The 244,022-nt window shown below is 42.0% G+C and overlaps 19 protein-coding genes and 1 pseudogene across 28 annotated transcripts; 5 read left to right on the top strand and 15 right to left on the bottom strand.

Moving 5' to 3' along the window:
* Positions 1-4,446: 4,446 nt before the first annotated feature.
* WDR31 (WD repeat domain 31) lies at positions 4,447-29,983 on the bottom strand. Of its 4 annotated transcripts, XM_084899244.1 has the most exons (12): positions 29,784-29,983; positions 22,539-22,605; positions 19,301-19,394; positions 17,512-17,662; positions 16,707-16,836; positions 15,139-15,213; positions 14,300-14,444; positions 14,101-14,201; positions 12,798-12,865; positions 11,244-11,385; positions 9,265-9,427; positions 4,447-7,764 (listed from the first exon to the last, which is right to left on the bottom strand). In XM_084899244.1, exons 4-12 carry the CDS (start codon positions 17,625-17,627, stop codon positions 7,604-7,606), a joined length of 1,101 nt encoding a protein of 366 aa, XP_084755370.1. In that variant the 5' UTR covers positions 17,628-17,662; positions 19,301-19,394; positions 22,539-22,605; positions 29,784-29,983; the 3' UTR covers positions 4,447-7,603. The 4 variants fall into 4 exon arrangements, with proteins under 4 accessions (XP_084755370.1, XP_084755372.1, XP_084755371.1 ...); XM_084899246.1 differs by lacking the exons at positions 22,539-22,605; positions 29,784-29,983 and adding an exon at positions 22,295-22,395; XM_084899245.1 differs by lacking the exons at positions 22,539-22,605; positions 29,784-29,983 and adding an exon at positions 22,295-22,393 and having other exon boundaries at positions 16,707-16,833.
* BSPRY (B-box and SPRY domain containing) lies at positions 29,339-47,350 on the top strand. Of its 3 annotated transcripts, XM_084899241.1 has the most exons (7): positions 29,339-29,577; positions 33,398-33,496; positions 38,404-38,634; positions 39,587-39,612; positions 44,592-44,716; positions 45,973-46,187; positions 46,976-47,350. In XM_084899241.1, the coding sequence occupies exons 1-7, from the start codon at positions 29,377-29,379 to the stop codon at positions 47,057-47,059; spliced, it is 981 nt and encodes a 326-aa protein (XP_084755367.1). In that variant the 5' UTR covers positions 29,339-29,376; the 3' UTR covers positions 47,060-47,350. The 3 variants fall into 3 exon arrangements, with proteins under 3 accessions (XP_084755367.1, XP_084755365.1, XP_084755366.1); XM_084899239.1 differs by having other exon boundaries at positions 45,973-47,350; XM_084899240.1 differs by having other exon boundaries at positions 29,342-29,577; positions 39,590-39,612; positions 45,973-47,350.
* Positions 47,309-52,069, bottom strand: HDHD3 (haloacid dehalogenase like hydrolase domain containing 3). The gene is made up of 2 exons (XM_084899267.1): positions 51,968-52,069; positions 47,309-50,323 (listed from the first exon to the last, which is right to left on the bottom strand). Exon 2 carries the CDS (start codon positions 50,156-50,158, stop codon positions 49,403-49,405), a length of 756 nt encoding a protein of 251 aa, XP_084755393.1. The 5' UTR covers positions 50,159-50,323; positions 51,968-52,069; the 3' UTR covers positions 47,309-49,402.
* A 1,194-nt stretch (positions 52,070-53,263) lies between these two features.
* On the bottom strand, positions 53,264-66,215 carry ALAD (aminolevulinate dehydratase). Of its 4 annotated transcripts, none has more exons than XR_014796354.1 (12): positions 66,045-66,200; positions 60,056-60,240; positions 58,342-58,392; positions 57,763-57,859; positions 56,711-56,846; positions 56,516-56,599; positions 56,326-56,414; positions 55,765-55,820; positions 55,590-55,677; positions 55,416-55,502; positions 54,869-55,125; positions 53,264-54,561 (listed from the first exon to the last, which is right to left on the bottom strand). XR_014796354.1 is itself a non-coding variant. In XM_084899251.1 (12 exons), exons 2-12 carry the CDS (start codon positions 60,166-60,168, stop codon positions 53,987-53,989), a joined length of 990 nt encoding a protein of 329 aa, XP_084755377.1. In that variant the 5' UTR covers positions 60,169-60,240; positions 66,045-66,215; the 3' UTR covers positions 53,264-53,986. The 4 variants fall into 4 exon arrangements, 2 of the variants coding, with proteins under 2 accessions (XP_084755377.1, XP_084755378.1); XR_014796355.1 differs by lacking the exon at positions 66,045-66,200 and adding an exon at positions 62,511-64,245; XM_084899251.1 differs by having other exon boundaries at positions 53,264-54,045; positions 54,996-55,125; positions 66,045-66,215.
* A 3,506-nt stretch (positions 66,216-69,721) lies between these two features.
* POLE3 (DNA polymerase epsilon 3, accessory subunit) lies at positions 69,722-72,924 on the bottom strand. The gene is made up of 4 exons (XM_084899281.1): positions 72,499-72,924; positions 72,310-72,395; positions 71,810-71,928; positions 69,722-71,308 (listed from the first exon to the last, which is right to left on the bottom strand). Exons 1-4 carry the CDS (start codon positions 72,562-72,564, stop codon positions 71,136-71,138), a joined length of 444 nt encoding a protein of 147 aa, XP_084755407.1. The 5' UTR covers positions 72,565-72,924; the 3' UTR covers positions 69,722-71,135.
* Positions 72,925-73,250: 326 nt separating this feature from the next.
* LOC311630333 (uncharacterized protein C9orf43) lies at positions 73,251-89,766 on the top strand. The gene is made up of 14 exons (XM_084899227.1): positions 73,251-73,402; positions 75,171-75,370; positions 75,473-75,623; positions 79,026-79,104; positions 81,187-81,287; positions 83,246-83,312; positions 84,520-84,683; positions 85,331-85,478; positions 85,838-85,928; positions 86,277-86,335; positions 86,577-86,637; positions 87,810-87,889; positions 89,056-89,122; positions 89,304-89,766. The coding sequence occupies exons 1-14, from the start codon at positions 73,347-73,349 to the stop codon at positions 89,612-89,614; spliced, it is 1,635 nt and encodes a 544-aa protein (XP_084755353.1). The 5' UTR covers positions 73,251-73,346; the 3' UTR covers positions 89,615-89,766.
* Positions 89,767-95,455: 5,689 nt separating this feature from the next.
* Positions 95,456-96,418, bottom strand: OR5C1 (olfactory receptor family 5 subfamily C member 1; the record flags this gene model as incomplete). The annotated part of the gene is made up of 1 exon (XM_084899137.1): positions 95,456-96,418. One exon carries the CDS (start codon positions 96,416-96,418, stop codon positions 95,456-95,458), a length of 963 nt encoding a protein of 320 aa, XP_084755263.1.
* An 8,350-nt stretch (positions 96,419-104,768) lies between these two features.
* LOC311630271 (putative olfactory receptor 1F2) lies at positions 104,769-105,571 on the bottom strand (annotated as a pseudogene). The gene has a single exon. The product of its transcript is annotated as a putative olfactory receptor 1F2 (transcript).
* Positions 105,572-112,033: 6,462 nt separating this feature from the next.
* On the bottom strand, positions 112,034-113,038 carry LOC311630369 (olfactory receptor 1J4-like; the record flags this gene model as incomplete). Its single annotated transcript, XM_084899283.1, has 1 exon — positions 112,034-113,038. Exon 1 carries the CDS (start codon positions 112,874-112,876, stop codon positions 112,034-112,036), a length of 843 nt encoding a protein of 280 aa, XP_084755409.1. The 5' UTR covers positions 112,877-113,038.
* Positions 113,039-124,566: 11,528 nt separating this feature from the next.
* Positions 124,567-125,499, bottom strand: LOC311630270 (olfactory receptor 1J4-like; the record flags this gene model as incomplete). The annotated part of the gene is made up of 1 exon (XM_084899136.1): positions 124,567-125,499. The coding sequence occupies one exon, from the start codon at positions 125,497-125,499 to the stop codon at positions 124,567-124,569; it is 933 nt and encodes a 310-aa protein (XP_084755262.1).
* Positions 125,500-133,649: 8,150 nt separating this feature from the next.
* Positions 133,650-134,591, bottom strand: LOC311630372 (olfactory receptor 1L4; the record flags this gene model as incomplete). The annotated part of the gene is made up of 1 exon (XM_084899286.1): positions 133,650-134,591. Exon 1 carries the CDS (start codon positions 134,583-134,585, stop codon positions 133,650-133,652), a length of 936 nt encoding a protein of 311 aa, XP_084755412.1. The 5' UTR covers positions 134,586-134,591.
* Positions 134,592-147,576: 12,985 nt separating this feature from the next.
* On the bottom strand, positions 147,577-148,533 carry LOC311630347 (olfactory receptor 1L3-like; the record flags this gene model as incomplete). The annotated part of the gene is made up of 1 exon (XM_084899255.1): positions 147,577-148,533. One exon carries the CDS (start codon positions 148,531-148,533, stop codon positions 147,577-147,579), a length of 957 nt encoding a protein of 318 aa, XP_084755381.1.
* Positions 148,534-158,230: 9,697 nt separating this feature from the next.
* On the top strand, positions 158,231-159,175 carry LOC311630350 (olfactory receptor 1L1-like; the record flags this gene model as incomplete). Its single annotated transcript, XM_084899258.1, has 1 exon — positions 158,231-159,175. The coding sequence occupies one exon, from the start codon at positions 158,231-158,233 to the stop codon at positions 159,173-159,175; it is 945 nt and encodes a 314-aa protein (XP_084755384.1).
* A 6,317-nt stretch (positions 159,176-165,492) lies between these two features.
* On the bottom strand, positions 165,493-192,032 carry LOC311630269 (uncharacterized protein; the record flags this gene model as incomplete). The annotated part of the gene is made up of 5 exons (XM_084899135.1): positions 165,493-166,437; positions 174,430-174,536; positions 174,579-174,871; positions 177,561-177,567; positions 191,120-192,032. The coding sequence occupies 5 exons, from the start codon at positions 192,030-192,032 to the stop codon at positions 165,493-165,495; spliced, it is 2,265 nt and encodes a 754-aa protein (XP_084755261.1).
* LOC311630348 (olfactory receptor 1N2-like) lies at positions 181,887-182,833 on the top strand (the record flags this gene model as incomplete). The annotated part of the gene is given in 2 exon segments (XM_084899256.1): positions 181,887-182,808; positions 182,811-182,833. Coding segments are annotated over 2 exon segments (945 nt in total).
* Positions 192,033-202,800: 10,768 nt separating the features above from the next.
* Positions 202,801-203,742, top strand: LOC311630353 (olfactory receptor 1J1-like; the record flags this gene model as incomplete). Its single annotated transcript, XM_084899261.1, has 1 exon — positions 202,801-203,742. One exon carries the CDS (start codon positions 202,801-202,803, stop codon positions 203,740-203,742), a length of 942 nt encoding a protein of 313 aa, XP_084755387.1.
* Positions 203,743-208,986: 5,244 nt separating this feature from the next.
* On the bottom strand, positions 208,987-209,928 carry LOC311630351 (olfactory receptor 1J21-like; the record flags this gene model as incomplete). Its single annotated transcript, XM_084899259.1, has 1 exon — positions 208,987-209,928. The coding sequence occupies one exon, from the start codon at positions 209,926-209,928 to the stop codon at positions 208,987-208,989; it is 942 nt and encodes a 313-aa protein (XP_084755385.1).
* A 7,080-nt stretch (positions 209,929-217,008) lies between these two features.
* Positions 217,009-217,950, bottom strand: LOC311630352 (olfactory receptor 1J4-like; the record flags this gene model as incomplete). Its single annotated transcript, XM_084899260.1, has 1 exon — positions 217,009-217,950. The coding sequence occupies one exon, from the start codon at positions 217,948-217,950 to the stop codon at positions 217,009-217,011; it is 942 nt and encodes a 313-aa protein (XP_084755386.1).
* An 11,683-nt stretch (positions 217,951-229,633) lies between these two features.
* LOC311630268 (olfactory receptor 1J4-like) lies at positions 229,634-230,611 on the bottom strand (the record flags this gene model as incomplete). Its single annotated transcript, XM_084899134.1, has 1 exon — positions 229,634-230,611. One exon carries the CDS (start codon positions 230,609-230,611, stop codon positions 229,634-229,636), a length of 978 nt encoding a protein of 325 aa, XP_084755260.1.
* Positions 230,612-241,047: 10,436 nt separating this feature from the next.
* On the bottom strand, positions 241,048-241,982 carry LOC311630354 (olfactory receptor 1J4-like; the record flags this gene model as incomplete). The annotated part of the gene is given in 2 exon segments (XM_084899262.1): positions 241,048-241,070; positions 241,073-241,982. Coding segments are annotated over 2 exon segments (933 nt in total).
* Between the last annotated feature and the right edge of the window lie 2,040 nt (positions 241,983-244,022).

Raw genomic sequence — 244,022 nt, 5'->3', positions numbered from 1 at the left:
CCACACTTTCCTTCCCTGCCTTCTCCCCTCTGGATCCCATGCTGAGTCTGCAGAGGACAGGATGCAGCTGAAGGAGGAAGGAGGAAGGGCTTCCTACAGTGCCACGTGGTTTAAAACAGGAAACTGCAATTGGACATCTTCTCCAGATGGGCTGTGAATGAAGCGTCTTTCAAGCCCCCAGACTCTCACCCACGTCAAGGTGGCAGTAATGGACCCTCAGAAGGTGTGAGTTGGTTCAGGCACAACCAGGGGAATCCTCACTCTTATCCCGAAGCCTTTCTCCACGTGAGCTCTGCCTGGAAGAGTGGCGAAGTGTTGCCTGAAGGCTGTTTGTACAAGGGAGGTCCAGGGCGTTTCTCCGAAGATCTCACTGGCCATCTCCACATGCCAGGAGAGAAAGCACAGGAGAGATGGATGCTGTCTGTGCTCTTGCAATACTCAGTGGGCAGCACTGGCAAAGGGCCCTTTCCCGGGGCTCCCAGAGGCTTAAAACCAGGAAGCCAGAGAGCTCCCACCTCTCCGGGTCTGCAGGGTCTTCTTTCTCCTCCTCCTGGGGCCACGGGGTTTCTCCCTCTTCTCTGCTCTATGGCCACTCTCTCCCTTCTGTGCTCCTCTCTATATATTGGTATAGTTTCCCTTTTCCTGTGGGAGTTTGTTACTTAACTTCTATTGTAATACATGTCCAATATAGAAAAATTAGGAGACTCAGATGTATATAATAATTACTGACACAGGAACGATGGCAGGCACCATTCTAAGGGTTCTACGTGAATTTTATAACTTATCCCTGATGACAACTCAACTGTATGGGCAGATGCAATCATCATCATCATCACCATCATCTCCATTTAATTTTGTTTTGTTTTTGAATCCTCACCCAAGGATATTTTTCCATTGATTTTTAGAGAGAGTGGAAGAGATAAAGAGAAATACCGATGTGAGAGAAGCACATAGATTGGGTGCCTCCTGCATGAGCCCTGACTAGGGCCTGGGCCAGGGAGGAGCCTGCCACAGAGGTATGTGCCCTTGACTGGAATTAAACCCAGGACCCTTCAGTCTGCAGGCCGACGCTCTATCCACTGAGCCAAACGGGCTAGGACGTCACCTCCATTTTACAGTTAAGGACACTAAAGACACAGAAAGATTAAGTCACTTTCCCAGGATCACAGGGCTAGGAAGTGGCAGCCTGGGATTTGAATCAGGCAGCCTGGTGCCAGAGAAAATCCTACATTGAGAGATAACCACTGACTCACTTGGGAAACAGATGTCCAGTCTTTTCTTATAAGTGTAGTATTTTAAATATAAATTTTTCATAAATTATTAAAAATATGTCATACTCTGTGCTGTTTGGTAGCCTTTTCTTCACTTACCTTTTTATATCATAAAATAGTATTCTACAACCTTTCTTCAAAATGTATATTTTCTATGCAGCATATCTGGAACTAATATAATATATAATTGAATGTCAACTATAATTGACACTTCTAAAATGCTTTTTAAATGAAGGTCTTGCCTTTTCATTGTAAAAGTGATCAAGGAAATAAATGTTGCAGTTGCTTGTAAAGCATCTTGGAAAGGATACACGAGGTGCTGGTAACACTGGTTACCTCTGGAGGGAGCCAGATGGAAGGCAGACATGGATAAGAGGGAGACTTGATTGTATAACCTTTTTTGTACTTTTGATTGTGACTATGTGAATGCATTATCTACCATGCAAGTTTTAAAAAATAAAACATTAATCCTCATTGCAAAAAAAAAAAAAAAAATACAGAAATGCATAGAGTAGATAAATTGAACTTTAAAGTTAATACCCAGAGATAACACTGTTAACACTTTTGCTCTATTTCTTCCAGACCTTTACCTATGAATGTATAGATGTACGTGCAGGCATATTTTTACCAAAATGGGACCGTGCTGCACGGTGCTGTTTTGTTACCTGTGTTTCTCACGCAGGGTGAATTAAGGACAACCTTCTGTGCAGCCTCCTGCCGCAGGGATACCAGTCACGTGAAGTTGGCCAGTTTGCAAAAGGCTATTTCTGGATGGACTGAGAGTGTCCAGCATGTGGGACATGCAGTGCTAGCTGACACCAATCTCCAACTACCCCAAGTCTGGGATTTAATGTAATTTTTTTTAATATATTTTATTGATTTTTAACAGAGAGGAAGGGAGAGAGATAGAGAGCTAGAAACGTCGATGAGAGAGAAACATCGGCCAGCTGCCTCTTGCACACCCCCTACCGGGGATGTGCCCGCAACCAATGTACATGCCCTTGACCGGAATCGAACCTGGGACCCTTCAGTCCGCAGATCGACGCTCTACCACTGAGCCAAACCGGCTTCGGCAGATTTAATGTAATTTTTAACTTTTATTTTTTTAAGCCTCACTGGAGGATATGTTTTTATTGATTTGAGAGAGAGAGAGAGAGGGAGAGAGAGAGAGAGAGAGAAACATCAGTATGAGAGAGAAACATTGAGCGGTTGCCTCCAGTACATGCTCCAACTGGGGATCGAACCTGCAACCGAGGAATGTGCCCTAACCAGGAATCCAACCAGCAACTTTTTGGTGTATGGGGACGATGCTCCAACCAAATGAGCCACTCGATCAGGGCAAATCTGGGCTTTTTAATTTGTTGCGTAAAGACCTTGACCAAGCAGGATGCTGCCTTCCAGACTGTGGGGAGAGAACATCTGGGAATGGAATTAACTTTCCTCCTGTCCGTGATGTTTAACCTACGTCACTTTTTCCATAGCGACAAATACCTCCTAGTCTGATTCCATTCCTAGCTGCCCCCTCCCCTCAGCTTTCACATTCACCACTACCCAGACAATGCCATTGGAAGAGAGGGTTTGGGTGGCAAGAACCAGTCGGCATGTCCAAAGACCTGGGCTCCCATCTGGGCTCTGCCACATGCTGTGTGGTCCTTGACAAGTCACTTCCCTCTGTAGGAGTAATATTCCCCAGGCCCCCTATTTACAGTGTTATTGTATTGGAAGACTCAGATGAAATTATGGTTGTGAAAGTAGTATTAAACTATAGAGCACTGTGTACCTATGTTTGTATTGTTAAATTCCGCCCATTTAGCCTGAAGTGTCAGGAAGAAAAGATAGACATCAAAACAAATGGGTCTAGCTTCTTTCTAACGTTGGCTCCTGAAGCTAACACTTAATCTTCAACATCTATGTGTTCATCTTTAAAGAGTGTTGGCAAAGAGCAATTGAAACTGCTAACTCTCCTGCACAGTGGGTGGAATATGAAGTGAAACAACCTTTTTGGAAAAGAGGTGGTATCTGCTAAAGCTAATAATGCATTACACGATAGCCCAGAGAGGCCTCCGCTAATTAAATAATGAACACACATGCAGGCATGTCCACCAAATGACACATTATTAGAATGTTCACAGCAGCACTGTTTGTTAGAGCCCCAAACCAGAAGGCAGCCCCTCAGTAGTGAAACGGATAAATTACAATATTGTCCCACATTAGAATACTATGCAGCAATGGGAAGGAATAATATTCCACTGTGTGCAACAGTATGCATCAATCTCACAAGCATGTTGATCCAAAGAAGCCTGACCAAAATAAGATCATATGCTTGTTTCACTTGAATCTATTGCTGCGTAACAAGCTACCTGAAAACGTAGTGTCTCAAAACAATGTTTTATTATTTTTCATGATTGTGTGAATAGCTGTGGTTTTTCTTATGTCATCTGAATTTGGCTGCAGATTTGGTGGGGTTGGAGGGTCCGAGGCGACCTCATCCCTGTATCTGGTGGTGCTTGGTTCTCCTCCACGTGGCCTCGGCCACCTTCCTGACAGATCTGAGAGGGTGAAAGTGAAGCTGCAAGGCCTCCGAAGCCGCAGCCGCACAAGCTGCTCAGCGTTCATTTTCCTGTCAGTCACACCAAGTCAAAGGCCAGTGCAGGTTCGAGGGGTGGGAGATAGGTCCTACCCACTGAGATGATCTCACATTGAGAAGGTCAGACACACAGGGATGGGAAAATCTGTGGCCACACTTCCATCTACTTCAATACAGTCTGATTCCATTTCTATAAAGTAGAACCAGTTTGCTGTTCCAAATCCCTTATCAGATTGGCTTGGAAGTTCCTGGATTTATTATGCTTCATCATCTAGGTACTGGTTACTAGTGTTTTCCATTTATAAAAACGTAAGATGTCTGAAATGGTTTATGTACACTTGAATTAAAAGTTAAAAAAATAGCTGAAGCCGGTTTGGCTCAATGGATAGAGCGTCGGCTTGGGGACTGAAAGGCCCTGGGTTCGATTCCGGTCAAGGGCATGTACCTTGGTTGCGGGCATATTCCCAGTGGGGGGTGTGCAAGAGGCAGCTGATCGATGACTCTCTCTCATCGATGTTTCTAGCTCTCTCTCTCTCTCCCTTTCTCTCTGTACAAAATCAATAAAATATATTTAAAAAAAAAAAAAGTTAAAAAAATATATGCAATGGCTTAAAAAGAATAAAGTTCATTTCTCTTCCAAGTCACAATCCAGCTGGAGCAGCTCAGCTCCTTGAGGTGATTTGGGGGCCCAGGTTCCTTCTTTTGAGCTGGTTCATCATCTTGTCCTCGCCCGAACAGTTGAGCTGTTACTGGCAGTGTGCATTCTAGCTAGTGGACAAATGTGTTTCTTTTAAGCAAAGAAGGTGGAAGTTACACACATCACTTCCACTCACCACCCACTGTCAAGAACTTATTCTCATGGCTACACCTCGCTGGGAATGTAGTCTGAGCTGGGCGGTCTGTGCCCAAAATGCTAATTTCAGGAAACAACAAGTAGTCTGTGCATTTTTTATGATGAAGCTGTTCTTTAATAATAATGCTTTCAAAGGTTACTCAGAAATAGCTAAGCTTCCTTTTCTCAGTGTTAAATGGTTTAAAACACCAAGTGACCTGAGTTTTATTCATTTCCTGTGTCAAAATGAAGGCCAATAATAATCACCACTCCTTTCCTTAGATATATAAATATACTTAAATGATAAATATGTAAGAAAAGACACAAATGTATTTAAATACTGACTACAGAACTGGTCAGATTCCAAGAGCTTATATACTTTCCTGGAGAAAGGTCAACTGTCTTTGGAAAATTCCTTACTATGCTTTTCGAGGGGCAGCCTTTGAAATGAAGTGTCCAATGAATGAATGAATACATTTCAGCAGCCTGTATAATAGGTGTTGAGAGTACCTGTTTAGCACATGTAACACTGAATTTTTAAAATTAATTACATTTATTAATCTATTTTCTACTTAAAATGCACAGATAAGGAATTTACACATCAAGCACATGTGTAGGGTTTAGGGAAACAATTTTGTTGGTAATAGAACCCTGCTTATCCTCAGAGGCCTACTATTTCCTCACGGGTATGTTCCCTCTCACAGCAGCCCGTTCCCCTTCCCTGGGCCCCCTCCCAACCCACTCCCTTGGGTTTTCTGATTTACTGCTTGTCTTCCTTCTAGAAGAAAGGGTCAACTGTAGCACTGATAGGTGCTCTAGAACTTTCCCTGAGACATGTCTCACTTGCTCCTAGGCATCTCGCCAGGAAGATCTCTTGGGAGCCAAAAAGTTAATAACTGGTTTAGAAAGTACACAATGTCATGGTCTGCCCATTTCTAAAGCGAACTTTATGACATCAGGCAAAGGGAAAGGGAAAGGGAAAGGAGTCTGGCTTTGAGTCAGGCTGACCCAGGTTCAAATTTAAGTTCTTCCTCTTCCTATGTATGTGCAACCTTAGGCAAAGGACTAGATCTCCCTGAGTCTCAGCTTCCTCATCTGTGAAATGGGAATAACAAGAATCAGAGAGAGAATAAGTCTATAGGTGCTCAATGAAGCAGTTTCCATGCTCACTATCCCTTTGTGTTTCCAGAGTGCCAAGGGCCATAACTTAAGGAATGAAAGGAGAAGCTGAACAATGACTAAAATCTTAGAAAATAAGATCTAAGGAGAATAGATGACTGGTAAATGTGTGGAAAAGAGAGTATTTAGTCTGGACAGAGGGCAATAAATACCAATGGTTACCATTTATGAGCACCTGGTACTTTTCTTGGCATTAATATAGTTCTACTCAGTCCTCAGAACAGCCCCGTGAGGAACCTATGATTACGGTCCCATATAACAAATGAGGATTTCATAACTTGCCCAAGATCTAGCTAAATGGAGAATTGGAGAGTCAGATTCAGGATTGACGCTTTGCAGTAGCTTAAGATTCTCCCGCCCAGGCAGTGGAGACAGCTCGAGGGAGCTGGACTTACAGAGGAGCAGGAGGGAGACAGGAAGATGGCTGTCAGCCACGGGCATCAGGGACCACTGAGCAAATTCAAAATCTTTCTTTCCTCAGAAAGGGAATCCCCCTGCGGCAGCTGCCTCAGGCGTGGGCTTACCAGAAGGCGGAGGAACTCTCTTTTCCCTGGAGGAAAGCGGGCTTGTGAGTACCAGGTGGGACTGATCTCCTGGGGCCATACAGGCAGATCTGAGCACCCTGCCCTCCTCACTGCGGGGGCTCAGTGGGAGCACACAGTTGAATCCATGCCTCTACTTTATCCTATATGTCCTATTGTCATTGCAGATATTCCCTTTGCCTCACTCTGGCCATTCCCTGAAAAGAGTTTACATAAAACAATAAAAATATTAAAATGTACAAATAGCCCTAGATGGTTCTGTTCAGTGGATAGAGCATCGGCTTGAGAACTCAAGGTTCTTGGGTTCGATTCTGGTCAAGAGCATGTATCTTGGTTGCGGGCACATCCCCAGTAGGGGGTGTACAAGAGGCAGCTGATTAATGTTTCTCTCATCAATGTTTCTAACTCTCTTTCCCTCTCCCTTCCTCTCTGTAAAAAAATCAATAATGAATATATATATATTTGTACAAATAAAAATGTTTTAGCGTTAATCTCGCAACCTCTCCATTTTCTTATCCACAGACCCAGCTTGGTGACTACTATAATTCTGACAAGGTTCTTGGGATTGTCGGCCTCTTCAAGCCATCTCAGGTCTGATTTTCATGCAACCTTGCACTGGTCTAGCAGGGATCTGCCACCCTCTCTTCTACTATTTTGAGTAGAAGCCGAGGTTTTTGCTCTCTTGCCGAGGAGCAGTGACTGGAGCTGAGTCTCATGTCTGCAATGTATTTCCTCTCTGGAGCCACACTGTCCTTTCCCGTGTGGATAATTTTGAGGCAAGCAAAGCAGAGTGTCTCTCCCCCTTGCTTTTCTTCCTTTTGTGGAGACATGGAGCAGGTCAGTTCAACAGACTGTGTCTTGAATCTCACAGAGGCCTATGACAGAGACCTAACAGGTCACCATTTGAGCCATAAATATTTTTTCTGAAGAGCAGTCCCAAGAGCTCACTAAAACTTGCATTTGGATTTAACACAGATTGAGAACCTTATGTTTAATCCATGTCTCTAAACTCTGTACCTGATTTTGAACCACTGGCTTCAAAATGACTTCTAACACTGATATACCTTCTAAGTGAACTAAACAAAGAACACCAACCCCACTCTGCCCTCCCTGAAGATAACATGGAAAAACAAAGCCACACTGAGAAAGGAGAGGCCATGCTTTGATTTGGTCCAGCAAACTTCTCTCAGCCTCAGAATACTGCCACTTCCCGCAGTTCCAGCCTTGGGCTGTGGTCCACTCGGAGCAAGTGAATCCCTTTGTGGAAACTTGCACATAGCAAGGAGATGGTGTCGCCAATGGCCAGGGAAGTCAAAGGTCCTGATCCATCCAGAGACAAGGTGAGCAGGCAGGCTTGGGGAGGAAGTGGGAAACCAGCCACTTAGGCCAAGAGTGCAATATCATGAAATGCAGTGAGTGTCTTTGTAAGAATTCCACGTAATTAAAGCATGTGCTATGTGTCTCTGACCCATACAACAGAGGCAACCCCATGCTTTAGAGCAGAGGTTCTCAACCTTTCTAATGCTGCGCCCTTTAATTCAGTTCCTCATGTTGTGGTGACCCCCAACCATAAAATTATTGTCGTTGCTACTTCATAACTGTAATTTTGCTACTGTTAATGAATCGTAATGTAAATATCTGTGTTTTCTGATGGTCTTAGGCTCTACAGCAGCAGTTCTCAACCTGTGGGTCGCCTAAGACCATCGGAAAACACAGATATTTACATTGCGATTCATAACAGTAGGTTTATGACAATGAAGCTAAAAAGCTATATCTCCCACTTCCCATATCAAGGTGACCGGAGAAGGCAACTCGAGGGGAGGGGGCTGTCCTTACTATGTAAGTTAAGCTTGTGTGCCCTTTGACCCGATCTCACCTCTTTCTCTGAGGGAGCTACCCTATCCTCCTTTGATGAGACCCAAATTTCTGGAAGATTACTATAAGAGGGACTTGGTTTGAAGTTTTCTAAAGTAATGATATTCTTGTGTTTAGCAGAATCCTGTGTCCAGGACAGAATGGCATGGAGGCAGTAGGGTGGAAGGGAACACAAGCTTTATTCATAACATTTGCCAAATCTTGTGGCATAAATACTCCCACCATGACCATATTAAATATTCCTGAATTCTTAATAACATTACAGGGGTCTTCAAACTACGGCCCGCGGGCCACATGAGGCCCGCAGAGGAGTCTGATCTGGCCCGCCAGGTTTTTTGGGCAGTGAGCGCAGCCGAGGTGTTACAGTAGGAATTAGTAGTTCATATAGTCCGGCCCTCCAGCTCTCTGAGGGACCGTGATCTGGCCCCCACTTTAAAAAGTTTGAGGACCCCTGCATTAGGAGCTGGATCAGCACACCACCTCATTGACAACTCCAGGGAGCTGTGTTCCCTAAAACAGCTTTCTTAAAGTGTCATGATAATTTCAAAACCTTAGCTGCAGAGTCAAAACAGGGCACAGTCTTTCTGAAACTATCTTTACTCCACCTCAACCCACCAAGAGCCGAGGCTCTCATTTTAGTCCTTGAAAAATAAATTTTAAATGGCCATTTCTATTCTCTTTTCCAGACATTTTGAGCAACACAAGTTAAAACCTAATGAGGAATTTTAAGTAGAAAGAATATAAGAGCCAAATATATCTGAGTTCTTAGGAATGAGTCTGTACAATATGATAGAAACAGCTATGATGGCCTCTAGTGGAGGCTGCACAGAGATTCTGGTATCTGGTGTCATGTCTTAACCACCAGGGGGCGGAACAGTGGCAGGACATGGGTGGTGTGCTGAGAAATGGAAAGAACGTTTTCAGGAAGCCTTTGAGACTTCACATATCTTTAAGAAGCACTAATAGTAGGTCCCTTACCTCCAGTATCTTGGTCCCAAATCTTCACCTTGCAGTCGTGTGATGAGGTAGCGATTATAGGCTTCAAGGCCAATGCTCTTGGTAGAAACACACAGGATGCCACAGTCTGGAAATGCCCCTTATACTCACATATTCTGTTCCGCGTCTGTCTTAGGTCCCACAACTGCAAAGTAATGATATAGGCTACCTCAGATATACTATACATTTCCCCAGCTTCATTCCTTGATATCTATTTCCTCTCCATCTCATGACCCACCTGTTGTCTCCACTTACCTACTTCTGTAGCTACCCTTACCTTCATCCATCCCATCCACAACACAGCCAACCATTCATCCACACAGTGATTATTTTAAGCACCAACTATGTCTCAGACAACCCTGGTTAAGAATGTGCCTGAAGGGTTGTTGCCTTCCTCATTAACATACTGGTTAGGAAAGCGAAGCTCCAAGTCCTACAGCATGAAGTTACTGACTTTCTATGACAACTCAAGAGCACCTTATATCAGCCCCTTGGTATCTGTGGGTCTTGTGGGGACCCCACAGTTAGGAGTAGCTTCTCATAAGTACATGCAGGCACAGACCTGATTTAATGCATAGTCACTAAACCTTGCCTACAACAGTGAGGCACCAGTTCTGCCAGTCCCATTCTTTGCTGATACAGATCAGACCACACGTGAAGAATAATGTTCCAGGTAAGAGAGCAAACTGAATTGTGTCCAAAAAAGAATGAGATCACTGGACACCATGTCCTCTGAGGAACAGTTGTAGGAGCTAGAAATTCTTAACTTGAAGAAGAGAGGCTATATCAATAGCCTAGGATTTCAAACCTTGACCTACCACTTTCCAGAGGTGTGGTCTTGTACAACTTGCCATGTCTCTAGTTTCTCAACTGTAAAATGGGAATTATACTACTACTTGACTCACATGGTTGTTCAAGTTAAAAAAAATTTTTTTTAAATTGATTTCAGACAGGAAGGGAGAGGGAGAGAAAGATAGAAAATCAGTGATGAGAGGGAATCATGATTAGCTACCTCCTGCATGCCCTCAACTGGGATGGAGCCCACACCCCAGGTATGTGTTCTTGTTGGAATCAAATACAGGACCCTTCAGTCACAGGCCAGTGTTCTATCCACTGAGTCAAACCAGCTAGGGCTTTCATGGTTGTTTTAAGGATTAAATGGGATCATACATGGAATGTGCTCAGCCCAAAGCCTACGCATGTTTGATAGCAAACAAAAAATGTTTGATAAAATGGGAGCTGTAATTGTTCTATTTAGATACTAGATGACCCCTTTAACTGGTATTCTACTATTGGGAATCCAAGGTGCTTTGGAAATTAATTGAAAGGAAAGCTATATGAGGTAAGGGATGGGGTGGGCCCTTGATCAACCCTGGAACTCCAACTTCCTAAAGAGCTTGAACCTCTTTTACTGTGGCCACAGGTACAATAAAAACACTTAGTTCTTCACACAGTCCTTCTCCTTCCTAAGCTCTGCTGGGAGATGGACATTAGCAGGCCAGTTCTAGGATATAGCCTTCTTGACTCTCATCCCATTTCTCTTTCCCAAACCAATTCAGAAAGCCCTAGGCCAGTGGTCGGCAAACTCATTAGTTGACAGAGCCAAATACCAACAGTACAATGATTAAAATTTCTTTTGAGAGTCAAATTTTTTAAACTTAAGTTCTAACACCACTTCTTCAAAATAGGCTCTCCCAGACCATGGTATTTTGTGGAAGAGCCACACTCAAGGGGCCAAAGAGCTGCATGTGGCTCGTGAGCCGCAGTTTGCAGACCATGGCCCTAGGCTAATGGGCATTTCTTGAAAGAAGTATTTGGAATCAAAGGATCACTTATAGTCTGCACTTGGAATAAGCCTGAGCCATTAGCAGACCTGCTGTGTAGCCCAGTACAGGCATGAGGCCAGAGCAAGTTATTCGGTCATCAACAACCAGACACCTGGACCCGACATGACCGCTCACCGTGGCTTCACAGCCTTCTCCTCCAAAGCCATTGCTGCAGGAGAGACACCTGTGTCCATCCTCACTGACCTCACAGTAGGTCTGAATGTGTTGCTTTGCAGGAAATATATGAGCCACCTGGAGCCCCCGACTGTCCCATAATCTGAAAGAAATTATAGCAAAAAATGAGTTTATAGTAAATGTGTCTGAAATATACCACAGTAACCTGAAATCATAAAAGTCTTGGCTCTTTGGTGCTTTGACCAGTCATAATGGAGTCATAATATATCTAAAAACAGCAGCTTGAACCAGTTCAATCTCAGAGACTCCAAGCTGGCAGGAAATAACAAAATGACATCTGAGTTCTTTCTATTTTGAGATCTAGTTAATAGAAATTTAGACCAAGCATCTTAGTTATATAGGTTAATTTGGTCTTTTGGGATGCTGCCTTCAATGAAAAGAAGGTATTTCTGTCCCTGTGATTTATAATTTTTAAAAAAAATATCTTTATTTATTTCAGAGAGGGAGGGTAAGAGAGTGAGATAGAAACATCAATGATGAGCCGGGACCGGTTTGGCTCAATGGATAGAGCATCGGCTTGGGGACTGAAGGGTCTCGGGTTCGATTCCGGTCAAGGGCATGTACCTTGGTTGCGGGCATATCCCCAGTAGGGGGTGTGCAAGAGGCAGCTGATCGATGACTCTCTCTCATTGATGTTTCTAACTCTCTATCTCTCTCCCTTCCTCTCTGTATAAAATCAATAAAAAACATATTTTTAAAAAAAGAAACATCAATGATGAGAGAGAATCACTGACCAGCTGCCTCCTGCATGCCCCATACTGGGGATCGAGCCTGCAACCTGGGTATGTGCCCTGACCGGGAATCGAACCATGATCTCCTGATCTCAATCACTGAGCCACACTAGCTGAGCTATAATTTTGTTAAAAAGATACAGAGGAGCAATCATCTTTCCAGATTCATAAACAAAAGATCTACAGACTTGGTCAACCCTGGTTATGGGATTCACTGGGGAGTATTTTATTTACCTCTTGTCTCATTCCTACCATTTTCTAAGTAGAATCTCTTCTGATTGCCACAGTTTCAAGTCATGCTCTCTAATCTAAGAACAGTTTACTTCATTGATTCCCCTGATGGCGATTCTTACTCTGCTTTCCCGGAGAGGGCTTCGCCTGAGGGCTGGGTGATTGGGAACGTGAGGAATCTGAGCAGGGGGAGCAAATAAAGCCAGGCAGTTTGAAGGGGTAGGAGGAGCAAGTGACTGATCCTGAGGTCAATCTGACTGCTCACACAGCTCACACAATCTGACTGCTCACACAGCCAGGGCAGGTGGAATCAGCTGCTTTGGGTTTTTCCTGGCCTGACTAGCATTCACCCTCTACAGATGACTCCATGGGGCCAGATCAGAGAGGCCCCAGGACCAGTGAGGGGCAAAGGGGCAGAATGCCCTGGCAAGGGCACAGCAATTCAGAGAAGCAGGGTGGGAATGGAGTCGTGTAAGCGTGGGAGCCACAAATCTTCACCAGAAACACCGTCACTGCTGCTCAGTGAGCCCACCTGATGGTTTTATCTTCAGAAGTCTGCAGTACATATGGTTCTCTGGGGACCCAACACAGGTGAGTGACCTGGAAGAAGCACAATTTTCAAAATGTCTCCATACCAAGTCATTCTTCTGCTGGAAATCCTGTAAACAGTGCAAAATAGCACCTCTGTACCACTTCTTAAGGATGCTGAACTAGGAAATTGGACTTGGAGGAAGGGATTTCATGTTTTGAAGATACCCGCCAGCCATGCTCTCCTTGAATCTCCTTGGCTATCAGCATTAAGAGTAGCAGCTGGGCCAGTTGTGAGTACCCAAATGCATGCAGGCACTCTTAGGCTGCCTGAACCCCAGACACCTGGTAAGGAGCTAGAGCTGGTTCCCCTGTGGCAGCCAGGGGAGCAGTCCCTGTTCTGAAGCAGAACCACTGAAACCACGGTCTAGGCCACAGAGGGTTGAGGAAGGGGTCTTCTTTGTGATTTATAATTTTTAAAAACGTATTTTTGCTTTATCTCTGCAGCCCTCTGGTGGGTAGACATGAAAAACTTTTCAAAACAACCCAGGGTAACAGGATTTTCTTTTCCCCCAGGAACCTCCACAAATACACAAGGCATAGGGCAAGCGCATCTTGTCATAGACAGTCGTCTTCTAGATTGGAAAAGATAACTGTGAACTGACATTTGATGACCACTAAGGGAACATCTACCATGTTGGGTGATAGAATTCTCCCCATTTTATCAATGAAGACACTGAGACTCTGAGTAAGTTTCTTAGGAAAACACAGCTAACAAGTGATGGATTGGTGGTTTGAACTCAGGTCTGACTGACCCCCAAGGTTGTGGAGTTTATATACCAGTCTGCTACCAGGAAACGCTGGTCTTCATAAAGAGAGCAGATTACACAGAAACCAATGTCATTCTTGTTTCTCTGCACAATGTTATGGATACAGAACACAGAGCATAAGGTGAGCTCTTGGAGGACAGAGACTTTGTCCTTAGTCACTAACCCTGCTCTAAGCTGTGTCCAGCCCACAGAAGAAATAAAATAATTGTGTTTTGAAGGAATAAGTGAGGACACCATTTAAGATTCCAATATAAACTAGTGGAATTGTTCTCTGGAGCAAAAGACCTTAAGAGGTCATCTAATCTGAGAACCCTGAGAGGCTGGGGTTTGACAGAGAGGTAGGGGTGGGGAGCAATAAAGACCCAAGTCTCTAACGCCTTGTCTCCTGGTCTCGGTCTCCTGATCTCTCACCCACGCCCTTTCCCTCACCCTATCCTCCCTTCTGCTGCCTGCTCCATAGCAAGTTAGAGTTCGTACCAGGTTCCTGGAGACCGAAGCTCTCTCCACACACTGTCCAGTCCCCACGTCCCACAGGAGTAGGGAGTTGTCCCGAGAGCCAGAGCACAGCTGTGATGAGTCTTTGGAAACAACGGCAAGAAGATGGTCCATGAGACAGACTTGGAGCAGGGCTTTTCAGAAAGTACAAAGGACCTGGGAAGGGCTCAGCTTTACCTACCAGGACTCACAGCTAACCCAGTGACCACCATGGCGTGGCCCGAGAACTGCTGCCTGGGTTGTGAGGAGCCATGCAAGTCCCACATCATGACCATCCTGTCCCGAGAGGCGCTGAAGAACTGGTTTGATTTGTGAAGACAGGCTATCTGCTCGAGAAAGAAAGCTTTGGTGTGCTTGTTTGATTGGATTTTAAAGTAGAGAAAGACCTGGGGATAAGAAGGTTACAGCCCGACCTTCTCTCTCAGTCTGGTTCATAATGCACTGTATCTGACAGGAAAACATCCTGTTCCATGCTATGGGACTGTGGCTGATGCTGAGTTTCATCATGACAGTTAGCACCCTAATTTTGGTCCATTCAGGTGAACTTCAGAGAGGAGAGTCATATAAATTGGCATTCTCTGTCATTTTTGCTGGAAACACACTCTACTCTGTAAAGCTATTAAACAAATTAATTTTTATTTAACTATTGTTGGCTTTTTAAAAAAATTTCCAACTAAGTGTAGATATTATGTCATTTTTCTAACTGTAGCAAACATACAGAAAGCCTTCACTGCATGTCCCTGTTGAGTTAGGATCAGCCAGGGAGAGCTACTCTCTTTTTCCCACCTGAGCTATTAAAGGCTTAATAACAAGAGAAAAATTGTATCAAATATCCCTGCACCAATAGCTAAGTGAATGGTTTGCTCTGCTTTTCCTAGAGTAGGACTTCACAGCACCAAATATAAAGCCTTTGCATGTTCCTTTAAGAATATTCAATCACTCTTACCATCTAGAGCGATTAGGTGTTCCTTTATTCCGTTCCAAATCCCCACCATGATAATAACCATTTCTCAGTTTTACCTTGGTGATGTCATGTTCATGTCCTCGGAACCTTTTCACCACGTTTCCGGTTTTCCAGTTATAGGCCACAACTGTCTGCAGAGAGTCATGCGCAAAGTTTAGTTTAACAGAATGTGTGTTTAACTGAAAACAACAAGCCCTTACTTCATCCTCTATCTGACTTCTTCCTCTCTGTCCAGGGACCTGCATCAAGCGTTAGGGTTCTATTGTGTGCCTCCTCAGGGCCCCTACTTTGAGTTTCTATCTTTCCTCCTGATCTATCCTGTCTCTCCCCAGCTCCTGGGCCACCCCTCTGAGCCTTACTGATGGGTTTGGGATAACACTCCCTAAGGGGAACTGATTCAGATTGAGGTTCTGGTTGTAGATACTGAAGAATTCTACATAGGATTAGATCTCTCCCCCAAGCCCACTTGTATTGTATTATTTAGTTTTTTACATTTATCATCTTCTTAATCATTTGTAGGTATACAGTTCACTAGCATTAAGTATATTCCCATTTATTGCAAAACAGACTGCGCTTTTTTAAATTTCAAAAAACCTCATTCATATCCCACCTGCCAGAGAGGATCATTGTTAATAATTTCTTTCCATCTTTTTCCACGCATATACTTTAATATTTTGTTGTAAGAACCCTCCACCCCCAACATAGGATTTCAAAAGCATTCTCTGGCCCAGTCTCTGCAGTTCATTTTGCTAGAGAGTAAAGAGCATGTTAGCGCTTGACCTAAATCTCAGTTTTGTAATCTTCAAAATGGAGATGTTAATCCTTGCACTCGGGTGACGCTCATATCAATAAAAAGTTCATGTCTAAGATAATATAGATATTAAGACAAAATGCTGTCAATTATGCTATCAATTTTCAAATGCATACTGATTTCAGAGATGTTCAAATGTGAAAAAGTGTGCATCTGAAAGTCAGTGAAATGCAGTGTGAGAATGGAATTTGAAGATTCTAAAAAGCTATTGAAAATAAGAGGCATTATTTACCACAAGTGAATCAATATTTTTGCTACCAATATCCTAGCTGTAAGTGCTATGAGAGATCCACTTATGAGGGAGAGAAAGCAACCAGATTCAAAGTGACAGCTGGAGGAAACACAAAGCCAGAGAAGGGAGGAATCACAACACACACCAATGTAGAGAGATTTTGGCAAAAGAGCAGTATAAAAGAAAAGACTAGAAAGCTCCTTTTGCTGACACATAACTCCTGTGTCTCTGTGTAGGTGTAGAGAAGGATTGGTTGGAATAATAATATTTGTCATTTATAAAAAGCACATGGGGGCATAGTGCTCACGATCTTACTATTTACTTCTCACAAAAGTCCTGTGAGGTTGGCGTTATTATCCCCATTTATTAGATAATAGACTGAGGCTCAAGAAAATTAAGACTTGCTCAAAGTAGGAGGAAGTGGCAGAGAAAGGACTTAAACCCAGTTTTTCTGATTCTAAAGCCACCTTTTACACTACCCGACACTGCTGCCCAAAATGAAAAAAACCAGCGTCTGCTTCCCAAATTATCTTCCCTTCTCTGCGATAAATTGTTCCCCTGGGAAGCACTGCAAATCCCACCTTGTCTTTTCCTCCGGAGACACAGAGGTCTGAGTTCAGAGCAGCAACAACAGAGACGGTGTCCGAGTGAGCTGGGCTATACTGAAAACCTGTAGCTTGAATTTTCTCTTCTATAATTGCATCGGGCCTGCTAAAGAGAGGATGGAGAATGAGAGGCTGAATGGTATGCGAGTGCACAGTGGAGCAAGGGTAAGAAGAGTGTGAGCAATTCAGGCCAGATGGAGAAGAAAGATAGAAAAGGAGACCCACTGACATTGCCAGTACGGAGATGCTCAGAGTGACTGAATCTGACAAACGGGAATCCTGAAGCCAAGAAGCCAGGAATCTTGACTCTCTCTAGAGATTATTCCCAAGATGTAGGGCCCCTCTATGTGTGGGCGTAGACATTAGCTACCAAGCTACACTGTTTCCCCCTCCCTCCCTACCTTCCTTCCTTCCTTCCTTCCTTCTAAAATATATTTTATTGATTTTTTATAGAGAGAAGGGAGAGGGATAGAAAGTTAGAAGCACTGCTGAGAGAGAAACATTGATCAGCTGCCTCTTGCACACTTCTTATTGGGGATGTGCCTGCAACCAAGGTACAAGCCCTTGACTGGAATCGAACCTGGGACCTTTCAGTCCACAGAATGATGCTCTATCCACTGAGCCAAACTGGTTAGGGCTAGACTGTTTCTTATCCAAAAGAAAACTGAGCAAACCGACAGTCCAGAGAAGGTCATCAATACTTGCTCTGGGCCTTCTCTTTCTTCAGTGGAGAATTGTAACGGGCATGATGAACCCAGGATCCACGGCAGGGCTGCTGTACCTGTATTTATAAGTGCTGTGTTTGAGTTTGCTTTGCAGTTTTCCCATCATGGCGCAGAACCTACACAAAATCTTCTGAGGAGGAGCTCGTTTCAGATGGCACCTGAGGGGCAGCATCCCTTGTGGCTGCTGGGAGTTGGAAGTTGTGTTCCCTGTTCAGTAAAAAGAACAATACACAGTTAATTTTTAGGCACAATGATGGTAGTATGGCATAGGGATTCAGAACGAGTACCACAAAATGTGCTTCTGTGGTGTGTGGACTGTTTTGAGCTAAAGGCAATTTTAGCGCAAGAAAACTTCTCTATGGCTCCCCTCAACTACCTAGAACTTGAATTAGAGGCCTTGCCCATGATAAAGTATCATCAGCAATAACCTTTTTGACCCACCTGTAAGTCAGGGAAAACTTATTTAATAAACATCTGTTCTTCTTATCATTTTTCAATGACTCTTTGAAGTCCCCAAGGTGTATTACCTCATCCCTAGCTCAGGATGTCTTTTACATCTGACCCCCCTTTGTCTCTGAGTCTCTCATGCTTGTGGAGTCTCTGACTCTCTCATGTATGTGGGATTCCCATACATATGTATTAAATTTGGTTATTTTCTTTCTAATATGCATGATGTCTTTTGATTATGAGACCAGTCAAAGAACCTTGAGTGTAGAGGAAAATAACCAAGGAGACAGCAGCTAAAACTCACCAAGTATTCTCAATCATCTCATTACCATTAACAAATAGAGTTTTCCAGAAGAATTTAAACCAACATTTTGAGAAGCTGCCAGAATTGACCTCTTGAAAGGAGTTGGTAAGCAATATAAAAGCACAACACAGTGCAGAGAACAGTGTGTGTGGCATGAAGAGCCCTGAGCTCCAGCCCCAGCTCTGCCTCATCTCACTGTGTCCTTGGTTGAGTTCCTCCATTCCCCACTCTATGCTTCAGCCTCCCCATCTATAAAATTCAACTTCAGATTAAACGCTTTTTAGAAGACTATCTGCTCCCTAAGAGGAAGGACTCTATCATACTCATCTTTGTACCTTAAGTGACTTGCTCAGTGTGATAAAACATTTGTGAACTAGTGAATCTATGGTCCCTTCCAGTTCGGAACTTCTAGAGTTCTCTATAATAATCACAAGATGTGCTGACAGGAACCAAAACACTTGTATGCATGCATATAAGCATACCCAATGGACAGAGACAACAGGGGGGCAAGGAAAGGTATGGGAGTAGGGTGGGAGGGCAAAGGGGGATATGGACCCATGCGTAATACTTTAATTTAAAAAATCAGCCGGGACCGGTTTGGCTCAATGGATAGAGCGTCGGCTTGGGGACTGAAGGGCCCCAGGTTCGATTCCGGTCAGGGGCATGTACCTTGGTTGCGTGCATATCCCCAGTAGGGGGTGTGCAAGAGGCAGCTGATCAATGACTCTCTCTCATTGATGTTTCGAACTCTCTATCTCTCTCCCTTCCACTCTGTACAAAAATCAATAAAATATATATTTAAAAAATCAGAGAAAAATTCCAGGATAGCTTGCAAAAAGCTTGGGATGGTGTATCTTTTGTAGGTTGGTAGAGGTTGCAGGGCATCCTATCTGTCAGCCTAACCCATTTTTCAACATTGTCATCAAACTAAGGACAGATGCCATTCAAAGATCTAGGTCACTGGAAACTGCAGGTGCTATAAATGGACTAGCTCTGCTTAAACTAATTAGATTCTTAGCTGGTATCTTCTTATACTTCCCACCTGAAAAATATTCATGGAACATTCTAAGGGAAAAAAATAACTTTTACCTTACCCCAAATCAATAGAATCTTCTTGGTGAGCTGCAGTATTCAATGCTTTGAATGTTTATCCTTTGGAAAATACTTCAGGCAGCCACTTCCTAATCTCTGTAAGTAGTGAAAAGATGCTTAAATTAATCTCTTCTCTAAGCATATGTTTGTACCGAAAGGATATTTACAAGGTAAATTAAGGACTTTGTTAACTAAAAAGATTGTTAAGTGTAGTTTTTCCTCACAAAGAAAGAGATAATACAAAATTCCAATATTTGGGGGGGAAAGTATACCATAATATTAATTATATATGTTTAAATATGCAAAGTAGCATCTATTTAAATGCACCATTAAACATCTTTATTTTACTCATAGTACTTCTGTTCATCAAAAATCTTCATAGGTGACTGTTTATTTCAGAACTTAAGTGTTGTTGTTGTTTTTTTTGTGAGAAAGGCAATTTCTCCTGTTTAAAATAATACTTTAATAAGTATGGGTAATAGAAGTTTTGATGAAAGAGCTTTTCAAAATCACATAAAACACTTTATTTAAAGATCTGGAGAATTATTTACTCAAAATTATAACTAGGTATAATTGACTTCTAGTCCAGTAGCCGTGTTAGTAACTATCATTTACTCTAGTCCAGAAATTCTAGTCCAGAATTTCCATTATAAAAATCTACAAAGAAGAAACCAGTTTTGCTGAAATCAGTTTGGCTCAGTGGCTAGAGATCAGTGGATAGAAAGGTCCCAGGTTTGATTCCGGTTAAGGGCATGTACATTGGTTGCGGGTACATCCCCGGTAGTGGGTGTGCAGGAGGCAGCTGGTCGATGATTCTCTCTCATTGATGTTTCTAGCTATCTATCCCTCTCCCTTCCTCTCTGTGAAAAATCAATAAAAAATATATTAAAAAAAAAAGAAAAGAAAAAGAAACCAGTTTTATTGCACTTTAACAACTCCATTCTAAGGATTCAAATAAATAAATTCAAATTATCAATTGACAGTGTCTAATAATTAATAGCAGCACAGGCTAGTCAGAACAACATTTGACTGAGTGCACTGGCATCATTTTTAGGACTAGGTCTGGGCAACTTGTTGAACCTAAGTCTCAGTTTCCTGTGTGTAAAGTGGGATAACTCTACAGTTAGGCTTTTGTGAAGATTAAAAATAGCACTCAGGAGGTGCTAAGGACTATTTTAAGTGCTTTATACTTATTAGCTCATTTAATCTATTCCACAAGCCTCTGGAACAGTTACTTTCCTCATTTTGTAGATGAGAAAAGTGAAACACAGAGATGTTAAATAACTTGCCCAACTTTACAAATAAATCGCAAATGAGTAGAAGAGCTAAAATTTGAATCTGGTAATCTTGCTCCAGAGGCCTCGCTCTTGACCAGCATACTATACTGCATCTCTATAACAGGCAGTGCATATAAAGCCCTCAGTTCAACCAGGCAAATGGTTGAGAGTAAGTGATGGCTACTAACATGATTGACAGCATTACTAAAAGTAGCAATTTCACCCTTATTACTACTGCCCTTAGTACACATATATTAAACATACATAAATATACACAGAGAGCAGATACAAATGGATATATGAGTCTGGAGGATTTTAAACTGAGGCCAACTTTGTCCTCTGACCAGAGTGATTGATCACACTAAGGCTAAGAATTTATTACATTATATACCAAGGCAATTTAAAATCTCAAAAACAAAGTGTATGTACTTAGATAATGTCCATGTTGTAAATTTATTGAGTTGACTAATCTAAGAAATTAAAATACTATTCAGTCATCTTCCTGTTTATACTGTGAACATGTAACATACTTGAAAGAAGGGACGGTGCCTTGTTCATTTTTGTATCTGTGCTTTAAGCATAGCATGGAAGAATGGATGCAAGGCAACAATCTGTCCAATAAATGAATGAATGAATGGCATACTAAGGTGAAGAGTCTGTTTGGCAAGAAGCTTTTTAAGTCCAACAATCTAAGGGTTCTTTAAAATTGCCCAACAGCAAATCCTTCAGGAAGCAGTTACTCTGCTTAATTCCATCACAGGCCCGGAAAACATGGCAGAACTTGGGAAAGCTATAAACTCAACATGGCTCTGCATGTCCTTGTTGGCTCCTGGTGGACTAAATTTGTATCCCAGCATCCATTTCTGCTCCAATTTTCCTTCCAAAGACCCTGAGATACCCAATGGCCACCCTACATAACTCGGAGAAATCTCTTTTAGCTTTCTAGTGCCATATTCCTTGATATACTGCCGCATATATCCAACTATTGTTTTCCACGAAGAAACTCAAGACACAGAGGACTGTGTCTTGCGGGAGCAGAGGTGGGGAACAGAGTCTCATTTCCCTACACTCTTGGTAAATGGTGATTTCCTATCTCCCGCTGTACACATCCAACCTTACACTCTGGGAGACCAAGACATGGAAACCAAAGCTCAAACACAAAATCACAGTAGAAGCACGTGGGGGGAGGTCTGATTCAACCCTCTAAGAGTACAAATAGAGGAAACGGAGGCCCAGAGAATTAGAGGGTCTTGCCCAGACTCACAAGAAGTCAGTACTAGGCCAGAATCCCAAGGTTGCCCCAAGCTTTAAGGACAACTGTGTCCATTTTTTTTTTTTTTTAAATATATTCTATTGATTTTTCAAAGAGAGGGAGAGGGCTAGAGAGTTAGAAACATTGATCAGCCGCCTCTTGTACACCCCCCACTGGGGACATGCCTGCAACCAAGGTACATGCCCTTGACCGGAATGGAACCTGGGACCCTTCAGTCAGCAGGCCAACGCTCTATCCACTGAGCCAAACCGGTTTCGGCCTAAGCTTATTTTTGATAAGGGGTCTGGGGACGTCCAAGATGGGAATCCAGAGCCACCCAATCCAAGCCCGGCCTTCGGAATTCTCTCCTTGCTTCCTCCAGGTGAACCTCTGCAGTTGGGAAAACACGGGCTCCCACTTTTCCGCCCACCCGCTGAGCCCCTTCCTACCCCCCTCGGCGTCCGTACCCATTGGCCGGCTGCCCAGCCGGGAGGTGAGGCTGGCGGAGGCGCCGAGCCGAGCCTTGAGAGCTTCTGCAACCTCCGAGCTCCAAGGCTGGTGCCCCCGCCCCTAGCAACGAGGCGCGCGTCGCTAGGGTGGGAGTTCAGCCGAAAAGCCTCCGGGCAGCCTCGCCGGCTACTGAACCGTGGTTCCGCTCTCAGTCACATCTCCCAGGAGCCCAGCCGAGAGCACCCCGCCCTGCTTTCTTACCGTAACAATGCGCTGATGAGATTCCTGAGAAGAGGACCGGTGTGCCCAGACCACGCGGCCAGAGACTCTATATGATACAAGGAAAGCTGGTATCACCATAACAGTAACGGAGGGAACCCTTCATAAATGTCACCTTTTAAATTGTTACTTGCCTAGATAGGGGTGTTGCTTTTTTTCTTTGGAGTTTACCATGACTCCGCCCAGGCCCAGAGCCCTCCTTTGGACACTCCCCCAGGTTCCTCATTCCCCTATTCCTTTCGTCAAACATTTATGGCCCACCACCATAGCAAAGAGATCCCTCAGTACCTTCTAGAGATCCAATAAATGGTAAGAGCCTTCCGGAAACCAACAGCACCTTCTAGACAAAGTTTTGACAGCTCCAATCGCATTGCTTTCGGATTGGAGTCCATTCATGTCTGTATTCTTAGCGCATAGCACAGGGCTTGGTGTACAGTAGTGGTTTGTTGAACATTTGTTGAATGAATGAATGAATGAATGAATGAGTGAATGAATGCAGAGATCCTAGCCAACATTTCTTTTACACGGTGGTAGGTGCCTCCTATGGTGTTGATCTCCCAGCAGAACTGCCTTCAATGAAGATTTGTGAAATTTCTAAAAGTTGATATACTGTGGAACAGGGTGGTGAGGGAACAGGGTGGTGAGGGAAATTTTCCTTTACAGAATATCAAGGCTGGTGATTGATTGGGTCTGTCTTCCCCAGAGAGAGTCCCTTCTCCTATATCCCTAATGGGGTTCTTCTAGCCCTGTTGACACTCCCTTGATGATGCATTCATTACTTTCTGAGTCGGTGGCTTGCTGTTAGACTTTCTCCTGTCAGGAGCTGGGATCTTCCCTCTGCTGCTTGCAACACTGATTGTAGTTCAGAGCTGAGGGCTCGCCCTACAAACTTAGTCCCTCTTACCCATGACAACCTGTCAACCAGGAGAGACCAGATTGCTTTGCCCTGGGGCACTGGGCTAGGCTCAGTGTAACAACAGTTGCCTTACCAGATCCCTGCCCTCCAGATGCTTCAGCTCTGGGGATATAACCCACCCCCCTTCCCAGAATATGCTTTCGGTTCAAGGCACCTGAGACTTCCAAACTGGTATCTCTAGCCAGACTTCTCCTAGACCTGTGTATCCACCTACTTCCTGCCCATCTACACTTGGCTATGTAAAAGGCATCAATCCTTGACAATGAATCACACTGGAAACATTATCTTCCCCCAAAACCTGTTCTTCCTCTTTTCTTTCTAAGTGCCAGGCATTACCATTCACCAATCAACCATGGCACGGCTCTAGGACTCATTTGAGACTTCACCCTCTCCTCCTCCTCCAGACTGAATTAGCTATCCTTCCTGAGTGTTTCTAAAGCCCCTCATACTCTCTGCAGCACAGTGTGATTTTTCATTTACTTGGCTCTCTCACTTGCCCGTGAGCTCCCTGTGGACAGTGACTGAGTCTTCTTTACACCCGCATTTATCACTGGTGTCCAACATAGTGTCTAGCACAGCACTACAATAGAACATTCTATTCTGATGGAACTGTTCTGTATTTCCTCTATGCTAGCCCCAAGCCACCTGTGGCTACTGGAACACCAGAAATGTGACTAGTTTGCAACTGAAGAACTGAATTTTAAAATGCATTTCATTTTAACTTTAAATTTAAGTAGCCACATGTAGCTAATGGCTATGGCATTAGATAGCACAGGTATAGCATATAGTTGTTCCTCAATAAGTAGTTTTGAATAAAGAATGAAAAAGGGAAGGTGGCCATAAACAGCCAATTAGGACACAAGGTAGAATGCTATGGATGTAATCAACCTACTTTTTGTGCCCCCTTCTTTCCCCTCACCTTTCATCCCCTCAACCTAACACTATCAATGTCTCCAATTCTGTCTTATCTATACTAATAAAAGAGTAATATGCTAATTAGACTGTGAGACCTTCTGGACAAAGCCATGGTGGTGGGGCTGAGGCAGAGGCAGTTAAGGGTGATAAGGCATATAGGCAGAGAGGTTAGGGTCGATCAGGCAGGCAGGCAGGCAGACGGGTTAGGAGCAATCAGGTAGGCAGGCAAAGGCAGTTAGGGGCAATCAGGCAGGCAGGCAGGCAGGTGAGCCGTTAGGAGCCAGCAATCACAGATTGCGAGAGAGATGTCCGATAGGAATGGGTGCAGGCTGGGCTAAGGGAAACCCCACCCCTCTTGCACAAATTTCGTGCACCAGACCACTAGTATAAATATAATCCTAGTTCACTGCTCTTTTCTGCCTGAACTGATTTTTTTTTTCCTTCTGGACTTGGCTAGTTTGAGAGTGTCCATCCTCTGAAGTGTACAGGTCCTAAGAGTCCTCTGGAAATGAGATCTGGTCTCATCCAGTCTGGTCTGGTCTGGCAAGAGCAGGAAGGGCTTTCTCTCCTCGGGGGCCTGGACTTCACAGGGACTCATGTGGTGTAAGTTTGTCTGCATGGGCAGGCTGCCAAGTTTTTTTGTTTTTGTTTTTAATATATTTTATTGATTTTACACAGAGAGGAATTGAAAGGGATAGAGAGTTAGAAACGTCGATGAGAGAGAAACATCGACCAGCTGCCTCTTGCACACCCCCCACTGGGGATGTGCCCGCAACCAAGGTACGTGCCCTTCACCGGAATCGAACCCAGGACCTTTCAGTCCGCAGGCCGACGCTCTATCCACTGAGCCAAACCGGTTTCGGCCCAAGTTTTTCTTAAAGGTGGCATTTGATACTGGTTGTACTGTGAAAACATCACAGGAGAAAAGAAGAAACAGCATTGACAGTTTTCTTGCCGCTGCTGGAAACTGTGCAAACCCCAGTCAGATGACTTCCAGCCCTGACACCAGAGATGCTGGTTGGATCAGGGTCTGAAGGGGAAGGAGGCATGGGAACCGGGTGAGGCAAGGCGGGGCCAGCAATAGACCAGGGCCCAGGCCAGGCAGGCAGACAAGGGCTGGCTCAGGTTTGAAGAGCAGGCCTGAGAGACAGTAAAGGTTGGGAAGGTTCTTTCCAATAAACTTTCCCAAATGCTCACTACCAAAAAAGTTTAAAAAGTCCAAAACCAAACATCATAAATAAGCAAGTGACAAGGCAGGTTGCAGAGCAGAATTTACAGATAATTTCAATTTTATAAAAATAAATAAATATATTACCACCTGAGTCATATGATAAAGGACTAAGGAATATTTTATCATGTGTGAGGGTGTGTAAATATACCTGTGGCACCTTTTGCAGAAAGAACTGTGTAAATTGTGCCCCATTCTTTGGTGAGGGGGGAGCAGGGAGCAGAGTTCATGGCATAGAAAGATATTTTGCCCTTTCTGGCCCCTCAGTCTGGAAAACTCCACCCTCAGATATTCTCCAGGTATGCTTGCTGTTTATCCGGGGCACAGACCCAGCACCACACCTGTGAGAGACCTCCTGGATCAGCTGCTCCTGACCAGCACCCCATCCAGCTTCTTCTGTTCTGCTTGTCCTTTCCCTAGCTCTTCCCACTTACTGACATTATGTTACATTTCCATTTGTTTTATTTATCCAGGAGAGTAGACTTTGTTCTTCCTTATGGTTGTATTCTCATTCCTTAAATATGACCCGGGACATAGGTAGGTGCTGAATAAATCGACTGAATGACTAAAATGTAACAAAGGTGTCCATTCTTCTCTGTTCCCAGAGCAGGGTGTCTTGCCTAGGCAAACTCTAAAGTTCAGAGACAGCTCTCCCCACTCCCACCAGAACTCCAGAGGTCACCTTAGAGCAGTGGTCAGCAAACTCATGAGTCAACAGAGCCAAATATCAACAGCACAACGATTGAAATTTCTTTGGAGAGCCAAATTTTTTAAACTTAAACTATATAGGTAGGTACATTGTTATTAACTTAATTAGGGTCCTCCTAAGCTGGCCTTGGCTAACTCAAGGGGCCAAAGAGCCGCATGTGGCTTGCGAGCTATAGTTTGCCAACCACTGCCTTAGAGCATCAGCTTCCAAATCTTTTTTGATCATGACCCTGAGGAAGAAATACATTCAATCACCAGAGCTCATACATGTATATGTACTATATTTAATTGCAACAAACAAAAAACTCTTACTTCGAACAATATTTATTTTTTCCTTTTTTCCCCCTAATTTTTATGACATTGGTCTCTACCCCTTGAGTTGATTTTGCCACCTACTAAAGGGTGGCCAGTGCCATGTCTGTGGGAATAGTCAGAGGTCTCATTTCTTAGTTTCAGTATAACTGCTACAAATGCAGATTCCCAGTCCACCCCAGACTTAGTGAATGAGAGAGAGCCTTACTGGAAAGTCTACACCCTTCACAACACCTCACCCCAACCACCCCAGTAGATTCTGAAGCTGATAAATCTTGAGAGTCACCAGAGTTTATGAGTGTCTCAAGGCCTCTTGTGGGGACATGTGTTGGGCAGAGCCTGATGCACTTTAAGGGAAGGGGCTGATTTTCCAGTTCTGGTTCAACTCAGCCTCTGAATGGTGGAACTGATGATTCCAATGTTATAAAAGTAAACATATTCCCACACAAACCCCTTGCACTCTCTAGTCCCTCTGCCTAGAAGAATTTCTGGTGATTTGGCTGTTTTCCCAACTCCAGCCCTCCCAGAGCCACACCAATGAAGAGGCCCCACTTTTCCCCAGAACCTTATCCCCTTCTTCCTCTTCTTGCTCTCCACAGTTTCTTTTCCCATCACACAAAATCACCTTCTGGTTTTTTTTCTTCTGTTTTTTTTTTTTTTTTCTTACCATAAGGGTTAACAGCCCTCCCCACCCCAGCTCTTAGAACAAAAAAAATTCTAACCACAGTCCAAATGATGGTGGCCCATTTCCTTCCACCCCTGAAGAGGGTAAATGCTGTTATGTCTTCACCCACCCATTGGGATTGCATTAGAAACTTCTTTTGATGCCAAGAATGTTGCACCCTCCCGCCGAAGAATGTCACAGAATTTACATTACGAAAACCTGCTACAAGTATTTTTTCATTTATTGACGAGAGAGAGAGAGAGAGAGAGAGAGAGAGAGAGAGAGAAAGAAAGAGACAGAGAGACACACACAGAGAGAGAGATGCCCTGACCATGGATCTAACCCACAATCTTGGCATATTGGGATGATGCTCTAACCAACTGAGCTACCCGGCCAGGACACAAGTATATTTATTGACTCTCACACCTACAATAAAACATTTATATGCCCATATACCCTAGCTAACAGTTCTTTGTAGACATGATCTCATATAACTCTGAAAGCAGCCCTCAGAAATAGAGTCTATTTTAGCAATGAGGAAACAAGGCATGCTGGATTAAGTAATCTGACCAAGGTCTCATAAGAGGCATAGCTCTGGAGCTGGAAGCTGCCTTACCCCCAGGCTTCTCTTCCATTTGTGTAGTAGCTGCTAGAGGTGCCTCAGAGTAGAGGTGGGTGCCTGCATCCCAACATGCCCAGGAGGTAGTGATGTTTCTCTTTCCGATTTTGCTCTCAGTTTCCAGTTCTGATGAACTGAGAATGTCCTCTGGCACCCAAGGCCTAGCTCCTTCTCCTGTTGAGTTCTCTCCCCAGCCCTCTGCCAAGACCTCCTAAAATGAAGTTTGGGTGTTGGGGAGCAGTGCTTTTCTTGTGTGCCCAGAAGGACTGGACTGGAGCCCCCACAGAGGGTTCAATTTGGGCTCAGATCCTAAGAGAAAAGCCACAAGACAGCTTAGGTTCGTGGGGATGGGTTCTTCATCCACATGCTTATTTGCAGTCTATTTTCTTCAATAAACATGCCTTGATTTTTTTTTGTCCAATACTAGTTTGCAGCCCGAACTGGTTTGGCTCAGTGGATAGAGTGTCCGCCTGTGGACTGAAGGGTCCCAGGTTCGATTCTGGTCAAGGGCATGTACCTTGGCTGCGGGCACATCCTCAGTAGGGGGTGTGCATGAGGCAGCTAATGGATGTTTCTAACCATCTCTTTCCCTTTCTCTCTATAAAATATCAATAAAATATACTTAAAAAAATACCAGTTTTCAAATTAAGAAAATTTGGCTATAAATACTTTGGGGAAATCAGCCTAGCGAAGATGTTCCTCAATGGATATTAATATGCAATTAAAATTATTAAACATGTTAACCATAAGTCAAACTGCCTGGGTTCCAATCTCACTGCTACCAATTAGTCACTGTGACCCCTGACAAGTTACTCAACCTCCTCAGAAATGGGGATCATCAAACTTTCCTGTACTGACAGCAGGTGCTTAGCAGTTGCAGCCTCTGTCTGTGCCCCAAATACCGCGGGAAGCGTTTTCACTGACTTGGTCCTCAGCACTAGCCTGTGAAGTAGGTGCCCTCCTGATCCCCAGGTTACAGCCGAGGCCCTGGCGGGACTCAGCCAGAGGGCGGCTGTGGGACTTGAGCCCAGTCTGATACCAGAACCTAGTTTTAAGCTAGCACTTGTCTAAAGCTACCTCTCAGAAAAGGCTGTTGTATTACACGATAGATCACTTATAAAGCGCTTAGCAAAAGCCTGGCAACTTATCATTGCTCAATTAAGTTTCCGGCAATTACTTTGATAGTTGGTGTTTCATGTTTGTTGTAAAACAAACACGCATATAACGCAACCTAATTCAGAGGATGCAGTTGGGGGAGAGACTGCTGAAGCGGGTGGGATCAGGACCCGGGTCCGGTCCAGGGTGCGGGCGGGCGCCTAAGGAGCGAGGAGGAAGCGGGTGGCCGCCGTTGGGACCGGGCGGGGCGGGGCGGGGCGGGGCGGGGCGGGGCGGGCGGGAGGCCCCGCCCAGCGGCACCTGCGGCAGGTGGAGCGCGCGGCGCCGGCCGGTCTCTCGGCCATGTCCGCGGGGAGCGCGGGGCCGGCGCCGGGACCCGGCCCGGGCCCTGAGCCGGGGCCTCTGTGCCCGGAGCACGGCCAGGCTCTGACGTGGTTCTGCTGCTCCGATCGGCGGCCGGTGTGCGCCGCCTGCACCGAGCCGGGCGGCCGCTGCCGGGGCCACCGCATCCGCCCGGCGGGGGAGCGCGCAGAGGAGCTGCGGGTGAGCGGGGCAGGCGCCGGAGGGAGGCGGGGGCGCGGCGGGAGGGCGCACGGGGGCGGTGGGCGGGGACCCGAGGGCCCGGGGCCGGGCCGATCGCGGGGCCCGGCTGACCCCGGCTGACCCCGGCCGCCCGGAGCGCAGCCTCCTTGGGGGCACCGGCCGTAGAACTAGGCGGTTAAAGGGCGTGGCCGCAGAGTCAGGCATACCTGAGCGCGAATGTCACCTCCGTGCGTCCTCCCGGTGAATCTCAGCCCTCCGAGACTCCGTGTCCCCCTCTGTAGCTTGGGGGCAATAAGAGCGCGCACTTATTGGAGTTACTGTGCGGCACCAATAAGGGAATAGGATCCCTGATCCCTGATGCAGAGGCTGGGAATCGGACCTGGCCTTGGGCAATCCAGGGCTCAGCTGCTCCAGCTCCCACCGCCTGATCTGTGATTAAATCCAGCTCCTCCTCGCTCCTCAAGCTCCGAGCTCACAACCCCTCCCCCCTATGTCCACCGCTCAGGCTTCCTGGGGAGGTGGTGTCTTCCCTTTCAGGTTTGGCCTTGACTTTGTCAAGCTGGTTTCACCAGAGCGAAGGGAAGGGGCGGGCTGGTATCAGGAGGTTCCTGCTAGAACCCTTCCCCTAGGTTTCTCCCCACCCCCAGCCTCCACTTGGCTCCAGGCTGGCCACCTTCCTGTCGCCACCCCTCCCTGAGCTGCTGAGATTGGGGAGTTCAGACTCACCCTGGGGCTTCTTCCCTCCTTCCAGCCTACCTGTGTGGCCCCCTGGAGATTTCCTTGCGATTGGATGAAAAGGCTTGATTCTTCCAACCTCTCCCTGGAGTTCTGCCCAGCTGTGAGGCTGCGGGCTCTGGTTGGAGACTTGCCTCCTCAGACTGGACTGTAAGGAGCACCCCCGACAGGGTGCTGAGGCCAGAGGGGATTCAGTTATTCAGCGACACCTGGACGCTCCTGGCGGGTCCTACTTGTCTCCACTATCCATGACAGTGATGACGAAAATAAACTCGAGTAGTGTAGTTTAATGCACTTCCATAAAGCATAGACACTTGGCAAGTTTCAAAGCACTTCAATACTCACCATCTGATGCCATCCAGACCAAGCCCCTTTGAAGTGGTGGTCCTACCAACGTTTTATAGCTGAGGGGACCGGGGCCCAGAATGGACAGTAACTCCTCCCCGGTTTCACTGTCCAGGGCTGGACTAGGGCGGTCATTGACCAGAGGAAACCACCTCTTTGCTTCAGTGGTTGGAGGGAGGAAGTGACGTTAATGGGAGTGAGAATTTAATGAAAGCCTTTTTTTAAGGTTGCCATCAGGTCTGAATTTGATGCTGGAAAGGGTGAAGGCTGGGGCAGGGTGGCAGCCTGATGCTTGTTCTGGAACATACTTTGCCTGGGACTCCTTCCCCAAACCCTCCCGAGGCCCTGGGTGTATTCATTTTCTTTGCCTGGAGAGAGGGGTGTCTTGCCTCTTCTCCCTCCAATTTTGGTTAGATTTTCCTTCTATTCCTCCAGCCAGCAAAGAAATTTCACTCCAGCCGAAACCAGTTTGGCTCAGTGGATAGAGTGTGGACCTGTGGACTCAAGGGTCCCGGGTTCGATTCTGGTCAAGGGCATGTACCTTGGTTGTGGGCACATCCCCGGTGGGTGGTGTGTAAGAGGCAGCTGATCGATATTTCTCTCTCATCAATGTTTCTGACTTTCTATCCCTCTCCCTTCCTCTCTGTGAAAAATCAATAAAATATATTTTTTAATAAACAAACAAACAAACAAATAAATAAATAAGAAGAAATTTCACTCCAGGGCAAGATTATCCCTGAACTGGGCAAAAATACCACCAGTTCAAACAACTTTTCACATACCTTCTGGGTTCCTGTCCCTGTAGCTTTGCAGAAGCTAGTCTCAGTTCCCTTAGTCCTGTGGTGTTTGGTGATCACGGCTTCCTCCCAATCAACTCAGTTCTATAGCTTTGCATTTGGTCTGGTGAACTGTTATGCTAACTCCTGATTTGTGTGTGTGGAGGGGCTTCCTAGAAGAGGTACTAGGAGCTGAGTTCCCTTCTGGAAGATGGAACTGAGGCAATCAAAGCTCTTAGGGGAACGAGTGGAAGGGCTGCTGCTTGGTAGGGCTCCCATCGTTATTTGGAGAAACGGAGAGGGAAAGCACGGGTCTGGCTGAATCTCTTGGGCAAGATCCTTCTCTGTGGGCTACAGATGCATTTCTAAAACTCTCCCCCGCTCTCAGGGGTGATGCTCACAGCTTAGAAGCGGTAAACTGCTGGACTTCAGTAGCCAAGGAAATGGGTTTCGTTCATTCAACAAATATTTATTCAGGGCCTCCTCCGGGAAGGGACTCTCTTCTAAGCAGTCGGGCATAGAAAATAAGTCAAAGTCCTGGTGCTTATGGTGCCTATTACCTTGGGACTTTCCCAAGGAGATAAGGTCAGTGGTGGGGGGAAAAGATACAAAAAAGTTAAACAAACAATATACAGTCGGAGAACGATAGTACAAAGGAGAAAAGGAAGCAAAGGAAGGGGATGGAGATGTGGATCGTCAGGAAAGGCTTCTGAAAAAGTGACATGCCAGGGAGCGAGACACAGAGACATAGGGGAGAAGACAGCTAGAGACAGAAGAAACAACAGGTGCAAAGGCACTGAGGTGAGGACAGATTTGGTGAGTTTGTGGAACAGAAAGAAGGCCAGTGTAGAGAGTGGGAGGAGGGAACACTGGGGAGATTACACAGAGTCACATAAGGTAGGGCCTTGTTGGCTAAGATAAGAAGCTTAATCTCATCTTACTGGAAAGTCATTGGAGAGTTTTGAGCAGGGACAGTGAGTGACCTGATCTGATTTCCTTATAAAATGTGGCAGTGTTGCCGAAACCGGTTTGGCTCAGTGGATAGAGTCAGCCTGCAGACTGAAAGGTCCCGGGTTTGATTCCGGTCAAGGGCATGTACCTTGGTTGCGGGCACATCCCCAGTAGGGGGTGTGCAAGAGGCAGCTGATCCATGTTTCTCTCTCATGGATGTTTCTAACTCTCTATTCCTCTCTGTAAAAAAAATCAATAAAATACAAAACAAAAATAAAACCAAAACGTGGCAGTGTTTAACTTGGGGGTTTAAGAATGGAAGCCCGATTAGGAGGCTCTCACTGTGGTTCCTCTGAGAGATAATGGTGATCAGGAGTAAAGGTGACCAGAAGGAGAGAGAGGGAGAGAGAGAGAGAGAGAGAGAGAGAGAGAGACACGCTTTGGAGATGGGGCTGGTAGGACTCATTAATGGATTCGATGTGAGGCTGCAGGTTTTTTATTTTTTATTTTTATTTTTTCTGGGTAATGAGGTTGATGGCTGATGGTGCCGTTTAGGAAGTGGGGGTGGGGATACTGCAGTTTGAGAAGCCATGTTCTTCTCCTCAGGTGCATGTGTAAAGTGTCAGGTTTGAGACTGAGATTGTATGCAGGAACGTGATTATAATAACGGGCAGGTGAGATTTCAGGATAAAGAGAGCAGCAAGGCCACAATAAGAGGTGATGGAGCGTGAACAGAGGCAAGACTAACGTATTGGCAGCTCCAAACTCAGCTGAAGAAATTGTTGGAATGGAAATTCTAGAGTTAGTGATCTAGAAGGATGGGAAGTGGTAGGCAGGGGATGGAATATTTGAGATGAAGATTTTAGAGGCGGTATAAGCTTTCCATAATGATGAGATCTGGGATATAACCAGGGGAGAGGGTGGCAGAGGAGGGGTAAAAAGAAAAAAGTCAATGGAATGGAATGAATGTACCAACATGGATCAAGATGCCATGGGTGTTGTTTGTGTTGCAGAACAAGATTGTGGACCAGTGTGAGAGGCTGCAGTTACAGAGTGCTGGCATCACCAAGTACATGGCTGAGGTCCTACCAGGGAAGAACCAGAGAGCAGTGGTAGGTAATTCCTCCCTTCCCCCTCTACCCTGGGCCCTCTCCTAGGATCAGACCCCAGCCTTAGGGGCTTGACCCAGTCTAGGTCCCTTCCTAACCTCACTAACTCATTGTGCTATAGCACAACACTCAATGTCCAGGAGGGATGGTATTTCCTCTCTCTGAGTCTTGGTTTTACCATCTGGGCAGAGTTGCACACTAGTGCAAAGACTGTTTTCAGGGTAGGGGATCAGGAAGGGTAGCATTTTTCTAACATCTAATTATTTTGTGCACAGCCCCAGAATTATCAAATAACCTAGGGTCTTGAATGTTGAATATTCTTTATCATAGTCCTATGCATTAGGTGGCAGTAACATCTCTGTTTACAGATGGTCAATTGACTTGACCAGGGTCCCACATCCTCCTGCCAGAGTCAGTTCTATGACCTGGATCTTCTGACTCTGCAGCCAGTGCTCCTGCTGCATCACACTGCTGATCCTTGTGACTCATGGCCACACCTACATCGCTCCTATGCTTTCCAAGGGCAGGGGCTATGAATTTCTTCCTCCCTCGTATTCCCCCATAGCAGTACATGAGAATGGACCATTGGATTTAGTAACATGCACAGTATTGAAGATCCTGACAAGAGGGATTTTGTAGAGTGGTGGGGCGAAAGCCCGATTGGAGTGGGTTTCGGAGAGTAATTTGGGATAGTTAACACAGGTAACTCTTGAGCTAGGCTGTAGAGGGGAGCTGACAAATGGGATGATACTGGAGAGAGAGAGAAGATATCAATGCAGTTTTTTTGTTTGTTATCTTTTTAAGATGGCAGAAGTTACTTTATGTGTGTATGCTGATGGGAACTTTCTAGTAGAAAGGGGAAAATTAGTGATGCAAGAGAAAGAGGAAAATTGGGTACAGCAAAGGGGGGTGGGATCTAGTAAACAAGTGGAAAGGTTGGTTGTAGGTAAAAGCATGGGCTTTTCATCCACAGAAACAGAGAAGGTGGAGTGAGCACAGGTGCAGGTGGATGGTTAGGTGATGGGCAGACCTTGTGGGAGTTCTATTCTGCTTGCTTCTATTTTCCATTACTTACCACCTTTCCTGTAGGCTCTTAAGGGTGTCATTTGTCAGTTTATAGATATGTTTTGTTTTCCATCATCTGTTTATATGATAACACATTAATAGAGTTTCTAATGCTAAGCCATTCTTGAATTCCTGGGGAAAACCAACTAAAATTGGTCACAATATATATATTTTTTAACTTTTAATTTTGAGATCTCTATAGATTCACATACAATGTTAACATCTTTCCTAACTATGATAGAATGTCATAACCTGGAAATTGACATTAATACAGCTCACTCTTTTAGATTTTACCAGTTTTACACCAATTCATTTCTGTGTGAGACTTTAATTCTATGCAGTTGTATCACATGTATAGATTCATGTGACTTCCACCACAATTGAGGTACAGAATAGTTCTGATATAAGGATCCTTTATATAGCTTTCTAAAAAGCATTTTGCATCTATGCTCAGGAGTGAGTCCAGCCTATGAGTTTCATTTCTTATATTGTCCTTATCAGATTTTCTTATCGAAGTTATATAATCCTTATTCAATGGGTTGGGAAACAGAACTCACTATTTTCACTGCAGGAGTTTGTATAAGATTGGAATTACCTGTGCCTTGAATGTTTGTAAAACTATCAGGGCCTGGTGGTATTTTGTTGGTAGATTTTTAACTACTGATTCATTTTCCATCATAATGACAGGATTTTTCCTGTTCTGTTTTCTTTTTCTTTGGTTTTAGTAAATTCTTTCTGGGAAAATTATCCCTTTATCTGTTGTTGAATTTAAATGCATAAAATTGTTGTTAATATTGATAAAGTTGTCACAAGTTTGTCTATCATGTTAGTCTTCAAAGAACCAACTTTTAGTATTTTAATTCTCTTTTATATCTAAAAAAAATATTATATTTCCCAGCTGGCGTGGCTCAGTGGTTGAGCGTCGACCTAAAAACCAAGAGGTCAGGGTTCATTTCCTGGTTACATGCCCAGGTTTCGGGCTCAATCCTCAGTAGGGGGTGTGCAGGAGATAGCCAATCAATGATTATCTCTCATCATTGATCTTTCTGTCTCTCTCTCCCTCTCCCTTCCTTTTTGAAATCAATACAAATATGTAAAAAATAAAAATTTATATCCTATCTTTATAATTTTTCCATTTATTATTTATTTTAAAATATATTTTTATTGATTTCAGAGCGGATAGGGAGAGAGAGATAGAAACATCAATGGTGAGGAAAATGTCCCCCACGGGGGATTGAGCCCACAACCGGAGCATTTGCTCTGACCAGGAATCAAAACATGAACTTCTTGCTGAAACTGGTTTGGCTCAGTGGATAGAGCATTGGCCTGAAGACTAAAGGGTCCCAGGTTTGCTTCAGGTCAAGGGCGTGTACCTTGGTTGAAGGCGCATACCCAGTGGGGGGTGTGCAGGAGGCAGCTGATCAATGTTTCTAGCTTTCTATCCTTCTCCCTTCCTCTCTGTAAAAAAAATCAATAAAATATATATTTTTAAAAATGTGACCTCCTGGTTCATAGGTCAATGGTGAACTTCTGAGCCATACCAGCCAGGCTATAATGTTTTTCTTTTAATTTTTTTTTTTTTTTTTTACATACTTTGTTTTTGTTTTTTAACTTACTGAGTTGAACAGTCTGTCATTTTTGTTTTTCTTATTTCTTAAGGTGAGCATTTAAACCATATAGTACCTTTTAGGTGTTGATATAGGTACATCCCACAAACTTGATGTACTTGCATTCAGTTACAAGTATTTTTAAATTTCCACTATGATTTTTTCTTTCACTATGAGTTATTAGAAATAGGTTTTTAAATATCCAAGTATATGGTTTTATTCTTTACATTATCATCATTTTTTAAATTAATTTCTAACTTGACTGCATTGTAATTTGTATGACATCAATTGTTTGAAATTTGTTGGGACTTGCTTCATGCCCTAAAACATTATCAATTTAGGTGAGCATTTCATATTCACTTGGAAAAATATATAGGGTTCTATATGTGTCTACTAATTAAGCTTATTAATTGGATCAAATCATCTCTGTACTAAATTTTTTTAACTGTCAGATTTATTGATTATTGGCAAAAGGCATTTATTTACATTTTCATAACATGCTATGGACTTGTCTAGTTTTCTTTATGATTCTGTCAACTATTCTTTTTATATGTTGGTGCTATTTATGAAATGTATATTTATGAAATGTATATTTATGAAATATATACCTAATATTTAGATTAGGTATATATTCTTGGTAAACCATTCCTTTATCACTTTATAGTGACCTTGTATGCCCTTGCATGATGGTTTAGAACTTTAGATGAATATAAAATTCTAAAGCAAATCACAAGCCCAACCCAAGGCGACTGAATCTTCAGCTCCTGATTGCACTGGTTTCCTGTTTCCTTTCTACTTTTGGACTCCAGGTTATTTCATTTAATTAGCTGCCAACGCAGCTTCACTTTTTAAAGGATGCTTTGGGTTATTTTTCCAGTGTTTCTGTGTTGTAGGAGAGTTTTTCGTTTACTCTATCATATCTTCAGAAAGGGAAGCTTTTTTCCTTTGCTATTCATTTAGGGAATGACTCAAGAAAGGTGTTGGAATTGATTGCCATCTTCTATTCAGGGAGTATCTGATGTCTCTTGGGTCAGGGTCTGTTCTTGATCCTGATCACATGGTATAAACACAGCTGCAGAGACTCAGGGCACTGTGGGCATCAAAGTGGGAAAAGGGAAGAAGGATCGCCGATGTTCCTGAGCGATAATTGTCATCTGCACTGTACAAAGCAGGTCTTCAGGGACAGGACACACGGAAGCTGTTGGCTATCTCTGACCTTGGCATGGAGACTGTCCTCGCACTTCATGCAGCAGATACCTCTGGGTAGGACTGATTCCCAGATGGCAGTGGTGTAGGGGGATAGTATTGGACCGAAAGTCAAGAGAACTGCATTCTAATCCCAGCTCTGTCACTGACTTAGCATGTGAGTGCTATCAAGAGATTTTTGACTAAGTTGGGGAAAAATTTCCTATCAGTCATTCTGTAAATATTTGAGTGCCTAGTATGTGGCAGACACTGTGCTAGTTGCTGGGAGATACACATTAACTTTATTGGCTGAGAACTGATTTCAGGACTCCTGTGTGGCAGAAAAGAATTCTACCATGGAAGCAGTTGGAATGGACAATTAGGAAATAAAAACGTTTATGTTCTCAGACATGGTCAAAAATATCAACTGGACCACTGTTGGTACAGATCCTGTTGATGTGGATGACCTTGTTCTGTAATTCTATGACCTCTGACCTTGGTCCCTTGGCCTCGGTATTCCCATCTGTGAAATAAGCAGGTGACTCTAGTTGATCTCTAGGCCCTGCCCATCTCTTCCATTCTGGGAACCTGGTTCTGCGAGATATAGCCTGGATGTCTGGATTTCACATTTCTTTACCTGAAACCATATTTGGGAACTCTTAGGGCTGGGATGGCTTAAGCACTGTCACTGCCACTACAGTGCCCATGGCAGACATTGCTGATCAATTTTTGGCACTCCTTTAGGCTGTGCCCAAACCCTCGTAATCTTTTTTTTTTATATATATATAATATATTTTTTTTATTGATTTCAGAGATGAAGAGAGAGGAAGAGAAAGATAGAAACATCAATGATGAGAGAGAATCAGCTGCCTCCTGCATGCCCTCTACTGGGGATCAAACCTGCAACTTGGGCATGTGCCCTTGACCGGAATTGAACCCAGGACCATTCAGTCTGCAGGCTGACATACAAGCCAAATCAGCTAGGGCGAAACCCTCCTAATCTTGAATGGGGCTTTGTCAGGATCTGACTCTTCCTTTTTTATCCCCTTCTAGAGCATGGCCAGTGCAGCGCGGGAACTGGTCATCCAGCGGCTTGGTCTGGTGAGGACTCTATGTGAGACTGAGGAGCAGCGGTTGCTGGAACGGGTGCATGGCGAAGAGGAGCGGGCGCACCAGAGCATCCTGACGCAGCGAGTGCACTGGACTGAGGCTTTGCAGAAGCTCGACACCATCCGCACCAGCCTGGTGGACATGCTCACCCATACGGATGACCTCCAGCTGATTGTAAGTCAGGCAAGGGTGAGCGCATGACCTATTGGCCAAGAAGTCTGAAAACATGGAGAGTGTTTATTGGTTGGAGGTGGGAGGTTAATGGTAATTTGAAGCAGGGATGAGTCAGGAGAATAAAATTATATAGATTTTCAGGAATATATTTTTAATGACATTCCTGGGAGCTAGGGACTCCACAAGCCAAACTTGAGGGGGTCAGGGAAAGCCTCCTAGGTCAAGTGACTTAGAAGCTAATGCCTGAAAGATAGGAGTTGCAATTGTGTTAAAGGAAGTGGGGAGGTGGAGCGATAACTCCATACCTGAAGACTTGACAAGGAGTCCAATATGAAAACATACAGCTCATCTTTAATCCTGCCATCTAGAAATTACCATGATTGATATTTCGGTACCTATCCTTTCCAAGTACTGGTATTTTATACAGCTATCCAGATATCTGCAGTGTTAAGGGACATTGTGACATCTGAATAAATATGCCAGGCAGAGGAACGAGAATGTAGAACAACTGAGCAATCTGTACCACTGCAGTTCAAGTAGGACAGTTTCCATGACTGCCCTAGATTGTGCATTCAGTCAGTCACACAGCTTCCACGGACAGAGCACATTCTGTCCCAAACTCTGGGACAGTCACAAAGAAAGAGTCAGAAAGGGTCCCAGCCATCTCGTTGCTGACAGTCTTGACGGGGGATGAAATGTTGGGTAAATAGGTCCTCAGTTTCCTTCACCTACACCATGGGGCACGGGGGGGAAAGAGTGATTCATTCCGAGTGGGGGGTAGGAGGTATGCGAGGAACCCATGCAGCTTTGTGCTTTGTCTTAAAGCAGTAGAATTTTTTATCCTAGAGTCTCCGTCCCCATGGAGCCCTCCCAAGTCAGTTGAATCTATTCAGATCTTGACTGCCTGCTGGGTTTCTGGTGCCAAGCCTGATCCTGTTTTCTTTTCTCACAGCAGAAGGAGCAGGAGATTTTTGAGAGGTGAGTATGGTCCCCGATTTGCTTGGGCAGCCATGGAAACCATGGCCTTCGGGCCTCTGAATAGTTCACCGCCTTCAGGCTCCGCTGCTCCTGGGGAAAGCCCGGGGTGTGCGGCTGTGAGTGCTTCTCTGGACGGGGCCTTCCTGCTCCTCACGTGGAGAACTGCTTTTAGACCCATGTGTAAGGGAGTGAAATAATTACTGATTAACCCGGGGCTCGCCACATTCCAACATTATCCCATTAAAAACGGTACAGTCGCCCTGTTGGAGGGCTTTACCAGCCCATCTACACATGCGAATGCTGAGGCTCAGAGAGGGGAAGGGACTTGCTCAAGCTCCAGAGCTGGGACTAGGACCTACACCTGACACCTGTCGCAGGATTGCCTCCTCAAATTTGCATTTTAATTACGCAATATGAAAAGAATTTCACCAGGCCCTCCCTAGGTCCCAAAAGGCTGGGAATCGAGAGCCTGAGGAAATGGCTGAAAGGATGTAAATTGCCAGGCAAAGATATTGAATTCTTAATGTGTGCAAGCTTTCAGAGCGGTACTTGAGGAGCACCGCCCATTCTTCTTACCTATTTTTGTATTTAAGTTTCAATAGCAATACATATGTATGAGAGACAGAAAAGAAGTCCGCCAATATAAAACTATTCAAATTAAAAATGAGTCATCTCTTCCCAACCTCATTTTCTAGAGGTGATCAGTTTTAACAGTTGTATGTTTTTGGGACTTTCCTGTGTATAATTATAGGAGAATTTTTGCCTCCTTAAAAAATATTAAAAAAAAAAAAAAAAAAAAAAAGATGGGATCATTTTTATACTTGCTGTTTTATTAATTTATCAGGCTAATTTGGAATATTTCCACGTGAGTACATGTAGATAGATTTACTTCACTTTTCAGAAAGTCTGTGAAGTATTCCACAGTATGAATGCACCACATTCATCTTACTGTCTGTCTCCTTTTATTTTTTTAAATATACATTTTTATTAAGTATATTTTCAGAGAGAGGGAAGGAGAAGGAGAGATAGAAACATCAAAGATAAGAGAGAATCATTGATTGGCTGCCTCCTGCACGCCTCACACTGGGGATCGAGCCTGCAACCCAGGCATGTGCATTGATTGGGAATCAAACTGTAACCTCCTGATTCATAGGTTGACACTCAACCACTGAGCCACACCGTCCAGGTTTCTGTTTCCTTTTTTTTGTTTGTGGCAGCTTTTTTAAAAAAATATATATTTTATTGATTTTTTTTACAGAGATGAAGGGAGAGGGATAGAGAGTCAGAAACATGGATGAGAGAGAAACATTGATTGGCTGCCTCCTGCACACTCACCACTGGGGATGTGCCCACAACCAAGGATCTGGCCTTTGACCAGAATTGAACTTGGGACCCTTTAGTATTCAGGCTGACACTATCCACTGAGCCAAACTGGCCAGGTTTCTGTCTCCTTTTAATGTGTATTTGGCTTGTTCCTATTTTTTCCCTCCTATAATCTTCCCACATTTCTGCTCGTCTTCTCTTTTTTCTCTTTCTTTACCATCTTCCTCTAATACAGTCAGTCTGTCTGCAATATCAAGTTGATGTGATTTTTGAAAAAAATTTTGATCTTTGAATTTTTTATTTTGAATATTTTTAACTCAGCAAAGTTAGAATAAGTATTATAATGACCTTTGCCTAGAAATACTAACTGTATTAACATTTTGCCATGTTTGCTCTTTCTCCCTGTCTCTTTTTTCCTATCTATCAAGATGATTGCTCCTCTGTACTAGCATAGTATCTTTTTTTAAAAAAAATTATAACCCGGCCAGTGTGTCTTCAGCATTTATCTCCAAAGAACAAAGACATTCTCTTACATAACCACAGTATAATTATCAAGTTCAGCAATTTAATGTTGGTATAATACTATAATCTAATACATTAGTACAGTCTATATCCAAATCTACAGCCAATTGTACCAAAAAAAAGTTCTTAACAGTGTTTAGTGGTTTCTTTTTGTTGGGTCGTCCTCCTCCCCCTCCCCCTCCCCCCCCACCCCCACCCCTACTCCGTCCCCGTCCATCTGTTCTCTTTTAATCTAGAATTGTTCCTTTGTTTTTTTTTAAAAAAAGAAAACATTTTTAATGAGTCTAGGACAGTTGTTTTATAGAACATTCCTCAATTTGATGGGGATGCTACCTCATGATTGGGGTCAGGTTATGCATTTTTGGCAAGAATATCTCAGAAGTGATGTATTCTCATTCTGTCAAATCAGAGGGCACATGATGTCACTGTATCCCATTATCAGGGATGTCAGTTTTGATTACATGGATGAAATGGTGCCTACCAGTTTTCTTCATTATAAAGCTGTATCTTTACTTTTGTAATGAATAAGCAATGTGAGGGGGTGCATTTTGTATAAATAGCCTCTTTACACCTTCAAATATTATCCCATAATTTTAGTTTGCATTGATGCTAAATTCCCGAATTATTCACTTATTTGCTTGTTTGTCCATTCATTTATTTAGTGTAAATATAGACTTGTGAATTTTTTTTTTTAATTCAGTGCATTAATCTGATACTACTACTACAATTACTAATTTTGGTCTTCAAACTGTCCTAGATTTGGCCAGTTCCTTGGGGCTGGATCCTGAGTCCTTTTGAATAAAGTCCCCATTATTATTTTTTTTTTAAATAAGTATATTTGTATTGATTTCAAAGAGAAAGAGAGAGGAAGAGAGAAATAGAAACATCAATGATGAGAGAGAATCATTAATCATCTGCTTACTGCATGCCCCACACTATGGACCGAGGCCACAACCGGGCATGTGCCCTGACCGGGAATCGAATCATGACCTCCTGGTTCATAGGTGGACACAACTACCAAGTCACGCGGCTGGCCCCATCATTCTCTGAGTACTTTCTTGTGTCACAGCACAACACAATGTCCCAGGATCACCTTGTTCTTTTCCTGCCTCAGGCCTGGAACCAGCTGTTTCTCCAGGGACTCTCGGTTCCTTGTAGTGGGGAGTGGTATTTAAAAACTGAGATCTGGGCAGTAGATGTGCATTGCTGCCGATGCATCATTGCTTCCAGGCCTTCTCAGTAGACAGCAGACAGAGCTGGGAAGTGAGAGTGGTCTTTTTAGTCACGAGTTTGTATTACAAACTCTAATTCCAAGGGAACGCCACAGCATTTTTCCTTTGATTTCTCCCATTCTACATTCATATGTTTCTTTTTCCACAGTGAGAACCTTGGCACCTAACAACAGCAATATAGCCATTCATTTGTTTGGTCCTATAATACACACAGAGTTTGAGAAGTGCTTAACAAAATACTACTGACAGCCCTAGCCAGTCTGGGTCAGTGGATAGAGCATCAGCCTGCGGACTGAGGGGTCCCAGGTTTGATTCCGGTCAGGGGCATATGCTGGGTGTGGGCTCCATCCCGAGTAGGGGGTGTACAGGAGGCAGCCGATCAGTGAGTCTCTCTCATTATTGATGTTTCTGTCTCTCTCTCCCTCTCCCTTCCTCTTTGAAATTCATAAAAGTATATTTAGGGGGGAAAAAATACTACTGACAAACCCATTCGTAGAAATCAAGATTTATTTGCTGTGTGCGAACCCCAACTCACTACCACGAATTTTCTCTTCTGTATCAGAAGGCACATGGGCCAGCTGATCTTCTAGATTCTGGTGCCTATGATTGGCCTCAGATTTGCCCTGGGATGATGGCTTAGCAATGCAGGCACTGGTCCTCTTTCCTCCCCACCTGACGGCGGGGGTCCCTGAAGACCCAGCCTCACTGCTTTGAGAAGAGGCATCAGGCCCTCTGTTGTCTTGACCACAAAGAGCCTTTGTTACTAGAGCCTGCCCTGAGCTTTCCTAGGGCTCTGCTTATCTCGCTCTTCCCAAGCCAGGATAGTCAGCGACAGTTTTGCAAAGGGCAGGCATCCATGAGACATGCCCCACCCTCCCCTCTCCTTCATTAATGGGCAGAGCTGGGGATTTGGGGCAGACAGTGTATACTCTCGGAACTGCTGCCTGATCTCAGAGTCATCCTCATGATTAGAGGCAGTGGGAAGTTCTTTCTCAGAACCCAGTCCAAAAGGCTGCAAAGCTCTCGGCGAATTCCCACTTTGCTCTATACCCTTTGAGACTTCACTTCTGGTCAAGGAAAGAATTATGTTGAATGGTGCCTGCAGGTAGGACTCGAATCAGCTCCCAGTTTTAGCTGAGTGTCTTCTCTGTTCTCGCCTGTCAAGTGGGTAACAAGTACCTCCCAGGTGATACCAAAGATGACGTAAGATTCTGTATAGAAAGGAAAAAGCCCAGGGCCTTGCTGCTTAATAAGTGGCAATTCTCCTCGTTCCCAAATGCTCTCTCCAACCAAACCCAGTCCCCGGCCCTGAGCGGAGAAGAGGTAGTTACTGGGAGCAAAGTGCTGTGAATAATTTATGATTGGGTAAATAGCTGATAGTCCCTTCCTGTGTGACCCCACAGGGGTGTTGGCATTTTAAGAGCAGAGGAGTTGGCTGTGCCAGGTAATCAAATCGAGGGCAGCATTATGGCTGCAATTGGTTTGGAGGGAGGTGAGACTTTCTCTGGGCGGGAAGGTGGAGCGGGAAGACTGCTGCACTGAGGCCCACGGGGCCCAAGTCCTAACCCCGTCCAGATTCTTGGACGAGTAGCTTCGGCCCAGAGCAGAATGACTCCAAGTTATGACACTGGCTCCAAGCAGTTACCACCCCGTCAATCATCTGCCTTGCATAATCAAGGCTTGGGCGAGTGGAGGGTGCACAGGGGGGTGTCCACCTTCCCTTTGGCCCCAGCCCTCTGTAGGCAGCTCCTGTCTGGGGCTGGTTGTCAATCTTGATGTTACCCTTGTAGGAAGAGGATTTTCTGCCACCTCATCTCCCCACCCCCACCCCCAATCAGATACATTTGACCCAGAAACGTTTCCAGAACCTTTCTGAATCTGTTTTGTTTTCTTTCTTACAAGGACCGAGGAAGCAGAGGGCATTTTGGATCCCCAGGAGTCGAAAAAGTTAAACTTTAACGAGACGTGCGCTTGGAGCCCACTTCTGACCCAGCTCTGGGCAACGGCAGCTCTCGGCTCCCTCTCAGGTTAGAAGCTCGGGCCCGGCACCTGTTGGAGCAACGGGGCACCTGTCTGTCTGTCTGTCTGTCTGTGGTTTGCTGTGGCCCACACCGGGGACGGGTGCATTCGGGATGGTAGCTTAGGCAACCAGTGATACCGGGTGCAGGTTTGTCAATGGAGCCAAGGTTCTGGAAAGGCCTGGGGCACCTGGGCCAGGTCTTTTGCATTTGCAAACCCACCTGCTCTGTAGCTGGGTTTAGGGTCAATCTTGTTCTGGTAAACTACGTCTTCCTCATGCCCTGCCCTACTGAGACAGCTCAGTATTATTTTTTGGGAACCTGGTTTCTCTTTAAGAAGATATGTAATTGATGGCCAACTGGGATCGAGAATTGAGCTTCCTGGTTTCGTCTCACTTACCAAACATTGACTCAGGCTGACTGTGGACCCGACCTTGCTGCTGCCACAGAGGTGAAGGCGACACGGTCTCCTGGCTCCACAAATTCCCACTTAGTGTGGGGGTTCTCAAAGCAGACTCCCCCCAAGCCAGACAGAAGTGTCCATTCTCCCAGTTGTGGTAGTTGCACAATACACAGACTTAGGTTAATTAGTGAATTAGTTAATTAATTAATTAGTGAATTAGTGAATAGGTAATTAGTGAATTTTTCTCCATTTTAACCCTCACCACCTTCCAGTGGCGAGGTTTCCCATTCCCCATTCTCCTTAAAATGCTAGTACGTATTCTCTAGAGTCGGGTGTCAAATATTACCTGGTTTGCCGGCAGTCCCATGGAGTTAGTTGTTGGAAACTGCATCCCTGATGCTTCCCAGCTTCCAGGGGCATGGTGTCCCCAGGACAGGTCCGGTCTGGAAGCTGCAACTTTGCCCAGCTGGAACTCAGTATGATCAGTGCTAGATGCTCGATGTAGGAACAACGTGCTGGGTCTTAATTTTGTCCCTGCCACCAACTTTGCGTGTGACCTTGGGCAATTCGCTTCTCTGGGCCTTATTTCTACCAGAGTTTACAAATAGTAATAACTACTGTTATGACCACAATTTATTGAGCACATATTGTTGCTGGGTACTTTCCATGTGTCATCTTGTTTGATCCTTACATCTGTCCTGTGGTAAGTCCTATTTTGATCCCCATTTTACAGATGCGGAAACTGAGGCTCAAAGACAACAAATGGCTTGCCTGAGGTCACACTGTCAGGGAGTGATAAGGAAGCAGGACCAGGGTAGGGCTGAGGGTGGACCTTGGGTACCTCTGAGATTCTTTCCGGCAGGCACAGAGGATGTGCGCATCGATGAGAGGACCGTCAGCCCCTTCCTGCAGCTGTCAGATGACGGAAGGACTCTGACCTTCAACGCCAAGAAGTCCAAGGCCTGCGCAGATGGCCCGGAGCGCTTTGACCACTGGCCCAATGCCCTAGCCGCCACCTCCTTCCAGTCGGGGCTGCACGCGTGGATGGTGAATGTGCAGAACAGTGGTGCCTACAAGGTGGGCGTGGCCTTAGGCCAGCTGCCCCGCAAGGGTTCTGGCAGTGACTCTCGCCTGGGCCACAATGCCTACTCCTGGGTCTTCTCCCGCTACGACCAAGAGTTCTGCTTCTCACACGACGGGCGGCACGAGCCCCTGGGGTTGCTGCGCTGCCCCGCCCAGCTGGGCGTGCTGCTGGACCTGCAGGCCCAGGAGCTGCTGTTCTACGATCCGGCCTCGGGCACGGTGCTCCACACCCACCACGCGTCCTTCCCTGGGCCCCTCTTCCCAGTCTTTGCTGTGGCCGACCAGACCATTTCCATTGTCCACTGACCTTTGGCACTGGGGAGGCTAGATCTGCCTGCCCACCATCCTTTTAGGCCACATTTCTACCCAGTATCCTTTCCCCCAATGCTGCCCATGCCCACTGGGCAGCTTTAGGAGGGGTAGGATCCACTTCAGATCCGGTACAACCATTAAATGCTGTATCTGTGCGGAACCCGCCACTCCCTCGGCCTTAGTCTCCCAAATCCACCCTCTAAGGGTGTCTTGTTCACCACTTTATCTCTGGCATCCAGCATGGTGCCTGGTGAGCGTGCAATAAATAATTGGCAAGCGAACGGGTGGATGGACGGACTGACGGACGGACGGGTGGATGGGTGCACGTGAAAAGCACTGCCTTTCAGCCCCTTGCCCCCAGCTCTGAGCATGTAGAAGTGGTTTTCTGGCAGAAAAGCCTGTGACTGAAGTCCTTTCATCTCAATTGAGTGCTTCCCATGACATGACACAGAAGGAAAATATTTTTCTAGCACACAAGCACAACCTGGAAGGTACCTGGAACTCCTGCCAGCTGCTCCCGGTCAGAGGACTCTGGCCAGAGATCTGTGCCCTAACCAGGGCCTACCTGGCCACTTGGAAGACCGAGGAAATCCTGGCTCCTGGTAACCTGACTGCAACACACCCAGCAGCAGCTCTGCCTTGGACCTGGCGGCCAGCCTCCAGCCTGTGCCCACTGCGGTAACTGGGATTAACTTTTCGCCAGCTGCGGCTGAGGAGTGCCCCGCCTGATGGCCCCTTCTGACAGAATGTGGGGATCTGGGGTGAGACCCTTGAGTCAGAAAGAGCTGAGGGGGTAAGAGGGCCAGCCTTAGAAAACATGTACTTTATTAAAGGTTTTAAAAGATCGACAGTTTTCTTCCATGTTCTTTTCCTGGTTAATTGGGTAACACCCTACCCCTTCTACCCCGCAAGGGCCAGTTCAAATATTAGAGGTGTGTTTACTGGAAATTTGATGTCTTCCTCCTTCATGTTCTCAGATATAAGCAGGTGGCTGAGGTCATCATACACGCCCTAAAGGGCCTGGAGTTGGTTCTGTGCCCTGCACTGCTGGGACCCAGGGCAAGTCTTTTTCTGATCTTGAAGGTCACATTAGAGCACTAGTCCTCCCATTTTTGTTTCTTTGGGGAATAGTTCAAAGGCTATCTTAACTACAGCTTCAGGCTCCTGGGCTCAGAGATGAGGCCAGAGCCCTCCCCACCAAGTTTGCTCAATAATTTACTTGAAACACTGGGTGGATCAAATCCAGTCCGCAGACCTATTGGCAACTATTACGACTGCAATGACTTCTGAGACCCTTATGGCTTTGAGACCACAGCTCATGACCCTGTCCTCTCTGCCTGACACTCGGGAAGGTGTCTGAGAAGAGCTTTCCTGCCTCCAAACCTGGGTCAATGCCAGATTCTTGTAGATGGCACCCGAAGGCCCTTACACAACACTCCCCAAATCACCACTCTAACTCCCCATAGCTGCCCTCAGTCCACAGTTCACGGACCTGCCACTAGGGATCCCTTATTCTGCCCATCTGAATGCCAGTCCCAGTTCAGGGTCCACTCCAGAGCCTGCCCTGGCTGTTGGCACTAGAACATAACGTAATGTGCCCATCTAGGTGCTTTTCACCTGTGGTATCCCCTGTGCTTGGCACTGGCTAAGGCACAGAGGTGTCCAGTAAATGCCAAGTAGAGAGGTGTGTGAAGAGGGAGAGGCAGGAAGAGACATGGGATTTTTAAAACCTTCCATTTCCAGTAATTCTCCCCACATTACTCGCCTGCCACCTTGGGCTCTGGTCCCCATCCCTGGATAACCCCCTATGACTGGGGTATCCTTTAAGGACATCCTTTAGGTCACCTTCCCTATTCTTCTAGCATCTCTACTGCACTGTGTCTCATGTAACATGAATCCCTTTCTACTTGCAAACTAGTGGTCAAGCCAATGAATGGGCTTTGGAGTTAGGCATACCCAAACTGGAACCCTGGCTCCCTCATGTACTCGCTGTGACCTCAGGCAGGCTACTTAACCTCTAGATCTAGTGTCAAATGGAAGTCCTACTACTTAAGCCCACTAGGTAGCTTTGAGGGTTCTATATGCACATCAAGGACTAGCAGAGTACCTACCACATGGAGGAGGTGTGTGTTTTGGGGGTGGGTGGGTCAAGTTTCTTCTCGACTGTGATTATGGTATTGTCTAAAATCTGATTAAACTATGTGGTCTTAGAGGTCATGTCCTTAAGCACAGCTTAGCACCCTGATTTTCAAAGTAAGCTTCTCTGACCTTAGACTTTGCAGGTGGGGGAAGTTGTAGAGCACATGTGTCAAACACAAGGCCTGCGGGCCAAATCTAGCCCGCCAGGCCTTGCAATGTGGCCCGCACCGCGCTGTCATCACTGCACTCCGCTGTCAGTTTATGACATTGTCAGTTTATGACTGTTCAGTAAACCATTCGGCCCGCGATTTAGGCTGGATTTTAGATTTTGGCCCCTTCTCTGATTGAGTTCGACACCCCTATTGTAGAGGCTTCAGGGCCTGAATGAGGGGTCCTAGGACCTTCGCTTCACCCTTGCAGTGTCTCCTTTTTTTTTCTTTCCGTTTTGCACATTGGGGTTCCACATAAGATCTCCCACGACAAAAGGACTCTGCTGCTAAAACCAAGTTTCAAGATACCTGATTTTGAAGCTAGCTGGAGGTGAGGCAGGTTTGTGGAAAAGGGACGTAGGTGTGATGAATGAACCATCTCAGAGACCAGGAGCTGATTAGTGGGCAGGGCTAAAAGCCTCACTCATTGCTTTATAGTCAGAATGCATTATGGCATCTGCAGGAAGGGGGTAAAGGTCAGATCTTGGGAAGGAAAGGACTTCCTGTCTGTAATGCGTTTGTTGGGCCCTGCCACTTCCCTCACCAGACTCACAGCCCTCTGGTTGAGTGCTCCAGGCGGCTAAGGGCAGGCAGGAGGTGGGGCAGTGAGGGGAGGATATGTTCTTGGGGTACAGAATCTTTGACCTCAGGGTCCAAAGGCCCCGGGCCAACTACTAGAAAGCTGTGCATGCCTGCAGCCCGTGCCCCCTTATAATCGCGGCGGTAACTGTCCCCGATATGGGCCGCCACTGCTGGTTCTTCATGAGCGAGCCGCAAGGCCTCATGGAAAATGCGGGGGTCCGGCTTGCACCAGCCAGTAGCCCCAGAGGTCAGCACAAAGTCAAAATGTTCCCGCAAACCGAGACCCTTCAGGATACCCTCTAGTCGCTCGTCAAAGTTGGAGATCACTGCCAGCCTCAGACCTCGCTCTCGGCACCCCTTCAGGGTGTCCTCAGCTCCCTCCAACAGCTGCCAGTAACTGGGGCTGCTGAAGTCTTTGTACAGCTGCTCAGCGATGGGGGCCACAGCCTGGGTGTCCCGAGCCCCCGCCAGGTGGAAGGTCTGCAGGACCACATCCTGCCACCACTGGCGGCAGGTGAGGCCCTGGCTCAAGCCATAGTTGGGGAAGCTGCGGCTCTGAGCCTTGTACACCTGCCGGAAGGCTTGTTCCAGGGCTCGGGGCTCCACCTTCAGCCCGTGGGCCCGAGCGCTGGAGGCATATTGCTCCCCAACGGGCCGGCGGAGCCTCAACAGCGTGTCCTTCACGTCCCACGTCAGCAGTCGTATCTGTAGCTGGTGAGTCATGGGTCTGCAGGAGGGGCCACGTCTGCTCCAGGTCCACCTTAAGCTCCAAGGGCCAAGGGGAAACCGAGCTGGACCTCACACTTCCACAACCTGATGGTTGTCTCTCTCCAGGCTTCGTGGGTCAGACTTTCTGGTGCTTGGGTGAGGTCTTCACAGCAGAAGATCCTGGAAGGAGAGGGCAGGTAAAGTGGGAGTTCAGGTTTTAGACTGGATTCAATTTCTGGTGCTGCCAGCTCAGTGGGAGGCCCTGGGAGTCTCACTCTTTGAAGCCCTATCTCCTCCTGGGTAAGAACACAAGGACCCAACCTCACAATATTGGACAAAATGAGATTATCTGTTCGTTGCACAATAAATCTCTGAACATTGATTATGTGCTAGAAGCTGGGAACAGGACAGGGTTCTCATGGCATTTAAAGCATTAAATAATGGGGGATACAGATATTAGACAAAGAGCTACACAAACACTTAGGCTTAATGAATGCAGCATGAACCATGAAGTTATAAACCCAAGGACCTTATCTGGTCTTTGTCAGGGAACCTTCTAGGCAAGTGAAGTTTCAGTGGGGATCTGAAGATGACTATGCAGGAAAGAGAGGTGGTTAAGTGTTCCTGGCACTGAAAACAGCGAGTGCAAAGGTCCTGAGGCAGGGCAGTCTGGTGCTTGGGGTGGATAGGGGCCTGCTCAGGCAGGGCTGTAGGTCAAGATAAGGAAAGAATTATGATTGCTATTCCTATTAGCAATTCCAAAGACAGAAGGGTCCTTGTGGACCATCTGACCAAACCCTTGGCTGTTCAGCAGGGAAGACTGAGCCAGAGAGGGGCAGATATTTACCCACGATCACAGTGAGTCAGCAGCACAGCCAGGACTAGAACCCAAACTTCCAGACTCTTTGGCCTGCTTACACATAATGAATTTAAAAAACAACAAGAACAACAACAACAACAAAAAAAAAAACTTTTTGGCAAACCTGCATAGCACAGACCAGAGCTGCCTGGTCCTACCTGCCTTTAAGCCTCTCTGAGCCCCAGCTTCGTCTTTTTTTTTTTTTTTTTTAAATGTTTTTATTGACTTCAGAGAGAGGAAGTGAGAGGGAAAGAAACATCAATGAGAGAAACGTCAATGGGCTGCCTCCTGCATGGGCCCTACTGGGGATTGAGCCAGCAATGCGGGCCTGTGCCCTGTGACCTCCAGGTTCATAGGATGATGCTCAACCACTGAGCCACACAGGCTTCATCTCCAATGGAGGAATACCATCTGCCTGGGCGGACAGCAGTGAAAGAACCACCGCCTTAATGCACAGGAAACAGACCCCTCCGCCCGCCGTCCACAGCTGGGTGCAGCTTCTTTCCCCAGGGCTGATTCGGGGTTCCTGCAGGAAATCTAAGGGTCCAGAATCCAGAGTGCAGCCACGTGTTTGCCGAGGGAGGGACGCGGCTGGTGCACCTCGGACAGGTCTTAGAGCAAATATGTTTAAGTCTGTTTGGGACTCAGGGGGACCCACCGAACACCCGCCCCCCTCGCTTTGCGGGTAGGGAGACGCAGGCCCGGCGAGGGGCGGAACTCGCCCGAAGTCACGCAGGGACACAGGCTCCGCTCCCGAGCCCCAGGCATGAGCCGCTCACCCCTCCTCCCCACACGGCCCGGTGCCGGCCGATCACAGGCTGCCAGCCGTTAGGGCGAAACCTCCGAGCCGCCGTCCGCGGCGTGACCGGGCGGGAGGTCTTAGGGCCGCGGGCCGGGCTGCCCGGCCACCCGGGCCCTCCTCGGCTCCGGCGGGAGAGCGCGGCCCCGGGCTCAGCCTCACTTACCTGCTCCCGGGCAGCGGGTCCGAGGGAGGGAGGCCGCAGCCGCCGGCGTGGGAGGCGCGGAGCTCAGCCCGGTGCTCCGCCGCCTCCTCGCCCCGCCCCTTCCTGCCCTCCTCCCTCTCCGTCCTCACCCCTCCCTCCACCCCCGCCGTGATCCTAGGCTCCTTCTCCGCCCCCAGGAAAGGCCCTCCCACCCTCTCGGATCCCCGTGCTGAGCCCTGGCGTCCCCAACCAGCGTCTCACCGTCACCTTGCACCCTCCCTGCCTCTGCGTGTCCCTCCGCACCGTCTGCCTCTTTTCCTCTCTCTGGCCCCCACCCCCTCCTTCCAGCCCCTCCGTCTTCCCCGGGTTGGGACACTCCTAGGAGGGGCTCTGCTGCCTTGGGCAGAGGGGCTTTGGGTCCCAGGCTTACTGAGTGCCATGTGGGCTTGGGCAAGGCAAAGCTCCTCTCTGGTCTGGTCCCCTGCCGGCACCAAGAAGAAACTGCTTTCAGTTGGAAACTTATTTAACTCAAGACGATTTGCTGAGGACAGAGTCCTCTGCAGTAACTTAACTGCACCCCTACCCCCCTTTAATATTCTAGTGATTATTTTACAGAGAGGAAGAGAGATGGATAGAAAATCAGAAACTTTGATCAGCTGCTTCCTGCACACCCCCACTGGGGATGTGCCTGCAACCAAGGCACATGACCTGGACCGGAATTGAACATGGGACCCTTCAGTCTGCAGGCTGACACCCTATCCACTGAGCCAAACCGGTTAGGGGCCCAAGCCCCCCCTTTTTTAGCGACAGAAAAGGTCTTCAGGCTCATCTTTAAAATGTATCCCGAATACATCTGCTTCCTCCCCTCTCCACTGTCATGGCGGTCCAGGTCAGCACCGCTGCTCCCGGGGTTTGCAGTAGCCTAACAAGGCTTTTGCTCGCACCCTTCCATTTCCCCCATTGCAGCAGAATGTGGGAAAGTGGACCATACATTACAGGTTAAGATGCTTTAGTTGTCTTTGTTTCAGATGCAAAAATACAACCCAAGCTTCCTAAAAGGTGCAGGATCCACTTTTCTAACCTCTAGCCCTGTCCCCCACCCTTCTCAGCGCCCAGTCCCAGCTCCCAGCTCCCAGCAGTGTGGCCACGCTCCTCACTGCAGGGTCTTGGCACACACACTTGGTGTTACCCCCACAGCTTCTGGTGTGCTTCCCTCTGCTCGGTAAGGACCCTTCCTTTCCCCTTGACCTCGGGGAGGTCCCCCTCCCCCATCTGTTATTCTCTGTCTGGGACCCTTTATTTCCTTCCAAGCACATGTTAGAATTTGTAACTGCTTTATTTGTCTGTTTTCTTGTGGCCCATCTCTTGGGGTAGTTTCCACGCAGAGAGACAAGCTGAGGGCTGTCCGGTTAGATCCTCAGTACCCAGCATGGTGTCTGGGTGCAGAAAACACACTCTCAAAAAATATCTCTTTAATAAAAAGCCTTTTTGATGGTGGCATCTCCAACCATCAGGAACTTTCTCTTTGCTTCTGAATTTTGATCCCCTGGCAATGCTTCTGCTCGTTAATGAGTGATTCTTGTCTGGGGTTTATGGCTCAGAGTACAGCAGATGGCAGGCAGCCTGGGCAGCCACTGGTCTGCGTGGGAATCGCCTTCCTGTGGAACTGAACTCAGGAATGTCGATCTAGGCCTCAGGCCCAAGGTCCAGCACATGTGGCATGCTGCCAGAGGCCTTGGTCTTTCCACAGCTTCTGAGGATCCATGATCCAACTGTCTTCCTCTTCCCCTAGTGCTCCAAACGCCTCTCCCTTTCAAACGGAAGCAACACCAGAGGAAGGAGCTAGAGCGGCCGCGGTGGCCGCGGGAGGGTGGAGAAGCTTGGTGGAGCCCATGACGATGTGGCTGACAGCGGTAAGATTTGGCAGGAAAAGGGCACAAGGGCACAGTTCTGAAAGCAGCATTGACTTTGGTTTTCACTTCTCCGAGGCCCCGGGGCCTCTGCCAAGTTCTAGCTCTTGGGTCGTGCACACTCTCTCCATCACGCCTTCAGCCACTGCAGCAGCTGAGGTGTGTAGTAGGTGATGATGATGTCGGCACCTTGGTGGGAGAGAAACAGGGGACAGGGGAGGGGTGGGGCATCAGCTCTGGGCATACCTTCTGGGAAATGAGGGCCAGCGGGGAAGAAGGCTACCACGGAGAGTCATAGTTAGTGGGTTTCACAACGGTAAGACTGAGCCCGGTGCTAGTCAATTCTAGCTCTCTGCATTGTGTGACTGTGGACAAGTCATTTTCTCTTTCTGGACCTTAACTTGCCAATGAATAAAACGCACAGTGCGGAAGCAGATAAACTGTAAGTTCCCTTCCCACACGGAGTGCCATCCCAATAAAACCAGCTCCCATTTATGGAGTGAACATACGCCAGTTACACCGATCATCTCACTTAAGCCACATGACAACCACCTACCAGGTATCTTATCTCTACTATGGACAGGACACTGAGGTTCAGGGAAGTGGCAAGGCCACGGTCTCACAACCAAAAATAACAGAGAGCTCTGCTTTCCTCACTGTTCCATGTTCTGTTCTACAGCCATGTCTTCTCCTCTCAGGCTGTGTCTGTTTAGATCAGTGTTTCCCAACCTTCTCTCATGATGAGAATCACCTGGTGGAGTTGTTAAAACACAGATTCCTGAATCCCAACTAAGAAGTGCTAAACTAGGATTTTTGGGAACATATAGGTAAAATTGTATACTTAACTAGTGCTCTAAGACAGATGTTATATACAGAGCACTAAGTTAGGTATGCAATTTTACCTATATGTTCTCAAAAATCCTAGTTTAGCACTTCTTAGTTGGGATTCAGGAATCTGTGTTTTAACAACTCCACCAGGTGATTCTCATCATGAGAGAAGGTTGGGAAACACTGGTTTAGATCACTGTTACCTCTGGGTCTAAGACTCCAGGCTGTTTCAGGACTTCATTTCCATTTCTGGGCAAACTGCCTATTGGTCTGTGTGTCACAGGTCCAACGCCCCGCCCCTGCCAGCTTACCAGCTCTGCGGAAGGCAGTCATGACCTCCAGAACAGCGGCCTTGAGGTCAAACGCTCCAGCCTGGGCTGCGTGCCACAGCATAGCAAACTCTCCAGAAACGTGGTACACGGCGAGGGGGAGCTCCGGGTGCTGCGGAGACGCGGCAGTGGGCAGAAGTGGATGGTGGGTGTAACCCCTGAGAGTGTCCCACGTTCCCTGCCCAACCTTTGACCACCTTGAGCCCCATGGCCTGAGGCGCTGCTGCGGACCCACTCTTAAACTGTTAGAGCAGAGCTGTTCAAAGGCCGGTGCCCACTGGCGGCGCCTGGGCAGATTATTTCCGACTCTGAGATTCTGCCGCCCATCAATCTAAGGTCCCAGAGCCCGTGGACACGCTCTCTCATGTCCCTGAGCCCCCCTTGCCTCTGCTCTGTGCTCACCTTGTTCTTCACCTCCCGCACAATATCCAGGTAGGGCATTCCCGGCTTCACCATGACCATGTCGGCTCCTTCCCGGACATCCCGGTCCTAAGGGATGAGGCGGGGTGTGGGCAGTGCCTGGGATGCGAGGGGAGAAGGGGGCAGGCTGGATGGGGCTCAGCTCTTGTCACTCACCACTGCCCGGAGCGCCAGGCCTCGCGCTCCCGGTGGCAGCTGGTAGCAGCGGCGGTCGCCAAAAGCTGGGCTTGACTGGGCCGCGTCCCTGGGAAGCAGAAACATCAGGGAGGGCTCTCGCTGTGCGCTAAGGGGTCGGGGCTTTAACAGCAGACCCCAGCCCATGCCCACTCACCGGAAAGGGCCATAGAAGCAGGAAGCGAATTTGGCACTGTAGCTCATCACTGATACCTGTGGAGGGAACGTGGGGATTGAGCTCAGTCAGCCCTTTCCCGATGTCCCAGGGTCACGTGCAGGAAAGGGACCGAGGCTGGGAAGTAGAGTGCCTGTGTTCTAGTCCCACTGGAGCCCTGGGCCCCGACTTCCCTATCTCAGGGGCAGAGCTTGAGACAATCCCAAAGACCTTGTGCAGTGTGTCTTCAGTTCTGTGATTCTTTTTTAAAAAAAATATATATTTTGTATTGATTTTTTTACAGAGAGGAAGGGAGATAGATAGAGTTAGAAACATTGATCAGCTGCCTCCTGCACACCTCCCACTGGGGATGTGCCCGCAACCCATGTACATGCCCTTGACCGGAATCGAACCTGGGACCCTTCAGTCCGCAGACCGACACTCTATCCACTGAGCCAAACCGATTTTGGCAAGTTCTGTGATTCTTGGCAGATGTGGGGCAGGGCTCCCTCCTCTCCTCCCACACCCCTCCCCACACCCCCGCCCTCACCTCCCTTCCCTTACCCTGTTGCCAAATCCATGAGCCATCAGAGCCTCCTTGATGGCTTCCACGCGTCCATCCATCATGTCCGACGGGGCTACCACCTGACATCCTGAGGGACAGAGGACGGCCTTCAGAACCCTGGGACCCGCCCCGTCTACTCTGCCACCTCCCTGACCCACAGGGTCTCACCCCTGCTGGTGGCTTACTCACCTGCCTTGGCATAGGCCAGAGCCACCTCTGCCAGCCGCTGGCGGCTCTCCTTGGCCTGGAAAGCCCCATTCTCGCTCAGAAGCCCTGCACGTCAGACAGCTGGGTTTTAGGGAGCACCTGGCCTGTCCCAGTGGGGGGAGAACCGGGCAGGGGCAGTGCAGGCGGCAGCGGGGCTGGCGGAGGGAGGGAACTCACCACAGTGGCCGTGGGAGGTGTAGGGGCACAGGCAGACGTCGCAGGCCACCAGCAGGCTGGGGAAGGTCTTGCGCAGCAGACGAACGGCCTCGACGGTCGGGGAGTCCTCCGCATCCGCTGCAGAGCCCCGCTCATCCTAGCGACAGGGAAAGGACAAAGCAGCGTGTCTGTCACACGGAGCCTCTGGGAGGCACAATGGCCCTCACAGAGTGCAGCCCCCACCCTCTCCTTTAAAAAAAAAAAAAAAAAAAAAAAAAAAAAAAAAATATATATATATATATATATATATATATATATATATATATATATATATATTTTATTGATTTTTGTACAGAGAGGAAGGGAGAGAGATAGTTAGAAACATCGATGAGAGAGAGTCATCGATCAGCTGCCTCTTGCACACCCACTACTGGGGATATGCCCACAACCAAGGTACATGCCCTTGACCGGAATCAAACCCGGGACCTTTCAGTCCCCAAGCCGATGCTCTATCCATTGAGCCAAACCGGTCTCGGCGTAAAAAAAAAAAAATATATATATATATATATATATATATATATATATATATATATTTTATTGACTTTTTATAGAGAGGAAGAGAGAGGGATAGAGAGCTAGAAACATCGATGAGAGACAAGCATCGACCAGCTGCCTCCTGCACACCCTCTACTGGGGATGTGCCCGCAACCAAGGTACATGCCCTTGACCGGAATCGAACCGGGAACCTTTCAGTCTGCAGGCCGATGCTCTATCCACTGAGCCAAACCGGTTTTGGCGGAACCCTCTCCTTTGATCACCATCTCAGCCTCTGGGCGAGGAGGCACAGTGAGGAGTCTCCCCGTTTTGCAGAGGGGACTTGACTTGCCCGGTCAGGGTGTCACAGTCCTACTGAGCCTCCTGACCTTACATGGGTGCTGTCTTAATAACAGGGGCCATGTCCGTTCGCCTGTGGCCCCAGGGCCAGCACAAGGCCCAAGTGAGGGTGTGGTCAGGGTGGAACCTCAGCTCCCCTTCACCCATCCTTCCCCCTACTTCCTCCCCCGATTGCTCACCTTGGGAACTCTACTGGGGACACCAAAGACCAGGACACAGCGCAGGCCCTCTTCCACCAGGGGCCTCAGCATCTCTTCCAGCCGGTTCACACCATACCTGCGAGGAGGGGCTGCAGTGAGGCAGGCCCCTGGCAAGGTCCTCCCCACCCTGCCGCACTGTGCCTCTGTTAAGAGCCAAGTGGCACTTGGTACCAGGAGGGCTCAAGCCCCATAGTATAGGGGGTGGGGGCAGGAACGTACCCAACAAACAGATGGGTAAGCTGAGGCACCAAGTGGCAGACTATGGGACTCAGCTGCAAAAGGCCCCCCTCCCAGGTTCTTTTATTGAACTCCCATTTGAAGGTAAGCTCTCCTCTCCAAGACTCTGCTATGATGCCTCTGGTGATGGGGCAGCCCATTCCTTTACAAGGCTGCCTCTTCTGTTGTGGGTCAACTTTGACCCTGACAAACCCTTCTCTCTACTGAGCTGAAGTTAGACTCTCCGGATCTCCTGGGTCTGCTTCTGCTTCCTGGCACCTCCACCTGTAAAATCTCTCCCTCCACCATCCCCCTGCCCTCCCCACCACATACGTCTCCTACCTGGCCACTCCCGGAAGGCTGGCAACAGGCTGTACATCATCAGGAACATCCCTGCAAGAGTGGGGGTGGGCTATGGATTGGTGGCTGTGGAAAGGGCCAGTGGTGAAGGAGTAAGTAGGGGGGATGGTAGGGGAGCCGGGAAGGAATATGGAAGTGGAGATGTTGGGAGGCGGATAGGGTCCAGTGTCTGGTTCCCCTTGCCTGGCCAAGCCCAGGGCCTGAAATAATAATAGGAACAACAAGAATAACAGTGACAGCAAGAGCAACCTTACTAAAAGACGAGCAATCATAGGAAGCACTCAAGTGGTTAAGAACATGGACTCTGAAGTCAGAAGGTCCTCACTTACTATCACAGTAACTTACTAATACTGACTGGGTGACCTTTGGCCAAGTTGTACCATCTCTTTGAGCCTCAGGCCCTTTTTTTTATATCCTGGGTGGATTCATTCATTCATTCATTCATTCATACAACAAATATTTATTGAGCACTTACTATGTGCCAGGTACTGTTCTAGGCTTGGGCAGTATAACAGTGAACAAAACAGACAAAAATCCCTGCCCTCATGGAGAAAACAATTGAGGGTGGGAGTGGGAACCTTTTTTCTGCCAAGGGCCATGTGGGTATTTATAACATCTTTTGCAGGCCATAAAAAATTATCAACTTAAAAATTAGCCTGCTAGCCGAGACTGGTTTGGCTCAATGGATAGAGCGTCGGCTTGGGGACTGAGGGGTCCCGGGTTCGATTCCAGTCAAGGGCATGTGCCTTGGTTGCGGGCATATCCCCAGTGGGGGGGTGTGCAAGAGGCAGCTTGAGAGATCGATGACTCTCTCTCATTGAGGTTTCTGACTATCTCTCTCCCTTCCTCTCTGTACAAAATCAATAAAATATATTTAAAAAAAAAAAAAAAAAAAAAATTAGCCTGCTATATTTGGTTAGACATTTAACTAACTTACCCCTAATGCCCTGGCAGGGCCAGATCAAATGATTTCGTGGGCCTTATAGGCCTACCACCCTACCCTTGATCTAGGGGATAATATTCATACCTTCCTTATATGGATGCTGTCAAGATGGAAAGATAACAGAGGTAGATGCTTAGCATAGTACCTGGTACACAGTGAGTCCTCAATAAATGTCAGCTGCTGCTATTCTATATAATAAAAGGGTAATATGCAAATCGACCAAACAGCGGAACGACTGGTTGCTACAATGCGCACTGACCACCAGGGGGAGTTTTGCTCGGCCAGAAGGCAGCACTAAGGATGTTCAACTGCCAGGTTAGGTCTGCTCCTCACATGAGCCAGGACATTCCCCCAGGGCTTCCGGACTGCAAAAGGGTGCAGGCCAGGCTGAGGGACCTCAGCCACCCTCCCCTGTGCACGAATGTCATGCACCAGGCCTCTAGTTATTAACAAACTGACTACCACCTCTTACATGTACATAGCACTTTACAATCTACAGAATATTTCTCAGCTTCTGTCATACTGCAAAAGCTCAGGATGGCAGATGAGTTATTCTTATTTTCCATATAGGAAGATTGAATTCTTCTCAAGGTTTGTTTCATTCTTAAGACAGCTGCTGTCTTTAACCCATACCTTGAGCTCCAAGCTGACAGCTCACTTTATCACTCACAAACAGATGCTTGCTCTGGCCACAGATATACCCACCCACCCACACCCTGAGGATCAGAGACCCGGCTCATTCAGGGGACTCACGTGACAAAGATGGGGTAGATGAAGTTGGAGGCATTGAGCGTGGTGGCGGCTGCCTGCCAGGTCCGAAGCAGCGGGTGGAAGTAGCCGCTGTGGAGAACAGACTGAGGCTGCATGGTGAGCAGTCAGGTACAGGGCAGCCAGCTGGTTGGAACTGAGGGCTCCTGGGGTATCTTCTGGGTGTTCAGCTATGTGGGGCAACAGGAGGAATATGGAATGTGAGACATGGTCCCTGTCCCCAGGAGGTGGTCATATACCCCCCAAGTTCTGGATTCCTGGATCTCCGGCTGTCTACCTCAGTGTTCCTCTGCTGGTCTATAAGATGAGTAGAGAAATGAAAGTAGGCCTTAATATTGCATGCCTGAAACTAATTTGTATACCAACTATATTTAAATAACACTAGTAATTAAACACTTATTTTAGAGTGGAAAAAAAAAGAAAAGAAAGTAGGCCTTAAGAAACTCATAGAAATTTGAACCCAATAATATAAAATTTGGGCTCATACTTATATGGCTTCTCTCTCTCTCTCTCTCTTTTTTTTTTTTTAAATATATTTTATTGATTTTGTACAGAGAGGGAGAGAGATAGAAAGCTAGAAACATCGATGAGAGAGAGTCATCGATCAGCTGCCTCTTGCACACCCCCCACTGGGGATATGCCCGCAACCAAGGTACATGCCCTTGACCGGAATCGAACCCGGGTCCCTTCAGTCCCCAAGCCGACGCTCTATCCATTGAGCCAAACCGGTCTCGGCATATGGCTTCTCTTTTTCTTTTTAAATAATATTTTTCTAGTAATTCATTTTTATTTTATCAAAAAATCAATCTGCACCAGATAGAAATTAGTATGGGGAACACTGATCTAGCCAACATTTATACTTTGTTTATTCCATGAAAAATGTACTTGGCAGAAATTTTAGATAAACTCGTGTAAAAAACTTCCTGTAATTCTACCCTTCAACATGGACTTGTCAAGCAGGACACACACTAAGAGGATTATATAGCAGTCCCCAACACACACACACTCTCCGTGTAGAGTGGCCATTGACGCCGTCTTTCCTAGCCCTCAAACTTCCTGCTACTCCCCAAGCACAAGCCACACTTGGCCAGCTCCTAGCTCTGCTCAAGCTGTTCCCTTTATCTAGAAGCTTGTGCTCTCGCCACTCCTCCAGCCCCAAATTCTACCTGGCTGTCCACAGGCACTCTCCTTCCTCTCCTCTCCCACTAAAGCCTCTTTGCCCAGGTCACACTCTCTCTTATATAACAGGTATTTGTGACTATTTCTTAACTTGTCCCAGTAGACAGACCTTCTGCGGGTTTATAGTGAGTTCATTTTTTTTTGTCTTCCCCACACACTCTGCCACATCGTAAATATTACATGAAACACCAGACAAAGTGTCCTAAATGCTAAACAAAGGATGTAAGATAGAAGGAAGCTGGGGGGCAGTGTCATTGGTTTCTTGAGCACCTATTGTGTGCCAGACCACCCTGGGCACTTGCACACATGATTTCTCATTAAGTTGGCACTACAGTCCTGGGAGGTAGGGCCGACTGAATGCATCTCGGAGAGGTGAAACCTCCCTAAAAGAATATGAGTTCCAATGTGAGTTTGGCGGTCAGAAGACGCTTGTTGAAAGATGATGAGGACTTGAACTGGTTTTGCAGGAGGAGTGGATTCAGCTAGTCAGAGGAAAAGAGGAAAAAATTCCCCCAGGAAGAGAAGGAAGGAGTAAAGGTAGGGAAGGAGGGATGGCTAAGGACTGTTCTTAGGACCAAAGGAGGCAATCAATGGTACCATGTGTGTAAGAGGAGAAGGGAGGGGAGGGGAGGGGAGAAGAGGGGAAGGAAGTGGGTCAGATTGGGGGCAGGAAGGCTTCCGGTGGGGGCGGCCTGGTCAGAGCCTGGCTTTAGGAAGAAAATCTTACAGCCTGAGCGCAGCAGATTGGAAGCAGAGGAGCACAGAGGATGTGGGGCCAGAGGGGTGGAGAAGGAAGCATTCCGTGTTAGACACTTCCTTTTGGAGGTGTGTACAGATGTCGACGTGAACAGAAGTGACTCCATCTTTGCACCCCTGCTTTTGTTTTCCCATGCCCAGAACTCCGACCTAACCAGTCTCAGCCAGCACCAAAGCCTCACAGTCAATGATTAGCTGTGTCCTATAAGTTCACATAGGGTAACCATAGATTCCTATCAGTAAGTGATCAGAATGGCACAGCAAACAAGATAAATATCAAACTAGGTGTTGGCATTAATTCTAAGCCATTAGCCATTGTTAAGACCTGGCTCAATGCATTCTTTGTCCCTTAGTCTTGTCAATCATTAGATCAGCTATACTACAAAAGGTTTATTAGTCTAGCTAATAATCTGCAGAGTCAGATGGGTTGTCTCTTCGGCTCTGATCCAAACTTACAATAAGTAAATGACCCCATCATAAATTCTGTTATAGTCAATGAACTTGCCTGCTGTTTGTCGGCCTGAAGGCACCTTTACAGATGGGTGGTAATGTACTTCCACTCCATCTTCAGACAAGGTGCCCGTGGGGTCGCTCAGTAGCCAAAGAGGGAAGAAAAAAAAAAATCAAGAGCCACTCATCTCTCCTGGTGTGAATGGGATCTCCAGGCTCAGAGAAAGGCAGGGACTTATCGGAGGTTACACATTCCCTTGGCCGGGGGAGTCCCTTAGTATGCTGATGATGCCTCTCTCCCCAGTTGCCCAGGTCTCTTTTTATCTGACCGGCCTTCCTGAAAGGTTGGGGTTATCAGGAGCCACACAGGGCCCCACCCTACCACCCGACCACTGAGCCAGCCATATCACCTGACACAGGAGCAGGCCAGGCCTCCCCAAAACGTCCCAACTCCCGAATGAGCAATCATTCCGCAGTTACAAAGTCCCGAGTGCCCATTTTGTGCAAGATTCTGCTCTCAGCCCGGCCAGTGTGGCTCAGTTGGTCCTGTGTACCAAGAAGTCAAAGGTTTGATTCCCAGTCAGGTTACATGTCCAGGTTTGGGCTTGATCCCCAGTGCGGGGTGTGCAGGAGGCAGCCTATCAATGATTCTCTCTCATTGCTGTTTCTATCTCCCTCTCCCCCTTCCTCTCACTATAAAATCAATAAAACACATTAAAAAGAAAAAGATTTTGCTCCCAGGTCTTCGCCTAGCTCAGAGAGGTTGTCACTTGCCCAAGACTTCACAGCTAGTTAGTAACAGGCAGAATTTGAATTTGTTCTAGGTGATGGGTGCTGGGTTTTATCTGCTCGTCCTGGTAAACACTAGACTTAGCAGGCACCTCTGGGCCTTGACTATCTTTGCTTTGCTTTGGTGGCTGGAGAGCTGAGAAAACAAGGAAACAAGAATTGTCCTTTTAGAGATAAGGGAATGGAGGCTCGGAGAGGTTAAGTAACTTGCTCAATGTCACTCTGGAGTCAAATCAGATTTTGAAGCTGGGTCTGCCCACGTCTCAGATAGCAGCGACCTTTGTGGCAGGCTCCCAGCTTCTGGAACCCAAAGCTGCATTCCACTGGCTTCATTCTCGCTTCCACTTTAGAAGGCGGAGGGAGCAGATGAATGCCTTCTGTTTATCAGAAGCAACAGGGCAGGGCTGCCTAGGAGCTTTGCAGGTGGGGGACAAGGGAGGGTGAGAGTGGCGAGGGAGAGGCCTCCCTAGGGCAGTTCCACTTTAATATACACGTGTTGTTTCGTGTTGTTTGTGGCATTTTAATGTTAGGGTTCAGAGAGATTTGATCTGAGAAATGGTTATCAGTAATAAAGAAATTAAGTTGAACATCACCAATCCTGTTTATCGCTTATGTTCTGATGTGGAAATTGCATACAGAGAGGCACCAGGACCTGTCTGACATCACACAGAGAGTCAGGTACAAGGCTGGGCTTGAGCACGGGATCTCCTGGCTACTAGTCCAGTGCCATACCCTGCACACCACACATGGTCATTCTGTCACAACAGGTGACGAAATAATATCTGTGGGGTAGAAAAACACCCCTGGGCAACAGAGTTGCATCTCTGTTTGCAGAGCAAAAGCCAGGCGGTGGTTTGGGAGATTTTCATACACGTGGGAGGGCACTTCTCTCAAATCGAGGGAGTTTGCAAGTCACTGCTTCGATCCTGTCCCGCCTCACTGAAGTCAAGAGCAATTCAGCATCCGACCCAGCACCTATGCTCAGCCACATCAGGACAGGTTAGCTTTAACTGGAAGGCAGTATAGGGTGATCCAGAAAAAAAAAATTAAAAAAAAATCTACATTTCAGGGTCTGTGCTCAATGTGTGACTCTGAAAGGTTGCTAGCCTTTCAGATTCCTTAAAATGGGAGTTAATCAAACTGGCAAAGCCGCAGAGATGGGAGATAGTGAGCAGGTATGTGCTTAGTCTCACAGTAAACACGGAGCTAGTACTTTTATATCAGGAACAGAACTGATCTGGAACTAGATCTCCAGGCGTGCCACCCCATCTGCACATCTGCCTTCTGCACACGCCCAGAAGGGAGAACTTTCATTCAAACTGTGTGGGCTCCAAGGTCTCCCAAGACATCCCAGGTGGGGGTGGGAGTGGGGGTGGGATCACTGCCTTCCAGCAGTGTTTGGGGGTGTGGGGGAGGGAGGAGAAATGACCACCACACAGATGCTACAACAGAGGGGTGGACCAGGTGCGGTGTGAGGGAATCTGTGTTCTCTGGGAGCCAAGGATGGCTTCAGGGAAGAAGGGACATTGAGGAATAAGTAGCTTTTCAAACTGGATGTAAAGGTATCTCCTTTCTTAGAAGGCAGCTTTCCCAACCTGGGAGTCAGATAAGTTGGGCCCTGAGAGCTGCTACCAGGAGGGACTGAGAAAGAGCTGCCCCCCATGTTGTGCCCAGTGAGGATTCCAGAGGTTATGATCTTGGCACCCAAGGCTGGAGCTCCTGCCAGCTCTAGCAGGCTCTGCCACCAGCTGGGGGGAGGGGGGAGTCAGTCAGGAGGGCCAGTTAGGTAGAAGGTGGCCAGGGCTGAAAAATCCAAAGCCCCTGAGGGGCCCAGGACAGCAGCTTGTTAGTCAGTTCAGACAAGAGACGGAATTTGTCAACTCACATTTCCTGAATATCTACTCTAGGCCTGTCCCAGGGCTACACACAGGAATTAAAGAGAAGAATGAGACCTGGGCCCTGACCTAGAGCTTTGAAGAGCCCAGTTTCCTCTGGGCTGAGCCATTGGGAGCTATGTGGAGCATTAGCCAGGTCCACAGACTCCTAAGACATCTTGGCTAGGAGGATCCTTAAGGCTCGTTGATTGCATCATCGATCGAAATGATGGTGAAACTGGGTTCTAGGAAGGACAGACACAGGCCCAAAATCATGCAGGGGGGTCAGTGGCAAATTTAGGGCTAGAATTCAGGTCTCCAGCAGCCGGGTTTCCAATGCCCACTATTAACTACCCCTTGACACTTTAAGTACAGATTTCAAAGCCCACAGCAGAGTTGGGCTGTGGAGAACTCTGGGTGAACGGGGTGGGAGAGGGAAGCAAGCAGACCGGTGACTCTGGACCTGGGTGCAGCTGGCAGCATGATAATAAAGTGTGTGGATTTTGGAGTCTGTTCTAGCGGTCACTCTCCAGCTGTGTGACTTTAGTTGGCCCCTCTGGTAAACGAGGGCTTGAATCGCCCTCCATGGGCGGTTGTAAAGACTCAATGGGCCAATGCACGGACTTATCAGTCTAGCACGAACCGGCTGATACACAGCCACCATCCTCCCCCATCGGCGACGTACCTCGCGCTCTGCACTTACAGAGGCAGCCCCAGCGGTGTCTAAGGCAGTAAACCCCCCCGGCCAGGGCCCCGCGGAGACCCCTATCCCGGCTGCAGCAGGGCCATCTCCCCCTAAGAGCCCAAACACCGGCCCCAAAGGACGGGTCCCCGGCTTCGGGCGCGCAGCACCATCTGGGTCCAGGGACGCGGGGCCACAGCCCCCGCCTGCAGCCCGCCACCTCCCGGGTCCGGCCCCCGCTTACCTGGCCCGCTCAGAGCTGCGAGTCAGCGCTCCCGCCACGGCTCCCTCGCACGCGATCGAGTCTCTCCCGGTGCACGGGGGGCGGACCGCTTCCCGGAAGCAGCGCCCAGCTCACGCCCCGCCCCCAGCCCGCACGCCACACCCCCGGGGCTCCTCCGGGAGCGCGGACCGATTGGCCAGGCCCGAGGCTCCCGGGCGGGCGAGAGGCGCGGGCCGGGCGGGGCGGGGCCAGGCCCGGGGGCGGGGCCCGGGAGGCTGCGGGGCGGCGCGGGAGAGGCTCCGCGGTCTGGGCGTGTGCACCTTTCTTTCTCTTAAGCGCTTACTCTCTCGACAGCCCTTGTCTTCCCAATGTACGGCCTCCTTGGCGCTGGTTAGTTATTTGTTGAAATAGTGGGACGTCAAGGACGTTAAAACAACACCGTAATGTCCGACACAATTGCTAAGTTCATTTTTTTTTGCGGACTGAGCATTTTAAAGATTTTTTAAATTTTTAAATTATTATTATTATTATTATTATTATTATTATTATTATTTTAAATTTCACACCAGGCTGCCTTCCAAGTTTTAAGAGAAAATTTAATCCATCGTAGTTGCCGAGGATCCACTCTGTGTCAAGGTTTGGGGGATGTGGTTTGAATGACATGGGCATTTTAGGCGTTAGGATGCGTCCAACGGGGCGTGGGGGGGAGTTGGGATGCAGAGCGTGCACAGGAGCTGGAAATCCACTGAGGCTCTGTGGGACCGATACCCCAGCAAAGGAATGCTTTTCTAGAGGCGAATCAGGGATTATAGAAAGGCTAACTCTGAATCGTGAACATGCCAATGGATTGTACTATACTTACACTCAAAATTTGTTTCTCAGAATCTGTAACCCAAACCTGTTTTATACTTCAAGCTAAGGAGATAGAGAGAGGCTTAATGCTAAGGAAATAGGACATTGTTTAGTTCCCAGCTACTACAGTGCTGATTTGTGTTCAAATAAGGAAGGTGGTAGAAAGGAATGAGGAAGAGTGAAGAAGTAAAATGGGATCAGTGTGGTCAAGCTGCTAAATTATTTAAAATCAAGTAGGCTGAGGCATGAGGAAATGATTCTATTCTTGCTAACTAGCCTGGGAACTTAAACTTTTCAGTAGCGCATCCATGACTGGATATACATGAGCTCCATAGATAACCATCTGAGCAACTCAGTTAATAAACCAGACGTGGAAGATTACTATTATATCTTGGACCTATACAGAGGATAAGAATGCAGGTCTGACTCTTCTTTAAAAAATGTGCTTTTTACTTGAAAAACTCAAGCTTTTTTTAATTTATTTTTTATTTTAATTGATTTATGGGGGGTGGGGAAGAGGAAGAGAGAGATCCTTTGCAACTGGACTTACTGGAAACCTGGGTATGTGCCCCAGGGCAAAACTCGGTATAGCGCTTAGTTGTATTTCAGGTTTGCAAACCTAGACACTTGAATAAAAATTTATTTTAGCAAAGCCTCCTGATTCATTTTCGGCCAGTTGACAGAATGTAATGTGTTTTTTTTTCGTGTGTGTGTGTGCATTAGAGTCAGAAACAGTACCATACATTTTACATTCACTTATCTGAATGTAAAACAGTTACTATCCTCATTTTACAGATTGGGAAAAGTTTCCAGGGAGATTAAAAAATTTGCCCCATCGCACACAGCTTACTTTGCAATGACTGCTAAATATACTCAACTCACAGGGATAATGGCTGTCCCCTCCCCTTAATTTAGACCCCCTGCCCAACGTTTCTTTCATGACACCTGTTTCATCTCTGAGTTTATTGATAACTAAAAATAGCTAGCACCATCTACCTCTAGGAGCCCAAACAAGGCGAACATTTTAAAATGCTGCTGTTTAGTGTAATCTATTTTCCCCATGTGTCTCTTGTTTTTGACTGGAAGAGCTTACTGTTGTAAGTCAGTATAGCTATTACTACTGGGGAGATAAGGATTGACTGGGAGACCAAAGGGGCTTTTTTTAGGGTGCTGGTCATGTTTATTGATCTAAGTATGTTACGTGGATGTATTCAGTTTGTGAAAATTCATCAACCTCTAAATTTATCTGCATCTTTTAGTATGTAGAGATGAGAAAAACTGATAGATTACCTCAAGTCTTCTTCCCAGTGCTTACATTCTAGTTTTTTTTTTTTAATAAGTAATGTTTATTTTATTTTTTTTAATTTAACTTTGTATTTTTAAAATATATTTTATTGATTTTTTACAGAGAGGAGGAGAGAGGGATAGAGAGCTAGAAACGTCGATGAGAGAGAAACATCGACCAGCTGCCTCTTGCACACCCCCTACCGGGGATGTGCCCGCAACCAATGTGCCCTTGACCGGAATCGAACCTGGGACCTTTCAGTCTGCAGACCGATGCTCTACCACTGAGCCAAACCGGTTTCGGCTTACATTCTAGTTTTAAGTCATAGTCCCTACTCTCAGGAAACATGACTTTTCTTTGGTAAAGTTTGGTAAGAACTAAAGCCATGTGCAAGTGGGGTTCTTTTGGGGACTCATTCTTAACTGCGGCCATCTGTTGGAGTAGAAGCAGATTAGAACAGATGGTAAGGCGAGCCTTCTTTAAGCAGGCTATGAAATAACATTTCAGTATGGATTTAATAGGAAACATCAAGCGATTGTAATAGCAATGTCCTGGGAAGAGCCACTTGGCAAGCAGTACACAGGGGAAGCTAGGGGAGGCTGAGAAGAGGCAGGAAACGGAACTCACAGGAAGTCACAGGAGTCCAGATGGGACTGAGGGCTTAGCCAAGTGGTGCTCAGGGGAATTAATAAATGATATTTCTGCTGTGAGAAGGAAAAAAAAACACACACTGGATCTAATGACTTTTGGGGTTGTCTCTGTGAAATGTTATTTATAAATTCATGATTTGAGAAAGCTATGTAGATTAGGTAATACGACACCAGACACACAGCACTCAATAAACGTTTTGGTTTTGGAGTTGGTAAGCATCTGTTATGTAAAGCAGTGGTTCCCAAACTTGTTTGGCCATGCCCCACCTAAACATCTCTAAAATCCTGATGCCCTCCCCCTGTGACATATAATTCTTATTATTCAAAAAGTGAACTCCTATTCATGTGGAGGAAGCCTAAAAGGTTTCCTCCACTCGGTCTAAACAAGCTTCCAAAGAACATGGTATCCGTGAAAGAAAAATAAAAGAACGAAAGGACAGTTGAAATACTGTTAAGAAGTTAAAAAAATAAAATAGTAACATGAAGTGATATAAAAAATAGCAAATAAAGTTTCAAAACAAATAGAACTGAAATGCATAAATGTCGCAATATATATTTATATACTGTATATGAGGCCCCTAGAACCATAAGAAATGCCAAAAAGTCACTGTTAATAAATAACTCATTCTCAAATCGCCCCCTTTAAAAATCAGATCGCCCCCTGTGGGCCTGTGGCCCACGTTGGGAACCACTGCTGAAAAGGGGGTGGGTCCAGCAGAGCCATGGAAAGCTCTTGCAGTGCCTGAAGAGCAGCTCCCTGGCGGTGAACGAGCAGCATCTGCTGGTCAGCCAAGGCAATGAAGCACCCCATAGTTACAAAGGTCTGGCCCAGCCCACAGCCCGAACCTGTGTAAGGCACCAGCAGGAGGCATTCCCCCAGAGCATACCACAAACAAGCAGGAGTCATCACATTTAACAAGAGTGTTCTTTATTTGTACAAAGCATTATAATCTTCTCAACATTCTTTACTCATTTATCAACAAAATTTTCACTGTTTTAATTTAACAAATTAACAGTGTCAAACTACACTTCACTACCTGTCAGCTGCCTTAGAGACAAGCAAAAAAGTGCTTGGAGCACTAAATGAAAAGAGAAAAAACTCCCCAAACCTAAGAAAGGTCAATAGAGGTTCTTTAGAAGCAGTTAAAAGGCTGGAGGGGGGTGGGGAGGAAGGAGAGGCTGAGACAGGGGTGGAGAGGATTAGATTCCTGAGCACCATCAGATTTCCTTTAAATTTCAGAGGTTTACAAAACAATTTTTAAAAGACATGAGATAAAAAAGAAAAAAAAAGAAAACACACACACAAAAATAAAGACAAAAGAAAAGAGAGAAATAAAAGATATGAGATTAGGTTATCCAAGTTTCTGGACTGGCAGAGGGAGCAGAGGGAGAAAATGGGGATGGGGAGCAGAGGAGAGGCAGGAAGCGAGACACGCAGGAGAAAGTTGTGCCTAGAAGGAATACGGTTTGGAACTTGTCGTGAATTGGAAGAACGAAAAGCCGTAGTCACAAGTCTGGGAGATGGACTACAAGAAGAGAAAGCTGGGATTTTATACCTCCCAGGAGGTGACAACAGATTCTAAAGTTGTGCAATGGCAGACAGTGAGGTGCATCGAAGACTAAACCATCTGTTTGGTAAGAGCGAGACATTGGCAAAGTTGCTTGATTAAGTCCCCTCTATACGGAGGACTTAACAAGCCTGTGTGCAGAGTGCAGCCACCTAACAGGTCAAATGTCCACAGGCAATACATTGGGGCCCCAAGCCAAGTGGGTTGGTAGAAACTAAAATTAATGTTACTGTCAAGTGAAGGGACCACAGATTTCATTGTTCTTCCACAGCCTTTTGGCTGTTTCCTAAAACTGAACCACCGTGATCACTGTAATGAGCCAGTATTGCCAAACACTATACAAACAGGCTGACCATGATCTAAGCCCCAATTTTTCCTGAGCCCTGGCTGCCTCCTGTGATCTGGAACCCAGGTGGCATGAAGTTACTATTTTTTAGTGGGGGTGGGAGGGAACTGGGAATCAAAAACTGTCTAATCATATACACAAGTAAATGAGATCATATCGGCTGATTAAATGATCAGTTCAGAATCCCTCTTGCCAAAAAAAAAAAGTCATAGCCTTCAGACTGATTAAACAAAACAGGACTCTGCTGCTCAGATGCTCTGAGTCTGGGAAGCGCTGGTTTTGCTACTTCTAGCCAGATTTCAGTTTTGATCTTCTCGGCTCTTTTGCCTAAGGCTCTGCCCGGTAGGAAAAGGCGTCACATAAACGCATTTCGGAGCGGTACCTTCCGCGGTGCCAGGCTCCTCACCCCGTTCAGTTGTCCACTTCCTCCTCCTCATTCTGTTCTTCTTCCTCCAGCCGCTCCTCATCTTCATCAATTTCCTCATCTCTACTCTTGTCTTGCTCTTCTGAATCTGTTTTTCTGTCTTTGTCCTTCTTCTTCTGCTCCGAGGCTTCCTTTTTGCCTTTCTGCTCCCTCCGATACGCTGTGAGGAGGAAGGAGGGAGTTAGGAGGCACGGCTGAGCCACGCAGACTGCGGCAGCTCATTTCACTGGGAACGTGTAGCTGGGAAAGCTGGGCACACAGGAAACATAAGCTGTAAGCTGTGGAGCACATGTGTCAAACACAAGGCCCGCGGGCCAAATCCAGCCCGCCAGGCCTTGCAATGTGGCCCGCACCGCGCTGTCATCACTGCACTCCGCTGTCAGTTTATGACATTGTCAGTTTATGACTGTTCAGTAAACCATTCGGCCCGCGATTTAGGCTGGATTTTAGATTTTGGCCCCTTCTCTGATTGAGTTCGACACCCCTACTGTGGAGAATGACAAAACAGACCTCAGGCAGCGCTAACTGACCTGTTTCTCAGTCTCATCCCACACTTGCCTCCTGGGCTTAAAGGGACCCAAGCTGAGATAGATATAGGACCAGGTGAGCGGGTCACACAGGACAAGCATCTACTTGGCTGAGAAAACAAAAAGGCCATTACCTTCCAGAGCTTCCTTTAACGGGGTAACGAAGCGCTGGAACTCCATTTCCTCCATGGCCGAGAGCACATCACTGGCATTCAGCGTCTTGCGTTTCCCTTTCATCGCGAAGTTGTTGGCACTGAAACATGGAAAGAGGAAGGAAGCATTGGAGGCTGTCAGACCCTCTATTGCCGACCGTGGATGTGGAAAAAGGAGCACCCAGAGGGGAATGGGAATGCCCACATCTTTGATGCACACATTTTTGTGATAAGGTAACAAACCCCCCTCCCCCCAACCCGGTCACACTTTCCTGTAAAAACGGGTTAAAGCAAAGTTATTCTGCTGTTTCATTTGTTTCATAATTTCTAAAAATTGGGTGAGAGTTGTGAACCTTCCTCCACGAAGTAGGGACACAGTTACTGGGGTTTGTGGGTTCCCAGCCACGAACTCGGAGGGGTCCTCTTAGCGCCTCCCTTATGCCACAGTCCCAGCTAAGTCCGGCTGGCTCTGCCCGCCTTACCAGGATGTGGCGTACAGCACGAAGACGCTGGCGGCGCGGGAGATGGCGCTCCGGGCCTCCTTAGAGATGTTGACACCGTCCGGGAGCTGAGGGAAGGGCAGGGTCGTGAGCCAAGCTGCCGGCTCAGGTCCGGCTTCCCCCGCCGCCCGCTCGCCAGCCCCCGGCCCGCCCGCCAGTCTAGCTGCTCACCGCCTCCTTGATGATCCTGGTAATAACGGCATTGGGCAGGTTCAGGTCCTCGGGCCTCTCCGCCATTGCCGCCACCGGGGCCGGACCTGCGCCTCAGGCCTCCTCTTCAGGCAGCTTCAGCGTCTGGACTTCCCGCGTCGCCCCGGTCTGACCCCCGGAGGCTTCCGTCCCGCCCCACGTTGCCGGTTGTGTCCCATACTGCCTCGCGCGCTACGGCCTCCTCCTCCTCCTCCTCTTCCTCCTCCACCAGCCCCGCCTCCGCCTCCAGTGGCCGGAGTGCCTGTAGTTCCACGCCGCTATCGTGCCTGCCCTCCTAGCTCCCGTTCGGCCCCCACCGACCTCCGGTGTCCTTTCTCAAGCTCATCTGTCTGCTTTACGTCACCGCCATGTTCGGAACTTTCTCACCAAATTAAGTTCGGCTCCTTGGGGCTTCCGTTTCTTCCCCATAGTGCAGTGCGCTGCTGCCCGGCGAGGCGTGGCGCGTTGCCTGGGGAACGACTGAGGCGGGAAGGCGGGGCCTGGCGGGAGGGGCTTACAGGCCTACGTCTTCCCCTAGGGCGTCAGCCTCCCGGCCGGGGCATCTGATTGCGTTGCTCGCAACTGCGGCCCCCATGGCCGGAACCTCCCACTTCTGATTTTCAGAGCGGACGGGGAATCCTTTTTCTACTCTCACCGGAGCTGATGTCTGTCCGTAATAATTACACCCCCTTCCTCCCAACTTGGTAATAATAGTATTATGGATAACTGTTACCGAGAATTTCCGAACGCAGATTAATGCAAGAATAATGCAACGTCACATTGTCATTAAAAACGAACCCTCTTAAAATTATATATATGCTTTTTAGTTCATGAAATTGTTCGTCGAGCATCTTTCCCAGTCAAAAACATCACCATACCTTTTTAGGTTGTATCATATTACGTTCACAGAGATTATCCTCACTGCCACTCAGTACTAATGCTTCTTGAAACGTCTCGTGTTACCCTTTGGTTTTCCTGCTTTTGATAATGAGTACAGAGAAATATTTCTCTATTATGAGAAAAGCTGCAGCAATTTGAGGTTAAAAAGGCAAATGAAATGGTTTCAATGAGAAGCTGTAGGGTCTGGTGGGAAAATTCCGCTTGGATAGAACAGACTTGCCTTAAAGATGTCAGGAGATGCTAGGCTTCAGTCAATGGCTGTCCTGTTAGAATTGGGCCCGCATTGTCAGATATTTTGATCTCTAAAATGAGTCAGAAGTCTGGACATTATGGACTATTTCCATTTAAAATAATGGCTCAAAGTACAGGCTAAACAAAACAAATTATAGGCCAGGTGCAATCTTTGGCTAATATTTTGCTATCTTTGGTTTAAAAAGACTTTTAGAATAGGGACTTATTTTGTTATTGTTCTCCATGCTTATGACAGGTTCCCTTACATATTTGGGTGTCAATAAATGTGTTGAGTAAAGGAAAGTACCTCCTTACTAAATTATTATGGGCCAAGTGGTAGTGATTGCATAAGACATTTCTAGAGAGAGATGATAATATTCATTAAGCACCTATTATATTACCACATTAAAAGTACATTTTCTCATTTAATGCTTCTACAGTCCTACTTAGGGATTTCCCCTCCCCTACTTTATATGAGGAAACAGGCTGAAAGAGGTTAAATCACTTTCCCGTGACCATAGAGACAGTAAATGAAAAGCCAATGGCCCCTGATACAAGTTTAAGTTTACTGATTTGCTGCTTGAGCAAACCCATTAATTTTTCAGTGCACAGTTTAGCTGCCTGTATGAGAATTGGAGCATATTGAAAAATGAAGCATGCCTTCCAAAGTTTTGAGCCACCTAAAGCACTTCTTATCTATATTTTTAATTTGATAAGGCTTTTTGGAGAAGCCAATATCTTTCCCTAGTGATTAATAAAGGGGAAAAGGGAAGGCTGCTGAACTCTCTGCCAGACCTTTTAAAATCCATTAACTAATTTTTGTAATGACTTGTCCTCATTTTGCAGGTGAGGAAATTGAAGCTCAGATTAACCAATCCTTTATTAGTGAACTAATGGCCCGGTGGACGAAATTCATGCATGTGGCCTGTTACCCAAGTCTTATCCTATGACTACCATTTACCTCAGCTCAGCCTACACCCTCTTCAATCTGGGACCCCTTGAGGGATGTCTGACTGCTGGTTTGGGATCGGGCCTAAACTGGCAGTTGGACATCCGTCTTGCAATCTGGGAACCCTGGCTCCTAACTGCTCACTTGCCTGCCTGCCTTATTGCGCCTATCCACTCTGCCTGCTGACCTGCTCGCCCCCAAAATCTCTCCTCACGCCCCCGCCAGCCTGCTTGTCCCCAACTGCCCTCCCCTGCTGGCCTGATGGCCCCTAACCGCTTCTGCCTCGGCCCCACCACCATGGCTTTGTCCGAAAGATGTCTGGAAGGTCTCCCGGTCTAATTAACATATTACCCTTTTATTAGCATAGATTAGGAGACCTTCTGAAGTCAGTCTGCTCTCAAACTCTTGCTACTTTACTTCACACTATATATTTTTCATACTTATTTGTTACCCAAGTCTTATCCTATGACCACCATCTACCTATAAGAGTTCAGTAGAAATATTTGATGCTTTGAGTCCATATTAAGATCTGGTTAGTATATATTACTCACTAATTATGTGGTTGTTTCTCCAGAGGGCTAGAAAGCTACAAGGTTGACTTCCATCCTAAGCCATTTATAACTATGGACTTGCCAGAGGAGAGCCAGTGGGATGAAACCACTTGCAACTTGGTGGCTTGTCAGCATCCACAATGCTGGGCTACTGTCCGCCGCATTGAGAGGGGCCACCCTCGAATCCTGGGCTCGTCCTGCAAAACTTCTCTGGATGTTGACGGTGAGTTAGTCAGCCAGTCTCCTCGCTTACAAGATCTTTGAACTATTTCTGTTTGGCTCTCTTTTAACAAATCACATGTCTTCATCTTGTTTGTTTTCTCAGACAAACTCCCAGTGCTCACCATTGTAAACCTCTCAGACACCTGCTTCAAGGCCAGGAGACGTCCTCACAGTCATTTACGAGGACTTACTTTCCCTAAGCCTCACTATGCATCGTCTCAGCGTTCAAAGTTTGACTTCAAATTTCAAGGCAGGTAAATTATCATGAAATCCACCTTTAAGAGCTTGCTATCTCAAATTTCTGGTTGATTTCCTTTACCCTTGTTGAAGATTTTGAGAAAGCTGGGTTTAAAATACAACCTCGGTTCAGCTAAAGAAGTGTTAAATAGACAGTGAGAAACAAAAACAAAGCATTCTTTAATATATGTATATGTATATGTATATATATATGTATATGAATATATGTATATGTATATATATATTTAAATATTGTATTGATTTTTTACAGAGAGGATGGGAGAGGGATAGAGAGTTAGAAACATTGATCAGCTGCCTCCTGCACACCTCCTACTGGGGATGTGCACGCAACCAAGGTACATGCCCTTGACCGGAATCAAATCTGGGACCTTTCAGTCTGCAGGCAGACGCTCCATCCATTAAGCCAAACTGGTCAGGGAATTTTTTTTTAATTTATTTTATTTTTTTTAGAGAGGAAGGGAGAGGGAGAGGGAGAGAGATAGAAACATCAGTGATGAGAGAGAATCATTGACTGGTTGCCTCCTGCATGCCGCACACTGAGAATTGAGCCCACAACCTGGGCATGTGCCCTGACCAGTAATTGAATCCTGACTGGTTCATAAGCCTACACTTAACCACTGAGCAATGCCAGCTAGGAAAAAAACAAAGCATTCTTTTTTGTGTGTTCTAGGAATTGTTTAAAATGGGCAGTTTGCTAGGGTGACACGTACAGAGTACCACAGACTTGAGTGGTTTAACCAACAGAAATTTATCTTCTCAACACGCTAGAGGTTAGGAGTTCAAGATTAAGGTGTTGGCAGAGCTGCTTTCTTCTGAGCCCTTTCTCCTTGGCTATAAATGGCCATCTTCTTCCTATGTTTTAACATGGTCTTCCCTGTGTGTGTGTGTCTCTGTCCTGATATCCTCTTCCTATAAGCACACCAGTCAAATTGGATGCGGGCCCACCTCTATCTCCTCATTTTATCTTAATTATCTTTTTAAAGACCCTGTCTTCAAATACAGTCAAAATCTGAGGTACAAATGAATTTTGGGGGACACAATTCAGCCTATATCAGGGAATATCTCATTAACTTCTGTGGGTCATCAGAAAACTGTTCACACATACTTTTATTTTTAGGTATGAAATTATAAGCTCCTGAAGGAAGAAGCAATGGCTTTTCCTTATGAATATCTTACAAAGTTTAGGTACTTAACTAGTGCTTGCTGATATATGAAGCTAAGGGAAAGGTATCTGGAAAACATAGGTTTTTAAAATGTGAAGACCCCTGTTGCCTGGAATCAAAGCACTAGTGCCCTTGTAGTGATTTCTTATCTCCTGTTCGATTTAAGCAGCTCTTGATTTTTCTTAGGCTGAATAATATAGAAAAGGATAGCCGAAACCGGTTTGGCTCAGTGGTAGAGCGTTGGTCTGCGGACTGAAAGGTCCCAGGTTCGATTCCAGTCAAGGGCATGTACATTGGTTGTGGGCACATCCCCAGTGGGGGGTGTGCAGGAGGCAGCTGATCAATGTTTCTCTCTCATCGATGTTTCTAGCTCTCTATATCTCTCCCTTCCTCTCTGTAAAAAATCAATAAAGTATATTAAAAAAGAAAAAGAAAAAGAAAAGGATAGGGCTTCTTTCAGGTTCTCTAGGACTCAAGCCCTGGGAAAACAGCAGCTTCTCCCAGTCAAGGCAAAGCCCTTTGTTTAGTCACTCATTAAGTTCATAGATAAATCAGGGTGGGGTCTACTTTCCAGACACACACACACAGGGAAGACCATGTTAAAACATAGGAAGAAGATGGCCATTTATAGCCAAGGAGAAAGGGCTCAGAAGAAAGCAGCTCTGCCAACACCTTAATCTTGAACTCCTAACCTCTAGCGTGTTGAGAAGATAAATTTCTGTTGGTTAAACCACTCAAGTCTGTGGTACTCTGTACGTGTCACCCTAGCAAACTGCCCATTTTAAACTAAATCGGGATACAGTGTTTGAATAGATAAGGGCCTTCAGCCTCTTGAGGAGGCAAAGAACCATTGATTGCCGTGAATGTGGTAAGAAGAGTGACCCCTAGCTGTGTGGAAGCTCACACGAAAGATTCCTAACCCCAGGCACTTGCCCTCTGGATAGGCTGCACCTGGGTTTAGACCTGAAATTAGAGCAGTTTAGTGAAGTGGGGGAGGACAGGAAGAGAGTTCTAGACTACAGAAAATAGCACATGTAAATCTAGAAGGCAAGAGGAAATTTAGGTACCAGGGAAAAAAATTCAGTGTGTTTGGAACCTAGAGCAGAAGTGGGAGATGGTCAATGGGGGAGTGGGAGTAAAAAGCAGGGGCCTACATTGTGTAGGACTTTATAAGTCAGGCGAAATAGTTGGGTCTTTATCTTATATTTTATATGTACTCATTTATACATTTAACATGTTAAAAAATAAAGTAGCAAGTGATATGAAAATGTAAGAGGATGTATTTTTTTATTGTATAAAATATACATGACTTTAATTCTTTTTAAATCTACAATTCAGTAGTATTAAGTACATTCACCATACTGACAACCATCACCATTATCCATTTCTAGAACTTGTTCATTATTTCAGACAGGAACTCTGTACTCATTTCCTCCTCCCTCCAGCTCCTGATAATCTATACTGTATTTTCTGTCTATGAATTTACCTATTCTAGATACCTCATATAAGCGGAATCAGACAATATTTGCCCTTTTGTGTCTGGCTTATTCATCTAGTACAATGTTTTCAAGGTTCATCTGTGTTATAGCATATATCAAAATTTCATTCCTTTAAAAAATACTCTTTTGTGTGTATGTACCACATTTTACTTATTTAACATGTTTTTGGACATAAATACCAAAGGTATTTAATAAACTTTATTTTTTGTTTTATTTTATTTTTTTATATTTTTATTGATTTTTTACAGAGAGGAAGGGAGAGAGATAGAGAGCTAGAAACGTCAATGAGAGAGAAACATTGACCAGCTGCCTCTTGCACACCCCCCACTGGGGATGTGCCCACAACCAATGTACATTCCCTTGACCAGAATCGAACCTGGGACCCTTCAGTCTGCAGACCGATGCTCTACCACTGAGCCAAACCAGTTTCTGCTAATAAATTTTATTAATGGTGACGTAACTACCTATAGTTGGAGAGAGAGGAGCATAGGCTATGCATTCAGTTTGATCCAACAAATAGTTGTAAAATGTTTGCAATGTTCAATGTCTGTTTGGGAGCGGCTGCAAGGAAAAACAAACAAAACTTAAGGAGATGGTAAGATCCTACGTTCATTCAGTAAGTATTCAGTCCAAGGCTTTCTATACCTAAGTAGAAGGCTTTTCCTCACAGTGTCAATTTTATCATCCCAAGAAGTCTTTGTGTCTCTGTCTCACGTTCATAAACTCTCACTTTCAGGCCTCACAAGGATTTACCTGACAAAGATTTGATCAACTATCCTAATAGACCTCCCAAAGGAAGTCACAAATTGAAAAAGGTACTTCCTCTGCATCTTTACTAATGAGCATAAAATATTTCCTTCTTTAGCATTGTTCCTTGGGATGACTGCAATCTGAATAATGATCATGATAACTATCTAACGTTGGGCCCTTACTATATACTAGGCTCTGTGCTAATAGCTTCACATGCTATACTGCTTCCAGAAATTCCAGAGACAAGTGGGTTTGATTTGTGAAGTTTGGCATAGGTGAGAATTTTGTCTTTGTCCTATATAGAATGTGTTTAGCTACTAAGTAAACACTGTCATTTCATAATTCAAGGATATTAGGGTGCAGGAATGGTAAACCTAAATCGGGCCTTACAATCATCTACTCTGATGACTTTCAAACATTTTTAGCTATGACCTATAGTACATTTTACAACAAAAATATGATGGAACAAGTCTTACTTACCCTCGATAAGGGTGATGTACTCTGATATTTTTGGTCCTATTCTATTTCATCTTTAAACAATGTAGGCTGCAATTCACTCAAGTTTGATTAGATGACCTATGAATTAGTTGCAACTACAGTTTGAAGAATATTACTATGGTCTATCTCATATATTTTTCAGTTGAGGAAACTAAGATCCAGATAGGAAGTGATTTGCTAAAGCACATAGCTAGGTAGAGGCAGGACTAAATTAAAGTTTAGGAAGAGAATCCCTTTTACTTATCTACAATAAGAGAGATTTGCTATTCTTTGCAGTCCTACTGATGCTCCCCCTCCCTTTTTTTAATAAGATACTTCACTTTTCTTTTTTATTTTATTTTATTTTATTTATTTAAAAATATATTTTATTGATTTTTTACGGAGAGGAAGAGAGAGGGATAGAGAGTTAGAAACATTGATGAGAGAGAATCATCAATCAGCTGCCTCCTGCACCACCCCTATTGGGGATGTACCCGCAACCAAGATACATGCCTTTGACGGGAATCGAACCCACGACCTTTCAGTCCGCAGGCCGACGCTCTATCCACTAACCCAAACCAGTCTCGGCATATTTTATTTTATTTTATTTTTTTATTGATTTTTCACAGAGAGGAAGAGAGAGGGACAGAGAGTTAGAAACATCGATGAGAGAGAATCATTGATCCGCTGAGAGAGAATCATCGATCGGCTGCCTCTTGCACTACTGGGGATGTGCCCGCAACCAAGGTACATGCCCTTGATCGGAATTGAACTCGGGACCTTTCAGTCTCCAGGCCGACGCTTTATCTACTGAGCCAAACCAGTCCCGGCGAGATACTTCACTTTTCAGTGTCATGTGGTGGAGAATATAAGGAACTAAGTGGGGAGGATAGGTTTGAATGGATGAATGAACAAAGCACTTACCTCTTTGACCACTTTAGAACAACAGGGTTAGATTAAATTAGTTTTAAATTAATTGTTTGAATAGATAATACATGTATATGGTTCTAAATCCAAAGGGCAGGAAAGGGTTTACAGTACAAAGAGGTGTCCTCTGTTCCCCTGAGCCAATCGGTTGTTTTTCATGGGGACAACCTTGCTTTGAGCCACGCCCTTTTTCGTACTAGGAATATGGACTAGATGACTTACAAGGTTTCCTTGAGCATCATCAGTGTTCTAGTATCTTAAGTAGCTAAATGTGAAAAGAGTTAAGACTTTCACTTTTATATAGATGCCTATAATAATAGATAGGCTTTAAAAATATAAAACTTGCCCTGTCCCTGTCAGTTCCTTCCCTGCTCCCACACTGTATTATAATATCTCCAGAGGACCTAAGTCTTTGGAGTGGAATGGCCAGAATGAGTAGTGTTCCTTTAGGTAAGCCCCAAGGTACCCTCCTATGGGATGGGGTTGGGAATTGCCACCCTCATGTCACAGGGAAGCAGGGGACACTGTTCACTTATAAATGTGCACTCTTACAGGACCTGTACTGATACCTGGTTTCTTGGGATATTATAAAGATGTTTTGGGGATTGGAGTACTGTATTTATTATCTTGTGAGCCACTGTATTGTTTTGGTTAATATGATAATTTAGTTCTTGGTCTTATACTGAGTGCCATCAGGAGCTGGTATATTCAAACCATACATAGGCTTTATATTTTTCTCTTAGCTTCCAGTGCTAAATTTGAATGAGACACAAATTCCTTGTCCTCAAGATGTTAGCAATATGATTGTAGTCTGGATCCCAAAAGAATCAGAGGCGAATGTGAGGTGAGTTCTCTAGAACTTAGGGGGTCTTCAACTCTTATATTCTACCAAGCCCTACTGTTCTCTGCAGGCCTCCTTTCTGTGATCTTTTTAGCAACCTCCATGCAAGTAGCAGGAGGCCAAGCAGAGAAGGTCATCGTCTCTTACATCTGCCTCTTGCTACACTGAAATTCTATTTTAATGCAATTTGAGATTCGTGTCCTGGGATTTTTCTACATCAAATTCTAGGTGGCAGTAAATAGCATACAAGATAGGGCCCAATGTATTATATTTGTGAGGTTTGATTAAGAAACAAACACTTGCCAAAACCGGTTTGGCTCAGTGGATAGAGCGTCGGTTGTGGGCACATCCCCAGTGGGGGGAATGCAGGAGGCAGCTGATCAATGTTTCTCTCTCATGGATGTTTCTAATTTTCTATTCCTATCCCTTCCTCTCTGTAAAAATCAATTAAGAAAGAAAGAAAGAAAGACAAAGAAAGAAAGAAAGAAAGAAAGAAAGAAAGAAAGAAAAGAAAAGAAACGAAACAAACATTTGACCTGGTCAGTGTGACTCAGTTGGTCCTATACACGAAAAGATGGAGGTTTCAGTTCCCAGTCAGGGTCCCAACCCAGGTTGCAGGTTTGATTCCAGGTTGGGGCATATGAAAGGTATATACGAAAGGCATCACATCAATGTTTTTCTTCTCCTTCCATCCCCTCTCCTCCACTCCCATTTCCTCCTCTCCTCTCCAAAATCAATGAAAAGCATATTGTCAGGTGAGGATTAAAAAAAAGATAGAAATTCTTTCTGATTATTATCGATAGTTATTCTTAGAGCCATTAGCAACTAGTGAAAAAGTTTCCAGTGAAGCACATGAATCTTTGGTCTCAATTTCAAGGCCCAGCATATAAAGCTTGTGTACAAAGCTGAGCATGGCAAAGATTACTTGGCAAAGGCCTGAAGCCTTGCTAATATTGAAATCTTTGGAAGAAAGTATGTTTTATTTTTGTGACTGTTGAGGCTTTCAGATCCTTGTTAAGTGATTGTTTAAAGATGATAAAACTTAAGAATTTCTTTTTCTTTTTTAAAAATTGATCCTGTAAATGCTTCTTTACATATGCATTCTTTGTGTATACTAGGATATGGTATAAACAAACAAAAAACACCTAAGGGCTCAAATTCTTTTATATGAAAGAAGCTCAGATGTAGGTGGGCCAGGGCTTGTATGTCAGGTCCATGAGGTAATCAGAAACCAGAGTTCCTTCTAGTTATCTTAAAAAAAAATAAAAATGTTTTATTGATTTTACACAGAGAGGAATTGAGAGGGACAGAGAGTTAGAAACGTTGATGAGAGAGAAACATGGACCAGCTGCCTCTTGCACACCCCCCACTGGGGATGTGCCCGCAACCAAGGTATATGCCCTTGACCAGAATTGAACCTGGGACACTTCAGTCCACAGGCCGACGCTCTATCCACTGAGCCAAACCAGTCCCGGCTCCTTCTAGCTTTCTGGGTCATCATCCTCATCTGTGGCTTCCATCTTCTAAGATGCTGCATGGGGGATTTTAAGGTCTGTGTGATGGCTAGGGATACAGTTATTATAACCATGGTTCAGGTAAAAAGGAAGAGGAAGACAACAGAACAAAAATACCTGAGCAGTGAGAATTTAGTGGAGAACCAGATAGATTTGCTCCCTGTCCTTCTGCAGTCTTATGGGGTGGGCATTCAGACACAAACATCACCAACTCTAGGCATATAATTGCTAATTGGATTAATGCTGTAAAAGTAAATAACTGAATTGTGAGAGAATGGTGGGGAACCTAATTTAAATGGAGGTATTTTTTAGCAGTTGCTGGGCTCCTAATGACCATCTTTGAATACTGAATAGACTATAGAAATCTTTATAGTCATCATTCACAAATATCCTTGGTGCTCTTGTTTAAGATGTCTACAAATACGTTTTGGTTATTTTTATTTCAAGTCCAGCTAAGCAGTATGTTGCTCCAGGCCAGGATGGAAAGAAGAAAAAAAGAAAGATATCTACAGTGGTAAGCTTGACGTTTTGGCTAAAGCTTTAATGATATTACTTTGTAGAGTTCATTTCCTTTCAGATATCTTCTCACTTCCCTTGTTCTCTGTTTAAATGACTAAAAATCTGTAGAAGAAACCCTCAAGAAATAACTACCAATTCATTTTGTATTTAGAGACTCATTTCCCATACCTCCTCCACATAGAAAGGTGGAGAGTACCTTGAAGAGATGTTAGGAGCAACTGCTGGGTATTCAGGGGCCTAGGAGTTATAATGGGTCTGTGCTTGCACTTCTTCTTCTTTAAAAAAAAAAAAAAAAAAAAAAAAAAAAAAAATATATATATATATATATATATATATATATATATATATATATATATATATATTATTGATTTTTTACAGAGAGGAGGGAGAGGGATAGAGAGTTAGAAACTCGATGAGAGAGTAGCATCGATCAGCTGCCTCCTGCACACCCCCTACTGGGGATGTACCCGCAATCCAGGTACATGCCCTTGACCAGAATCGAACCCGGGACCCTTGAGTCCACAGGCAGACGCTCTATCCATTGAGCCAAACCAGTTTTGGCCTGCGTTTGCACTTCTGATTCTACCATTTATTAGGTGAAGGTAGCCTTGAAAAGTCACAGAGCAAGAAGGTTGCTATGTGCATGAGAATAATGCCTTGGTCCAGGGGTCCTCAAACTTTTTAAAGTGGGGGCCAGATCACGGTCCCTCAGAGAGCTGGAGGGCCGGACTATATGAACTACTAATTCCTACTGTAACACCTCGGCTGCGCTCACTGCCCAAAAAACCTGGCGGGCCGGATCAGACTCCTCTGCAGGCCGCATGTGGCCCGCGGGCCGTAGTTTGAAGATCCCTGCCTTGGTCAGTTTGTTCAGTGCTGAATCCGGGCCTAGCCCTGTGCCTCCACATAGTTTGCCAATAAATATTTGTTGGGTTTGTTCAGTGAATAAGTGAATAACCATTTTTTGGGAAAAACAAAACAACGAATCCCCAAATGATCTGAATTCAGTAATAGGGTTGGGGAGCCAGAGAGGGAAGAATGCGATGACCCCTAGGTGCAGATTGGGGAGCGGGTTGCTGCTGGACCAGGTCTGCTAATGCGTTTCATGTGCCGGGTTTGTGTTGGGAGGCTGGAAGGTGGGTGGGAAGGGGTGGCACTGACGAGAGTGCTTCAGGGGGTTCTTTCCATTGTCTCTCTTCCAGTCATCTGTGGTTCTCTCTAGAAAGCAGAACAGAAAAGCAAAGTTGAGCACTTCAGGGATAACTGTGCCTCCCCCATCCCCAGAACAACTTTTTGAGCCACCAAATTCAGAATTAGTATCTTTCTTGAACCAATTTGACACATTACCTCAGGATCTCTTGAAGGAGTAAGTATGATGTAAGCCTGTGGGAGGGCCCGAGCACCTGCTTTTTTTGAAGCTGTGAAGGGTCTCAAGCAGTGTGCTCTTTCTGAGTAGGGAGGGGAGAAAACCGTCACCCTACCTGTTCACTGCGTTCTTAGACTGGTATGCAGTGGTGACCATACTCTCCACCATTTATCCAGTACTTACCGTTTGCCAGGCCCTGTGCCAAGTAAGCACATCACATATGTTCTCTCATTTAACCCCCCACTGGAAGTAGACCCAATTACTCTTCTCTCTTTATAGATGAGCTATGGATAAATGGGAGGCAGAATGGAAAACTTACTGGCTTTGGGAATTTTTTGTACTTTACTTAACCTCTTTAAGCTTCATTTTCCTCATTTGCAAAATGGGGACGATGACACTTGTCCTTAGGGTGTTGTGAAGATTCACTGGTATAGGCGCATGAGCCTGACAAAGTGTAAACACTTAATCCATATAAATGATCATAGCTACACCTGAAAACTGTTATTGAATGAGTACCTGTTGGTACAGACCATTCCAACCCAAAAGTGGACATTTCTTCAAATTTGGAGCCCTTTTCATGTTTCACCTCAGCCGCAGTCTCCAAGGAAAGCTGTTGCTGATTGCCTGACTGTCTCTGTGCCCTTCAGTCTTTTGTTAGATGCAGGGGAAAGGTCGCCTTGTCTGGAAACGAAGACACAGTTGGCTATGGGGATAAAGGAACCTCTGGGAAAGAGCCGGCCTGAGAGCGCCATTTCTGGTCAGATGTTTTTATCTGTGCACCGCCTCACCCTGCAAGTAAGAGTTAGGGAGCCTCAGAGCAAGATGTCTATATGCAAATCCAAATTCATCCATCTACAAGGCTGGAACAGTTGACTTTTGTTTTCTGTTTTCTCTTCTATCCTTCCACTCTGGACCCAAGCCCCAGAGAAGGTCTGGGCTCTATATAGGTGAAAGCAAATGTCTGGGGAGGGGTGTGAGAAGAGCAGTGTTCTCTATTTCTTCTGCACTTCGTTTTCTGTACCTTTCTCCTCTCCAGAGCCCCTGGCACAATGCTGCACACACCAGCTTCTCAAAAACTGCATGAGGATTAGACAGATAAATGAATTTGGGGGATCCATTTGGGGAAAGACCTATGTTTTCCTTTTTCACTCCAGAGACCATCATTGAAATATCCTGAATATTTGAAGAAATTATGTTATAACCGGAAGATAAGAGATAGGCTTTCTAGTGCTGCCAGATCTCCAGGTACCATTCCTCCTCAGCCCACAATTCTCATACTTGTTCTCAAGCAAATTCAGTTATGTTTGTGGCCAGTCATACAGGGTCACATGTAGAACTCAGGAAACTGCAATTTCAAGAAGCAGCAGCTACCACCACCACCACCACCATCACCACCACCACCACCACCACCACCACCACCACTACCACCACCACTACCACTACTACCACCACCAACCACCACTACCCAGGCCTTGGCTTGGCCCTGACCAGGGAGAGAGAGTCACCATTGTAAAGCAAGGCACAGCAAGCAGCCCAGGGGAAGGGTGGAAGCTCTCAGGAAGGAGAGGATAGAGCTGGTTCTCTGACCTCCAGGTCTTCGGAATCAGCAGCAGAGCCAGCAGCAGAAGTCGAAGACACCTACTAAGAAACCGGTAGAGTGGCAGTGAGGGGCCACCTGGGACTTGCTGGGACTGCGATAAGTGGGTGCCTCCTGGAGCAGGCAGGGATGTATTAGAGGCAGGCTTCTCCCTGTACTCTGTCTGCTAGTAGAACTTTGTAGATACAAAGTTCCTATTTGGTTGTGGATATTAACTTCCTTCTTTTAGACTCTTTTTGAAAAGTTTTCTTCACTGCTAAAAGTTCTAACTCAGTTCTTCCTCATGTGGGTTTCAGGAGGCTAAAAAGAAATCCATGACTGATCCAGGGAGCCAGAGCACTGTGCGTAAATCTTTAGGTACTGTGGGAACCCACACTATGGTGAGGGGACTGTGGGCTGAGAGTGACAGATCCCAGGGAAAAGCTGAATGTGCTTGTCATTTGGGAACCTGCCTTTGGCTTGGCTGTCACTCTTCCATCCAATATTTACTAAGCAAGCTGGGCCAGGTGTCTGCTTCTCATGGGATTTGAGAGAGGACCATGAGCATGAGTCAGAGCCATCGCTCAGGTCCTACTTTAGAAAAGGCAGAGTGGTTTGAGGATGATGAGCAAGCCCACATTACTGAAGAGAAGAAGCAGAGATCCGGGGCCCTCACTGAAGCCCCAAGAAAGTTCTAAGGAAGCAGAGTCCAAGGCCCTCTGCTTCCTCTGCCACAAGTTAGTCTCTGCAGCCTCAGGTTGAGATCAACATATTATCTAACCCAATCTAGGAGGCAGTTAGCAGATTCTTGACAGGCGATCTTTCTCCTCTAGTGTTCATGCTGGTGATAGAATGCATTTCTCATCTTTTTTGGATTTTTTATGTCTGAGCTGAAAGATATACTTACCCCCGTCCCTCTGACATTTCTCAGCATGAGTGCAGAATGGGAGGAAAAGAGGGATGAAGAATCCCCCTAAACCTGGACACTACCAACTGTAATGTGAAAATAATTGTTTAACCGATAGTTCACTCTCCAACCCTGGGGCACTGGGAGGGCTCAGGTGAGGTGTTTACTGGAAAGAATCTGCATTTCAGGACTAGCTGGGGATAAAGCTGGGGCAAAAGAATTGTGAAACTAGAGCTTTTTTTGGGGGGTGGTGGTGGTTTCATTTTCAGAAGCCAATAAGGGTACATTAGGTATGGTGCAAGAAGGTCAGAGGAGTATTCATAAACTGAAAAGGTAGAGTTAGGGACTCTTTTGTTGATATGCTGTCCAGATAGCTGCCCCTTAGGTTTCTTGAAGGAATCCTGGGTCTTTAACACTCACTTTACCTAGGCTTAATCTCTACTTCTGTAATAGATGTGGGCAGTCACAGGTGAACAGAATCACAGATAGAACTCAGGAAGCCTAACTCCCTTTTAGCTGCCTCTAAGGTCCTGTCTTGTCCTGGATGGGGAGTCACTTGTAGACTAGGGGCTCAACTAGAGGCCCAACAATAGGATATGAAATACAGACAAGAAGAGAAATGAGCTGTCGTTGTGGTCACTAGGTCACAGAACTCCATCACTGGGCAGGAAAAGTGACAGCAATCAGCAGCCGCAGATGGAGAATGGCCCCATCTTGAAACAGGTGAGAGTGTCTGAGTGCTCTTCAGCTAGGACCCTGTTTCTTTCTTTTTTTAAAAAAATATATTTTATTGATTTTTCACAGAGAGGAAGGGAAAGAGATAGAGAATTAGAAACATCCACCAGCTGCCTCCTGCACATCCCCACTGCAGATGTGCCTGTAACCAATGTACATGCCCTTGACCAGAATCAAACCTGGGACTTTTCAGTCCCTAGGCCAATGCTCTATCCACTGAGCCAAACTGGTTCCGGCTAGGACCCTGTTTCAATTATCTGCTGTTCAACAAACAACTCCAAAGCTGAAACCTTAGTCATTTGTTATTTCTCATGATTCTGTGGGTTGACTGGATAGTCTGTGTAGTCTTGCTTGATGTCACTCATGGAGCCACATTCAGCCGAGTCTGGGCTGGGACTATTGACCAAATTGCCTTGGTTCTCGTAATGAGTTCTCTACATGTTTGGGCTTCTTTTTTTTTTTTTTTTTTTAAATATATTTTATTGATTTTTGTACAGAGAGGAAGGGAGAGAAATAGAGTTAGAAACATCGATGAGAGAGAGTCATCGATCAGCTGCCTCTTGCACACCCCCTACTGGGGATATGCCCGCAACCAAGGTACATGCCCTTGACCGGAATCGAACCCGGGGCCCTTCAGTCCCCAAGCCGACGCTCTATCCATTGAGCCAAACCGGTCCCGGCCATGTTTGGGCTTCTTGACAGCATAATAATCTCATGCGAGCACTTGCTTAAGGGATAGACCTGGAACTGGATCAGTGTCATACTGCCACATTTTACTGGTCAAAAAATCACAAGTCTAGCCCCGATTCAAGAGGAGAGGAAATAGACTCCCTCTCTTGATGGAAGGAACAGTATGTGCATACAGGAACGAGAGGAATTGTTGGCAGCCATCTTTGGAGGCAATCTACCCTTAGCTGACAACTGGGAATGGGTAAAAGTAGATTCTGGCTTCATCTGGTTAGCATGGATGGCAAAGAACACGTGATACAAGCTTCTCTAGTCTTAAGAGGTGGGATTTTTGTCCTTGTCTTAGATGTAAATTTTTCTAAGAAAAGCATCATTTAGAAGAAAAAAAAAAAACAACAACAACCAATAAAACCCACATTTGTTTCCTAAAGTTCCAAGTTTTCTCATACTTACTCCATGAATTTCAGGATTCCACAGAGAGACCACAGATGGGCTCTGCTGAGAACCACCTGGATTCCTTCTCCATTAAGCAGAGTGAGTTACTAGCATGGAGGAACCTTAGGAAGTGTCTGAGGACAGGGAGAGCTGAACCTGTGTTGACCAGGATAGTTCACATCCCTGAAGACACCCAAGTCCTTCCTTTTCTGTCCTCCATTTGTCACAGCTAATTGGGAGAAGGCTACAGATAAGAATTAACGGCTGGGTCCTCTTTTAGGTCCTGAATTATCCAAGACAGAATCCACTATCACGGACTTTGGTACTCAGATGGAGGAAGTGCCAGTAGCCCAAGAGGAGGAAGTGCCAGTAGCCCAAGAGGAGGAAGTGCCAGTAGCCCAAGAGGAGGAAGTGCCAGTAGCCCAAGAGGAGGAAGTGCTAGTAGCCCAAGAGGAGGCTCCCAAGGACCTTTCATCCAGTATATCTAGAGCAAGTATGATAAAAATACTGAGGATTTTCCAGTCTGCTGATGATGCAGCTGAGGAGAAGAAACTCTCTGGGTTACAGAGTAAAGAGTCTCCAGAGACATAGGTAGAAGGCGTCACTGGGGCAGACTTATTCTACAGCAGGATGCTTAGAAATCCAAGGACTGTGACCTTGGACATAGGGCTAAAAGGAGTGGGGACTTCTCCTTGGGCCCTTTACCAGGGCCTGAACTTAGGGATTCTGTGTTCTTCATTTACCTTTACTTGCCTCTAAAATAAGTGAGGAGGAAAGAGCTTCACTCCTTTTAAACTTGGATTGTTTCTCTTAGATTAGGACCAGAATAATTGCATAATTAAACATAGCTGCTGCTTAATCAAAAGACTCATTCCTGTTTCTGGGATGGGGAGAAATAATTCTTGGTACTTTATCTTCTCTCTGAAGTCCTAAAAGATTTCCAGTTGTAGGAAGAGTTTGACCTGCTCCTAGTTTTTCCTGTCATTCTCTGGAAATGGTTTCTTTTGAAGATGGCACCCACAAAATTACCCAATGATATTTGTTGTGTTATGTTTAATATTCCAATGTATGAGTACAGGACTCATTAACCAGAAAGAGTCTGAAAGCTCCAGTTTCTGAGTTACTGAATCTGCAGGAACATTTCTCTGATACTCATAAAAACTCAAGAATGTCAGAGTTTTCTTGAACTTGAACTTGATTTTTGCAAAGAGGTTTTTCATATTTTTGTCTTTAAACTTTTTAGTATGGAAACATTTCTAGGAGTCTGAAATGCCTTTGAAGGCAGGTGTTGCAATAGCGCACTCCTGTGGACATTCTGAGAACAGCACCCTAAGTATCAGGGCACCTTATTTCAATGCCTCCATTTTTTTTTTTTTTTTCCCCCCCCCTGTCTGGGTCTCATTGCATAAATCTTGGGCAATTCTCCAACAGAGGTTCTTAAAAGGAGAGGGGTTTTAAGACACCGATTTGCTGAAGGCTATGGTAAGGCTGTCTCTACAGGTGAATAATCTAATTTCTTTCCATGTCCTTCTCTATTAAAAATATAAATGCCCTCCCTACTCTAGAATCTTCCTTTTCTGCCTCCGTTGGGTAAGAAGAATCCTCTGACTTTGGCTCCTAGTAGAACATCTTTTCTGAAATTCCCAATTGTGCTCTACCTTCCAGGAGGGAAGAGGATCGGGATGAGTGGGTAGGATGCATGGGGGAAGCCTGCTTATAAAATGGCTTTGGAAACTGGACCTGCTCTGACCTGTGTCTAAATTGGTTCAAAGAAACATTCAAATCCCTGAGCTGTTTGCAGGACATTCCTATGCAATCACAAACACATCCATGTGGGCATGCAAACCTGTGCAGTCTCAAGCTGATCTCTGCAAATACACGGGCACTAGCAGTCAAATATGGAAATGTGGACCCAGTACATTCATTCACCCCTAAGTAAGCAGACAGCATAACTATAGACCCACAGACCCAGATCACGCACATAATCAGATGGTCAACTGCGAACACGAAATACCCCAGAGGTCAGAGGGTGACGATCATTCACATACCCCTGTTCAAGGAAGCTCACAGCACCATGACAGCTACTGCGACCTGTCATGCACATTCATTCTTTCAGTGACCACTTAGACTGTTAAACACTTTCCCCACGCTGATTCATGCATACTAGTGATGCCCAATCCCCTCACTGGTCACAAAAATCACATCTTTGTGCAAAGCCTCGGGGGCCCACAGCCTTGCACCTTCACTCGCATGGCTACCCTCATATAGACTCATGATGGATCACAACAGAGAAGTGCCACCTAGAGGGAGGCACAGCTGTATGCACACAGTCCTATTCCCTCAAAGGCATCACTGTGATGGTATTACACAGTCGCAGCCTCACACAAACAGCACACGCTCTCACACTAACACGTATGACTCCTGCCCTCAGCCAGAAGAGGGAGACAGATCTGCAGAGTCTCCAGCCTGGCCCCTGGCTCCAAGTGTATCCGGTGGCCTTTCCACATCACAGGAGGTGACAGCAGCAGGGGGCAGGTGTAGCCTGTCGCTGGAGGGTCCAAGGAGGGAGTTATTGGCCACCCTTAAGGGTTCGAGGACCTGGGGGCACCTTAACTTCAGGGCAGAGGCAACATCCCCCTTCCTCTGGCTTCGCCCCTACGGCAGGAGGCAGCTGGGTTGTTCTCTGGGGCCCAATTTGATGGGGGAGAGAGTGGTTGGTGCTGCTTACAACTCAGGGATTTGTAAGCAGCACATTTAAGAGACCAATGCATGATGAGGCTGAGGCTCCTCAAGCCTTGTGAAGTCGAGAGAGAGAATATCAGACTGACTCTTTGTGAAGTCCAGAGTGAGTGTTAGGCTAACCCTAGTCACTAGTTCCTGACCTTTTTTTGGCCAATCTCTCCCCCCCCCCCCCAGCATCTCTAAAATTCTAATGCTCCCCCCACCCCCGTGACATATAATTCTTGTTATTCAGAAAGTGAACTGTTCACAGAGGAAGCCTAAAAGGCCATTCACTGGGTCTAGACAAGCTTCCAAAGAAAATGGCATCCATGAAAGGGAAAAATAAAAGAACAAAAGGACAGTTGAAGTACGGAGAAAGAAATCACTAAGAAGTTGTTAAAAAATAATATGAAGTGATATGAAAAGTTAGCAAATAAAGTTTCAAAACATATAATAGAGAACTGAAATCATAAATGTCACAATATACAGTATGCTTATATACTGTATATGAGGCCCCTATAACCATAAGAAATTAAAAAATTCACTGTTAATAACTCATTCTCAAATTGCCCCCCTCAAAAATCAAATTGCCCGCCATAGGGGGCTTGTGACCCCTGTTGGGAACCACCGCCCTAAGTAGAGGGATTGGAGACCAGGGTCTATAGCAGTAGCTTCTGGGGCCAACCCTCCTCCTGTCCCTCAGCTTTTGCTGACTTATAGGAAGTGTAGGAATGTGGGCAGGATTGTGCCTCTGGTGACAGTGGCAATGTGTATGACTGTGACTGTGTGTGTGTGTGTGTGTGTGTGTGTGTGTGTATGACTGTTACTGTGTCTATGACTGTGCATGCAACTGTAAAATTGTATACTTGGTGTAGAGAGAGTGATCATGTCACTACAACCAAATACATCCATGAGCTTGAGCAAGTGTCTATGTGTGCAGCTGTGTCTGTGTGGGTGGCTGTCCCTATGAGAGCATTTCTCTGTGCACGAGTGTTTCTGACAGGGGACTGGGTCTTTGTTGGCGGGGTGTTGCTGTGTATGCACTGCGGCATAAGGGGAAATGTCTGTGTGTAGCACTGTGAGTGGGAATGGCTTTGCCTGACAGTGTCAGAATAAGCGTGAAGGCTGATTTTGAACATATATGAACTTCCTTTTATTTTTTTATTGATTAAGATATTACATATGTGTCTTTATCCTCCCTCATTGCTCCCCCACCCCCACTCATGCCCTCACTCCCCTGGTGTCTGTGTCCACTGTTTAGGCTTATATGCATACATACAAGTCCTTTGGTTAATCTCTCCTCCTTGCCCCCACCCTCTCATACCTTCCCTCTGAGGTTGGATGGTCTGATTGATGCTTCTCTGTCTCTGGGTTTGTTTTTTGTTCATCAATTTATGTTGTTTATTATAGTCCACAAATGAGTGAGATCATGTGATATTTATCTTTCTCTGACTGGTTTATTTTGCTTAGCATAATGCTCTCCAGTTCCATCCATGCTGTTGTAAATGGTAAGAAAAAATGGAACTCCCATTTGACCCAGTGATCCCACTTCTAGGAATGTATCCCAAGAAAATAGAAGCACCAATCAGGAAGGATATATGTAAGCACCCCTATGTTCACAGCAGCACAGTTTACCATAGCTAAGATTTGGAAACAGCCTAAGTACCCATCAGCAGATGAGTGGATTAAAAACCTGTGGTACATCTACACAATGGAGTACTACGTTGCAGTAAAAAAAGAGAAGAAATTCTTACCATATGAACTTTCCACGGTTCCCCTTTGCCTCTTGAATAAACTCCAAAATCCACTACTTGACATCCAACCCATGTGCTGTACTCCCATTCCCAGATGCTCCATCCTCAAACTTCCTTCCCCTTCTTTCCCTCTCAGGGCAGTTAAGTGGTTTCCCTAGTCTGCTGCACAGCTCATCTGACCTCCATGCCCTTGTGTGTGTTGTCCTTCACCCATGGAATGCCTCTTCCCTAAAGCCCACCCACACCCCAGGGGAAGTGCTCCCATCGTCCCCACCCAAACTGCTTCTGTCTTTATGGCCTGTCTTAGTAAGTGGTGTTCAAGGAGGTTTAAATGGGAAGTCCTTATCAGAATTAGCCTCAACTCAGTTACAATCTGGAGAACTGAACAGCGGACCAGGCAGGAGCTGACATCTGTCTCTGGCCATGCTCCGTGTCCCCTTGGAAATGCCTTCTGTAACTCCGGGGTCCATCCTGTCCCGCATGGAAGGGCTTCCCAGGCAGAATGCAGGGCCTGGAGCCCATTTGCATGTAACTGACTCAGAAAGACAATCTGTCCAAATTGTGAACTTGGGGGGTGTGTGTGGAATGAAAGGTGCAAGAGCAGTGGGTCTGAAAGGTCCAGTGTGGCCTCAGGCGTGGGGCACTGTGGTTATCTTCACCCAAGAAGTCAGTGTTGTGGCATTCCTTCTCCCAACCCCATCTCTGCCTCTGGATGTTGTCATCCTCACACATGCAGTTTACCCTCCCTGAGTACATGCTCATAATGCTGAAACTGAAACCCACTGGGAACCAACCCCCACCCTAAGCTTGAAGAAACATGAACCATTATCCATAATTGTACACAATTCTTGAGTTAAGACTCCAAACATGTCAATTTGACACTTAAAGTGCTTCTTGTATGCCCAACTCTCATCTAGTTCTGAACTGGGGTGACCATAATAATAACTAGACTCTGATTTAAATTTATCATAAACATTACCCACATGCCAACTTAATGTAAACTTAATAGAACTAAACTCTAACTGAAATTTAATCTAGCAATAAAACTAAAAACAAAAACAAAACACAAAACCCTGAACTCCAATCTTAGTCCTGCACTCCAGCACTAACCATAATATATTTCTAATAGGAACTCAGGTTTATCCAAACTGTGACTCCTAGATGCACCTCAAATCTACTATGAATTAAAATCAACCCAAATCCTAATGTTTTTATAATTTCAATCCAATCCTAAATTTTCCCAATTGCTTTTAAATTCTAAACCATCCTTAGCTCCATTCTAACCCCAACCCTAGTTATAGCCATAACCTCAACCCTAAATCCTAACCCTATTCTATCTATACCCATAATTCTGATCCTGTCCTGAACTCTGTATTGGGCATGAACTAATCTAACCTTGGCCAAATCCTAACCAATTGTTGGGATTTTAGGATCTCTCATTTCCCTGAGAGATGCAAGACAGGGAGGGATGTCTGTCTTATCTGAGTCAGTCCCATTCTTTGGCAAGTGAGTTCTGGAGATGTTTTATTGGGGTCAAAGGGAGCGGGGGCAGACTCACTTGGTCATGAAGAACCTTAAAAGAACAAGGATCTAGACACACCTGCCGCCAACCCAGCTCTTACCTGGTATTTCTTGGAACCAGACACAGTGGCAAACCCATTTCTGCATCTGGCCACATCTGGGAGCCTTTGAACACCGAGAAACCCGAGGCAGCTCAGTAGCAGCATGGACATGATGTTGGCCTGGCCCTCCGTCTAGCCTAGGATCACCCCCAGGTTCCTGCCTCCCTTCTGCAAGCTTCCTTTTCTTCCCCCTGTTCAGTCCCTCAAATAACGACCAGGGACCACTCAAGCCAGAGGACCGTCCATCTCCCTTTACTCACAGTGACAGGGGCGAGAAAGGGTCCTCTTCCTCCTCTCTCCACAGTCTGTCCCAAACAGCCTCCTCCTGGGGCCTGTCACCGGGGACCCCACTGGGGACGGCAGAACCGGGCCCAGGTCCTTCCGAGGGCCCCCCGGACCTCCTTGTTTCGGAGGCTGTAAATGAGCGGGTTGAGGGCTGGGATGACGAGGGTGTAGAACACAGAGGCCATCTTGTCGGTGTCCAGGGCGTAGCTGGAGCTGGGGCGCAGGTACATGAACGCGAGCGTCCCGTACAGCACGGCCACGGCCGCCAGGTGGGAGCCGCAGGTGGAGGCCGCCCGCCCGCGGCCCTGGGCCGAGCGCACGCGGATCACGGCCCCGGCGATGAACCCGTAAGACACGCCGATGGCCAGCACCGTGGCTGTCTGGATGGAGCCGCAGACTGCGAAGAGCAGGAGCTGGTTGAGGCTGGTGTCGTCGCAGGAGATGGCCAGCAGCGGGGGGATGTCGCAGAAGAAGCTGTTGATCTCCCGGGAGCCGCAGAAGCTCAGGCGGAAGGTGAAGGTGGTGTGGATCAAGGCGCTGACTGCGCCTCCGAGGCCTGATGCTCCCAACAAGCTCAGGCACAGACGCCGAGACATGGCCCTTGTGTAGAGAAGAGGGTTTCCCACGGCCACGTAGCGGTCATAGGCCATGGCCGCCAGCAGGCAGCACTCGGCGTCAGCCAGCCCGGCGAACACAAACATCTGGAGGGCGCAGGCTGCGTAAGGGATGGTGGCGCGGGGCCGCATCAGGTCAGCGAGCATCTTGGGGCCGATGGCAGAGGAATAGCAGGCATCCAGCAGGGAGAGGCTGGCCAGGAAGAAGTACATGGGCGTGTGGAGCCGGGCATCCACGCGGATCAGCAGCACCATGCCCACGTTGCCAAGCAGGCTCATCAGGTAGACGGGCAGGAAGACCAGGAAGAGGGTCAGGCGCAGGTCCCAGCGATCCGTGATGCCCAGGAGGATGAATTCGGCAGGGACCACCCTGGCCCAGGTGGCATTCTCTGGAGTCATCCTGCTGGACAGGGACGGGAGAGAGGCAAAGCAAGAGGGAAAAGGAGGGAAAGGTCGTGATCATCTTGGAGGAGAAAGCACTTTGTTTGGAGGGAGTCAGCTACACTTGCGTTTCAGTCTTAATTGTGCAACAAAATCGCTGTGTGACCTTGGACAAGCGGCATCGCCTCTTAAAACTGTAGTTTTTAACGCTGAGACATCACACAGCTTGACCTTCATAGGCACAGGAACCTTGTCCGTCTGCTTTACTCTTAAAGCATTCAAAAGGGAATTAGTTCTGAGGACACTGTCTGGCACATAGTGGGTGTTCAATACGTATTTGTTAAATGAATGAAGTGTTTGTGTCCCTCACTGCATCAAGCATTTTGAGCCAAGCCTAATTCTTCCCTCTAGACTTAGGGACACAGAATTTTAGGGGTCTTTTCCTCTTCCTTGTGGGGAGTGGGGGGTCCCTGGTGGAGTTCAGACAACCTTTAGGGGAAGAGAAAACTTTGGGATTCCAGCTCCACCCAACTACATATTCTCCATGAGTGATGCCAGCTGACTGACTGGAATTCTGCATCTAGAAGTCAGTTGGTGGCAAACCCCTGTGTGTTTCTGTCTGTCCACATGGAAAACAAACACTACTCACCTTCACAAAGTGATGAGTGGAGCTGTTTTGAGCACCTCTCCATTTCCCCTTCTGCAAAAAACCAAAAACAAAAAAACAAAAAACAAAAATAAAACAGTTAGACTTCAGGGCTTTTACGTTGCTATGGAAAATTTGAGCTCAAGGATCTCCAAACTTCAATTAAGTAGCTATTACGAAGTGTGTGTGTGTGTATACTCACAAAATATATGAGTTAATTCTCCATTAATTTATCTGTTTCCTTATTGCCCAGGAGGAGCGAGTTTGACAATCTAGGGTTTCTTTCCCTGAAGGTAAAAAACCCGAGTTCCAAAGAAGGAAGAAGACTTGTCCCAAGATATACAGCAATGAAAGGGTAGAATTAGGTCTTGAGCTCAGATGTGGCTCCAAATCGAACTCCTTTTGTCTCTAAGCAAAATCCTTATTTTAGGTCTCTTTATAGAGACCAAGTTTGTTGTTGCCACTGTCTTGCCTCAGTCCTCTCATCTTTAGATTGAGAAAAACACACCAGTCTATTCTGTGGACTTCTGTTGTGAGAATTACCTGTGTAGCTTTATTTTAAAAAAAAGTGCCCAGTGTCCTGAAATTTTAATTCAGCTGATCTACAGCAGGGCTCAGGAATCTGTACTTGAAAAAAATATTCCGGGTGATTCTTTAAAAACAAAACAAAACACACAGACACATTTTTATTTATTTATTGTTGATAGTATTACAGATATCACCCATCCCTCTCCCAGATGATTCTGATATGCATTTTGATTGAGACCCCCCCAGCAGCAGAGCTTCTCAATCTTCAATGTGCATAGAAATCACCTGGGACTCTTGTTACATGTAGCTTCTGTCTCCGAAGGACTGGAGAGGGGCCTGAGTTTCTGCATTTCTAGCAAACTCCCAGGTGATGCTGCTGCTGTTGGTCTGAGCACCACAGATTGAGTAGCAACACTTCAGGCTATCTTGGACAGCGTTTCCAGCTCTGACATCTTAGGATGCTAGCTTTCTAGGGAGTTCTCTTAGGCTCTTGACCATCCTCTCTGCTGAAATCTGGGTTGGAGTAATCCTTTCACTCCAGGCTCCACTATACTCATGAGCACATTAAGTCTGGTGAGGCTGACCTGGTATTTATTAATCTGTGGCTTGCCCATTTTCTGTCAAGTTTGAGTTCTTAGCTCATTCTTCCCTAGCACACAGATATTCTTCCCTGGAGCTGCTGTCACCATGATGGTGTGGTTATTGGGTTGGTAGGACATACCTAGAAGATGGAGGTGGGTGGGGACTTCTTCTGGCAGAGCAGCTCCAGGCCAGCTTTTCGGGCGAGCATGGCAAGGGGAGATAACAGGAACACGAACCATCCCAGAGGTAGAAACCGGGGGTCTTATACTCTCCTTGGCCCCCAAGGAAACGGCCTCTTGCTGTTTTCCTCCTGACTCCTCCTTCCCTCTCTTCTGTTCTTTGGATGCCGTGGAGACTCTCTACCCACATCCTTTGGGGACAGCTAGTGGCAGGGGAATGCCAGGGATGACTCACTCTTTGGTGCTTGGAGAGGCTGGGAAGTTTGGGCTAAGTGGGTCCCCAGGCTCTGGGTGGGGAAGACAGTCATGCTACTTGATGAGGAATCCCTTTGGCTCACTTTCTCCACCCATTCTTTGGGAATCAATACATTTATTATGCATTACAATCTACAAAAACACAAATTCTTCTGGTGGTTCTTCTAATCCTTTACTTAGTTCCCCTCGCCTGAAGCATCCAGCCTCTTCCTTGCCTGGAAAACGCTTGCTGTTTGTTGCAGAATCAGCTCAAATATCACCTTCAGCTTGAAGACTTCCTGCCTCTGGGGCAGAGCCACTCTTTTCCTCTGTGCATCTTGGAGATGCATATACATATAGACAAGGAGACATGATTGTTAGAATATGTCCCATCCACCCATTTCTGCCATGGTTCAGACTCCCACCACTTGATTGGAAACAGGAATGAAGGGTACCAGTCTGATGCTGCAGGAGACTGAAGGAAACCTGAGGCCAGGGCCAGCGAGGAGGTTAGCACTCAGGAAATTAAATCAGAACCCTTGGGGGATGGCATCAGGCAGAGGTAAATTTTTAAAGCTCCCACGATTGAGAACCCCGTAGGATGTCCATCTAGGATTGAGAACCACTCCCCAAAAGATGGGAATGAGGCTGAGCCTGAGGTTAGGGCTGAGTGGCTTAGCCTCTAGGTAGTAGATGGTTATGGAGTGGGAAGCTGCAACATGAAATCCCCTCATTTCTATGTGTGTTTTATAGCTAACCTGTCATCATGTTAGCAGAATGTTCATTCGTTGACATAACTAATGTTTATTGCACTCTACCATGTTCTGGGTTTAAATTTAATGATGAAACAAATAGCCATGGTCTCTATTTTCCCCATGGTTCTTATAGGGAGAAAGAGGAAGAACCTACACTAATAAAAGAGAAAGATGCAAACCAACCATTCATTTGCCACACCCATCGGCCAATCAGGAGTGAGTATGCTAATTAACCCAAATAAAGATGGTGGGTTAATTTGCATACACAGTTGCCAAGGAGTCTGGGGCAGGGTGGGACACAGGTGTTCTGTACCACCCCAGCAGCTTTGGGCTTCTGGGCAGTGTGGGGAGGCAGAAAGGCAGTTCTGGGTCAGAGCAAAGGCAGAAAGGCGGCTCTGAGCCGGAGCAAAGTCGGTGCTGGCAACCAGGGTAAGGAAGGCCCATTCTTGCATGAATCTTCATGCATCAGGCCTCTAGTTAACTAAATAAAAACACAGCATAGCTCTAGCTGCTGTGGCAAAGTGGCTAGAGTGTTGGCTTACTGAAGGATCCCAGGTTTGATTTAGGTTAATGGCATGTACCTTGGTTGTAGGCTCCTGGTTGGGGGCATGTGGGAAGCAACCAATTGATATGTCTCTCTCACATCCATGTTTCTCTCTGTCTCTCCCTCTTCCTTACTTTCTCTAAAAATCAATGAAAAAATATCCTTGAGTGAGAGTTAAAAATAAATAACACAGGGATGAGTGTTTCAGGCTGGAGTAATGGCATGTGCAAAAAGGCCTGCAGGTGGGGATGCAAATGGCACATTTGAAAAATTAAAATGCCAGTGGGTTTGGAGCTTGGAGAATGATGGAGAGAGAGGTGACTTAGCCAGAGTGGTAGGTAGAAGCTAAAGAGTGGAGCTTTATAGTCCATGCTAAGTATTTTTGTTTTTAAATCCTAAAAGCTGTGAGTTGCTACAAAGAGATTTAAGGAATGGCTGAGACATGATGAAATGTTTGTTTCAAAAGATCACTCTGATGGCTGTGAGCAGAAGAGATTGGAGAGGAGACCAGACAGGAGCATGGTCACAGTCCAGGATAGAGATGATGGTGATCTGGTGAAGAAAGGGCACATGTGGGACTGGGAAATCCAAGCAGCAAGCTGCTTTTGAGAAGGCAAGATACGAGCAAAGCAGACGAATGCCATTTAAATTCAATGTGTCTGTGACTCTAGAAAGCATTGCTATGGCAGAGACACCAGAAAGAGAGAGTACCTCTAGGATTTTGGCCCCAGCTCTGGGAGGAGGCAGAAATCTGACCCTCTCCTACCCCCATAGAGCAACAGCTCCTAGCAGTGAACACAGGTAGAGCCTTCCATGAAGGAATAGCATTTGCTGGTGAGAACTTTCCTTCCTCCCTATGATGGAGTGAATATGTCCCATCCACCCACTGCTGCCATGGCTCAGATTTCCACGTTGGCTAAACGGCATGCCTATTTGCAGCAGAGAAGCACCCTGTCCACTCTCTCTAGAAATATGGGTCCTACTAGTCCTGTAGATCCTACAAATTACTCTGCCTCTATTTCTGTGACATGTGAGAAGGAATGGGGAAAATTCTTTTAAAAAAATATTTTATTGATTTTTTTTTTTTTTTTTTTTTTTTACAGAGAGAAAGGGAGAGAGAGAGAGTTAGAAACATCAATGAGAGAGAAACATTGATCAGCTGCCTCCTGCACACCTCCTACTGGGGATGTGCCCGCAACCAAGGTACGTGGCCTTGACTGGAATCAAACCTGGGACCTTTTAGTCCACAGGCTGACACACTATCCACTGAGCCAAACTGGTTTTGGCTGGGGAAAATTCTTGCTGGTGCCTGGTATACAGGTAGATCTAATCCGGCAACCTACACACATATATTGCAGTCACTATTCAGCCAACACTGACACCACCTGGTTGGAAACAGGAATGAAGTGTAACAGCCAGTGGGATAAACTCAGAGAGGTTTGGCTGGTGATGATTCATTAGTGATCTAGTGACCAGTACTCTTAATTTCATCTGATATTACCAATACTGGTCCAGCAACCCGGCCTTTGGCACACACTATCAATAACTCTGGTCATGGCATTTCACTGCGTCTCAAACTTACAAGGAAGCTCATCAAACTGCTGTCCAGGAGACTCCTAAAAATACCACCATCTGTTCAGATTTGGGATGAGTTCAGATTTGTGGCTCACCCTGAGTTATGGACATTTGAACACCTGGGTTCAAATGTTCAAAATATAATGTTCAAAATATAAAATGTTCAAAATATAAAAATGTTCAAAATATAAAAATATCACTCCCAACAAAACCAACCCAATTGTACCAGCGGTATGAGTTGGATATTATCAGAACTGCGTAGCCACTCTCTTACATTAAAGGACAGAGACTATTCTGGCACTGACTGGTTGTGTTGCCCGGGTATATATTGGGGAGCTGCAAAGGTGATCCAACCTTTGGCGATGGCTTCCACCCAAGTGGTTGGCTCGCTGTACCCCGGTTTCCCTCTGAATACAGGGGAGAATCCACTCACTCCATGGTAACAGATTGCCAACCTCTTTCTCCTTAGGGTCAGATGGATACATTCTGTTTTCCATGAGAACCATTTAGCTGCTGTCTTTGTTCTCTCTATGGGCCTGGGGGGCATGATAGGCGGCACAGCCTGTTGTTACTGGTGTCTCAGATGAGAGAAGTGACCTCCCAATAGAAGGCATCTAGGCCAGGATCCCAACAGGGTGTTGTGAGTTTAGACCTGATGATTCTGCTAATGCATCTTCTTTAGCAAATCACACGGGGACACAGGTGAAAACCCTGAGTAATCCGATCCCCAGCTTGTGGGAGGGGAGATTCATAAATCAGGGATCAGATCCAGGGGCGCTTGGTCGGAGGTGGGGGGGAAAAGTTATTTATGTTGGGAATTATCTTAATTTGTGTTTTCTCTTGCATGTGCCTACATTATTATTGTTGCCTCTCCCTCCAGTGTGGACAGCCGTCAAAGGATCCTCCCTGCATGCTAGTGGCACACTAGCGTGTGTATGGGGGGTGGGGCGTATCAGATTGTGAGAGAGGTCATTGGGCGGGCGTGACCCGGCCTGACCCGAGAGCTGCATCCGGGCCACGGGAGGCTCCGGACCGCCCCTGGCCTAGGGCCGCAGGAGCCATCTTGAAGGATGTGGCCTCGAGAGGAGCTACGCGCTGAGACCACCTGGAAGATGCACAGGACGGACCCCTTTAAAGCGTCAGCGTAAACTCGGAGACTCTGGCGTCTCAGGAGGGACTCGGAGGTGAGTGCCTCGCTGTGACCCTTGCCACCGACCGGAAGTGTGTGGCCCTTTCCCCTCGGCGTTCCGGAATCAGTTTGTGCCCCAACAGGTGGTTTTCTGTTCCTCTCCTCTGGGGCAGCGTTATGGAAGTGGACGGTTTTGTGTGGGGGTGACTTCCCTATCACCCCCACACAAAACCCCCCCCGCCCCCCTTTAAAAAATATATGTATTTGTATTGATTTCAGAGAGGATTGGCTCCCGCATCGGGAATTTATGGAGAAGTTGCAGTTCAAGGTCATGGGCGAGGGACGGAGCGTCCCATTACCCGGAGAGGAAGGGAGAGGGAGATGGAAACATCAATGATGAGAGAGAATCATTGATCAGTTGCCTCCTGCACGCCCCACCGTGGGGATCGAGCCCGCAACCTGGGCCTGGGCCTTGACCAGGAATTGAACTGTGACCTCCTGGTTCATAGGTTGATGCTCAACCACTGAGCCAGTGTGGTCAGGCTCCCTTTCCCTTTTTTTTTTTTTTTTTTTTTTTTTTAATTCTCACTCAAGCCGAAACCGGTTTGGCTCAGTGGATAGAGCGTTGGCATGCAGACTGAAAAGTCCCAGGTTTGATTCTGGTCAGGGGCATGTACCTTGGTTGCGGGCACATCCCCAGTAGGGGATGTGCAAGAGGCAGCTGATCAATGATTCTCTCTCATCGATGTTCTTAACTCTCTATCCCTCTCTCTTCCTCTCTGTAAAAAATTAATAAAATATATTTTAAAAACAATTCTCACCCCAAGATATGTTTTTATTGATTTGAGAGAAAGAGAGAGAGAGGAGAAGGAGAGAGAGAAACGTGGAGTGGTTGCCTCCCATGTGCGCCCCCACCGGGGATGGAACCCGCAACCTTTTGGTGTACAGGGCAATGCTCCTACAGCTGAGCTGCCCAGCCAGAGCTCCCTTTACCTTTCATGAGCATTTCCACCAACATATCTTCCCTAGAAGTAGTTATGCTTTGGCGTTTGTTTAATGTAGGACCTGAGCTGATAACTATCGCCAACAGAAAATTTCCGTGGTTGTGTGCTTTTTGGGTTGTTTCTTTGGTTATTGCTACTTTATACTCCTTGGTGTGTACAAATAATGCTACTGTGAGCAATTCAGGTCCAAGCTTTTGATTGGACCCGTGTTTCTTATTTATATGCCTAGGAATGGAACTGTTGGATCCTGTGGTAACTCTATGCTTAAGTTTTTGGGAAACTACCAAAGTGGCTGTTTTATTTTACGATCTCACCAACATGGCAAGGGTTCACCTTTCTCTCATTTCTTGCCAACATTTTGATATTGTTCACTGTTTTATTATAACCATTCTAGTGAAAGTGAAATGGTATCTCATTGTGATTTTGATATGCATGTTCCTCATGACTAAGGATGTTGAACATTTTTGATGTGCTAAATGGCCATTTGTATTCTTTATTTGGAGAAATGTTTACTTAAATCCTTTGTCCGTATTTATTTATTTTAATGTTATAAAATAAGAACCATTTAATCCATGATATCTATTTAATAGGTTTATGCTGGTCATCCATTTCCTAGGCATGGCAAGTGTCATACGGATGTTTTTTTCTTTGGTCCATTTTAAAATTGGATTATTTGTCTTCTTTTTATTGAGTTGTAAAAGTTCTTTATATATTCTTAATACAAATATCTTATCAGATATATGACTTGCATATATTTTCTACCTTGCATTGGGTTGATAGTCATTCTTTCAATGATATCTTTGAAGCATAAACCCTATTGATTTTGATGACGTCCCATTTATCCACTTTTTCTATTAATGCTTGTGCTTTTGGTGTCATACCTAAGAAGCCATTGTGTAATATAGGTCATAAAAACTTACTGCCATACTTCCCTTCTAAGAGTTGCTTAGTTTTAGTAGTTGCTAGTACATGGAAGTCTATGATCTATTTTGAGTTAATTTTTGTGTGTGATATGAGGTAAAGATACAACTTCATTCTTTTGCCTTTGGATAACCAGTTGTTCCAGCACTAATGGTTAACAACACTGCTCTTTGTCCACTGAGTTGTCCTGGCAGCCTTGTTGAAAATAAATTGACCATAAATGTGAAGGTTTATTTGTAGACTCTTCATTCTATGTCTTTGATCCATATGTCTAGCCTTTTGCCAGTATATACTCAGTATCTGCTGAATAGGAAAAAGAGGGCTGGAAATACACTAGAAAGAGTGTCCCATAGAAAAGAGTGACCACTGACAGGTGAGAGCCACAGGTAGAGAAGACTCTGTGTTTCCCCCCAGCAGAGGGGACCCTAAGGGTAGTGTGGATGATGTGGGCATAAGAGACCAGGACACATGTGAGAGGGATCACACCTGCAAGGGCTGCTTCAGTGAACATCATGGTCTGAAAGATTTGGGTGTCTGAACAGGCCAGTTTGAGGAGTGGGAGAAGACCACAGAAGTGTGGGATGGAATGGGAGGCACAGAAAGAGAACTGAGACATCAGGAGAGTGAGTGAGAAGGCCAGGAGGTGGGAGAAGAGCCAGGATATAGCGACCAGCCCCAGGAAGCGTTGAGGACACATGATCGTGGTGTAGTGTAGAGGAAGACAGATGGCCACATACCGGTCATATGCCATCACAGCCAGCAGGAAGTCATCCAGAAGGGTCAATGCCATGAAGAAGTACATCTGCATGAGACACCCAGCGTGGGAGATGGTGTAGTGCTGGGTCTGGATGGGGACAATGGAGCAGGAGAAGCAGGTGTTGATGAAGGACAGATTGGCCAGGGAGTGTGGAGGTGCTAGTCAGAGTTATGGCCAGGATGATGAGCAGGTTCCCCACCAGGGTGACCAGGTACATGCCCAGGAAGAGTCTGAACAGGGAGGGGCTGTTGCTCTGGGTGTTCAGAGAAGCTCAGGAGCAGGAAGTCAGAGACACTGGTTTGGTTTCTAATCCTCATTTAAAGTAAAACATTTGGAGGAAAATCTTGCTTAAATATACATAGACTCCAAAAAGTTATATCATTCAAAGTCTTTCATCTGTTCTCTGCATTCTTTTCAGAGGTCACAGAGACGCACTGATGTTTCTTGGCAGCAGGCTTGTAAACATGTACAGAGGTGAGGTCTATGGACAATGATAATGGGAGATCCTGTTGAGTGTGACCTTCACATTTTAGCTCTCTAGTATGTTGTCCTGTAGATCAGCTGGAAGAGGTCCAACTGGAGATTAGATGGGAAGAAACTTCCGAAGTTTTAGTCTTTTCCACCTGCCCCTTTTCCAATAGGCAAGCTATCAATTTCATAGGCTTGTGAAATCTGAATAATAAGATATCTGGCCTGGCTGGCTTGGCTCAGTGGATAGAGCTTCGGCCTGCAGACCTAAGCATTCTGGGCTCGATTCTGGTCAAGGGCACATAACTCGGTTGCAGGCTCCTCCCTGCCCCGGGCCCTGGTCATGGCACATGCAGAAGGCAACCAATTGATGTGTTTCTCTCACATCAATATTTCTATCTTACTCTATGTTTTCTACTCTCTTAAAAAAAAATCAATAGAAAATACCCTTGGGTGAAGATTAAAAAAAAAAAAAAAAAGATATCCTGGAGATATGTATTTACTAGAAAATTATTAAGCACAGGTTTTTCTCTCTGTGTCTCTGTTTCTGTTTCTTTCCCTCTCTCTTTCTGTTGCTCTGTCTCGTGTAAGGTTAGAAAAGGCATAACTAATTACATAGATAAGTCATAGTTGAGACTCAGATATTCTGGGTATGATGGGAGTATCTTCCCTCTTTTCCTTTGAAGATCCATGAAATGATAAGGATAATACAGAACTAGAACTATTTTTTATTAAATGCTGGTCTGATACTAGTTTTTTCCCTGCTATTGTCTTTTCTTGATGGCGTTAACAAAAGGAGGATGCTTTCTGGAGTGATCAAACAATCCTCTGTGTTTACTCAGGACTTCCTTGCGTTTAAAATGGAACATCCCGCCGGGACCGGTTTGGCTCAGTGGATAGAGCGTCGGCCTGCGGACTGAAAGGTCCCGGGTTCGATTCCGGGCAAGGGCATGTACCTTGGTTGCGGGCACATCCCCAGTGGGTGGTGTGCAAGAGGCAGCTGATCGATGATTCTCTCTCATCGATGTTCCTAACTTTCTATCCCTCTCTCTTCATCTCTGTGAAAAATCAATAAAATATATTTAAAAAAAAAAAAAAATAAAAAAATAAAATGGAACATCCCTCAGCCCTAGGTAACCTGGACACTTGGTTACCATCTGTGGGAAATAGGACTTTGAAAACCGTTTAAGTTTCATATATAGAATTGTAAGTGCCATTGTCATCAATGTCATCATCATGATGCTCGGGTGGCAAAGGCTCTGACCTGGTGGTACCAATATAAAGTATTCACTTTGATATGTGCAGACCCAGGTTTGAGTCCTAGAAAATACTTTACTTACCAGCAAATAAGTAGAAATAAACGAATTGAACATATTTGATATAGGGTGGGTCACACAATCATTGTCTTCAAATTCCTATAGTTCTGTATGTGGAAAAAGTGAACAAATGTTCTCTGGGATATGAGAGGGTAGAGATATGGCTCATCTATAAAAATATGCTGAGGTCATAAGGAATTCTCTGTAAATATTTATTGGTGATTTTTATATGACAAAATTATTGTAAATGTGGTGGCTAACTGGTGATTCTTCTAATTAATTCTTCTACTAGTAACCTGGTGCATGAAATTCATGCACATTACAAGGGAATTAATTAGAGGAAATATTTTAATATTGCTCTTTGCCCTTGCTCTGTAATAAAAGTGTCAGAGATGAAAGAAAATTAGTAAAATGTATATGAAAATCTTCCTCCTGTCAGAGTCTGGGATATGCCATGGGAACCAAAGTCAAGTCCCCCCCTCCCCCCCCGCCCCCCCTCCCCCACGTGCGCCTCAAAATTGTGTGAGACCCAGAACCAGCCAGCCCCACCTTCACTGGGCTAGATCTAGACCTGGCTGGTCAAGCCCCACTGGGTAGGGGGCATGGCCTCAGATTGCCTGGCCTGGTGCTGGGACAGGGGTCATGGCCTGGGGCCCTCTGGTCTGGGATGGGGGGTGTGTGCCTTGAGGTCCCCATCAAGCCCTGCCAGGTAGGGGGCGTGGCCTGAGTTCCCCTGTCAAACCTCACCAGGCAGGGGATGGAATCTCAAGTCCCCTGGCACAGGGCAGGGTGCGTGGCCTGAGGTCCTCCACCCTGAGCTTGGGCAGGGGGCATGCTTTAAGGCCCCTATCAAGCCCTGCCAGACGGGGGGCTAGGTCTGAAGTTGCCCGGGCCGGGGCTGGGGGTACAGCCTGAGGTCCCCCATCAAGCCTTGCCTGATGGGGGCGTGGCCCAAGGTCCCCTGTCAAGCTTCACCAGGTGGGGGCGCAGCCGCAGGTCCCCTTCCCAGGCCCAGCACCATACAGCCTCAGGTCCCTGTTGGTTGCTTGTTAAGGCTCCTTATGGGAACTCAGCCTCCGCTGTGGGCACAGCCATCTTGACCATTATGGTGTGGCAGTCAATTTGCATTTCCCCTCTTTATTAGATAAGATGTTTATTAGGTGTATTCTCCTATAAGAAGGGACTTACCCTATTTCCCACTTTATTTATTTAACTTTATTTTTTATTTTTTGGTATCATTATAGTCTCATGGACACTTCCTTATTCTCTTGAGTTATAACCCATTACCATTATTTATTTTGTAGCTTTAAGCATTTTCATTGGTTGCAAGGATTCTAAATGATCTCAGAGAAGCCAACTAGGAGATGTTGGTATACAGACTATGAATAAAAAAATAAATTGCAAACTGTTTATATATTTTAAAACCCATGAGTTTGAATTGATATCTCCAACTCTAGTTTGACACCATAGTGTTTTCCAGCCTCTCCTTTTCCATCTTCAGAGCTCCTTTTCCTGAGAGTGAGAGTTACGATCTTTTTCTCAGTGTTGACTTATTTGCTGAATCTTTGGATACATGGTGAGTTGTTTCAGAATCTTGAACTCACACTACAGTTAATAACATACCACAGCTTAAAACTTTGTTTTGAGGTTTTTCTTTTTTCTTTTTTTAAATTGTGAAAGTATATAGATAAAATTCTGGATTCAAGAACTACTTAGATTATTTATTTTATTTTCCCTTTCAGTGTAATTATGATGTTAATTTAAATTTTGTTATTTTCATTTGATTTGTTTTATTCTATTTTGCTTTACTAGCCACCTTTTCTATTCATGTTTTGCTTGCAAAAGCAACATAGTCAAAACTACATAAATAATTCTCCCCATCTCCCCATCACTTTTGCCCCAATTCCTGTACATAAAAAATCCTATTAGTTTCTGATTTATTCTTTCTGTGCTTCTTTTTGCTCAAATGGACAGACATATGGACATTTTATTTCCTTTACTTGAGAGGTAGCATGCTATAAATGCTCTTTTACACATTGCATTTTTTCATTTAGCAATATATCTTAATATTTCTTTGTATTAATAGATATCCTTGTTCTTATTTATTTTTAAAAATATATATTTTATTGATTTTTACAGAGAGGAAGAGAGAGGGATAGAGAGTGAGCAACATCAATGAGAGTCATCAATCAGCTGCCTCTTGCACACCCCCTACTGGGGATATGCCCGCAACCAAGGTACATGCCCTTGACTGGAATTGAACCCGGAACTTTTCAGTCTGCAGGCCGACACTCTATCTACTGAGCCAAACCGGTATCGGCATTTCTTATTTTTTTACAGTTGCAAGTTACTCAATTGATGTTCTATAGAGACTATTTTAGTGATTATAAAATGAGATATTGCTGATGAGTGTCCTAAATGGTTCAAATGGCTAAAGTGGTAAATTTTATTTTATTTTATTTTATTTTATTTTATTTTATTTTATTTTATTTTATTTTTTTTATATTTTAAGATGTTTTTATTGATTTCAGAGAAAGTAAGGGAGAGCAAGATAGAAATATCAATGATTAAAGAGATTCATTGATTGGTTGCCTCTTGCACACCCTTTACTGGGATTGAGCCTGAAACCTGGGAATGTGTCCTGCCTGGGAATAGAACTGCCCTGGTTCAAGGGTTGATGCTCAACCACTGAGACACACCGCTGGGCAGGATATAGTTTTTGTTTTGTTTTTTATTTTTTATTTTTTATTTTTTATTTTTTTTATTTTTTTATTTTTTATTTTATTTATTTACTTTTTTTTTTTAAATCAATCTTTATTGTTCATATTATTACAAAGGTTCCTCATTTCTTCCCCCCTTCACCAGGTTCCCACCCCACCCTCTGCCCCCTCCCCCATCCCCCATTGTCCTCATCCATAGGTGCACAGTTTATGTTCAGTCTCTTCCTCCCTCCCTTTCCCCGATAGTAAATCCCTTTTCAGATAGTAAATCTGTTACTTAGCATTTTCTCATATCAATAATACCTCCACATGCCCAATGATACACTTCCCACAAAAGACATTTCCAAATAGGTCAACCAGCCTCATCCAGGCCCCACCCAAGGCACTCTAAAGTGGTAAATTTTATATTTTGTATATCAAACTACAATGAAAAATTAAAGGGAGTGTAAGAAATGATCTCTTAAGAGCACAGGGGAGAATTATAAAACAATAATAATAATGTATGATTAAGTTAATGCAGACAGTCCTTAGGTTACGTTGGACTGGACATATGTCGTTTTGTGGTTATGTTGCCATCTCCCATTTATTTATATATAAAAAAAGTCCTGCCATTTCGACGTATGTACATATGTGCTTTATGTTTTTGATTATTTATTTACCACAAGTAAAGATTAGAATTGTTATTTAAATTTTTTTTTTTTTTTTTTTTTTTTTTTTTTTTTTTTTACTGTTTCACTTCATTACTGCTGTGTATGTGCTCCACGTGAGTGATGTAGGTGCTTATGTAGGTGGGTTCTGACTTATGGTGAAAATCACATTATGTCGCACCATAGGAGTGGAGCTCAGATGTAGTCCAAGGACCTACTGTAGAGGGAAATGGATTAAAATATATATTTAGTCAAAAGGGAGGAAGACAAGATAGAATATATGTGAAACATGTATCAAATAAAAAACATAGTTACATGGAAAATATAAATTAAAATGTATTATGATTACATTAGATGTCAAAAGATAAAATTCTCCAGAAATACAATAATTGTTGTTCTACATAAAATGAGCAATATCCAGCATTACATTGTTAATAATGGAAACCTCCGAGATATAAGGAAAAAGAAAAGTTTCAAGTGATGGAAAAATATACAATTTAAACTCTAACTGCAAGAAAGCTCCATTTTACTACCTATTCTATATTAGTATCTATATCTCTATCTGTATATTTATACCTATACCGGAGGCCCAGTGCATGAAATTTGGGTACAGGGGTGGGGTGTGTGTCCCCCAATCTGGGACCCCTTGAGGAATGTCTAACTGTCCTCTCACAATCCAGGACTGCAGGCTCCCAACCACTCGCCTGCCTGCCTGCCTGATTGCCCCTATCATTTCTGCCTGCCAGCCTGATCACCCTTTAATCATTCCTCTGCCAGCCTGATTGATTCCTAACTTCCCTCCCCTGCTGGCTTGGTCGCCCCTAACTACCCTCCCCCATGGGGGTAGCCATTTTTGACTACAAGGGGGTAGCCATCTTGTGTGTTGGAATGATGGTCAATTTGCATATTACCTCTTCATTATACAGGATGTCTGTTCGTATATCTGTAAGTGTACCTATATCTATAGCAATAGATATAAAGTACCTATACTAATATTGGAAGTAGATGAGTGGTTAAAGTAAAGCCCATTTCTAGAAATACCTCCTAATTATAAATGCAGTGGTATGATTTTATATGTATTTTTAAAATGTTTGGCTCTCTTTTTAAAAAAGCCTTATTTTGTAGCATATGCCATTTTTCATAGTGTAATTTTTCTTATCATGGCTGATTGCAATCTACCAACATGATGTCACTGAATGTCAGTTGGGAAGAGATTCTCACAATCAATTTGAAGCTATCAAAAGCCAGCATCAAAGAATAAGGTAAAAAAAATTTCACCAGAAGAAAATCATGAAGCTAAATCAGTATGTCATTGATAACATAGTATAAAAAAATAAATAAGCAAGACACATCTCAAAGGAGAAAAAGACAAATCCACAACTATAATTGTGCAATATATTTTGCATAAGATTTTGCATATATCTTATGAGGTGATGAACAAGCAACAATTACTAATTGGGACTATAACATTACTAACAATCCATGTAGCAAACTTGACCTAGTTTACATATTAACCACACTGTACATGACAACAGAATGGATATTCTATTAAAATTATATGGAGATGTGGACTATTTAGTAATTTTAGGAGATATATTTCCATGTGTTCCTGACTGCAATAAGAGGATTTAATATTGCCACTTAAAGAACTTAACCCTATTGACACATATGCCTAAGGCCTGTTTTATATCTCTGTTCCTCAGGCTGTAGATGAAGGGGTTCAGCATGGGGGTAATTACCGTATACATGATCGAGGCAATTATGTCTTTGTAACTCCATGTTGAGGAGAAAAAGTAAACACCTACAGCTGTCCCATAGTATAACAACACCACAGAGAGATGGGAGCCACAGGTAGACAAGGCTTTATAGAGTCTCTTAGTGGAGGGGACCCTCAATATGAGGGTCCCTATACGGATATAGGAGCCCAAAATTACACCAAAACACAAAAATAAAATCATCCCTCCCTCGGTGAATATGGCCAGCTCATTGAGGGAGGTGTCCGAACAGCTTAGCTTCAGGAGTGCAGCAAGGTCACAGAAGTAGTGAATGATGGTATTGTCAGCACAGAAAGACAGTTGGACCAAGAGGAGGGTGTTCAAAAGGGCAATGCCACAGGAGAGAATCCAGGAGCCACCCACCAGCAGCACACACAGCCCCTCCCTCATGATGGTGGTGTAGTGCAGAGGCTGACAGATGGCCACATACCTGTCATATGCCATCACAGCCAGAAGACAATTGTCAAGAGAACCAAAAAACATGAAAAAATACATTTGAGAAATGCATCCCACATAGGAGATGGATTGTTGCTGAGTCTGCATGTTCATGAGCATCTTAAGGACAGTGACAGAGGAAAGAGAAATGTCAGAGAAGGCCAAGTGGCTGAGGAAGAAGTACATGGGCGTGTGCAGGCGGGAGTCCAGCCTGATGAGCAGGATGATGAGCAGGTTGCCCAGCACCGTGGTCAGGTACATGCCCAGGAACAGGGTGAAGAACACGCCCTGCTGCCCTGGTGGGATGGGGAGCCCCAGGAGGAGGAACTGGGACACGCTGCTCTGGTTCTCAGGCTCATGCTGCTCCTCTGTCTGCTGGGGATGAAGAAGGGTTGGGAGTCTCAGGCACCTAGAAAGGATGAACAGGACATCTCATCTCATACTGTCATTATTGGGAAAACCATTCATTTTTAAACACTTAAATATTAATTTCTCACACCTGTGGATGTGTGTCTCTTTCCTCTCTCCCAGTCTCGCTCCAGGAACACATTGAGCCTCCTAAGTAGTCACAAGACTTCATCAGAAGTAAGAGGGGTTTGATGTTTACTCAGGTATTACCTTTAACATCACATCTGTGTCAGAACCTCTACTAAGGACTGAAATGCAGCAGTAAATAAGAATGCAATGTGCCCACTCCTATGAGTTTACATCTTGATGAGCATGGTGGGATCATTTCTACTCCAGGCCAGAGCCAAACCATAATCATTCACTGTGGCAGGAATGGAAGGTCAGAGCCTGCAACGTGGTGTTGGTTGTTTCTGCCTGAAAGTAATGTGAGACTCCAGTGCTGAGTGGGCATGGTTGGAGCATTGTCAGACTTCCTGTGAACCTGCCTGCTCCCATTGACCCTCAGCTGTAACTCAGGGACACTCTGGAAATGGGTGGCCACTGAAACCCACTTGATGCCGGAATATCTTCAAAACCAGAATTGTCCACCACGTGTCTTTCAAAATAACGCTGAACATTTAGGCGAACATTTAGGTATCAGGCTAAGGACTTTACCTACATTTCCTAATCAAATCCATTCATCAGCCTTACATTCCCAGGTTTTAAAACCTCTTCACAGCTTCTCTAAGGATTTGTATTCTTTGACCTATTTTAGTTTTTAAGAAATAGAAACATAAATGACACAAATTCTGCAGGCTCACAGCAGTACAGCAGGGACAGAATGGCACACAAATACATGTGTGTGTATTAATATCTATTATATATGTAATATGAAATGTTTATAATTTGATATATATGTATTACCATTTTCTATAAATTAGAAATCACCAAGTGTTAGCTACTTCATGGAGTTCAGTCTAATATGTCTGTGTGATCAGAAACCATGCTTTGTTTTTTCTTTTAAAAAATATATTTTATTGATTTTTTTACAAAGAAGGGAGAGGGATAGAGTCAGAAACATTGATGAGAGAGAAACATCCATCAGCTGTCCCCTGCACACTTTCCACTGGGGATGTGCCTGCAACTAAGGTACATGCCCTTGACCGGAATTGAACCAGGGACCCTTCAGCCCACAGGCCAGTACTCTAGCCACTGAGCCAAACAGGCCAGGGCAGAAACCATTGTCTTAACTGTTACCCAGGGAAACTTCCCTTTTCTTGCTTAGGAGCCAAGCACAATATATTATTTTAGAGCTGTGAGGACCCAGAGTTGTCCAAAATGTGTTTTTATTCCCTTTACTAGTTAATTTTATTCCTTCATGTTTATTTACTTTCCAACTGACAAAAACCTCTCAAATACATTAAGATCTATTTATGAAATAACTATTTACTGAGAATGTCTGCAAGATTCATTAAACTTGTGTCATTCTTTCCATTTTATATATGTGAAAGTTAGACCAATGTTTTATATAACCTCCCCAAGATCTCATCACTATATAATGCTAATTCTGCCCTTTACACATCATGATGCCTGGAGTTTATGGTTAGTTTGTTTGTTTCCATGGTATGTTTAGTAAAAATAAAGAAAAGGTTGGAAAATTCTGAGCAACTCAGTCACACTCAGGTTCATAAAAATAATAGCAAATCAATTTCAAGAGACAGGGTGTTGCTTAGAATTTGAGTATCTTAGGTAATGGTGCCCTGAAGGAGAACACTTTAGGAAACACTTGAATCATGGATACACTACACACACACACTCACACACACACTGCTGATTGGAGAATGTAAGTCACCCCTGACCAAATTTCCATAGTAAAGGAAGAACTGCCAATATGTGGTTCAACTCATAAACAATCATATGCATACATACAAGTCAGAATTAACACAAAGTTGGACATACACAACCTACAATAATACACCTCTCACCCCAAAACATACTAACAATCTTCATCAACACACATGCTTCATGGTGCACCTGATGAACACTCAAATCACCACATATACATAACTTAAATATTACATCATACAAGAGTACAAACAATTCAGTAATCTTATAAGAAACACACATCACAACACATATGCACACCCAACCACACTCACTACAACAAACAGTATACACTCTCCTATTAATGAGTGTGTTAATGAAACTTTCCTCCTTCTTACCTTCCCCTTGCAGTCAGCATGGAACAGTTAAGCCTATTCAGTTTACAGGCACAGTCATTAAACCACCACCAACACTCATGCATACAGTCATACACATGTGTCACACACACACAGAGAAAATCAATAACATAATTTCCAGCTCTCATATACGAGAGTGTCGCCCACAGGCACAGCTCACATGTGCACAACACACTGCTGAGCAGAGGTCTGAGCTCTTTCTGAGCTGATTTTGGTTCTTGATGAGGCAGGCATCTTCTTGTCCAGCAGCAGAGATAACAGTCTCACTCCCAATGCTCAGCTGTGATACCAGTATTTACAATCACAAACATGAAGCAGGAGTCCCTAATCACATCCAGGAGGCTGATAACTTGGTCTACATATGCTGAAATGAGACTGTGAGTCAGATTCAAAGCACATACACAACTATCAAACAGCGCATATACAAGTGTACACAATACACACACAGGGTCATGGACACATTGTCTCACACATGAACCCACTAGCACACAGGCAGATCCATCGCCAAGGGCAGATTTCCAGCTCCTCTCACCTGGGCTCATCATCGGTGAGTTCAGACACCTTCTGCTCCAGACTGTTGCCCATCTCCTCAGGTTTTCTTCAGGAGACCTCACATCCAGACACACAGAAGCAACATCTGGTACCTTGGCACTTCTACAGACTTTCCTTTTCCTTAACCAGCTCCAGAGAAATGAGTCCATGATAACACTTAACTGTTAATGAGAGACTCTAACCAGGTCCCCAAGCTTGTGGCTGATTTCTGACTGCCCTTTGGGAGCCCAGAAAAGAGTAAGAGGGACTGGAGTCCTGGGGGACAGTGTCCCTGATTCCAGTCATGCCCTGAACTCTTTTGTTCTTGAGCATTGCTCCAGCTGGGAAAAAAGATTTTTCAACTTTCTATTTTGAAATGATTTTAAAAAATAGAGAAGTTGTAATAATGATATTAAGAATTCCTGGTCAATCTTTAGGCAATTCCCCAATGGTTAATATTGTACTATGTTTACCTTCTCTGTGTGTGTATGTATGTATGTATGTATGTATGTATGTATGTATGTATGTACTAGTATGTTTGTATGTATATTTCAGGCTTAGATTTATACCAGTACATATCAGAATGCATATGATAATGTTTGCAAAGTTACTGTTTTTACTCTTTTTTTAAAACAAATTTTCTAAAACAGTTTAATGTTGAAAGTATTACATATGTCTCCCCTTTCCCCCAATTAACCCTTCTAGCCTGCCCCACTCCCTACCCCAGAACTTCACCATATATTATCTAGATCCACTGATTATGCATACATGCATACAATTATTTTGTTGATCTCTTTCCACCTGCTCACCCATGTTTGCCTTCCCTTTGAGATTTGACAGTATGTTCCATGCCTCTATGTTGCTGGATCATTTTATTCATCAGTTTATTTTATTCATTAGATTCCACATTTAAGTGAGATTATGTGATATTTGTCTTTCTCTGACTGGCTTTTTGCTTGTAATACTCTTCAGGTCTCTTTATGCTGTCTCAAAGGGTAAAAGGTCATTTTTTACAGCTGCGTAGTATTCCATGGTATATATGTACCACAGCTTTTTTATCCACTCATCTACTGGTGCGCTGTTTCTGGATCTTAGCTATTGTGAATTGTGTTGCTATGAACATAGGGGTGCATATATTCTTTTTGATTGGTGTTTTTTTTTTTTTTTTTTTTTTTTTTTTTAAGAATATATTCCTAGAAGTGGAATTGCAGGGTCAAATGACAGTTCCATATTTAATTTTTTGAAGAAACTCCATACTGTTTTCCATAACAACTGCACCAATCTGCATTCCCATCAGCAGTGTATTAGGGTTCTCCAGCAGTGTATTAGGGTTCTTATTCTCCACAGCCTCACCAGCACTTGTCATTTGTTGATATGTTGACAGTAGCCATTCTGATAGGTGTAAGGTGATACCTCATTGTAGTCTGAATTTGCATCTCATCTTTCTGAAGATCAGTGACTTTGACCATTTTTTCATATGTCTCTTGGCTATCTCTGTGTCCTCTTTAGAAAAGAATCTATTTAGATTCTTTGCCCATTTTTAATTGGATTGTTTGTCTTCTTTTGTTTAATTGTATGAGTTCCTTATATATTTTTTTGGATATTAATCTTTTATTGGATGTATCATTGGCAAATATATTTTCCCATACAGTAGGCTCCTTTTTCTTTTCCCCCCCTTTATTAAGGTATTACAAATGTGTCCTTAACCCCCCATTTCCTCCTGATTCCCCCAATCCCACCCTCACTCCCTGTTGTCTGTACCCATTGCTTATGGTTGATATCTCCCCCTTACCCTTTCCCTCCCCTACCTTCCCTCTGAGGTTTGAGCATCTGACCAATGCTTCTCTGTCTCTGGATCTGTTATTGTTCATAGGTTTATGTTGTTCATTATAATCCACAAATGAATGAGATCATGTGATATTTACCTTTCTCTGACTGACTTATTTCACTTAGTATAATGCTCTCCAGCTCCATCCATGCTGTTGCAAATGGTAGGAGCTCCTTCCTTTATTTATTTATTTATTTATTTATTTATTTATTTATTTATTTATTTTTTACATATTTTCTTGATTTTTTTTTATTGCCCCCCTCCCTCCCTCCCACACATCCCCTCCCTCCCCATAGTTTTATGTCCATTGGTTGTACTTATATGCATTTATACAAGTCCTTCGGTTGATCTATTATCTCCCCCTGATATCCCTACCCTCCCCACTGTAATATGGAGCTCCTTCCTTTTTACAGCAGCATATATTCCATTGTGTAGATGTATGAAAGTTTTTTAATCCACTCATCTGCTGATAGCACTTAGGCTGATTCCAAATCTTAGCTATTGTAAATTGTGCTGCTATGAACATAAGGGTGCATATTTCCTTTCTGATTGGTGTTTCTAATTTCTTGGTATGTATTCCTAGAAGTGGTATCACTGGGTCAATGGGAGTTCCATTTTTAGTTTTTTTGAGGAAATTCCATATTGTGAGGCTAATTAGTTGGTCAAGACTAAAGAGGATCAGTAATCAAACTGCCAGTGAAGACAGAGAAAGGAGAGAGGTAGGTCAAGGAGGTAGGAAAGATAAAATCAGAGGAAACGGTAGAGTCCAGAAGAAAAATATTGGATATGTAAGATACTTTCTGGCAAATGGAAAGAGCTATTTAACTAACCAAAAGTTGGATTGCTTTCCTTGTTATTATCATTTTATAAGTGCCAGGGCCTCCTTCATCTTGGAAATATTTATTATTTTAGTGTAGTCAAAGACAGGAAGTGTAGTTTCTTAAACCAATTTCAGTGGTGTAAATTTTGACCAACACTTATATATAGGTTATAAAACACTTTTTTCCCCCTATCCTTTTGTACAAAATCACCACAATTTTAGTTCCTTCTCAACTCAGTGCCAAACCAGGCTTATCTTATAATCGAAACTTTTCCCCAGACAAATAGACTAAATCCATTTGTCATGCACCTTCTGCCCCATGTCCCTGAAGGCCCCTCTCACCTTTTCCTTTTGATTCTATACTCATGAAACTGAAGACTGATATTGTAATAGACATAACGGCTCTTGGACATTTTCCTCATCTCCAGCATTGATTGGTCAGCAGACAAATACCTAGTAAAATAGACAAGTTCTATATATCAACTATAGAAAAAAATCAAGAGTGTACAGAGATAAAGTACAATAGTTTAAGTTCTTGAATGGTACAACTTGTGAATTTAAGAAAATGCAAGTTGGAGAACTGACAGTGGCTTAATTGTAGAACATCTTAATTGTAGAGGGATATAATGACTAATAACTATTGAGTAATAGTTATTAGTCATTATATCCCTCTCCCTATATTGGTTGGAGACAGAACCTCATTCTATCTTATAGAGAATAAAAGCATCCATGTTTCTCTCCCAACTTCCCTGTGAACTAGAACATGGGCGAGTGATCAAGACTTGGCCAATCACCCGTACCACCTTATTTGAATCTGGATGTGTTTGTGCAAAGAATAAGAACTGGGCAGTTCTTTCTGGAGGTGATCGTATCTGGTCTTCAAGCCTCCAAGAGTTATGCCCAGTGACTGTTGCTGGTAACTATTGTGGTGGGGGTACAAGTGGTAATGAGCAGTATGGTGATTACAGCATTGAGCTCATCAGACCAATCTGAGATATGATTTTGTCTGTGTTTCTTTTCCATTTTATTGAGCCCCGTTGCTTAGTCTTGGAAAATCCACGTACATTTTCAATAACCATATTACCTTCACAAACCAATGAGAATTGGTTTCTTTTCCTTGCATGTAAGTAACTCTGAGCATTAGAACCTGGGTGTTTAATGACAGGTCCAGAAAACAACCTCAACTATAACCAAAGCCATGTTATTGTTTTGCACTAAATACATAATTTCATGTGCTTTGGGTTTAAGGGAAACCTCTGGACAATATCCAATAAGAAAATCTGTAAAATGTGCTTAATATAGATACTTCTAGGAAGTTCTAAAAGAAAAACATACAAGGGACAAAACTTTCCCCAGAATCACAGATAAAATTTGGAACAGTGTTTTGGGGTTTCATCTAAAGAAAGAAATCCATGATCTGCTCCTCCATTTCCTGAAGGCTCTCTTGACATCCCCATTTCTCAGGCTGTAAATGAAGGGGTTCATCATGGGGGTTACCACTGTGTATAGCCTGAGATTGCCTGGGCCGGGGAGTGGGGTGCAGCCTGAGGTTCCCAATCAATCCTTGCTGGGTGGGGTACACCGCCCGAGGTCCCCTGTCAAGCCCCTCAGGCGGGGGGTGCAGCGTCAGGTCCCCCGCCCTGGCCCAGCCTCAGGTCCCTGCTGATTGTTCATTAAGGCTCCTTACGGGAAACTCAGCCTCCGCCGTGGGCATAGCCATCTTGACCGTTATAGCATGGCAGTCAATATGCATTTACCCTCTTTATTAGATAAGATGTTTATTAAGAGTATTCTCCTATAAGAAGGGTCTTACCCAATTTCCCACTTTATTTAAATTTTTTCCATATCATTATGATCTCATGGACACTTACTTATTCTCTTGAGTTATAACCCATTACCATTATTTATTTTGTAGCTTTAAGTGTTTTCATTGGTTGCAAGGATTCTAAATGATCTCAGAAAAGCCAACTAGGAAATACTGATAACAGAAACAAAAGGAGTAAAAACTAGAAACTAAGAAACTGAAGGAAAGTTTACCCACAGGAGGTGGGTCAGGAGTGGGACACAAATAATGAGGGTGGGGCAATATAGATGTTGGTATACAGACTATGAATAAAAAAATAAATTGCAACTGTTTATATATTTTAAAACCCATGAGTTTGAATTGATATCTCCAACTCTAGTTTGACACCATAGTGTTTTCCAGCCTCTCCTTTTCCATGTTCAGAGCTCCTTTCCCTGAGAGTGAGAGTCACGATCTTTTCCTCAGTGTTGACTTATTTGCTGAATCTTTGGATACATGGGGGGTTGTTTCAGAATCTTGAACTCACACCACAGTTAATAACATACCACAGCTTAAAACTTTGTTTTGAGGTTTTTTTTTTTTGTTTATTTTAATTGTGAAAATACAATATATAGACAAAATTCTGGGTTCAAGAACTACTTAGGTTATTTATTTTATTTTCCCTTTCAGTGTAATTATGATGTTAATTTAAATTTTGTTATTTTCATTTGATTTATTTTGTTCTATTTTGCTTTACTAACCATCTTTTCTATTCATGTTTTGCTTGCAAAAGGCAACATAGTTAAAACTACGTAAATAATTCTTCCCATCTCCCCATCATTTCTGCCCCAATTCCTGTACATAAAAAATCCTATTAGTTTCTGATTTATTCTTCCTATGCTTCTTTTTGCACAAATGGGCATACAGATGGATATTTTATTTCCCTTCATTTTACATGAGAGGTAGCATGCTATAAATGCTCTTTTACAAATTGCATTTTTCCCCCCATTTAGCATTATATCTTAACTAAAAGCCCGGTGCACGAAATTTGTGCATGGGAGAGGGGGGATGGTGTTCCTCAGCTCAGCCTGCACCCTCTCCAATCTGGGACCCCTCAAGGGATGTCAGGTGACTGGGCTGATCAAGGGCAGGCACCACCCCATTACTTTGCTGCTGCAGCCATTGCCAGCCACACAGACTCTAGTCCCTTCACTGTGAAAAAATGACAACTTTCTTTAGGCATTTTCAAGATGTATCTTTTATAGGATATGACATTTCTTTCTCTCTCTCTCTCTTTTTTTTTTTAAAATTCTCATCTGAGGATATGTTTCCATTGATTTTTAGAGAGTGTGGAATAGAGAGGGAGAGACAGAGTTAAACATCAATGTGAGAGGGACACTTTGACTGGTTGCCTCCTGCATGATCCCTGACCTGCATGAGCCAGGGAGGAGCCTGTAACCTAGATACATGCCCTTGATCAGAATCAAACCCAGACCCTGTGGTCAGCAGGCCAAGGCTCTATCCACTGAGCCAAATCAGTTAGGGCAGGATATGACATTTCTTAGCCCCATCCAGTAGCGGACATTCTTTTTTTCCTCCAGGAGTGTGGTGGAAAAACCCTAGGTCACCTTCTTGGATTCTTATAACCCAAGTAACCAAGAACATTGCAAGTGGCGGCCTATAGGGAGCTCAGCCAGTAAGCTGTCAGAAAAGCTGTTTACTCTCAAACTGATTTGGCTCAGTGGATAGACCATGGGCCTGCAGACTGAAGGGTCCCAGGTTTGATTCCTGTTAAGGGCATGTACCTTGGTTGGAGCCACCTCCCCCCCCCCTCACCCCCCCCCCCAGTGAGGAATGTGCAGGAGGCAGCTAATTGATGTTTCTCATTGATATTTCCGAATACCTATCCCTTTCTCTTTTCTCCGTTGAAAAAAAAATCAATAAAAAAAATATATATTTTAAAAAGGTGTTTCCTCTGCAGCTCATGCAGCCCCTGCATTGTGTCCACTGGGCTAGGGGCATGGCCCTGCCACCCAGTGGTGGCCACCAGGGACTTCACACACCCCAGAGGCCAGCAGCCACCGCCCCCCCTACCCCCCAACATCCCTGTCTCAGAATGCCCCTGTGGCCAGAATCCAGCCCCCTGTCGTGGGGGCCTTGGTCCCGAGGATGTGCCAGGAACCCAGGCTGTTCATCGCATGCATATGCAAATTAACCACCATATTTGTTGTGTTAATTTGCATACTCGCTCAGATTGGCTGGTGGGCGTAGCAGAGTGATGTTTTTTGCATGTTTCTCTTTTATTAGATAGGATATTTCTTTGTATTAATTCATAGATATCCTTGTTCTTATTTTTTTCAGAGTTGCAAATTACTCAATTGATGTTCTATAGAGACTATTTTAGTGATCATAAAATGAGATATTGCTGATGAGTGTCCTAAATGGTTCAAATGGCTAGAGTGGTAAATTTTATGTTTTTTATATCAAACTACAATGAAAAATTAAAGAGAGTGTAAGAAGTGATCTCTTAAGAACACAGGGAAGACTCATAAAACAATAATAATAATATATGATTAAGTTAGTGCAGATAGTTCTTGGATTATGTCGGACTTGACATATGTCGTTTCATGGTTATGTTGCCAACTCCCATTTATTTATATATAAAAAGTTCCATTATTTCTGTGTATGTACATGTGTGCTTTATGTTTTTGATTATTTATTTACCACAAGTAAAGGTTAGGAATTGTTATCATTCTTTTAATTTTTTTACTGTTTCACTTCACATATGTGCTCCATGTGAGTGATGTAGGTGCTTATGTAGGTGGGTTCTGACTTATGGTGAAAATCACATTATGTCGCGCCATAGGAGTGGAGCTCAGATGTAATCCAAGGACCTACTGTAGAGGGAAATGGATTAAAATATACATTTAATCAAAAGGGAGGAAGATGAGAGAATATATGTGAAACATGTATCAAATAAAAAACATAGTTACATGGAAAATATAAATTAAAATGTATTATGATTACATTAGATGTCAAGAGATAAAATTCTCCAGAAATAATTGTTGTTCTACATAAGATGAGCAATATCCAGCATTACATTGTTAATTACGGACACCTCAGAGATATAAGGAAAAAGAAAAGTTTCAAGTGATGGAAAAAATATACAATTTAAACTCTAACTGCAAGAAAGCTGCATTTTACTACCTATTCTATACTAGTATCTACATCTCTATCTGTATATTTATACCTACACTAGAGGCCCGGTGCACGAAATTTGTGCATGGGGGGGGGGTGTGTCCCTCAGCCCAGCCTGCACCCTCTCCAATCTGGGACCCTTCGAGGGCTATCTGACTGTCCTCTCACAATCTAGGACTGCTGGATCCCAACCACTTGCCTGCCTGCCTGCCTGATTGCCCCTATCGTTTCTGCCTGCCAGCCTGATCACCCCCTAATCATTCCCCTGCCAGCCTGATGGATGCCTAACTGTTCCCCCGCTGGTCTGATTGCCCCCCAACTGCCCTCCCCTGCAGGCCTGGTTGTCCCTAACTGCCCTTCCACATGTGGGTGACCATTTTTGACTACATGGGGATAGCCATCTTGTGTGTTGGAATGATGATCAATTTGCATATTACCTCTTTATTATACAGGATGTCTGTTCATATATTTGTATGTATACTCATATCCATAGCGATAGATATAAAGTACCTATACTAATATTGGAAGGAGATGAGTAGTAGTTAAGGTAAAGCCCATTTCTAGAAATATCTCCTACTTATAAATGCAATGGTGTGATTTTGTATATATTTTTAAAATGTTTGGCTCTCTTTTTAAAAAAGCCTTATTTTGTAGCATAAGCCATTTTTCATAATGTAATTTTTCTTATCATGGCTGATTGCAATCTACCAACATAATGTCACTGAATGTCAGTTGGGAAGAAATTCTCACAATCAATTTGAAGCTATCAAAAGCCAGCATCAAAGAATAAGGTAAAAAAAAAATTTCACCAGAAGAAAATCATGAGATTAAATCAATAACATAGTATGATATAACAAATACATAAGCAAATACTGACACATTTCAAAGGAGAAAGAGACAAATCCACAACTATCATTGTGCAATATCTTTTGCATAAGATTTTGCATATATCTTATGAGGTGATGAACAAGCAACAATTACTAATTGGGAATGTAACATTACTCACAATCCATGTGGCAAACTTGACCTAGTTTACATATTAACCACACTGTACATGACAACAGGATGCATATTTTATTTAAGTTATATGGAGATGTCGACTATTCAGTAATTTTAGGAGATATATTTCCATGTGTTCCTGACTGCAACAAGAGGATTTAATGATTACCATTTAAAGAACTTAATCTTGACAAACATGTCTAAGGTCTGTTTTATATCTCTGCTCCTCAGGCTGTAGATGAAGGGGTTCAGCATGGGGGTAACTACTGTATACATGACCGAAGCAATTATGTCTTTGGAATCCCATGATGAGGAGAAAAAGTAAACACCTGCAACTGTCCCATAGTATAACAACACCACAGAGAGATGGGAGCCACAGGTAGAAAAGGCCTTAGAGAGTCTCTTAGTGGAGGGCACCCTCAGGATGATGGTCCCTATACGGATATAGGAGCCCAAAATTACACCAAAACACAAAAATAAAATCATCCCTCCCTCGGTGAATATGGCCAGCTCATTGAGGGAGGTGTCCGAACAGCTCAGCTTCAGGAGTGCAGCAAGGTCACAGAAGTAATGAATGATGGTATTGTCAGCACAGAAAGATAATCTGACCATGAGGAAAGTGTGGAAAAGGGCAATGCCACAGGAGAGAATCCAGGAGCCACCCACCAGCAACACACACACCTCCTCCCTCATGATGGTGGTGTAGTGCAGAGGGTGACAGATGGCCACGTACCTGTCATATGCCATCACAGCCAGAAGACAATTGTCAAGATCACCAAAAAGCATGAAAAAATACAATTGAGAAATGCATCCCACATAGGAGATGGATTGTTGCTGAGTCTGCATGTTCATGAGCATCTTAGGGACAGTGACAGAGGAAAGAGAAATGTCAGAGAAGGCCAAGTGGCTGAGGAAGAAGTACATGGGCGTGTGCAGGCGGGAGTCCAGCCTGATGAGCAGGATGATGAGCAGGTTGCCCAGCACCGTGGTCAGGTACATGCCCAGGAACAGGGTGAAGAACACGCCCTGCTGCCCTGGTGGGATGGGGAGCCCCAGGAGGAGGAACTGGGACACGCTGCTCTGGTTCTCAGGTCTCATGCTGCTCTTCTGTCTGCTGGGGATGAAGAAGGGTTGGGAGTCTCAGGCACCTAGAAAGGATGAACAGGACATCTCATCTCATACTGTCATTATTGGGAAAACCATTCATTTTTAAATACTTCATATTAATTTCTCACACCTGTGGATGTGTGCCTCTTCCCTCTCTCCCAGACTGGCTCCAGGAACACATTGAGCCTCCTAAGTAGTCACAAGACCTCATCACACAGAAATAAGAGGGGTTTGCTGTTTACTCAAATATTACCTTTAACATCACTTCTGTGTCAGAACCTCTACTAAGGACTGAAATGCATTGGTAAATAAGAATGCAATGTGCCCACTTCTATGAGTTTACATCTACTCCAGGCCAGAGCCAAACCATAATCATTCACTGTGGCAGGAATGGAAGGTCAGAGCCTGCAACGTGGTGTTGGTTGTTTCTGCCTGAAAGTAATGTGAGACTCCAGTGCTGAGTGGGCATGGTTGGAGCATTGTCAGACTTCCTGTGAACCTGTCTGCTCCCGTTGACCCTCAGCTGTAAACTCAGGGACACTCTGGAAATGGGTGGCCGTTGGATGCCAGAATATCTTCAAAACCAGAATAGTCTACAAACTTATCTTTCAAAATAACGCTGAACATTTAGATGAACATTTGGGTACCAGGCTAAGGACTTTACCTACATTTCCTAAGTAAATTCACACATCAGCCTTACATTCCCAGATTTTAAAACCTCTTCACAGCTTCTATAAGGATTTGTATTCTTTGACCTATTTTAATTTTTAAGGAATAGAAACAAATGATACAAATTCTGCAGGCTCACAGCAGTACAGCAAGGACAGAATGGCGTACAAATACGTGTGTGTGTATTAATATCTATTATATATGTAATATGAAATGTTTATAATTTGATATATATGTATTACCATTTTCTATAAATTAGAAATCACCAAGTGTTAGCTACTTCATGGAGTTCAGTCTAATATATCTGTGTGATCAGAAACCATGCTTTGTTTTTTCTTTTAAAAAATATATTTTATTGATTTTTTTACAGAGAAGGGAGAGGGACAGAGTCAGAAACATTGATGAGAGAGAAACATCAATCAGTTGTCCCCTGCACACTTTCCTCTGGGGATGTGCCTGCAACTAAGGTACATGCCCTTGACCGGAATTGAACCAGGGACCCTTCAGTCCACAGGCCGGTACTCTAGCCACTGAGCCAAACAGGCCAGGGCAGAAACCATTGTCTTAACTGTTACCCAGGGAAACTTCCCTTTTCTTGCTTAGGAGCCAAGCACAATATACAATATTATTTTAGAGCTGTGAGGACCCAGAGTTGTCCAAAATGTGTTTTTATTCCCTTTACTAGTTAATTTTATTCCTTCATGTTTATTTACTTTCCAACTGACAAAAACCTCTCAAATACATTAAGATCTATTTATGAAATAACTATTTACTGAGAATGTCTGCAAGATTCATTAAACTTGTGTCATTCTTTCCATTTTATAGATGTGAAAAACATCATGACGCCTGAGTTTATAGTTTGTTTGTTTTCATGGAATGTTTAGTAAAAATAAAGAAAAGGTTGGAAAATTCTGAGCAACTCATTTACACTTAGGTACATAAAAATAATAGCAAATCAATGTTAAGAAACAGGGTGTTGCTTAGAATTTGAGTATCTTAGATAATTTGAAACTGAAGGAGGACACTTTAGGAAACACTTGAGTCATGGATACAGATCATCACCCCCCTCAACACACACACTGCTGATTGGAGAATGTAAGTCATCCCTGACCAAATTTCCATCCTAAAAAAAGAATAAAGTGGTTCATCTCATAAACACTCATATGCATACATACAAGTCAAAATTAACACAAAGTTGGACATACACAACGTACAATAATATACCTCTCACCCCAACACCTGCTTCATGGTGCACCTGGTTAACACTCAAATCACCACATATACATAACTTAAATACTACATCACACAAGACTACAAACAATTCAATAATCTTACAAGAAACACACATCACAACACATATGCACACGCAGCCACACTCACTACAACAAACAGTATACACTCTCCTATTAATGAGTGTGTTAATGAAACTTTCTTCCTTCTTACCTTCCCCTTGCAGTCAGAATGGGACAGTTAAGCCTGTTCAGTCACCTGCACAGTCTTTAAACCACCACCAACACCCATGCTTACGGTCACACATACAGTCACATACACACTGAGAAAATCAATAACATAATTTCCAGCTCTCATACACGAGAGTGTCACCCACAGGCACAGCTCACATGTGCACAACACACTGCTGAGCAGAGGTCTGAACTCTGAGTTGACTTTGTTCCTTATGAGGTCAGCATCTTCTTGTCCAGCAGCAGAGTCAACAGTCTCACTCCTGGTGCCCAGCTGTGATGCCAGTGTTTACTATCACAGACATGAATCAATCATGAGTCCCTAATTACATGCCAGGAGGCTGATAACTTGGTCTACATATACTAAAATGAGACTGTGAGTCACATTCAAAGCACATACACAACTATCAAACAGCACATATACAAGCGTACATAATACATGCACACACACACACACACAGATTCATGGGCACAGAGTCTCACACATGAACCCACTAGCACTCAGGCAGATCCATCGCCAAAGGCAGATTTCCAGCTCCTCTCACCTGGGCTCATTTGTGAGTTCAGACACCTTCTGCTCCAGACTGTTGCCCATCTCCTCAGGTTTTCTTCAGGAGACCTCACATCCAGACACACAGAAGCAATATCTGGGGCCTTGGCCCTTCTACAGACTTTCATTTTCCCTAATCAGCTCCAGAGAAATAAGTCCACAAATGACACTTAACTGCTAATGAGACATTGCAACCAAGTCCGCAAGCTTGTGGCTAATTTCTGACTGCTCTTTGGGGAGTCATGTGTCCAAGAATAAGAGGGACTGGAGTCCTGGGGGACAGTGTCCCTGATTCCAGTCATGCCCTGGACTGCTTTGTTCTTGGGCATTGCTCCAGCTGGGAAGAAAGATTTTTCAACTTTCTATTTTGAAATGATTTTAAAGATACAGAAAAGTTGTAATAACGATATTAAGTATTCCTGGTCAATCTTTAGGCAATTCCCCAATGGTTAATATTGTACTATGTTTACCTTCTGTGTGTGTGTGTGTGTGTGTGTGTGTGTGTGTGTGTGTATGTATATATGTATGTACTAGTATGATTGTATGGATATTTCAGGCTTAGATTTATACCAGTACATATTATCAGGATGCATATGATAATGTTTCCAAAGCTACTGTTTTTATCCTTTTTAAACAAATTCCCACCAGCAGTCTCAGCATCTTTGCCAAAACTTGTTTGTTGTTTTGTTGATGATAGCCATTCTGACATGTGTGAGATGGTGTCTCATTTTTGTTTTGATTTGCATCTCTCTGATGAGAGTAACTAAGAGCATGTTTTCATATGTCTCTTGGCCTTCCTTCTGTCTTCTTTTGAAAAGTATTTAGGTCTGTTGCCCATTTTCTGATTGGATTGTTTGTCTTCCTTTTGTTAAGTAGTATGAGTCCCCTGTAAATGTTGGGGCAACCAGGCTGGCAGGGGAGGTCAGTTGGGGGCAAGATCAGGCCAGCAAGGGAGGACAGATAGGGTGATAGGGAGGCAGAGGCAGTTGGGAGCTCCATCAGGCTGGCAGTGGAGGGCAGTGAGGGGCGATTGGGCAGGCAGGCAGAGGGGTTGGGGCAATGAGGCAGGCAGGCAGGTGAGTGGTTAGGAGCCAGCGATCCCAGATTGTGAGAGGGGTGTCCAATTGCCCAGTGGGATCGTGCCTATACCGGTGGTCAGACAACCCCCGAGGGGTCCCCGATTGGAGTGGGTGCAGACTGGGCTGAGGGAACACCCCCTCCGTGCACAAATTTCATGCACTGGGATTCTAGTAGAAATATAAATGACACAAATTTTGTAGGCACACACAGTACAGCAGGGGACAGAATGGCACACATGTGTGTATATCTATAATATATGTGACATACAATGTATATAACTTGATGTATATATGCTGTCATTTTCTATAAATTAAAAATGACCAAGTATTATCTACTTAATGGGATTCAGTCTAATCTGTGTGATCATAGCCCATGTTCTTAATCCTTGCACATGGAAACTTCTCTTTTGTTGTTTAGAGAAGTTAAGCATAATGTATTATTTTAGAGATGTGAGCACCAAAAATTGTCCAAAATTTTCTTAGTCCCTTTGCTAGATAATTTAATTCCTTCATATTTATATACCTTCAACTGACAAAAATTTTCATATATATTAACTTCCATTTATATAATGACTATTTACTAAAAGATTTGATTATAAACAAGTGCTGGGTTTTATCAAATGCTTTTTCTGCATCTATTGATATGACCATGTGGTTTTTATCCTTTCTTTTGTTTATGTGGTGTGTCATGTTTATTGATTTGTAGATATTGCACCAATCTTGCATCTCTGGAATAAATTTCACTTGATCATGGTATATGATCTTTTTAATGTATTACTGGATTTGGTTGAGGATTTTGTTGAATATTTTATCATTTATGTTCATTATAGATATTGGCCTATAATTTTCTTTGTAGTGTCTTTATTTGGTTTTGGAATTAGGTTAATGCTGGCTTTATAAAATGGATAGAAATTGCATTGAATCTGTAGATTTTCATTCCATTGATTATTTAATTTGCTTTGTAGAAGCTTTTTAGCTTTTAGCTTGATGTATTATCACTTGTATATTTTTGCTTTTATTACCTGTGCTTTTGGTGTCTTATCCAAGAAGTTCTTGCCAAGATCAATGTCAGTAAGATTTTCCTTTAAGTTTTCTTCTAAGAGTTTTATAGTTTCAGGTCTTACATTTTAGTCTTCAATCAATTTTGAATTGATTTTTGGGAGTAGTGTAAGATAAGGGTCAAATTTCATTCTTTTGCATGTGGATATATCCAGTTTTCCCACCACAGTTATTTTTTTCTCATTGTGTATTCTTTTTTTCTTTTTTTTTCTTTTTTTTTTTAAATTAGTGTGTTTTTTGTTGTTGTTGTTGTTTTAAATATATTTTATTGATTTTTATACAGAGAGGAAGGGAGAGAGATAGTTAGAAACATCGATGAGAGAGAGAGTCAACGATCAGCCGCCTCTTGCACACCCCCTACTGGGGATATGCCCGCAACCAAGGTACATGCCCTTGACCGGAATCGAACCTAGGACCCTTCAGTCCCCAAGCCGACGCTCTATCCATTGAGCCAAACCGGTCCCGGCTCATTGTGTATTCTTGATGCCTTTGTTGAAAATTAGGTGTTCATGTATATTAGGTTTATTTCTGGACTTTCTTTTGTTCTGTTGATCTCTATGCCAGTACAGTACTATTTTGATTTGGTAGTTTTGAATATATTTTGAAATCATGAAATGTGAGGCTTCCAGTTTTGTTTTTATTATTAACATTGTTTTTGCTATGTTGGGTTATTTTTAGTTCCATATGATTTTAGGATTTCTTATCTATTTCTGTTAAAATGCCATTTGGAATTTATTTTGTGCTTACCAAAGACTTATTAGAATTTTCCCAAGTTAACTTCAGTATACCTAGTTTGGATAGAAAAACTTTTATTAAAATCCTCAGGTAATACCTGTCCACATTAGTTTACCTTCTGAAGGGTGACAGAATGCCTTTGGGCATTGCCTCATATTCTGATAGACACCATAGCTCTGACTGAGAAGGTTAGGACTAACCTAAGGGTTAGATTGGTAATTCTTTCACCTGACATGTTATTGCATGACTTTATTATCTGGGATTCTCTTTAGTGTAAACTTTTTGGAATATCTGTAGGCTTGCATATAAAAGATCTTCATTTTTTAGTGACTTGTGTGTTACTGGGACAAAGAAGTCAGGTGCTGATGGCAGAGTGAGGATATTATAGAAATGAAACAATATGTCTCCTGGGACCAAATGACTTTATAAGTTACTAGAAGCTATAATTAATGAATTTATTTAATATATGCTAGGAATTCTTCATATTCTAAAGTGGTGTATTGTACTTGATTGAGCATGAGAAAACTAGGGGATGTAAATAGAGGCAGTGGAAAGGGTACAGATCTCCTAAGCCAAATGATTGGTAAGAGTTAGTGCTGAAAGCCAGGTGTGCCTGGACAGATATGAAGGTTATTGCAAATTAAATTTGTCAGAATTGCTGGTTGTTTCATGACAATTAGAAGAGAACATAATGATAGCAATGGCAGGGACCTTGATTTCGGGCACTAGGTATCCCTGAATTTCATTAGGCCACTATAAACTTTTTCTTATATTGTTAGGACAAAAGGATTTGTATTCAACTTTAGGTCCTGCTATCTACAAGCTTATAATCCATAAAATCTGCTGGATGTAAAAACGTTTTTTAGTTTGATTTTGTTAATTCTCACCTGAGGATATTTTTTTCCATTGATTTTTAGAGAGAGTAGGAGTGAGGAAGGGAGGGAGAGAGGAGAGGACACACACACACACACACACACACACACGGGGGTCGGGGAGAAAGAGAGAAAGAGGAGAAACATTAATGTGAGAGAGACACATTGATTGGTTGCCTCCCACATGCACTGTGACCAGGCCTAGTATTGTACCTGCAACTCAGGTACATGCCCTTGACCAAGAATCAAACTGGTGACCCTTTGGTGTGTGTGTGTGAAAAGGGCTGTAAGGGTGGGGAGGGGAAGGGACATTCTAACTGCTGAGCAACAAAGCCACGGCTGGTTGTAAAAACTTGATGAACTAATTGAGGCAAAACAATTACAGGAAGTAAAAAAAAAAAAAAAAAAAAAAAAATATATATATATATATATATATATATATATATATATATATATATATATATATATCTTTACTATTGTTATTGGCAGTAACATAATCAGGGAAGGACTGATTAAGCCACAAATTTACACTTTTATGTATTCGTGAGTTGTTAGGATTGTGTAATGGTCATTAATGTTGATCACTGAATACTTTGGGCTCTCCATTTTACAAATACATGTTGGATTGTGCCTTGGGCTCCATTTTGTTGGGTGGTGTCACGAGATCGGTTGTGGACAATGAGTTGTGGTCAGAAGTGATGTGAGCAACTTCTGAACCTAAGTATTTATTTGTCAGAATAAATCTTCAAGAGTCTTTCTCAGCTTCTGACAGTGATGATTAATACTTATAATGACCACTGCTCCATCAAGTTTGTTCTCTGAGTGTATAAAATAGGCAACACACATTTACTTTTTTTATTTTTTTATTTTTTATACAGTGGATTTGCAGTGTGAGTAAGAAATAGACCTTCAGTTTTAAGTTCCAAAGATTTTTGAGGTTGTTTGTTTCCACAGCATAACCTAACTTATCCTGATTGATTTACATCACTATCTCAAGCTATAAAGGGAACTTCAGTGAGAATTCTGGCCATGTGGAAAAAAGAATTACTAAGGAAGGGAAAAAGGATATCAATATTGAGAATTCACACTGTGATAATACGTTGGTGTTGGTAAGGTGTACATCTGCTTTGTAAATTCTTTTATCTTTCTAGTGTTATACTCTCTGCTCTCAAATTGAACAAGCTTCACAGGGCTTTTTACTGTATATGAAACACATCCCATGTGTTTATTGCCTCTACTTGCTTGGATTCTTCGCACTGTTTTAAATACTCTGCTCATTTCCTTGTCTAATAAACTCTCCCATTTGTCAAAATTCAACCCAGCTTTTAAGACAATCTTAGATTATTCCTCAAAGAACCTTTGCCAATTCCTGCCCAACTCCATATTCTAAAAATGAATTGAATTTTATAATTCCTTGAGGACCAGCTGATGTCAAATTTATAGAAGACATAGTTGGAAAAAGCTTTATTCTACCAGCTGGGTTGAAGAAATTGTTTTTCTGAAATTTGGATTCCTAGCAGTACCTACTCTGGGATTAAATATTTGGTCAAGTTCATTGATAGACACCAAATGTTCTAGCTTCCAGGTCAATGCTCTAATTGCTATTCAACACCACCTGCCATGACCTCTATGGGTGCCATGTGAAAAATAGGAAGGAAGATAACCTATCATCTTTTAGGTTACCTCACCATAATGACATTCCATTGTATTGCTCTTTCTATGAGTGAATTCTGTCCCTTAATTTCCTCAAACTGTTCTTCATATCTTTGTTCCTAAGGCTGTAGATAAAAGGGTTCAGCATGGGTGTCACTACTGTGTACATAACTGTGGCTACCCGGTCCTTCACCACTGAGTACATGGACAGGGGCCTAAAGTAGACATAGATGACACTCCCATAGAATAAGATTACTACAGTGAGGTGGGAGCCACAGGTAGAGAAGGCCTTCCACTTCCCAGCTGCAGAGGGGATTCTGAGTACAGTGATGATGATTTGCAGATAGGAAAAGAGAATGCACAAGAAGGGGGTCACAATGACTGCCAGTGTCTCGGTCATGACAACAATCTGGCTGGAGGAAGTGTCAGAACAAGATAGCTTCAGCACAGGCTGGGTATCACAAAAAAAGTGCTTAATGACGTGAGAGGCACAGAAAGACAGGCGGGACATGAGTAGCACACGGAACAGGGAGTGCACATGGGAGATGGTGCAAGAACCCAGCAGCATGAGGAAGCAGCGCCGTAGGTTCATAACCACATCATAACGGAAGGGGTTGCAGATGGCTATCAGCCGGTCTATGGCCATAGAGGCCAGCAGGTAGCTGTCAGTGTTCGCAAATGCCATGAAAAAGTACATCTGGACCAGGCAGCCCACATAGGAGATCGACTTTGTCTCTGATAGTAAATTTACCAACATCTTGGGCACAACAACTGTTGTGAAGCAGATATCCATAATGGATAGATTGCTGAGAAAAAAGTACATAGGTGTATGGAGCCGGGAGTTAGAGTAGATGACCAGGATGATGAGTACGTTTCCCACCACAGTGACCAGGTACATGATGAAGAAGATGGCAAAGAGGGGTTTCTGCAGTTGAGGGTTGGAAGATAAGCCCACCAGGATAAATCCTGAGGTGCTGCTGCTGCCATTCTTTATCTCCATGTCTCTTGCCTTGGACAGGGTTGGAGAAGCAGTAGAAGAGATATGAGCGTCTTACCTAACCTAGCCTATGAAAAAATCCCACTGCTATTTGTTAGGATTTTAGAGATCATTTACTTCAAGAAACTGTAGAGAAATAGGGAGTAAAATCTCACAAGGGAAACATTTGAAAATTTCAAGTTGCTTCCTAGATGAGAAACTAAACATTTCTCATGTGCTCTTAGGACCTTCTAAATAGTCTAATTTGTCTGAGTTTTCCCCCAATTCTCTTTTTAAAGATTCTTCTTAGGTTGTTTCCTGACCAACTTCTAGCCACTTTTTTTTTTTTTAATCCCATGGGAAGAGGCTGCTGGGTCCCATCTTTAATCATGATGCTTTCAAAGAAGGGGTTAATATGAGGTCATCTTATTAGGATCCTCTTCTGATAGTTCCAAAAGTTGTGGTAGTTGGGATAGGACAACAGTGAGCATCAGATTTAATCAGTGCTCCTTGGTATCCACAGAAATCGGATGAGAATATTCAAATCTTAAGAGCAAAGTCTCTTAATATATATTTAAATATTTCTGTTCGAGTAACATAATCTGGCCATTTAAATTTTAAGTTTTTGTTCAAGAATGCCACTCAAAATAGAAATGTTACGAGGAATAGCCTATGTTATAGAGATTAGTTAACTATGATAATTTTTCTGATAAAAAACTATGAAGTCCTAATTCTAAACATTAAAAATACCAGAATATAAAACTGTGAATATGAAAGTCTGATTCCCATCGATATCATGGAAAGGATGAGTCAGGATGGCTCTGTTACTATTATTGAACTGCATTGCTCAGATGGTAGCCTAAGCCAATTAAGAGACAAAATTAAAGAAATAGGAGGCATAAACATGAGATTAGGTAAAATAGTCATTATTTTTAAGTGACTTGTATATCTGGAAAAGTGCTAATACATATCTGAAAATTTTAAACATATGAAGATTTCACTAAAATGGCCAGGTACAAGATAAATATACAAACATTAATACTTTTCTTACATTAGGAAAATGCATGGAGAAAAACTTTCAATTGATAATGATAAGAAAGTTTAAGAAATACTTAGGAATAAACCTAAAAGGGAAAATAAAAAGAAATGTAAAATATCTATCTGAAGAACCTATAACAGAATACAAAGTTATGATCTGAATAAATGGAGATATTCTGTTCCTAAAAAAGATTCAATATTAAAGAATGTCAACTTATATATTACTCATATAAGTAATATCACATAGTAATTGTCTTTTTCTTTCTGACTTATTTGACTTAGCATAATGTTCTTGAAATCTATCCACATTGTTACAAATGGCAGGATTTCCTTCTTTCTCATGGATGAATCTAAAAAAGACAAACTCACAGAAATAGGTTGTAGAATGGTGGTTGCCAGGGACTGGGAGGTGAGTGAAATGGAGAGATGTTATACAAAAGATACAATTTTCCAGCTACAAGATGATTAAATTCTGGGAATCTACTGTAGAGTATGGTGAATAAAGTTAACACTACTGTATTATACAGTGCACAAATGACATATTGTAGAATTGTGCACCTGAAACCTGTATAATTGTAACCAGTGTCACCCTAATAAATTAACTAAATTAAATAAAAGGGACAAAAATAAAATCCCCAATAAAGTCAAGGTTGTACATTTGAAGTAAAACAATTACTGTATTACACACTTGAAATTTTCTAAGATAATATATATTTATTTATTTTTATTGAGACATAATTGATATATAATGTTGTATAAGTTTAAAGGGGTTGAATATGTTGATTAGATACATTTATATATTGCTATATGATTACCAGCATAGCATTAGCTAGCATATATATCATGTTACAAGTCACAAAAATATTAAAAAAAATCTAGTCTTTTATCAACTTTGATGTTTATAGTACAATATTGTCTATAGTCACTGTGGTGTGTATTAGATATTGAGGATTAATTTATCTACTGCTTAGAAGTTTGTACCTCAAAACAACATTTCCCCTTTTCCTCCACCCACTCCCCCAACTCCCGGAAACTACAATTTCTACTTAAGAGTATAGATTTTAAAAAAATATATTTTATTGATTTTTTCAGAGAGGAAGGGAGAGGGATAGAGAGTTAGAAACATCGATGAGAGAGAGTCATCGATCAGCTGCCTCTTGCACACCCCCCACCGGGGATGTGCCAGCAACCAAGGTACATGCCCCTGACCGGAATCAAACCCGGGACCCTTCAGTCCGCAGGCTGATGCTCTATCCACTGAGCCAAACCGGTTTTGGAAAGAGTATAGATCTTAAATATTCTCATCACATAAAAGAAATAGTAATTATGTAAGGTGATAAAGGTATTAACTAACCCTACTTTGGTAATCATTTTGCAATATATAATTGTATCAAATTATCTGTAAACTTTATAGCAATGTTATATGTCAATTATATCTCAGTAAAGCTGGAGAAAAGTCATTTTTCTTAAATTATAGAATTTAATGCACCTATAATAACACCCAAAGGGAATTTTTAATGTGATTATTTTGTTAGGTCAGAATATTTTAGATTAATCCTTCACAGCCTGTTGAGCATTTTCATTTTAAGCTTTATTTCCATTCATAAGAACTCAGAATTGATTACAATGTAAGTCGAACAAAAAATTTTCTATATCCTAGGCATTACAAGATTATACTGATTTATGCAGCTTTGGTAAGACAAAATCATATTTTAAAAGTTACTAGCTAATTTGAATGATAGTATCTTGCACATCATTTCTTCTTCACATACACGTTTAAACAATGTAAAACAATGATACCCTAAGGTGATTTTTAAAAAATTGAACTTATTAGTTGAAACCGGTTTGGCTCAGTGGATAGAGCGTCGGCCTGAGGACTGAAGGGTCCCAGGTTCCATTCCTGTCAAGGGCATGTACATTGGTTGTGGGCACATCCCTGGTAGGGAGTGTGCAGGAAGCAGCTGGTCGATGTTTCTCTCTCATTGACATTTCTAGCTCTCTATCCCTTTCCTTTTCTCTCTGTGGGAAATCAATAAAATATATAGGAAAAAAAAAGAAAAAAATTGAACTTAGAATGACTGACATTGGTTAATAAAATTATATAGGTTTCAGGTGTACAGTTCTATAATACATCATTTGTATATTGTATTGTGTGTTCACCATCACAAGTCAAATCTCCTTCTGTCACCATTCATTCCACTTATTCTCTCTCTACCTCCTCCCACCCCCATTTACCCTTCTAATTAACCCCAAGGGAATTTTTACTGTCACTTTAGGACGTTCTAAATTTATCTAAAGGGGTAAAAGGCTAAGTAAAGACAAGATTATTCTAATTTGAAAACTTTTCTAATCTAAAAATCAAAACACACAAATAATGAAAAACAATAAGAAAAACATACAGAGAAAAGCAGATTAATGTACCAACATAAATAAAGTCTGTATATCTCTATTTATACATATATACCGATCTTAAATTCTGTGGAACTTAGTATGTAATAAAGAATTATTTTATAGCAATGTAGGAAAGATAGAGTATTAAATAAATGATATTCATGATAGTTGGCTGAATCTTTGGGAAATATGGCTAAATTTCTATCTAACCCACACATAAAAATAAAACCCATATGAATGAACAATCTAAAAGTAATATTCTGAAGAAAGTTTTAGCAAAAAATGAAGGAGCATATTTTAATGATCTCAGTATGGGGATGCCATTCCAAGCAAGAAATAGCTCTGACCTCTTTGGCTCAGTGGATAGAGCGTCAGCCTGTGGATTTAAGGGTCCCAGGTTCGATTCTGGTCAAGGGCATGTACCTTGGTTGTGGGTACATCCCCAGTAGAAGGTGTGCAAGAGACAGCTGATCAATGTTTCTCTCTCATTGATGTTTCTAATTCTCTCTCCCTCTCCCTTCCTCTCTGTAAAATATCAATAAAACATATTAAAAATATATGGTGGCAGTAAAGTCAAAATAGTGTTCTAAAAATGTGAAAATTGCACCACAATAGACAACAAGTGAACTGAAGTATAAACTGTTGACTCAAAGAAAACATCTGCAACACGTTTACCAAAGAAAACATGAGATGTTTAATCCACTGGTAATCAGAAAACATAAATTAGACTGAAATACAATTTTCACCCATCAGATTATCAGTACAGTTTTTGAACAATATTTAAAAGGAAAAATACCCTCATATACATTGGTAATGAGAGTGCAATCAGGATAGATCTTTTGGTAGCTTCTATCAGAATTGAAAATCTATATAGAATATTCCTCTTGAATGAATCTATCCTTTTAAAATAGTCACATATGTGTAGCACAGAGATGTGTACACATTTTTATTATGACTTTGTTTATAACACCAAACAGTACAAATATGCAAAACAACCCACAGAGGAAGCAACCTAAAAATCAAGATAGGTGAATTATTAAATAATTTGTAGTGTGTTCTTGTTAGTCAATATCATGCAGTCTTTAAAGAAATAATGGCTAACATTAGCGATTATATATTAGTACTCAGTATATGCCACACGTTGAACTAAGCACTTTGTGTATCCTTAATAATTTTATTTCCTCCAAATCCTCTGATATTGACACTGTCATTATCCCTGTTGTACAGATAAAGTAATAGAATTTAGCAAAGTTGAGTAACTCACCAGATCCCACAGTGTGGAGGTGGTAAGAGCCGTGGTTTTAATTCAGGCAATCTGATGCGAAGAGTGGAAGCTACTCATTGCTAAGCTATGTTATCTATCTCCCTTACAGAACTGTCTAGGATATTTGTTTAAGTGATAAAAGTAAGTTGCAGAACAATGCATATAGAATAATCTTATTTTGGTAAAAAACACCTTTATATTGATGTTTGTTTTGGTGTGTGTGGCTTCCTTCTGAAGTGAAATTGGAGGGATGGTGTGAAGAGTTCTTTCCATATTTATTTATATTATATTGTTTGCATTGGAATAGGTATGACTGACAAGCTAGGGATTGTGAAGGACCCTTTTTTCAGCTCTCTGAAATCTCTCCTTTCTGTCTATTTTTATTTTTAAATTTTAGTCAGTTTATAGATTTACCTTTCCCTTCCCAGCTGTTGTAGATTCCAAGAAAGTGGACATTTACTAGTAAAATATAGCCATTGAAATTCTTTCCCCTCAGCCTCAGCATACCTTTAGTCTCCATCTGATTAACAATAGGTGCTTAAAATGGGGTCTATGCTGGAAACGAATCTGTGTTTTTCTGCTAAGCTGGCAGCATCTCACCCAGAATTTCCCTGTTGGAGATGCCCACTTCCCTGTAGCCTCTTCCCTGTGTGTTGTCAGTGCTTACACATGCCAGACACTGCTCTAAGAACTTGACACACAGTAGGTCATGTAGTCTTTACAGCCCTCCACTTTATAGATAATGAAAGTCAGGTGCAGGGAATTAAAGTGACTTGCCTAAGTCCACATAGCTAGATGGAGTGGATCTAGCTTTGGAGTGCATGCTTTAAACCCCTTCTTTATTATTCTAACTTTCTTGTTTACTTGTTTCCTAGCTTTTGAGATGGAGAAGAGAAGAAGATAGCATGAGGAAAGGAGGATCTCATGAATATATTGATGCCACAGTCTCTGATCCCCAAAACCCTCAGCCTGCCTACCTGTGGGCTTGCAGAGGAGATTCAGTGTTCTGAGTTTGGGGCTTGCTAGGGAGTTAAGATCAGGCTCTTAATCTCTGAGGACAAAGGCTGCTAGAAGGGCTCATATAATTTCAGAAATGTGCTAGCTCTTCTCTCCGTCTACTGTGGGAATTGATGATAGAAAGAGAGACCCAGGGGCCTATCCTCCCAGCAAGCCAGAGCCCTGTGGGCTTTTGGCCCTGCGGTCTTCCTAGGTCCTAGGAGAAGAAATATTATTGATGCCCGCACTAAGCTCTGTGCCCAGGAGCTTGTGGGGAACATGAGCTCCAGAAGTGTAGCCTCATCCCTGGGAAGGGAATTAGAGCCATGCAGCAGCAGGGATGGAGCTGTGTTCATGCACATACCTGTCCATGTGTATATGTACTCTCTGTACATGTATATGCTCCTGTCCATGTCTCTGTGTAGGCTTATGAGTAACTACCTAAGAGAGGTGATGGTTTCTGACACCTGAGGTTCTATGTCTGTATGACTGTCTAGCTGCAGATGTAGTGTTATGGGGAAGGGATTGAGGTACTAGCTCTGGGGACAGACAGAATAGCTTCGGATACTGGTTCTGCCTCTTTCAAGCTGGGTGAGCTTTTGCAGTAATTAGCCTCATTTTGCTTTGTTGTTGTTTTGTTTGCCTTTTCCAAATATTTTCTTGCTTCCATTTTTTAAGCCTGACTACTGTTTCTAAAATATATTTTTATTGATTTTAGACAGAGAAGGAAGGGGGAGAGAAAGAAAGAGAGAAACATTGACATGAGAGAGAAACATCAATTGGTTGCTTCCCATATGCACTCTGATCGGGGATTGAATCTGCAACCTGGGTATGTGCCCTGACCTGGGATCAAACTGGCGATCTTTCAGTGCAGGGGGACGATGCTCATCCAACTGAGCCACACTGGATAGGGCCTGACTACTTGTTTTTAAATGCCAGTTCTAGGCCCTAACTGGGTAGCTAAATTGGTTAGAACGTCCTCCTGATACACCAAGATTGAGAGTTCTATCCTGGGTCAGGACACATACAAGAAGCAACCAATAAGTGCATAAATAACTGGAAGAAATAAATTGATCTTTCTCTGTCACTCTGCCTCTCTCTTTCTCTCTCATTATTAAATAAAATTTTAAAATAAAAAAATAAATGCCCATTCCACCAGTTTCTAAGGGGGTGAATTTGGGCTGGATATTTAGCTTCACCAACTCACATTGTCCTCATGTACAAATGCATAGCAATCATAACTTTTAGATAGATATTTTCCTTTAAATAAATATTTTATTTTAGAGCCCCTTTTATGGGTTTATAGCAAAATTTATCAGAAAGTGCAGAGATTTCCCACATACCTGCTGCCTCCATATACATATGGCCTCCCCTGCTATCAAAATCCCCACCAGAATGATACATTTTAAAAATATATATTTTATTGATTTTGTACAGAGAGGAAGGGAGAGAGATAGAGAGTTAGAAACATCAATGAGAGAGAGTCATCGATCAGCTGCCTCTTGCATACCCCCTACTGGGGATATGCCCGAAACCAAGGTACATGCCCTTGACCGGAATCGAACCCGGGACCTTTCAGTCCCCAAGCCGATACTCTATCTATTGAGCCAAACCGGTTTCAGCAGAATGATACATTTTTAAAATTGATGAATTTACATTGACATATCACCCGAAGTCCATAGTTCACATTAAGGTTAACTATTGGCTTTGTATCATGTGTAGATTTTTATAGTATCAGAGAGAATAGTTTCACTGTCCTAAAAATTCTCTGTACTCTACCCACTCATTCTTCCTTTTCTTCTAACTCATGGCAACCACTGATCTTTTTATTGTATTCATAGTTTTACCTTTTCTATTCATCCATGCACTGAAGGACACTTGGTCCTTCCAAGTTTGGCAATTGTGAATAAAGCTTCTATAAACATCTGGTTTTTATGTGGGCATAAATTTTCAACGCCTGTAGGTTGATATGAAAAAGAGTGAATGCTGGATCATATGGTAAAGTATGTTTAGTTTTGTAAGAAACCATTAAACTCTCCCCTCAACCCCCAACCCCGCCAGGCTGGCTGGACCCCACTCATGCACGAATTTTGTGCACCGGGCACTAGTGTGTGTGTGTTTGTGTGTATGATCTTACACTCATTTGATACCATATATAGTTATTATAATATTATTTACTATATTCCCTATATTGTACTTTACATCCCCATGACTATTCTGTAAGTACCAATTTGTGCTTTTTAATCTCTTCACCATTTCACCCATCCCCACAACCCATCTCTCATCTGGAAGCTGTCAAAATGTACTCTTGCCAAAACCGGTTTGGCTCAGTGGATAGAGCATCAGCCTGCGGACTGAAAGGTCCCGGGTTTGATTCCGGTCAAGGGCATGTACATTGGTTGTGGGCACATACCCATTGGGGTGTGTGTAGGAGGCAGCTGAGACAGCTGATTGATGTTTCTCTCTCATTGATGTTTCTGACTCTCTCTCCCTCTCCCTTCCTCTCTGTAAAAAATCAATAAAATATATTTTAAAAAGTACTCTATATCTAGGAGTCTGTTTCTGTTCTGCTTGTTCATTTATTTTTATTTTCAATTGATGATAGATATGTATTTATTGCCATTTTATTATTCAAATTTTTAATCTTTAAAATTTTTTTCTTCTTAAAGAAGACCTATGTAATACTGGTTTGGTGGAGATGAACTCCTTTAGGTCTCCTTTGTCTGGGAAACTCTATAATGTTCTTTGATTCTAAATGATAGTTTTGCTGGATAGAATAATCTTGGTTATAGGTTCTTGCTTTTTATCACTTTGAATATTTCTTGCCAATTCCTCTGATCTGCAAAGTTTCTGTTTAGATATCAGCTGACAGTCTTATGGGAGCTCTCTTGTAGGTAACTAATTGCTTTTCTCTAGCTGCTTTAAAGATTCTCTCTTGGTCTTTAACCTTTGGTTTTAATTATGATGTGTCTTGGTATGGATCTTTTTGGGTTCATCTTATTTGGGACTCTGAGCTTCTTGGATTTATATATCTATTTCCTTTCCCACATTAGGGAAAATTTCCATCGTTATTTCTTTTACAAGGTTTTTGATTTCTTGCTTTTTCTCTTTTCCTTCTGGCACCCCCATGATGCGAATAAACTGATGAATAGGGACAGATCCAGAGACAGAGAAACATTGATCAGACTGTCAAACCCCAGAGGGAAGATAGGGGAAGGTTGGGGAAAGGAGGAGAGACCAACCAAAGGACTTATATGCATGATTATAAGCCTAACCAATGGACACGAACACCAGGGGGGTGAGGGCATCAGTTGGGGGGGATTTGAAGGGTTAATGGAGGGATGAGGACACATATGTAATACCTTAATAAAGAAATTAAAAAAAAAGATCTGGCTAGAACTAGCTTAAAATTCTGGAATACTACTCAGCCATAAGAAAAGATGAAAAAGAAAAGATGAAATACTGCCTTTTGTGACAACATGAATAAATTTTGAGAATATCATGTTAAATGAAACAAGTCATAGAAAAAGTTAAGAACGAAATAATTTCACTCATATGTGGGATATAAACCTGAAAGAAAGAAACAAACAAACAAAACAAAACAAACAAAGACTCATAGACATAGACAACAATATGGTGGTTACTAGAGGAAAGGGATGTGGGAAGGGTATTAAAGGGTAAAGGAGGTAAAATATATGGTGATGGTACAATATTTGACTTTGGTTGGTGGGCACACAATGCACAATACATACCATGTATCATAGAAATGTACACTTAAAACCTATATAATCTTGTTACCAATGTCACCCCCAAAGATTTAGTAATAAAAAAAAATCCCCTCCACTTAAAACAAGTTACTCAGTAGCTCCCTCCAGTGCTAGCCTTGGAGGATTGGCCTCAGGAGGAAACCAGGAAACATCCTGGTGAAAGGTTTCCACTGTCACTGCAGAAGCTCCTCAGAGAGATGAAGTCCAATCTCAGCTTTCTTAACGAGGCTCTGGGGAGTTTTTGCTAGTGAAACTCCAGGCTCCTTTACTTGGAGGATAATTACCTACTCAGAGCATTTCTTACAGACCAGTTGAATAGAATTCAGATGCTAAAGTTTGGCTCCTCCTTTTGAATGGTTGGTTGGGAATTAAACCAGTTGTCTCTTAGCATATCATATCAGTCTCAATGTAACGATGACTACAACTGATCCTAAAGCAGTCCCTGGTCAGAGAAACAGACTACCAAGGCACATTTATCACACCGACTAGTCTGAGAAGCATGCTTTACCTTGAGAGCAAAAGTGTCGATCTCCTGTTCAGAAGGACATGGGCTCGTGTGGTTCAGAATTCTGAAGTAGGAGCCAAGAAGGGACTGTGGGGAATGTCATGGCTGTCCTTGGTGATATCCTCACACAGGTTAAAATGTAGCCTCAGACAGCTCCCACTTCTCCCCATGGCACTTCTGATTTAGAGTTAGTCAATTTTGAGTTATGCAAATTAAAACCACTATGAGGCATCACCTCCCTGCCAGGATGGCTAGCATCAATAAATTAACAAACAAGTGCTGGCAAGGATGTGGAGAAAAAAAGAAACCTACCTAGTACACTGCTGGTGGGAATGCAGACTAGTACCGACATTAGGGAAAACAGTGTGGAATAGAACTGCTGTTGACTCAGTGACCCCACTTCTAGGACTGTATCTCAAGAAACCCGAAACACCAATTAGAAATAATATTGTATATGCACCCCTATGTTCATAATTTACAATAGCTAAGATCTGGAAACAGCCAGGTGCCCATCAGCAGATGAGTGGATAAAAAAGCTGTGGTACATTTACACAATGGAATATTTTGCAGCTGTAAAAAGGAAGGAATTATTACCCTTTGTGACAGCATGAATTTATCTGGAGATTATTATGCTAAGTGAAATAAACTAGTCAGAGACAGAGAAAAATAACATATGATCTCACTTATATGTGGAATCTAATGAACAAAATAAACTGATGAACAAAATAGAACCAGAGGCATGGAAACATGGAACAGACTGATGAATCTCGGAAGGGTAGGGGAAGGGAGATAGGAGATTAACAAAAGAATTTATATTCATATATGCATTGCCCATGGACATAGACAATAGAGTGGTGAAGGATTTAGGTGGGGAGGGGAACTGGGTAAAAGAGGGCAGTGGGGAAAGAGAAGGGGACATCTGGAATACTCTCAACAATAAAGATAAAAAAGAAGTCACTATGTGTGTGTGTATACATACATATACATGCATGTATACACACATATATACACACACACACATATACATACATATACATACATATATACAAAAGTACAATTTGCCCTCTGTACTCATGGGTTCTGTATCAGATTTAAGCAACTGTGGATAGAAAATATTAAAAATAAATGTTATCTATTGATGACATGGACTACGTAATTAGGCTTACAATGGTTGTGTCTGTACTGAACTTATACAGACATTTTTTCTTGTCATTTCCTAAACAATGCTATTGTAGTATAACAGTATAACTAGTATAACAACTAGTATAACAACATTGGCATAGCATTTACATTGCCTTAGGTATTTTAAATAATCTAGAGATGATTTAAAGTGTAAGGGAGGATGTGCATAGGTTATATTCAAATACCACATCATTTTATACAAGGGACTTGAGCATCTATGGATGTTGGTATTTTTGGGAAGTTTTGGAAGCAATCCAGGGGACAGTAGTATATGCTGGTTCACAACAAGATGGAAATTATGAGAGGGCATTGTGGTAAAAAACTCAGGAAAATTTGGGTCTCACTCAGTTGCCCAAGGAAACTTGGCAAAATGGAAGCAAAGCAGCACAGAATCTGAATGCAGAGAGAGAAAAAAAGCTAATAATTGAAGCTGAATGCAAATGGTTTATTTGGAGAAAATACTTGCAAATGTATATAGCAAACAAATGATTAATATGTACTAGTACTTTGGCCATAGGATACATTGTAATCAATCTTTATTCATCATTCTTCATTCAGCCCAGAGGAGGAAAAAGATTTTTTTCACTACAGCATTTCAGGAAGTCCTTATTAAATTATCAGAGGAGGTATGGAAGTGAAAACTAATTGGCCATGCATGCAACAAAGGAATTAAATTGGGCAATATATACTCACCCAGACTGTCTCACCCTAGGTTTGGCACAACTGAGGCAAAAACAAAGGTGTTTAAAGACTCCTTATTCTATCATTTAAAATCTCTAAGATCATCCATTTATTCCTTGTCTAAAATACCATGAAAGATTAATTTGTTTGACTTAGACATTTCTATCTATTAAGATACAAACACCAGGAGAGAATGAGACAGAGAGTATCACAATAAACTGCGGTTTTTCTCAATAACACAAAACAATATAATTCATCTGGCTGCGTTGCTATATAATTCATTCTCCAACTTGTTTTACATCAGGCATTCTCAACAAAGCTTCTTACTAGTAGTTTACATCATTTTCTTTACTCCTGTGGCCGCAGGAAACATTTCTGATTACATGGAATAAATCTTTCCTTCTTAAAAAAAAAATGACAGAGATAAGACACATGGAAACACATGTATCTCTAGAGAGGAGAGCACACAGGCAAGTAGCCCCAGGGAAGAATCAGGTGATGAATGCACTCTGGGCATATGAAGGAGAGGAAGAGTCGAGACCAAAACATGTGTAGAAGCATAGAGCTGGCTCACTAATAGTAAAGTAGGTGCTTGATGTCAGTTGTTGGAAATCTAATGACCAGAACCCAGGATATTCAGCTGTTGGGAGAATTTAAAGAAAGGGCATGATCAGGGAACAGACTCTACATTGGGCAGCTTCTAGTCTTATAGGAAGTTGACACACCCACATAACCCTGGGAGAAAAAAATTCTAACAGTTTCAAATAGAATAGAGTGATTATGTATGCATAAACATCTCTGCACATAAATACTTTCTGTATAGATATGTATAATATTTTCTGGATATTCAGTGACCAAACAGGGTTGACTTTATAAACAGATAGAAATATGGAAGTTTCCAAATAAATATGGAAGGAGTAAAGAGAATGTGATTTTCTAAAATGGAGAGATATTATGGGGTAGGTCTGCAATCATAGCCCAGGTACTAAGACTGAGTGGAACTGTGCTATCATACACGACAGAGACCACAAGGTGGAGAAGCACGGGGTGCAGCTACAAAGATGAAAGAGTGTTTCTCCACCAAAGACTTGCCTCAGGTGCTGGTCGCGTGTTTTTATGTGTACATGTTAGTGTGTGTGTGTGTGTGTGTGTGTGTGTGTTTTGTATGTACAAACACACCATACCTTGCAATTAGGGTCCATGAATTTTGTTGATTGTTGTAGACTTAATCCTGTTTATCAGTTTCTCTAAGCTCCGTTTCATGTCTTTGTTTCTTAAACTGTAGATAAATGGGTTCAACATTGATGTCAATACAGTGTATACGATCGTTGCTATTCGGTCCTTGACAGTATAATTTGATAATGGCTGGAAGTAGACATAGCTTATACTTCCATAAAACAGAGTCACCACAGTGAGATGGGAGCTGCAGGTAGAGAAGGCTTTGCGTTTTCCAGCAGCTGAGGGAATATGAAGGACAGCAATGAGGATCCTTAGGTAAGAAATGATGATGCAGGCAAATGGGGCCATCACAGAGGCTAGCCCTTCTGTCATGGCTACAACTTCATTGATCGAGGTAGAAGAGCAGGCCAGTTTCAGAACAGGGTTGACATCACAAAAGAAGTGATGGATAACATTTGATGCACAAAAGGTGAATTGATTCACCAGGAGTACATGCAGGAGGGAGTGGAGGCAGGAGAAAGCTAAGGAAAAGACCACTAGTAACAGACAGCGTTTGTGGTTCATAACAGTGATGTAGTGGAAAGGGTTACAAATGGCTACATAGCGGTCAATGGCCTTAACCGCCAGAAGATAACTATCCATGTTTCCAAAGACCAGGAAGAAATACATCTGTGCCAGACATTCAGCATAGAAAATGGTCTTTGTGTCTGATAAGAAGTTCACTAACATCTTGGGGACTATGACTGTTGCGTAGCAAATGTCAGCAAAGGACAAGATGCTCAGGAGGAAATACATAGGGTTTTGGAGTTGAGGATCAGAGCGGATAGCCAAGATGATGAGCAGATTTCCCATCAAGGTGACCAGGTACATGATAAGGAAGAGGGCAAAGAGTGGCTTCTGGTCCTCAGGGCGAGAGGAGAGTCCATAGAGGATGAATTCAGGAAGTCTTGTCAGGTTGCACATTTCCATGGACTTATATGCACCTGAAGGTAAACAACACTGTCAATAAATGATTCTTTTAATCTAGAATGTGTATTTTACATCTTGTTTTTATACTGAGCTGTTATTAATAGAGCATTTACTCCAGTGTTTTTCTTCCTGAATATGGAAAAATCAGAGTGGAAAGTGTGTTTTAACTTGTTCTTTTAAAATCTTTGAGATAGAAATCTAAAGAAAAAGATAGGAAGCAGGGGGAAAGAAAGAAAGAGATAGAGAGAGACTAGGTTGGAGAGCTGGATTTTCTTTTCTGCCTCCTGACTCTGGGCTGATAAATCACAGGCCCCACAGATGCAGGCTTTGAATCAGGTTCAGGTAAGCTTTAGATTAAGAATTATCTGTGGCTAATCCATATCCAGCTAATCATGATAGCTGTCTCACCTAGCTTGTGGTTGAAGAATAACTATCATTTTAAATCAAGATGCCTCTTTCCACATAATCTACAGTGAAAATAAGAAAGTTATTTAAAGAATATTGAATTGAATGTAAACAGTTACAGGGAAAAGAAAGATGGAGGGAGGGGAAATGAGAGAAAGAGAGTGAACTTGTGTGAAAAAACACTCTCCCAAATTTTCCTACTTTTTGGCTGATAATTTATATCATGAGATCGGGGAACTGTGCCTCACAAGTAAACTAGGGCAAAGGCAGATTGAACTTGAAAGTATAGATGCAAAAAACATCAACATTTAGCATGAACGTAAGTTAGCTGTCTTATTTAGTGTCTCTCTGAGATAAGATATTCCCTCTTCTCAACAGGCATTCTCAAAGTTGATTTCTTACCTAGAAAGGACATTGAGCTCTTGGGTAATGTGTTCTATTTATTCCACTCCCTTCCTTTATGCTCCATTAAACGATTTGTCAAAGAGAAGACAAAACTCTGCCAAGAAACAGCATACAGAAAGGTACTTGATAAAAATCTCCAAATGTTCCCTTCCTTGGATTTTTATCCTTCATAGGTGTAGATACTCATATGCCCTGCTTCTCTCATGGGAATATCCTCTGAGACTGTCTCACTAAGTTCTGATGTTTGATGAGGGAGAGAGTAAGAAAACAAACATCTATTAACTTAGTGTAAGATTGTCTCCAAGGAGCCAGAGGAACTTACAAATGTTCTCCCTTTTCAGGTGGCCTACATGCCTCTCCTTGACTCTGGGTATAATGCAACATCTGCTTAGCCTGGAGTAGGTGTTGGAAACAGACAATACTTTTCTGTCCCTGGCTCTTCCAACCTTTCTAGGGGCTTACCTGAGAGATGTCATCCCATGTAGCACTGAGGACAGAATACCAGACAGGACACCAGGATCCAGTTTTTTCTTGAACGTAAAGCTTTGATAAGACCTCCTCTTAGTGCCTCCATTTCTCTGAAGGACACCTAATCAGTGTAGTCCAGCATTGGGTACCTTCTGTTCCACTCCTCACAAGTTTAGATACATTTGCTAGTTTAGTAGGCATGACTTCATGATGTTATCCTCCTACAAAAGAGAGTGTTGTAATCTTTGAACCTGGCCTCAGGTCTCCCTTCCCTTGTTAGCCAATGCTCCTTCCTTGCTATTACAACTAGGGGAAGCCTCCTCTTCATATCTTTTACTCTTTTTAATTTAGGAAAGCACACAGAATTCATACATCTAGGTCCCAACATGCCCTGCCAAAATGCACATTGCCCATTTCCTATCACTGATTTCTAATCATATTTTACAATTCATTGCAATTTCTTTTTTTTTTTAAAAATAAATCTTTATTGTTCAGATTATTACAGTTGTTCCTCCCCACCCCATAGCTCCCTTCCACCTGGTTCCCATCCCACCCATGCCCTTATGCCCCCCCCTCCCACTGTTCTCATCTTTAGGTGTACAATTTCTGTTCAGTCTCTTCTCTAACCGCCCACACCCCCTTCCCCCGAGAATTGTCAGTCCACACCCTTTCTGTGCCCCTGATTCTATTATATTTACCAGTTTATTCTGTTTGTCAGATTTTTTATTTACTTGATTTTTAGATTCAACTTTACTAGCTATTTGGGAAGTGAGAATCAAAACTAAAGATCAACTAAAGGACTTGTATGCATGCATATAAGCCTAACCAATGGACACAGACAATGGGGGTGAGGGCATGAGAAATAGGGTTTTAGGGGGAATTGGGGGATAAGGACACATATGTATTGCCTTAATCAATAAAAAAATTAAAACAGCCAAAACCAATTTGGCTCAGTGGATAGAGTGTCGGCCTGTGGACTGAAAGGTCCCAGGTTTGATTCCGGTCAAGGGCACATTCCTAGTGGGGGATGTGCAGGAGGCAGCTGATCGATGTTTCTCTCTCATCGATGTTTCTATCTCTCTCCCTTCCTCTCTGTAAAAAAATCAATAAAACATATTAAAAAATATAGAATAGTTACCATATGTCCCAGAAACCCTTCTACTGGGTATCCAGAAAATTTGAGAATATTTATTCAGAAAGATATATGCACCTTGTGTTCATTGCAGCATTATTCACTGTGCCAAGACATGGAAACAACTAACATGTCTTTTGATAGATGATTGGATAAAAAAAGATGTGATACATATATACAATGGAATACTACTCTGACATAAGAAAAAGTGAAATACTCATATGTGGGATATAAAACAAAGCAATAAATGAACAAACAAGACAAGCAAACAAGATACAGACAACATTATAGTGATTACCAGGGGAACCATGAGTACACAAAACACTATTGGGGAGAAAATATGTTAGAAGACTCATGCATCTCTATTTCAAAACTTATTACAGTGTTACCACAATAAAAACAATGTGGTATTTGAGAGAGGATAGACCTACAGATCACTGGGATATAAGTGAGAGTCCAGGGATAAATCCATTTATTTTTGTCAATTGATTTTTTAAATATATATTTTTATTTCAGAGAGAAAGGGGGGGGGGGAGAGAGAGAGAGAGAGAGAGAGAGAGAGAGAGAGAGAGAGAGAGAGAAACATCAATGATGAGAGGAAATTATTGACTGGCTGCATCCTGCACACCCCTATTAGAGATCGAGCCTGCAACCTAGGCATAGGCCCTGACAAGCGCTTGAACCATGACCTCCTGGTTCATAGGTTGACCCTTAACCACTGAGCCTTGCCGGCCGGGTGTCAATCAGTTTTTTATTGTTGACACTATTATAGATGTCTCCCGTTCCTCCCATTGCTTATCTCTACCCAGCCCCTTACAATTCTATGTGAATATTAGGATTCCCTTTTCCATTTCTATAAATTAATTGATTGGGATTTTGATAGAGATTGCATTGAATCTGTAGATCATTTGTGGACACTTGTAACAATCCTAGTATTAAGTATTTGGATTGGAAGACTTAATAAACATGGACTGTACATGTATAGACAGGGGGAATGACTCAGGTAGAGGGAGTAAAAAACAGTCTAAAATTCAGGACTGTCTGCTTAGGGTGAGACTGGTAGAAATGAATCTCATCCAACCATTTTCAGTCCTCTTACTTTTTCCTCAAAGTAAGTAGGATCAAATAGCTTCTCTGCAAACAAAAATAAATGTATTACACTTTTTGAGGAAATTGATTACATTTTGTTTGATTAGAATCTCTTTGTGTTTCCAATGAATTTTGATCCTATTTATCAATTAGTAATTAACATGGGACTGAGTTTCTTCTGTGCAGGTTAATGGTGGAAAATACCGGTATGTGTTCAGTTTGTAACCATTTCCATAATATATAATCTATATCAATAAGCAATATGTCATTATTACTATATTTTAAAATGAGACCAAAAATTCCTCCAGTTTGCATAGTCTCAGAGTTTTTGATGTGCTGGTCTACATCCTGCTCTTTCTTTTATACTCAAAGACTTGTTTAAATAAAGTATTCTGAGGATGATAGTTCCTAAAAAAAGATAAGCAAAATGGCTGGATGAAATACAATTAGATGAGGGTGGGAAATGAGGAAGTAATTGGAGAGTGGTCAGAGTTGTACTATTGCTATCTCATAAAGCCTCATGCCTTGCAACCAATGCAGTTGAATTAAAAAAGCAAACACTCAGAATTATAAAAAGGATAGGTTAGAAAAGATGGTTTCTTGAGGTGATAAAATGAGAATCAATTCCTCCTTGGGGTTTTTTTCTTGCCCACCTGTTGACATTGTGCAAGCTATGGTGATCCCCACAGGGTAGGCCTTCCCTATAGACATAATTGTTTTCAGAAGCTTTTTTTTTTTTTTTTTTTTGCCTCAGGGAGATCTAGGTACAAGGAAGGAGGAGCAGACTCCTGAGCTAGAGTCCATGCTTATAAAGAAAGATAAAAGGCTCAGCCCATTCTAATCAATATTTCATCCAAATTCAATTGGAGGCTTCTGAGGTTGCTAGAGTCTCAGAGTACATACATGTAAGCAAGGCTGCTTCAATGGGATGAGTTGTACTATAGAAGGCTTTTATGGAAAATTACACAAAGGCAATCTCTAATTTTGTGAGAATGTAGCTAGGAGCTCAGACTTCTAACTTAAGTGTATGATGTTGGATACAGAGAAAAGGTGAGGATAAGGTTATAATCTGCCCTAATAGTAAATAAAGAGAGAATTGAAAATAAGACATTATAATCCTCTTGTAGAAAATCGCCTGATAGTTGTACCAAGAAGACCAATGAATAGAATGTGGTAAAAGTATTAAAATTAAGGTAAGCAATGGGCTGGAGTAATTGTCAATAATAACATGAAGGGGTCGTTTTTTGAGTGAAAAAATGGTGTGGATGGAGAATATAATCATGCAATTAGATAGGGTATGGAGAGACATTTCATAGTTTCTGGGTACAAGAATTGTGTGACAGTGGATCCAATTTATTTTGTGAGAATTTGAAAAATATATTATTGAGACAAGAGAAAAAGGAAGTTCTAATTTATATATCTCAGACTCAGTATTTGTGGTTCATCAATACAGGTTATAGACTAGAAATAGAATTTAGACCAAAAAAGACATTAACTAGTGCACATTCCTAAGATTTAGATACTGATAAAACAGTGAAGACTCGTATGTCCCTTTGTGCTTTCACCAAAGAAGAAAGACTGGAATACCAGTAAGCAGGTTTAGGCCTTGAAACTCTAGCTCCTTCCCTTATCTATTACTCTAGATGTCCCTGAAGCACCAGGTGGAAATTGGAAGACCTGACATGCTTTTTATTCTCACTTCAGGTATTCTTCCTTTTGTTTTTGTTTGCCAGATTTCAGTTTAGGTTACTATCTTAAGGTGTTCAAATCTGTACATGTGCATATCTTCATATTTATTCTAACAAATTACTCTTCTCTCTGGCATCAGCATCTTTGATCCCTCAAAGCTGTCTGAACTGGATCTACAGAGCTCAGGCTCTGATGGGAGCATGTTGAGATACTGGAAAATAGGAAAGATAAAGAGATGAGTATTGATGAAGTCATTCAGTAAGAACACTACAATTACTTATTACTTTTATTACATATAATTGGTTAAAAACACAGTTTTGCTGTACTTGGGAAAAATGAATTCTATGTTATTACATTCTTATCCTCATAGTGGATAAATCTATACTTGTTTCTTTTTGTCCCTTGGAAGCCATTTTCTCTCCCTTTCCCTAGGAAGAGACTTATTCCCTCTTCCTTTCTTCTTATCCCTTCTTCCCTTTCACCTTCATCTATACCTCAATATAGACATCCCAATGTGGCCACTGCCTTGAATGAGTAATAGGACCACAACAGCATATAGTTGAGCTATATCTATGGACACAGAAGAATACAGGGAGAAATAAAGACAAAAGGTAAGTTTTACATTTTAAGTTTCTGCTTTATGTGTGATCTTTAGAGTAAAGAAAGCACTAAGAGAGATATCCTTAAATGGTTTTGATTCTTTATCTCAATGTTAGGAGTATTCTCCTTTAGTTGGGTGGAACACTGTCTCATCAAAGAATAAATGCAACGATAGCACACCATTTGGCTCTGCAGTAAAACATACTTACATAGTTATACTAATGTAAATGTTGTCTGTTGATTCTCTTTTACCTGGAAGAGTTACCTATAGTTATAATTCCTAATTTATATGTTTTCAATCTTGACTATAAACAAATATAGAATAGCTTTCCAAAGTTAGGGAGGTTGCAGGGGTGAAGATGATAGGTATAGCCTTAAGTTTATGGAATAAGAAATACAGATTTAAGTATGTTACTTAAAAGCAAAAAAGTAACTTAATTGTAGAACTAAAATAATCATTAAAAAATGGGGGAAAGGGTAGAGAAAAGAGTGGGGACTATGTAAACAAGATAAAACTTCATCTTTCATAATAAAGTCAAAAGATAATCCTAAATTGATAAAATTGTTACATAGACTATAAACAAATAGTATATTATTTAAAGGCATTAACACTGAGAGAGAAACCAAGATGGCGGCATAGATAAACATCTGAAATTGCTGCCTCACACAATCACTTCAAAAATACAACTAAAAGACAAAATAGACATTATCCAGAACCACAGGAAGGCTGGCTGAGTGAAAATCTACAACTAGAAGGAAAGAGAAAAGCACACTGAGACTCAGAGGAACTGCGGAAGTAAAGTGCAGAGGTATGGAGGCACATATGCGGATAGGGCTGGCAACTGAGTACGTGGTTGTCTTTCTCAATTGGGAGGGAGACACAATCTCTTGACTGCTCTGAACTCCAGTTCTAGGAGAGACTCTGGAGACCCAGATTCATACTGGGACAAACTGGGCTGTCTGGCATTGGATGGAACTCGAGGGCAGCTTTCTCTCAAAGGTGCTTGCAGTGATTACTGTGACACTGAGATCCAGGGACTTCTTAGGGCAGGGCTGAGGATCAGCTATTGCTGTTTTCTCTGCCCTGTGGATTCCCTGAGACCCTGCCCCACCCAAGATGTGTACAGAGGCTTTTGCATATGAATGGCTTGGCCCTTTGAAATCTAAACTTACCTAACAAATTGCAGCTGGGTCAGAGAGACCCAGAACATCCAAAAGAAGGCCCAAGGCCCCACAGCAGCTCGCATTGCTTCATACTGGGTCTCATTTGGGCACCTCCAAACCCCAAACAAAGAAGAGGAATCTGCAGATTTCTCCGTAGCTACTGCTAGGTGGCCTCAGGCAGAGGCTAAATTAGTACCTCCTTAGAGATCCAGGAGTCAGTGTACCCAGTGGTCAGAGTGGGACCATCCAAATTACAACTCCTCAAATCCATAAGGGACACGCTCAGGGGGCAGACTCAGTGAGCACCAAAACCCCATTGAAGCACGGCTTGCACCATAAGGGTATCTCCAGCCCAGAAGTTCTCCTATCGTAGACATAGCTGATTCTCATAGCAAATTGGCCTGGAGGTCAATTCCTCCCAGTGATACCAACAACAATCAAGGCTTAACTACAACAAAACTGTGCACACAGCCCACAAAGGGATGCACCAAGGGAGTCCACCTCAGGTAACTGGGGAGGCTGAGCCACTGAGCCCTATAGGACACCTAGCACACAAAGCTACTCTGTCAACATAGGGAAGCAAACAAAATGCAGAGACAAACATGTCACAAATGACAGAAATGGAGGAAAGCAAACTACAGGATATAGAGTCAAAACCACGGTTATAAGGTTACTCAAGAATTTTCTAGAAACCACTGATAAATTTAGTGAGATCCTCAATGATATGAAAAAGAACCAATTAGAAATTAAGCATATACTTAATTTAAATAAAGAATAATATACAGAGATCCAACAGCAGACTAGAGGATTGCAAGAATCAAGTAAGAGATTTGAAATACAAAGAAACGAAAAACACCCAACCGGAAAAGCAAAAAGAAAAAGAATCCAAAAATATGAAGATAGTTTAAGGAGCCTCTGGGACAACTTCAAGCGTACCAACATCCGAATTATGAGGATGCCAGAATAAGAGAGAGAGCAAGATACTGAAAACCTATTTAAAGAAATAGTGACAAAAAATTCTCCCACCTGGTGAAAGAAATAGACTTACAAATCCAGGAAGCACAGAGAACCCCGAACAAAAGGAATCCAAAGAGGACCACACCAAGACACATCATAATTAAAATGCCAAGGGCAAAAGACAAAGAGAGAATCTTGAAAGCAGCAAGAGAAAAACAGTTAATTACCTACAAGGAAGCACCCATACAATTGTCAGCTGATTTCTCAACAAGCTATGCATGCCAGAAGGGAGTGGCAATAAATATTCAAAGTGATGAACAGCAAGAACCTACAACCAAGGTTACTCTACCCAGAAAAGCTATCATTTAGAATTGAAGGTCAGATAAAGAGCTTCACAGATAAGCAAAAGCTAAAGGAGTTCATCACCACCAAACCAGAATTATATGAAATGCTGAAAGGTATTCTTTAAGAAAGGGTAAAGATAAAAATTATGAACAACAAATACATATCAATAAGTGAATCTAAAAATCAAGTAAATAAAGAATCTGATGAACTGAATAAACTGGTGAGTATAATAGCATTGGGCATAGAAAGGGAATGGACTGACAATTCTCTGGGAGAAAGGAGTGTGGGGGGTGCAGGAAGAGACTGGACAAAAATTGTACACCTATGGATGAGGACAGCGGGTGGGGTGAAGTGGGAACCGGTTGAGGGGAGCTATGGGGGAAAAAAGAGGAATAACTGTAATAATCTGAACAATAAATATTTATTAAAAAAATAAAGGCATTAACATTATGAAACACCAGAAGAGTTAAAACTAAACATGGAGGTGGGCAAAGTTAGAGAATCCTGCTTTTTATTGTATGTTCTCTTATACTCTCCTATTTTAAAATTATTTTCTCACATTCATAAAGAAAAATATTTCATCAAAATACCCTTATCCATATCGCATCCTCAGAAAGTTATCTCTTTGGTGTACCATTTAGATCTGCCTATAGGGAAAACCTGAGCTGAAAAGACATGATAATTCTATCCCTGTAAGATTTTATTATTAATTGAAAATTAATCATTAATAAAATCAATGATTATATTAATCACTTCTACTCTCATTTCAGGTAAATTTAGTTGACTTAATGGAATAAAAACTCCCCTCCCAAAAGAGCATACAAAATTATGACCAGATAATTACTCAAGTGCCCCATCTGACTGGAGTCTTGATATCTTTCCCTTTCTTCTTCCACTCTGACAGCTAGCCAAGTGTGGTGCTTAAGTCCAACAAAGCTATACAGGGTCAAGTCCAGTTTTTGCCTCTCAGATCTCTAATACAGTAGTCTATTGGATTTACTTTTCTCATCTGTAATATGGGTCTGAAAGTAGTATAGTTTCTATCATATGGTATTGTTGTGAGAACCAAATGTGTGATATTTAGCATGCTCTTTAGCTCATAACAAGCATCAAGGAAATTCTGTGAATAGTGTGATGTCTTTCTTGTTATACAATGAATTTCTTAAAATCAGAGACCATGAGTAATTTATCTTGTTGTCCTTCATATGTATCAAATTGATTCTCAGTGATCAATAAAGAACCTGGAATAAACTAAAGAGTATAAGAGTGAGTAGTTGGATAGAAAGATCATGGTAAGGGAAATAAATTAAAGGGAAAAAAAACCTTTTGGAAACTAGCGTCATTCATGCAAGAAAAGATTTTTCCTAATAATTATCCCAGAGTAAATTTCACCATTATTTGATCTTAACACTTACTTTTCACAGGGAATGTGGAATTGAGTCTATGGCCACTAGAAACAGGACAGAGGTAACTGACTTTGTCTTATTGGGCCTGTCCAGCTGTCCAGAGATGCAGCCAGTTATTTTTGGGATTGTCCTTGCTATGTACCTGGTGGCAGTTATGGGCAATGCCCTGTTAGTAATTGTTGCCCTCTCAGACCCCAAACTTCAGACCACCATGTATTTCCTGCTCTGCCAGCTTTCCTTTATTGACATATTTCTCACAACCATCACTGTTCCCCAGATGCTGGTCCACACCCTGTCTGTGAATAAGACCATCTCTTTTAATCACTGCATGCTCCAGCTGTTCTTTTTTATGGCTGTGGGCAGCATGGAAGGCCACCTGTTGGCTGCCATGGCCTATGACCGCTATGTTGCCATCTGTGACCCCTTAAGGTACTCTGCCATCATCAGCCGTCGCTTCTTTCTATATATAACCTTGATCTCATGGGTGGTTGTCACCCTCAACAGCCTTCTGTATAGTGTGTTGGTCACCCGTTTAACCTTCTGTGGCAACCAGGTCACCCACTTCTTCTGTGACATCACACCCTTACTGAAGCTCTCCTGCACCCGACCAGTAGTGAGTGAAATGCTAATATTTACTGAAGGGGTAGCTGTGGTGATCAGTCCCTTCTTCTTCATTATGGGTTCCTATGCCCGCATTGGTATTGTCATAGCCCGTATGCACTCAGTTGCTGCCTTGCGCAAAGCTCTGTCCACTTGTGGCTCCCATATCCTGGTTGTGCTGCTCCTGTATGGCTCTGTGATCCGCATGTACCTTCGGCCTTCCTCCAGCTATGACTTGGATCAGGATCGCCAAGTTGCCATCTTTTACACAGTAGTTACGCCTATGCTAAACCCACTGATCTACAGCCTGAGGAACCAGGAGGTCAAGGGAGCTCTGCAAAGGCTTTCCAGAAAACTGCATCTCAGGAAACTTCCAGCCTGACTCCCAGGCCACCCAGAAAAGTTAAGATCTAACTTGAAAATGCCTCGAATAGATGGGTTGCATTCCTGATAACTAGTATGGTCACATTCCTGTGGGATAATCTTTTCTGTGACTCTTTCTTATTTGGATTTGGCAAGATGTTCATTTTTGAATAAATAGTTCTGGTTCCTATTGACTGACTTGGAATCTCGTCACTTTGAAACTGAAAAGATACTTTTAAATCATCAAACTTGAACCTCTCATCTTTCAGATCTAATATGAGGCATGGGGGATTACTAAGCTGAATTATTACACATCAGAAATTTGATCATTTTTAATATTTTATTATTATTTTTAAAAAATTTATTTTCCCAATTACAGTTGACACACAATATTATATGTTTTAAGTGTACAAAATAGTGATTAGACATTTAAATGAGTTATGAAGTGATCACTCCCATAAGTCTAGTACCACTAACACAATACATAGTTATTGCATTATTTATTGTACTTCCTATGCTGTACTTTAAGAAATTTGATCATTTTAGTGATGATATTGCATGTACTGTTTTCCAGAGAGAAGTCAAAGTGAGATACAATACCACTATACAGAAGAGAGGTTTTTCAGCAGACCATAGAGTAGTTTCAACCTCTCTTAAAATGGTGGTAATATTATGGTTTCTCATTATTCCAAACTCAAGTAATAATAAGCAGTTTAATACTGATAGTGACTGAATTATTTCATCTGAAATTTTGTGTTACTTCATAAAAGACAGCGTAGGTCACTGATAATAAAGGGTGGAGGGGATCTTCATAGTGGCTCTAATACCAGGAGTAGGTGGTCAGGTATGGAGAATATGTTAAGTAGAGCTGTTGAGACACACTGAAAAACTAGACACAATATGTAAAGGGAAAGGAAGAACCAAGGATGGACTCTGAAAATGGGTAGAATAATTATTTATATGTGGAAGGCTCTATGAAAGTGGGGGCATATAGATATGGTGGGAGAGGGGTGCAAAATCAATAACTTGTTTTTGGCCATATTTTGTAATATCTACCCAAGTGGAGATATTTCATAGGCAGTTAAATACATAATTCTTGAGCTTAAGGCATTGTCTTAAGATAGATATGTCCCAACAAAATGTAGATGATATTCAAAGGCTGGGTAAAATCACCTAATGAGAAAATATAGAAAAGACAACTATGAAAAGAGTCCCAATACGATTGCTCACTCCAGCATTTAGAGGTCTGGGAGAAGAGACAGCAAAGGAAATCAAGAAATGGCTATTTACAGGAAGAATGAAGGTAAGTTTGATATGTCTGGATCCTAGGAAAAAGTATTTCTGGAAAATGGGAGTGGTCACTCAAATGCATTTAAGAAGTCATTAATGAGAATAGATAATTAATTATTAGATTTGATAAGATATAGATTATTGCAAACTATGGTAAAGCCAGTTAAGTGAAGTGTTAGGGGGAAAATGACAATTATTGTCATTTTATGATACAACTAGAGGCTTGATGCATGAATTCATGCACAGGTGGAGTCCCTAGGCCTGGCCGGCAATCAGGGCCAATCGAGGCCTGCTGGCTGGGGGGAGATATGGGGATGGGAACCATGGGAGGTTGGCCGGCTAGGGAAGGACCACAGGAGGTTGGCCGTGGGCCCTCGGAGGAAGCTGGCCCTTGGCCTTCCTGGGAAAGGGGCTGTGTCTGCTGCCACCCATCCCCGGTTCCCCATCCCAGCCTGGTGTCCGAAGGCCCCCGGAAGGATTGGGACAGGAGGCGATAGTTGCCGGGCCGGGTGTGGAAGGAATGGACACAGGATGCCAGAGGATGCTGATCCTGGGGATTTGGCCTAAACTGGCAATTGGACATCCCCCTTTGGCCTGGTCTCCCCTAACTGTCCCTCTCACACACCTGGTCGCCCCTACTGCCCCCCCACCCCCACCAGCCTGATCACCCCTAACTGCCTTTGCCTGACTGCCTGCCTGCTCGCCCCTAACTGCCCCCTGCCAGCCTGATCATCTCTAACTGCCTCTGACTGCTTGCCTGATCGCCCCTAACTGCCCCCCTCTGCTAGCCTGGTTGCCCATAACTGCCCCCCTGCCGGCCTGGTCACCCATAACATGCCCCACCCCTGCCAGCCTGGTCACCCATAACTGCCTCCCCTGCCAGCCTGGTCGCCCCAACTGCCCCCCCCCCCCCCCGCACCAGCCTGGTCACCCCAGCTGCTCAACCCCCTCCACCCCCCTTGCTGGCCTGGTTGCCCCATGCAGCCTGCTGTTAAGTTGTTTGGTCATCCCTCACTAACCCCTCTGCCAGCCTTGTTGCTCCATGCAGCCTGTGTTCAGTCGTCCAACTGGTTATTTTGGTTGTGACAGCCCCTGGCTTTTTATATATTAGGATAGGTTGCAAGTGAGTAATTGGAAGCTGTGGTAATAGACATTTCTCAAGTATAATTTTTAAAAAGAAGATAGATTAAAAAAATGGTATGTAACTTGAGGAGGATAAGTCAAGGGAGAATTTTTTCTAATTTTTGTGAATACTGGTGACATTAAGCATCCTTTTCTGATAGAAATAATTTTTATATAATGAAATATTCAGGATTCAAGAAAGCAAGTAATCAATTGCAGGAACAGAGTCCTTGAAATGGAATGCATATCTATTAAGGGAATATTTTTATGAAGGAGATGAGCCACTTCTTTCCCTGTAACAAAAAGGAAGTCAGAGTATGCAGATGGGCTGGTTGATTTGATGGTGGGAAGATGGCATATACTTGAAAAGACTTCAGCTGAGAGTGGTGGGGAGCAGAATTGTTTTTGAGAATTGTAGAAGGAAATTAGGTGAAACATGCTAGAGTTTGAGACAGTGAAGTACTAGAAAAATGTTCTGGTAAGCCTCAATTCTGCTAATATTGAGAGCCCATTTAGGCATCTCATTTACAAGTTTAATATTAGTCATGTCAGCATGGTTGGTGATATTCTGCAATAATTATCTGGTAATCAAGTACAATTATGAATAAATAAAATCCTGGTAGAGCTAAAGTGAACAAAAGAATTAAGGGTGTTTACAAGAAGGTGGTTTACAGTTCTGGATCATAAAATGTATTCTAGTAAAGGTGGGAAATAAGGGCATAAATTAGGTGATGGATAATGAAAATCAATTTCAAGGGACAATAGATCTCAGTGATGTCAGAGAATTGCAGTTGAAGAACTAAGTTAAGGTGGAAAATACAGAAGCGGATAAGAAGTGAAAAGTTTAAAATTGAGTTTTATTTGGGGTTAATCTATAATAACAAAAGCGTAATATGCAAATCAACTGAACAACTGAACAGCAAAACGACCATGTGGACGACCTTCCAAATGACCATGCTATGACATCCACTGGTGCCAGGCCAGCCAAGGCGGGGCCCGACCATTGCCCCATGATCACCCTGCAGAGGGAGGCCCAGGCTACTGGCTGGCAGGGCAATCAATCAGGGTTTGATCAATCGTCCCAGAAGGGAGGCCCAGGCTACCCCTCGGTGGTGCTGTTGCAGGTGGGTGGGGCTTACCTCTTTGGGGTGATCAATCTCAGGGCTTCTGGACTGTGAGAGGCCACAGGCCAAGCTGAGAGCCCCCTCCCCCAGTGCATGAATTTTGTGCACCAGACATATAATTATTTATAATGGCAAAGTCTAAGATATGACCATATCTGAGTGGGTGTTTAAGATGGGATAAAGTAAAATATTGCTGAAGCTAAACAGGTCAGGAACTGAGAACCCAATTTATTTGTAAGATAAACCAGTTATATGGGCATTAGTGTTTCCAAAGTGATAATTAAATAGCAGTGGAGAGAGTTAGAGAATTAGTTGCTGAAGTCATCAAGGAGTGAAGGCGAAACACCAGAAAGTTTTATTTTTCTTATTTTATTTTTTAAAATAAAAAAGTATAAATTTAAGTTTAGAACATAATGATTTGATATACAGGGTGCAGCAAAAGTAAGTTTATAGTTGTGAGTGTGAAACATACATAGTTTATTTTGGTATTGTTATTTATTAATCATTGTATTCTTTTCCATACAAACAATTATAAACTTACTTTTGCTCTAGCCTGTATTATGTAATCACTCATAAGAGTGACTAGCCCATAGTAAGTACTATATATGTATTTTCTATTATTATTATTATCATTATTAGCATACAGATGAAGAAATAATGGGAGATAAGTACAAAGAGCTGCTAGGTAAAGGCTAGTATATGTACCTAGAGACTATTGATGAAATGAGAGTAAGACCAGGAGCTAATCTGCCTCATTCTTTTTATTGACTGAATAGCAATTCATAATATACTTACATTGTGTTTGGGATTTTCTTCAAAACCCTGAAAAAGAAATAATCCAAAACTTCCATACTTTATAATAATAGACATTTATTTCTCAGTCTAAAGTCTGTAAGTTGAGAGAGCCAACTGTGCTTCAGACTTTAGGTCAAGTTGAAGTCTGTTCTATGTATTTCTCATTCTGAAATTCAAGCTAAGGGAATCTAGTTATATGGATGAGCTTATCTTCCCAGGCTGAAATCCAAAGCTCATGAGGGCAACCAAACAGTCTAAACCTATTCAGAGATTTATTTATTTATTTATTTATTTATTTATTTATTTATTTATCGAAAGCAGCATTTGTTATGTCTGCTCACAAACTGCTGGCTAAAACAAGTCTGAAGTCAATGGTATGGAGATAAATATTTTGCCTTCAGTGAAACCATGGCTAAGACAGGAAAGGAAAGAAGAATTGTGAACAGATAATACTATCTGTCGAACTACTCAACACAATGAGCCAAGATTCCAATAATATGCATAAAAATTATAATTTTTCACTCTCATAGACAGTTTGTTTAACATAAAATACATGTACATTTGTATATATTATATATATTTATTCATGATATATAGGGGTTGGCAAAAGTAGATTTCAGTTGTTTGTATGGAAAGACATATAGGTTATGATTATTACAATAGCTTTATCAATCCTGTGTCTTATGTACTTAAAACTGTGAGAAAAACTTCTGGAAGAGGAAAGATATCTAAAAACAATTTTTAAAAAATAGAATTGTCCATCTGCTCTTCAAAATGTATTATTTTATTATACATTCCTATTTCTTTACCTTAAGAAAGTTCTTTAAATGGGAGCAGGGGGGATTCTTAGAAGAGACTACATTGCTAAGAAGTGAGGCTAATTAGTTGGTCAAGGCTAAAGGGGATTAGTAATCGAACTGCCAGTGAAGACAGAAAGGAGGGAGGTAGGTCAAGGAGGCAGGAAAGATAAAATCAGAGGAAACGGTAGAGTCCAGAAGAAAAATATTGGGTATGTAAGATACTTTCTGGCAAATGGAAAGAGCTAATTAACTAACCAAAAGTTGGATTGCTTTCCTTGTTATTATCATTTTATAAGTGCCAGGGCCTCCTTCATCTTGGAAATATTTATTATCTTAGTGTAGTCAAAGACAGGAAGTATAGTTTCTTAAACCAATTTTGGTGGTGTAAATTTTGACTAACAATTATAAATAGGTTATAAAACACTTTTTTTCTAGCCCATTATACAAAATTACCACATTTTTAGTTCCTTCTCAACTCAGTGCCATAACCAGGCATATTTTATAATTGAAACTTTTTCCAGACAAATAGTCTAAATCCATTTGTCATGCACTTTCTGCCCCATGGCAGAAACATGGGAGAGTGATCAAGACTTGGCCAATCACCTGTACCACCTTATTTGAATCTGGATGTGTTGGTGCAAAGAATAGAACTGGGCAGTTCTTTCTGGAGGTGATCATATCTAGTCTTCAAGCCTCCAAGGGTTATGCCCAGTGACTGTTGCTGGTAACTATTGTGGTGGGGATACAGTGGCAGTGAGAAGTTTGGTGATTACAGCATTGAGCTCATCAGACCAATCTGAGATATGATTTTGTCTGTGTTTCTCTTCCATTTTATTGAGCCCTGTTGCTTAGTCTCCTTGGAAAATCCATGTACATTTTCAATAACCATATTACCTTCACAAATCAATGAGAATTGATTTCTGTTCCTTGCATGTAAGTAACTCTGAGCATTAGAACCTGGGTGTTTAATCACAGGTCCAGAAAACAACCTCAGCTATAACCAAAGCCATGCTATTGTTTTACACTATATACATAATTTCATGTACTTTGTGTTTAAGGGAAATCTCAGGACAATATCCAATAAGAAAATCTGTAAAATGTACTTAATATAGATACTTCTAGGAAGTTCTAAAAGAAAAACATAACAAGGGACAAAACTGTTTTCCCAGAATCACAAATAAAATTTGGAACAGTGTTTTGGGGTTTCATCTAAAGAAAGAAATCCATGATCTGCTCCTCCATTTTCTGAAGGCTCTCTTGACATCCTCATTTCTCAGGCTGTAAATGAAGGGGTTCATCATGGGGGTCACTACTGTGTGCATGACTGTCAGGATGCGACCCTTGGCCACTGAATAGCTGGTAATAGGCTGGAAGTAGACCCCTGTGAGTGTGCCATAGAAGATAGCCACCACAGTGAGGTGGGAGCCACAGGTAGAAAAGGCTCTCCACTTGCCCTTGGCTGAGGGATTCCGGAGGACCACTGAGATGATGCAGGCATAGGAGGCAATGATGAAGGCCAGAGCTCCATTGATGACAATAACACCTTCTGTGTGAATCATCAGGGTGTTGAGGTGAGTGCTGGAGCAGGATAACTTCATCAGAGGGTAGAGGTCACAGAAGAAGTGAGTGATCCTGTTATCTGCACAGAAGATCAATTGGCCCATGAGAAAGGTGTGCAACAGGGCATGAAGATGGGAGAGGATATGGCACAGGGCCACCATCTGTGAGCATAGCATCCTGGTCAGAATCATATGATAGCGGAAAGGGTGGCAGATGGCAATGTATCTGTCATAGGCCATTATAGCCAGGAGGAAGTTTTCCATGGCTGCAAAGCATATGAAGAAATAAGTCTGGGCTAAGCAGCCCATGTAGGAAATGGTCTTTGTAGGAGAGAAAATGTTCTGCAGCATCTTGGGGACGGTGGTGGAGGTGAAGCAGATGTCTGCCAAGGCCAAGTTACTGAGGAAGATGTACATGGGGGTGTGGAGATGTGGAGTAGAGATAATCAGTGTGATGATGGCAAAGTTGCCAGAAATGTTGATTGCATACATAAATAGAAAAAGAAGGAAGAGTGGGATCTGTTCTTGTGGGTAGGCAGAAATGCCCAGGAGAACAAAATGGGATACACTGGTCCAGTTGGTATTTTCCATCTGTTGGCATAAGAACAAAAATGATTATTACTAGTTTCTTATTGAGGTATAATTGACATATAACATTATACTAGTTTAATGTGTACAATATAATGATTCAGTATTAGTATACATCGTGGAATGATCTCCATGATAAATCTAGCTAGCATCCAAATGCTAGTGTACTGCCGAAACCAGTTTGGCTCAGTGGATAGAGCATTGGCCTGTGGACTGAAAGGTCCGGGGTTCGATTCCGGTCAAGGGCACATACCTTGGTTGCGGGCACATTCCCAGTGGTGGGTGGGGGGGGTGTGTGCAAGAGGCAGCTGGTCGATGTTTCTCATCGACGTTTCTAACTCTCTATCCCTCTCAATTCCTCTTTGTGTAAAATCAATAAAATATATTAAAAACAAAACAAAACAAAACACACACCAAATGCTAGTGATTTGAAAAAATGAAAAATTTTTTTTTCTTGTGATGAGGACTTTTAAGAGCTACTCTGTTAGCAATTTCCAATATGCAATATAGTATTATTAGCTCTAGTGCCATGCTGTACATTGTATCCCCATGACTTATTTATTTTATACCTGGAAGTTTGTACTTTTGGATCCCTTTCATCCATTTTGCTTACCTCCTCCTCTACCTTCACCTCTAGCAACCACAAATCTGTTCTCTGTATCTATTAATTTTTTCTATAGATTTCACATATTAATGAGGTCATATGGCATTTGTCTTTCTCTGTCTGACTTATTTCACCTAGCATATTACCCTCAAAATCCATACATATTGTTGCAAATGGCAAGATTTCATTCTTTTTTTTTAATGGCTGGATAATATTCCTTTATTTATATCACATCTTCTTTATTCATTCATCCATCGATGGACAGATAGGTTATTTCCCTGCCTTAGCTATTATAACTAATGGTGCAGTAAATATGGGATTGCATATATCTTTTCAAATTAGTGTTTTTGTTTTTTTTTGAATAAATATCCAGAAGTAGGATTGTTGGATTACATGGTGATTCTCTTTTTAATTTTTTTGAGGAACCTCTATACTGTTTTTAAAAAAGGGTTATTTTTATAGACTTGGACATGTGAGCAGGCCATTTAGTTACTATCACTTTTTTGCTCCAATGTAAACTACATATGGTGTTTATGAAAGGATCAAGTGCTTGTTTTCCAAAATAACGAGGTATGAATTTTTCATTATAATTAACATTGTCACTATCACCATAGCTAACATCCACAGAGAACTTACCTTGAACCAGGGACTTTGCTACATTATCACATTTAATTTTTATAATAACTCTATGGAAGCAATTATTATTATTATTATTATTATTATTATTATCATTATTATTTCACAAATGAGAAAACTGAGCTATAGAAAGTTTAAGCTCATAAAAGGGCAAAATCTGGTTTTGTTTATCTGGCTGCAGAGGCTATGCTAGTGACACTGCATAACATAACTCCTCAAATTAAAACCAAGGCATCTCATGCATGGTAATAAGAACTGTTGATGGGCTATCTAACCAAGGCATTTTGGCTAACAGGGATTTCAGAGGTCATTTGGTCCAGCAATTTCTATTTTGGGAAATGCATATCCCAGTGATACCCAATGACTTCTCAGAGTACACAGACATGGTTTTAGGAGAATCAGTATCCAGATTCTCAGCTTTTGCATTTTTCTTTTCTTAAATCATTTTGTCTTTAAGATGTCACCAAATTATTATTCATTATTCTGTCTCCCACTTAACAAATGAAAGACATACTTTAACCCAGCCAAGTGTTATGCATTGGCTCAGGATATAAAAACCTTAAAGGAGCCAAATGAAGAGATAATTAGAGCTATTAAGAAAATGAATTACTTTAATGAACAGAATACAAATATTTTTAGATTGAGGGGTTTCCATTGCTTGCTTTAAAAAAATTGAATACCTAATTTAGTTATCAGCACATCATTAAAAATAATTTTTGATTATATGTAACACTAGTTACTGTCATATTACTTGAACAGCTTTTGGTCCCCTGGAATCTCAGAGAACAAGTCTACTAGTTTTCAACATTAAATCTAAACATCAATCAACAGAGGCAGCATTGCGCAGTGGGCTAGAACCCTGGAGCTTTCATTTAACAGCCATATGACCTTGAGGAAGTCACTTACCCTCTAGGAGCCTAGTGTTCTCATCTGTAAAATGGGGGGATTTTGATAGCACATTACTCATAAAGTTGTTATGAGGATTAAATGAGAGTACCTGGTCCAACTATGCCTATCAATTTTTCAGTCTTCTCTACACAGGGTCTCCAGGTTTTTCTGGGAGGACGGTGTTTTGCCATCCAGGTCTCTCTACAGTGAAACTGCTCCAGTTTGTATATCGTCTTACCATTTGCAACAGCATGGATAGACCTGGAGAGCATCATACTAAGCAAAATAAGCCAGTTAGAGAAAGATAACTATCACATGATCTCACTCATTTGTGGAACATAATGAACAACATAAACTGATGAACAAAAATAGATCCAGAGAGAGAGAATCATTGAACAGACTGTCAAACTTCAGAGGGAAGGCAGGGGAAGGGTTGGGTAAGAAATCAACCAAAGGACTTATATGTATACATATAAACAGAACCCATGGACACATAGGTTGAGGGCATGTGCTGAGGGATGGGGTAGGAATGGCAGGGGAGAGGTCAATGGGGGAAAAAGGAGACATATGTAATACTTTACACATTAAATAATTAAATAAAAAAAATAAAGTGTGGCTCTCAGAACTAAGCAAAATTCTGTGAGTCTGCTTTTTCATCCCAGGGTAATCATGATGATTTGCTCTGGTCATAAATCATAGCTTTTTGGGTGGAGATCAGAGTTGGCAGTCCACAAGTGAGCTATGTCCATGGCTATCCCAAGAATACTTAAACGTCACAATTAAATTGTTAGAAGAAAAAAGTGCAAGCAATTAAGATCTTCCCCCTATAAGGCACTTTCAGATGCATTGTCTCACATAACCTTACAGCACTTCCAGCTGCAGCAATCACTTACCCTCATTTCATGGATCAGGAAGCCAAAGCATAGGGAGGTGAAGTGATTTACTCAGCATAAATGGTCTGGCTGGACTTTACACTTATGTCTGAATACCTTGAGTTCTGTGTGCATCTGATTGTATCACACTCCCCCTTAGCTAACTTATCATCTTCCCTATGGAAATGGATTTATTCGCCACTCCTGAACTGTCTGCTTTTATATGTCAAATTAAAGATTGTCACCATGGTACACCTTAAGCAGGTAAGCATTAGCTTGTTCAATTATAAAAGTGTAAAAATTCATAATATGCCATTGAGCTATCCTTAATTGATTTCACTATGGTATGATGAGGAATAAGAACTAAGAGTTGTACCCTAACTGGTTTGGCTCAGTGGATAGAGCATCAGCCTGCCAACTGAAGGGCCCAAGGTTTGATTCTGGTCAAGGGCATGTATCTTGGTTGTGGGCACATCCCCAGGAGGGGGTGTGCAGGAGGCAGCTGATCGATGTTTCTCTCTCATCGATGTTTCTAACTCTCTATCCCTCTCCCTTCCTCTCTGTAAAAAATAAAAAAAATATATTAAAAAAAGAGTTGTAACCACATTTATTAAGCACTTAATGTAAACCAGGAATTGTTCTAAGAGCTTAATGTATGTATTTTTCCTTGATGATCACAGAAATTCTGTGATATAGGTATGTGATATGTGATATGATATAATGTCCCTGAGTGGAACACTCTTGACTAAATTATTCTTTCTTTTTTGTGGTTAAGGTTTAGTAAGGGGAAGGGAGAGACTCCATGAACACACAGCATATCTGATGATGGTATAGGGAAGAGGCACTGTGAAGGGAAAGAAGAAAAAAAAGGAAGATAACTTAGGGAGTCAGAGACAAACTTCACAGGATGCATAATATTTGAGAACGATGGTCTTCTCTCTGGAAATTACTAGGAGCCTATGTAGGAATAGTGTAAGGTGCTCAGAAAGCTCTGTGTAGGTGTGCATCCCTAGCGCAGGCACTCACCTTACTGCAGACCCCCAGTTAGACTGCAATGGGCTGGGCTCAGCATGCCCATCCTCCCTTAGGCAGCACACGTCATCATGTTTTGCTTTTACAGCAGCACGGAGCAGTCCATTTAGAGAAGACAGAGAAAGTTGCCCAGCACAGAAGAAAGAAAGGTGTCAGGAAGGGGTTGAAGGGCAGAATAGCTAGATACCAAGGGGTGCTTCTGCTTGTCAGAGGCAGGAAAGCGTGTCTGGTAAAGGCACTGGGAGGACTGAGCATGTTTTTACATGAATTCCCAGCTTCCAGTAGCACAGTTTCCCAAGTGTGTCATTGGCCGAATTCACTGCCTTCTCTGGGGAGCAGGGCCCATGAGGCAGTGCTTCCACTGTTAGTATTAGTGACCGTGGTTTGACATCTCAGCTGATCCCAGGAGACCATCCAGGACCTGGGAGACCAGCCTGGACATGGGGTTCTCTGATGTGAGCTCCAAACTGTGGCACTGAGAAAAAAGCTCAGGAAAACTTAGATATGGTCAAATCACGAATGGGTGTCTCCCTGCCTGAGTCCTGGAAGATGTAGCATTTTTTTTAAGTGATATATTCTTATTTTTTAAAAAAATTTAGCTGTGAAACATGTATTGAAAACTGAGATAGTGTCACTTTTTCCATTCCTCTCCAGGGGTGATCTCTTAATGTTTTGACATGTTCCCATTAACACATTTTCCTGTACACATATGTATGTGTACAGTTTTGTTTCCACAGAAATGAGTTCATTTATTCTGGAGCTTTCTTTGTTTATCTAATCAATATGTCGTGGTCCTATATCACCATCAGGCCTACCTCATTATTTTAAAAGTATTTTTTAGATTATTAGATGTGCCAGAACTTATAAAATATCCCTACGCATGCCACTTAATCTCCTTTTTTGGGGAAGCTATTACAAAAGAACCACTTCATGGATATTCCTATACAGCCTCTTCATGTACATATATTTTTATAGAAATGAAAATGCTAGATGGAAGTATATGTGTATTTTAAATTTCATCAGTGGCACTGGATTGTTCTCAAGAAAATTAAAACCAATTTATATAGCCTTTAAGGGCATATAGGAGTGCCCTTTCCACACCACCTGACAGCACCATTTGCAAACTCTTTGCTGTTTCTCAACCTAATGACAAAAAACAAAACAAAAAAACGCAAAACTATAAGAGGTTTACTTTTTATTTTCCTAACTGCTGGGGGTAATTTTTTGACCATTTTAGCTTTTCTTCTCTGAATTTTCCAACTATATCCTTGCTTACTTTTCTATGTGGTTGCTATGTTGTTGTTGTTTTTGTTTATTTATAAGGGTTATAATGTGGTAAAGAGATATTCTCTTAGGCTTTCCTTCCTTCCTTTTTTTAAAAAAATATATTTTATTGATTTTTTACATTGATGAGAGAGAGAGAAACATGGATCAGCTGCCTCCTGCACACCCCTTACTAGGGATATGCTTACAACCAAGGTACATGCCCTTGACTGGAATCACTAGAATCGAACCTTGGATCCTTCAGTCCACAGGCCAATGCTCTATCCACCGAACCAAACCAGTCAGAGCAGGCTTTCCTTCTTGATCTTACTCATAGCTCTCTAACTATTCTTAGTATCCAGCTTGGATGGACACTTTTTTCTTTTACTTATGCTCTTCATTCTGAGAACACAAATCATTAGTTTTCCTAGGAAGTAGTGTAACATTTAAAAAAAATATATTTTATTGATTTTTTACAGAGAGGAAAGGAGAGGGATAGAGAGCTAGAAACATCGATGAGAGAGAAACATCGACCAGCTGCCTCTCGCACACCCCTTACTGGGGATGTGCCCGCGACCAATGTACATGCCCTTGACCGGAATCGAACCTGGGACCTTTCAGTCCGCAGGCCAATGCTCTATCCACTGAGCCAAACCGGTTTCGGCCATTTTTTTTTTTTTTTTTTTAAATTGATTTTAGAGATGAAGGGAGAGGGAGAGAGAGATAGGAACATCGGTAATGAGAATCATTGATCTGCTGTCTCTAGCACACCCTCTACTGGGGATCGAGCCTACAACTCAGGCATATGCTTTTGATTGGAATTGAACCTGGGATCCTTCAGTCTGTAGGCCAACGCTCTAACCATTGAGTCAAACCCACTAGGATAGTGTGACATTTCTTTATTAGATTTCATATCAGTCAGTGCTCAAAAATCTGAAACACATATGAACATTGGCATCATTGAATGGACAGAGTTGGCAATAATAACAGTTCACATAGGTTGAGTGTTTACTATGTGTCAGGCATTCTGTTTAAAGTGTTCAAATGCTTATATGTCATTTAATCCTTACAGTAACCATATATGTGAGTTACCCCATGTTCATTGTAGCATTATTTATGACAGTCAAGACATGGAAACAGCCTAAGTGTTGTTTATTGAGCATTTACTATGATCCAAGTTAGTTAACATATTATTTACTACTTAGAGGAATCCAATGATGTAGTTATTCTTTCAGTTTTACAGAAAAAAGAAACCAGAACTGAGACGAAGAACTTTCCTGAAGTTATATAGTATGAAAGTGGTGGACTTTCGGTTCTGACTTGTAACTTCTGACATCAAGTCTTGAGTTTTTGCCACTAAATTACTACTTATTTTCTGGCATATAAGACGACCCCCCCTAATTTTACATTTAAAACATAGGTTTAGGCCTATATTCGCTGTATAAGACTACCCCCACTTCCGAGGCAACACCAGTTCTTTTTTTAATAGACGCCTCTCTGACTCTGGCCAATCTGAGCAGGCTTTTTTTCATTTCAAAAGTCGTCTTATACGCCAGAAAATACGGTAAATATAATTAGAACTAGGGTGGGTATATGTGTGGAGGGGCTTAGACTAACACAATCCATTTACTTTAACTTACAAATAAAAGAATCAAGTCTCAGAGACATTAAGTGATTATCTAGCAGTCGCAAAGCCAACACTGGAACCCAGGACTTAAATTAAAGCTTCGTTCTTATTCTTCTCTAGAATACTGCCTGTTTAAGAGTAAAGTATCTGGTCATTTCCTTTGTATTTAATTCTACCAGACATAATGAATCTTATATTCTTGAGCTAGAGATATATATCTTCTATAGTTCCTTTATAACGTGAGCTAAACAAAAAATTTGCACTTTTATTTTCATTTTATATGTATACAAGCCCCCACTGGCGGACTTTTCTTAATCCAGTAACAATAAGAACTGCTGTGGAAGTGTGTAGTACACTACTCGAAGCATGGGCACTTCACAAAGAGGGTTGGAGATAGGCTATCACAGATCCTCTCCCTGTCCTCAGATGTCAGTCTGCTCTGTGAAATACAAAACATGAGAAAAACAGGACTCTCAGTTTTAGAAATTACAGTTGTCGGGCTCTCCAGAGTCCAATTTTTGACTCTCAGTTCTGAGTCTTGGAGTCAGGACCCTAAGGTCCTGAAAAGAGTATTAGAGTGTTTTTCTTCTGAGTAGCTTTCCTAGAGCCCCCTTCATATCCCTGTTTCTCAAGCTGTAGATGAAAGGGTTCAACATGGGGGTGACCACTGTATACATCACTGAGAAGACTCTGTTCTTTCCACCTGAGGTGGATGATGGAGGACACAAATAGACCCCAATAGCTGTACTATAAAACAGAGAAACCATAGACAGATGGGAGGTGCAGTTGGAGAAGGCCTTTTGCTTACCCTTTGGGGAATCAATTCTTAGAATAGCCAATGCAATGTAAAAATAAGATGTAAGGATGCAGACAAAGGGTCCAATTAACAATAATCCTGCTACAAAGATGAGCATCAGGCTATTGACATAAGTACTGGAGCAGGCTAGCTTCAGGAGGGGGACCAGATCACAGAAGAAATGAGGGATGATATTGGGGCCACAGAAAGAAAGCCTGGTAACTAGGAGGGTATGCACTAGGGCATGGAAGACAGTGACCACCCATGACCCAGCCACCAAAAGGACACAACATTGGGAGTTCATGGTCATGGCATAATGGAGGGGGTGGCTGATGGCCACATAGCGATCAAATGCCATTACAGCCAGGAGAAAGTTGTCTAGATCTGCAAAAAGGCCAAAGAAATAGAGTTGTGTAAGGCACTCACCATAAGAAATCATCTTATTCCCTGAGCCAATATTACCTAGCATTTTGGGAATTATTGTAGAGATGAAACAGATGTCAGAGAAGGACAAGTTGGCCAGGAAGATGTACATGGGGGTGTGGAGGTTCCCATCAGAGCTGATGGCCAGGATGATGAGCAGGTTGCCCAGCACAGTGACCAGGTACATGCCCAGGAAGAGCCCAAACAGGAGAGGCTGCTGCTCTGGATGCTCAGAGAGGCCCATGAGGAGAAACTCATAGATACTGGTCTGGTTTCTTCTTTCCATGTCTGGAATTCTGTATGAAATAAATTGTATTAAGTATAAGTAGCAAAAGGTAAAATATAGATGTGTTAAAAATTTTTGAGCCCCTAGAAAAGTTCCGTGTTTTAGACAATTCTGTTTGAGAGAGCTTGAATTTATAACTATGCACATTAGAAAAGACCATTTGGATCAGATGATTTATAAAGTTATAGATTGGTGTCAGCACTTGACCAGATATCCAAGGCTCCTTCAAACGATGTCAGCTGTCCCCATGAAACATGGCAGGGAGGATGGAAGGTGCTCTGAATGGCACCCATCCTATCAGCACACTGAATAATTATAACTTCCCTGAATAATTATTAAGTAAATAACATTTTGCTTAGTTATAATTAATTAAAATAATTGATCTTATATAATTATAAGTAAAATAGCTGTATAATTTATTTTAAATACATTTTTAAAAAGGTGACATTTCAGAATAGCATGTATATTCATAATTTCATTTTTGTAAAATTAAAACGTAATTGTTGGTATATGTGTAAGGACACTGAAATAAACACTGTGTAGAGGTCAATAGTATTTTCTTTTGAGAAGTGAGTATGTGTCAGAAGGTTGTGGGTGCCACCTTCTGCATTACTCAGTTTTACCAGAACGTATTATCTTTGTAATAAAAAAAATTCTTTTTAAAGTATGAAGGATGTGATTGATTCATTGAATCAATCCAAGTGACCATCCGGAAGGCTTGGAGATTGGGGGAGTTCTGTCGAATTGACCAGGTTGTACTCTCTAAAAGGCAGCTCTGACAAGTGAGTAGGAGAACAAGAATCAAATGTGTGAAGGAAAGAACAAGTGAGGGAGCAGGAATTTGTCATCCATAGCCCAGTCCATGTAGGCCCTTTCAAATCTTTCCAACTTTTCCGAAGAAAAGGCTGTTAGAAGTGCATAAAATATTGCTCATTTCCTTTGACAAGGCTGGGAATCATTGTGTTTTTTCTCTGACAACAATGATGGTCTCACTCATCTGACCTTTCCACACACTTTGAACCTCTTCATCTGTATTTAAAAATCTAATAGACTCTTCTTGCTTCTGACTCCTTTGTTCTCACAGGGCTTTCTTATATTTAGATACTAGATTGATATATTGCAAAGCTATATAAAGGTGTCAAATCCTTAGTTCATCCCCCAAACTACCTATTTGTTTCCAGCCCTATTCAGAGAAGAGGATGTTTTGATCTGAGACTCAGATATTTTTATTTTCTGTAGCAACCATATTGTGGATACATCAGGAATCTCATAACTAATCTCATAACTAAATATTGGATTTTAGGTTTAACCAATCTATATCCATTGCTCTGAGTTAATGAAAAAGTCAGAGTAATAATAACAATACTTGCTGAGCAAGAGCCATGTACTGGTCACTAGATTATCTTAAGTGATAACTCTGTGCAAAGGTGCTGTGATTATCTTTATTAAGAAACTGAGAATTAAGTTATTAAGAATACATTTGCATTCCGAGGGGTTAAGAAACTTGCAAAACCACACATTTAGGAATTGAAGTTAAATTGTCTGAATCAAAAGCCTAAGTTTTCTGATCTGCTATGCTGTTTTTCAGTGTTCACCAAACCACATTCTAACTCTGGCTCAGCTTCCTGCATATCCTATATAAATAAAGAGCTAACGTGCTAATTAGACTGATGGTGGAACAACCTTCTGGAATGACCTTCCAGAATGACCGGTGGGCAAGGGGTGGGACCGCTAGGACCTACTCTTGCACGGATTTTGTGCATTGGCCTCTAGTGTTCAATAAGGAGAAAATGAACCATCAGCAAATTCATTCATTCCAATTGTATCGAGCTCTAGCTGACAAATAAAATTGCATATATTTAACGGGTACAGTGTGATGTTTTAATATGTTTAGTGCATAATTACAGATACATTGTGAAATGATAATCACAATCAAGTTAATTAACATATCCATCACCTTAGAGAATTGAAATACTCATTCAATTGGGCAGTTCTAGTTCATGGCAAATGGGGATATTTTGTAATATTGGCTTATGCATCAATCTTATGTGAGTGTGAATTGATGTAAATCAGTCCACTTCTGTTCAATGTTTGGATAAGATCCAGTTTCTATACTTGTAAAACTTAAGGCCTCAAATCATGATTTTTACATGAAAGGCCCAGACTCTTTCCTTTCTACTGTCTCTCTCTCTCTCTCTCCTCTGTCCCCAAATGCAACTGGATCTAGACTTAGGAGCTTAGCAAATAGCAGGAAATACAGTGATATATTATTTTTATATGTATCCAACTATATCACCTTTATAGTAAAAAGTGGAGTAAATGAACATTTATTCCAATTTTTACTTTTCTTGCTCAAGGTTAACTTAACCTTTAGGAATCTTATTATTCACTAAAAGCATATCACCCATTATAAACAGTTTACACTGATTCAAAATGAAAATGTACAAAATGAATTAATATGATTCTTTTGATCTTTAAGGCATGTAAACTAATAAAATGTAAAACAATTAACTTTTGGGACAACAATATGTCTTTAGGGTTCAATGTTGTTATTATGACAAATGGTCTAACACCCTTGCCAAGGATCCAAGCTGGAGGAGTGTGTCACAATCACATGGGGAGCATTTCCTGTGTTCCCCCTCAAAATGGAACTGTCATGGTATCTATACACTTAAAACCTCTGCCTTAGACTCATTTACGTGCTTCCTAGGAGAATATTTAAGTCACATAGAGTAAAGAAGAAAAATTTTGATTCACCTTCTATATCCAACCTACTAATATGCGTTGAATAATTCATTTAGCTTCTTTGACCCGTAGTTTCCCTCTCTGTGAAGAGGGATAACTGAGTCTGTGTCATAGGATGTTGTAAGATTCCTTATTACCTCATATCAGGAAAATGTCGATGCTATTTCTTATCATGACATAATCAGCCCTTCACGATTCCTTCCCCATCTGTCTGTCCAATGACACTTGCCTCGCATGCCATGCCACTCCACATTCTTGCCCATGAATTATTCACTGTCCTCAAGCAACTCATCATGTTTTTCCTGCATGCCTTTGCTGCATAGCTATTCCACCTCCCTGAATGTCTCCTCCTGGAGATGTTGGAGTTTATTGCTTTATCTTCTGTGCTTCCCAGTCCTGTATATGGGTCTCTGTAGAACACTTGATATATTGCCTTATAATTACTTATCTCCCTTAGACTGTTTGGTCCTCAGTACCAGGGACTCATTTTTATTCATCTTGTTTCTTCTTAGTATGTACTTGGTAATTTTCTATTGAATAAATCAATGGATGGGTAGACAGTAAAATGACATTTTAAGCTACAGTGAAACTGTATGGTATTATTGTTTAGCTACCAGCATTACCTTTTACTTACAGAGATAGTTAATAAAACAGATGACTCTTAAAGAAGATCTTTGGTTGCTTATGTTCTGGTACATAGAAGGTGTTCAAAATTGTTTGTGAAAATGAAAAAAAATGCCCTAGCTGGTGTGGCTCAGTGGTTGAATGTTGACCCATGAATGTTCTCCTGATCTCCTCCTGATCAGGGTTTGATTCCCTGTCAGGGCACAAGTCCAGGTTTCGGTCTCTATTCCCAGTAGGGGGCATGTAAGGGGCAGTTGATCAATTATTCTCTCTCAGTATTGATGTTTCTATCTCTCTATCTTTATCCCATTCTCTCTCTGAAATAAATAAAAACATATTTTAAAAAATGTATTGTGGTTGTTCAAAGTAATCAATTGTGTATTTTCACAAATACTGAATTCATGGTTTGTTTATATCTTACATTCAAACTAAATATTGTTTTATTTTAATTTAAAAAGATGCACAAGAAATTAATGCTTGGAATTCAGATTTAATGTGAGCATATCTTCATGTGCCCCTTTCCAATGCTGAGAAATGTTCACCAATTCTCTTGCTTTTGTATATTTGAAAACAGCAAACATGATCTGATATGCTCCATTCACATGTCAAGTCCCTCTAGGAGTATATGGAGTTTAGGAAATGGTGGTTTCAGGGAACAAAGGATTAAATTAATAAGCTGGGACAATAGTTCTTTGGATCAAAGCTACCTAACCACCCCACCCTTTAGGAACTTAAAGGACATTAAGCCATCTAATACGACTGTCTTATTTTATGAACAAATAAACAGACCTCAAAGAGCTGCTACAATCTGTCCAAGTTCAACACTACACTTGTTACCAAAAACAGGATTCCTGAAACAATTTACAGTGGACCATTCTGCTTCTCTTGACATCTGGCCAATGACTTACTGTCAGTCCTGAGTTGGGCCAAGAAGAGCTGCTTATTTCTTCATGTTAAGGTAGATGTTTGATTATTCTGTTCTCAGTTCTCACTTGTCAAGACTGAAGAAGTCATATTTGTTGACCAAATGGAAAGAGCATCTTCCCCTATGTTTAAGGCAGAAGGGACCCCTGGTATATGAAAGCCCAATCTACTCTACAGAAGAAATGAGAGGAGGGCACTCTAAATCCCGAGTCAGCCAGCCTGACTAGGATCCCAGGAAAACATGCAGCTTCTAGCACAATCCCCAGAGCTCTCTGAGGGAAGTTTCAGAGACATCTGGGAATACCAGTCTCTAAGGTATTCATTATGGGAAAAGCTTGGTTCATGCCCAGTCCCAGTCCTCATATTCTAAATGATTGCTCTGTGACTTTATGAGGTTTGTTTATCCTCTTTGGACTTTGGTTTTCTCAAGTAAATAAACCAGAAAACAAAATATTCTCTCACAATAGAAATCTTTGAGTTAAAAAATATATTTTTTTGTGAGCATATGGAGTGTTATCTTGTAGTTTTAATGAATACTTCCTCAATTCCTAATGATGTTGAGCACATTTTCATGTACCTATTGGTCATTCCTACACATTCTTTATTCTTTTTAAAATATATTTTTATTGATTTCAGAGAGGAAGAGAGAGGAAGAGAGAGAGAGAAAGATAGAAACATCCATGATGAGAGAGAATCATTGATTGGCTGCTGCCTGCCCACTCCCTACTGGGGATTGAATGCCCTGACTGGGAATCAAACCATGACCTCCCGGTTCATAGGTTGACACTCAACCACTGAACCACACCAGCTGGGCTGTCATTTTTTTTTTTTTTTTTAATCCATACCTGAGGATATTTTTACCATTGATTTTTCAGACAGAATGGAAGGGGGGAGAAAGGCACAGGAAGAGAGAGAGAGAGAGAGAGAGAGAGAGAGAGAGAGAGAGAGAGAGAGAGAGAGAGAGAAAGAAACACCAACATGAGAGAGACACATTGGTTGGCTGCCTCCTATTAATACCCAAACTGGGGCAGGGGATCAAATCCACAACTGAAGTATGTGCCCTTGACCAGGAATCAAATCCAAGACCTTTTGGTCTGTGGGAAGACAGTCTAACCATTGAGAAAAAATGGCCATGGCAGGTTGATTATCTTTTGATAATGCTTTGTAGTTTTAACTCTGATTTAATGGATATACTCTCATTTTTTTTTTTTTTAGTTTAACTATTTAAAAAAACCAAAAATTTAATCAACATATTTGACCATTTTCCATTTCCATATATCTTATATTATTTCCTAAAAATGTTTATCTTTTTATTTAAGTGTTTCTCAACCTAGCTTTCTGCCCCACATTCTATTCCAGCTCATAACTATCTTCCTTTCCCTCATGGGTTTCTCCTAGATTATTTTGTTTACCTTAGTTTCTGAAGGAGTGTTTTGGTAGATAGAACCAGCAGCCTAAGCTAATGACCCTTTTAGCAACAACTTGAAATCTAGAGGCTCAGAGAAGTCAAACAACTCCCCCTCCCTCAAGGTAGTGGGGCCAGAAAACCTTTTGGCCAGGTTTGGAGTCAAAGTTTGCTATGTTCTACCTCCTATCCTGACCTCCTTATGCCTTAGTTTCCAGCTTTCCGAGGAGATACCCCAAGCAACCACTACCCTGAGATCAAAGACACTGTCATCCCTGGGCACAAAACTGATCAAATACAACCCCCCCCCCCCCCCACTCCCCAGTATGCTCTGCACTCCTCCCATGCTCCTTGGTGAGCCTGGCCTAGGGAGCCAGAGTATGAGGCTAGACAATTACTTCATGTCTGTCTCTAAGGATCAGCCAGGGGAATCATACTCCAGAGGCCCTGAACCTAGAAATACTCCCGTGACAAGGTGCACAAAGGATGTCTAACACCCATCACTGCAGTCAGGGTTGCTGCTCTTCAGCTGGCTCAATGAAACTAGCCTCACCGGCTCCTTTCAAACCTCTCAACTGCCGTCGGCTAAGAAGAGCCCTGCGTGCTTGAAGCATGGTCTTCTGAGACCAAAGGGAGAACCCAGGAACAGGGTGGGCTCCTTTGGGGGTGCAATGCTGTTTGGGCCAGAGCAATATGGTGAGTGCTGCAAAAAAGGGACAGGAAGGATTGTGTTTTCCCTCAGAGACACACAAAGATTGCAGTCAGCATCCCTGTGCACTGTCCCAGACATCCTGAGGTGAGCAGTGGGAACCGAGTCACCTACTAGATCTGCCTTCTGCAGAGGAAGAGGTTCAGCTCAGAGGTGGCTGTGATGCAGGGCGTTTAAGGACGTGGGAAATGCTGTATTTCCTCTTTGTGACTTAATATCATTGAGCCTTGTGTAAATATCTGTGCTGTCAGATAACAAAAGCATGCACTACACAGAGCAGTTGGTTAGATACTGCAATGTATTGTGCTTTCGGTTCAGCAAATGGCAGCTCTTAATGCCCATGTGCTATATAGCATACATGGAAGTAACCTGGAACTCACATCCCCAACCAATACCTACCACTTTGCTTTTGTGTTTTAATCTCTCTGCCTACTTGCTCTCTTTTACCAGCTAAACTGAAGAATAGAAAAGAATTAGGGGAGATCCAGGAGGGAAGGTCTAGGGACCTTTATAGTCTAATCTACTGAATAAAATATGACTATATCATTGAGGACTACAAGTGTTACTTTTTGCGCAAGTTTCCTGTATCTCTTTTCTCTTCTTAGAAAGAGTGGTGTCATGGAAAGAATTAACCAGTCCAGTGTCACTGAATTCCTCCTCTTGGGTCTCTCTGAGAGCCCAGCGCAGCAACCTCTCCTATTTGGCATCTTCCTGGGCATGTACCTGGTCACTGTTTTGGGGAACCTGCTCATCATCCTGGCCATCAGCTTTGACCCTCACCTACACACCCCGATGTACTTCTTCCTGGCCAACCTCTCATTTGCCGATGCCTGCTTTTCTTCTACCACAATCCCCAAGATGCTGGTGAACATCCAGACACATAGTCAGACCATATCATATGGGGGTTGCTTGGTCCAGATGCAGTTTTTCATGACATTTGGGGCACTGGATGACTTCCTCTTGGGGGTGATGGCTTATGATCGCTATGTGGCCATCTGCAAGCCTCTGCACTACTCCACACTCATGAGTCCTTTTGTGTGTATGCTTTTTCTCATAGCATGCTGGGTTCTTACCATCCTCGCTGCCCTCTTACACACCCTGCTCATGGCTAGGCTTTCTTTCTGTGCAGGCAACACCATCCAACACTTCTTCTGTGACGTGGTCCCTCTGCTGCAGCTCTCTTGCTCAGACACCAGCACCAACCAGGTAGCCTTGTTCACTGTGGCCTCCATGATACTTACCGGCCCTCTCTTCCTGATTATCCTGTCATATTCACACATCATCTCCTCTGTCCTTAGGGTCCCATCTGCCTCTGGCAGGCAAAAGGCTTTCTCCACTTGTGGGTCCCACCTCACTGTGGTCTTCTTGTTTTATGGTACAGCAATCGGTATCTATCTGTGCCCACCTTCATCACACTCAGGGGGGAAGGACAAAGTTGCAGCTGTATTTTACACAGTGGTGACCCCCATGCTCAACCCCTTCATTTACAGCCTCAGGAACAATGACATGAAGACTGCACTGAGAAGGCTTTTTGGAATTCACAACTGTCTTCCCAGGGACTCTAATGTTATATCCATATTTTGACATTACATCCTGAAGAAATCCTGTGTTTGTGAAGAAATATGGTCCTGTATCACATTTACTTAGCTTTTAGAGAAGAGTGATCTAGAAATCATTCTCTTAAACCCTCCAAATCCTACAATGTATGTAAGTCAGCATATTTCATAAAGGACATATACTATGATAAATGTTGTCAGTATTTCCTTGGTTTGAATGGTGATCTCAGCTAAAGGGGGGTAAAGGTAAATTAAAACTTCATTTATTTACTGTCCTAATTAAAGTGTGAATTTTTAAACATGCAACTCAACATTTATTAATCTCTCTCATTTGCCAGATACTGTGTCAGGCAGAGGGGATACTGAATCTACTTCCCCATGTGCTATGTAGTTGCACTTATAGTTGCAATTAATGACAATATATGTCTAACTGTGATGATTTCTCCATAAAGCTTAATATTTACTTTGTTCCACTTTATTATCTCTCTAAATGTATTATACCATTTACTATTAGTTCCCTAATTATATACCACATCTTGGATATGGTACTACGATGATCAAATTTTACAGGTGGGGAAACTATGCTGTAAGTGGAAGGGAAGGTTGAAATTTGTTTCTTGTCTGACTCAGGAATCTACACACTTACATTCTTGAGTATCATGCTGCTCAATGCTAATGTTTGTACTAAGAAAAATATTCATATTAAAGCTAATATGTATATGTTGGTGCCTACCATGTATATAGTAGTATCATAGGCCAGGTACTATGCTATACACTACTGACAAAATGTTCAAATAAGTAAAATACTGTCCATGTTTATACATGGTAGAAACATGTTCTATTTATTGTTAATCAAATCAGGTAGTGATAGTTTCCATAATAAGTGTTGGAGCACAAAAGGAAGAAAAAAAAGTGTCAGGTACAGTTTTACCCATGAGTTGACATTTTATTGAGGTTTAACGTGTGAGCTCATTTGAATTGGTGAAGGAAGATTCCATAGGGACAGGCTAGTTACAGAGGGTCATGCTTGTTCTTGGAGCCATTGCAGTCCAACTTTGGAAATGTTTGTTATCTCTCTGAAGGTGGGTCTTGCCTTTCTTTACCAGTTCAGTTTCCATTAAGTCTCTTGGTCAATTCTGTTCTTTGTGGCTCTCTCTCCCTATTGTCAATGCTTTTGAATCCTGGCTGCAGATTAGTATTTTCTAGGGCTTCAGAAATCTCTAAAGAAGAGATCCTAGTGTCTTTCATAAAAAGAAAATGATAAAACTGGTAACTGGAATGAATCCAGTTTGAGAATACTATTGTGGGATTTTCTTCCTGGCAGCAAAAAGACAAATGAAATAAGGTATGAAAATACCTGATAAATAGTTTACCCTAGTAACAATTAGTAAGATAAAAATCACTGGGGGTGGGGTGGGGGTGGGAATAGAGTACTGAGAAGTTCCTAAATACTTAATCCTGGTTTAATCCTTTTACACGTAGTTCAGATTTTTTTTAAAAAAATGTATTTTATTGAGTTTGTACAGAGAGGAAGAAGAGGGATAGAGAGTTAGAAACATTGATGAGAGAGAATCATTGATCAGCTGTCTCCTGCACACTCCCTATTGGGGATGTGCCCACAATCAAGGTACGTTCCCTTGACCAGAATCAAATCTGGGACCTTTTAAATATATTTTATTGATTTTGTACAGAGAGGAAGGGAGAGAGATAGAGAGTTAGAAACATCGATGAGAGAGAGTCATCGATCAGCAGCCTCTTGCACACCCCCTACTGGGGATGTGCCCGCAACCAAGGTACATGCCCTTGACCGGAATCGAACCCGGGACCATTCAGTCCCCAAGCCGACGCTCTATCCATTGAGCCAAACCGGTCTCGGCCAAATCTGGGACCTTTTAGTCTGTAGGCCAACACTCTATCCACTAACCGGTTTTGGCACACCTCGTTCAGTTTTTAATTATTTGTCTGCTTTAATTCTCTGTCTCTCCAGAAAAATTCTTGGGACTTGCTATACACTTTCTACCTTTGAATAACAGTTATTTCACTATTACACATTATCTTATTTATTTATTTATTTATTTATTTATTAAATTAAATTGTTATCTGTGTACATATTTTAACATTGCCCTCCCCTCCCATAAATACCCTCCCTCCCCAGAGTTTTGTGTCCATTGGTTATACTTATATGCATGTATACAAGTCCTTGTTGATCTCTTATCTCCCCCAGATCTCCCTACCCTCCCTGCTGTAATTTGACAGTCTGCTTGTTGCTTTACTGTCTCTATATCTATCTTTTGGTTCATCAGTTTATAATGTTCTTTATTATCCATAAATGAGTGAGGTTATGTGGTGTTTCTCTTTCATTAACTGGCTTATTTCACTTAGCATGATGTTCTCCATTTCTATCCAGGTTGCTGCAAATGATGAGAATTCCTTCTTTTATTATGGCAGCATAGTATTCCATTTTGTAGATGTACCATAGTTTTTTGATCCAATCATCTGCTGATGGGCACCTAGGCTGTTTCCAAATCCTAGACTATTGCACATTATTTTAAACTAGAGGCCTAGTGCAAGAATTTGTGCATCAGTGGGGGTCCTTTGGCTTGGCCTGTGGGATTGGACTGAAACTGGCTCTCCTCCCCCGAGGGGTCCCGGATTGTGAGAGGGTGCAGGCCAGGTGGAGGGAGCCCACCTGTGCACTGTTAGGGCTGGGAAGGGACCACAGGAGGGCTCCAGGGCATGTTCGGCCAGTTTTGCTCAGTCCTGATCTGCTGGAACCTAGCAGCAAGTTAACCTACCAGTCGGAGCATTTGCCCCCTGGTGGTTAGTGCATGTCATAGTGAGCAGTTAAGTGGCCTTAGCATATCATTAGCATATTATGCTTTAACTAATATGTCCCGGTGTATGAAATTTGTGCTTGGGGGTGTGTCCCTCAGCCCAGCCTGCACCCTCTCCAATCTGGGATTCCTCTCACAATCCAGGACTGCTGCCTCCTAACTGCTCACCTACCTGCCTTCCTGATATATTCAACACATATAACACATATTAAATTCTTTCAAATGTTTTTATTTCTAACTTTATACCTCAAACAGACTAGAGTTTGGGCATCACCATAGCCTTAAATGTTACTCTTCTTGCTGACTATGTAGTAATAAGTCTTATATTGGGTCGGCAGCTAAGTAATTGCGGATTTTTTAAAGAAAATCAAAGACAATTTTTTCATGGAACTAAATAACTTTATTCTGTAATGTATTGCCCATTTTGATCAATGACCTTTTGCCATCTTTCAGGCAGCATCATAATCCCACGTTCAAAAAACTTCTGGTTTTTATTAGCAAAAAACTGAATCAGGTACGATTTGACATCATCATCATTATTGAAATTTTTACCATTCAAGGAGTTTTGTAAAGATCGAAACAAAAAGTAATCAGATGGTGCAAGGTCAGGACTATATGGTGGATGTGGCAAGACATCCCAACCAAGCTCCATTAATTTTTGCCGAGTGACCAAAGATGTGTGTGGCCTTGCATTGTCATGATGGAATACAACACCTTTTCGATTTGTCAATTCGGGCCGCTTTTCTTCAACTGCATTGTTTAATTTTGTTAGTTGTTCAATGTAGACATCAGAATTGATCGTTCGGTTGGGTGGTAAGAGTTCAAAGTAGACAATTCCTTTGTAATCCCACCAAACTGATAACAAAACCTTCTTTTGATGAATATCAGCTTTTGATGTTGTTTGAGTTGGTTCACCTGGCCTGCTCCACGATCTTTTCCGCTTGATATTGTTGTAAACAACCCATTTTTCATTGCCAGTTATCAGTCGTTTTAAAAATGGATCATTTTCATTACGTTTCTTTAGCAAATCGCAGCTGCTAATGCGTTGCGTTAACTGTGATTCTTTCAGTTCGTGAGGAACCCATGTATCGAGTTTTTGAACATAGCCAAGTTGTTTTAAGTGATTTTCAATGCATGTATGTGATACATGAAGCTTCTCTGCAATCTCACGTGTTGTACTGTGACAGTCCGAATTGATTATTGCTTTGATTAGGGCGTCATCAACTTCAACTGGACGACCAGAGCGTCTTTCATCTTTGAGTGAAAAATCACCAGAACGAAATTTGGCAAACCAATTTTGACACTGCCGTTCTTTTAAGGCTTCGTCACCATAAACAGCACATAACTTTTTATGAGCTTGCGATGCATTTTCCCTTTGCGGAAATAAAAAAGCAAAATATGACGAAAATGTTCCTTTTGATTTTCCATTTTTCAACGAACGCCAAACAAAAACTACAAAACAGATCAAAAAACTTTTTTTACTGATTAAAAGCTGAATAGCCAACTATCAAATACAAAATGTGTTTTACATTTGTACTACGTCTGCAAACCTAAAAATTCAACTGAAGCCATATATGTGTGAAACCCGCAATTACTTAGTTGCCGACCCAATATTTATGTATAAAGTTGGGTAAATATATTGCATTTTGCATCCGGCAGTCAAAAAAAGAGATGAAAAGATTGGGGTAAAAGCTTGATGCCCATAATGACAATAATATGGGTGGGACTCACAACAAATGCTATATAATGGACTGTGTTGAGGAGCATGTCAAGTCAAATGAGAACTTTTAGACACAAATGACATCCTATAACATAAAATTGTCCAGTGCCTTGTCAAGAACTCAAGTGTCCCTTTGTGGATATAGGTAATTGGAAATCAGTAGTGCTTTATAACAAATGTATATTTTACTGTGCATTGTGAGATAATTATCAGTTAAAATATCAAAATATGCTTGAATGACATTAGCAAAATTACAAGTGTCACTGAAATCCCACAAGGCTTCATAAATACAAAAAGCCACTAATGGATATAGGTAGTAATTTTTAAAAAAAACTTTGGCTTCATTTGCATAGAAAATATAGTCTGATGTGATGATACAAAGCATGATGTATAGTATCTGATATATCTATGCTATATATGAAAGACATATATAGAAAATCTAATAGCTCAGGAAAGAGCCTCTGATATTATAGATTGGAAAAAGAAATGTACTGCAGGCAGAATCAATCTGAAAATACCAACATGAACCAGATATTTCTCTATTACTAATATAATTTAAGTATTTCCTTGTTTCACTCTCCCCACTCCCAGAGTTCATGTAAGATCTTATAATTTTGCCTCCCATACCTCCATAATTTAATTATTTACACCAGGCTCTTCAAATCAGAGTTCACAGATCTGCAGCATCAGCATCATTTGGGGGCATCATAAATGCAAATTTGGGAGTTCATCCAAGAACTACTGAGTTGGACTTCATGGTGGTAGATTTCAGGAATCTGTATTTTATTTTATTTTATTATTATATTATTATTATTATTATTATTATTATTATTATTATTATTTTTAGGAATCTGTGTTTTAACAAGTTCTCCAGGAATTCTTGTGCACACTAAACCTTGGAAAGCTTTGCTTTCTTTCTTCATTTGGGAAGGCAGGATGTCCATGAAGGATAGTCAGTGCTGGAACTGGAATGGCGTTTGTAGGAAAGTGATGATGTGTGCAGAGAGTATGTATGTGATAGTATGTATCTGTATCTACAAAGGATGACAGCATGAAGCATGCTTTCATTAATTATTGGGGGGGCTAAGCAACATCAACCACACAGTACAGCAAAGTGGGTCCCGTGATCAGTCGTGGTCTCCTAAGGGGACCTTCATCTCAGAGTTATAACATTTTATATCATTGCTGGAGAGTAATACATTTCTTCTTATATAAGTAAGTAGTTTGGATTCCTTGCTTTCAATAAGCCTATAAAGATGAAAAGAAAATCTATTATTTTAGATAAGATTGTGTAGAGAAATAATGTAGCTAAATGCTTTATATTCTTAGGTTAAAGCTTGAGATTATGAACTCAAAATATGAGTTTCCAAAAATATCCTCTAATAACAGATAACCAAACTGTATATTATTATATATCTTAGGCCTCCAAGTTGTAGAAATCAGTAGTAAAATTGATCTAGCACTTGCTAATCAAAATTTACTAATAAAGGAGAGCATTATTAATAAGATAATGAATGCAGTTAGACAAGAAGAAGAAATAAAAGGCATACAAATTGGAAAAGAAGAAGTAAAGGTGTCCTTATTTGCAGATGACATGATATTGTACATAAAAAATCTGAAAAACTCCACAAAAAACTAACAGACTTAATAAATGAATTCGACAATGCAGCAGGATACAAAATTAACACCAAGAAATCTAAGGCATTTCCATACACCAATAGTGAGCTTACAGAAAGAGAGAATAAAAAAGCAATCCCACTCACCATTATACAAAAAAAAAAAAAAGATATATAGGAATAAACTTAACTAAGGTGGTAAAAGACCTATATGTGGAGAACTACAGGACACTGAAAAAAGAGATAGAGGAAGGCGTAAACAGATGGAAGAACATACCATGTTCATGGATTGGTAGTATCAACATCATTAAAATGTCCATGCTACCCAAAGCAATCTATAGATTCAATGCATTCCCTATGAAAATACCAATGGCATATTTCACAGATCTAGAAAGAACTCTCCAAAAATTCGTCTGGAATAAAAAAGACCCTGAATAGCCACAGCAATCCTGAGAAAGAAGAATAAAGTAGGAGGGATCTCAATACCAGATTTCAAGCGGTATTACAGAGCCACTGTTCTCAAAACAGCATGGTACTGGCACAAGAACAGACATAGATCAATGGAATAGAATAGAAATCCAGATATCGACCCAAACCACTATGCTCAATTAATATTTGACAAAGAAGGCATGAACATACAATGGAGTCAAGACAGTCTCTTCAATAAATGGTGTTGGAAAAATTGGACAGATACATGCAAAAAAAATGAAACTAGATCACTAACTTACACCATACACAAAAATAAACTCAAATAAACAGAACTTAATCATAAAATGGGAAACCATAAAAATACTAGAGGAATTCACAGGCATCAAAATCTCAGACATATGCCAAAAGAACTTCTTCATTGATACTGCCCTAGGGTAATGGAAGCTAAAGAGAAAATAAATAAATGGTACTACATTAAAATAAAAATCCCTTTTACAACAAAAGAAACCATCAAAAAAAACAAAAAGAAAGCCCACTGTATGGGAGAACATATTTGCAAATATTATCACAGTTAAAGGTTTAATCTCCAACATCTATAGACAACTTATACAACTTAATAAAAGGAAGATAAATGATCCAATAAAAAATGGGCAACAGACCTAAATAGAATCTTTTCAAAAGAAGACAGAAGGAAGGCAAAGAGACACATGAAAACATGCTCTAAGTCACTAATTATTTGAGAGATGCAAATCAAAACGATAATGTGGTACCATCTCACACCTGTCAGAAAGGCTATCATCAACAAATCAACAAATGACAAGTGTTGGCGAGGATGCGGAGAAAAAGGAACACTCGTGCACTGCTGGGGGGAATGCAGACTGGTGAAGCCACTGTGGCAGAACAGTATGGAGTTTCCTAAAAAAACTAAAAATGGAACTCCCATTTGACCCAGTAATCCCACTTCTAGGAATTTATCCCAAGAAACTAGAAACACCAATCAGAAGGGATATATATACCCATAAATTCATAGCAGCACAATTTACAATAGCTAAGATTTGGAAACAGCCTAGGTGCCCATCAGCAGATGACTGGATCAGAAAACTATGGTACATATACACAATAGAAGACTATACTGCCATAAAAAAGAAGGAATTCTTACCATTTGCAGCAACCTAGATAGATTTGGAGAACATTATGCTAAGTGAAATAAGCCAGTCAATGAAAGAAAAATGCCACCTGATCTCACACGTTTGTGGATAATAAAAAACATTATAAATGGATGAACAAAAAGATATAGAGGCAGTAAAGTATCAAACAGACTGTCAAATTACAGCAGGAAGCTTAGGGAGATGTGATCAACTGAAGGCCTTATATGCATGCATATTAAAATAACCAATGGATGCAAAACATTAGAGGGTAAAGGCAATTATGGGAGTGGGGTGGGGGCAATGGTAAGATATGTACACATATAAATACTTTAATAAAAAATGACAAAATAAGATAATGAAGCTCTGATCAATAAATTTTTACCAGGTGTATTCAATATACCATCATTTATCTTAGGGCTTGTGTTTCCAGAGGCCTTAAAATTTTCAGACATACTCAAATGAAAAAAATAAGATCTGTGAGATCAACAAAAATGAGTTTGATTAAAAAAAAAGTCACAGATATTACTATGAGAAAAATGTTCCTTTACTGAAAAGTTTCCCAAGGGCCTTTTTCATGTCCTTGTTCCTAAGGCTATAGATAAAGGGGTTCAACATGGGTGTGACCACCGTGTACATGAGAGCCACAATGATGTCCTTGTCAATGAAATTGCTTACAGTTGGGAAAAGGTACTGCCCAAATATTGCCCCGTAATATAGACACACCACAGAGAGGTGGGACCCACATGTGGACAATGCTTTACAGATCCCCTTGGTTGAAGGGACTCGCAGGATGGTGGCCCCAATGTACCCATAAGATACCAGGATACATATAAATGGCAGGGTAATGACCACCACCCCTACTGTGAACATGACCAACTCATTGAGAAAGATGTCTGAGCAGGACAGCTTGAGTATGGCCCCAAGGTCACAGAAGAAATGGGCAATCGTGTTAGCACAGAAGGATAACTGGGTCAAAAGGAGGGTGTGGGAAAGGGAGCTGGCACAAGACAGAATCCAGGACACAGCCACCAGTAAAACACACAGCTCTTCCCTCATGATGATGGTGTACTGAAGAGGGTGACAGATGGCAACATATCGGTCATATGCCATTGATGTAATAAGGAAGCTGTCCAGGTCAGTAAAAAATATGAAGAAATACATCTGTGAAATACACCCTGCATAGGGGATGGATTTGTACTTAGCGTGCATGTCCGTGAGCATTTTAGGGACAGTGACAGATGAAAAGCAGACGTCAGTGAAGGCCAAGTGGCTGAGGAAGAAGTACATGGGTGTGTGCAGGCGAGAGTCCAGCCTGATGAGCAGGATGATGAGCAGGTTGCCCAGCACCGTGATCAGGTACATGCCCAGGAACAGGGTGAAGAACACGCCCTGCTGCCCTGGTGGGATGGGGAGCCCCAGGAGGAGGAACTGGGACATGCTGCTCTGGTTCTCACTCCTCATGGTCCTCCTGTCTGTTGGGGATTAAGAATTGTTGAGAATATTAAAACTAATCTTTATTGTTGAAAGTATTACATATATCCCTTTTTCCTCCCCCATTGACCCCTTCTAGCTCACCCCACCCCACACTCCAGGCCTTTACCAAACTATTTATTGTCTGTATCCATGGGTTATGCAAATATATGGTTAAGAATATTAAGGACTCTATAGTAATGATTTTTAGCTGTCAAATGAAAAATATGTATGTTTTGTTTTAGAAACTGGGAAACTTAACCTGTTTTTCACATATTCCTTATATGTTGGCACATAAGGGAATTAGAAAAATTGTCAGTGAGGTATTTTAATGTGAGCCAGCTTTTCTTAGTTCACTGACAAAACAGAATTTGTGCATTTGTGGCATTGGGGACTTGATTATAGAATCTGATGTCTCAGCCACGTTATTGCCCCAAGGATGTTCTGTGAGGCTCCAAACCATCAGCCATGTCATAGCAACATTTAGATTTGACTTCAGTATCCATTTTTAAATTTCATATGAGAGGCAAAAATTTAAATAAAAGGTTACAAAGAATAGTACCGTATTCCTTAAAGAAAACTCATCAATATACATATATATTTATTTCAATTTAGTAAAGAATCTCTAAGAAACTCTGGAATATTTTAATTCATTCTCCCTTCTGCAGTGAGGGAAATAGTTTGAAAGTGTAAGAGGCCTGCCTTAAACTCCTGGCTTAACTACCTAAACAGTTTTGGAATGCTTAAATTCTGGGCTGTCCAGACCTGGTTTTCTATGTTAGGATCCAGCAAGTGGAGATTCCTTCTGAAAGACTCTGCTCCCTGTGTCTTTGTCTTTGTCTCTTGAGTCACTTTTCTTTCTGTTCACCTCTTTCTCTCTTACTGTCTATCCCTTCACTTTATCTTTCTTGTTTTCTCCTTTGTTCCATCTCACTCTCTGCCTCTGTATCTTCTTTCTCCTGTCACCCCATGTCTCTTCCCTTTCTTTTCCTTCCCTTTTTTCCCCCTTTCTTCATCTTTTTCATTCTTTCCTTTTCCATGCCAAAATAATCTTTCTGATCCGTCCTCTTCTATACCCATATATAAACTCATATATTGCTGAGAAAAAAAAATTCCATTCGTAATTCTGACCTTACCTGCATTTATGATCCGATGTTTGGTGGGTGTACTTGGAGATTCTCTTTAGGAGACCTAAATATCAGCTTCCAAGGTCCTAGACGTTCTTGGGCATCAAAAAGAGAAGCTACAAGCTCAGATTTTAACTTTTGTTGATTAGTCCCAGAGCTATGAATTAAAGAGTATAACTAGCAAAAGAGAGAACCTTAGGGGATAGGGAGCAGAACTTGTAATTTCCTGTTGAAAACATCCATCAACTTGGATTAATTGTCCAATTTCCCCTTGATTCTTTTAGAAATGTGTCCTGTGGGAGGGATGTTTGTGCCTGGAACTTTAGAGAATGAGCCTACAGAGAAAGCTCTTAAGACACCGTTAGTCTTCCTTCTATCCAAGCTCAGCTTTCCCTTAGGTCAAACTCCAGAGAGGTTAAAAAAATGACTGGCTCCAACCAGGTTCAAACAGAAAGCCAAAAGACTAAATGGCCTGTAAGAATTTAGGTAGAACCATATCCCACTCAAAGGGATCTCATTGGGTACTTACCCACCAGGTAACCTTGTATTTTTCTCTCGAGTGATAATCATTAAATGCAAAGTGGGGCAAGGCAGGGATAATTACCTTTTTTGGGGAAGTTTTATTGCTTTCTTGACAAATTTAGATTTGAAATGATTTTCAAGCAAGAAAAAGGAATGAAGGAAGGAAGGTAAAGAGGCTGAAAACCACAAAGAAAGCAAACTTGCAAATAGGAAAAAAAAAGTCGACACATGCAACCCATAAAAATTTGTCTCTTAAAATTAAAAAGCTTCAGGTTCTTTGAAACTGACCATTTGAGAAAATGATAATTTGTTCCATCATTAGTGATTCTTAGGGGTGAGATATATAGGACAATAAATAAGTATTTATAGTTTGAAATAATTCTCTTTGGGTATTTATTTTACCCTTTTTGATGTCTGGGTTTGAAAGGTAGTCAATATAGCAAAGCTTCTCCATGAAGAGCTTCTTTCTAGCTGTGATGACTATATTACTGCTACAAGTATTAGACTTCAGAGCAGAGGACTTGAGAAAGACTGCAGTTGAAGTCCAACAGCATTCTAAGCAAAAGCCAGAGAAGAACATTCTCCAAATATTAGCCAGTAGCAGCTTAGCAAACTCAAAGTGGGCCATAAGCTATAATAGATTGGCTATAGGCACTGCATTCCCTGGGAAAGACACACCAGACATGTCCCAGAGAGGACATGGTGGGGCTAGCAGGTAGGTCGAACAAACAAAAAGGCTTGGATACAGAATTTAGGGAACTCAGGTACTAGACACAGAAAGTGATGTAAGCAAGCAGTATAGATAGGAGCAGATGGCATTGCACAAAGGTGTGTGTGGGGGTTTGGACAGATTGAGTAATGAGTCAGGGTGGACACTTTGGAGTAAGATCTGACATGCTTAATGTCAGAGGAAAGACCTGTGGCAGGCTGTGCAGGATAGACAGAAGAGCTTATAATGGGATAGATGAAAGAGAGGATTCTACCTGGAAAGCAAAAGACAAGTTATTGCATCTTTCACAGTACTTTGTAGGACTCTTCAGATTTTGGAGACATACCACCACCACACCTAGAACACTGGTCTTGCCAATTTGTCAAACGACTTGATAGACTGCCAGCTTTAAGTAGGATATAGAGCAATAGAGGGCTCTGTGACTGGTTCAAACTGTGGTCCAAGGGTCATCTAAGTTGATGGAACCCCTGGTGCTGGCAGTATCCAGGCTAGATAATGGCACCCCATGGAGCCTCCAATAGACTCAATTAGAAGAGTTTCAATGCTGCACTTCTAGAGTAGAAGCTGCTGCCAAACTACTGGGCGGTAGAGAATCCAAATGCCTAACTGTGGGCCATTAAATGACTGGAGCTAAGTGCTTCTTGGCACAAAAAGTATTAAGGTCAGTAGCCTCAACAGCAAATTTGATATTAAGCCTCAGTAGATAGAGCCAAAGTAAATTTCAGAACCTGGTAACCTGGACCCTCATGTCATTTACCTATGTTACATCAATGTCTATCCCTCAGTTCGCACCTATGGCCACCATCTTGGAGAATCTGTCACAGGACGTAAGGGTCTAAATAGTGCAGGAGGCAAATTCCCAGCTCATACTTGTTTAACTTATCACTTCAGTGCATTTTGGCTAGAACCCCAATGACAACTGTTTTTACTTCTTTGAGGAGGACTTTCTCTGGCCACTGAAGCTCAATTTGCTTATATATTCAGCTGGCCAGAAGTGCTAGAAACTATAACTACTACCACCCCCACTTGTCCTCTGTTAAATACAGACAGGAGATGGCACATAAAGACATCAGCGCACTCACTGCTGGGGTGGACAGATTTGAGGTTGGATTCTAGTGTTCCCTGTGGAGTTAGCTTCATAACCTGGGTGATAATTTTTCTCCCTTACGAATGTACTTCTTCTACATAGTCCAGTCACCTTTTACTTGTTTTGGTTGTCTTGAGTGTCTGCTAATGTGTAATATTTTACAAGCCTACCTGCTTAACCCATTAAATTTGGGGTTGATAGCCCACCTCTTTGCTCCCATAACACACACTGCTTTACTGTCCTGCTCATTAGATTGGGATCTTTTAAAGAAAGAACAACCCTGTGTTTTCAAATATAGACTCACAGTATTCACAAAATTCTCACTACATAATAGGTACACACTATTTTAATTAATAACATGCTATCTCCTTCCTTGATTCTGTAACTCCTCTCAGTATTTGCAAGTCTTAATAAAATAGGTTTCAGAGGCTTCTTACACTCATTTGTATGGTTAAAAATAGATTTTGAACCCTGAGGATGTGCCAACTATTATTATCTATACTAATAATAGAGGAATATGCAAATTGTCCAGGATTCCATTACAGTAATGACCAAACAGCAGGCTTTGTGGGGCGACCAGGCTGGCAGAGGGGTGGGCAGTTGGAGGGGACCTGGCCATAAGGAGGGTAGTTGTAGTTGGGGGAAGTTCCCAGGGATCGGGCCTAAACCGACAGTCATACATCCCCGAGGGGTCCTAGATTGGGGAGGGAGCAGGCAGGCCTGAGGAGACCCCCTCCTGTGCAAGAATTTTTATGCACTGAGCCTAATGTGTCATAACTGTAAAAAATATTCCTGCATGCATTCAGGTATTTCTGTAGGAAGAAAAAAATCTCTATTTCTGAGAAACAGAAACCCAACTATTCCTTGATAAGTGTTTTATTCCCAGGGATTAGCAGCAGCTCTTCTCCCAGTTCCAGATTGAATATGAGAAGGAAGAAGTCCATGTGCTACAGAGCCTACTGTTACAAGGGAACTTCATGGTGCAATGGAACTAGACTTTACATTTGAAGCTAATGTGTTTGGGTTTGAATCCTCCTTTGGTAATTTTCTTTTTGACTCATTCTCAAATGCAATAAAATGGTGAAAATCTAACTCAAGAATTGTGAGGGCTAAATGAGATCGCAGGTTGAAAATTATTTATAAAAAATGAATCTGCAAATATAAAAGTTCTCATTTATATTCCCAAAGGGGTTGACGGTCTTTAGTATATGGCTAAGGCACATCTCCACAGGGAGTGGTTAAAGAAATGCAGTAATTACTCCCAAATTGTTCCTTGTCCCTCACTGGAAATTTGTGACCTTGGTCTCTTGGGTTCCCAGCTTGGCTGGTAAAAACGGATACCCTTGTTTTTGCCTGGATCTGGTTTAAAAGAGAGAGTGTACCTTCTTTTCACTTCAGGGTTGAGCTTGTGACTTTTCTTTCTTTCCCATTTCTAAACCTTTTGAAGAGAAAATGAAATATTAGTGCATCTCTTAGAGCTGACAGTATTTGAATTTATTACTCCTGAGCTAGGTAAGGGCAGTTTTTGTAGGCTGCAGTTAACAGTGTGTGTCTGTGTGTGTATGATTTATGTCAAACACTTTATATAATTTTGTTGTGTCACCTTGAATAACTTAGATGTATGTAATAATTATAATTCTTTGAGGTTTGTACTTACATCTCTAGGAAAATATGATCTCTTTTACATATTTTGCTCTTCCAAACTATGGGCACAAGCTTCCAGGTTTAAAACAGTGGTCTGTGGTTTTTGCAAATAATTATAAACATGCATGTATAGAATTTTTAAATTATGTTCTTTCAAATATTATAACATATGCTTTTCATGAACTCATTTCATTGGCTAAAATTATTTCCAATGGATATGTACCATAGTTGTCTTAAACTTTCCATTGTTGACTGAAATTAGGTAGTTCATCAAACACATTGGCCAGGGTCTGACTTGGAACCCCAAGAAATTCACTTCATAAGCAACTGTCTTTTTATTTATTTATTTATTTACTAGAGGCCCGATGCACAAAGATTTGTGCAAGAATAAACCTTCCTTCCCCTTGCTGCCGGCACTGCCTTTGCTCCAGCTGGAGCTGCCTTTCCACTTTGCTCTGGCCTGGAGCCACCTTTCTGCCTCTTGCCTTGTCACGTCAATTTGCATATTCCCTTTTTATGGGCTGTGGGTGCCTCCATCTTTGTTGTGGGGTTATGGTCAATTTGCATATTCCATCTTTATTAGATAGGATTTAAAAAATTTATTTTTATTAATTTCAGAGTGGAAGGGAGAGGGGGAGAGAGATAGAAACATCATTGATGAGAATCACTGATCAGCTGCCTCCTGCACAACCCACACTGGGGATCAAGCCTGCAAATGAGGCATGTGTTCTGACCAGGAATCAAATTGTGATCTCCTGGTTCATAGGTAAACACTCAACCAGTGAGCCATGACAGCCCAGCAGGCAGTTGTCTTTTAAAAAAATTTCTTTATTGATTAAGGTGTTATATACGTGTCCTTATTCCCCCATTACCCCCCAACCCTCCCCACTCATGCCCTCACCCCCCTGTTGTCGGTGTCCATTGGTTAGGCTTATATGCATGCATACAAGTCCTTTGGTTGATCTTCTCCCTTTACCCCCACCTCAGAGGGTAGTTGTCTTTTTAAATTTAGTAGTTGGTATTCTAGTTTCTCTATTCACTTTTGGTCATTTGATTAGGGACTGAGGCAATACATCTATCCAAAAGCTTTTGGGAAATTACAAACCCCAACTTCTGCTCTTTAATGAGGAACAGATGTCTTTTTTGGGGGTCAAATTATGCTCTGCTAGAGAAAATAATAATATGGTGGTTAGAAACAGGGGTTTGATATCTGACAAATCTGAGATTGAATGACCTGTTCCTATTTCCATGCTGAATATTTTAGGCAAATTATTTATATTCTCTAATTCCTAGTTTCCAAATGGTTAAATAAGAATAATGCCTTTTTGTGGTCCTATTAGGCTGATAAGATATAAAATATATGTCATAGCAGTTGGCCTATATTCCACAATAAGTATGTGATTAATAAATGGTCTTTATTATCATGTTATTGTCATTATTTTGATATTACCATTTAGGCACATATCTTGAAACCATAGGTTTTCATTCATTCTCAAACTTTCTGATTTATTTCCTAAAGTTGTAAAGTGCTTTCAGGCAGCAAACACTGTCTTCCTTGAGAATGTAGTTAATAAAATCATGTAATATAGCAGGAAGAATTTAGTCTTTGAAGCCAGATAGTCCTAGTATCAAATCCCAGGTTCACATATACTAGTGCTATAACACTGGGTTAGTTGCATCACTGAGTCCCAATTTTCTCCTCATAACATGAGAATTGGATGCCTATGTGGGAAGAAATGAGCAGTATTTGAAAAGCACCTTGTCCAAATTAGGTTCTAAATGCTATTTTATTGATAATTGTGACTATTTCTAGCCCATCACAGTCACCTCATTGGCAGCATCTAAGTCAAATTGGAATGATAGTAAATTTGCTTTCAGTGTCTACAGCCTCTGCTTTCACTCTACCTGTAATCCCCACCCATGACCCTTACCCCTTCTCACCCCTTGTTCAGCCCTCTAAACCTGCTCCCCACTCCCCGCCCCAAATATACAGCTCCCAGCCATTCCATCTCAGTGAGGGTGTTGTACAGAGGACTGTCTCTCAGGAATACTTACTGTTAAAGCTAATCTGTAGTTGGGACCTTAAAGCCTTTTTCCTCTTGCTGAAAGAATTTAAGGTATCTATCTGCATGCTATTGAGGGTGGTGTTTTGGGAAGGGATATGGAAGGCTCGATGCTCTGGAAGCCACACCACACAGCTGTAGTTCTGCATGTCGCCTGAGAAAAACTGACCCACATAATCTGAAGAATCTCAAGAAATTTAGGAGTGTGTTCCATTACTCATTTTCCACAACCCATGAAGATTGTGGAATCATGTTTGGGTCTGATGGTTGGAATCTGTGCAGAAAGCCTTCTCTCCCTCTGGGGCTAAGAAGAAAACCACATTCACCTATTTTAGGAGACCTGATGATTAAGCATTCATTAATATACTAATTTGATATCTGGTCCCAGATATATAGGGAGCCAGTCAGCTTTTCTGTAGTCATTGAAAGTTATCATATGAAATGAAAATTTCCTTTTCATTTAGTTATGATTCATAACTTATTCATATAGTTATGGTTCATAACTATAGTCTTCCTTTCACTCAGTTGGGATGGGAATCCAGGTCTGGTGGCATATGGTGGCCTTCTGAATCCAGTTGACAAAGTGATGATGAGACCTCTAAACACTATCTTCTTGTTTCTGCTTCCTTCCCTCATGTTGGATAGTGTATGTTTAGGTGGGAATGAATCAAGCAATCTTTTGCTCCTTCTTTAAATGGGAGAGAATTAGTAGGGTATGGATTCTCTGCTCCCTTATAGCATCTTTATGACAATAATTTTCTTAGTATTGACTAGCTTGCCTGGGAGTAGAATATTTGGCATTTGCCACGGGCCTTTGGGATTGACAATTGCCCATTGGCTATAGATATTGGTCAAAGTACTTGCATTACACTTTAATAGTAAAACTTATTTAAACTGCTGGTGGGTAAGCATAGGATTAAAGGAATCATGGAAATTGGAGGAAAAATAGAGGGAGACACTGCCTTCTTAATATTGATTATTATAATTATCATGAAGCCATTCTTTTAAATATGAAAATGTTACCCAGCTGTACAATGCATTAATCAATGGCACTTTATTACCCAGACAGATTTTCCCCAAGGTCACATTTGAACATACCTCACCCTCCATCCTCTATCTTACTCTCTCAACTAGTAACATTTTCTGGAGAATGTGACCTTAGAAGTATTTTTCATTTAGAGCAATTTCTGATTATTTAATATTTAAAAATAAATGAAACATATGACCCAGGTACCCATACTTAGAATATACCACATTTGTTTCTAACAGTTAAAATAAACAAAACAGAATGGTTCAGACACAGCCAAAGCTCCATCTACCCATTTCTATCTCCTGCTTCCTTCTCTATAGAGTTAAATACTGTCATGAAAATTTTAATTTATATCTTTTAATATTTTAATGCATTTTTATACTTTTTGCACATATACATACCATAAATAATATGGTATTTTGATATATGAGTGTTTTGATATATAATCTGTAGGCATAATTTTGCATCTACTTTAACCAAAAATTAATTTTTAGAGATCTATTATCCATGTGGTATAGAGTTCATTTAGTTTTACAGATGGATAGGATTGATTGCATGAATAAATTAACTTGAGTTCATCCATTTTTTTACTACTGGGGAATTAGTTGTTTTAGTTCTTTGCTATTAAAAAGTTGCAAATAATTATGAGGTCTGTATCCTTAAGAAGTGAGAGCATTTTTCTGCAAGATAGATGAAGAAAGACAAGTACATCAAAGAGAATATAAATCTTCAACGTTATAAGATAAATTCAAAATAGAGGAATTACTTTAAATAATCAATAGCAGTGCCTGAAAATTTGTTTTCTTCATATTCCTGTCATTTCATGATGTTCTCATATATATTTTAAAAAATTTATCAACGATATTTCATTATTTTAATTTGCATCTGTCACACTTGGAAAGTAAGTCCTTTTTAAATATACTTATTGACTTTTTGACTTCATTTTTTTTCTGTGAATTTCTAGCTCACATTGATTGAGCTTTTTGTCCTGTCCTTATTAACTCATAGGAATTCTGCATGTATCCTGAGTGCTAATTGCTTACTGATTTGGACAGTGCGTATTCTCCATCCATGGCTTGTCTCTTTGTGGCTTCATTATGGTGGTAGTGGTTGTACTAAAGAAACTTTATTTTAATGCAATCAAATTTAAATTTATATAGTATGCTTTGTGGAGTTTTGATTAAGAAATGTGTTACTTCCCTAAGATCATATTATAATTTACAAAATTTTTCTAATATTTTTGAAATTTTGCTTCTCACATTTAAGTTTTTTATTGGGGTTATTTTTATGTATGGTGTGAAGTAGTGATATAATGTTATTTTCCCTTTATTGAAAGACAAATGCCTTAGCACCATTACTTAAAGAGTCTATATTTTTTTCACTGACTTATAGTGTCACTCTGTCAGTTACCAAGTCCTCTTTACAAATGTGTCTGTTTCTAGGCACTCCATTTTCCTCCACTGGTTTATTGGTTTACTTCGTAAAAATACATTATTTGTTGTAATCAATGTAACTGCATAGTAAGATTTGATATGTTATAGTGAATTCTTACCTTTAAAATTTATATATAGTGATATTTCAATAATTAATGATCTGGGTTAGGAAATAAATCTCTTGTAGGCTAATTTAAAAACACTGGAAGGATTAGAATTTCTCTTTAAAATTATTTTTGGTTTTTAGATGCACTTCTTTGTAATGCCATGTTATTAGGATTATTAGGACTAAACTGGAGTCTTGAATAAGGCCTGATGTTTCTTTTTTAAAAATATTTTAAAATTAAATTATTATCTTTGTACATATACCATTGCCGCCCCCCCCCATACATGCCCTCCCTCCCCAGAGTTCTGATGTAAGTTTTTTAAATGGACTCTCATGATGAATTTAATTAGATGAGACATATTTTATTTGATAAACAAATTTATATTGTGTATGCATGGATTATCTGTGACAGATTCTGGTTCTACAACCAATGAACCAATTAGAAATAATTATGGGATATGTAGGCAAGCAGGGGATACAGAGTTAAACAGATCATTACACACAAAATTATGAAGGCCAATGAGATATATGATATCAAATAATTTGTTTTGTTTCAAGAAGACAAATCTGGAGTCAAAATGCTTGGGTCCAAATTCCAGCTTCTCCTTTTCTTACTGCTGTGAGAGTGTCTGCCTCAGCTCTCTCATCTGAAGAGTGGAAATAATAACAGTACCAATCTAATTCATATATTTAAGATTGTTAAGTCAGTTACTGCATGTAAATTATTAGACCAGTGCAAAAAACAACATTTAATAAACATTAACTGTTAGTATTATTATTTACAGAGACTGGGCCTACATTGAAAAGGGAAGTGGCTGTATATCCTAAGCTATGCTTCTTTTACATTTATTCAGCAAAATATACAAAAAATGTAAGAAAATATGAAGACATTCTCTAAATCAAAAGAATGACTCTATTATGCTATGTCACAACTATCATTTTTTTTTTTTTTATTCCAAGAAATTCCACCTTTTCCTTCAGCTTTTTTCACCAGTCTGCTCCAGCTAGGGTACCAGTATGAGGAGAGAGAACCAGAGCAGCGTGTCCCAGTTCCTCCTCCTGGGGCTCCCCATTCCACAAGGACAAAAGGGCCTATTCTTCACCCTGTTCCTGGGCATGTACCTGACCACGGTGCTGGGCAACCTGTTCATCATCCTGCTCATCAGGCTGGACTCTCGCCTACACACGCCCATGTACTTCTTCCTCAGCCACTTGGCCTTCACTGATGTCTGCTTTTCATCTGTCACTGTCCCTAAGATGCTCGCTAACATGCAAACCCAGAACCTATCTATCCCCTATGAAGGCTGTGTTTCACAGACATATTTTTTCATACTCTTTGCTGATCTAGACAGTTTCTTGATCACATCAATGGCTTATGACAGATATGTGGCCATCTGTCACCCTCTGCAGTACACCATCATCATGAGTCAGAATATTTGTATCATGCTGGTGGCTGGGTCTTGGGTCATTGCTTCTGCTTGTGCTCTTTTGCATACCCTCCTCCTAGCCCGTCTGTCCTTCTGTGCTGACCATGCTGTCCCACACTTCTTCTGTGACCTTGCTGCCCTGCTCAAATTGTCCTGCTCAGACACTTCCCTCAACCAATTGGTGATCTTTACTGCAGGATTAACAGCCATTATGCTTCCATTCTTATGCATCTTGGTTTCTTATGGCCATATTGGGGTCACCATTCTCCAGGTTCCCTCTACCAAGGGCATCCGTAAAGCCCTGTCCACGTGTGGCTCTCATCTCTCAGTAGTGACACTCTATTATGGGGCAATTATTGGTCTATATTTTATTCCTTCATCCAACAACAGCAATGGCAATAACATAATCGCCTCATTGATGTACACAGTGGTGACTCCCATGCTGAACCCCTTTATTTACAGCCTGAGAAATAAGGACATGAAAGGGGCACAGAGGAAATTCTTGCATAAGAAAACATATTATTCCAGCTGATACTACCTTTCTTTTTAAAACACCCATGTGATCATATTTCCTTAATAGCATGTAAATACAATTTATTAAAAACAGAGCTCACTTGTCTTCCTTCTATAACTATCAATCACAAACCTTGGCTGACATTATTCTTGGACTTGTTATGGGAATAGTAACACAGGATGTGTTTTATAGGGCTTACTTTGCTCTTTATTTAAATAATGGGGATTATAAAATACTTGGAGGATACTGTGTCTCTTTGGCTGGTATCATTAAATAAAAGCTGCCAGGGCTAGTCCTTCCTCCAATTTTTAAGTTGTAAAATGTACATTTTCATTTTGAAAGAATTTTTCATTTTGGTGATGATACGGCTTTTGCTCCCCCAGGCACCCACACATCCAGGGACTCTGAGCCCCTCTATAACTTTAAGGGAGAACATATTAAATTTTGCACTCCTTACGTAATAATTAACACACTGCTTTCTTGTCTTTTAGGAATATATCTTACACATCCTTTCTCCCCAACACATGCAGATATTCAGCAACAAGATAAATGTCACATCCATTGTCTCAGGTACCAGTCAGAGAGCTTAATATGCATTTAGGCCATCTACTTTAATCCTGAGAACAACCCGAAGAGATATGTAGGGAAAACTCAGGTTCAAAGAGGTGAAGAACAACTTAGAATTGCTGTTAGTGAAAGGAAGACTTGAATCTTGGCTGTCTGACCCCACAGCGATAAAGCCAAGAATGATAACCCTATAGAACGCTGTGTCCTGAGAAGGAATAATTAATTAGCTCAGCCCAGTGGCAGAGGATATATGAAAAACTCCACATAGAAGGTGCTGCTTTACCAGAGATTTAACAAATCAAAATTACTCAGACACACAAACTCTTCTCTCATCCTGATGATCAAGGCAAAGGGAGCAGCATGTCTCAGGATGTGGAACTGGAAGTTCCAATGGAGGCACCATGATTTCAGAAACACCAGATACCAGAGGGAGTTGTAAGGCACATAATAAAGATGTTTATAGGAAATACCCAATAATCAACTTCATAACTTTTGAGCCTCAGAACCTGGACCTAAAGTGCTAAGATATGAGGAGATGAGAGGTTTTTGTAGATATTTCTTTTGGATAAAACTGAGCAGTGAGCCCCCAAATCTCCCTTGGGGGGATGGTGCCTTCCTCCTCACCTTAAACTTGGAGAAGCTTCAACAGCACTATTTAGAGAGTTTGAGATGTTTTTAATGACTGTGAAAAGCAAGAGGAAAGATGAAATGGGAGAAGAGCAAGAGTGAGAGTGAGCAAGAAAAAGAATGAATTATGTTTGAGAAACACCTTCACTTATTTTCATAGTGGGGCAATAAAAACACAAACATTTCCTATGTCCCACGGGGGGATTATGTGTGAGAGAGAACTGCTTTGCAACCATTTTCAGTCATTCGCAAGAAAACCCACTGGAAAGTCTGGGAGATTCTAAGAGAGAGTAAGAGATCTGTAGGGGATGCACCATACTGGAACCAGGGGCTATGAGGGCAAACAGTCACAGGAAGAAAATATACTTTATCTATATCACAGAGGATTTGTGGGAAGGCAGTCTAGTATGGAAGTCTCTGAATATCCCCTGGCATGGAAGTGACAACAAAAGAATGAATTAGTTTTAACCATCATCCAGGTGGATAGAAGTCAAACATCTTCAATATGGTAGCAACCAAAGAAGCATATTATTATCACCCCTTTCTCACTCTTGCTCCTATGCCCCATCAGCACAAACGTGGGTACAATAAATGCAACTATACTTTAGAAAAATTAGAAAAAAGACAATATGCCATTCTGACAACTTTCTGGATCTCAGATTCTTGCTTGGCAGAAAGAAGTGATAAAAAGGGTTGGTTTTTATGAGTGAGGGATTGGTCACTTAAAAGTAAAAAGAAATCTGTATGTTGGATGAAACAAGTAAATATTTCTGTGAATAAAAAAAAGTAGATTTTTTTCATCAAGTATTTTATCCCCAAGTGATCTAGGTTCCTAGTCTCAAAGAGGTCACAATTCATCTCATCATTCCCATGTCCTTAGGGGGGGAAAAATCAGAAAATCAACCATTTTTTACAGGATTTTTATATATTTTATTTTTTGTTAGAGTAGGTATATTCTGGGGCCCTTATCCTGCCATTCCTGTTGACGTTACTTTAGAGCAGGGATGGGAAACCTTTTTTCTGCCAAGAGCCATTTTGATATTTATACCATCATTTGTGGGTCATATAAACTATCAACTTAAGAACTAGCCTACTATATTTGGTCAAATGTTTAATTAACTCACCCCTAATGCCTTGGCAGGGCCAGACCAAATGATTTTGTGGGCCAGACAGACCTCACCCCTGGCTTAGAATAATTAGTTTTAACACAAAATATAGTGTACTTCATTGCTTTTGAGAAATGCTTCAAAGTTCTATTTTCATTTCAGTGATCTGAAGTTATAAGCATTTCCTGGGTCATCATAACAATTTCCTTATAATGGAGATCCAAATATCTACTAATTGTGAGCTTGGAAACGTCCAGTTCTAATCTATACTAATAAAAGGGTAATATGCTAATTAGACCAGACGTCTTCCAGCTGTCCTTCCAGACACCTTCCCAGACAAAGCCATAGTAGTGGGGAGCTGAGGCAGAGTTGGTTAGGAGTAATCAGGCAGGCAGGGGAGCAGTTAGGGGGAGATCAGGCTGGCAGGCAAAGTGGTTAGGGGCTTTCAGGCAGACAGGAAGGTGAGCAGTTAGAAGCCAGTGGTCCCAGATTGCCCAAGGGGTCCTGGATTGGAGGTGCAGGCCTGGCTGAGGCCCCCCTTCCATGCACAAATTTCGTGCACTGGGCATCTAGTAAATATAAATAAAAATACATTCCAGAGCAATCTTAGTCATCATGTTTTGTTTTGTTTTTATGTACTTTTGAGATATTTTATGAGGATTATTAATTTAATCTACCATGTATTTCAAAGAAACATTGAAAGTGGTCATAAGAAAATGGGGAAATATTTGCATGTTTGGCTATCAGTGTTTTCAGTGGGGGTATTCTTAACACTTTGGATAGGGCAGTTCTTCATTGGACAGGATGTCTTGTGCACTTCAAGCCATTCAACAGCACTGGCCACTGATCACTAAATGCTGGTAATAAATTCAATCATTGGATTAACCACAAATGCTCTCATGTCTTCTTAAACTACATTGGAAATTTAAAATACCTGGAGAAGCCAAAACTGCTTTGGCTCAATATAGAGCGTCGGTCTGCAGACTGAAAGGTCCCAGGTTCAATTCCGGTCAGGGGTATGTACATTGGTTGCAGGCACATCCCCTGTAGGGGGTGTGCAGGAGGCAGCTGGTCGATGTTTCTCTCTCATCGACGTTCCTAGCTCTCTATCTCTCTCCCTTCCTCTCTGTAAAAAATCAATAAAATATATTAAAAAAAATACCTGGAGAAGTTCACCAACACTATTTTTTTGTTATTTGGTTAGCTTAAGATATTTTGGGAGAAGGCTAAGAGTTAGTTCTAGTACCATATTTCCCCGAAAATAAAACATCCTCCGAAAATAAGACCTACTTACAGGTTTCCTTCTGAGTGAAATATAAGGCATTCTCCCGAAAATAAGGCCCCCCTAGGCTCTGTCTCAGAATGAAAATTAATTTACCGTAAACTGGTCGCTAGGGTCGCCCCGACTGGCAACCAGTGACGTTACGCAGGAATGACAGCCTATCTCCAGACTCTTGATATTACAATAAACAAGCCATTCAAAGACAATTTGCGTATGGAAATTAATGACTACATTGAAAATAGAATGGAGAGAAATCAGCGTGGAAACTTTGTGAAACGTAAACTGCAAGAAGTTGTGACTTGGGTGAAGAATTCATGGGAGAAAATCACTGACAGTTGCATTGCAAATGCACTGCGAGCAGGCTACCTTGACAAGAAGTACTCATTTAAAGACAGTGCTATGGCTAAACACGAGAGATTTGGTCCACTGATTCTGAAAGAAATGGAGTCACAAGAAATTCACCAGGAAATTCAGGAATTGGATTGTTATGATGATGTTCCAGAAGATGATGACATGATTGTCAATGAATAAATGAGTAAATTCTTGATACTGTAGGATTCACAGTTAGTCTGGTTTGTGTTGACAACTACTGTACTACCATACCGTATACAGGTAATAAATTTCCTTTATTTTTATTTAACAATAAATGTGTACAGTATTCTTCTTTATGGAAAAATAAGGCATCCCCTGAAAATAAGACCTAGTGCATCCTTGGGAGCAAAATTAATATAAGACACTGTCTTATTTTTGGGGAAACAGGGTACTTACATACAAATTAATTTTTTTAAAAAGTGTGATTTTTTTTTTAAAAAAAAAGTGCTGCTGATTAAGGTGAGACTAGAGTGAGGCAAAAGAAGCACATGTGTAAAATTTTCCTCAAGTGCAAAATTTGAGACATTTCAAAAATTCAGTAATGAAAGCAAATATTACTTAAAGATTAATTTTTAATTAAGATGAGCTCAGTGCACTCTTCTACCAAATTAAAATTATTACAAAAATATATGATTAACAAAATAATAAAATGTAAATAAAGATAGAAACTGATCCTATACCTGCACAACTCAGCCTCCTCACCCTAATCTTGCCGAATTCTTTATCAGTTTTCCTAAGGCATTTTGTGTCCTTTTTCTCTGGTATCATCATGGGTTTATTCTTTGTCTTTGTTTTCATTTAATCCTTAGCTATGATATGTGTAGATGCATTTCTTTTTTTTCAAATTTATCTTTTTTTCAGTTTGCTTAATTTCTTTCTTGATCCTGTAAATTGATGCTTTTAACCAAATTTGAGAAATGTTGAGTTTTTGTTTTTATATGAATTGTGTGCACCACTCATTTTTCTTTTATGTAATGAACATACTATGATAACTGCTACTACATTTTTTTTGGTTAATTTCAGTAACTGTGCTTTCTTGTGATCTGTTTCTTATGACCCTTTCTTGACATGATGCCCTTTTGTTTACTTCATGTGTTTAGTAATTTTTCAATGTATACTGGAAATTTTGGAAGATGCATTTAGTATAAAGTACGTATTTTAGTTTTAAAGGTGCTGAGTTTTGCTCTGGTAGATAGTTAAATTACTGGCAGATCCTTTCTAATCTTTTAGATTTAGGAGAGGAAAGGATGTTCATGTTGCACGTGGATGATGAGCGGTCTTATATCCAATGAACAGAGAGAACAGTGCTTATCGTGGGGAGCACGTTCTTCGATTGAGTATATTTCCCAGAGCCCCTTTCATATCCCGATTCCTCAGACTGTAGATGAAGGGATTTAGCATGGGAGTGACCAGGGTGTACAATACAGCCACAATGACATCCTTGTTGTTGGAGTTGTTGGATGAAGGAAAAAAGTATAGCCCAATGATTGCTCCATAGTACAGAGACACCACAGAGAGGTGGGACCCACATGTGGACAAGGCTTTGCAGATGCCCTCTGTGGAGGGGACTTTCAGGATGGTGGCCCCAATGCGGCCATAAGAAACCAGGATGCATATGAATGGCACAGTAATGACCACCACTCCCACAGTGAGGATAAGCAGCTCATTGACTGTGGTGTCTGAGCTGGACAGCTTAAGCAAGGTGGAGAGATCACAGAAGAAGTGCGAGAGAGTGTTGTCTCCACAGAAAGAAAGACGGGCGAGGAGGAGGGTGTGCAAAAGAGCACTAGCGCAGGATTGGATCCAAGATACAATTACTAGCAAAATACACAGGCTCTGACTCATTATGGTTGTATAGTGTAGGGGATGACAAATGGCCACATACCTGTCATAGGCCATTGAGGTGAGAAGGAAGCTATCAAGATCTCCCCAAAATATAAAGAAATACACCTGAGAAATGCATCCACCATAGGAGATGGATTGATCCCGAGTATACATATTCATGAGCATCTTTGGAGCTGTGACTGATGAAAAGGAGATGTCAGTGAAGGCCAAGTGGCTGAGGAAGAAGTACATGGGCGTGTGCAGGCGGGAGTCCAGCCTGATGAGCAGGATGATGAGCAGGTTGCCCAGCACCGTGGTCAGGTACATGCCCAGGAACAGGGCAAAGAAAATGTCCTGTTGTCCTGGCCGGATGGGGAGCCCCAGGAGGAGGAACTCAGACACACTGCTCTGGTTATTCCTCCACATGGTCTTCTGTTTTGCTGTAGTTGCAAAAAAAATATATAGAGATGTGAAAAAATGTGCACCCTTAATGACTACAAATAATAGAAACAAGACAATTAGTGAGTACATGAATTTTAACCTGAATAACTCATGCATTTTGCCCACTAGTGGGCTAATGGTGGTCTGATATCAGGATAGTATATGTCCACCTAGAAACCAATGCAATCTCTTCTGGAAAAACCAGGAACCATCAGAATGATGATCATGTCAGGTTAGGTTCAAATTTGAGGATTCTAGGAATTCATGACAGAAATCTGAGATTAGTCAATGAGGGGAAAGAGTAGGTTAGTAACTAGTTATTAGAAACACTAAAGGGCCATGCCAGAGTTCATTGTCCTTTCTTAACCTTCCTATGCTTCTCACACATGCTTTTGGCTTTTTCTTATATTTTTCTATAATCAGATAATTTCATTAATTCTTCTTATACCATGCTTTATATCCTTGGATTGGGTGAAGATTAGACAACACTGGATCTTCCAGAAATCAGAATTTGAGGAGTTGGTTGGAAACATCACATATTACATGATAAATCTAGAGAAATAGTTTATTACATAGCCCTCAGTCCTTCCTTTAAGAAAATCCCTGCCCACTCCTCAATATTTTCAGTCTATCATTACTCTTTCGAAATGAATCATCATGGAATGTGGAGAAAAAGTCTGTTTCTCTTCCAAATTCCCACCTTATCCCCACAGTTCTTACCAGATCACTCTTATTTAAGTTCTCAGAACACCAGGAAATTCCCCATTCATATCTTGGATCTGCCAAAGAATAAAGTTTGTAACTGTCCACCTTTTATTTTTTAATTTTTTAATTTTTTTAATTTTTTTTATTTTACAGTTCCTAGCCTAAGTTTTATGCCATTGACTCATAAATGATATTTTTCTTGTCAGATTCTAACACTTATACTTTGTCACTATTATCATTTCTCTTTCTACTTTTTTCGAGTCAATTAGTCTCAGACTTGTCCATATGAACATTCACAAAATAATAGGGCAAGAAAAGAGCATGATCTATTTATTAAAAAATAGAGTCCACATACTATGTAAATATTCAATCTAAAGATCCTTCTCTTTGAGAGCCGAGAAACTGTCTCACTGTAGGAATCATAATTCATTTTGTGGGTTAACTAAAGTTTACATTATCTACCAATTCTTCCAATTTGACTGAAATTATCTCTAAAATACATTCTGTAGTCTATTACATTAAAAGTCCTGTTAATTTAATGCTACCCAAGATGAATTGCACATTCAGTTTCCCTAGTCATTCTCATGTTAATAGTAATCAGTTTACCTACCACAATGAAAGAGCTTACTATCTGTCTGGTGGACATTTTGGTCGTTTCTAATATTCTTCTGTTTCTAACAATATTTCACCAATAACGTTCTTCATATGCCATTTTCACATTACTGTGTTTCCCCAAAAATAAGACATCCTCCAAAAATACAGGTTTCCTTCTGAGTGAAATATAAGGCATCCCCCAAAATAAGGCCCCCCCCTAGGCTAAACATGAGAGATTTGGTCCACTGATTCTGAAAAAAATGAAGTCACAAGAAATTCACCAGGAAATTCAGGAATTGGATTGTTATGATGATGTTCCAGAAGATGATGACATGATTGTCAATGAATAAATGAGTAAATTCTTGATACTGTAGGATTCACAGTTTGTCTGGTTTGTGTTGACAACTACCGTACTACCATACCGTATACGAGTAATAAATTTCCTTTATTTTCATTTAATAGTAAATGTGTACCGTATTATTCTTCATGGAAAAATAAGACATCCCCCGAAAATAAGACCTAGCAGATCTTTGGGAACAAAAATTAATATAAGACACTGTCTTATTTTCGGGGAAACAGGGTAGTACACATAGTGAGTGGCCAGATTATTACAATCTCTGAACACTTTTAAATTAGAGCCACTCAGCATATTTATGTATAAGGGAAAGCTTGCAAATCCTGATATATCAAGGGACCAGGAGATAGTGCCCCCAGCCTCTGTCTAGTAAGTCCTCTGCTTCTTTCTACCTATGCACAATGCAATTCTTATACATGTAAAACCTTGTTTTAAAATCCAAACTCTCTGGTCAGTCTATACTGATTGGCCAGATTATTAGGCGTTTAGAGATTATAATAATCTGGTCACTTTAGTGTACCGTATTTTCTGGCGTATAAGACGATCCCCTGATTTTACAATTAAAACATAGGTTTAGGCCTAAATTCGCTGTATAAGACTACCCCCCACTTCCAAGGCAACACCAGTTCTTTTTTTAATTAAATTTTTAATGAATGACATTTTTCGAACATACTGTGATATATCGTACATTTTGTCTGATACAGCAGCTTTGTCTACACAGAACGTTCCTGTGCTGCAACTGTATGTACCACGGTGAGCCAATCACAACAAGCAAAGGTTCAAAGGTTATAATAGACCGCCTCTCTGACTCTGGCCAATCTGAGCAGGCTTTTTACTAGAATACAGTGTAGCTTCGGGTACAGAACATGTATAATTTGCATACATAAAAAGCCTGCTTGGATTGGCTGAGTTAGAGAAGCGGTCTGAGCAGCCTTGCAGTGATTGGTGCGGGATCGAGTTGGAAAATTCGTTTAGCGGCATATCGAGACATTTTTCGGGATAGACTCCCAATTTTTCGTTTCAAAAGTCATCTTATACGCCGGAAAATATGGTATATCTGAAGGATAAAACTTAGAAATGGAGTAGGAGGATATACATTCACAATTTTTATATATATTGTCCAAATACAAGAGGCTAAGGTGGGGAGGGGGAAAACCTTATGTGTTCTTTAAGATGAGTCCTGAAAAATAACACATGTTATGTGGAGATTATAAAAATGGTCATTCTAGTCAGGTGGAGAAGCCGGGGGTATGTTGTTTGAGGAACAGAGAAAATTCAGGAGAATATCAGCATGGGAACGTAATGAGCTTGGAGATTTGTCTGGGAACCAGATTATGTCAGGTCTTTTCTGCCATAATGGAAAGTTTGTATTCTATTCTCAGAGCAACAGGACACTCATGCAAATCTTCAAGGAAAGTAATGAATGCAAATATATAAATATTATGTTGGCTCCTGGGCAGAGAACAGATTATAGCAAGGCAAGAGTGTTAGAAGAAATATTATGATGACATAGCAGTAATTCAGGTATAAAAGTGATACCTGCTTACACTGGATTATGGCAGAAGATGAAGATCATTACAGAACTGGGATAAAATTGGAGGAAAAACCAATTAGACTTAATGGGGGATGAATGATAAGCAAGAGGAAGTATGTTTTTTCTATTCCATGAAAATTAGATGGATGATGAATTTGAGATAAATTAATCTACTTGGAGCTCTCTGTTATACTTTGGTGTGAGGTGCTGCAGGGACAGGCTAGAGATCAGTAACTTACATTGGACACACGCAAACACACAAACACATGCAATCACACTACTGAATAGTGATTTCCACTCCTGATCTGATATGGCCTTTTAGGTGATGAGCACTTACACCTTTAGCTGCCGCATGGGAAGGTTCCACTTTTTCTCTCTAAAAGACATGCAATACAGCGAAGCAGGTGGAGTCTCTCAGGGTTTCAAAGTACATCACAGCAGGGAGATGAATCCTTGGTTCAAACCCAAATAAGATAGAGATGCAGACATGCACTTGTTTAACACTCTGAGCAATGGATTTAGGTTCTACCTTAATAGATTTAGTAGAAAACCCAGGTGGTGGTGGGTGGCCAACTCACACCCTCTTCTCTCCCCTACCTCCAAATTAGAGACAAACTGGAATAATTGCTTTTTTGCCTTTTGTTCCCTTGAGGGGAAAACTGTTTGTTGATAGCACTTGGAGAGTTCATCCTTAGAGGAACAATGATAATAACCACGAAGCAGCTACTGGGAGAGGGTGATTCCAAAAGGTGTTTGTCTTCTCAGTTGACATTAGAGAAAATGCAATTCCAAGTTCATAATAAACTGAACTGGAAGTTGAGTGTGTTAGTGAATCTCTCTTGTTTTTGAACCCAGTGCTATTTCAAGAATACCAGAAACACGCTAATACTTTCACTCTCTGAAGAAAAGATTGAGGGGCATTATATCCCACCATCACAATGGGACACTGAGGAATGGCTACAGTTTCTATAAATCCTGGTCTCCTGCATACATATGTAAATATCATATATACACATGCAGAGAAAGAGAGACAGAAGTAGAGATGTGTACACATAAAAATGAAACTGTAGAAACTTAGTAAAACCATAAGCATAAAAGTCTGATTATATCATTTTAAGAGAAGACAGAGAGGCAGAATTTGAAGGACTTTATGGGTAGATACAAATGGTGCTTTTAAAAAATAAATAGTTATTAAAGATAGTATAACATACATATAGAAAAATTGGCATGCATTAAGCACTATTTGATGAGTTCCAAAGAAATACATCCCTAAAATCCTATCTAATAAAGAGGGAATATACTAATTAACCCTCACACAGTCACAAAGATGGTGGTGCCCACAGCCAATAAGGAGAATATGCTAATTGACAGCCCTTTCCTCAAAGATGGCAGCGCCCAGTTCCCTCAGTCCTGCTAGGACAGCAGGTGCACCCCAAGCTTCTGGAATTCCACAGACCTCTTAGTTCCACTGCTGCCCATAGCTGTCCCAAGGTGCAGGCAAGCTTTGACTGGCAGCTGCCCAGCCACCCAGACTTGCCCTACTGGAAGTGGCAGCAGCAGAGGTGTGATGGGTGTAGCCTTCTCCTGATCACTGTGTTGTCTCCTGTCCCTGAGGGCTCCTGGACTATGAGAGAGCCCAGGTTGGGCTGAAGGACCCCCAGCAGTGTATGTATTTTTATGCACCAGGCCTCTAGTAGAGAAATAATCCTGCATCATGCCTCTTCCAATAATTTCCTCCAAAGGTAAATCTCTTTATTTTTATCACCACATATTACTCTTGTGTGTGTGTGTTTTAACTCATGAAGGTGAAAGAATATTAAATAGTCTACATTCTTCTTATATTTTATTATAATATATACTTTACATGCTCAGATATTACTGAACTTGTCAATCCATTTGAACAAATACACATGAGTACACAAAGCATTGACCTCACTCCACAGAGTTTCTTTGAGTCCTTTCCCATTGACATCCTTTAGGAGCCACCACTAATCTCTCTTTCTCTTTAAAAAAAAAATTCTTTATTGTTTAAAGTATTATATATGAATCCTTCCCCCCCTTGACCTGTCCCCCTTCATTCTCCCCAGCACATGCTCTCACCCCCCTATTGACTATGTCAATGGGATATCTTATATGCATATATACAAGTCCTTTGGTTGATCTCTCCATCTCTCCTTTTTCCTGTACCCCATAAAAATTAGTGAAAACAGTTCTGGAGATGGCTCCAACTCTGGCTCTGGAGCTGCTCTAGTTCTAAGCTGGTGCTAGAGAGGGCGATGGAGCTAATACTAGCTCTGTGACTGGCTCTAACTTAAAACTGTTGCTAGTTCTAATTTGAATAGGTGGCAGAGCTGGTGGTACTGGCTCTAGCTGTGGAATAACCCTAGACTTGCTACTGCTGCTGAAACTGGCATGGTAGCTGGCTCTGTCTCTGGGACTGGTGACAGACTGACTGTGTTTTAAATCTGGCACTGAAAATGGAAGTGGAGAAAGGTTTACCAAGATGAATGGCTTTCCATTTGCCTTTGCAAAGACAGAAAAACATCATACTTCCTTTAAGAGAACTCTCACCCCAGACTCTACCCCAGGAAGCCTTTTCAGACTGCTGCCTAATATCTGAGGCTACACGTTGTTCCTGGCCCAGCTCCAGCCTCTGGAGGCTTTTACAAGTGTGACATAACCCCTTCCCCCACCTCCTCCAATGCACATATTTACCAACCCCTCATTCTTCCTGTCCCTCATGCTTTGCCTCAGTAGATTCTGGATACTCTATCTGGGCCAGGAGAAGGTAGGTGTGGTGCTCCAGGTCCAATCTGGACAGGCTGAGCTGCACATAAATCACCAAGGGCTTTATGTCAATAAAGTGCAGAGGCTGACAGAAATGAGGTCCAGCAAGGTGCCTGGGATGGAGGAGATGATGCTGAGTCAAAGGCCTGGGCTTTCCTTTCTCACATTTCTCCACAACATGCCTGCAAGGGGCTGGACTCCTGTGCCAGCTCCTGCCCATCCAGAGGCCAGCCTCATACCCAGACCTCAAGTCTTGCTATCATGGCAGTGGCAGACCTGGTCACTGAGCAGGGGCTGGCAGAGAGCCTCCATCACAGAGAACCCTTGGTAAAGGGTCTGACCGCCCTCCCCTTCTTCTTCTTTTTTTAAAAAAAAATATATTTTATTGATTTTTCACAGAGAGGAAGAGAGAGATAGAGAGTTAGAAACATCGATGAGAGAAAATCATCGATCAGCTGCCTCTTGCACACCCCCTACTGGGGATGTGCCCGCAACCAAGGTACATGCCCTTGCCCGGAATCGAACCCGGGACCTTTCAGTCTGCACGCCGACGCTCTATCCACTGAGCCAAACTGGTCCCGGCCCGCCCTCCCCTTCTTCAATAAGGCTGAGGCACTTCTCTGTTGGTGTCCTGTGACCTCTTCCCCATGGGAACATAAACTCTGTGAGAACAGTGAGGTTGGTGTCTGCTGTACATTGTTGGCACACTGTTGGTGCTCCATGACTATCTTACAGATGAAGGAACAGAGTCTGTTCCCTCCCCAGACTTCACAAGGCCTGCATGCACCTCAGCCTGTAGCTTATGGATCTGGGGTGGTTTGGGTCTGTTTACAGCTCCAATGCCCCAAGCTTGATGCTCTGACCTTCCTACAACTTCCTGAACCACCTGCTGTGCTTTGTAAAAGTCTATATGTTTCTTACTTAGTCTAGCTAGAGGTTTATCAATTTTATCAAATAATCAACTTTTGGATTCATTGAAGAAGTGGTGTTAGAAGAAGTTTAAGTTTAAAAAATTTGGCTCTCAAGAGAAATTTCAATTGTTGTATTGTTGATATTTGGCTCTGTTGACTAATGAGTCTGCCCTAGACTGTCACTTGGCAAAAAGGATATCCCTCTTGAAAACTTTCCCCAGAGCCCCCTTCATGTCTCTGTTCCTCAGGCTATAGATGAAGGGGTTCAGCATGGGAGTCACCACTGTGTACATCACTGAGGCAATTATGTCTTTGCCATTGGAGTTGTTTGATGATGGGAAAATGTACAGAGCCATAGTTGTTCCATAGAACAGAAACACCACGGAGAGGTGGGAGCCACAGGTGGATAAGGCTTTGCAGACCCCTTTGGTAGAGGGGATCCTCATGATGGAGACGCCAATGCGGATGTAAGAGACCAGAATCCCAGTAAATGACAGGATGGTGATCAATCCCCCAGTAGCAAAGATAAAAATTTCATTGAGGGAGATGTCTGAGCATGAGAGCTTAAGCAGGGCAGCGAGGTCACAAAAGAAGTGAGGGATAATGTTGTCAGCACAGAAGGACAATTGAGCCATGAGGATGGTGTGGGACAGGGCAATGCCACCAGAGAGGAGCCAAGATCCAGCCAACAGAAATGTGCACAGTTCCTCCCTCATGATGGTGGTATAATGTAGAGGCTGACAGATGGCCACGTACCTGTCATATGCCATTACTCCGAGGAGAAGTGTATCAAAAGAACCAAAAAATATAAAAAAATACATCTGGGTTACACACCCTGCATAGGAAATGGATTGATCCTGAGTCTGCATGTTCATGAGCATCTTAGGGACAATGACAGATGAGAAGGAGACGTCAGAGAAGGCCAAGTGGCTGAGGAACAAGTACATGGGCATGTGCAGGCAGGAGTCCAGCCTGATGAGCAGGATGATGAGCAGGTTGCCCAGCACCGTGGTCAGGTACATGCCCAGGAACAGGGTGAAGAACACGCCCTGCTGCCCTGGTGGGATGGGGAGCCCCAGGAGGAGGAACTGGGACACGCTGCTCTGGTTCTCCCTTCTCATGCTGCCCTTCTTTTTGCATAGATTGAAGGAATATTAGAAATGTCTCAGATAAATAGTGATAATGGCCAACCATTGGGTTATCTGTTTTCTCTGGAGAAATTCTTCAGGTATTTCTCACATGTTGTTGCCGAATCCTCACTCTCACATCATAGGAAGATCAAGAGGGAGCCATCAGACCTCCATTGGTCCACAAAATGCCCTTCAGTGTAAACCAGACGAAATTTATATATTTATATAACATGTTAGACACTGACCTATTTTCTGGAGAAAATAAGATAAAGTCCCTTCCTTCCAGAGCTCACATTTTAAGGAATCGCCTCTTCATGAACTGGTTCTGAGTATCTGAGAATCTGAAATCTTGTGGGTTCTGACTCCATCACTTTCTAGCTGGTTTCAACAGCTTACCTTCTAGCCTGATTTTTTAATTTTTATCAAATAAGCATGATAATTCCTACCCATAGGGTTTGTAGAAGAATTAAATGATCCCATGAGATTTATGATATTATAGCAGAGTTCTTTATGTAGTAAGGGCACAGCTATGTCATCTGACATGTTCAGGCCAGTGTGAATGTCCAGATAAATCCTGTGTGTGTGTGTGTGTGTGTGTGTGTGTGTGTGTGTGTGTGTGTGTTTAATATTGGGTTGATCTTTAGGAACCTAATATACCAGAAATGTGAGGTGGGCATTAGAAAGAAGCAGGTGGCTGGTCTAAAAGTTGTGTTTATCTATAAATTTATTTAATTTGGATTTAAATATTTTTTCTTTACCTATTTTCGTTGTTCATTTCTTTGAATCTATCTTCAGTGAATCAATTAGCTCATATCTGAGATTTCAAATGCAGTAAGGCACCTAGGGACATGAGAATTGATAGATGCTATAAGATTGGTGATACCTATTAAAGTTAATATTTACTTGATTAATCTATTTCCCAATGTCAATCTTAATGTAATTGACATTTATTGAACATGTATGCAACTGTATGAAGGCAAAAGGAAGGGATTTTTGCATATATGTATATATATTTATGTAATGTTTGTGCATATGCAAGTATGCTGAAACTAAGAAATGTTACTAAATCAGCTCATCATCACATGGCCAGTAACCACGAGTCTTCATTTCCCCCCATTGTATCTATTTTATTGTCTAAGCTCCCATTGAACATAATCTACCTCACTGTATTTAATTAATCAACATAGTCAGGCCTTTGAGGCATGTTATTTCAGTGTTTGAAAGAGGATCTCTATATTACCTTAATCACCAACTCAGATATTTGCCCATCACTCATTCCTACAGCCATTTATATGCCTACAGCCTATAGTTTGCAAACAGCTTTCACATACTTTCAACTACAAGCAGTCTATATGTATTTTGTGTCTGGAAAGGAGAGAAGACAGAGACTTTTATTTTTCATTCTACTAACCTGAGAAGTGAAGTCACTTACACAGTGTATTTGGTGGTGGAACTTGATGTCAAAGAGAAGTCTCCCAAGGCTCTTCTCATTAGAAACAGACACTTCTCATTTCTTTGCAGGGGAGAGTTAAAATACCCATATTTTATGATGCCTGGAAGAGGAAACTGACATAAGACATGGGAATTCACATTTGACAGTAGATTCTTGTTCCAGACTAGGGTGATTCTCAGGGACAATGGGACAGTAGGAGGAAATTGGTGACCTCACTCTTTACTAAGCTTCGCTGCTCATTGACAATTGCTGGGTGAGACTTCAACTAAGAGCTCTGGCTTCTCTGGAGGTGAAGTGTGGGTGCTGGGGGACCAGAAAACCTGATGTGTGCAGGCATGGCACTGCAGTGTCAGGGAGCTAGTCAGCGGGAAGGGAACCTTCATCTTGTATGTAAATGGTAGTGTGATCTGTGCTCAGTGATGAAGCCGTAAACCAAGGTTTGAGAGGATTTTTGGCACGGGCCTGCTGTCCCAGCTGACAAGTATTCTCTCTTGGGGAGCTACTTGGATGGGCAGCCGGGAAAGTCAGCCTCCATCTGAAGAAGAGTATACACTGGCTTCAGTGACTGGTTGCTTACTGTGTGCCTGATACGTATTAAACTGTTGCCAGCAATATTTACAGGCGCTAATATTATTCATTTATGTTTAAGGCTTCTGGCCTCAAAGAGATCAATGTAAGGCCACAAAGCTATTGGAGGACAATAGCAGATTTTGAGGACACCCAAACCAGGACACTTAATGAGGCTGCCATGTTCTCTAAGTATAAATATGGATAATGCTAAAGGCCAGAGTGAGAAATATGAACCCAGTGCACTGGGGCAATACTGAAACATTCAACCCACACAGTCCAATGGCCCCAATAGACTTAATGTGGATCCAGTTTGTAAGTGCCTAGCTATGTTCTGGTCTTGAGTCCAAAGGAACATCAGAAAGGGAGACTGTTCCATACATGGGTACACACACACATACACACACACACACGCTCTTAGAGTTTCAAGCTTTTACTTTCTACTTTCTCCCTATCTCTTCTACTCAAACCCCGATTTAGTAGAGGTGTGAGTTTGTTAAAAACAATATATACACATCTTCTATACATATACTCGGTTTCTCTATTCTCTCTCTCTCTTTCTCTCTCTCTCTCTGTCACACACACACACACACACACACACACACACACACCCAGCACACATATTGTTGAAGAATAATTTGCTGTTTCTTTTCTGATATATGTATGTCCTAGATGAAAATGGCCATAGTACAAAACTGTTTCACACATAAATAATCATATGTGCAAAATGCTCACAATACACAGTCATATAAAGAACTTAAGAATAACACATAACAGAAGCACATACATGTAGGCACTTATATACAGTCACATATATTCAGATTGCAACATACAGAATCACACAAACAGTACATAGATAGCATAGACATAACCACTAAAGCACACGCATTGCTCAAAGATTTTCAGCCTGGCCTGATCAGTGCACATCCATGTGTGTCAGTGACACTTACAGGTAGAAATACACAGAACACACAAACCTAGTGTCATGTTCCCACACACATGTTTATAGGGGCAGAATTCTGGCCCATTCTAACCTATGCTAGTCTTTGATAATCTCAAATACCTTTTGTTCTGCGCTGTTTCCTTAGTCTTCACTTTCTGTCCAAGAGACTGGGGAGCTACATGACAAGATGCAGCCTCCATGGCCCAAGGACCTTCATAAATTTGCTTGTCTGTTTATCAGCAACAGAACAATGGGCAAGAGTGGTTTATTTATACCAGAAAGAAGACACGGGGAAAAAATACCTAGGATCTTCAATAGAGAAACAACCAATGTGGACTAATTGAAGAAATTACTGCTGGCCTCTTGGGGAGAAGCCTGTGCAGAGAACAGAGGGGCTGCGTCACTGCAGTCCCTGAAGACAATGTATCTCTGGGCTCCTTTCTATCTAATCTGGTGGTTCCAGGTGGATGGCAGGAGAAGCCAAGGTCAATCTGGGCTTCTCAAGTGTACATGATTGTAGAATAAGCCTGTTCCTTTATCACAAGCAAGGCTCTTGTAGCTCCTCACACAAGCCTCCTATGAAGCTCAGCAGGTCTCCCTGCTACCTGGAAAGGCACCTGGAAGGCAGGGGCTGGGCCTCACTCAAATGGTAGGAAAATGAAAGGATGGAGTCTGTAGGGTCTTGAATTGAATTTGAACTCTGCCACTTACTGTGAGCTCCTGAACAGTATAATTTAATTCTACAGCATTCAGAGTCTTTAAGTGCAAAGTGTTAAGAATAGTACCTGCCTTATTAGGGTGTTAGAATTAAATGAGACAATGTTTATTAGAGTTCTTATCACAGTGCCTAATACATGCAAAATTCTAATAAATATTAGGGCATATCACCAATAATGGCAGGGCACTTAATAAGCACTGGGAAATTAAGTGACTTAATTAATTAGTTCTTTTTAATAGATAGTTATTAAAGACTTTTTAAATGTCACAGTATAAGTTGAGGGAGCAAAGCAATGACTAAAATAGAAATACATAATCTGGTAGAGCTACATTTTAAGGGGATGAAGCAAACAAAAAAATAAAACCAATCAATACACAACAAAACAAAACTATAAAAATCACATGGTCTGTTCTATAGAATTACTTAGGAATTTATTTTATTTCACCCTTTAATTACAGTGTTAATTTGAAATATGGTTAGATTAATTTGTTTTATTTTGTTTTGTTCACCACCTCCTATTTATTCTTAGTGACAAAAGACAACATGGTCAAACAATACAAATAATTCTACTCATCTCCAATCTTTTCTGCCCCACATCTTGTAGGTAAACAATCTTATTAGTTTCTGATTAATTCTGCTTGTGTTTCTTTTTGCTCAAATGGGAAGACACATGCATATTTTATTTCCCCTTCATTTTTACATAGAAAGTAGCATGTTATAAGTATACTTTTGCACATTGCTTTCCTCCCATTTACCAATATATCCTTATATTTCTTCATATTGATCCATAGATATGTGTGTTCCTATTTTTCCATAGTTGCAAAATACTCAATTGCATTGATGTTCTATAGAGTTTTCTTTAAGAGTTTTAGAATGAGATATTGGTGATGGATGCCCTTAAAGCCTCAGAATTGTATACCTCAACTCAATAAAATGGTAAATTTTGTGTTTTGTATAGTAAAGTATAATTAAAAAATTAAAAATTAAGTAAAAGGTGACATGTAATTTTTGCATAAAAACAGACAAGAATTATAAGATAATAATTTAAGATTAATAAGCAAATAGAGGGGTAATGGAATAACAAAATATATATTTAATCAAAAGGGAGGAAGATAAGATAATAAATATGAAACAGATGTATTGAATAAAGTCATAGTAATGTGGAAAATATAAGTTTAAATATATTATGGCTGCATTAGATATCTATATATATAAAAGGCCAGTGATCGGAACACTGTAACCACCAGAATGTGGTAATAACCATAATGACGGGTAGCTATGTTGCCCACTGAGGCCAGTGAACCGGCCTGATTGGTGGAAAAGGACCGGCTGGCAAACCTCCTGTGGCCCCTCCCCCCACCTGGGAACATGACAGGGATATCTACTTTCACCACTCTTATTTAACACTAGAGGCTCGATGCACAAAATTCATTCACCAATGGCGGGGTTTTCCTCAAGTTGGCTTATGCCCTCTTGCAGTCCAGGAGCCCTTAGGGGATGTCTGCCTGCTAGCTTAAGACATTTCTCTCTCAGTCCAGGAACCCTCAGGGGATGTCCTCTGCTGGATTAGGCCTGATCTCCCCTGACCTAGACCTAAGCTGGCAGTCAGACATCCCACTTGCAGTCAGGGATCCCTTTCTCCTTACCGCCCACCTGCTCACTGCTCCTTAGTGCTGCCATGGTGGTCAGCCATGAGCCTGGATTCTGTCTGATCAGCTTTCCCCCTGTGGGAGTGTAATGACCACCCGGGGCAGCTCCTGCATTGAATATCTGCCCCATGGTGGTCAGTGCATGTAATACCGACCAGTAATTCTGCTGTTTGGTGTATTTGCATATTAAACTTTTATTATTTAGGATAGTACTGAAGTCCTGACCACAGCGATCAGACAAAAAGAAATAAAAAGCGTTCAAATAGGAAAGGAAGAAGTAAAATTGTCATTATTTGCAAATGTGACTGTATATAGAGAACTCTAATTATTCCACAAAGAAACTATCAGAGCTAATCAATGGATTCAGGAAAGTAGCTGGATACAAGATAAAGATCCAAAAATCAGTTGTATTTGTATATACCAATAGTGAACTAAAAGATAGAGAAACTAAGAAATTAGTCCCATTTATAATTGCATCACAAATTTACCTAGGAAAATCCTCACCATCTTGTCACAGTTGTTTAGAGATGACCTATGAACCAAGGATATCATGGCCTGATTCCTGATCAGGCCCCATGCCGGGTTGTGGGCTTGATTCCCAGTGTGGGACATGCAGGAGGCAGCCAATCAATGATTCTCTGTCATCATTGATGTTTTTATTTCTCTTTCTCTCTCCCTTCCTATCTGAAATCAGTGAAAATATATTTTAAGCATGACTTGATATCTGGTTTTGTGTTCCATCCAATTTTGTTCTTTTTTCTCAAGATAGCTCACCTATTTGGGGTATTTTTTTTTTATTCCATATAAATTTTTGGAATATTTGTCTGTGAAATATACTGTTGGTATTTTAATGGAGATTGTATGAAATCTATGGATTGCTTTGGGTAGTATGAACATTTAAATGATGATTCTACCAATCCATGAATACAGAATATTCTTCCATTTATTTATGTCTTTCTCTACCTCTTTTTTCAACACCCCCTAGTTTTCAGAGAACAGGACTTTTACCTTCTTGGTTAAGTTTATTCCTAAGTATCTTAAATTTTTTTTCTTTTTTTATTGTAAATGGGATCAACTGAGAGATGCAAATAAAAATGACAATGAAATACCATCTCACACCTGCCAGAATGGCTATCATCAACAAATCAACAAACAACAAATGCTGGCAAGGATATAGAGAAAAGCGAAACATAGTAAACTGCTGATGGGAATGAAACTTGTGCAGCCTTGGTGGAAAACAGTATGGCATTTCCTCAAAAAATTAAAAATGGTATTCCATTGTGTAGATGTACCATAGTTTTTTGATCCAATCATCTGCTGACGGGCACCTAGGCTGTTTCCAGATTCTAGCTATTGTAGATTGTGCTGCTATGAACATAGGGCTGCATATATCCTTTCTGATTGGTGTTTCTAGTTTCTTGGGATATATTCCTAGGAGTGGGATTATTGGGTCAAATGGGAGTTCCATTTTCAGTTTTTTGAGGAAACTCCACACTGTTCTCCACAGGGGTTGCACACAATGGAATACTATGCTGCCATAAAAAAGAAGGAATTCTCATCATTTGCAGCAACCTGGATGGAATTGGAGAACATCATGCTGAGTGAAATAAGCCAGTCAATGAAAGAGAAATACCACATGGCCTCACTCATTTATGGATATTAAAGAACATTATAAACTGACAAACCAAAAGTCAGATATAAAGACAGTAAAGCAATAAGCAGACTGTAAAATTACAGCGGGGAGAGTAGGGAGATCTGGGGGAGATAAGAGATCAACCGAAGGACTTGTATACATGCATATAAGTATAACCAATGGACACAAAACTTCGGGGAGGGGGGTACGCATGGGAGGGGGGGCAATGTTAAAATATGTACACAGATAATAATTTAATAAAAAAAAATTAAAAATGGGACTCCCACTTGACTCAATGATCCCATTTCTAGGAATATATCCTAAGAAATCAGAAACACCAATCAGAAAGAATCTATGCAACCCTATATTTATAACAGGGCAATTTACAATAGGTAAGATTTGGAAACCGCTTAAGTGCCCATCAACATTGAGTGGATTAAAAATTGGTACTGTCATAGCCTGTGATACTGTGGATAGAGCGTTGGCCTGCGGGCTGAAGGGTCCCAGGTTCGATTCTGGCTAAGAGCACATGCCTGAATTGCAGGCTAGATCCCCGCTGTGGGGTGTGCAGGAGATAGCATGTCTGCACCAACCTGAGACTCTGCCCCATCCAAGCTGAGCACAGAAGCTCTCCCAGAGGCTGGTTTTCTCTAAGGAGGGACTGGCCGGAATCCAAAGCTTGTCTGCACCTTTTCTAAAGAGTTGCACGCACCTGCAATCAATTATGCAAGACTCACCGCGAACAGGACTTTTCTAAGGCAAGACTGACAGGGAACCAAAGATTGTCTGCACCACCCTGAGACTCTACCCCTTCCAAGTGGAGCACAGAAGCACTCCTAGCTGAGACAGTGCTGATTCTCACAGGCAATTGGCTTGGAGATCAACTCTTCCCAGTGATACCAACAATAAGCAAGGCTTAACAACAAAGGGCTACACCAAGACTGTTTACCGCAGGTAACTGAGAAGGCTGTGCTACTGGGCTCTACCAGAACACCTAGCACTCAAAACTATTCCATCAAGTCAGGGAAACAACTAAAATGTAGACAAGAGGCAGGACACAAAGGAAGGAGATAGAGGAAAAGAAAAGAATGGAAATTGAGTTCAAAACTACAGTTATAAGGCTTTTCAAGAATATCCTAAAAAAGGCCGATTAAATAAATGAGACCTATTAGGATATGAAAAGGGACAAACTAGAAATAAAAAGGGATCAACTAGAAATAAAAAGGGATCAACTAGAAATAAAGAAAACATTGTCTGAAATAAAAAATATTACACAGAGTCCTAAAAAGAGACTGGAAGATCGCAAGAATCAAGACAAAGATTTAGAACACAAAGAGCCAGAGGACACTCCTCTGCAGAAGCAAGAAGATAAGAGAATCCAGAAAGTTGAAGATAGTATAGGAAACCTCTGGGACAATTTCAAGCGAACCAACATCAGAATTATGGGGATCCCAGAAGAAGAGAGAGAACAAGATACCGAAAGAATACTGGAAGAAATAGTGACATAAAACTTCCCCCACCTGGGGAAAGAATTAGACTTATAAGTCCAGGAAGCATGCAGAACCCCAAACAAAAGGAATCCAAAGAGGACCACACTAAGACACATCATAATTAAAATTCCAAGAGCAAAAGACAAAGAAAGAATATTAAAAGCAGCAAGAGAAAAGCAGGTAGTTACCTATAAAAGAACACCCATATGATTGTCAGCTGATTTCTCAACAGAAACCATGCAGGCCAGACGGGAATGGCAAGAAATATTCAAGGTGATAAATAGCAAGAACCTACAGCCAAAAATACTCTACCCAGCAAAACTATCACCCAGAATCAAAGGCCAGCTAAAGAGCTTCACAAATAAAAAAAAGCTAAAGGAGTTCATCACCGCCAAACCAGAATTATATGAATTGCTGAAGGGGGTTATTTAGGAAGAGGAAGAGAATAAAGATAATAATTATGAACAACAAATACGTAACTGTCAACAAGTGAAACTAAAAACCAAGGGAATTAAAAAATCTGATGAACAATATTAACTGGTAAATATAATAGAGTCAGAGGTATGGAAGGGGAGTGGACTGACGATTCTTGGGAAAAAGGGGAGTGGGGGTGCGAGAAGAGACTGAACAAAAACTGTGCACCTATGGATGAGGACAATGGGGAATGGGGAAAGGACAGAGGGTGGGGTGAGAGCCTGGTGGAGGGGAGTAATTGAGGGTGGGGGGAGAGGAACACATTTGTAATAATATGAAAAATAAAGATTTATTTAAAATAAATAAATAAATAAATAGAAATATATTTAACAAAGAAATAAGAAAACTGTGGTACATTTACACAGTGGAATACTATGCTACTGTAAAACAGAAGGAACTCTTACCATTTGCAACAGCATGGATGGACCTGGAGAGCATTATGCTGAGTGAAATAAGCCAGTGGAAAAAAGATAAGTATCGCATGACCTCAGTCATATGTGGAATATAATGAAAAATGTAAACCAATAAACAAATATAGATCCAGAGACACAGAAACATTAAAGAGACTATTAAACATCAGAGGGAAGGTACGGTAGAGTTGGAGGGGAAGAGATCAACCAGTGAACTCATATTTGTAAATGCATAACGTATGGACACAGACTATAGGTTGCTGAATGTCAGAGGTAGTGAGGCAGGAGCAGGATGGGAGAAATCAATTGGGGAAAATTAGGACATTTGTGATACTTTCAACAATAAAGATTATATATACTGAGTGACCAGATTTTTATGCATTCAGAGATCATAATAATCTGGGCAATCAGTGTATATAGGCATAAATTAGAGGCCTGGTGCATGCATTCGTGCATGGGTGGGATCCGGCCATCCTGGCCAGGGGAAGGGAACATGGGAGGTTGGCCATCCTTCCTGCTTGTCGAACTCCTGGTTGAGGGGACAATTTGCATATTAGCCTTTTATTATATAGGATATTTACTGAGTGGCCAGATAATTATGCATTCAGAGATCATAATAATCTGGCCACTCAGTGTGTGTGTGTGTGTATGTTATTTTTAACATACATGTTATTTTTTTAAAATTACATAGGAATAAGTTTAAACAATGATGTAAAAGATTCGTACTAGGAAATTGTGAGATACTAAAGAAAGAAATTGGAGATACAAATATCTAGAAGGATGTACTATGTTATGAATAAGAGGAATTATCATCATTAAAATGTCCAGAGTACATAGAACAATCTATAGATTCAATGCAATTCATATCAAGGTATGAATAGTTTATTTCAGAAAACTGAAACAATATTTCAAAAATTTATATGGAATCACAAAAAACTCTGAATAGCCATAGCAAACTTGATAAAGACGAGCACAGTTTGAAGAATCACACTATCTAATATCAACTATAATACAAGGTCATCTGCATTAATAAAAGAGAAACATGTGAATTGACCATAACTCTGCTACGTCCACCTGCCAATCAGGAGTGAGCATGCAAATTAACTTAGCTGTAGATGGCGGATTAATTTGCATATGCTGGTGCTGAGTGACCAAGTGTGGGGTGGATGCTTGAGTTCTTGCCATGGCTACATTACAAGCATTCCGCACTACCCCAGCTGCTCAGGGCGTCTGGGCATCATGGAAAGGTGGAAAGGAGGCTCTGGGCCAGAACTAAAAAGCAGCTCCAGCCAGAGAAAGGGTGGTGCTGGCAGCCAGGGTAAGGAAGGCCCATTCTTCATGAATCTTCATGCATCGGGCCTCTAATAGTAACATAAACTGCATGGCACTGGCATAAATACAGACATATAAATCTGTGGTACAGAATACAGAGTTCAGAAATAAAACTTCTCCTATATGTTTAATTAATATTCAACAAAGAAAGTAAGAACATACAATGGGGTAAAGACAGTTTATTCAATAAATGGTGTTCTAAAAATTGGACAGATATGAAAAGTAGATTAGGTGTTAAGGTAGGACCCATTACTAAAAACATTTTCCTAATTATAAAAAAGTGGTATGCTCTTAAATGCATTTTTAAAAATATATTTTATTGATTTTTGTACAGAGAGGAAGGGAGAAAGATACAGAGTTAGAAACATCGATGAGAGAGAGTGCTGGGGATGTGCCCGCAACCAAGGTACATGCCCTTGACCAGAATCGAACCCGGGACCCTTCAGTCCCCAAGCCGAGGCTCTATCCATTGAGCCAAACCGGTTTTGGCTTAAATGGATTTTTGAAAAGTATATTTTTAACAGCCTTGCTTTGTAGTACATACCAATTTTCATATGTAATTATTCATCATGGCTGATTGCAGTCTGCCAACATGAGGTAATTGTTTGTGCAGTGGGAAGAGATGTGCACAATAAACTTGAAGCCAACTAACCCTGCATAAAAGATTAGTTAAAAAATAAATAAACCAATATATAAAGTTTGCCAGAGGAAGAATATGATGCTAAATAAGTGAGTTTTTATAACATAAAATAAGAATACATAAGCAAAAATGACATTGCAAAACAGAGACAAATACACAAATTATAATTGTGCAACATGTTCTGCATAAGATTTTGCAAATGTCTTATAAAAGATGATGAAAAAATGAAAAACATCAATTGGGAATAAAGAATTATTAACAATCCAAGAATCAAATATTACTTAGGTGACATAGTAACAAATTTGTACAAGACAATAGAAGGCATGTTCTATGGAAATGTGAAACATACAATAATTTTAGGAGATCTATCTCACTGTGCTCCTGACAGCAACATGAGAATTTAGTGATTTCCAGTTAAAAACGTTAACCCTATTGACACACATCTCTAAGGCCTGTTTTATATCTCTGTTCCTCAGGCTGTAGATGAAGGGGTTCAGCATGGGGGTAACTACAGTATACATGACTGAAGCAATTATGTTTTTAGGACCCCAGGAAGAGGAGAAAAAGTAAACACCTGCAGCTGTCCCATAATATAACAGCACCACAGAGAGATGGGAGCCACAGGTAGACAAGGCTTTAAAGAGTCTCTTGGTGGAGGGCACCCTCAGGATGATGATCCCTATACGGATATAGGAGCCCAAAATTACACCAAAAGGAAGGAAGAAAATAATTCCTCCCTCGGTGAATATGACCAGCTCATTGAGAGATATGTCTGAGCAACTCAGCTTCAGGAGTGCAGCGAGGTCACAGAAGAAATGGGTGATGATATTATCAGCACCAAAGGACAGTCGGACCAATAAGAGAATGTGTAGCAAATCATGGACACAGGAGATAATCCAGGAACCAGCTACCAGCAACACACACACCCCTTCTCTCATGATGGTGGTGTAGTGCAGGGGATGACAGATGGCCACGTACCTGTCATATGCCATCACAGCCAGAAGAAAATTGTCAAGACCAACAAAAAATATGAAGAAATACATCTGAGAAATGCATCCCACATAGGAGATGGAGTGTTGCTGAGTCTGCATGTTCATTAGCATATTTGGGACAATGACAGAGGAAAGAGAAACGTCAGAGAAGGCCAAGTGGCTGAGGAAGAAGTACATGGGTGTGTGCAGGCGGGAGTCCAGCCTGATGAGCAGGATGATGAGCAGGTTGCCCAGCACCGTGGTCAGGTACATGCCCAGGAACAGGGTGAAGAACATGCCCTGCTGCCCTGGTGGGATGGGGAGCCCCAGGAGGAGGAACTGGGACACGCTGCTCTGGTTCTCAGGCCTCATGCTGCTCCTCTGTCTGCTGGGGATGAAGAAAGTGTGGAAATCTCAGGAACCTAGAAAGGAGGAACAGAACCATCACATCTCATACTATCATTCCCTGGGAAACCCACTCATTTTTAAAAACTTTTATATTAATTTCTCACACCTGTGGATGTGTGCATCTTCCCTCTCTCCTAGTCTGGCTCCAGTAAAACATTGCACCCCCAAAGTAGTCACAAGACCTCATCATACAGTAGCAAGAAGGGGTTCTTTGTTTTGTGCAATCATTACCTACCTGTTCTTACCTGTCCTCCCTCTCTGGCACCATTAGCTGAGATAGCCACACTGTAAGCAACTCCCAGTTTCTTGAAACAAATCTGCTCTCATTTCCATTTACCAAAGTGTGAGACTCCCTCAGATCTCACAACTTCTTCTTTTTATTTTAAAATGTTTTTTTGTCATCAAGTCTGTGTCAGGACCTCTTCTAAGGACTGAGATAATTTCTATACCCAGCTCGAGCCAACCCTAATAATTTACTGTGGCAGAAACAGAAGATGAGCCCCAGAAACTCGTATTGGTTGTTAGTGCCTTAAAAAATAGTGTGAGACTTCCAGACTGAGTTCTTGGAGCATTTTCACACTCCTCCTGTGAATGTGCCGGGTCTCACTGACCCACAGCTATAAACTCAGGGACTGTCTCAAATGGGTGACCATTTCAAACCACTTGATGCCAGAATATCTCCAAAACCAAAGTAGTCCACATACTGTCTTTAATAATATTGTTGAACATTTAGTACAACATTTGCATATTAGCCTGAGGACTTGCCTACATTTCCTAATGAAATTCTCATGTCAACCTTATATTCCCAGATTTTAAAACCTTGTTAAAGCTGCACTAAAAATTTGTGATCTTTCATTTTTTTAGTTTTTAATAAATAGAAACATAAGTGATACTAATTCTATAGGCACACAGTAATGCAATAGGGATTAGAAGGACACACAGACATGAGTATATCATTATGTATATTGTATGTAATGTGTAATATATTGTATAAACTTTGATATATGTATTATCATTTTTTACATAATAAAAATCACCAAGTATTAGCTACTTCAAGGGGTTCTATCTAACATATCTTTGTGATCAGGACCGATGCTCTTAATTGTTACACAGGGAAACTTCCTTTTGCTTCATTAGGGGAGCCAAGCACAAGGTATTACATTAGAGCTGTGAGGACTCAAAGTTGTCCAAAATTCTGAAACCTCTTATTAGATAATACCATCCCTTTATATTTATATAGCTTCTAACTCACAATAAATTGTCAAATTTAATAACTTTATTTTACACAGTAACTGTTTACTGAGAGCCTCTGTAAGAGAAGTGTAATTCTTTTCATTTTATAGACGGGGAAAATAAGACCAAAATTTAAATAACTTTCCCAAAGTCTCTCCACTATTTGATGGTGAATCAGCCCAATAATTTCTCACAGCCTGATGCCTGCAGGTTATTTTCTTGGGGTGTTTAATAAACATAAAGAGGAGGAAAGGGAAATTGAAAAATGATGAATAAGATCCAGAAAAGTACATTTTAAAATGAAAAGAAGAAGTTGTGAGATCTGAGGGAGTCTCACACTTTGGTACATGGAAATGAGAGCAGATTTGTTTCAAGAAACCGGGAGTTGCTTACAGTGTGGCTATCTCAGCTAATGGTGTCAGAGAGGAAGGACAGGTAAGAACTTACTTGAGTTCTGACACCCATAAACACACACACACACACACACACACACACACACACACACACACTGCTGAGCTGAGGATTCCAGTTACCTGTGACCACGTTCTTGTTCTCAGGGAAGAATAGCAAATATGTGGTTCAGCTCAAAAACACATATCTACATACTTACAAATCATAAGTAACACACTAAGTGAAACACAACATACAATGATGGACCACTCAACCACAAAAATACTAACATGCCTGACTCATGACTCATCTGGTGAACACTCAACTCACCACATATACATATCTCAAGTGCCATACACATATCACCAAAAGCAACACAAGACCACAAACAATTAGAAAATCTTATAGGAGCCTGGCCAGTGTTGGTCAGTGTTGACTTATCAACCAGGAGGTCAGGTCACAGTTCCATTCTGATCAGGGCACATGCCCAGTCTATAAGTTCAATAACCTGCAGGTTGTGCAGGAGGAAGCTCATCAATGATTCTCTCTCATCGTTGATGTTTCTGTCTTTCTCCCTCTCCCTTCCTCTCTAAAATCAATAAAAAGGTATTTTTTTGTAAAAAGAAATGTCCCACAAAACAAACATTGAAATACATATGTACACCCAGCCATACACTCACTGCAACAAGTAGCACTTGCCCTCCTATTACTGAGAGGCAGGCTTCCACCCTTCCAGGGGATGGGAGCCTACTTGATGCGGTAAAGCCTATTCTGTCACAGGTATTAAACCAGTAACATATATCAATACATATACACAGTGATTAAACCAGTAACAATATCCCAGGCACCAGGTCACATACACAGAAAACCAAACAATACACCTATCAGCTCTCACATATTAGTGTGTCACCACAGACTCAGCTCCCATATGCACCAGTACCCGCTGCTGAGCAGAGATGTGAGCCTTTTCTGAGCTAACCTTGGTTCCTGGTGAGGTGGGACATCTTCTTGTTTAGAGCAGAGATAACAGTTTCACTCCTGATGCTCAGCTGTGATGCCAGTGTTTATGATGACAGGCATGAATCCAGAGTCCCTCACCACAAGCCAAGCAATGATAACTTGTTCTAAGTGCATTAAAACAAGGCTTTGAGTCAGATACATAATGCGTGCGCGCGCGCGTGTGCGCGCGCACACACACACACACACACACACACACACACACACACACACACACACTGAACATTCAACTATTAAATACCATGTAGATAAATATACACAATACATGCAGACATATGCACAGATTCATGGACACAAAATCTCACACACCCACTATCACTCAGGCAGATCCATAGACAAAGGCAGATTTTTCAGCTCCTCTCACCTGGGCTCATCATCAGTGAGTTCAGACACCTTCTGCTCCAGACTGTTGCCCATCTCCTCAGGTTTTCTTCAGGAGACCTCACATCCAGACACACAGAAGCAATATCTGGGGCTTTGGCACTTCTACAGACTTTCCTTTTCCTTAACCAGCTCCAGAGAAATGAGTCCAAAGATAACAATTATTAACAAGAGACTGCAATGAAGTCCAAGTCCACATGTTTCTGGCTAATTTCTGACTGTCCTTTGGGGAGCTGTGTTTCCACAGCCAGAGGGACTGGACTCCTAGGGGACAGTGTTCCTGATTCCAGTCATGCCCTGGACTGCTTTCTTCTTGACCATTATTCCAGCTGGTATAAATGATTTTTTCAACTTAACATTTTAAATTATTTCAAACATAGAGAAATATGGTAAAATGCCATATAAGTTGGAAAAAGGTAGGTTTCCAACTGGAGTACGAAAACACAGAGTTTATTCACATATTATTTATTATTATTGTATTATTTTTCAACATACGCACAGAAAACCAAACAACACACTTTCCATCTCTCTAAACATACTTTTGCCCTAACCTGTAATTGGCTAATGTAGTGCCTGCTAGGTTATCTACTGGAAAATTACTATATTTTAAATTTACTATTTTACCTTATAACTAATAGATAACATTTAGGTAGATATTTTGATACTAGACAAACATAACTTTTTCTTTACTAAAATTTCAACTCATTGCATTTGACATCCATTGGTGATTCTTGTATTAGAAAATTATTGTAAATGTTGTTGCCAGATATTATAATTCCATTAGAGGCCCAGTGCATGAAATGCGAGCAAATGGTAGGGTCCCTAGTGGGTGCCAGCTGCTGACCAAGGCCTCCCTTCCTTCTCCCAGCTTCCTGCCACAGGTGGGCCTCCCAACCTTTCTCTGGTTACCTGCCACCGCTGCCCCCTGCCCAGGACCTCCCTCTCTTTTCCTGGCTGTCCCTGCCCCCTGGTTGAACTCCCAGCCAAATTCTGGGTGGAGGGGACAATTTCCATACTATGCTTTTATCATATAGGATTACTTCTTCTCGATTTATTACTTGTATTCTCTGATAAGAATAAAATTACTCTTTTCCCACACACATTAGTGTTTTATTTATTAATTTATGTCATTATAGACTCAGTGATTATTATTCTTTGAGTTATAATCTTTTATCATTTATTATTCATTTTGAAACTTTAGTTGTACTTTATTGACTACGAGGATTCTAAATGATCTCAGAGAGGCGAACTAGGAAATATATATAAAAGAAACACAAGAAGCAGAAACTAGAAACTAAGAAGCTAAAGAAATATTTACTCACAGCAGGTGGGTCAGTAGTGGGACAGGAAGAATGGGAGATGGAATCAGCATAGATGTTGATATATGACCTATAACGTGCAATCTACTTATAAATTTTAGAGCCCATGCTTTCTAATTGATATCTCCAATTCAAGAACACCAGAGAGTTTTTTCACGACTCTTTCCCATGTACATAGCTCCCTGTAGAGAGAGGGATTCCTTTCCTCAATGTTTACTTACTTGATGAGTCTTTGGATACATGATGAGTTGTTTCAGAATCTTGAATTACACCACTGTCAATGATACAATAAGTACAGCTTAAAAATTTGTTGGCTGTAAAATTTTTTAAATTTTATTTTATTTAATTTATTTATTTTTTATTGTGAGAGTATGTAGTGAAAATTCTGGGTTTAGGAATTACTTTAGGGTACTTATTTTGTTTTCCTCTTTGATGTAATCCTATATAGTAATTCTATATAATAAAGAGGTAATATGCAAATTAACCATCACACCTTCACAGAGGATGGTTGCTACATGTGATCACAAGATGGCTGCCCCCATGTGGTCACAAAATGGCCACCACAAGATGGCTATTAGGGTAGGGCAGTTGATCAGGCCAGCAGGGGAGGGCAATTGGTGGTGACTGGGCCTGCAGGGGAAGGAGGACAGTTGCAGGGGGAACCAGGCCAGCAGGGGAGGGCAGTTGAGGGAGACCAGGCCTGCAGGTGAGGGCAGTTGGGGGCGACCAGACAAGCAGGGGAGGGCAGTTAGGGGCAACCAGGCTGGCAAGGGAGGGTAATTAGTGGCAAACAGGCATCAGGGGAGGGCAGCTGGGAAAGACCAGGCCTGCAGGGGAGGGCGGTTGTGGGGGCACCAGGCCTGCAGGGTAGGGCAATTGGGGGCAAGCAGAATGGCTGGGGAGTGGTAAGGCGGTGATCAGGCTATCAGGCAGGAGCAGTTAGGGGAAATCATGCAGGCAGGCAGGAGAATGGTTGGGAGCCAGAAATTGTGGATTGTGAGGGGGATGTGTCCCACAGGGATCGGGCATAGATTGGCAGCCAGACAGCCCCTGAAGGGTCCCAGATTGGAGGGTGTAGGCTGGGCTGAGGGACATCCTCCCCCAGTGCTTGAATTTCGTGCACCAGGATTCCAGTTAAAGTATATAATTAGGTTCACTTATATTGTTTTATTCTATTTTACTTCACCAACTCTTTTATTTATTGTTAGTGGCAAAAGACAGCATAGTCAAAAGGACACAAATAATTCTAACCCCTACACTCTGACAGCTGTCACTGTACTCTAGATTATAATGCCATTTATTGAAATTGTTTAGTGTACAGCTAAATAAAATAACATATGCCTACTGCATTGTGCATTCACTACCCAAAATTATCTCTCTTTCCCTCTCCTTTGAATCCTCCCTTTGTTCACTTCCACCTCCTCCCAAAAAGCCCCTTTACTCTGGCACTCACCATATGGTTTTCCATGTCTATATGTGATATATATTTTTTCTTGATTTATTCCTTTACCATTTTTCACCCTCTTTAACAGCTCCCTTCTGACAGCGGTCAATCTACTCCAGGGGTCCTCAAACTTTTTAAAGTGGGGGCCAGATCACGGTCCCTCAGAGAGCTGGAGGGCCGGACTATATGAACTACTAATTCCTACTGTAACACCTCGGCTGCGCTCACTGCCCAAAAAACCTGGCGGGCTGGATCAGACTCCTCTGCGGGCCGCATATGGCCCGTGGGCCTTAGTTTGAAGACCCCTGATTCTACTCTATGTATCTATGCTTCTGTTTCTATGTTTTGTTGTTATTATTTTGACCATTAGAATACACACATAAGTGAGATCAAATGGTTATTTGATCTTTTGACTTTCCTTGCAGTAAAGAAAACTCTATAGAACATCACCCTACACCCTCTCCAATCTGGGACCCTTCAGGGGATGTCTGGCTGCCAATTTATGCCCGATCCCTGTGGGACACATCCCCCTCACAATCCAGAATTTCTGGCTCCCAACCATTCTCCTGCCTGCCTGCATGATTTCCCCTAACTGCTCCTGCCTGATAGCCTGATCACCGCCTTACCACTCCCCAGCCATTCTGCTTGCCCCCAATTGCCCTACCTTGCAGGCCTGGTCCCCCCACAACCGCCCTCCCCTGCAGGCCTGGTCTTTCCCAGCTGCCCTCCCCTGATGCCTGTTTGCCACTAATTACCCTCCCTTGCCAGCCTGGTTGCCCCTAACTGCCCTCCCCTGCTTGTCTGGTCGCCCCCAACTGCCCTCACCTGCAGGCCTGGTCTCCCTCAACTGCCCTCCCCTGCTGGCCTGGTTCCCCCTGCAACTGTCCTCCTTCCCCTGCAGGCCCAGTCACCACCAATTGCCCTCCCCTGCTGGCCTGATCAACTGCCCTACCCTAATAGCCATATTTGACTTTCTTTGACTAGCTTTTTTTTCACTTACGATAATAATTTGCAGGTCCATCCATGCTTTCTCAAAAGATTTTCCTTTTTTGGCCAAGTAGTATTTTGTTTTATATATTTATTCCTCATCTACTGATGGACACTTGGGCTATTTCCAGATATTAACTACTTCTTGTTTTTCTTTATGTTTAAATGGGCATATATATGACTATTTTACTTCCTCTTCATTTTTACATGACATATAGCATGCTATAAATACTCTTTTACACCTTGCTTTTTAAAATTTAGCAATATATACTATTTTTCCACATTGATTTATAAATGTCTATTCTTATATTTTTCCCAGTTGCAAAATACTAAGTTTCATTGATGTTCTATAGAGTTTTCTTTACTGGTTCTAGTATGAGATATTGGTGTTGAGTGTCTTAAATGTCTCCCAATTGTATACCTCCAATGGCTAACATGATAAATTTTATGTTTTATATATTAAACTATAATTAAAAATTAAAGAGTAGGTAATAGTATGGTACATAAATGAATTTTAACAACAACAACAACGCAATAATGTAGGATGAATATGTAAATAAGGGGGAATGAAACAAAAAATATATTTGATTAAAGGGAAGAAAATAAGAAATAATAAAAGTGAAACAGTTGTATAAATAAAAACAGTAATAAGCAAAATATAAATTTACATTTATTATAATTATATTAGACTAGAGGCCTGGTGTATGAAATTTGTACACTCAGGTGGGGGGATTTCTCAGCCCTGCCTTCAATCTCCATAGTCCAGGACCCTTGGGGGGTGTCTGCCTGCTGGCTTAGGCTTGATCCCCCCAGGTAGGCCCAATCCTTCCAGGGTTTGGCTCCAAGCTGGAAGTCAGACATCCCTCTTACAGTCTGGGACCCCTCATTCCTTATTGCCTACCTGCTGCAGAGGCAAGAGAGGCTCCTGCCACTGCTGCTGCACTCGCCAGCCAGTTTTGGCTGAGCAGTGCTCTCCCTGTGGGAGCATACTGACCACCAGGGGCAGCTCCATTGTTGGGCATCAGACACCTAGTGGTCAGGGTGCATCATAGCAACTGGTCATTCTGCTGATTGTTCCACCATTTGGTTGATTTGCATCTTAATAAATAAATAGATATCAATGGACATATATATCAATAGATAAAATTCTCCACAAATATAATTGTTGCTTTACATAAAAAGCACAAATCCAACTTTATACTGTTAGTAACAGACACGTCAAAGATATAAAGATATAGCAAACCTTAAAGTGATGGAAATAATACCATGTAAACTCCAATAACGAGTAAGGGCCATCTTTACTATCAATGCTATACTATTATAGTATCTATATCTCTATCTGTATGTTTATCTATATCTATATCTATATCTATATCTATATCTATATCTATATCTATATCTTAAGATTTAGTTATAGTATATCTGTACTAATATCAGAAATAGATGAGGTGTTAAGGCAGGAGCCATTGCTAAATATGTGCTATTAAATTCATTTTTAAAATGTATTTATAAAGTCTTGTTTTGGAGTAAATGCTAATTTTCAAAGTATAATTCTTCTTGTCATGGCTGATTAAAGTCTGCAAACCTCATTTTATTGAATATAAGTTGCAAGAGATGTGCACAATCAGCTTGAAGCCAATTTGAGACAGCACACAATCATTTCAAAAAAAAGTTCAGCAGGAATGGATCATGATGGTAAATTATTGAGTTTCCAATAACATAGTCTAAAAATACAATCTCACAGTTATAATTGTGTAAATTATTTTACAGAAAATTTGCATAATTCTTATAAGAGATTATGAACAAGTGTATAAGAATTATTAACAACCCAAGTAGCAAATTTGACCAACTTGAACATTAACAGCACTTGTATATAACAACAGAATGCATATTCTAAGATTATATGGAGATGTCAACCATACAATAATTATAGATGATCTGTCTCATTGTGCTCCTGACTGCAACAAGAGGATTTAGTGATTACCAGTTAAAGAACTTAACCCTATTGACACACATGTCTAAGGCCCATGGGGAAGGGGGAGGGCGTAGCCTCAGGTTCCTGCTGATTGTTTGTTAAGACTCCTTATGGGAACTTGGCTTCAGTGTGGGTGTAGCCATATTTGTGATGGAGTTATGGTCAATTAGCATATTCCCTCTTTATTTGATAGGATTGGCATATATATGAATATTTTACCGATACTCCCCCTTCATTTTTACATGACTTGTAGCATGCTATAAATGATTTCCCCCACATTGCTTTTAAAAAATGTAACAGTGTATCCTATTTCTCCATTTTGATTCATAAATATCTCTGTTCTTAAATTTTTCCCAGTTGCAAAATAGTAAATTTCATTGATGTTCCATATTGGTGTTGTGTGTCTTAAATGCCATCCAATTGTATATCTCCAATGGCTAACATGATAAATTTTATGTTTTGTATATTAAACTATAATTAAAAATTAAAAATAAGTAAGAAGTTATATCTATATATAGCACATAAAAGAATTACAACAACATCATATATGATTAATATGTAAATAAGAGGGAATGGAATAAAATACATATATTTGATTAATCAAAAGGGAAGAAGATAAGAGACAATAAATGTGAAGCAGGTGTATTCAATAAAAATAATAAATCTAAATTTATATTTTGCATATTCAGTAATATTTTACTCAGCTTCTGGCTGAGTGGTGCTCCCCCGGTGGGAGCACACTGACCACTAGGGGACAGCTCCAGCATTGAGTGTCAGGCCCCTCGTGGTCAGTGTACATCAAAGTGACCAGTCATTCTACCATTTGGTCAATTTGCATATTAGGGTTTTATTATATAGGATATCAATAGATAAAATTCTCCACAAATATAGTAATTGTTGCTTTACAAAAAGTGCAAATCCAACTTTACACTGTTAGTGATAGATACCCCACAGATATAAAGACATACCAACCCTTAAAGTGATGGAAATAATAATATGTAAACACTAACAATGAGTAAGAGGAATCTTTACTACCAATGCTATACTAGTGTCTATAGATATAGTTATAATATGTCTGTTGTAATATCATAAATTGACAGGGTGTTAAAAAAGGATCCATTGCTAGATGTGGCTATTAAATTCATTTTAAAAATGCATTTATAAAGTCTTTGAAAATTAGCTTCGTAGCTAGCACATGCTAATTTTCATAGTATAATTATTCTTATCATGGCTGATTGAAGTCTAATAACATCATATTGTTGAATGTAGTTGGAAGACATATGCACAACCAGCTTGAAGCCAAGTGAGACAGCAAACAATAATTAGTTAAAAAAAAAAAAAAGTTCATCAGGACTGGATCATGATGATAAACCAAGAGTCCTCAATAACATAGTCTAAAATTACAAACTCACAATTATAATTGTGTAACATATTTTACAAAAATTTTTGCATAAGTCTTATAAGAGATTATGAACAAGGGAATAAAGAATTAGTAACAACCCAAGTAGCAAATTTGACCAACTCGAATATTAATTTGACCACTGTACATAACAATAGAATGCATAATCTAAGATTATAGGGGGATATCGCCTGTACAATAATTATAGAAGATCTGTCTCACTGTGTTTCTGACTGCAACAAGAGGACTTAGTGATTACCAGTTAAAGAATTTAACCCATTTACACACATCTCTAAGGCATGTTTCATATCTCTGTTCCTCAGGCTGTAGATGAAGGGGTTCAGCATGGGGGTAACTACCGTATACATGACTGAAGCAATTATGTCTTTAGAACCCCAGGAAGAGGAGAAAAAGTAAACACCTGCTGTTGTCCCATAGTATAACAGCACCACAGAGAGATGGGAGCCACAGGTAGAAAAGGCTTTAAAGAGTCTCTTAGTGGAGGGCACCCTCAGGATGATGATCCCTATACAGATATAAGAGCCCAAAATTATACCAAAAGGCAGGGAAAAAATAATTCCTCCCTCGGTGAATATGACCAGCTCATTGAGAGAGATATCTGAGCAGCTCAGCTTCAGGAGTGCAGCAAGGTCACAGAAGAAATGGGTGACGATATTATTGGCACAGAAGGACAGTTGGACCAATAGGAGAATGTGTAGCAAATCATGGGCACAGGAGATAATCCAGGAGCCAGCCACCAGCAACACACAAACCCCCTCCCTCATGATGGTGGTGTAGTGCAGGGGATGACAGATGGCCACGTACCTGTCATATGCCATCACAGCCAGAAGACAATTGTCAAGACCAACAAAAAACATGTAAAAATACAACTGGGAAATGCATCCCACATAGGAGATGGATTGCTGCTGAGTCTGCATGTTCATGAGCATCTTAGGGACAGTGACAGAGGAAAGAGCAATGTCAGAGAAGGCCAAGTGGCTGAGGAAGAAGTACATGGGCGTGTGCAGGCGAGAGTCCAGCCTGATGAGCAGGATGATGAGCAGGTTGCCCAGCACCGTGGTCAGGTACATGCCGAGGAACAGGGTGAAGAACACGCCCTGCTGCCCTGGTGGGATGGGGAGCCCCAGGAGGAGGAACTGGGACACGCTGCTCTGGTTCTCAGGCCTCATGCTGCTCCTCTGTCTGCTGGGGATGAAGAAGGAGTGGGAATCTCAGGGACCTAGAAAAGAAGATCAGAACCATCACATCTCATACCATCATTTTCTGGAAAACCCATTCATTTTTAAAAACTTTCACATTCATTTCTCACACCTGTGGATGTGTGCCTCTTCCTCTATTTCAGTCTGGCTCCTGGAAAACATCGGAACCCCGAGTAGTCAACAAGACCTCATTACAAAGAAGCAGGAGGATATTCATTGTATCATTCACCATGATTTATTGAATATGGAGTCAGTGTTGGGACCTCTGCTAAGGACTGAGATGCAGCAGTGAACAAGGGAAGCAAAGTCCCCACTTCTATGAGTTTAGATCTTGATGAGCATGGAGGGATAATTTCTACACCAGCCTAGGGCCAAACTGTAATAATTCCCCCTGGTAGAACTAGAAGGTGAGCCCCCGAAAAACTGTCAGTTCTTCCGGCTTTAAAGTAATGGGAGACACCAGTGCTCAGTGGGCATTTGTGGGGCATTTTCCCATTGGATTTCAGCTGTAAAAACAGGGATAAGTTAGAAATGGGAGGCCATTGAAACCATAGATGCCAGAAAAATCTTCAAAATAGTCCACAAACGATCTTTCATAATAATGATGACCATTTTGGTGGCAAAAACACTGTATTGAACAAAAGGTTAAAGGTTTTATCTAGTTTGCTAAGTAAATGTAACATTAGCTTTACATTCCCATATTAGAAATCTTCACAGCTGCATGAAGAATTCTGTTAGGAAATAGAAATATGAAGGATATAAATTTTACACCATTTTTGTGGATTAAAAAGTACCAAGTATTCTTTAATGGAGTTTGTATGGTGACTTGACTGTTACAAGACTTACTGTGATGATTGGTATATAATTGGTAAATCACCATGTTGTACACACCTAAATCTAATATATTTTATGTCCTCTTTAAGAATAAATGTGAAGGAGAAAATGATTAAATATTGACTGCTTCGTGCAGTTTAGTCTAATATGTCTGCATGATGAGAACCCCTGCTCTTACCCACTCCCTATGAAACTTCTCTTTTCATTGGGAATACCCTTTGCTAATTTAGGGTTGAGAGTACTTCAAAATTTTCTTAGATCCCTACCTAGAGAGTTCCCTGCCTTGATAATAGTCTGTTTTCCAATTAACAAAACCCCCTTACATTTATTATGATTTGCTTACAAATACATGTTAGTTGAGGATTTGTGTTTTATGAGACAAGTGTCATTCCTTTCACTTTGTAGATTGAAAACAGAGGCCAATGAGTTAAGTGACTTTCTTAAGGTTCGCCACACCAATGGGTGGCAGTCCTGCACTCTGACTTCACACAGCATGACACCTATTGTTTCTTTGCCTGAACATTAAGTGAAAGTGTTAAAAACCTCTGAGTGACCCAGTCACACTCAGGTATGTGAGAAGCACAGCAGATCCATTTTAGACAGGGGGTTCTTTGGAGCTTATTTAGCTCAGCCAATGGTGCCCCAGGAGAAGGGCTCTGAAGGAAATGTTTCTGGTCATAGGGGCAAGTTGGAAGACTCAGATACACACACACACACACACACACACACACACACACACTGCCGATTTGAGAATTTCAATGAACTGTGATCATGTTTCCATCCTAAAGGAAGGGTAGCCAATATGGGGTTCAGTTCGTAAACATTCATAGACATACATACAAGTCATAATTAATACAAAAAGCGAGACACACACATCACTCAACCATGGTCCACTCACCCACATACACTCTCAATGCACATCAGCACACCTGGCTCATGACACACCTGGTAAACATTTGATCCCACATATACATAATTCATGCACTATACACATACATCTCCAAAAACACACAAAAGCACAAACAATTCAAAAATATCACAGGAAACACACACCAACAATACATATGCCCACCCAGCCTCACTTACTACATTAAGCAGCACAAATCCTCTTATTAATGAGAGGTATGATTCCCCCCTTCGGTCTCTTTCCCTGCCTGGGGAGGGCTATCAGTATGG

This window comes from Pipistrellus hanaki (genome assembly GCF_964339955.1).
Source record: "Pipistrellus hanaki genome assembly, chromosome: 11".
Taxonomy (NCBI): domain Eukaryota; kingdom Metazoa; phylum Chordata; class Mammalia; order Chiroptera; family Vespertilionidae; genus Pipistrellus; species Pipistrellus hanaki.
This window is presented reverse-complemented; position numbering and strand designations above follow the sequence as displayed.

Bases quoted from the DNA above. Each gene is read 5' to 3' on its own strand.
- WDR31 (XM_084899244.1), bottom strand. From the start codon at position 17,627: ATGCTGCCCCTCAGGTGCCATCTGAAACGAGCTCCTCCTCAGAAGATT. The intron at 14,445-15,138 runs GTAAAACTGAGA...TTTCTCGAGCAG, and splicing joins ATGAACATGACATCACCAAG to ATAGCCTGTCTTCACAAATC. The intron at 9,428-11,243 runs GTGAGCGGTCAT...ATTACTTTGCAG, and splicing joins GAGAAGGCTGTGAAGCCACG to TTGTGGGACCTAAGACAGAC.
- BSPRY (XM_084899239.1), top strand. From the start codon at position 29,377: ATGTCCGCGGGGAGCGCGGGGCCGGCGCCGGGACCCGGCCCGGGCCCT. The intron at 29,578-33,397 runs GTGAGCGGGGCA...TTTGTGTTGCAG, and splicing joins AGCGCGCAGAGGAGCTGCGG to AACAAGATTGTGGACCAGTG. The intron at 33,497-38,403 runs GTAGGTAATTCC...ATCCCCTTCTAG, and splicing joins GGAAGAACCAGAGAGCAGTG to AGCATGGCCAGTGCAGCGCG.
- HDHD3 (XM_084899267.1), bottom strand. From the start codon at position 50,158: ATGACTCACCAGCTACAGATACGACTGCTGACGTGGGACGTGAAGGAC.
- ALAD (XM_084899251.1), bottom strand. From the start codon at position 60,168: ATGCAGCCTCAGTCTGTTCTCCACAGCGGCTACTTCCACCCGCTGCTT. The intron at 56,847-57,762 runs GTGAGCAATCGG...CCCTGTCGCTAG, and splicing joins TCCCCAGTAGAGTTCCCAAG to GATGAGCGGGGCTCTGCAGC. The intron at 55,126-55,415 runs GTGAGCACAGAG...GCGTCTCCGCAG, and splicing joins TGCGGGAGGTGAAGAACAAG to CACCCGGAGCTCCCCCTCGC.
- POLE3 (XM_084899281.1), bottom strand. From the start codon at position 72,564: ATGGCGGAGAGGCCCGAGGACCTGAACCTGCCCAATGCCGTTATTACC. The intron at 72,396-72,498 runs GTGAGCAGCTAG...CCCTTCCCTCAG, and splicing joins CCAGGATCATCAAGGAGGCG to CTCCCGGACGGTGTCAACAT. The intron at 71,309-71,809 runs GTAATGGCCTTT...TCCTCCTCACAG, and splicing joins GTTAAAGGAAGCTCTGGAAG to CGTATCGGAGGGAGCAGAAA.
- LOC311630333 (XM_084899227.1), top strand. From the start codon at position 73,347: ATGAAATTGTTCGTCGAGCATCTTTCCCAGTCAAAAACATCACCATAC. The intron at 79,105-81,186 runs GTACTTCCTCTG...TTTTTCTCTTAG, and splicing joins GAAGTCACAAATTGAAAAAG to CTTCCAGTGCTAAATTTGAA. The intron at 83,313-84,519 runs GTAAGCTTGACG...TCTCTCTTCCAG, and splicing joins AAAGAAAGATATCTACAGTG to TCATCTGTGGTTCTCTCTAG.